The sequence below is a fragment of the Echiichthys vipera genome (genome assembly GCF_963691815.1).
Source record: "Echiichthys vipera genome assembly, chromosome: 11".
Classification (NCBI taxonomy): Eukaryota; Metazoa; Chordata; class Actinopteri; order Perciformes; family Trachinidae; genus Echiichthys; species Echiichthys vipera.
In genome coordinates, this window is record NC_139836.1 from 15,390,196 (window position 1) to 15,612,893 (window position 222,698).

At 38.9% G+C, this 222,698-nt stretch overlaps 2 protein-coding genes across 2 annotated transcripts; one reads left to right on the forward strand and one right to left on the reverse strand.

Annotated features, from left to right (window-relative positions):
• Positions 1–33,050: 33,050 nt before the first annotated feature.
• On the forward strand, positions 33,051–148,013 carry adgrb3 (adhesion G protein-coupled receptor B3; the record flags this gene model as incomplete). Its single annotated transcript, XM_083922644.1, has 30 exons — positions 33,051–33,804; positions 80,530–80,640; positions 83,001–83,162; positions 88,732–88,896; positions 89,585–89,749; positions 91,614–91,778; positions 92,164–92,265; positions 97,462–97,568; positions 98,570–98,764; positions 100,704–100,772; positions 103,740–103,848; positions 110,844–110,990; positions 111,910–111,985; positions 114,104–114,206; positions 114,937–114,980; positions 126,836–126,962; positions 127,960–128,063; positions 128,209–128,311; positions 136,112–136,262; positions 138,007–138,076; positions 138,474–138,540; positions 140,195–140,280; positions 140,603–140,701; positions 141,065–141,236; positions 141,939–142,034; positions 142,873–142,912; positions 144,706–145,385; positions 145,521–145,556; positions 146,415–146,519; positions 147,825–148,013. 30 exons carry the CDS (start codon positions 33,051–33,053, stop codon positions 148,011–148,013), a joined length of 4,599 nt encoding a protein of 1,532 aa, XP_083778770.1.
• Positions 148,014–154,292: 6,279 nt separating this feature from the next.
• lmbrd1 (LMBR1 domain containing 1) lies at positions 154,293–210,948 on the reverse strand. The gene is made up of 16 exons (XM_083922662.1): positions 210,871–210,948; positions 209,198–209,374; positions 208,073–208,136; positions 195,149–195,246; positions 193,542–193,609; positions 190,027–190,115; positions 185,401–185,474; positions 177,174–177,299; positions 176,280–176,432; positions 172,903–172,967; positions 172,640–172,742; positions 170,655–170,759; positions 170,408–170,557; positions 169,675–169,756; positions 156,132–156,223; positions 154,293–155,692 (listed from the first exon to the last, which is right to left on the reverse strand). Exons 1-16 carry the CDS (start codon positions 210,934–210,936, stop codon positions 155,582–155,584), a joined length of 1,623 nt encoding a protein of 540 aa, XP_083778788.1. The 5' UTR covers positions 210,937–210,948; the 3' UTR covers positions 154,293–155,581.
• Positions 210,949–222,698: the final 11,750 nt, after the last annotated feature.

Genomic DNA, 222,698 nt, shown 5'->3' on the forward strand with positions numbered 1-222,698 from the left:
GTTGCACATCATTTGCTGAAAGGATGATGAATAATTAACAGGAGCTCCATTTAATGCTAGAAGAATGCTGATGAAATGCCTGCTCATACCTAAAGAAATTTATACCCTACATTAATATATAGTGGAAATGGAGTAGAACACATTAATATAGATTGGTATTTTCTGTATGGGTCAGTTTAACTGGTCAAATGTCATTAATGTAACCCAGGTTTATGAACATCGCTGTCTAGTTTCTAGACAGCTCACTGAGTCTGAGCTGATCCTGTTATGGATATGTCACTGAAAATAGGGAGAAGTACAAGGTATTCTGTACAGAATGAATAGCACTTGTTGATAGCTGCAAATGACAGGTACATGGTTGTGAAAGAAAGGGCATCTGGTGTAAAATCTATTCCAAATCAAATATACGGTTTAAAAAAATCAGATATCCATACTGGATTGGTCAAGGCCAAGGTTACCAACCAAATTAAAGAAGTTAACTGAAAATCACTATTTAAAAAAAAACTGTTGTGTTATCATACTCACACATAGCATCGCCACAAGTGTCTTATTGTATTAAACCAGTCGGTTTCTGTGTCCCAATGACAGAGGAGGATGGCTCGAGGATTCTAGAAATAGGATCACTTGGAACCATAATTGTCAGTAATTTATCTTTTCTTTTCTTTCTTATTCAAAGTTATAAAAGTATGGTCTAATTGATGTTTCACAACACTTTTAATTGTCTCTTCTTTTTTTTTAGGAGCATAAAACACATTTTCAGTACTTTATTACAAAGGTAAAACAAAAAGACAACATATCATCGGGAGACATGTTTGATTAAGAGAATCTTCAGATATTAAGGAAAATTAAATGCACCAGTATCTGGTAAGCAGGGGTTGATTTAGATGGCCATGGGCCCCTAGGCAAGCCTTTTGTTGCGCCCACCCCCCCCCCCCCCCCCCCCCCCCCTCATTATGCTCTACTGGGAAAAAAAAGCAATTTACTGCTGTGATCGCATGCTAGGAAATGACATTGCTAACACACAAACATTTGAACTGCACATACATGGAAATTGAGATAGCCTATAAACAGCAATGCTACAGAAATAAGACATTCACAATGCATCTGCAGACTCCTCACAACTTTTACTTTCCTAGACCATAAGGCCAATCCGGGGCCCTTGCTCATATCGGGCTCCTAAGCTGCAGCCTAGGTCACCCTGTGCATTCATCCACACCTGCATATAATTGTAATTTGTGGCCACTGTTTGACAGAATTTAGTCTACTGCAATGGTAGGTACGTTTCACAATAACACTAGCGGTCATGCATATTTTCCCTAAATTGGTATCTGTATTAACTATATTTTCCCATATTTCCTTGATTTAAAAGGCATTTTCTGAATGTTTCTTGTTAACATTTATACACGTAACGATGAGATAAAGTCGAGATAAAACATAAATATTGTTTTCTTGTTTTACCCATGTACACAAGGTTTCTAAGAACCTCTTCTGTGAGATCATCATGAATGTAGGAGAAGAGAGAGAGAGAGAGAGAGAGAGAGAGAGAGAGAGAGAGACAGAGAGTGAGAGAGAGAGAGACAGACAGAGAGAGAGAGAGAGAGAGAGACAGACAGAGAGGCAGAGAGAGAGAGAGAGAGACAGACAGACAGAGAGAGAGAGAGAGAGAGAGAGAGAGGGAGAGAGCAACGGAAATGTGTCTATCATGATTAAGTTACTTCAAAGAACAGTCTCTGTCACCACTCTGCGCTTTGTGGCTGCTTAAGAGGAGGAGACAGCTTCACTTCAAACTCACATTGTTTTTTTTTATAAATCATGGGCGAATGCTACTTGTTTTCAAATTCCGCTTGGCACACACACACGAATAAAAGAAGAAGCTGTGAGCAGGTACACGCAGCTTCTGTAATCACCTCAGTAGAAATTAAAAAAGTTGTGAAATGTGTAAAGCAAAGGGTAAGAGGCCTTTTAAAAGACTTTTGCAGTCGCACTGGAGCGTTGAAATTATTGTAAATGGAAGATTGCAGCATATATGTGGCAGTGGGGTGTGGTTAAGGTGTCGACTGCTGGAGGAGAGGGAGGAGTGGCTCAGCCGGTGATCAGACAGCTGGGCAGAATCAGGTAATCAGTCAGCTACATAAGCATGTTTGTAACCTGGTTCTGCCTCTTGCAGTAGGCTGGGTCCTGTGAGAGGACCCGAGCGGCGACGACCCAGAAAGAGGCAGCGGACACCTGACCACGGCCGTCAGAGGGACGGCTGCTCGTTTGTGTAGCTTGTTTTATGTTGAGGAACGTTGGGGAATGCCCGGAATAAACGGTTAACCACCGACAAACGCTGTCTCTCCCCCATTTCCCATCTGTCCTGTGAGCAGTGAGGCTCACATCTGGCGCCCAAACAGGGACATGACGGAAGCCCAAAGTCCGCTGTCGCTGGCCCTCCAGCACCTCGCCGCGATGCAGGAGAGCACCACCGCTCTCCAGCAGCAGCAGTCCCGTGCCCTGGCCGACATCGTGGCGGCCCAGAGGGAAGATCGTGCTCTCCTGCAGGAGCTGCTGCAGCGCCCGGCCACCCAGCCCGACCCGGAGCCCAGTCGCGGCCGGCCTCCGCCTGTTGCCCTTCAACGGATGACAGCAGAGGATGATCCGGAGGCGTTCCTGGACATCTTCGAGGGCACGGCGGAGGCGTGCGGGTGGCCGGAGGAGGAGAGGGCGGTCCGGCTTCTCCCCCTGCTTACCGGCGTGGCGCAGCTGGCCGCGCACAGCCTGCCGGCGGCCTCTCGCCACGACTTTACCCACCTGAAGAGAGCCATCCTGGACCGGCTGGGCAGTACGCCAGAGGGACACCGGCGGCGGTTCAGGGGGCTCTCTTTTGAGGAAGCCGGCCGCCCCTTCGCCTTCGCGCAGCGGCTCCTCGATGCAGCGAGGCGCTGGCTCCAGCCTGGGACCCACTCCGCCGAGGACGTCGTTGGACAGGTGGCGCTGGAGCAGTTTATCGCCGGCTTACCCTCGTCCACCGCCAACTGGGTCCAGTGCCACCGTCCCCCCACCATCGAGGCAGCGATCGTCCTCGCGGAGGACCATCTCTCCCTTCCCCGGCGGAGCATGAGGGAGGAGGCCAGGCCAGCGGCGATCTCCGCGGGCCGTCCCTACCCGGCCCCGAGGAGGAGATTCCCGGCGGCCGCTGCACCGCACCCTGCCCCGCACACACACACACACCCGGAGCCCGGTCCGCTCTGGCCCACTAATAACACACTGCCTTCTGTTCCGCAGGGCCCAGCCTACGTGTCTGATCGACCGGCACCCCGGGGGGTTCCTCAGACGCCAGGGCAGGGGTGCTGGCGGTGTGGGCAGCCCGGCCATCTCCGGGCGGAGTGCCCCCTCATGGAGGTGGGGCAAGTGGTGCGGGTTGCGGGACCGCCAGCTCCCTCCCCCGGTTCGGAAGGGACGTACCGTATACCGGTATGTATACAGGGGGGTACACACCAAGCTCTGCTAGACTCTGGTTGTGAACAGACCATGATCCACCAGCGCTTGGTTCGACCGGGGGCTTTGCTAGAGGCATCGTGGGTGAAGGTGAGGTGTGTGCATGGGGATATTCACGATTATCCGGTGGTGGCTCTAGAAATTCTTTTTAGAGGGAAAAAGCATAGAGTTAGGGCTGGAGTTAGTACTCGCCTCACGCACCCTCTAATCTTGGGCACGAATTGGCCGGGGTTTGCTAGCCTAGCGGGGGAAACTATGAGGGTGCGGTCACGTACGTCAGGGAAATGCGGGTGGTGTGCCGTGCTTAGTGGTGAGACGGGGGTGCCGCATCCCGACGCCGTCGGGGGGGGCGTGGGGCCGGCGGGGCCAGCACGGCTGGCTCCGGGGGCCCTGCAGATAGCCCCCATGGAAGATTTTCCACTTGAGCAGTCTCGGGATGAGACCCTCCGTCATGCCTTTAACCAAGTGATGAAAATTGATGGTTGCCAGGTCCACCCTAACACAGCACTCACTCACCCATATTTTATTGTCATTAGGGACAGGTTTTACAGAGCGAGTCGTGACGCTCGAACAGGCGAAGAACTCACCCAGTTGTTGGTGCCCAATAGCCGTCGGGAAACAATTTTCCAGGCGGCTCATCATAACCCCATGGCGGGCCACCTAGGCTATGACAAAACACTGAACCGGATCATGGCCCGATTTTATTGGCCGGGCATTCGCGCAGATGTAAGTCGGTGGTGTGCATCATGCCGCGAATGTCAGTTAGTCAATCCGCCGGCCACCCCAAAAGCGCCGTTGCGCCCACTACCACTAATGGAGGTCCCATTTGATAGAATTGCCATGGACCTCATCGGGCCATTAGACCGGAGTGCACGGGGATATCGCTTTGTGTTAGTCCTAGTGGACTATGCAACCCGATATCCCGAGGCGGTGCCTCTGCGCAATATCTCTGCAAAGAGTGTTGCACAGGCACTGTTTCAAGTTATCTCCCGAGTTGGGATCCCGAAAGAGATCCTGACTGATCAGGGCACATCCTTTATGTCACGTACACTACGCGAACTATACGAATTACTGGGCATCCGTTCAATCCGGACTAGTGTGTACCATCCCCAGACCGACGGCCTGGTGGAGCGGTTTAACAAAACGCTAAAGAACATGATTCGTAAGTTCGTGCACGAGGATAGCCGTAATTGGGATAAATGGTTGGACCCTCTGTTGTTTGCAGTGCGGGAGGTTCCCCAGGCCTCCACGGGATTTTCTCCCTTCGAACTCCTGTTCGGCCGAAAACCACGGGGTGTCTTGGACCTGGTCAAGGAAAACTGGGAGGCGGGTCCAAGCACCAGCAAGAACGAGGTACAGCACGTCCTGGACCTGCGAGCAAAACTCCACTCACTGGGTCAGTTATCACGGGAGAATTTGCTCCAGGCCCAGGAACGTCAGCAGCGTCTGTACAACAGAGGGGCAAAACTTAGACAGTTTTCACCGGGAGATAAAGTGCTTGTATTGCTACCATCATCTAGCTCCAAATTGCTCGCCAAGTGGCAAGGGCCCTTTGTGGTCACACGGCGAGTGGGGGATGTTGACTATGAGGTTGTGCGTTCAGACAGGGGCGGAGCAACACAGGTTTACCACCTCAACCTCCTTAAAGCCTGGAGGGAGGTGACTGCTGTTTCTCTGGCTACTACGGTGATCGAGAGAGATGAGTTGGGGCCGGAGGTGGCAAAATCAAACTATTCAGCACCGGTCCCCTTTGATGACCATCTCTCACCGAGCCAGAGAGCAGATGTGGCCTCGTTGCAGCAGCGTTTTGCTGATGTGTTCTCGCCCCTGCCAGGACGCACAGGCCTCATACACCACCACATAGAAACACCCCCAGGGGTGACCGTGCGTTCACGACCCTATCGGCTGCCAGAACACAAGAGGAAAATTGTTCTGGCGGAGCTTCAGGCCATGTTGGAGATGGGGGTAATAGAAGAGTCCAACAGTGACTGGTGTTGCCCCATTGTGCTGGTTCGCAAGTCTGATGGGTCAATACGGTTCTGTGTGGACTATCGCAGGGTCAATGAGGTGTCCAAATTCGATGCCTATCCAATGCCCCGGGTCGACGAACTCCTGGATCGGCTGGGCACGGCTCGCTTTTTCACGACACTGGATTTGACCAAGGGCTACTGGCAGATTCCCCTGTCGCTGGAGTCCAGGGAAAAGACGGCCTTCTCCACTCCGTACGGTTTGTACCAGTTTGTCACACTTCCGTTCGGGCTGTTCGGGGCCCCAGCTACTTTCCAGCGCCTCATGGACCGGGTACTGCGGCCTCACTCTGCATATGCTGCGGCCTACTTGGATGATGTAATCATTCATAGTGAGTCCTGGGAGCAGCATATGCAGCAGGTGGGGGCGGTGCTCGAGTCTCTGAGGAAGGCGGGGCTCACGGCCAACCCGAAGAAGTGTGCGGTTGGACGGAGGGAGGTACGGTATTTGGGGTACCACTTGGGGGGCGGGCAGGTGCGGCCACAGTAGCAAAAGACCGCAGCAGTTGCGGCCTGCCCAACACCCAAGACAAAAAGAGGTCAGGAGGTTTCTGGGGCTGGCCGGTTACTATAGGAGGTTCATTCCGGCCTTTTCAGAGCTGACCAGCCCCCTCACCGACCTGACCCGAAAGGGTGCCTCAGATCCGGTCCAGTGGACGGAGCCGTGTCAGCTGGCGTTTGAGAGGGTGAAGCGAGCCCTCTGTGGGAAGCCACTCTTATACACTCCTAACTTTTCTCTCCCTTTCATCCTGCAGACCGATGCCTCGAACAGTGGGCTGGGGGCCGTTTTGTCCCAGGAGGTGGAGGGGATCGACCGCCCCGTACTGTACATTAGCCGAAAGCTGGCTCAGCGGGAGGTGAACTACAGTACGGTGGAAAAGGAGTGCCTCGCCATACGGTGGGCGGTCGGGGCCCTCCGCTACTACCTCCTGGGGCGCTCATTCACCCTCTGGTCGGACCATGCCCCGCTCCAATGGCTCCACCGCATGAAAGATGCCAACGCGCGGATCACTCGCTGGTATCTGGCATTACAGCCTTTCCGGTTCAAGGTGATCCATAGGCCGGGTAACCGCATGGTCGTGGCTGACTTTCTCTCCCGCTCCGCGGAGGGGGGGGGAGTGGGCTTGCGGCCGGTGGGATCCCGGCCTAAGTCGGGCGGTGGGGGTATGTGGCAGTGGGGTGTGGTTAAGGTGTCGACTGCTGGAGGAGAGGGAGGAGTGGCTCAGCCGGTGATCAGACAGCTGGGCAGAATCAGGTAATCAGTCAGCTACATAAGCATGTTTGTAACCTGGTTCTGCCTCTTGCAGTAGGCTGGGTCCTGTGAGAGGACCCGAGCGGCGACGACCCAGAAAGAGGCAGCGGACACCTGACCACGGCCGTCAGAGGGACGGCTGCTCGTTTGTGTAGCTTGTTTTATGTTGAGGAACGTTGGGGAATGCCCGGAATAAACGGTTAACCACCGACAAACGCTGTCTCTCCCCCATTTCCCATCTGTCCTGTGAGCAGTGAGGCTCACAATATACTTTAACACTTTTAAATAATATAAATGTATTCATCTGGTGTGTCCACTGTGAATTTATCTTTTCATACCTGAGAATGCCACACATACAATTATGAAATTACTGCCATTTCGGTCTATTTGCCACTCTTCCCAATAAAAAAGGAAACATGTGAACCACAGTATTGCCCCCATTCTGACTTTATGCTTTTTATCCTCTTTCAACAGGTATTATCTGTTTACCGCTCCTACTCCTGGGACCTGGTAAATATTGTTACTTCAGCACTGTGCAGCCTTCGAGCTGTTCAGTTTTCATTGGATAAATGTGCTAAATGTGTTTGTCTCCTCACCGCCACTGGAGCTCTAGGAAGGAATTATAAACAAGGAATACAAACCAACCAGCTACACCACAAAGTTTACACAACTGCATGTAGAGTCAAGTATACCGCTCGTCACCTCCTGCCCACAACTAGGGATGGGTTAGTTTACATCAAACATGAATGCCCCATTTTGCACCCAGGGCTCATTGTTGCTAACCTTGGTCCAGCTGCAGGCTGCACTGTGACCTCTGGGAGGGGCCTGACCTAAATCCTGGGCAACACTGTGAGTACCTTCTGTGACTCACCTTCTGCCTGCTATATTGTGTATGCTGCTTTTGTGCAGCCTTTTGTAGCTTTAGCATCAAAAGCAATGAGATGTATGGTGACCTAGATTTATCTTTTTACCTTTAGAAAATCCTGAACAGAGGATGCAGGGTACTCTGGAATTTCTCCATAAAATACTGCAGAGAAAATGCTTTTTGGAGTGACTCTCTCTGGCCTCAGAAATGGAATTTGTTGACATAAATTGTGTTTGAATGAACAAGTAAAAATATATATGCAGTGAACTGTTAAAATAATACTGAATATGTTTTTATGTATTATATGAACAAGACACATCAATATGCACATTAAATTCAAATTAAAATAACTTAAGTACAAGTACCTTAAACTTGTGTTTTTGTACAGAACAGTAAATGCACTTCATTTACATTCCACCACACGTAGTTGAATATGTCAAACAAACTGAATGTCATTTGGATTGTAAAAAAAAGAAATGTGAAATATGTCAATGGCTACATTTCAAAAATTAAACAGGACCTTGAGGTCTCCACACTAACAGTAACGCTAGAGATTACAAGGAGGTCCCTATGCCCACATAAACCTACCTACAATGGTAAACATCCACGGAGCTATGTTAGCAATTCTTTAAGTGATCAATCACTATTTATCAGCTTTGAGCACCCACATGTTGAAAAAAGTGTGCTAAAGTGTCCCCTGGGAGCCAAAATGTATGCTAAAGTGCCCTCATGGGGGCCAAAACGCATGCTTAAGTGCCCTCTAGGAGCCAAACGTGTGCTAAAGTGTCCTCTTGGGAGTCAAAACATGTGTTAAAGTGCCTCTGGGAAGCCAAAATGTATGCTAAAGTTTCCTCTTCAGTGGAGAGGAGGCCCTATATGTGCCCTATTTTTCCCTTTTCGCCACTGCCCTTCAAAAATGATGTGCAAGCCACTGATAAACAATAAGGTAAATGACTGGAGACCTAACTGAGGTTGAGCCAGAGCTGAAAGCTTTGCACAACATGATTGAATATTGCCTTTGATGTTATTATAATCATACAGTATGTTCACATATGTTGCACAGGAAACCCATTATCCGGATTTCACGATTGTGCTCCTGTCATATATGGCATAAATATGAATGAACAACATTAAAAAATACATTTAAACTCAATACATCTGGCTTATTTATCCTCAGAACATCATTCCGTTGATCTCTGTCATGACGGCCAACAACTACTAAATGAATCTGCTTTTCCCTGCAAACACTGCCAGCTGAGACTCCACAGGAAACATACTAACATAGACATACTGACAGACTGCCAACCTCAGCAGACAATGTATCCCCATCAAACAAGTTCTAATGTATTCTAAAAAAAAACCAAAGAATAAGAATAATCACATTCAGTCAATTTGAATATGATCAAGAAACTTCTTAAAGATAATGTAAAAAAAAAGAAAAAAGTCCCAATTTCCTGTACTTTTTCATTGAGGTGAGCATTGGACTGGATAATTAAATGTAAACTGCCCTGTGTAATTTGTCATGTCATGTGAAGGACCCAAGGCATTTTCACAGCGAGCAGATGCTACTCAGCACTTCTCGAGCTAAATCTTTCATATGGGTCACAGTTTCCTTTGCTGTGGTTTGTGCCAGATGGCTAAGTTAGAGAGGTTTGCCTTTCCAAACCACCTTTGTGCAAATTTTAATAGCTTCTAAGTGTAACATTAATGAGAGGCTGGACTATACAGTTGTTGTCCAGGTGCCTTTGAGCAAAGTGCTTGACCCCCAGCTGCTCAGTGATCAGCAGTAAGGCTGTGGTTATACAGGCCAGATACTAAGCGCAAATGCATTGGGGAAAGAATGAAGAAGGGCGTTGCTGGAAAACGTGAATAGTACAACTTAACTCTCCTCTACCTGAATACATTAAATTTAAAAAAGTGTCAGGTATTGAAAGAAAGGGTGACATTCTCTTTATTTTTATATAAACCAGTTACACATTTCAAGGGGTGAGTCTATTGGTGACAAGTGAAAACAAGCCCATTGTACTGTGTATTGTGAGTGGGCTGCATTCTTCTAGTCACAAAACCGCCAAAAATCAATAGCTTCAAATGAGCTATCAAAGCACGTGCCCACAGGCCCTTAATCGCACTATATTTCATAGACTGATTAACAAATTAAGAGTAAACAAGGTGAAATGTCTGGATATCTAATTTGCATTTCTTCTGAATGTTTAAAGATTCCTCATTTCATCAAAAGCTGAATATAGTGTAAACATTATCGGACTGACTGGAATACATTTGTGCATTTTTATGTGTAGATTACAATGAGCAGCGACACAATTTTCACCGTCCTGTGGAATGACTGTGAATGCGCAAAAAAATAATTTAGCAATGTTTTCAATGTTATTACAAACCTGGTGGAGATATGCTATCTACATTTCCAAGACGTTCTAAACAGACTCACTATTCGTACATATAACTACGAAAAGTTATGCACTGTAATCCATGTTTATTCCTTGTTTTCATCACTGTAGAAATTACATCCGAAGCAAAGAAGGAAATCCGGTGATGTAGTATAAAGCCCTATTCGGACAGGACTAGTCATTTTTACTAGGTTTTAGTCCCGTCCGACATGGCCATGTCACTAATTATTACGGGGAATGTCAGTCCAAACTACCCCCTTCTGTAAAACGGTCCGGAGATCCTCGGCTAAAACTAGTCCCGTCCGAATACGACCCTCTGTAAAACATATCTTGATAAAGCATCATATCCCAACAGTATGCAGTTTCCTCATTTTTTTTTTTAGCATGGAGGCGTTTGAAGAAGCACTCTTATCACTTTTTGTTGATAATTGATTATGTCCTTTAGTTTTGTGTTTACTTCATTTTGTGATATCAGGAAGCTACGTAGGACAAACATGGCGACAGGGAGATGATGGCAGCACGTAGATAGAGAAACCCCTCCCACCTCTGGTAGAATCAGGGATTTCTTTTTCCTGTGCGAATTGGCCATTTATATTACAGACATCCTGAGGTAAAACTATTTTACCCCACGTCTCCACGTTAACCTAGTCCCGTCCGAATAGGGCTTAAGACCGGTAAACTCTGCATACGGTGGGGGTCAGGGTATTTATTTATTTTTAATCCAAACCAAGTAATTTGATGCCTAATACTAACAACCACCTTTTTTGCCTAAACCTAACTGGTTATGTAACAGTTGTTTTGGTGCCAAAACCTAACCATCACCTTTTGGTGCCAAAACATAATCTACAGTCCATTTTGTAATTCAAAATATAATTCTTGTGCGTAGCTCTTCCTAATATATCATAAGAACCTGTTGATTATGATATTGCTCAGTAGATCTTAAATTATAAACCGGTCTTAAATTGTATTACTGGTAAAACATAAATTACAGTTTTAGACCAGGTTTCTCTGTATGCAACCAGTGCACTTTTATTCAAAGTTTTGCACTCAATAAGACACAGATTTCTTTGCAAAACAAGCATATACCTTTCAAGCAACTACAAAGACTTCCTTTGCTGTAGCCCGTAGCATGACTCACATACAGTATTAGAGTCTATTTTTTCAAATGTTTTTTTTTACGGAGATCAAAATATGTAGCCTGCTGTGAAACCCTTTGTTACTTGTGTGTACTTTTGCATCAGTTACAGGAAATCAGCCTGTTATTACATTTTAAGTGCTTTTACTGTATTGTAACACCAATTCAACAGAAAATGTAAAAAATTAAAATACTGTAAGGGGCACACTCTGAATTTTGTGTAAACACATTCAGGCGAACCCTCTAACTGTGATTGTTTTCCAATTCAGTGTTCAATGATTGACATACATGTCATATTTAGAGTTGCATGCAATCTCGAAGGAAAAAATGTATAGAGCACTGCACACTTAGATGTGGCCATGAGGGACCTCAGGAAACATTTCTTTCAATAAAATAGTCCACAATTCATCAGTGATTCATCCAGAATGTCAAGGACCTTTCTTGAAAGACATGTTCCGGCTGTTTTTGTTTTTCAAGCATCATTTTTTTCACAATCACAAACAAAATTCCATTTAAATCCATCATTTGGGTAGCTGAAAAAAATCTCAAAGGCAGATACCACAAAACTTTAGAAGATAAAATTAAGACTATCCAAATACATATACGCCACTAGGTGTAAATTTGTATTTTTTTTTTTGGCAGTTTGGACAAATGGCCCTTTATGGCCCCCTCATACCTAAACAAGAGACTAGGTCGACTGTCATTGACTCCCAAAACAACAAACGTAATCGTTCTGTTTAATGTTGTGAAACGGTCGCACAGTGGCAATTTTAAAACACTGTTTTGATTAACATTGTAAAGTGGTTGTAGTCTTAAATATGTGGTTAACATTGTAACTACTTAAGTTTAGGCATCAAAACTACCTGGTTAGGTTTAGGAAAGATCATGGCTTGGCTTAAAATTATTCATGGATGTAACTGTCTCAGACTAAATTATCTTAAAAAAACATCATCATTGAATTATGGTTTCATATTGGACATAAAAATACTCCTAAATGCAGGAAGTGTTTGCACCCTTGGTCGTAACAAGCTGCTTGCTTGGGCCCTTCTGTGTGGAGTTTGCATGTTCTCCCCGTGCCTTCGTGGGTTTTCTACGGGTTCTCCGGTTTCCTCCCGCAGTCCAAAGACATGCACGTGTTAGGTAAATTGATGGCTCTAAATTGCCCGTAGGTGTGAATGGTTGTCTGTCTCTGTTTGTCTCTATGTGCCCTGCGATAGACTGGCGTCCTGTCCAGGGTGTACCCCGCCTCACGCCCGATGTCAGCTGGGATCGGCTCCAGCCCCACGCGACCCCGACCCCAAGCGGTTGAAGATGGATGGATGGAATGTACTTCCCTTAAACACATCCACATGAAATACACCGTTTTTGTTTTTCTTTTTTTTAGTTGTTTTTTGTCCCATCCTGTCTAAGCACAACATATTCAAAATTATGACCAGAACATTGAAATGTTATGAAAAGGATTAATAAGGAATACTTAATAGTGTTACACTTTGTGGAAGTAATTAGAACTTTATAGCATTAAATAACATTTAAATGACTAAGCATTGACTATATATGTTTACTAATCATATGTGATCTTCATTTGAGTTTTGCCGTCAAGAAAATATTCAATAGCCGAGCTGCATTTCGGGTCTACTCCTGTCCACTGTTGGCTGAGAAATTATTTTCTCTGCCCAGTGCCCAGCCTATCATTGATTTCACTCTGTATGATTGTTGCAAAATGGCCACTGTAGAAGGAAGCCGTTGGAGCTGGAAGAATCTGACATTGATGAATTTAATCGATTAGAGACTTTCTGAATTCTAACTGTGCTGGAAATATCATCAACCAGACATGTAAGATATTAAACCACCATACAATTTTAGTTTTTTTTTAAAGATTGATAATTTTACAGTGAATAATAAATGCCATAACGGTAGATTAAGTAAACCTGTGGGCATATTTTATCCTGTTATCTTTTAGTCATTAAGTCCTGCAGACCTAATTTGTCAATCATGCCATAGTAAGCCCCGTCTTAGAGATTGGTGGTTGTGTGCAAGCAAAACATCTGCGGTTATTGATCCACAAGACTCTAATGCCCTTCTGATCCATATCACTGTAAGGCCTTATCAGTGACATGCAGGGATTTTCTTTGATGCTTATAGTCTCTACTGAGGTTTCATGCCTGAAAGGATACTAGAATATGCAACTTTTCTCAGAATAAGAAGGGTATAACAATATATTATGTGAAATTGATGTTTGATACAACACTGCATGGTTTGTATAGGCATTAAATTGCTCTCAAGGGAACTATCTTAAAGTCCAGCTCCTTGTGGATTACAGATCTTTGCAAACGGAAAATGTATAGAAAAAATGTAGTTGATTTGTTTACAGTGCTTAGGGGGATTATTAGATGCACTATGAAGGTAGTGTAGAGCTTGACTAAGGATAACAAAGCATGTGCTTATACAGTCAGTATGATATAAGCAGGGGCAAACTCTTGGTCGGTGCATATCACGTTGACTTATCAAGTAAAAAATGTTCTTGTCAAACTTATTTTCCTCTACCAAGCAAATGTGTTAGCCTTCTTCTAGATTACTGCTCTTATTCCCAACATTCCTTTGCAGGCAGAGCTGAGACAGCACTCTATTATTAAAACTCTATTAAAAGCCCTACTCCTTTCCACATTCCTCACTGTTTGGATGCACAAGATGCAGCAGTTCAGTGACAATTTCATTTTTCATTTCTTTTCTTTAGATTCCTGTGTTTAGGCTCCCTTCTCTAGTCTCTTTTCATCTCTCAGAGCCAAAATCTTACCATTGATTAGCCCGAGAATTTCATTACGATTTTATTGCAGAAACCTGAAGCCACCTCATAAGATACAGAGAAAGATTACAGAAACCATTAAACATCTCTCCAACCTAATGACCCCCTTAAATGAAGTTTATATGGCAAAATGGGCATCCAAGCAAATTCACAACACATACAGTACATACATACTCCAAAGAATCATTGGAAAAGTGAAATTTACCATTGGTGTCATTTTAGAAAATTAACCATACGATTTATGTGTCATGTTAAACTATCCATTTGTGCTCATACCGGAAAGTTTGAATATGAGAAGATCAATATTTCCATCCAGTTGGTTTCGTTTTTCATAGTATTTCCTGTGATGTTAACAATTTCATCCTATTTGCATTGTTTACTTCAATCAGAAGCATCCTGGGAGTGCAAGAAGTACATTATTTAAAGGTGTGGTCCAGCATAAACATACCTACAGCGGGTTGAAATCTGAATTTGTAATGTCACTTTTCCAATCAGATTGGGTATGTTGAGGGCACTGTCACAGTTGCAACATAATTTGTAATGTGACCCTTCTTGAAATATATCTATTAAAGCTGCACCTCTTCAAATACCAAGCAGCAGAGATGCTTGAGAGAGGCTTTCAATATCAAAGGAAGGAGACTAACGTAAAATATAACAATGCCCTTAAATGCTATATATGCTATCTGCTATAATACTTCTCCGAACGCTTAACATACACTATATATAAAATACAGAATGGTTTCATCAAATCTGAAATTTGTTATGATAATATGTTAGTCATAATGTAGAGTAAGACAGTCATTATTTGCAACAACGACCGACTTGCTCTTAATTATTCTGCTTATTACGCGGCTACATACTAAACAAATCAATCATTTGACAGAAAAAAAATGTACATCAGAGCATTTTTACGTTGATGTTCTGTTGTTTTTTTTTTTGGGGGGGGGGGGGATTTATAGCTACTGTATATGGTATGCTATAAAGCAATTATAGACAATCACAGCCTAAGAATTTTGTTATGAGGGTTTTCTGATCTTCAAGCTATGTAGTTGAAGTCTGGTCAAATGTTGATTATTGGTGTGAGAGGAAGGCTATAAATTACAGTATGCTTTGGATACCAAACCCTAGTCATCAGAAAGATGCACTAAGGTAGAAAAGATGTATGTAAGTGCAATTGAAGTGCAAACTAATATAGCTAGATAATTTTGAGCATTTGGAAAATAACCCATATCGAGGACAGCTTCAAGCGGCCACTTGTGGTACTGTACCTTAAGGCGCTTTGGCAGTGGCATTGGGTTTTGGCCATGGCTGTGGCAACATGGCTTGCTGCCTTCTGTTGGAATCCAGGCTAAGCCCAACGTATGGCTTCCATCACAATCAAGCTCTTGTCATCGGCTGATTTTTATCACTGTGACATTATTGGTCCGGCTCACATTCCCACTTCCCAGTCTAACATTGATAAAGAAAGGAGTTTATTTACTGTGTTTGCTACGGTTGCATTAAGTCATACATTTTATATTATATTATATTATAGCTTGATAATGTTGTTGCTCTTTATTTTTAAATAAATATTGAGTGGGCTACTTACACCTGAACTAATGAGTAACAAAAACAAAATGTATTGAAATGAATTCCACTGTCCTGCTTTTAAAGACTGATGTTGCACTGTAGAACTCTATCATCATATATTATAATGTTCCCTTTTTTATAAGGCTAATGACTCACTGGCATCATAGTCTGTAGTTTCATATAAAATATTAATGTGTCTCTGAGAGTCTTTTAAGTCTAGCCAAGTTAACACTTACAGCACACCTAAACCCCATATCAAACAGTAGCAGCTGCAGAGAAGCCCCAAGCCACCTCAGCTTAATCCAATTTGACTGGCCATCACTGTGGGTGATGCTGGATGGAACATTATGTGAGGTGGATAGAGCTTTTTACTCTCTTCCACTCTCCATTAGTGGAGAGGGATTTATCAGCCCCCTTTTGACTTTGCTGTAAAAAAAATAAATTGGTCAAATGCTAATATTTATGCTGTTGTATCCCGCCACAGGGCCATTTGAATGATAAAATGAATCATTTGGTATTCATCAGTATTAGTGGCGAGACTTGGTGGAAACCATGTCTCTGTCTCTTTGTGGACATGCAGCTTATCATAATTTCACACAACAATTCATAAATAACAAACAGAAATATCTCACACTATTGCAATACATTTGTATTTTCACTCTCTGACCTTGAAATGTAAGAATCACAAGTTGGACAACATCCATTTCTGTTGCTTGGGCGCTTCACAGCCTGCACATAATTTGGAAACTGGTGAATTGTCTGAGGAGTATGAGCTCCAGTGACAGAGAAGGTGCAGAAATTAGCTTTAAGCTTAGACGTGCCAAACATATCAGACATCTGTCACTTGCAGTGCCGGCCAGCCTTCTGCTTTGCGAGCTCATTTGGCACTTGAAACTAAAGATTCTGAAGACCGTCTTCAGATAACGCAGCTGTATATGTGTCCCTATACTTTTCATGGTGAATGCACTTTATTCTCCTGGCCAACATATCAGGGGTGCTCCCTGTGGCTTAAATGTCAGAAAGACACTCATTGCAACCGACAGAATTAACTAACAGTCAGCTCAGCAAGCGGGCGTCTCAAAAGATAGGATGCACCATCGGGAGATAATGGTACTCATCTGAGCTGCAGCACAGTGGAAACAAATAAGACGTAAACAGATGCATGAACGTGTGGCATTGTGATGACCTAAAAAAATACAACAACAAACAAACAATTGACACCTCATAATTTTTGTGTAACAGAAAATATGGCATAATCATGCTCTAACGGAAAAAAAAAATGCATGAGCAAGTACTATCCTTTTTTTTCACACACTCAAAACACATTTTACATTCTGTCACATCCTCTCACTATCTCTGTTTTTCTCTCATAACAGATGGTGAGAGGGATTCACTCCTGGGTCGGACGCACACACAGAACAGGTACGGTGTACAGTAGCTCAATACACTTCACTGCAGAGCCATGAATGAGTGTTTTTCACAACAGCTCAATCTGAAGTACAAAAGTTTGCTGAATGGTGTGATATTAATTCACACTGTTGTGGTAGCACAGTAACAGTTCCTTCTTAAGTGAGCTCTAATTATCACAAACAGATGCAGTGGAATAATGGCGACATTACAGGTGCCTCTGTACTTCTCATTAAAATATTGCTGTCGAATTAGTCAGGATTGCGAAAAAAATAAAGAGAGAAAGAAAGAAAGAAAGAAAGAAGTGACAAGTGATAGGCAGCAGTGCAGTTAACTATATGGATGTTACAATTATATGATTTAATTTCATCCAGATTAGAAGATCTCAGCTCCCGAAGAACAAGAAAATCCTATAATGTAGATACAGGACTGGTAAGAGTGGTAAGCTTAAGAAGCACCTGGGAGTAAAACTAGTGAAACATGCTGACAGAAAGCAGCTCACAGGGATTATGTAATGTTGTGTTGACAGTTCATTTAAACACCAAAAGGTTTTTTTGCCTTTACATTAAGTCAGCCCTATTAAGTTAGCTCAATTGATTCAACTGAGCAAATTGTATTTCTTTAAACCGTGAGATAGAAACATAATCTTGTGACTTAATAGGGAGGTTTAAAGGCAGTGAGTTTCGGTGTGCCCAGGAAATGTAAAACTGAAAAGCTTTGGCACCCTCTGCTGTTAAAGTGATTTCCAGATGGCAGCTATTTACACAGACCTGCTGTAGTGATGCAGACATGGCAGAGGGCAGAAGGACTGCTGGGCAGCATGACTGAAATGAAGATGAAATAAAGCTCCTTTGTGAGATTTTAGGACAGTGTTATGCTCTAATTAACCCTCCTATTTAGGTGATTTTGTTGTGTTTAGTGGAATGGATTCATCTTGATTAATATTTGACTTATTTGAAGGGTCATCTTTTATCGATCACAATAATCGGCACATAAAAAGCAATAATAATAATAATAATGATAATAATAATTAAAAAAAAATATAATAATAATAATAATAAAGATGCTTCTCTAGTTTTTTTTTCAAAGTTCTTTTTCCCAGGTGATGATTCCCAGAGGAGCACCAGACTGATTGTTGCTGTTGGTTATTTCATATTCACCTCATAGCTTGCAGCATTTCCACTGCTCCCAGGAGTACCGCACATTTGCTCGGCACTGCTTTGCCCGCATGGTGTATAATAGTGTGCCTCGGTTTATTGAGATGAACCAAGACAAACATTAATTGGTGGTACAGGATCCTCTGCTCTGTACCTGCTGTGAAGCCCACAAGCTTCTTCGGTGTGGCAGACCCTTCATCCCTTCCATCCGAAATCTCTTCTGACAGGGCCAGCAGCACCGAGCTCCTGGTTATCATTTATCATCCCAGCAGATTGGCTCATGCAACACGCGGCAGACTGATGGGTCATCCTCATGCTGGGGACCTGGTTGGAGTAAAGCCGTGGCCAGTTCTCTGCATGATTGCAGAGCTAAGAAATGGAAAGGAGGGCTTGTCGTTAGAGAGAGAGAAGAGGGACCCATCTAGTACATCTCGCCAGTCACATTGCTCTGCAGTTTAAGTGCTTCAGACAGCTCCGATATTGTATTAGCACACCTGCACAGGCCCCAAGAGGGAATGAATGGGGCTTCTCTGTGGTGTTTCTCACCAACTCCCTTGGAGATGTACACCAGAGATTACCCCATTAATATATCCCACTACTCACTGGGGTGGGCAGGGTAGCTCCCCTCGTATGCACATCTGCAGCATACCACAGGTGGCTTCTCCTCCACACACGGAGGTACCCTGATTGTTTTCCAGGGCTCTTCAGCTCAGTTGAGAACGTCAGGTGGGCTTTGTCGACTGGGTTGACAAAACGCTGCATACTCTTTACAAACCATCAAATTACTTCTTGCAATGCCATGCAATGTTCAGCCAATTATATTTCCGACTTTAAAACAACATTTTTCATCTTTACTTCACTTCGCCTCGAGTTGATCAAAGGATAGTCGTTGACAGGTATGCTATAATCTGCCCGCAAGCCTCTTTGTTATTCTTAAGATCCCCGGCTAAAAGCAATAAATACATACTTATGAGCAAGGAGTATTGTTCTGAAAAGGTCAGACCCAACACAATCAATGAGCTGCTCCATCAACCAGGAGGTGACTTTGCGGACTCGTTGGGGATATTTTCAGTAGCCTCTACACATTAATGAGCTTAATTTCATAGCAATGCTCAACAAGGGAATACCGCTGACCGTCACCATGGATGCTGATTCTTATTATGTGTTAATGGGCAGACATGGGCAGTTTTGCTTTGATGACAAACTGAAGTGGCTTGCACCTGTTTTAGAAGCAATATGGTCTTAGACTCAACCATAGGTTTCACTGTCCAAATTTATAGAGGTATATAATCTATGTTTTGAGGATTTTTACTTTAATGGAAATTGCTTTGGCATTTCACTTTTTGGCATCCAGCATCTGTCACTCATCTGCTGTGATGGACAGACTCTGACAGGTCCTATTCCATATTGCAAGGTGAATGCCAAATATTACTGGTTTAATAAACAAGCAACAGCTGATGAACAAGCAATCAATTGAACAGGCGTACGCTTGTAAATATACAATACTGAGGGCTCCATTATTACAATTCACATAAGAAAAGACTTCTAATTATTTTCTAAATATGTCTGAAATCACCTTCACATGCTGATACAGTATGTGCAGGTTTAACTAGTTGCAAGAGAGTTGAAATACTGGTGTAGGAAATTCTCTGAGAAGTTGTGCTGTGCAATTTAAACGTACCGTCTCGTTGTGATGACAGAGGCACAGTTTACCATGACAATTCATGCTGTTGAAAGCAGCTCTCTGGGCAGATGTGATCAGTGGAGGCAGTGTCTCCCTCCAGCCCAGATTGACAAGCCAGACCAGACTCGGGAGATGGATATCACAAGGGACAGCTGAGCTGCAGGAAACCGGTGGTGCAGGCGGTTTTCAGCCAGCCTCATTACAGTGGACAGGTTGATCCAGGCAATTGCTCCTCAGACAAGGTTGACTCCAAGGCACTAATTGTGTAATGCAGTATAGGATGATAATTATGAAACAGCTCCTTGGTGCAAGAAGTGGGATGTTTTTTTGTTTTTTTTACCTAAGCAAAACACATGAATGTATGAGCTATAATAAGCAGCATGCTGTGGCATTATTAATCAATGAAGTGTGAGGAGTTATATTGTTCAATGCACTTGCAAACCAAATTCGTTTATGTATAATTCCAGACAGGACACATTAGTGGGAAGTAAAACTGTGAAACATTGAATAGGCAATTTATTCCAACTGTGTACACTACAATTGTAATCACAATTACTCTAATGAAGGAAACATCCTTTCAACAATTTGCTCATTTACCTCATCTTGTAACGGGGCATTGTTTGTCGCATGTCTGCTTCTTAATATAAAAAGCATCAGATCAATTATCGCCGATGTATGGTCTGTCTGCAGTTCAGTATTCTCTCATGTGTCTCACTCACTATGGCAAGAGCATAATCTGTGCGCATTAATCTTTATTATTCAGGAGAGTCACTTCAGAATTCAAATCCCCAACCATATACTCAAGGTCACAGTGAAAAAAAGAAAGAGTTTTTTTTACACAGATTGATAAATCAGACTATATGATCCCAATCAAAATGTAAGAGGAACACTCAGTATTGATTGAGATGTCCTTATTTTGCTCAGTAAAACCATACTGAATACATATTTCATAACACATCCAAAGACACTAAAGGGGGTTCAACTGAAGGATGTTTAGTTTTCACTTACTACTTTTTCTATGAATCTGATTAAGCAATGTAAGGCCTCTTACTGTACTACTTGAGGTCTGCAGTACTACTTTAGTCTGCAGTAAACACAATGACTTTCTAAAAAATCTAATTAAAGATGTGTCAAAGACATGTTAGGAAGAGGGGGACAGTCATTTAAATACCTATTTGTACTCTGAAATGACGACAATCATTTTCTGACAGTTATAATATTTTGCTTATTTATATAGACATGCTGTGCAAATGTAACTGTCTATTGATAAAATCCTCCCCCTGAACAATAATTGACTAACTGTAACTAGGCACATCAGCATGGGGCATTAGAGCGCTAGCTATTTAAAGAGTTTGGAGCCTTTTCAAAACCAAAGAATACAAAATTAAAAATGTCAGGAATGGACAGTGAACAACGAATGATTATGATTAACTGCTCTAGCATAAGCTTCAACTGTCAGTTCGTCTGGCGAACTAGCCTTCAAAACATTTGGTTACACCTACAGTGTACCTACAACTACATTAGGCTGTGGGGTTACTTTGAAAGAAGACCCTGTTCACGACTAGCACATTCATAGTGTTGTATTTCCCCACAGCGCAGAAGCTGGTCCCATGTGTGATCAGACTACATAAGCTAACGTTAGCAGCTCTGTCTTGACCTCGATTAAACTGCAGCAACACTTCTCATCAATTGGTCCTTAGTCTAAAATATTTTTTTCTCAATCTATGAGAGAAAAATGGGGAGAGGTCATCAGGAATTTGGTTAAATTATATCTGAAAAGATGCTGATAAGGGAAACAGCTCATCAGTCATGTGAGTTAAATGTTAGCTATGTCAGAACGTATTTGGCAAAGGCATTTCCGTAAAAACCATTTACTGTAGCCACCTCAAGTCAGCGCAGAAACCTTTTTGCACAATTGAGGAAGTATTACCACAATTTGCCATTTCCGTACAGCTATTCTAATGCGATACTTCAAGAAGGTGCATAGAAATATGTAAATGGAAACACATCTAATGTGTTATAAGTCATAGAGTTTGTCCTTTAGAGGTTATTTGCCCATTCTGCCCCTGGTGATATTGACAAAAAGAAAAACTTTTGAACAATGTGGAGCCAGAAGAAGCTTTTAGCCACAGCTGCCCTTGTGTGTGCAGTGGTTTGTTTTGAAAAAGAAAAAAAAACAGCGAAAAAGAAAAAAGACACCACCTCTCTGGAGTCCCCTCCATATTTGCTGTTTACTCGGTTTGCTGCTTACTGTTTGGTAATTGCCAATGTCATTGAACTTCCACTATTCAGGGGTTAGATTGGATCGTCAACTCACAGGAAGATCAGCGGTTCGATCCTAGGCTCCTCCAGTCAGCATGTGTCCTTGGGCAAGATACTGAGGTCCAAAGGCTGTGCCATCTGTGTGAGAATGGTTAGATTAGATCCTGATGAGCCGATTGGCACGTTGCATCATATGAATTTGTGTGAAAGGGTGTCTGTGGCATGTAGTGTAGAGCACTTTTAGAGGTATGAATTCTATATGCATGAGCGAAGACTAAAACTGTACGATAATATTAAACATGTCTGATTTTAGTGGAACATCATGACCAGAAAAGACTGACGATCAAGATCACGGAAATGGACCACAACTTATTGGAAATTTGTCTTACACAATTTTTCTAACTACTAGTTCATATGCACCCACTGCGATGTGGGCATTTATCCAGGTAAAGCACCTTGTGCGGTTTAAAAAAATAAAATAAAAGCATATCGGCAAGTGAAAATTAGTAAGTGAGTTTTGGTCGTCCTGTCGACAGCAAATTGTTTGATGCTTGAAAAGTTTCTTATCGTTTTATAAGAGTGATTACGGAAGAATTTCATTCTCCATTGTGTGCCGGGGAGGCTAATTATTTTATCACACAAATTTTAATTAGCTGTATCTCAGAGTTGTCCACAGAGCTACAAGAGCTACAATAGATAGCAAATAGTGTATGTGAGGCTTTTCTTAGGAGGAACTAGGCTTCACATAGAATAGAACAAAGAGAATATGGACTGTACAGGATGAATGAAGAAGCAGTGCTTATGATTTAAAAAAAATCTCTACGTGACATTCTGCAGTGCATTCAGCACAGCTTAAGAGAATGTCAGTATAAAGGTAGAGTCTATCTCACAAGGCAGTCAGTTGTTGCAGGAATGTTTGAGTTGTAAAACAATCTGATTTCTACATACAGTAACATCAGTTAAAAGATGAATGTGATGAAAGGTTTGGGAAACACAGGGAGATCATTAATAAATCCAACTGTGTTCAGATCAGGTTGCATAATGCTTGAGAGTCCAAGTTATGAAATTCACAGCAGTGGAAAAGATATCAGAGGTTAAAATGTGAAGATGTCAGTGACTTCTTAGTGGTTCATGATTGTTTGGTGACACTATAGCTATAGAAGACAATAGAGCACACTAACGGCAACAACAAAATTATGGGGTTGATTTATATTCATCTCTATCACTAATGACTAAGCAGCTATTTTCCTGGCATCTTTGAGATTGGCAGTATTTTTTTCTATCCCGCCCACTCACTTCCTCATTGCAGGGTAAAATACATTATAGACAGGAAAATGAAAATATGGCAGGTGATTTGTCGGGAAGTTAGTTTGTTATTGTGTGCATTCAGAATTGATAATTGCCAAGGTGACCTATGATCTCCTTGATTAACAAGGAAAGAGCTCTCTATCACGACTACTGCAGTGCTATTTCCGGAGCCCTTTGTCAGCATGATTTCTCTGCTATTTTGTACTGAATCCATATTTTCTGCTTTGACCTGTAAAAAAGACATGAAATTATAAAGATATTTTCTGGGTAATTTGTTGGCATTTTTAACTCCTTTAACAAGAGAAGTTGCGGGTTAATTGTTCCACATGAATTGACGTGTGCCATGACTGCAAGATGAAATATGTGACAATTTGTAAAAATAAAGTATGGGTACTGTAGGTTTGAGTCTGTCATCCAACCCGCTGTTAAGGATGAAGTGTTCAAGTCAGGAATGCTTGTCAATCCACAGTGTGGGGGCAACGGCTCATGGAATATTTACACAGCCAGAGAGGGGGATTGCAGGATTCTAAGGCCTAGTGGTAGAAACCACATTCAAAAGAAGCGGATAAAGACCCTAAGGATTCGCGCAGTGCAGCATTGTCTCTGGCAAAAAAAACAACAACAAAAAAACAGGAACAATGCTGGGGAAAAATACCTTGATTTAAAATTCAGTTCTAAACCCAGGCATGGAAAAGGCAAATATGAGTGCGGATGGAATGTAAAGCAGCCAGTCTGGCATACTTTGGGTCACACATGCATGACAGACCCTTCATTTATTTATTTTTTGTCCTGAATGATAAATCCCAGTTAAAGAAATGGTGCCTGTTGAAGCTCAGCGGTATCTTCTCCCAATAAGGTTGCTGGCAAGCTACTGCATTCTACTCGTATATTCATATTCTCAAGAATGACCTGAGTTATGCCTGGTTTCTCACACATGTTTTAAAAATGAAAGTGAACTTATTAATATTTATACCAAGTCAGTGGCTGGGAGATTTGGTCCGGTTTGGTGGATGTCAGCATCATTTCTCGAAAAAGGGAGAAATAGAAAAAGCAAATTCCTTTGAGTAGACAGCAGACTGGTATATTTAACATCAAAACGACTTGGTAAGGAAAGTAATGAAAGATGCTGATAGAAAGCACACTTGTCATCATGCCAATTTTTCAATTCTGTTGATGTTCAATTGCCTTTTTTGTGACTGCGTGAGGAAGCCGCCACATGGTACAAAAAATGTTCTTTAAAAGTCCATATAAAGTGCTTAAAAATGTGAAAAAGCGTTTTCACTATAATTCACCGTAATCCATATTATGATGTTTCATCGATAACTGACAAAAATATAAAACGGCCCAAATCCCATTAATCAACAGTGCCAGTTTCTACACATAAACATTACACCACTGTTGTCTCCTGAACCCCTCTATTTTGCTCCAGCCCTCCCATCACATAAACACTGCCAAATTGCAATGTAGTATGTTGGTTCATGGCATGATTCGCCCCGGTAAAACTAGTTTTCCGCATTGTGCCCTGATGGCTGGAGTGTATTTATTTTGGAAGAACTGGGATTTGTGATTATTTCTATCCGAACATCCTGCTTATTACCAGAAACATGTCAAACCACTGAAGCAAGACCACATCAGTTTGCCCTATGATTGTGAGCACTACCTCCAAGCTTTAGAGGCTTTGCTTATTCAAATGCTGAACACTGTGTGGGTGACTGCTCGCTCAACTGTGTATTTCAAGTTATTCTACAATGATTAATTAAAGACAGCACCCACACTGTTGGAGCACCCAGACTCATTTTAAGCCTCATAATCTTTACTCTGCGTGATTGTTATTGACAAACACAATATTTGTGACTGTCAACTATTAATCATGAGGCTCAAAAGTTAGATCCAGTCCTAAAACCCCCAGAACTCCAAACAGAGCATCCACTTTGATTTTTTTAATTTCCTAAATAGATTTATCTGCGTCACTGATGTAAACTATGTCAGTCAAGTTCAAGGTTCAAAGTGATATTAGCTCTTCTGCCTGATAACACGCAGCAGCAAGGGTTAAAAGCACCACATTCACTGCTGTTAAAAGATGAGATCATATCTCCCCATAAAGCATTTTTACACTGTTGACTAACTGACTTTTCGATTTACCTGATTGCTGCGAAGACGCTGCAGGGTCAAAAGCACAGTTACATTTAGACACTGTATGAGACCTTGGCCTAATGTCTTTGAGCAGAGACGTTTAAAGACTCTGCCCGTACTGCAGAGGCTGTCAGAGTGTAGTATGTCAGAACACCATACATTTCACCCCATTAATCAAGTAAGGTTATTAAAGCGGAATAACATGTCTCACTAAATGAAGAATTACAGTGTGTGAAAACATTTGAAATACAATTTCATTTTGAAAAGAATTAACTGTATTTACATTTTAATGTTTTAAGGCGGTTCAATGTGTAAAAAATAATGATAAAATTGGACCTCTGAAGTCCAATACAATGTTCATGTTTGAAACATCACAATCGCAGATTTCAGATAATAAAGGACTCCCAAGAGGCTTGGAGAGAGTATTTCTAACTCAATATGACAATAAATGCAAATATGTGAATATTTTATGTGTATGTAATATGTTATTTGCAGTGGCGCTGATGCTGGTTAGGAAAGATTATTAAAAAAAACCCAGCATTAACATCTTCCCTCAGCATTGTCTTTGAGTGGACACTAGTTTCTTCCATTATATTAAAATTCTTATTTGGTTGCTAGCAAAAACAAATGTGGATAATAATGCATTGGTATTGACTAGCAAGGATCATGTGTGCTCAGGAGTCAAAAGGCTCATATCCCACACATAGGAAGTCATTGTTATACATCGATGATTGCATGAGCAATATATCTTCAAAGAACCTTAACTATGCATCTTTTTTGACAGACATTGATTATCTTACACAGTTAGCACACATTTCCCTTTGCACTCACTTGAAGTGTTTATGATTGCCATACAAGAGGAAGTGCAAAAACTGCCCTCAGCACTTAACCTCATCTCGACTTCAGCACTCTGCAATTTCTGCGACAGTTTTTAATTAAAGATGAAGAAAAATGGGAAAACAGCCCTTGAATGGAATGCAAGGAAAGCACCCACACTTTAATTTGTTAATAGAGCGGCACATCATTAGTGTAATGATTGCATCGAACCATAAGACACAAGCCTGTATACACTGATAGTGACATCTAGTAGACATGACGCATGAAGAACATTACTGTAAGTGTGAATCCATAATGCAAATAGTGTGTGAAAGGAGTCAAACTCAAAGTGTTTGGGAGTATTCCCACTCTCACAGTATGTCTAGACATTTCACAGTTTTCTTTGGCATTGCCATGTCGGAGAAAGTCATTATGCACTTCAATTCATGTTCCAGGATATGTTACTGCTTCCTTATTTAATCATGTTGCACTGAATAGTATGAGATCTGAGAGTTCCTCCAGTGAGATTGGTTTTTTTTTAATATTAAACTGTAAGACAAAAGGCATGTTACAGGTTCACAGAAAATATTTAACAAGAATTTGCCGTGCCAGCTGTGAGGCTGTACTTAGGAAAAGCATTGCTTTCAGCTAAATGCTAAAATAAGCATGCTAACATGCTTACAACGATAATACTAAAATGCTGATGTTAAGCAGATGTATTGTTTACCGTTTTCACTATTTTAGTTTAGCCTGTAAGCGTGCTAACATTTGCTATTTATTACTAAAGACAAGTTACCTTTCAGGCTTATGGGGACATATCAACCAAAAGATTGATTATAATGAAATGTTGACCTGATGATGGAAGTACTGGAACCTCTCAGGGCAACGGCGAGTATTTCTGGTGCTCCGAAATAACCGTTGGATATCAGGGCCAAGACTTCTTCTTCCGTGTGATGTGTCCAATTAGCAACCTCAGACATGAGAAAAGGGACAAAGTATCTTCAAACATACTGTATATCTGCACATGAATGTCTATAAATTATAATGTCGTGAAGGGGATACTATGCCATTTTTATGATTTAAACTGTCACCTGTGTTTTCCATGACATTAATAAATCACTTCCACCACAAATTGGTGCATAAAAATCCACCAGAATGTAGGAAATTAAATGTTTGACAGTCAAACTTTTGTGGGGGAGGACCCCAGACCCCCTGCTTAACATGTGTCCCCCACCAATGTTAAAAGGAAATCTGCAGAAGGAAAAGTCAGGGGATCCCCCAAGCGTGTAGAATTCATCCTCCAGGTACCATCAATGTCCGTACAACATTTCATGGCAAGCCATCCAACGGTCACTGGTAGATTGGTAAACTGACTTACAAACAACTATCAACATCACTATTGTGGCAAAAAAACAAACATACGTGACATATTTTGGCACACAAGAATTGCTAAATCTAACTAACTGCATATATGATACTGTATACTGTAACAGGGAAAGGCAGATGTACCGCTTCTGCATGGCAAGTTGCTAGAGAGAAGGTAGCAGTGCAGTTGTAAAGAGACAAAACTCTTCGATCTGACCATTAAAGAAAGAAATAACTCCTATAACGTCAAATGGTGTAATAACTTATTCCACAACAGCACAGGAGGATACACAATCGAATTCAGCAATTCAAGAAAAACTTATTTCAGATGTGCTAGTTTGAGGTTTACCAATACGTCATCCAGCTTAAATTCCTGCAGGGAGGAAAGCCCCATAATCACTGTGCTCACACAAATGTGTGTGCCTGTATAGCATGGCAGGTACAAAGAAAACCGATAATTTTCTATGAGAGTTAATATATTTTTAAAGCAGTCATGATACAAAGATTCATAATAGTTGGTTTACATCGATAGACTGCCGTTTATCACATGATCAATAGACTGACGTTTATCATGGGAGATTTTGTAATGGACACGACTGATGTAAAACAGCCATTATATCAAACAGACATACTATTCAGCACACACACACACACACACACACACACACACACACACACACACACACACACACACACACACACACACACACACACACACACACACACACACACACACACACACACACACACACACACACACACACACACACACACACACACACACACACACACACACACACACACACACACACACACACACACACACACACACACACAAACAGGAGTAGGTGATAATAGGGCTCTTCTTTATGCGAGGTCATGAATTATTCAAAATCCATGTGCTCCAACAGATTCTTGAGTTGACAGAATAATGTGACAGATTCTGCAACTGCTATTGGATGAGAAATATTACAAATGTTTTAGAGATTCAGGGGATAACTGATCTGCTGTGTGAGCTACTAGTAATCTCTTACCGAATGCAATATCAAGATATTCTGGAAAATCCAAAAGGCTTTATGAATGTATATATGTTTATAAATATTCTCCTGCCCCAGCATTTCAATCTGTTGTACACAGCCATCTGACGGTCCTTTGGCTGGAACATAAGGCACATTACACTCCCTTTTGAACATAGTTTTAAATCACAACACAGACCACATGATGTTATTCATGTTGTTTATTTATTCATTTTTCAATTTTCAAACCATTGCGAGGAATAAATATTTCCTGGAAAAATATCAAATTGTCATTATAATTGCATTTTGCATTACAGTGCATTTTCAACCTCCTTGTCATGTCCTTATTTCTTTATAAACTCTGACAACATGGAAGCCCATTTAAATGTATCTTTTCTCCTGGTTACAAAATGACCAAACATGTAGGGTGCCATTTAGACTCTGGAAGCATCCTTGCAGGGGAGATGGATGGCGGCGTTCCTGAAGCTTGGCAATTGGCCTCACCATGAGTCAATGGAGAGATACTTATTGTGTTTTCATTGTTCAATAAGGCTTTGCATGAATTTCTTCCACCTCTTAGCTTACTGAGCCAAAAGCTCCCTGAACGCCAAAGTCTTCATTATGGCCGTGGAAAAGAGTGGCTTGCTCGAGGTCACCCCTGATGTTACGCTGGCTGCCTGGGGAAGACTGGAATTAGAAAGCTACCGCAGTCACAGGCCACGGCGACCAACTGAGCTGAATGACTGCAATCTCCTTTTATAAGTTTGGCAACAGATTAACAATGTTGTAAACGCTGCTTGGGACAGGATGTTGGGGATATAAACAAGTTCTTTCAGATTGTCACACTGCTGCGGCTCATACTCCATTCTGGAGCATTCTTTGGAAAGGCTGGCTCACAAACACTTCACACTGAAACTTCCTGGAAATAAATAAACAAATAAGCACTTCATGCAGCATCTGCTCCGATGGAATACATTCAGTCAAGGCCTGAAAGAGACGCCAGGCTAATGAGAGTTAACTGTGCACAGCAAAATGATTAGAGCAGCTGACCCAATCCTCCAATTGCTAAAAAAAAGAAAAGAATTGCTTCTATCTGCACTGCCCAATCCAATGTACTCCTTTTGAATATGCAAATTTTAAATGTTAACTGAGCTCCAACATGTGTGAATGCTTGCATGTTGATTTAAAATTCAGATCAAGATACCTATAATTATGAATATGAAGCTTTATTTGCACCTGAAAAGAGACCCAACAAAACCCTCCCTCCATCTTTATATAGGGCGATGTGATCAGCAGGCAGTTCAGATGTCTCTGAACTCCTTGAAATCCTTGTCCATTTCTGTCCTATTCTTCCCATGTATTTCAGCAATGGAGAATATTGCAGAGCCATTGATGCCTCATTGTCAGTGAAGCCTGATGCACATCTCTCAGAATGTCAATGCAGGCAGAGCATTTGAAAGAAGGAGAAAAGGCATTCAGGCTGGAGTCGACTTTAAGAGGTCCTTTATTTAATAAAAAGGTCGTGACTATGTTTTATTCTTACCTTGGATATGCTGCAGGCTACACATATAAGCATTCCCCTGAGAGCATACGTCTGAGGAAAAAAAACACAGTAGGCTTGAGCTGCACCTGTAAGGTGCAAGACTACCTGGAACAACTTTCCAAAGACAGCACAAGTTGCCCCTTAAGCATTTGTTCTTCCAGCAGCGTGAAGGCGGCGAACAGGAAGGCGTGCAGCGCGCTCCTACACCACCGAACAGTGAAGAAATCAAAACAACAGCGACTGTCACCCATCAGGAGACCAGGGGGAAATTACCAAACACACCAGGTCCCAGTGATAGAGCGCACAGGTTGTGGGCTATTTATCACGTTTTTCTCATGCACTCCCCGTTCCCCCTAAAAAAAGACAAAAATCAAAAAGTCCATGAAATATTCCTGTTTTGGAGAACGCTGCAGTACTAAAGCGTGGCGTTGTCTGAGCACAACTGAGAGGGTCCAGTTCAGGGGGGGAAACCCTTTTGACTCGAATTAAGTGGAGGCATAGAGCAAAAAAAAAGGAAGGAGGAGGGCAGGGAAGAAAGTGCCAGACGCAGCGGCAGTAAGACGCGTACGTACGTGCTTTATCTTAGCGGCTGTGTGTGACGTGATATTGCAGCCTGCTCCTGGAGCTCTGCAAGCACTAAGCAAAGCGCGTCTATTTCTCTCTCTCTCTCTCTCTCTCTCTCTCTCTCTCTCTCTCTCTCTGTTGTAACTCACAAGCCCCAAACATCTCACATCCACCCACTACGGATCTTTTTTCTCCCCCCTTTTTTCTCCCCCACCAGAGGGAAGGCTTTGCTTTGCGCGTCTTGCTGGAGAAAACATATCAGTGGGAATAGGGACGTGGAGTCTGCCGAATTAATTTATGGTAATACTGTAAAAATCGCCTCTCTTTCTTTTCATCACTCCAAGAATTTCTTTCACTCTGTCTCTTTCTCCTCGCCCCCCCCCCCCCCTCTCTCTCTTTCTCGGTGACTGTCGTGTGTTGTTGCGCTCCGTTTTGATGGGAAAAACCCAGAGGAAGAAGAAGAAGACGGAGGGGATATGAGCGGGCAGACCGGAGTGTAACGCATTTTATTTTCATCCATTGAACCATCTTGTTGCGCCGGACTTCTTTCGTCGGGAATGGGGAGTATTGATTCAGTGGAAGGCTGCAGAATTTATTTATAAAGGATGTGGTCAAGTATGTTGGAAAAATAGCCATAGCTTCCGCAGTGTAAGGTAAGGTACGATTATTATTATTATTATTATCATCATCATCATCATCATCATTATCACTATTAACATTAATTGCATGGAGCAGCCGGAAAGCTCATTCATATGTCATCCCTCAGTTAAAGTTTATTCTCCCCCTCTGTTAAATATGTGTCCTGTCTATTCAACATGATGGCTTTGGAGCTTTCATCCGCTCACATTAGTCCAGGGTGCTTAACAGATGATTTTTTTAAAGAGCTGATCCCTCTCTTAAGAGGCAAAAATCACTTTAAAGCGCCGAGCGTCGAACTGACACTGCATGAGATGTAGCCCGTGTCTCTATATTCAGATGTCCTCTCGAGACAAAATCGCTCTTAGGAGCCAAGGCAATAAAATCAGCGTCTCTTGATGACCAATTTCTTGTCTCCGGAATACTGATTTTAGCCTTGGCCATGAATCTTACGAATCGTATGGATTTATCGCGACCAAAAGCTGATTTCACGAAACACTGCCGCTCCAAATCCTTATGTAACTCATATATTGTCCTAATGTAGTGTGACGGGGAGCTTTTATCATTCAGGGGGGAAAAGGAAAAAAGTTAGAGACATAGGAGCAAATGTATCCATTCTCTGGACTCCGGTATCTATAGCCTACTTGGGATTTCAACGCCCACACACACACACACACACACACACACGCATGCACGCACACACACACACACACACGTTCTGCTGTGACACTGCTCAAAGCTGCATTGCCTGTAGGATTAAAGCAATCAGGACATCGCATTGCATTCTCTCTCTCCGTCTCTCTCTTTCTCTCACGCACACAAACACACTTATGCGCGCGCACGCAAACACACTGAGCCACACACACACACACACACCCACACACACACACACACACACACACACACACAATGGCTCTTTATCAAATTGCATTGTCAAATATGTCAAGCCCTGAATTTCGGAGACATGCAGGTCGTGTAGTAGACCGAAAGCGCGCAGAAGGAGAGGAGCCACGGTGACCAGGCTGGCTGGCGGACGCAGAGAGACATTTTTTCAGTGTGTGAATTTGTCTTGCTCATGTTATCTTGCTGTCGTGTGAGGCAACAGACTAATATCACGCGGAAAAACAGCTTGATTTGAAAAAGATCCCTGTTACTGCGTAAAAATGAGCAGTTGCATGTGATGGCCCCCGACTTTGGATTCCTCTCTTACTGTTTGTCTTTTGATGTAAGATATTCTATACATTTGAATATCTCCAAGGATTGTGCTATACCAAATACGACCCTATTAATAATGTCCTAATGACTCACATTAACCCCCCCCCCCCCAAAAAAAAAAAACCCAATGAAATAAATAACGACCGAAGCAACCACAAGGTGGCAATGTTTGCACAAAGTATAGTAATGAGGGAGGCAGGATGGAGATGCAAAAGACATGTTGCTGAGGTAAACGTGGCTTCTTTTCTTTTTTTACCCTTATTTTCAGGGTATGACTTGATTAGAAATGTGTGAAGCGCATCAGTCAGAATTGATAGATGATATCTATCAATTCTGATTGATGTGCCTGTCCTCTGCTTTAAAAATCCTTTGTGTAACTCTCTCCATCTCTCCTTGCAGGCCAAATGACATAGGATGAAGGCTGTTCGAAACCTGTTGATTTATATATTTTCCACCTATCTTCTGGTTATGTTTGGATTAACTGGTGCCCAAGATTATTGGTGTTCCACTCTGGTCAAGGGGGTCATTTATGGATCATATTCGGTGACTGAAATGTTTCCTAAGAACTATACAAACTGTACATGGACGCTGGAGAACCCAGACCCTACCAAATACAGCATCTACCTGAAGCTATACAAGCGAGACTTGAGCTGCTCTGAATATTCTTTGCTCGCTTATCAGTTTGATCATTACTCGCACGAAAAGATCAACGAGTTGCTGAAAGTCAACGAGTCTATAGTGTACCTGTGCGATTCGAAGAATATTTATGTATTTTTGCTGTATGACAAGAATTTTGTTCAACTACGGAGAGTTTTCCCTTATGATTATAATGGATTGACGCCACAGAAGCTGGATGAGGAGGAGAAGTCTATTGTGGAGTTTTTGGTGTTGAATAAGGCGAGCCCCAGCCAGTTTGGGTGTCAAGTGCTTTGTACGTGGCTGGAGAACTGCCTGAAATTAGAGAAAGGGACAGTGGAGACATGTGGGATTGTGTACACAAAATGCACATGTCCTCAGCATTTAGGCGATGGAGAATCAGAGAGCATGCTCATGCTCAACAACGTGGTTTTACCTTTAAATCCACAAACGGAGGGCTGCTTGTCACCCCAACTACAAGCTGGGCAGGTGTGCAATCTGAGCGCAGAAGTGAAACGGCCTCCTAAAGAAGGTGAGTATCCTGTCATCTTCCTCCTTTATGCTCAAATAGATGTAGACTTAATGGACTACTGTATGCATAGACGAGATAGTGATCATGTCAAATGTGCACGTCAATCACTCCCTTCTCTGCCCTTATTGCATGTTTGAAGTGTGATGGCCCATGAAACAAAGAGCACACATAGATGTATAGACTGCAGTTGGCCCAGAAATGTGTCAACTTCAAGAACAAAGCTGCCAGAGGAGTTGGGTGTAGGAATGACCACAGCAGCACAAAACCAAACCACCTACAGGGGGTCTTTCATTTGGTTGGACTGAATTCAAAATGCAATATCATTTCTGTGAATTTAAAATGGCTGTTTTTTTTCTTCTTCTACACATCAGCACAGAGTTAAAATGGCTGCAAATCCAAAGATATCTTTTTTTGATGTGTTATACATTTATGTCACTTGTCATCCTTACAAAGAGCCATAGTGGCCAATATGGACGCATCCTCCTGTTTTTAGTTGGCATCTATGTCACATGGAATGGCAGATGCAGCAGCGTCAGATTGGATTACATTTCAATGCAACATTTAAAACTTCTGCATGAAATTTAAGAGTTTGGGTGCTTAGTCCAATCTATCAAACACAAACATGTATTGAATAAAAGAGCAGTTTCAAAGCTGCTCTGTTACAAAGGGATGCTTCTTGTCCAGTGTTGCCATAGAGCAATGCAACGTGTTTTCACTGAATGTTGGAATTGAGCAACAATAAACATTTAATCAAGAGCTTACAGAAGAAAAATTGCGTCTTTAGCAGTTGTAGTTTACCACGTGTGCGAAAGTGGCATAAATACAACTATAGATCCGCGCACATTCACATGTAGGCAGCTGAATGAACATTTAAAAGTAAAATGTTCGTGATAAGGTCATAATGATTCTGTTCATTTATGTCACTGGGTAGCGCGCACAGGGGTTGGGGGGTTGGGGGGTGCTGTTGTAGTTAATGCACTTCTGTAGCCCTTTGATTTACAAAGGGGGGGCCTTCTTGACACATAGCTGCTTGCATGTGAACAGATAGCAGAGGAAAGAAAAGCCCAGAGGAATATGCTGCATACTTCAGAGGTGAGGTGCGTTTACTGTGAGACATAAAGGAGGGGTATTCATCACGGCACATTGAACCAAAAATAATGAGTCAACCTTTAGATTTTTTTGGGTGGGAGGGGGAGGAAATAATGATAGCAGGATTGTTACGGAGCTATCTCCCTTGTGGCACTCACAAAAATAACAGTTGCTACAATAGCAACCCGGAGAACAGGTGGCAGTTTTCTAATCAAGAAGAACAGGTGAACATGGATTGCAGTAGTTCAGCTGTTAGGTCGACTCCTGCTGCATCACATCTTTAGGCATGTTTTTGAAACATTCATACATGGTTTTCTTCTAGAAATATTATACCCAGATACCACTACGCCCAGGGTATTTTAAACACTTTTATGAGAGTTATCCTTGCAAATATAATTTTTAAGTATAGCTAGCCTCCATCAAGTCGGAGGATAACCTCATTTGGAGTACCATTCACCCTCCATCAAGTCAAAGGATAAAATCAGAGTATCGTTCACCCACTCTTTCACTAGTGCCCTTAAGCAACAATGCCTAGTTCCTGATTCAAACTACCATTAAAACTCACCCTGCATTGAAATAGCATGTGCGGTAACATCCGAAATTGTGACTCAGCTGTGTGTTTTTGTTGGATTTAAAAGGACAGTATGATTTATTTCCATAGGAAAAGTCTCTACTGCAAAATAACATTTGACATTTTTCTATCACCATGTTAATAACGGCTTAAGAGCACAGCTTATTTTTTTTTCTCCCTCTCTCTCTCAGAAGATTTTCCACAAGCTTCTATTTATAGAGTTGGTTGATGGGAGGTTTGAATAAATCCGTTTTCATCTGGATAACGTGGAGATCACCACTGGGTTTAAAAGAGCACTGTGTTTCCTGTGGCATCATGGTGACAGAATGGGTGTTCCTGATTAAGAATAAAGCGTTACAAACAGTCGACAAGGGCACCATTTGATAAAATCGCTTGTCTTTGATGTTCTCAGTTCCTGATAGAGGATGGCTTCCGAGCACATCAAAGAAAAGCAGGGCTGGAGGTTGTGTACTCCAGCCATGCCACAGAAATGCCCCTCCAGTGTTTCACAGGGTGAGGATAACAGCATTTTAAAGGTTAAAGCTCTCAACTATTTAAGGTGATTACGCAGACAAAGGACATACCTCCTTCCTTGATATTGTGACATTTTGAAATCCACAGTGACACAATGAAATCCTAATTTATGCTCTTTTATTTTATCACATTCTCATTTCATGGATAAAAGTTGTAAAAGGAGGCAGCACAGTGGCGCAGTGGCACTCACAGCAAGACAGATTTAATCCTATCTATTTGTGTGTGTGTGTGTGTGTGTGTGTGTGTTCTGTGTTTGCGCGGGTTTCCTCCCACATCGCACGCATGCTAGTCAAGTGGGTTGATGACTCCAAGCTGCCTAAAGGTGAATGAGTGACTGTCTGTGTTAGCTCTGCGATGCCCTGGTGACATGTCCTGGGTGTTTTCTTGCTTTTAATCGAATGACTGCTTGGATAGGCTCCAGCTAGTGTGAATCAGAATTTTGGATTCTTAAACATTTCTTAATATTGTAAAAGTGGGATTTCTTTTTTTTTTTTTTTTATTATTATTATTATAGAGCAGATCAATGTGCTATATAAATCCTGTGAAAGTATCAAAACACTCAATCCACATAGAAATGCACACAGCCCGTTTTCAGAAACTGTGATTTTAAATGTGCTATCAGGACTTCTTTATGGTTGTGAAGCCGTTAGTGTCAGTCCCTGGCTGCAATGACAGTGCAGTAATGCAGAGAGCACAGATGCAAAAGACCCGGAACCGCTAACCAATCAGATTAGACTGTGCGTTTTCAGGAGGGGGCAGCTTAAAAAGACAAGCACTTAAACAGTGTTTCAGACAGACAGCTTGAGAAAAAAACAACATGATTTTTTTCTAGTAGAATGCCAAATTACAAGTATGAAACTGAAAATAAGCATAATATAGGACCTTTACCACTGCTATAACTAAAACTTTGTACACTGACTGTATGTTGACGCATTCTCTTTACTGTCAGAAATGTACATTTATTGGTGCTTTTATTTTGAATATATTGAAAGTGCCTAAAGAAGCATTCAGTCAAACTACAATCACATATTTTTGACTTCTCACTCAGATATCTGCCCTTCCCCTATCCAATCCTTGTACATGTAGGCCTTTGCAAGCTTAAAATCCTCAAAATCACAATGCACTGTTCAAATCATCCACAAATTACACTTGGCTCTAGGAATTAAACAACATCATGAGGTATTGTCTTTTTTTGCGGCTCAGTCTACTATGTGTTTTCATTAGATGGAATTTTCTATCAGGGTCAAGGAGTCTTATTGTTCATCCTCTACAGTGTTCTTTGTTAATGAAGCCTCAAACAGCAACCTTAATGTCCAGATGACTTACAGGTATATGACAACTGCCTAGCCCACCTTGCTGTATTCTTACAAAGTAATTCTTTTAAAATGAAAAGGACAATCTATTTTTTCCATCCTAACATTATTAGGATTCTGTCAGATATTTCAGTTCATGTAGCTGCACCCACCTCTGTCCCCACTTCCCATTTCCGTGTTGTCATTGACTTATAGGTAATAGTGGGGAAAGATGATAAATGTGACAGTGACAGCAAGATGCTTTTTGGAGATAAGGGTTTATAATTTGGTTGCAAACCCGATTACACTACAAAGAACTGAGGCTTGCGTATAAAATATTCAAATAAATATTCACAAAGTGGATCTCTACATTTATTGTAAGTATACTGTATTAAGTAGGTTAGAAATGACTATGACATCAGATATTTGAGACATGATCTTATTTTGCACTTCAGAGAAAATTGTCTTACATGCAATATGTATTATTATTGATTTAAGTCAACCACCACTGAACTGAAACATTGAACATGTCTTTATATTTTCGCATGATCTAACATATCCACTTTAAGGCTAAATGCAGTTGCTTATTTGTGAAGTTGCAGGTGCATATTTGATCATTGCGGTTACTGACGGCACTGAGCGTGTGCCATGTGGAAAATGGCAATAGGGTTTTATTGGCAAATGAAATGTGTGTGAAGCGTTCTAATGCACTGTCAGCCGCCAAAGTCCTGTGCACTGCAGCGCTCAGCCTAGCTGCCTCACATAGTGAGGCCTTTTATTCACTTTGGATCTCAGTCAAGTCACTCAGTAGTCACACTGCATTATGCTCACCCCCATTGTTCAGTACACTTGGAGGCCATTTTAGTTCCAATTCAGTGAAGGAAAGAGCCCAGCTCACCAGCACAGAATCGGTTTAATCTTTGACATGCATTATTTGTCTATAGCTATAGTAAACATCTTGAATATCCCATGTCTCTGGAAAATCCAGAGCTAAATGATTCAACCTTATAGCCTACTGTAAATATTGTTCTCGTTCTGCTCTTGGGTTTGTAGATACAATATTTTCTCCCTGGTTTTATAGCTGCGTCTCCTTTGTTCATTCTTCTGTATTCAATCTCCTAAGCAGCAGTGTTGAGATGGAAATGCTAAAGAAAGTTGTTAAGGAATGACAAGGTCAACGAAAAAAACGTTATACAGGACCCTGAGATTTAGTGTGAGTGCCAGCCATTGTCTTTGTCCATTAACTGCACATTAAAAAAAAGACAGTGCCGACTGTGCAACAATTAAGTTTTATATTGTAATCAATTACACAGCTTTGGGTCGATTCCAGTCAGTTCTGTGAAACATACAGAAAACTGCTAAAAAAAAGGTGCAAACATTACATCACGATCAGCAAAACCGTAATTCTTAGCAAACGATAATGGAGTCTGGAAGTGAGTGAGCAGGTCTTCTCTGTGCGTGGCTCAAAAATATACATATATAAACTGTATATTCTTCAAATGGCCCAAGTCGCTGTTTCTGCGTATAAAAATTCATGAGGCTCTGAGGTGACTACTAAGTCATTTTACAGTGATATAAAACCACAAAAACTGTTGCCATGTGTAAAGTTCTGCTTAAACCATTCACAGTGTCACACACTGATGCAAATGGGCTCTTTGGAACCACAAAAGTCTCAATTATTTCTACCTTTACACCTTAATGATATTAGAAAGTGTAGGGTCTACCAGATGAGGCTTGGCATGGTTTGTATTTTGCACAGCAAGTTAAAGGATTAAAAAGATAAAACTTGTACTTGTACAGTTATGTATAATCCTAAATAGCACTTTTTGATAATTGCTTTATCAAAGGCCCTGAAAACCAATTTTCCCAAAATCCCTTTTACAACAAGAGATGAGGTCCAACTCGAGCAATAAAGTTATCTACCAAATTTCAATTACTTTTGGTTATTTCACAGGGCTCATTCATAAAAAAGATGATGTCATGTATTTCTGTGCACCAATCACAGTTAAGCAGCATCTGAATCAAAATCTGAGTTGTAAGGTCTTTTGCAGATGTTGCCTGACTGATCAACCTGATTAATCCACATCAGGCTTTAAATTGCAACTAATGTAATCTTTAAAGTAAGATACATCTTGTATTACTCAATTTTATAGGGGAGTTTCATCTCAAAGTTAAGTATTTGATTCCATCCCTCAGTAAGCCTGCGTAACATGTTTAGGATAAGTGGAATTGTTGGAATCCTTCAAAGCTAGGTTCTTATTTCTTATTTTCTTTCATCATATTTACTTTAAAGCTGTACTATTTCCAAAGTTTTACCAATACAGCATATGCTTATACAATTGCACAACCCAATACAGCATGGGTTGAGCAAAGATCAATGTATAAAACAAAGTATTGATGCAGAATGAATTGTTTGTCCATAGGATGTACATTATAGCAAAAGCCAAAATAATGACTAAAATAATTGTTTGTATCTGTTGTGAAGCATAATTTTCAGTGTTAGTTAATTATTTTTAATCATCAATACTGACTTATTAGAATATTCCATTCAATGTAGGACCAGCCTTGATGCTAACAATGATAACCTGGCATTGGGGTAGACGTGGATCAGCTGTGAATACTGTGGTTCATTTGACACGGATTTGTGATCTCAGTCTTGAGGCTCTGTGTCAGCAGCGTGGCAATTGGAAGTCAGAGTGATAACTCTCCACTGTAGCCAGACAGTGTGCTGCAAACTGCCTCAGAGTAAATGAAGGTATTGTGTTGTCACAGCTGAACTGCGGACATGATGCAATGAAATGTAGTAAGCCCGGAAAAAAATCTAACATACAATTTGGACATGATTTATGGTTTTCAGGCATCGAAAGCACTACACTGTAAGAATGAGTTGTTATGCCAAAATGACTACATGAACACATTTCAAATTAAAAGGTCTCTAAGATGCAAAACAGGGATGTTGTAGCCCCAAGTACCTTAAAACTGAAAGACACATTTTTGATGATTCATCTTATCTGAAAAAAAGCTAAATGCATTTAAAGTATAAAAAGTAACTTATTAAGTAATAATGCCCCTGTGAGTGTTCTACATTATATCATTAGGTTATCGTGCGGTCACCGGATGCATTAATGTGTGAGGAGAATTTTATTGTTGTAGTTGGTTAAGGTGGAGCCAATGTTAACTAGCCTTATTCTATTGCGCGGTTTAATCTAATGCATCACATTTATAATCTTATATATTTTAATATTTATCTGAAAAAGAAACAATATTAAGTTATTTATCATAATAAATGTAGTGGAGTAAAACAGTGCAATATTTCTCTCTGATCTATAGAGAACAACAAAGTAACGTGATGTGGAAATACTTACTGTAACTATAGTACAAGTACATATTCAAATGTACACTTCTCACAGTACTTGAGTAAATGCACTTTGTTTCAGTCTGACACTGACAACTACATATCAGAGCAAAGTACCTGTAAATTGCAAAGAAAGGCTCAAACCTACATTTCTCGAATGAATGCATTAACCCTGGGCCCATCTCCATCACTGCTGCATTGTCATGGAGGTGACAAGTCCACCGTTTTAACTTTACGACCTACAATAAACACAATTGTAGTAAAATCTATGAGTAGCAGTTGTTTCCCATAATAATGTCATATTACAGCAGAAATCGTAATCAGAGTAATGGGTTACGTAATGTAGTATGTAATTCTCTGATGTGAGGCAGCCACACCTCTTGTTCTCCAAACTGTAGCGCATCACCAGTAAAATCCTGCATAAGCAATGAGGAAACGTACTTGTCTGATTTATTTGTGTGCGTATTCCACCTGAACGCATGAAAACAGCAGTAGATTTGTGTGCCTATATATCCACACTGCGCAAACTCCCACAACTGCTCATGAATCATTCTTGAAATGCCACAGATTCGCCTGTTTAGCACTCAAGCTCTAATTCAAATCTTTCAGCTTCCCCCATTAAATAAATGTAACAGGAAGTAACAAATCTAAACCACCATGGTATTGTAGACGGTGAAAATGTCGCACTGAGGCTTTATTCTATCATTCCAAATATTAATGACTTGCTATTAAAAAATACCAATGTATTGAGGTCCTGGGGGACCCCAGTCAAATGCACTCAATTGCAGCCATGCAGTTTTAATAGATACAATAAAATAGATGGATAATATGTTTGCCATGGGTCCTAAGTATCACACACTATCAGGAGGATAGGGGCACTCCGTCAGTTGCTTTCTTACTTTCAGTCTATTTTCATGTTTGCACTATGTAAATGAACTGTAATATTCCATTTTTTCTTCATAAATGACATTATTGATAATCTTTTGAAGAGAAATAAGTTAACATTTTGCTATAATAGTTGTTTCTTACAGCAGGTTATTCTTGTGGACCCCGGCTGGCAGTCCTTTTATGTTGAATATGTTGGTAGGATAACGGTTACTCAATCAATTTGCATAATAATCATTGTTACGTCTGTTCTCAAGTCTGATATAACAGATAACATCTTGTGAGATTATGGCAATACAAAGGACTGTTTTTGCGTGATTAGTGAAAGGTAAAGCATATTAGACCTTTTTGTTTTTTTCGACTGCAGAGAACTCATTGTGTAGCACACTGGTGCTGTTTCTATTTTCCTGTAGCGTGTGCACGGCTGAAGCTAATGCTATTCTTTGTCAGAGGTTCAGCATGGTATGCTACGGTGCTGTTTCATCGCCACAACAGCAATGCATACTTGAAACATTTCCATTTGTAATTGCATCTCTTTTTTTTTGACATCACAGCACCCAGTCTCTATTTTGCAATTTATGAGTTAAAGGTAAGTGGACCTTATAAATCAAAGGAACAGACACCGTTGTGCTCTTGTTTCCTTTGACTTCAAAAAGGTTTCTATATGAATGCAAACATAAATAATGAGTCTCTGTAGATGAAGAGTGTCTCATCTTCTTATTATACAAATTAGATTTGTTCACTGCCATCATATGCATAATTCAGTAGTTACCATCATTTCTGATTTCCTGCCATGAAAAAAGGGAAAATGTTCTTGTACTGTACTCGTATTCAGGAGAAAATAGAGAACACCACAAACTTGTTTCTATCATATCCAACTACAACTGAGAGTAAAAAGAAGGTTTCTTTGCTTCACAGCAAAAGAAAAGCAACACACCTGATTGTAAAAACTAAATGGGTCAACTACAATAGTGATCCTCATATAACAAATGTATTTAGAAGGCAAAGCAGTAGGCCTCAGCAAATGCGCTATTCATCTTTCTAAGAAAACATGAACAACATTCAAGTGTCACTTTACAGTTTTGAAGCAAGGGTTAGTCTTTGAAGCTCTTAGGGTGGATAAACACTGTCAGATTTCTTGAACATTTCTCATCATTTTTTTAAATGGGCTAAAGAAATATATAACTTTTGTGTGGGCTGGCTTAAGGTGGTAATTTTTTATCAACCCTTATTTTGCAGGGCCAGAGATGTTAATGTAAATTATGCACTGCGTTCATCAACCTCTCAGTCGCATGTTTTTGCATTCAACCCAGTTCGTTTTGGCCTGTCACTGGACGGCTATTTCAGCCCACAGAGAAGAGGCATTTGCATAAACATCCACCCACAAAACCTGGCAAATGAGTCTGTCACTCAAAGACACTGTCTATGTGGCAAAGTGGAGGCAAAATCCTTTTTTTTTTTTCTCAAGGGACTTCTGTAGCTGTTCTCACGGGCAGTACCTCTGCAGAGTATGGCAAGTATCTTGGTGTAACGGTAATGGATAGACTTACATGCTATACTATGATCTAGGGCAGCATACACAATTACAAAATCAGTGAAGCACACAGTGACAATATCATGCACATTCCTTGAGGACTTGGATTTTTTACATTGCCAATGCAGTAAAAAATTAGAAATAAAACAGTGTTTTCCATTATAATATTAATCAAGAACTGATACCATAGCAAAATGATATATATAATAATATCCATTACATCATACATGGTGACAACTGCTATTTGAAGCATTGAATGCAGGTGAATATACCACTTAATAATTTACACATTTTTGTCCAATTTCAAACTTGAAAATGTGCTTCTTGTTTTTTTGGCTTACAGGAAACCCCGGTGCCTTTCATAAAACAGAACGGAGCAAAACGGTTATATTACTAGTAAGGAGTATTTAAAAGGAAAGAAAGAAAGAAGAAGTGTGAACTTCCTTTGTAACCAAGGGTTCGCTTTGATGTGAAAACATCACAGCTGAAAACATTTCAGATGAATGTCCCATATTCTGTAGAAGACATAAAATAGTATAATTATTAAAACAAGAACAACAGAATACACATTAGGACAGGTACAATAAAAGCTGTTCATCTATCTATTTCAGTGTTAAGGGTAAATGTATTTTGTCTTAAGAAGGGTGCACTATTTTATATCAAGCTAAACTAATGATACAACAGTTTTCAACCACTTTCTTGGAATGACAAGGCAGTGTTTTGTTAAACACAAATCAATCTTGGAACCCATCGGCTATCGGTCTGACGACAATTTAGCTTCTGGGGGCAACAGCCAATATTTCGGATATGCGGGCCAAGACTTCCTCTTTTGTTCATCTGATTAGAAACTTGGGAGGTGAGTTCTGCCTCTTTTTTGCTCTCCACAGGTTCTGTTTACTTGCAAGCAACCAAAGTCAGCTCCAACATTATTATTCAATACTAGTCAGACTATAAACAGAAATCAGAATTCTTCTGATACCAAAATCTTGTCCCGTTGCCATCAGCATTTCCATTCATATGCAGATATCTGTTTATAGAGATTAAATACACAAATAAATATATATATTTCTCTTTTATACAACACAACCTCATACCTGAAGGACACACCAGGTAGTTGACAATGACTCCTAAAACAAAATAAAGTATATAACCATTCTATTTAATGTTTTGAAACTTTTGCTCTGTGGCATTTTTAAACATGGCCGCTCTATTAAATGTTGTGAAAAGGTCACAGTTTTAAAGACGTGGTTAATGTTGTGAAACAGAACTACTTGGTTAAGTTTAGGCAACAAAACTACCTGGTTAAGTTTATGAATAGATCATGGTTTGGATTAAAATTCCTACATTCATTACGTCTGTGACATAGCCGAGTCTGTGATGTGGTATTAATGTAGTTACGTTGGTTAGCTTAAAATAAGTCAACTATGATCGTTGGTTTCAAATGGGGCACAAACAGTGCTCTACTGGGAAAAAGGCCTGCGTTTGTTGACCTCCTTTGTTGCTCTTTATACTATGTCACCTGGCTACCATCTAATTGGCCCATTTTGTATTTCAATCAGGTGTTTTTGGTTCTACAGTACTAAATAACACAATTACAAATTCATTGGGTAAGGGAATTGCTAAGACTGTATCTAAAGGCATACAATTGTCGACTGTAAATCCATTATTTATTGACATTTAGCTTACAGTTTGTGTATGTTTTCATGGAGAATTGTGGGTATTCAGCTCCTGTCACTGAAGCGTTATGTAACATGAGATTCAGAAATGATCACTCTGCAGCACTCTTGTGTCAGACTGTCAGCTTAACAGCTAACTGTCCTGCACAGCACAGACAGAAATGATAATGTGTTACATGCAATACTGAAGACAGGCATTATTTTAATAATTGGTGAAAACAGTGGAATTCTAATTGAATGGTGCAAACATTTCTAAACCCATGTGGCTTCCCTTTGTTTTGTGTTGCAAATCAGATTCTAACCACATTCATGGTTGCTTTGAAATCAGATTTGAGTGGAATTTCTGGATACTGTGTGTTCCTGTTTAAGTCAGACAGAAACTGTCCTTTACACCTTTGACAACCTGCATAAACCTAAACTTATCTGTCACTGGTGCAGTGGCAGGGCTCTGCGCCTTAACGAGATATTGCTATGGCATGAAGAGAGACGGTTTATCTGGTTTATTCCTCATCTGGCATGCTGCATGCTGGTCTGAGTCTGGTTCGTCATTTATCATTTAACATACCTACACAGTACTTATTCCTCTCTATAGCAACCTAGGCAGATGATTTAACCATGCCTGAACATACAATTACAGATCAGTCATTAACGAATACCACTGTGGACAGTTAGTCCTAAATTGGATTGGAGACATCAATGTGATTTTCTAGCCGTCTGGATATTGTCGTTGCGCAAGATAGCTTTCATCCACTGTCTTTGCTATTGCTGTGCTTATCTGTCACATCTATTAAGATTTGTTCATGTTTAGACAACTGAAAATAATTGATTAAATTTAAGGGAAGATTGTGCTCATTGTGGTCATCAGCCTTAGCGGCTGTACTGCGGTAAATGATAAATGATAATATTACCATGCAAACAATGGCAATGGTAACATAATGATGTTTAGCAGTTAATATCAGGTCATCATCTTAGATAAGCCTGGTAGAATGCTAACATTTGACAATTAGCACTTAACACACGCGCAGCTGATGCGGATGGGCATGTCATTGCAGTTATTAACAAGTATTGGGAAAATTTACATTTTCATCCGATAATGGTGCTAGAAGAAATCTCAAGGGATCCCAAATGACAAGCTTTCCTCTAGGGACCTTGGATTTATGAGCAACCCATCTGATCATTTTTCCAATATTTCATTTAAAACCAAAAAGAGTTAATCTCACCAGAGTCTTATCAGGTCGGTTTCATCCAAAGGGGAGCATGAATGTACCAAATTCCATGGCAATCCATCAAATAGTTGTTGAGATATTTCAGTCAAGACAAAAGTGGTGGACCAATCCACATACTTTAAAGTTGTCATCTACAGAGCCATGCTGCTAGCATTGCTTATAATAAAAGTTTACGTATGATTTCGTTTTGGCCACAAAATCTACTTGGTTAAGGTTGTAGGGTTGTCACAATTTCAATTATAAATTAAAAAATCCATCAAAATGAGCTTTAAATTTTAAAGATCAAGTTCAAAGGCGGAGTGCACCCTGGACAAGTTGACTGTCTTTTAAAGGACTGCACTTAAAGATATACAACCATTTACCTCTACAGGCAATTTATCAACATAACCTCTCTTTGGACTGTGGCAAGCCACGCTAACATGTGGAAAATATGCAAACTACACACAGAAGGGCCAAGCTTTGAGAAAGTGGAACCCTCTTGCTGTGAGGCGACACTGCACTAACCACTGCCCCACCACACTGCCCCCATCGTAACATGCACATCCCATAAATAATCCTTAATTGTTAAATTACTGATGATGAACTCTCAATGGCAGCATCAGTGTGAGACCTCTAAACACAGCAAAATGACACACTCCACCAAATACATGAAAGTCTGCTGCAGTGAGTCCTACGCGTTCAGACAATAGAGAAGGCATATCAGATGGTTAGATGGTCTCTGCAGTATTGTATTAAACAGAAAGAGCTTCAGAGCACAGGAGCCATAATGAAATGTGACAGATAAATCAGTAGCACTTGGGAGATGGCTTTGGATTACTGAATCAATAGTGTATCACCACAGCTAGTCTATACTTCCTAGACCTGCTCTGTTTTAGTAAGCTTCCTGTAACATTGTTTTTTTGTTTTTTTTCAGCCTCCGACACCGCTGGTCTGTAATTCTAGTTTTTTTGTTGTTGCACAAAACAGATCTATTTGAAACATAAAAGCAATTATGTAAATTACGTTGTGAGAAAGAACATCACTCACATGTCATCTGGGATCACCCAATTTCTTCTCAAAACGTTTTGAATTACAAACTGTCTATACATTGTGGAATCTCAAGCTTTTCAAATACACACAACAATTCTATATGCAACATTTTAATTCCTAAATAGTAATAAAACACCAGCAATCTTTCCTTTTGACCGGTTAATTGTCTCTCTTTGCTGCAGTGATTTATATGTGTACTTAGGGTGCATTCAGTACATGCTGACATCACTGTGAGGGGCGGTTATGGATACAACAGGGCAAACCTCTGATTAGACACTTGGTGTAAAGTCATACCAAGTGCCAGAGCTGTACTGTAACTTTGTAGCTAGTATGAAATCTGTTATTACAGTCCTATATATATCAACCAATGATTGGATTGTCAAGAGGTCAACCAAGCATAGTATCAGTCAGTATCAGCTTTTCTCCCTCTGATGATGGAGACGTCTATCACGGTGTGAGGCAAAACGTTCATTACAGGTGACTGTAACAGCCCCAATGTCATCTTTGCCCTGGCTGGTTATTTAAATATCATGTATGAAAAAGCTAACATATACTGTTAGAAACAGCAGTTATAGCAAATGTTCTGCAAATTATATTATGCATATTATGCTTTCCTTAGTCAAATCCCTGTATTATTCAGAATTCAAATCCATGCAAGTTGACTATGAACAAATGCAAATAAGGCATTTGAAGGGATAAAAATGCATGGTTCATTAACTATCACCTTTATAGCAGTTGCATTAAATATTAGAAACATTCTACTGCATGTTATATTTCATAGATCCATTATTGCATTATATCATAGTACTGCTAGCTACATACATTATGTTTGATTAACTGTCCGGTACAAGTAGTAGTTAGTGTAATTTAGGAAAATAAGGGGATGCTAGCTGCTCATTATATGGATTTAACATACGTCTTTGTGGCCTTTACTTTGTGATGTTTGATCTGGCCTCAGTTATTATCTTTTGATGAAATCAAAGCATCATTTTGGTTTACATTTTTCTTCAAAGACTGCTATCTTCTACTTCTACCATTTTTGCTGTCTTCTGGGTTTCTGTCACTCTCAGTATGATGGAAATCAAATATGGCTGCACATAAAGTCTGTGTTCACTTTTGTTTAGTCTTTGATTTGGTGCATTGAAAGACACCTTTGTTTCCAAAGGAAACATTAATAGACAATTTCAATCTTAAAAGCCTTTGATTGTGTCTCTTTGAAACGCACATCTATTGAAAGAGGTCATGTACACAGCTGCTGTGTGTGTGTGTGTGTGTGTGTGTGTGTTATATGAAGGTAATGAATATAGAGCAAATGGCACTGAAGTGTTAATGTAGACTATAATAGCCCTGTGATTCTTATCCTGCCTCTGAACGGCATTTGGTTTCCGTCACCGTTAATAAACTTATCTTGCAATTCTATTTCATGATGACAGTGGAGTACAAAATCATGTTTTCTTTTGCTATCCATTTGTGCCCGTTTTAAAATTCAAATCCAAATACAGTCCCTATCAAAACATACAGTATATGTGGTGTACACTGTGTGACAGCATCTCTGTGATAACATTGACAAATATTTGACATAATATTACTATATACTTTGTATTGTAAAAAATGAGTTATGAAAAATCACTCAAGTAATGTGTTCACTTTATATGTGGTCATTATTCTTGCTTTAATACTTCATTGCTTCATTTGTTCTAATTGAGAATAAAAAATAGTTATCTTGTCAGTTGCTCTCAAATCCATTATTAACTTGTGTTCATGCTTCTCTAATCTGTCACTCAAAGACAATCTATCTAATCATTTATCAATTGAATATTTTTCTTTTGTTTGAGTATGGCTTAAATCTAGGTGGATGTACAACAATCACCGCTTTTGAGAGTTTGAAACAGTTTTTAAGACTAAGGAAGCAGAACTCAGTGCAGGACACTGTATAAGCTGAAGACAACATCACAATCATCATCAGTGTTCCCCGCTTTCTTTTAAAAGTATCAATGTGCAGATGATAGCTGGAGGCCATTACTTGGTTGTCATCCATTTGCGTCAACCGATCATGTGGTCCCTCCCTCACAAAAAACCCTTGTGAACTGTGAAAAGCTGAAATAGTTTGGGCAATAAATGTTAAAAAAGAAAGTCCTTAATGTAGCTGATAAAATAAATAAATCAAAGCATCGCAATTTTGGTTTATGAGTTGGATTCAAACATTTAGAGTCATAGGTTTATAAATGTACTTATTAAAGCATCTATATTTGATGCTGTCCTGTTTAAGATGCTGGCACACAACGGATGCCACAGTAGAGGGGTAATAATGAAGTTAAATCATACTGATTTATTGATTCATTCCTTCCAAACCTTGTTTTTGCATAAATGGACAGACTGTTATTGCAACAGCAAAGAGGAGAGTTTTTGAGTAGTGAGGTTTGAGTAGTGAGGTTGATTTGGATTTTACTGCAAATTAGACATTTCATCTAAAAATGTGAATTACTGGACTTTGCTGAGGGGGAAATATTTGAAAAATAAACATTGACCTGAGAGAAAGCCGAAGCTTCATTTGACATAAGTTAATATGTACAACATATTTATCTGTAAAATCTCAATCCTGCAAATGCATTTGAAATGGCAATGTTAAGCAAACCCTCATATGTATGTGTGCAAATGTCTCAAAGAACACCGGTATCCATGGAAACCATTGCTGAAAATGGATCATGCATTCAGAGACAGTGGTGCCCTACTGTACAATCTCTTTAATCATTATTCAAACTTAAGGATCTACAGTTGCTGTACACACATCAGCACTCTTTTAATAAAGCAAATGTTGCCTCTATAATGAATAGTAAAGGTGACCCTGTACTTATGTCATAACCTGATGGAATTAAATGTAAATTGACTTTGCAGAGAGCTTTTTATGAGAACAGACTTACAGCACAAAGGGAAGTGTAGATCTAGCACGACAGTAAGAAACATAAAACCTCTTTTTGTCAATGTCAGGCCATAAGAAATATCAAACTGTACTGAATTGTTATAGTTTTGCCTTGGTACAGAGCGGAACACAAATTCAATTTTCTTCGAGGCAAAACGCTTCAATTTAAAATTACCCTGCCAAAATCAGCGTCTGTTTATGCTTTGGGTCATATTGTGAACTAATTCTTTTTTCGTTTTTTTGTTTTCTGTGATATTGCTACATGTCATGAAGAAAATGTGATAAAAGCAAAGATTGAGTGGTTGTTTGTACCTGCTGGTGCACATGTGGTAGTGTTAATAATGGTGGGCAGGGGTTGAACCTGTCTCCTTCAACCTGATTAATATATACAGTAAAACTCCCAATAGTAGCCAAAGTCTGTGTGTGCACGAGCAACCAAACTGACTAGTCCCATAATTTATTTTATGCAGGCTAATAGGGGAACGATTAGCAATAACAACTTATTTACCAAAGCCAATTAATGCATGCTGATAACACAAACTAAGGAAAAAATGCTGTACTCCAAAATGCAGGATAAATAAGTAGAAAACACTTTCAGCATGAATTATGACTATTGCTAGGAACAGATAATAGACATTATTCAGTTATTTTCTTTTCTTTCACTTGATGGTTGCCATGCATTCCCTTGTAAATACAATTGAATTTAAATGCCATTTTACTGTTGGAAACTTAACATAACAAACAAAGAGCCCATTTTTTTACAACAACGTGCTTATTCCCATTTAAAGTGTGTTTTACCATATGCCCCGAAAATGGGTGACATTACAGTAACTGTTGCTGCAGGCCTACTAAACAGTGATGTAGGCATTTCAGGTATCTTCAGGCACCAACATTTGGAATCGCTCTGTGGATTTACCGTTCTATGGGCACATTTATATGAAAATGGCTATGCACTCCAGTGCTCTCATACAGCAATCTAAAGCTATCATATAGCAGGTGCTTTTGGAGCTTTGAGAAGAGCTCTGCAGCTCCTCAGACCATCTTGCCTAACCATCAGCTCAGCGGTGTCCAAAGCCTGACTGTTGTGATGTTTTCTCAACAGTAAGTGAAGTGCAATAATTACAGCTTTCTTCTCTGATGTGAGGTGACAATTAGAGGAAGGGGGTGAAAGAAGACGATTAGCAGTGAGAGTGAGAGAATTCTTTGCCATTTGGCAGATACTGAATTGCAGGGGGAAAAAAACAAAGGATTTTGTAAACATTGTTCTTTGTGGGTGTCAAGAGATGCAGCGTTGACATTTTTTACCGAGTGGCTCCAGATAAGCGATAAGGCCTGAATATATTTTCATTCTAACACAGAGCCTTATTGTGTTGCCTTTTGTCTTCTACTTTCGCTTTGGAAATTACAGACTTCACCTTAGCTTTGCGACTCTAAAGTGTAATCAACAGATTTAAGGTCAGTGCTGCCTCATATCTTTGACCTGAGACGAATGAAAAATAGTGGCTGAAGGTGATGATTTTGTTATCTGTTGTCCTGAGCAGACTGTGGCATTACAATAAGCCTCAGAGGTCAGGGTCGGAGAGCGGATGCAGAGATTGCTCATCCGAATGCCAGTGCTTATCACAGCAGCATGTTCAGAAGTGTCCATGTCTGCATAACCATATTATGGTAAGTCTCCATCCATGAGGCCTTACTGCTAGGTCCATAAGGTGATTTTCACCCTCCATTTGCCATTGCAGTCCGCACCCTCCAGTCTGCTGTATACTATTATAATTTGCACATCTTACAGAGTGCTGATTGAAAGTGTCTTTCGCTGTATTAGCTGTGGCATATGTTGCTGGCACAGCAGTAAAGAGTGAACAAGAGATGTTAATGAGTTACAGATTATTGGTGTGTGCATCCCCACAACACCACTGCTGGTTAAAGGGAGACACACAAATACAAGATACAGTTGAATCGATCGAATATTTAAAGGGCCTAAAAACCTATTTTCTAAATCAGCCTAACCAACTATAGCTAACTGTAGATGGTGTCACATAGACAAGAAATTATTGATCATTGACTTGAAAGCTTTTTGTCTGCACTGTTTCATCTGATTTTTTACTACTTTGAAGTGGGTGGAGCTCCTTTCCTACTTCTATGCACCAATCAACTAAAACAACTGATGAATAAATGCAAACAACCCTCATTAAGATTAAAATTGTGGGTCATTGTTTAGTCATCATAACACTGACAGCTAAATCCTCATTTTTTTACAATATTTTTTAAGTTTTATTTCAAATATTTAATGTTATAGAGAAATATTCAAGACGTTAAACCAAGTTTTCAGGGTATTTTAGATTATTTTCAAGTGCACACTTGTATTGTAAATTATAGTACAATGTACATCTAGCTCTGAAATAATGATAAAGTGCGTTTTAAGTCGTATTATTGTTGGTGCAGCTGTTGCAAAGGCAACCGGATACAGAATGCTGCGCAACTGAGCTGGTGATAACATATTTTCTGTCCGTTGATTTTCATAAGAAGATCGAACAGGTCAAAACACCTGGCAGGTTTTGTTACTTACTGATAGAAATAATGTTTTTTATCACTCTCCTTTCTACAGTTGTTCCACCATAGGGATAGCTGCTTTAAGCTATGTTGTTGAGTTGCCTCTTAGCCAAATGCTCTTTGCTAAGCAGTGATACAGTGTAACATGCTGGATTTCAAGGACTTTTATTGTGAAAATTAAGAACAGAAGTAGTGAAGCTGCAATGCGCTGCTGTTGACAATGTGGGAGGCAATTAAGAGTTTATAATAGCTTAGTATTTTTAATTGTGAGTCGGACAAAACAAGCGCTGAGAAACTTGGATTTGACTATTTTCTCTTATTTTATAGAGTAAATAGACAAAGAGGAAAGATGATGATAGACTTTGTTCGATGCAGCCCTAGTGTATACATCTTAGATGAAGAAGGGGGTCTCAGTGAAGTGCATTATTCATTGCACATTCGCACTAGTGTATGCATGCATACATGGCCACACACAGAGGCACAAATAGTAAAATACTTAATATTGTGGAGGATCAGACCAAAACCAAGAGGACATGCTAAGGACTTACATAGCACTACTGCATAATGAAGACAAATGCTGACGTTTAAAGAACAGGTTGCATCAACTTACTGCCATTGAAGCCTGATCAAACACTGTGAAATGATAAAAAATTATAAAAGAAAACAAGCACGTTCCTAATGCCCAATGGGATAGATACAGTACGAAAAAAAGAACAAGAGAAGAACAAATAGATCCAGACATCCAACCAACAACGGCACCATATTTTAATAATGAGACCGTATAGTCAGTTCTTAGAAATCAGCTTGAATTGCAAAAACATATTTACATAAACTTTTTGAGCATTTAGATTTTTCCAATACTTGCCTCTGTATTGCTTGTAGTTTCTGAGGTAATACTATGATTCAATTACCTCAGAAATGTTCCTAAGGGTCTTGCTGGGCTCAGCAAACTACTAGCAAATGTGTTTGACCGTTAAGATATTGAGCAAGGAGAAGTTATTTTGACAAAGCGGGCAAGTCGACCTGTGGATGCTACTAGGTGGAACATGATCAAAGTGGTGATGATGTCCAACGCACAGACATCATATCAAGAGAGGTTTAGACATTGCAGTGCTGCAGGAAGTGGTTTAAAAATGTACTACACTACCACTAGTATAAAACAATATTAAATCCAAATCATTTTTACTATATATTGGGACTGTAGCCAACTCATAAATGTGTTAAATGAAGTAACTGATTTTGAGTTATTTATCTGATTGGTTGATTGTTGATTAAAATAATACAAGTGATTTATTTCTTATATTGATTAAATGGGAAAGCTGAAGTAAAATTACATAATCATGCATGAATATGTATACTCGCAGATTTACTTTGTTATTAGTAACACACTCTGATTTGCCAATGGGCCCTAAGAAATATTTTGCTGAGCTATGATTGATTTAACTACTGTAATTGTGTGTTTCTATCTCACCACCACGTGGGTATGTGTTTTTCTCTTTTGTTCTTTGTAGTCAATTTGTAATTAACCATGTCAGGGAACTGTTAACAGGGTTTACCTTATATGGACACAAAACACACTGAAAACTGTATACTTAATGTACTTTGTGCCCGAAGGCCATGCTTGTTCAAAGAGAAAATCATGCAACTCTATGTTTTGTCCTTGAGAAGCATATTTGGATGTTTGGCCAGTACTTTATTTGTGCTTGTCCTACGAATGCCCTCCATCAATTTCTTCTTGTGTTCGTCTGAAAAAGCATTGATTTATTGGCCTTGCAGCATTTTTAGACATTAACAGTGAAAAAACAAATTTGATCTCAGGAGGAGTGTTGGTTTGTGTCCATTCTTGCAGAATGTCAGGTGTGTAACTCCAAGCTTGACTGAATTCCCAGATGGACTGAAGCCATCAGTGCCGGCCAGACAGATGAATCTAACGCAAGCAATGAGATTTCTGCCCGAGTCTGCCTTTCAGGACAGAACGGCATTGGTGAACTTAGTGTGAAAGAGGTATTTGGTCTAGACAGTGTCTCCCTGCTTTTAATGCACAAAGCCAAGGTTTTTGTTTAGGAGGCCCCTCACGTCCTGGGGTAGGGCAAAGCTTGTCAAACAGGGACTGTCAGAATACCGCCTCTCTTTAACAAAAAGAGGAGCATGCTGATCCCATTTAATTATTCAAGACCTCGGACTGGCAAGAAAAAATAAACGCCAGCCATCAGATAATGTCAGTGTTGGCTTCGACAGAGTAAACACCCACACGAATCTGTCACTACCTCGGAATGTCAGTGCTCCATTTTCTCATGAGATTTTGAAAATGTAAATCGAATGTCTATGGAGAAGTGCTATTTCACAAATGTGAAAATCTTGTGGCTTGTAAGAGTAGCTTGCATCAAGCACAGTAGAGAAATCAATACAACCTCTTTTCTTGATTTCTGGCCAAAATCACAAGCATGTCTGTTCACACTGGGACCATCAGGGGACTACCAGCTTTACTAAAAACACAGTGCTAATGTGTGCTGTAATTCAAGTAAAAAAGCCACACCCACTTTTTGCACACAATCAATGATGCCGCTTGTTGTAAAAGGCCCATTTTGGGGCTGTTTTCATGCTGCTATGTATTAGAAATGTGGTCTGGCTTCATGGTCCCCATATCCACCTTAAGAAATCAGCACCAAAAGTCTTATTAAGCAGGTTCTGAAGTCATATAGTTTTGCCTGCCAAATTCTTTTTTTTTCACAGCAATGAATTATAGTAAGTCCAGAAACTATAACTCAGCTATCACTTAAATCGTTTTGCATTTAAAGGTTGGCAAAGGCACCTGCACCAAGTTTTCATGAAAGGTTTTATAGGCTTGTGGGCATTGGTACATACATTATGTTCCCATTTGAGTGTCTGTCGTGCTTGTACTAGTTCTGATCACCCCTAGGCTCGCTCTGTAGAAACTGCTCAATTCAGCTCATAGACACGAGCAGAGGATAGTTTGCCCTTTAAAATCTACACGGCAATACTGTGGCAGTGGGAGCGAAAACCAGATCAAAGATTTATCTAAAATAATAAAGCCACATATTTTAACACTGATTCCCAAAAAATAAAATTAATGATGAAACATAAGCACTAATGCTCTTGTTAAAAAATGTACCTCAAAAAGTGTAACAATTTCTTTGTACTGCTTCTAAAATGTCCAGAGTGTGACAATACAACCATTCAGACACAGTGCAGCTGAAGCTTCATTAGACATAATTTCATTTCCCATCCAATTCCAGATGCTATTTATTGGATTACAGTTTTGTGGCTCATGATGGCTTAGATGTTGTCTAAATTGATTAATAGGCCTATAATTGTGGAAGCAAACACATGTTGAACCTGCATGCTGTAATGCATTGTACTGTACTGTAGATTCTTCAGTACAAGACAACATACTTTATGCAAGGTATGCTTGCTGCTGTTGATTTCACATACATAACTGTATGAATGACTTAATGTGAAACACGAAAATGTCTCATTTAAAATGACAGAGTTGGATTTCTGCCTCCACGAAAACAGGTAAAAAGAATCATCTGTTGCCATCTTATTCATCTTGTGCCACGATATTTCACTATTAAATTGTGACGATATTTCTCGTGGGGGTGAAAGGTTGCCTTGTGATATCAATATGTAAGTTGATAAACAGAGTTATAGATAAGACACGAACAATATTCAAGCACTGTAAGAAGATAGTGCCGTCAGCACCGTTACACATAACATGTTGGCCTCTGCAGCTTCTTAGCATCAGGCTACAAGTTATAGGTTCAGTGTCGGCACCTGACAAACTCGAAGCCTCTGTATGTGACCAGTAGAGAGAACGCGTCGGTTTCAGCCGTCTGTGAGCAGCTCCTGAGCCGAGTGACAGCTGCTGGATAACCTGCCTTCCCCACCTGACTGACAAACATTTACTAAACCAAAATAGTTTTCATGTCGGCTTCAACAGTTTAACTGATTCATTGAGATTAGAGGCATCCGGCAGCAGTTGACACACACAGACTGAGCTGATCAGTCAATATAGCTAATATACATTTTATGTTCAAAACACATATAGGCCTACGGTGAGAGAAAACACGGGTGTGGGTCAATAATTACATGGAAATGTATGTGTTCTGAGCGAGTGGCGCTTGTGACAACGCTTCTGAACACGCTGTGTGTGTGAAGCAGACAGTGACTGTATGGTGACAGTGGGGGGGCGGGGCCCTTTTGGATGGCGAAGAGTGACAGGAAAGTGGCATGGAGGGTTTAAGATGAGAAAAAAAGGTTTTGAGCCGGATTGAAAATCACAGTACACTGCATGTCCCCCAGTTGCTGAACCAGGATACCCTATGGCATGCTATATTTTGATATTTTCATAAACATGTCCTATTATTAGCTTGTCCTCCAGTTCTTGTGACATCAGTCTGACTGCAGCAGTCTCCCTTCATGTCATGGCTTTGCTTATTACACTTTGTGTTACTCACCAGCGGACTGGGCCTCCCAGCTGGCCATAGGCTGACACTCTCTTCCACCTCATTACCAGGAAGGCCAGTGAATGAAGTGAATGTGCCTCCTAGTCTAGTTAGAGGTTGACACCTGGGGCTGTACAATACCTTATGTCATTTACCTTGGAAGGCAACTGAGAAACAGATATAATGAACCAGTTAGGCAGTATCAGTGCAGCTGTGAGATTTCTTCTAGAATGTCATAGCTGCTTGCACGAGATGTGGATACAGACTGCATGCATTTCCATTTTTTAAGATGCATCTTGCAGAACAGTGATGTTGTCAGATGCGGTATGCCGTTGAGAGCAGGAATATATATCCACACGAAGTTTAAAAAAATCTTCTCTTACCAAAAGGCATGAGACCCAATTCATATTCTTATATCTTTAATGTCCCCTCAGGACAACAACATATACTTTTCCTCAAAGCATAAAATGTATTCAAAGGAAGATTGTCACAAAACAATTATGCACCCTCTCTAAATACTGTATGCGTATTGGATGAAGATCTGTAACTTGTGCGACATTAAAGCAGTAATCTGTTGACAACTTAATTGCTGCTGTTTGGTCTGTGAGTCTGTTCTGTACACAGTAAGCACCATAGCTTATTTAACTCTTAATAGATAGAAATGCTTAACATATTATGTTTTTCCGGTATCAGAACATAAATTATGTTTCTATATAATTATAGTGTTATTCTGCTCTAATGAGCTATACAGGAAGAATTAATTGTTGCACAAGTAAATTTAGACCATTGATTCAGCTTCAAATCGGCATGGCTCTCACACATACTGTATAGTTATCTGCTGCACTCTCCATTATTGGTAGGTTGTTTAGAGCAAAAGCATTAGGTCACCTTTGTTGCTTTTAGGGGCCATGCCAGCTTTGTAATTTGAAATTTTGCCATTTTGCCTAAGAGACTAAATTAAGGATGGGCTGAAGCGAACATTTATCATATTTCACACCTAATATTATGACATATTTGTCAGAAGATTAATTTAGATTAATGGCATGGGGAGGGTTTGGGTGATCTGCAAAGCCTTTGACAGCTCATCCCTCCTTTAGAGTAAGATGGTTTTTAATGAAGGTGGTCTGTACTGTAGGCAAATGTATATTAAACCTTGTGCTTGTGAAATGTATTTTAGGTGCTATGTATCCACATTCTGTTTAAAGGAAAGCAACAATGTTTGATATGGAGTGATTGACCTAACCTCCATCCACCCACCTAGCTATGTGTGCAGAATTAAGATGAGGCAGGTGCTCAGTCCAAAAATAAATAAACGAAACAGTGGGGGAAAACGGTTCTTTAGATACGAATAGATGAAAGGGAAAAAAATGGGTTAGTTAACAAGGGAACAGTCACCTTTCACAGCTTCAGTGACCTCGGTGTTCATCCTAATTTTGATTAGTCTCACATTTAAAAACAGCACTTTCTCTTTGTTCCATTGTTAACAGAGCATTGTAGACTCTTATATGGATTCTCAAAATGTAATATAAGTAGCTCTCGATAAAAACCCTTTTATTGAAGGGTAGTAAGGCCGGTGTTAGAGCACTATTGGACTCTGTCTGTCTATGTGCCTTTCGACCATCACCTTAACATTGCAGCACGCAGAGAACGCCTGCATTATTCAAATGCATTTTGTGTCTCAGTTATCTGTCATGCAGAGGGCTGTCAAGTGCCATAAAAAGGTGGGTGGTACTGTCATGCGCTTCCCGCCCTCTGCTGAACTGAAATGAACTTGACAAAGGCAGAAGCACACAAATATAGGATGGATATTTGTTGTGAGTGTGGATGGCTTGGTAGGGGCGGATGCATTCTGCCCACTATCAAACACATAATGGGACAGCTGTGTACTTTAAAAGGCTGTGCTTATAATACTGCATGAGTCAGGGTTTTTCCAGATCTGTGTTCCAGTAGTGATAAGCTATACTGTGCCTTGCAAAATTAAATGTAATTAACCATTGCAGAGATTTACAATATAAATACTTTGTGCAGCTATTTTTCTTGTTTCCTAAAACTTTAGACAGACTATTGGTTTCATATCGCCTGGATTAGCACCTCCTAAAGCTATTTCATGAAGAAGTAGTCAATATTTTTCAACTGAGGATCTTGTCTGTCTTTCTATATGAACAAAGTGATAAATGTGAGTGATTGATTCATCTCCCTGATTTCAGAAAAAAAGACATGATGAAACTCGGCTGTTTCTTATCTTCATATTTTGGCTTTGTCTTTAATACAGACAAAGGAATTCCTAAAATAGCCCAAATATCCTCCCCTGTTTTCATATCCCCCCCCCCCCTCTTTTAAATTGTTTAAAAACCTTGCAGATAATTTATTGCCTTAACAATCACTGCTGGCCAACTGATTTGAATTCTAGTCTCAATAATGCCTCTAAATGCGCCAAATTGTCATTAAACCAATTTCAAACACCCCACTTAGACTTGATTTGCTGTCCACATTCCTACTGCTTTGTCCTTAAACATGGTATATCCAAGAAGCGGGCTTGGAAACTGACAGGGAGCCCACTTTTCTTTGCTATATGTACATTGGTTGAGTTGGTTGCTTGGTAACAGGAAGCTAGGCATGCTATTCACTTCTCTTCTGTTTTTGGTTTAATTAAGAAGCTGTTTTTATAAGTGATATGCGGGTTAGCTCATTGTGGACCTGTACCTATCTGATACATTTGAGACCATCTGAACTGACCCGGCTCAATATCACACAAACAAACCAGAGATGTGCCTCATCCCTGAACCAAAGGATTGAAATGAGTACTGAGTACAGAGTACTGAACCCCACTGAGCTAGCAAACAAAAGTCTTCTTCTTCTAACTCCAGAAGCCGCACTTTGTGCTGCTTGTGGCATTGCGGTCTCCTTTGCCCTCCCCTTGCTTGCTCAGAGATGCTGATGAATAGATAGAAGGCATAACTCTAGTGGGGTAGTAAATTTTAAGAAACAACTTTTTTGTAGCCAGAAAATGTTGAGATTTATAGTTCTTTAATTTATACTGGCCGATTTTAGATTGACTGTTGATCAATCTTACTAAAGCAATCACAGGCATAGCTTTATTTACAAGATTAAGAGACGGCCATGCTAGTGGGCTGTACTTAGGCACAACTTTGCTTTTAGCTAAATGCTAATGCATGCTAACATTCTCTTAAATACATTATTAACATGCTGATGTAGCAGTGATGGTATTTAATCATTCACATTATTGTATTGTAAAAAGTATTGAAAAAAAAAGATCATGCCGCTAGAAAAAAAGTTAGGGGATCATCAAAGTCATGATAATACATTTTGAGTGGGACTATGAATGTCTGCACCAAATTTCATGGCATCCATTCAATATTTATCTTGACATTTTACTCAAAACTACACATTTCAACCTCATGATGGCACTATGGGAAATGGGGATCATCTAAGTCATTAGGAACCCTGCACATAAAGCTCCCTCTGTTGTATCAGTAGAATTGGATATAAATGTAGGTTTACCCTCAATAGATACTTTATTGATGTAGTGATTTAAATGAGCACTGCATTGACTGAACTTCAGAGATACTGAGATCAGGTTTACAGAGTTCATCTTATGCACAGAACCTTACAATTAAAAGTTCACTGTACTTCATAAAGATGGGGTGGGCATGTCATTAACTGCCCAGTTCTCCAAAGTAACACAAAGACCAGTCACAGAATGAGTGAAAAGAAAAAAAAAGTTGAAGCTGCAGCCATGAATAACTCTGCAACCTGCTATCAAAGATAATGAGAGAAAATCTCCTACTGGTTTGTGCTCTAGTGAGATTCCCCTTGGAAGTTACTTCCATCCACTGCATGTATTTAATGCTTAAGATGCAGAAGAGAGTATGATTCTCTGGAGTGTGGTAAAAATGTGGTTGTCCCAAAGCAAGGGGTCTCAGTTAATCATGCGATGATCATGGAGGAGGTCACTTAATGCAAGCTGCCAAGCCACGTTTGCCAGAGACATAAAAACAAGGAGAAACAGGAAGGGCTCATGTGTAATGAATTATTGAGAATGTCATATAATGAATCCAGTCTCCTGCCTCTGTAGGGTGCCTAGAGACACCAGGATTTGGGATTGCTGTAACTTCAAATTAATGTATTGCATTTTGCATTAACTTATACATATAGTAATGGAGAAAGTGTCTGGGCTCATTAGTTTAAGCTATTTACATTTCAGTTTGTATTAGATTAAAAAAAGTAAACAAGTGTTTATTAGCAAATTGTTATCTTCACTGCAGAAAGGGGCTGTATTAACCACAGATTGCCATTATTTGCTTTGAATATTTTTATGCTCATTAGTAATTTAAGTAGCAACAAATTTGTAATCACAACATCAATTTTTTGTTAATTCCAAGGGAAAGAAAGAAAGTTTTTGATCGGATTTCATTTTTTTTCCTCCTTGGTTTTTGTGATAAATTCTCAGTTATGTAATATGGGAAAGTAACCTTCAGTTTGTATTACACCAGTTGGATATCCTACTAGTTATAGTAATGTTTATTTTATGCCTGGCTGGTGCTGGTTGGGTTCTTAAAAAGGGATGGATTCATTTAGTTTTTAAAGACTGAATTATATATCTAATATACCAGTGGTTCAAAAGCAATCCACAAATAGATCACAGTTGTCTGCCTTAGGAACACCACTGGAAATTCAGAACAGAGAATGCTAATTGTTGCCATGAAAAACGTCTTTCGTAGACACAGACAAGTAGAAATATGTTACTTTTTAATGGGCAAGACCACATTCAGCAATGAACTGTTGCCTTGTGGGACTAGACAAATCAATAGTGTTATGTAAGCAGTCCTATTATGAATCTTTTCGCTCTTTTATGTTTAATGCACACAGTCTGGTATAAGTAAATATGTTTTAGCACAGACACTTTAAGGGGAGAAAGACAAATCTGTAGTATAATTTTATACTGTTGCATCCTGGATACATTACATTAAAGTTAAGCTATTATTTACACATGTCTCTAATATACAGTGGTTATTAGTTGGTTCAGAAATGCACTGAGATACGGAGTTATGGTGAAAATGTTACTGTTATACTTTATGTGGGATCGGGAAGGTAAACCAGGGATATAGATAAAAGAAGATGCATCTGTCAGTTGTATCAAATGCCAAAAAAGGGAACATCTTGTATGATTGAGCCTGTGTGTCTTGTTGTGGGTAGCTGGCTGGTTAGGAAGGTGGGATTGTTTGGAGATCGGCAGCTGTGTGGGAGCTGTTGGACTAGTTTTACAAAGTGTCAGATAAAAAGCCAATGACATGGGCTGACATAGCATTTCTCTGCTTTGGAGTAGGATTTAGCCTGCATGAGCTTTGTTCATTTTTAGATTTACATTGCAACTATTAGCTAAGAATAGGGATAATAGTCCCAGTGTCACATTTGAGTACATTGCCTTGCTAAGGTTATAGTGTAACTTTAAAAGTAGGCAGGACTCTGACTTTCTACTACTGTGGCAAAGGTGGGGCCAGTGAACAACCTTCCCTTTTCTTGGATCAGACCTCTGTCAATCTGGCTCTTTGATTTTAAAACCATCACTACAGAAGTACAGGGGAATATTCTGTGCTGCCATCGACCAATAAATGAGTATGAAAACATTAATCAGTTGGACAGACAGTCAATCAATCAGTCATTTATGTCTGTCTGTAATCTGACATTTTACCCATAACCTCAAATGACACTTGCTTATACTGTATTGAGTGATGCTTGCTGGCCGCATATTGTAGTGTTGCGGATGTGTGCAAGATTTATGTTTTACTGCTGTACCAACTGTATACAACAAATACAGTTTTTTACTTTGCCCCTTTCTCCCACTCAGTGGATGAGACAGTCCCTAAAGGTCCATTAGAAAACCTTTTGGTAAGTAGCTCTGCGGAGGTCGGTTGGCCCACCAGACAATCCTTTGCAAAATAAACCAGTTCGTCCTCATTAAAATCTTTTCTCTTGCAAATCAAAAATACTATCTGAAATCATTTCATAAGCATTATGGAGAGAAAACTTTCGACACTGCATTCAAAAATGTTTTTCATTGCAAGTAAAATTATTTTTGTTTTGGGATTCGAAAAGATTTGCTTCCTCTTGCGCTCAATCCTGTGCACTGGACCCAAACTGAAAGAAATAAGACATGGCCTCATTGGTCGGTCTCAATCGGAAACAACATCTGCTTCGTTCCACTGCTCTGATCACTCTGACCAGCAAAACTGAACTCCGACCAACTATCCAAAGCTTGCTTCATTCGTAAGTATTGTTATTTATGTTACTCTTTAATTAAATATGTAATACTTATTGTTTACTGTGTAGCTAAATCTGAAATAACAATATCTGATAATCAAACATAAAGTTAATTTAAGCTAACTAGCAAGCATTAATGTACACTTGCTAGCTACATTATTGCAGAACATGCAGAGTTAACATTCATTTTAACATGCTAAATAAGGGTGTTTTATCACTGGCAATTAGTAAGATAAACCAAGTTTCGAGAGAAAAGTCAGTGATGTTAGGTAAACATAATTTCATCACATTTATTACTGTTGGTTCATAACTGTTATGTTACTTTATTTCTGTCAGTAAGGCTAACAAATTTATAATTGTTAACTCATAATATCAACTTATGTCAGAAAGGCTAATGCATTAATCAGTTGTTGCATGCTCTCACCATGACACTCCGCTCTCTACTATCCAATACAGCAGTAATACATGATCCAAAATGCCTTAGCATTTTGATAGTTTAGTGTTTGAAGTGTGTCATGGTTGTTAAATGATTATGACTAATTCTTCTCTTTTGTATTTCAGGGAAATGGAGTCTTATTGGTTGCAGACATTTGAAAGATCTATTTGCAAAGAATGGCATCCAGATGGTAAAAGTGCAGTACACAACACGACCCACAATGAGACTCAGGACCACTTCATGTCAAGACATTTGGAGGAATTAGAAAGTTATGTGACTTGAAAATTCTTATAAACTAATTATGAGTTGACCCCTATGTGTTGTGATGATGCATTTCCAGCTGATCCAAGAGGCTTTTAAATACTTTATTTAGCCGAAGAAGCAACATTTTCTCACCAATTAAAGACTTTGCAGTTCACTATACTGATATACTGTAAGTGACAATTAAAAAAAATCAAAAATCAAATGTGTACATTAGGTTCTCCTCATTTAATAATGAAAACATCTTTAAAATGTGGACAAAAAGATGTGTAATGTCATTTTGAACATAATGACATGGGAGTCCAGATCCACAGCTTCCACCCTCTCCTTGATGGCTGATATGGCTCAACTTAGGTGGGACATCTAATAAAGATTGTGTGTGTGAAGTCTTTGTACAATTTATAAACTGATTAAATTAACACTTATGACACTACAGAATTGACACTGTCCTCCTTTTCCATTTCTCCATAGACTACCATAGTAAATTGTATTTTTTGCACCATGGTAGGACAACTGGATTTGAATACCATCCACTATTTAAGCATTCATTTCATGCTGTTCAAAGTTATGAAGCAAGGACTCAACACTCAAAATCACACTATGATGAGATGAGATGTATGGTAGACACCAGATATTTTGAAACATACCGACAAGACAGCACGGACTAGCTTAGCTCAAGGACTGAGCAGTAGAAAGTGAAGTCATAAAACTTCCAAAAACTCCAAAACTAATTGTCAGAGTTGTAATGTTATCATTCTTCATGTCTGAGTCTGAGGGATATATCAAAGAAGTGTGTTTCCCAAAATTTTGAGTGTTTCTGTATGCACAAACAGACTTTGCATAAGCAAATTATATCAATCAAGCCCTAAGATAATTTCCTTGAGGATTAGATCAAGGAGTCTTTTTTACCGTTTAACTCTCCCTGGAATTTTCTTAAAGGACTTACATTACATAACATGCCAATCTCAGAGTGGTAAAACAGCTCAACTGAAAGACAATAAAATGTCTTCTGTTTAATTAGAGGGGGGTGCCACCCATTTCAATAATTCACATATGATCCCCTGCCCCAAATTAAGTATTTGTGAACAGGCACCACTCTCTTCTCAAGATAAGAATCAGAGATGTCCCTCTAATCTTTGATCTATCTTGAGTCTCAGATCTGGGGCTCGATACACAATGAATGGGGTTCTGACTTTATGAGTCCGAAACTCAAAGCCCAGGTATCGCTATTGGGACTTAAAGAGTCAGATCGGTGTATAAGAGCTCACAAACATTTCATGGACTCATAAAGTCAGAGCCCTATTCATGTATATGGAGTAACCCCAGATTTTACATCCCAGAATGAAGGGTTCTCTCTCTGATTTCTAGTTTTATGTGTAAAGACTGGTGCATGTGTCCTTGGGCACAGGAATAACATCTGAATTATTAAAATGGATAGTATTACCCTTTATAAACGACTGAAAAGTGCAACAAGTCTTTAGCAGAAATATATATTTAATACCATATGTACCAGTGAGCTAACCTTTCTGACAGGAAGACACTACGTAACTGTTATAGCTGCCAGTGAAAACTCAAATGAATCTGACCAGAAGCACAGTCGTATGCTTCCACATTCATATGCTTACAGTGATAACTGTTTAACGTTTCAGACAGAAAGAAACTTCATATTATTAGCGTTCAGTGATCTGCAATAGCAGGGGAAGATATTATTAGTAGCAAGCGATACATGCATTAGCCTTTCTGACAAACATGCAGTTGGTATTATTATAATGCATTAGCCTTTATGATAGAAGTTGATATGAGCTAACAATGATAACTGCATTTCCCTTCCTTCCAGAAGTTGATAGCATTGGCCTTCCTGACAGAAATAGAGTTGATATTATTAGCTAACATTAATGTGTTAGCCTTTCTGACAGCAATGCACTTGATATGAGCTAACAGTGATACATGTTATGTTTACCTGCGATCACTGACTTCTCTCCCAAAAACATGTTTTATCTTAGCTGCCAGTGATAAAACATGTTCAAGCATCTTTTCAGATACTTAAGTAATCATTTGGTCTTTAAATACCAAAGTGTGATATGTTCCTCATGATTTCCTGGTGCTCTAATGTCAAACCCCCAAAATAATTATGTTTACTAGAACTCTAGGCAATCCTTTTGCATGATTAATGACCCATGTGATAAATAAAATATCATAATAGGTGCCAAATTATTTCTCTAGCAATTGACTAATCAGTTAATTTAACAATTTTTTCATTTCTGTGCAGATGCACAGCAAGATACATGTAGACCTATTTCTCTTGACAATGGGAGACGAATGTGATTATCCTAATTATTCCAGGATCACAGTTATCTAAACTAAAGCAGGGGTCAATGCTGTTAATATAAAAATTGCTTTTGAAAAAAAAAATTAAAAAAAATAAATATAGATATATATATATTCCGTCAGTAGAAAAAAAAAGGAAAGATGATCCTGTTTTATCATAAATATTAACATATGTCAGTCAAATATTTTGAAAATGGTCAGGTACTGGTCCTTTGAAGCAAAGAAAAGGGAAATACAAGGCCATAAATGTATCCATGCCTGCACGATGCATACTCTAAGGGTGTTTTATCATATAGTCCTCTTTAAACAAACCAAACTCAGTCTTCTTTAAGTGAACCAACAGAAAAGGGACTCAGTCCTTCTTGCTTTCACATTGTTACTTCATATAAAAGAGGGCTCAGTTCTCTCTCTGGTCGATGCACTCATCTACGGCAAGCCTGGAGGGGAACTATATTCACTGATCAGCTCCGTCTGTGTGTGTGTCACAGGCTTCCTCAATCACTGCGCTGGGCAGAGAAATTAAGTCAATGAATAAGTTAAACAGTGTTGATTTCTTCCCATGGAGCTGACATGAAAACTATTTTGGTTTAGTAAATTTCTATCAGTCAGATGGTGAAGGCAGGTTATCCAGCCGCTGTCACTTGGCTCAGGAGCTGCTGACAGACGGACCATTCTCTCTACTGGTCACATACGGAGGCTTCGGGTTCATCAGGTGCCGGCCCTGTGACTATAACTTGTAAAAAAGCTGTGGGGGGCCAACGTGTTATGTGTTACAGAGCCTACAGCACCATCTTCTTACAGTGCTTACATTTTTTTGCACCCCCCCTTATGTCGGATTTACATGCAGTAATGGTGTAAGACTAGCTGACAATGTCTACGACAGTCTGAAATCATATTTTTTTACCACATGCAGCCATCCGTATACTTGTTTTCTTTCTATAGGCTACATTATGCATGTCATTTTAGAGAGTCTGTTGCATGTTCAAATGAAGAGGTTTTATTTTTCATGTACTGTCACATGCCATTTAGAGAGTGTTTGAGGAGGAAAATTATCCAGCCATTATCATACTGTTCTTTTTCTTGTCCGCATGGTATTCCGTAAATACAAGAATAGTACATTGTGCCCTCTGATTACCCTCTTTTTTTTTACCATCGTATATCCATAGAGATTCAATTACTGACTGAATATAGTTGATTTATGTGACCATTCAGTGCTGCCTGTTTTAAAATAAGGCAGAAATACGGAAAATATCCATTCATCAGTGCCTCTAACTGCCATAATGAGGTGAAGGGATAGTCGGAACTAAAATGGTTCCTTCACCCATTTGGTGTACTATCCTTTTTTTACTGTCTAAGTAGCTGTGTGTGGAGGAAAATGTAGCTATTGACGTCCTTGAACTTTTGCCTAGTTTAATAAATTCCAATTAGATTAGAGCAAGAGAGTGCATGAAAAGACAGCTTTTTTCCTCCGCTGATTAAAGTGGGAAAAATATATGCATGGGGCTCCATTTTTTTGCATTGAAAAGCTCATTAAGGTTGTTTTCACAGAAGCACAAGGGAAGTGGAAGGAAATGGTTTTGTCATTCGGGCTCACAAACAGACCGCGCTTTGTTTGTTGTGTGAGAAACACAGAATGAACAAGTGGCTGCCTTCAGATGAGGAAATGTTGGATGCAACAGTCTGACAGCGATGTATGTATTGATTATTTCACGCACATACACAGCATTTATCCATCGTGACGATCTTACAAAATGAGTAGTGATTCCCAGCACTTTGATTAAATACTGTGAGTACTTTTTGTCATATTCATCCAAGCAAGATCCCAAAAAACTGGGAGACATAATGTTGAAAACTTGCCATAACCATGAGGGATTATTCTTCTGCTTCACCTGGTACATCAGCGAATTAAAGAAAGTGATATGTTTTAAATCACCTCCTTTCTTTAAGTCTTAGAGCCCTTTTGATGAAAGTCAGACGACTCAAGGGCTTTGACTACATACCAGACAGGTACATTGACAATAACGTGAACTTGACGACAATAGGTCAGACAGGCTATTCAGCCAAAGCTATTTGGTGTCATGGGCCTTTAAAACTACGTTCCTCTGCAGTGAGTGTGTTGCCAGCTCCCTCTTTCAGTGCTCTGCAGAGCACAGCTGAATGGACAGCAGCCATTGTGTGCCCAGATAATGCACTTCAATCATCCTTAATGTCATCACAGCCAAAAAGGCTCAGAAGCTGAGTTGAAGCAGCTTTATTTCCTCCAATATCCAAGAACAAAAATGGAAGTTTTAATAATGAGATTTAGGACTGCACTCGTTTTGCACACTAATTATACTCACCATCTCTCTCCTAAGACGTGTTGTGTGTATGGGGAAGGAAATGTGAAATACTACTGTATCTGTTTTTTGATGCACATTCGGTAGTGGCCTCTGGGTGGAAAACGATTAAGCGTTCATGTTTAGGTTAAAGCTGATTTAATTTACTTTGTAGAGTTTTTTTTTTCACATAACACTTAATATTCTGGACATGGTAGGCTGCAGGGAAAGCTTGTGGCGTGGTAATCAATTCCATACATTGGCCAACGGTAAGATGTTGAATGGCTAATTGACCACAGTAATGGTGCATGGCTATGTGGTGGTGGACGATGGAGACGTGCACATTAAAAAACAATTAATTTCCAATACTAATGTCACTCTTGGCTGCCTCTGCTGCTGCATATAACAAGGAGCTGTCACTGATTAGTCATTTCATACTCAATCTAAGATTTGATCCTGGCTATGTAAAGTTAGAATGCCTTTTTTTTTGTTTAATTGAGGAACATTTTCCTTTTTAAAGCCACCAAGGGAATTGAGGGTTCCATTTTCATTGATGAGGTTATTTAAATTTGTCTCTCCTTGTTTGCAATGCTACAAGGTCATCGTCTGGTCAAGGACTGATTTTATTTTCTACTTCAAGTCACTGATATCCAGGCTCTATTTTTACTTTGTGGCTAGGTAATTTTGGAAAATGATTTCAAAAGGGCCAACTGCCTCAGCCAACATTGATTAATACCGCTTTCCAGTCGAGAGTGTTTGCTGGCAGCCCGATTTCATTCAAATTTCCCTTATAAACTGTGTGGAAATGGTGCGTTGGATCATCCAGTTAATGTCCAGAAAGATGTGGTAGACTACAGGAACCATCTAAGTTAGTGTCACATTGTCAAACAAGTAAAAAGGAGTAACTTTATTGGTGTTTATTTCTTTTGCAATGGATGAATGAATGCTGCTTTCACCTAAAACAGTGGGGGTTTTGTTTTATCTCCCACAGCCACTGGTAATACAGCTGTTTGTACACAGACGAACCAAGTTGTACTTGACACCAAGGCCTTTATATAGTCAGGGAGAAAGACCCACAAATGACAAATGTGCAAATGAATGGAAATGTTTTCCTATTTGTTTACCCTCTTGTCTTTCATCAATTCTTATACAAATTATTCCAAATGCTTCTAGTGGAAAATAACCTGAGACCAAAAATAAAAACAACATAAACTCATTATTCTAATTTTAAAATGTGCCCTTCCTTTTCTTATTTCACACAATTACCTTGCCCTGCTTAAATTAGAGTTATCCTCCACAATGAGTCAGCATAAGTTCAACGGCGCTATTCAGCATTATTTAAAATGAAGATGTTTTTTTTGCTCTACTAATTAAACAGTACCAAGCATCTCTTTGATAAAGGGTTGCAAAAGTTCGAAAAATACGATTCTGAAGACATTGAAAAGTGTATCTAGCAGGTCAACTTAGATGCTACTTTATTGCTGAACCTTTCCAATGTAAAAACAACAAACAAACAAAAAAAAGGCACCTGTCTATTCATTTGATTTAGCCTTTTTTTCCAAACATATTTGATCTAATCACTGGAAATAAAGACTGGAAATACATTTTTCAGAGGGTAGATTTAAATCCAATACATGGTCGCATTGTGTGGTCTGTTTGCCTCTGGAAAACTCCAGAGGTCAAGTGGTTAAATCCCCTGTATCTCAAACTAAATGCCCCCTGTGTCTGGGGACCGAATCCCTGCAGTGCTTTCTCTCCTGTGTTTCTGATTTGCTGGAGTTCACCTCTGATTTATATAATGCAGGCTTCGAAATACAAATGATTATGTATAGTGTTTGTCAAGTGAACCTAAAACAAGCAATACTGTATGTTGTTTTTAGACTTGAAGCCGAAGCTGTCAATCACCTGGTTATGCTTGTTTAAAGGGCTTCATTTTAAAACTTCATTTTTCTGGAAAATGCCAAACATGTCTGTAGTAAAATGAAACAAATTTAAAGTAACGCATTCTTGTAGCACAAATACTGGATGTGCTTAGTTATAAAAAACACAAAGAGTAATTATAATCCAGCGCTGCCATGCATGGCTTTTGAAACGTGTAATAACTGTGGTTCTTCTCATGTCCCCAGACTTGGCATCAGAATCAATTTAATGAAAATCATATTGCGCTGCTGTTGTGCTCTTGTCTAAGGACATTTCAGCATCGCCACTGTTCCCTTGTAATTATTTTGGAGTGTGTATTTGCTTTAACATGAGCTTAGCCAATGAGCGTAGACAGGGCATGTTGCAGGCATCTTCCTCATGACTAACTTGCATGTGACACAATGTTCCCTGTGCTGATAGATACAGGGTGGCAGTCTGAAGCAGTGGGTTTTACCAATGCAAAAGGATCAGACATGATTGGTGCTATGGAAAAGCTGACAGCATGAATTATGAAAGTCTCATTAGGGGCTGTTGGAGATAATTTATCTTGATATGAAATATGGTCATCCAACCATATTTGCCTCCATGGTTAGAGTCCATATTTTGTTTTGCTCTTTTAATTTCATAGGTGTATCATTTCCGTTTATTAGTGAGAAACTTATATGGAGGCAAACCATGACTCCATTAAATGGAAGGTCACTACTTGGTATGCCAAGCAAAATGGCTTAGAAAAGGACAAGGTATGCTCTTTGAAAATTGGCTGCAGCCGTAAAGGTGCTAAAAAATGTGTCATGTTTCTCACTTGACAGATGCATTGCTTGGCATGGAGACATTGAGCTTGGCAGTGTGTGACTGCTAGGTCATCTACTGGGGTTGTGTGTTTCTATAGTGATTCCAAGAGCTACTTCCATGGTTTCGCCAATGTCCCTTATCATTGTAGCAAGGCATAGCCAAAAGAGATGACATGCATAATTTAAAACAGTAAATTAAGATCATGTCCTGCTGGTCAAAAAGAAAAAAAAATGTTTTGAGGTGATTGGCCAAAACTATTTCATGAAAAGCTTTAAGCAACTGACTTGTGTCCTAGATTGGAGAAGCATTCAGCATTCTATACAGTGTAGAATGTGCCATTTCTATACTATTCATGTAACGTGACTTCTCTATTTGAAATGGTTTCATTAGTAATCCGCTTCCATCCTTGTTTCTGTCGGTGCACAGTAGTCCTTTCAGTTGTGTCCCTGCAGCAGTCCCACTTTTAGTCACGGGTGGTTCAGCAGTGTCGCTTTTCGAAAAAGGCTGGTGCTTTTGCAAGTTATAAGCTGCAATCTTGGCATTGCTTTCACTTTAAAATGCTCCATAGGCGGATCCATTTTCTGATAGCATCATGCAGCTGAACTGAAAGCACGACACATTGCTCACATTATCATGCAGAGGGTACATCTTTGTGAAAACCCAGAATAGGTGACAAGGAAATGAGTATCTTTTATTTGTTGTTGTTTTCAATTGTCCCCCCCCCCCCACCCTCATATTTAAATCAAAATGAAGTCTACTTTCCAGACATTGATAAGCAAGACTTTATTTATAACCACAGTAATGAGGATGATGCTGTGATTTGTGCGATGGCAGTTTATTATTGTATAATGTTTTGACTGTGTAATATGCATCTACACTGTGCGGCTTCTGATAGAGTAGAGATTCAATTTATACACGTTCTGATGAGTTGAAATGATATGAAGTCAGACTTCTGAGGCCTGTTCCCTGACAGAAAAGAGGGGAAATGATCTGCTCACTGCACCCAGCAACAGGGCTTCTTGATGCAGTGCTTTGATAACGTCAGAGCTCCATCTAGGTTGCTTTGTGAGGTACTGCTCAATAACCTTGTGATTAAGCATTGTGCTGTAAATTATCAATGCAATCACCAGAAGCCACTCATTTGCCTACACATTAGTAACACAAAATAGATCCTCTCTACTTACGGCAGACTGTATTCTGAGTGCTTGTCTCACCACATTCATGCCATTTTTAGGCGAGTTCACATGACTTCTCAATGAGGTGCAGTGGCAGTTGCACAGAATTCTAATTTGGCTTCAATCTAAGTCATTAGGAGAGTCAACAGGAAGCAAACAGATGGCAGAAGGAATATGATGGATAATTGTACGTCTCAGAGGACAATTCGTAATTTGTATCCGATTCGGTGCAACCCCTTCATTTTCTTAATGAAGGACTAATTGAGTTTTTTAGATTGGCTCAAGCATATGGTGCCACCAATAGAGAAGGGTTTGTATAATGGCTGTAAGGAGATACGTCAAGGATATTTGAGTAGATTAATTCGATTTCTGAGGGGTAGGCTGATTTTGTGGTTGGAGAAACGAAAAAAAGGTCCTGGTTTGGATGTGAAAGTGTATTAATGCACTACAATAAGATGCATCTTCATTACATCATAATCATAATCAACATTATTGTTTCCATATTTATTTATTTTGTTTGACATTGTAAAGTAGTCTTTCACAATTTTGTCTGAAATACTGATACAATGAGAAAACCAAATGTACTGTCCTGCCTCTAAATGTTGTAATAAATGAAACATAGTAGAACCTGTACTTTACTTATGAATTAATGTATTTTTGATGTGTTTTATGTATCATTGTCTTTTGTATGCCACCGTAACACATAATGACTGAATTTCTTTTTGTTTTCTTTGGAATAATTTTTTTTATTTGTTATTATAATGTTTCTTTCTCTCTCTATTGTAACATACTTGTTCACTGTAACCAGAACAGGCTTTGGTCATTTTTCTGCATTGATGTTTAGGTTTAAGTACCTCCAGGAAACCAGCAAATGAACAGATGCCATTACAAACAAGGATTTGCAGAACCTTACATTTTAATGCAACAGTTTAAGCATGTGGTCACTCTTACCTTTTCTAAATGGTTAATGTACATTATTATAGTTTGCCAAATTTTATTTTTAAATATATTTTCATTGTAATTCATGACTCAAACATAATATACTTAAAACAGGTGTCTCATACTAATCCAGTAAAGGGCCGCTGTGGCTGCAGGTTTCCATTCGAACCAAGCAAGAACACACCTGATCCAACAAATCCAAATGTGAATAAGTCTAGTCAGGTGTGTTCTTGCTTGGTTGAAATGAAAACCTGCAGCCACAGCGGCCCTTTACTGGATCAGTTTAAGACACCTGATCTAAAACGTACTGCAAAGCATGTGAAATCCGAATTTATCACTACATTTGACCAACATTTGCCAGCCTCACTTGCTCAGCGGATGAGAAATGGATCAAATACGGACATAGGACACTGAGGTATCCCTCTTCCTGGTCTACACAGACTGTACGCTTGTCTCTGTTTTAGGAAATCATGCTCTTCAAAGTGTAGTGGTAATGAAGTACCTCTCATTAAGAGCTACATTTGTGACAGTCAGTCAGTCACGCAGGAATGCATGGAGGGCAGGAAGCGGAGCACTCCCTGATAGGAGCTACTCATAGGGGCCTCTCAGTAAAGACTCATTTCATGCAAGGTTAGACACATCAGTCATTGGACAGGGGGCTAGCTTTCACTGCCTTTCAATAAAATTACACATGGAACGTGTCCACACAGTGAAGATGAACCTGAAAATCAAATGTCTTCCATTAGGCTCTGGCTCTCTGCGATATGTGTAAGCTTAAAATTACCTGCATGCAAAAAATCAAAGCCTCCGTGATGACAAAGGTCATGGACCCAGGGAACTTCATTCTCTTTGATTGCATGCTGAGTCTTTATTTGTTTGTAATGTGTAACTCAATGTACTTAGTAGTGGGACATTAATTGAATCAAGCGTAAATATGGCCACTAATTAAGCTTGAAAGCATCAATGAGCTGTGATGAGTAAGGAAAGCTTTGAGCACAACAAATCAGGCTCGCATGAATAGTTTGGCTCGGGCCGGAGAATACTGTCCAGCACTATCCATGTTTGCACATCTTTGACACGGCGATGAAGGCCTGTGTGGGTCACAGCACATTCAGTAACACTGTTGTCTCAAAATCTGAGCCCTGTTATAACCTTCATTTATTGTCACCTGCCGAGGTCACAGCCCAGTGGTGGCAAGGTTGTTGTGCCTGCACAGTTAGTAATTTCAGCAGTCATTTTGGCCAAAGGTGTTCATTGTTCTGGCTGTTTCTGTTTCTGCATGCAGTGCTGGCTGTGCATCCCTGGAGATCAGCTTCCAAAGCTGATTGAAATAAAATAGTTATTTTCCTTTCCTTTTTAGTGTGGGCAACACATCCCATGATAAGTTCAACTTGCAAAGCAGCCTGACTCAGGAGACTAGCCACCGAATCACCTCAGTTACTTCAAGTTGAGAGGAAGGTATTGCTTAAAAACAGCCTTAATCTCATCAGCCACCTCTTTATTGCTCACCTGATTTGTTGATAATCCCAGACAAGCAGGCAAAATGGCTGCCATTAAAAACTGATGGCACAGCATGGTGGCAGAAAGCGGTTTTTGCTTTGTACCCTTTAAAAACGATCTATTTCTGCACTTACTGGAAGTAATTGTAATTGATGATGCAGTGTTGCTGAATGGAGCGCCAATTCTGCTTCTTCATTTAGCGAATAGGAGCTTTTTAAAATGGGAAAAAAAGGAAGAGGGTGTATGCGTTAAAGTGTGTGCATCAGGTTACTGCTTTCTTTCCCTATAGATTTAGTTATTTTCTGACAGTGAATTTATATATGAGAGGGTAAAGTGGCCTTTATTAGTTCAATAATTTTGTCAGTCAGTCAGGTGTTGGAGACATTAAGACTGCACCCTGCTTGGCTGTCTAAGCTGTCAACAGATGCTAATGTTAACAATTATGGAGAGACATGAGACTGACATGGAGTCATTGTGGTTCATATGTATTGAGAGTCACAAAAATCAACAGTGAATCTGCTGATAATTATACAAATTAGCTTAAACTGATTTTCCTCAAGGATCACGGTCGCCATTTTAAATACCTTGTTAATGTTGCGAATTAAAATGATTGAGGTTTGGGTTAAGATAAGTAATAAGTAGTTTGTACATAAAATATAATAAGCAATTTTGTTAAATAACAACATTGATTTCTGTTTTCACATGGCACACAAACTGCGGACTCCTACAACAATATAAAAAGCGACACTCTCTTTCGATACCATTGCAAAAAAAGAAAAAAGGACAAGACAAGGACACAAAATAAGATCTTTTTTTCTTTTTTATAGCTTTGTTACTTTCCATACTATCAAATGTGGAAATCGTATCGTTTTGAAAAATGTAGTATTGAAAAGTATTGAAGTATCAATATTTCTGACAACCTTACTCCCAGGTGAAAGTCTGTGTTTTGATGTCTCTTCCATCCACCTTGATCTCTTCCCTCAGCAAACTTCAGCAGACCTTGATTGTAATTATTATTATTATTTAATATGTCAAAAGCACCAGGCTCCACAATCTCAGGGAGACTAATAAGTGATTTCCTGATGCTACAAAACAGTTATTGTTTCATGGAGAGTGCAATTTTATCTAAAGGGAAATACATTACACAGAAATAATATGGATGATAATAGTCCAACAATATCCGATCAGAATAAGAATTCTCTTTATTGTCATTATACTTGGTATATTGCTTGAAAAAGGAGGTTAAGAATATATCCAGAAAGTACAAGTATTTATTTGAGCAGGAGCCATACATTCTTCACTGTACACTTTATCTATATAAAAACAACAATTTATTTTTTAGTTATGATGATATTATTGATGGTCTTTAGCCTGACTTTGTTCAGTAAATACAGTACAGTGTACATTAACTTCTTTCGAATTACAGTAGGTGCGGCATTGACTAGCAATATGACTGCTCTCTGTACATTTTTAATGTTCCCTCAGTTGTTACTAATACCATATACTGTAGATCTAGTTGTACAGTAAGAAGAAGTCCATTTGGTCCAGAGAGTTGTAGATTATTAAGATTTATAAATTCTTACTGGAGCAAGCTGCACTGCTTTGACCTTGTGTTTAAATAAGTTGCCTGTTGTGGAAGGAAAAGTGGCTGGTGCTGATCGGTTTGCCAAGGTCATCTCAAGTCATTCGGCTCCCTATTTTAGGCAAATGTATTTGATCCTCCAAAAATATGTCAAGTATTTCAGAAAAGAATTGCCAATATTCCTCCGTTTTTTCAATCCTGCTATATTAAGTGGTCACTATAAAACCTGTGGGAATGTTGTTTTTAATTATTGGGCGCAAAATGCATGCTTTTGTAAGTGATGCATGTCATAAAGGTTGTGTGCATGCAAAACAAAGTGAATGGATCTTTCATTGCACAAAAGGAAGGAAAGCTAATATTAATTGATTTCTCTGAATGGCGTTGTCTCTCCTTTGTCATTGAAGCATGATTGTTGATGGATATTGATAATAAGTATTTTCTTTGGTCTCGACTGAAGGACAGACAACTTATGAATCTTAAAAAATAATTTTCTTAAAAACAGAGCTAAAAAGTTCTGAAAAGTGGCCAAAACATGAAAGCGATGCTGTCTCAAACATGTTTGAAATGCTTGAAAAGTAATGACATGCTACATGTATCACCCAGGCTTTGTAATACAGTGAAGACATTGTTTTAGGCTGCTTTCACAAATGACAAACAGCTTGCCCCTCTAAAATTGTGGTTTGTGTCTGATGTTTACGGTTATATAGTGTAGCCACAGGCTTGAATACATCCTTGTAGTTCAATTAAACAGTGCTTGTTTGTCAGTACTTTTCTAGTGTCATGGTTCGACATCCTGCTCTTTTCCACTCTACCTCAGGCTCTTTGAAACGAACATTGGGATTAACATCTTGGCTTTTTGGCATCCAGTCTCATACACTTATGCACAAAATTTAGTATTTATTTATATACCATTAGGTCGAGGAGAGAAAGAGAGAGAAAGAGAAAGAGAGATAGATAGAGCAGCAATACACACAATAACAACACACACACTCATCAAAACAACAATATTAAATGCAATATAAAAAGATGCATAAAATGTATAAATAAGGGATCTAATTTTAGTGCAAAGTAAATATAATAATACAAGGTGCAGTGAACAGATAATGTAAAAAACACAAAAGGTGCTTAAATATATATATTTATATATATCTTTAAGCACGGCACACACAAGATGAATTCATGATGATAAAACACTTCTCATTAAAAATGTGTGAAGTTTTAGTCACAGTGTGGGTGTGCTTTCTAATGAGTACACAGCAAGTATCTTACTGACATCACGGTAAATGACATTATTATAATCTCTTTCATGTTTCAATGCTTTTTGTTTTATTGTTCATCATAAACTGCTAGGAGCTATATTAGATTAGGTGTGACTGACTGTAGGGCTAATATCCCTGTTTAATAGGCTGACTTGATCAATGTTTTGCAGAGGCAAATCTTTTCCAAGGTATGATGGAGTTACGATCAATGATAAGCGAAGCCAGCCATGTTGATTAGTATTTAAAAAAGGAATACAGACTATCAGAGCCCACGGCTCATATGTCCTCCTTGATACAGGAACTAAACATTAATCTACATTTATGTTGCTTCTAAATGTAACACAACAGAGAGCTGTGCAGGAAGGAATTGCTTTCTCAGTATACAGTATAGTTATATTCATGCACCCATTTTCAAAATTCATGTATGTTATTTCCATGACCTAGGAAAGTTAAGTCAATATTTGTGAACATGAGCTACCCGTTCCTTTAAAGCCAGAAACCAGAGAAGTGAGTCTCAAACTTGAGATGTCATCAAGTATATAAATATACTTTTATATAAGTAGAAGTATATAAACAGAAGGTTTGTTTGTTTGTTTTTTATTCAGACGAGCTCTTTTCTATTGTGGTGGTCGCTCTGTGTCATCTATGAGATCTTTGCCTAGTTACTGTCTATTGAGCTGTTCCATACTTTTTACTTGATGACATCACACGTTTTAGCACTCTTTTGAATTTGGGAGAAAGTTGTTCATGTTCACTAATCTTAGTGTCTTAGGAACTGTTTTAAAAGACGGGCACAGTTCCCCTTAAAGTTCTGCTGCCTTTGTACTTGTACCACTGTTGCTATGTTATTGAATACAGGACAGTAGGGTGTCTATAATGATTTGTACCTATTTTGAACTTTTGCAATTTAACAGTTGTGTGTTGTTACTGAAAATCAAAATCATTTAAAGAAGCTAAATATTTTTGTACGTATTGTCCATATCCATCCAGCCCCACTGAGCCAAGTGAAATGAAAATGCTCCTCTTTGTTGTTTGATAGCTTTTAGTGTTTAGTTTCACTTGTATAAATTCATTATAAAGTAACTGACCATGCGTTTGGTTTGATTCCCTGCAAAGTAGCAGACTAAAGGGTGACTAAATCAGACAGCCCTTTTATTCTGCTAAATGGGGAATTAGTTCAGGATCCAGGACACCATAGGGTAACACAAGGGATAACATGTCAAAGTATCTACAGTGGTTAACCTTGCATGGCTGAACGTAAGATCAACTACCCACTGTTTGTCCAACCATCACTGTACTTGCACATGTTCTTTGTCCAGCAAAGAGTTCACATTGCTTTCTGCCTAATCGGTTTCAAAACAGATGTGGAAACATTAAAATCAGAGTGAAAGACCTTTGACATGCTTTTGAAGCTTGTTACTGTGCAGTCAGGGTTCTGAAGATCCCAATCAGCATCAAAAAGGCTGTGATACCTGGCGGCATTCTCTCCTTTATTACACACTTGTAATATTCTAATTTTTATCCTAATACATACACAGTTTCCCTGATGTTATACTTGGAAAGGGTGTTGCTTGAATGTAGATGAAAACCCAGAGTAATGTTTTAATTATTGGTCTTGATTTTTTTATTTATCTTAACCCAATCATGGAACATGTTTGTTAATATAATTTAGTAGATGCCAACAGTCTGATGTGTAGATCATACAACTGTCTTTTCTTCAAGTCAAGTGATTTACCACATAATTAGTCCTAAAATGTTAGCTTTTAGCGAAACATGTTCAAATGAGATGACAGATCTAAGCCTCACTGTAAAGGGAGGTCAGTCTTTCTAGGCATGCAGTCTGCTGTAGGGAACAGAGGATACTGAGGCTACAAACTAGATTAGAAGTGATGGTTTAAACATCCTCCCTATCAGTGGCTGATGCATTGTATTGTCTTATGTACTAACATGAGGTATGTGTGATTTTTTCGTTGATGCATCACCTCATTGCCTATTTTGCAAATGATATAATCACCTCATTAGGGCCACACTTCAAAAAAGTAATGCTGGTAATTTTAATTAAAATAAGGGTTCGGAAATAATTTGCAACACCGTTTTTAATGTAAGTAACATGTAACTGATCAAAGTGTGTCAAATTTACTTGAAACAGTTGATGCAAATTCTAAAAGAAATGCAACACTGCAAGCATCACTTTTCTCAGTGTGGAGTCAGAACATTGTGTTCATCGTCTCTTTGTCCCTTTATGGCAAACAAAGAGGGCATGCATTGTAAAGAATACAGCTCAGAATACATTTGTCTAATTTAATAAAAGGTTCACACGTTTGGACTGGGTAAACAAAAAAAAAAAAGAAATCCTGCAAACATGACAAACTGTTGAAATACTGTGGATCAATAGCATGTTATGTCCATGACCCCCTCCTCTGTGGCTTTCTGATGGCTTACACATTTTTACTATCATTTTATTTTATTTTATTTTTGGGGGTGTGCAGGAGGGTAGGGCGGGAGGGAGCTGGTCTGGTGAAGTGTTAAAGTCTTAAAGACCGATGTGAGTTTATTTGCATGTTTGCTATGTGTCTACGCTGTGCTTTCAAGCTCAATTAATACTTCCAACTCACCCTTATAAATTTGTTGCATTGTTCTATGCCCTAGGGTTAAAGGACAAATTAAATACAAACTTGTGTGGTCTTTGTTTCTAGCCATGTACTGCAGTTGCTTCGAACATCCTGAAAAACAGTATGTAATAAGCTTTTGTTCTCAGAAAATAATGTTTAAGCCTAGCTTTCATATGAACCTCTATTTTGTCCCATAGAATATGGAATGATCGGAGAGCATACAGTAAAAAGTCAGCGGCCAAGATCAGTTCATGACACAAAGGCCCTGCAGGAGCAAGCTGAATCTGCTAAATTTATGGCACAAACTGGTAATACCGTAGTTATGTTTCTTTACTTTATTCTGTTAACTAAACTTAATTTCATCATGCATGCTCTCTCTTGTACTGCACCTTTTAAGTGGAAATGTTTTGCATTATTATTTTTTCCAACTCATTCTCTATTGCTACATATGAAGCAGGAAGATAAATTTCCCATTTCTCTATGAGTATTTACTTTGAATATAGAACATAATTGGGTTTTGTGGGTCTGTTTGTTTTATTGTCACATAGCGAGTTGGCAAGTGGATTACTCATACAGTATATTCATAGAACATTAATTAAACAGCAGTTTAAAGCTAAGGCACTGATGTAGTTAATCAATTCCTCCAAGGCTTGATAAATGAAATGTCATTTGATGAAAAACCCACCCCTTCAGCCAAATATGAAACACATACTTGGCAAAAGATGAACTGATAGATGCTGCGCTTAGAGATAAAATGACACTTTGTTGCTTAATCAAGTGTAGCATCCAATATAAAAACAATGAAAAGATTTAAATTCATAATGAGTTTTAGAACCTTTAATAATATAAGAAAGAAATGATATGAATATTAAAGCAAACCTTAATATTGCTTTTATTATTTAGTTGCTTTATTCTATCTAGAAAACGCATGTTTTTATTCCAGTGGGTGGGTGAGATTTTTGTTATTCTTTATTTTGATTTTTGGGAAATGTTTTAATTTTTTCACGTGATGTTCCATTTAAAATTGCTGTCATTGTTTCAAAAAAATGCCTTTCATTACCATTTTAATTTGCAACACGATACATATATACACTAACATATACTCATTAACACCTCTCCATTTTACACACTCCATAGGTATGTTGTTTCCCTGTCAAGTCGCATCCCTGTGCTTTTCTGTTTCTCATTCTCACACAATTTACTCTCCCTGTACTGCCTCATTTAACAAATTGATCCACCTTTCAGTCGTTTTTATGATCTACAAAATTAAGAGAAGGTTTTAGATCCCTATTTGGCTGAATCTATGTGTCCTTGATATTACACACTGAGAAACTTCTTTAAAGTATATTGTGCTTAAAATTCATATATGATTTGATGACTTCCAATGACATAAATGTATTCAGAGCTGCAATTGAAACAATTCCTCTTTGTATTAAATCATTTCTTTAATGCATAAAACCTCAAAGAAAATGAATACTTCACCTGAGGGTTTAACATAATCAAACATCCATTATTCGGTGACTACTCTGATGCAGGGATTGGATTCTACTCACCAAATAATTTGTTCTTTCTTCATTTAGGCTACTATGGCTTTGGAAATCACACCCCTACCTCATCATTTTATATAGCTTTATTTAGCATTTCATGGCTTTTAGATAGCTTGCCCTTTTCACTTTTCTTTGTCTTAATCTTTCCAATTTAACGCAAAAGAAACCTTTTTCGTTACCAATCTGCTACCAAATGCTATACTTGCCAAAACCTCCATATAGGCACAAAAAGCCTGGACAATAGAAACCGGATCACATGGTGTGCCTAAAATAGTACTTTCCTTTTGGGCACTCACAACTGAGTCTGCTTTGAGCCACATTCAAACACGTGAAAATGGCTGTGATCTGTAGAATAAAATCAGCTAACTTTCTCATTTTTTCTCCACCCCTGGGAGTTAACAGGTTAAAATGGATTTGCAAATCATTTTAAACCATCGTCTAAAGCACAGAATTTGCTCCACTGTTGTCAAGGAAACTAGACAGTTTACTGCAGTGCAAGGGAATCCATATCTCAGACCTCTTTCTGAACTAACACTCATTAAATTCCATTTTATTTTTTCAGATGTTGTCTTTCTTGCATGTCACCATGTTCTTATGTATTTTTGTTTATTGTCTCACTTCGTTCAAGCATATTATTGGGTTTCATTGAAATGCATGATTTATTTTTTTTAAGAATGAAGTGAAAAGGTTAGATATGACCCTAATGTCTACTGTTATTTTGTATAATCAATCATAGCTTTGCCTTCTCTGTGATCTTTGCTTAAATGCACATTGAAATTTGTTAACATCAGGCAGAATCATTTACACATCTCTCCTACACTATAAATAACATAAAACTACTTTCTATGAGTGTAAATCCCCTTTTGTGCTGGATGAAATCACTAGTCAAAATAATGAAGCTGCCAATTCAGTATTTATCAAAGATCACATAAAGGTAGTATAGACTGTACAATAGTGTTTTTTTATTAATCTCTAAAGACCCACTTCTCCCCAACGACTTATGTTAGCCTCTCCTTATTTGACTCAACCCTACCCACCTTGACCCATCCCGTCCCGTACTGAAAGCCCTGCCCAAGGACCATATTGCTGCATTTAACTAGTGTCACCCTTCTCCCACACAGGTGAATCAGGTGCAGAGGAGTGGTCCCAGTGGAGCTCATGCTCTGTAACATGCGGTCAAGGGTCGCAGGTGCGAACAAGAACATGTGTCTCACCATACGGAACACACTGCAGCGGCCCTTTAAGAGAATCAAGGGTTTGCAATAACACTGCCCCTTGTCCAGGTAGTGTTAGCCGCAGATTCTTGAATATTAATGTTTTGCTCATTTGTTTGTTATAGGAGGAAATGTGTTGCTGTGTTTTAAACTTTTCAATGAATGTATTGAAGAATGTATTATTATTGCAGTTGTTATTATCATAATTAATCTAATGCTTTCTTTCTTTTATGTTATTTTGTGAATTTGTTTTTTTTTATTTTTCATTATCACTTTTGTGTTATTCATTTCACATAACTGTAAGGCAATTCATCAGCATTGAAATTGTTTAATGACATGTGGTTGTGCACGGAGCTCGGGGAGCAGTAGATACTGATATGTTGTCAGCTTCATTTCCTTGAAGGTCAGTCGTGCATTTTAAAATAGCATTTCTTCAAAAACGCGGTAGGGCATTTCTTCCTCAACCCATGATGGCAGGGCAGATGAGTCACTGGCAGTCAGGTATCAGCATCAGATGCTTTTCTGACACGTGATCGCAGCGTGCCTTTTGTCTGTATGCGTCTGGTAGGACAGCGAGTCGCTCTAAAAAAATCACTGTTATCCATTTTGGGATTGTTTACACAGACAAATATGTTGATTAAGCAATGAGATTATGAACTCATGTTAAGTCAAGACATCTGATGGCGCATTCAAATTTAGTGCATCTCAATCTGCATCAACTCTTGCTGCTGAAAAATACTGAACGCTGCATCCTCTGACATTCTGATCTATGATGTACTGTACTTGAGTTTTAGATGTGGCATGTGAAAGTGGGAAATTGGCAGTTTTCAAAAGGGTCAATCTCTTACTGTGTGTGGACATTAAGAGCTAGAAAGAGGCTGAGTCACTTAAAAAGAGCAGTTGCCTAAATACCAGTCTTGGTGAGACTCTTCTGTGGCCATTTATATTTAGTTCACACAGCATGGAAGATCCTATTTCTCAAAAGCTATACAACCGAATCCCAGCTATATGCATTTTATTTGCATGAAGAATAATTATAAGCCAGAATTTAACGGTGCAAATTGATTATTGTCTTTGATTTATCTCAAGATCTGCAGACATTAAGTGTTTGCTAAAGGCTAATTGTGGATCCAGAAAACCTAAAAATCTAAAGCAATTTTGACCTTCCTCACAAGAGTAAAACTGCGTTTTCCTTTTGAGAGAAAACGTTTTAATATCTCAAATGTCAATGTTCTTAATTTATTGTATCGTTTCGTGGGTTTTTAAGTAGACCATATCAAATGCCCTGTAGTCCTGCAGTGTTGTTAAATTGCATTGCTTGTAATTTTCTGAAAAGTAATGTTTTTTTTTCTCTTCACGTACTTATATTAAATCCTTGTGCTAGGATCACAGGATTATTTTTTCAAGTCAGCCTAAAAAAAATTAGCTGATACAGCACTAACTTTACTCAGTTGCAGTCGCAAACTGGTATAAAAATCCCACCTGGCATGCTGCCACATAAAAAAAAACAGAGTCTATATCTAATATCCCGAAAGGCAGACAGATCGATCCACTCTTATCAAACTGTGAGTAGTATGCCAAGGTGGAAGGATGCCTCCAAAATAGAGAATGCTTATATTAAAGAAACTTCACATTCAGTCTGAAAGTAGCCTTACCTTAAAAGTCATATGTTTTCACTGAAACATCAACATCATCAGTGAACAATGGGTCAATGGAGGTGCTGCAGGCTGGCATCAAGCACGTTGTTGGACATTTTGGGCCTCCATACAGGTTGTATGCCACTATTTCAACACAATGCATCTGCCAAAACACAATTACAACTCTGCTTTATGAAATAGTACTCTCCTATTAGTCTCCTTTTTCACCCCAACCAACAACAGCACCCAGAGTTATTTATTTGTAGTTTTTTCTTTTACAGTCTGGTGTAGTTATTCTGCAGAAGGAAATCAGTCCAGTCACATTTGACATTTCTACAGAACATGATTTACATCATGCCAGTGCCATCGTTCAGAGCCAATACAAACTTAGTTTAATACTCTAGCACATACAGTGTGAGGAGGTTGGTATTAGCATTCAGTATTATATAACTATCTCAATTATTCAACCTTACACTCCCTGTTCTCTTTAAAGCACTGCGCACTTGTACAACAAGTGACGTTGTTCCTTCTTGTCTTCGGTGCAATTTCAAAAATGGGTACCCTCACTTGCTTTTATCTGACTAAATATTAATTATTTTTTAAGACAAATGTCACAAAGTTAAGTTTGGTTTAGGTGGGATCGGGGTACAAGGTTGTCCTACATCCTTTTCCACTAATGGCATCAGCCGATGGGGAAACCCCTATTGTATCTTTCTATCAACAAGTGAGAAGAAGGTATTGTCGGTTTACCATTGCAGGTGTCCCTCCATGCCTTTCAACCCCACTGTCATCAAAAACGGCCAGAAACAAATGTCCACGAGCACGGATATCTTATTCGTTTTTCTCAGCTTGTTAAACTAGCAAAGTGATTGTAAACAATGCGACAGTGCGACCGAGCATGCGCAGATGCTGGATGCTGATGCAGCCGCGTATTTTCTTACAAATAAAAACACGCTAAACCTAGGTGTGCTCTTGGCAGTAAAGTAATGTCAGTCGAGTACAAAGGTGTGTTTCTGGTATGTGTTTTGATGTTTTTTTGACGACAATGGAGTTACGTGGTTTGGAGGAACTACTGTACTGTGCCTGAACAGGTAATAATACTCATATTTAAGAAGATTTACAATTGACACAGTAAATACCTTTTCAAAGATGTAAACATAAACATTCTAAATGTGCCCTTGTTTATTTTCCGTTGCAGTGTATGTGAATGACATCAACTGACAGCAAGTTAGAAAGGACTAAGGCTGTTGCCTAGCAATAGAATCCCTTTGAAACGGTCTATAAGTTTCTATTGTACAGTAGCTCTTAACACCCGAGCTAACTTGGTTGACGTACAGAATGTGATGTGTTTACTTACAATGGGCAATTAGCATAAGCAACAATTGCTTCAATTAAAACAAAGCATATCCAAACAAAGGGCAGTCTGTCTACAAAAATATTTATGAGCAAAAACAACAACAAGACCTCTTACCATAGGTTATTTGTTCATACCCTCTAATACAAACCAAAGCACTTGGACGTTCAGTCCACAAAATATTGCATTTTTCAAACTTGATCATAAAGTCATGTCTAATTTAATAAACAAATGTTTAAAGAAACGGAAAAAAGCAACTGTTTCAGTGCTAGAAAAATAACTCACAACCACGCCAGACACATAGGCCTTTCATTTTCATAATCAGTGCAAACCAAATATAAATACAAAATTGTGAGACTGGGAGTCTAATGTGATATGATGATCTCTTTACTAGAGAAACCCTGAAAACCTACAAGGACTCTGAAACCAGTTCAGTTTATGTAAGAGTCATAGTTTTTGCAAAAGCATTTCCAAGTGCCATTGATCCTTTTGTATAGAGCAAATGTGAGAGCCATGTGCAAAAGTTTGCACAACAATCTTGAACTGCAGCTTTATGATAAGTGTGGATTTGATTGTATTTTGATGAAACTAGCTCAAATAGTTCTGTAGAAAAAAAATACGACTGTCTGCAAAATGTGAATGACTAGGCTACAATTTGGCACAAGAGGAAGGTCACCAAATTAAAAAGGTAAAACCTCCCTGCATTGATATGAATTAAATTAACTTAATCCCAGTTTACCACAAAATAATGGAAACTGTCTTGGTAAATGCATTTGCTTTGTCCACCATATTGTGCTGGTCCAAGAATTTAACCTCTAACAGCATCCCATGGCTGCAGTCCATAAAACATGAAACATAAAGAAGCGGAATCCTATTCCATCACTGCTACAGTAGCTTTGGTGACTCCCTGCTTTGAACTCGAAATTTTCAAAGTAAATGATTTGGCCACCACGGGACACTTAGCTAAAAGCAGGCAGAGGCTGGGACACACGGTAGCTCCGCCTCATGGTGGACCATCAATTTGATACCAAGATCCAACTCCTCTACTTACATCTGATCCTAAGATCCAGCTATTTTACCGTATTAAGTCTGTGCACAAGCTGTGGGTACTGACCCCTCTTAGAGGAACCATGTATCCCCTTTGGACAAAGTAGTCAAACATACATTTTCAATGGCTTAAATACCATCTGCAATCAAAATAACAAAAAAATCACCAGGTATATTGTGTGTGTTTACATTAACATTAGCCTGTTATTCCTATTGCAGTTCCCTATGCACCATTGTAGCTGATTAGAAGACAAGGATTTTGCAGCTGCTGCACACTGTGTGTTGTGCATTCATCTTGAGCATACTTCTGGTACTAAAAATAGTTCCAGTATAATTTTAGTTTGATATAATTTCTGTCCCCATAAAACTGATTATGGAGCCACAAAGGTTAAACATTTTGAGTGCATTCATCATTAAACATAATTGTGTACATTTAGGAACACTGCAACTGCCAAGACAAGACAGGAAGAGTCTTATCTGACTCACAATTTCCCTCTCCAAAACAAACCAAGATGAAAGAGGAATAATTCCTTTTGCCAGCTATTCTGTAATTAATCAAATGTTTCCAACATGTTTGACAGGGAACACCTCATGATAATTAAAAAAAACATTTATTTGAAAATATGTATTTTAATAAGCAGCTGAGATGAGGAAAATTACAAATGTATCAATTTCATTTTTAGATTTTGATACATGTGCTTGAAAATGATCTGTTGTGCAGAAAATGATTAGAAACTGAAGCATGACAAAATTAAAGTTCTTTTAAATTTGTGTTCATCCAAAAATTTAAAAAACAGTTTACAGTTTGAATGTATTTTACTAATTCGGTTTTTAATATCTTGATTGTAGTGGCAGTATGTCCCAAGTGTCCAAAAATGAATATGCCATATGAGATATTGATCTATTGTAATTAAAAGAACATTATTGGCCTTTGAAACATTTTAGCATAAATTGCCTCAAGAATATATTCTGTATATTGATGAGGAAACTCTGTCTAGCCTGATATTTAGTCTGAGTGGCCATTTCATTACCAATTGTATAATGTGGGCAGTTATTCAGAGGTCTGAAACCAGGTTGCAGACTATCTGCTTTGTGTATAACCATTATTAGTATGTTGGAGTAATGACAAACACCCTTATCAGCCCACATTAACCTGAAGGCCCTCAGCTATTAGATTCCCAGTCAACCAAGAAGACTCAACAAACTGTAACACTGGGCAGAACTGCTGCCCCTCACCCCAACCTTGAAAGTCGGGATTGTTATTATTGCTTCTCTGTATGTTCAAACTGCCGTGCGAAAGATTGGCATTCAGTATTTATCATATGTCTGTACCTTTACTGTTGTATGAAGCATTCTTAGTGTGGTAGCATTTATCATTGCATTAAATGCACAGAGGTGACTGAAGCTTGTGGCTGAGGCTTTGTGAAGCCCGACAGTGTCTGTGTGTTCAGTGTTTCATTTACATTAGTTATGTTGCTTATTTCATTTTTTTATTGTTTTTATTTCACGTATGGCTCAGTGCAGTTTGTTATGAGTTTGTTTAATGCTATAGCAGAGACAGAGACATTGATTAGGCCTGACGCCTTTTCTGTGCCCGCAGTACACGGTGTATGGGAGGAGTGGTCACCGTGGAGCCTGTGCTCATTCACGTGTGGCCGAGGTCACCGCACTAGGACTAGGATGTGTGCCCCTCCCCAGCATGGAGGCAGGGCCTGTGATGGACCTGAGACCCAGACTAAGCTTTGCAACATAGCCCTATGCCCAGGTATCATCTATATTCAGAATAACAATATTAACAAGTATCCTTGAAGGGGCATGATGATTTCAAAAGAGCATTTATTGAGAATAGTGGTAGTTTACCTGACAGACATCTATAAGTATTCAATCTATAATCAATACAATACTGCATAGGTGAGTAAAAATCTGAATAGAAGCCCAGTTTGTGGTGCATTTAAAGGAAAAGATTATACAGTAATGTGGTTTAGGAAACCCTGTTGAAAGTCAATACTATAACACTGATGTCAAAATCACTTACCCACAATTGCCTGTGAATGCTAAGCAGATTAGTGATGATGAGTTTTTCCACACAGTAAATGTTAGCTTTGCTCTGGTAACAGACTCAGTGAAAACCACTCAATCCCAGATGTTTCCCTCTGCCCAGGCAGGGGAAATGGGAGACTAAATAGATAGACTTAATCTTAATATGAGGACATTCTACAAAAAAAGTACATTTTACTCTCCTTTTGCCTTTGGCTATGTTGGGAAATTCTAGGAAACCAGCAGTACAATTCTCCAAAAATCTACAATTAGTCATGTCATTTATTTTGTCTGTTTTTTTTTTTTGGCTTTGAATCTGAGAGAGAATAGTGATCTGAATATCTCCTCCCGTTTCTGTCTGCCCTCTTTTTCCCTTCACATGGGACATGCTTGTTGGGTTGTGGTTGGTGCCTCAGTGGACGGACAGTGGCAGGAGTGGAGCTCTTGGAGCGATTGCTCGGTGACCTGTGCCAATGGCACTCAGCAGAGGACCAGGCAGTGCTCAGCGGCCGCCCATGGGGGATCTGAGTGTCGCGGTCACTGGGCAGAAAGCAGAGAGTGCCATAATCCTGACTGCACAGGTAAAATCCTGAGCATCTTAATTATACAACCGCTTTGATGTCTAAATTCAAAATCGTGATTTGAAATGGCAGGAAAAGAATGACAAAAAAATTTCCCATGTTGTCATCATTACTATTACAATCATGAGTACTATCATCACTACTATTACTTTTACTATTACTTTAGATCAAATAAGCAGCCTTTTACTGAGCTGTTTTAGTCTTTCTGTTACGTGCTGAAAACCTCTTTGGTAAGAAGCAGAGCTGTGTTGTAAGAATCAAGACTGATGTTTAAGACCATGCTCTATCAATTGGATTTGTAAAATCCAGTTAGATATACTGCATGCCTTTCACATAATTCAGGGTTAGCTGTCCAAACTGTCTGTCAACATCATAGATGTATTAGAGGCTCAAAGATGTCAGCTTAGTGGTCTCCATCAGGCTTTGAATTGTCTGATCATATGAAGGGCCTGAGCACTCTCATAATCTCCTGATGCAATTTTCTCTGCGGCAGCCTAAAACAGCTGTTTTTTCCTCTGTATTTCCCTGGTATGTGTGGCAAAGAGATTCCTCTCAAATATTTGAAAGTCAGTGAAAATGTTGTGTAACCAAGCTGCTCTCTTGGACTCACTGAGATAGCAGCAAATACTTGTGAATTTTCAACTTGTGCTTGAGATAATGTAGCAGACGGTGCTGTTGCCTCACACTGAGAGGATGCATAATTTTTTTGAATTGAATTGAATAATGCAATTTTAATACATTCATTTAATGAGGCCTACCCACTTAGGAATTCTTATTGGTTTCCGAGGTGAGAGATCAAAAAATTAGGGAGACAACACAGACTTAGCCTTCGTGTATCAAGTCAGCACGGTGTCCATGACTTTTGGAGGCATTGCCTTGCTTTGTAGAACACACAGAAAAGAGTTCACGGCAAACCCAATACGTGTTTTAGAAACCTACATATATTTATTTAAGTAATTTAGTGTGCTGCAAGGCAACAGACATTTTTTGAAACAAAACACTATAAGGTTTGAAAAAACAGAGACTAATGGCTACAATCAAGGCCTGTGCAGGATCGTAATCGATATTATGTGTTTCAAAATTGAAAGACTTTTCCCACGACTGCTGGCAGAATGAGTTCTTTGAAACACATGAGCGTGCATCTGTCTAAGGAATCAGCTGCTCTGATCTTCTGGGGTTTGATCAATGTCTTGTGGATAGTTTTAACCAACAGGTCACAATGGTTTCTGTTTTGTTTCTCTTCCGGAAGCAATCCTGGCAGGGGTTAGTTGTAGGACATGAAACAGCCCCGCAAGTGTGAAGGAGGGGGTAAGCTGAGGTTAAAATGAGAGTAGTGTGTTTCCCTCGCACAGGGTGTTGTACCTTTCTGTTCAGACAAGGGCATGTGATTTACTACATTGCTGAAGGGGAGCATCTGTTTTTTTTTTGTCTAATGCACAATTTAGCAGTGTTCATTACAAGGACATAAAATATGCTGCTGATTTTGGAAACTTCAGCATAAATGGCTTTTAATATTGGCAAAGTGAGGCGAATAATTACCACTCAAAGAGCAGCTTCTTTAGCTATAAAACACATTCTCCTGAGTATTCAAAGTAATTTCATTCATTTTTGGAATATTATCAACTGCATCTACCAACTGAATGCATAGATAGTAAAATGAATAAATGTAATGAGAAATCAATAAAATGAAATTAAAATTTTGAATCGCATACCATCAAATCCACACACACACACACACACACACACACACACACAAACACACTCACACACACTGGTGGATCATTTTAGTTGATATTCTATTCTTTTGTATCTGTCTCTCATCTCTTCTAGTATCTGTTTCTAACAGAAGATAATTCTGTTTTAGCTAACGGTCAGTGGAATCCTTGGGGTCCGTGGAGCGGCTGCTCTAAGTCCTGCGACGGCGGATGGCAGAGGCGAGCACGGGTGTGTCAGGGTGCAGCGGTGACTGGGCAACAGTGTGATGGCACCGGAGAGGAAGTCAGAAAGTGCAGTGACCAGCGCTGTCCAGGTGAGCCAAAGGACAATAAGATCTGAATGAAAATAAAGTTATCCCTGATATGTCACATAACGATAACAGAACGTGAAAAGGAGAAGCAGATAAGTGGATACAGAGGAGGAAATAACGTGTTTGATAACACTCCAATATATGAAGTCATTGAAATATGGGTGAGAAACTGAGTAATTCAAGTATCATCAAAGCTTATTGTACGATTTTGAAAAATAATCTTTTGAAGTCTTTAATATAAAGTCATTTGATACTTCCATTCTCCAAAGTAAAAAAGCCTATTCAGAAAAAAACCATATCATGTTTCACATGAAGAAATCATTGCATCATATTGGAAATCCTGAAAAGCTCTTTGCATTGACGTAATCACACTTGTACCACTTTTCAGCGCCTTATGAGATTTGTCCTGAGGATTATGCCGTGTCAATGGTGTGGAGACGGACGCCCTCAGGAGAACTGGCCTTTAATAGATGCCCTCCCAATGCCACAGGTAGGGACATGAGCAATAGCTTTCATTTATTTTATTCATCTTATGTCGCCACTGCCTGGTTTCTAAATGGTATAATGAGCACTGATGATGCAAAGATGACTTTGGGCTTGTCTTCTGATAATATTATCGCCCACCTTCCTCCCCTTAAAAGCGACAAAATAGTGGAATGCATTTTCTCATAGATTGACCTAAATTTGATTTATTTTTGAGGATTGGCTGTTTGAATCACACTGATTTGCCAACAAGTACTTACCCTGCAATTTTAGGCTAATGTTATAGTATCCGCTTGTGAATACACATCACAATGTTAGTAATTATGCTACATTATGAAGAATAATGCTCAAAAATTGTGTTTCTCCATCTGAGGAGAAAGCACATATCCCTTCATCCCGTTTCCATAAGCAGTGATGTAACTCATGGCTACACCATGTGCAGCGAATCGAAAAAATGGTAACTGTGATTCTGAGAGCATTGTTGGAGAAAAGCACATGGAGGTCTGTTTTCAGACATTAAGCAGAAGCTTTAATATGTGCACAGAGGGAAGAGCATTAGAGCAGAAGATGTGAGTTCTCCAGCAGGGTGCGACTAATACTCAGCTCATGAAGAGAAGAAAGAGAGGGAGGAAGAGGAAAGAGGATGAAAAGGAATGCAACCTTTTTTAAAGATGCTGTGATACAGGTCGCTTTTGTTCTTGTTGAAGGTCAGATTTCTGTTGGGTTTCCAAATCGCAGGTTGGTTGATACGTTGAGCTGCTGTAAAACCTTAAACGGTCTAAGACAGGGTTAGCCAACTCTGCTCCTGGAGAGCTACTGCTCCTGCATGTTTTAGGTTTCTCCCTGCTCCAACACACCTGATTCTGCAGTAGCTCTCCAGGAGCAGAGTTGGCTACCCCTGGTCTAAGGTGTTTCTTCCACAACCATAAAAAATCTGACTGGTTAACTAGATAGCAGCAAACACGCTGTCATTCACAGATGGTTTACCTGCGGCAAAATTACGCAGAGTGAGATTTACTAGCATGACATTAGCTTTCGGCTTGACATTAGTTTTATGGCTAATAACTGTTTGGCACTACGAAGCTATTTCCAGCTCACGGGGAGGGCTTTTTTGTGTTTTTTTTTATTCTCAGCACGATGTTGTTGGAAATTTAACACACTGGCTGATTAAGAATTGCATTTACACCTAGAGGGGCCTTATGTGCCAGATTCAGGTCATTCAGTCAGTCAGGATGAGAAAGTTGGCGCCTTTATACAGTTGAACTAATTAGTGTTCTCTACTGAACGGTGTCATATTAATAAATTACAATTATAATATTTAAGAGAAATTGTAGTGAATGGTGGACATACATTATATATTCATCTCCCATTTCTTTTTATATATGCAACATAATTTGGAAGCCTTTACAGGGGTTGTGCTGACTGCTGTAAAACAGAAATGTATGTATGCCATTAATGCAGGCTATGTACTGGTATTTTTTTATGACCATACATAATTCTACATATATAGGTAGAAAGTGCCGCTGCACTGCCATTTAAGTAATTTTCCGGCTGCAGTCATGGTGCAAAGATGCCCATAAACAGTGTGAGTAAGAGAAAAATAATGTGTTTTTTTAACATTAAAACATGGGACCATGTATAAGTAGAAATCAAAAATGCGAGTATCAAACTAAATAAAAATAAATATTTATGACAATACAGTTTAAAATTCTGCCGTTTTACAATGAATATGACCTTAAGTTTATTTCTGTTTGGCATTGTTGGTTAAACTCTGTATACACACAATGTATACACAACAATTTTGCACACAGGGGTCCATATCACATATGACCATGCAACAGAAGACCAATGTCATGACATGTTTAAACACAGTGCATCCGACTTTCAAAGCCAGCACTGACCACTGGGAAAAAAGACTATAATGGTAGATGACAGTTCAGGGCAGTTTTATTTGTAAAACCATTAATCACAGTTCCAGTGTCAGCAGGTTTCACAAAGCCTGCATTATAAACCTATGAATGAAAACAAAACCTCCCAGTCTTTGACCTGTAATTAGATCAAGATCAAACTCACAAAGAGCTTAATGATAAAAAAAAATGCGAAAAGAAACCAAAACACTCCACTGACAGAGCTGCTGCTTCCACGCCAGTCAGACATGTAATGGCTGTTGAGAGCGGGTAAACAAAGATGAAATATTGATCAGCAAAGGCAACATAACAAAATGTGTGACATGAATGCAGTAAGACTGCTTGGGTAAAGCCACCAAATATTTTGGGGGGCATCAGCGCCTGCTCAGCCGTAGTCACTGTCGTCATCGAGGTCATCAAAGGAACAACACCCGGTGCATCACGGATGACAACTGCCACCAGAGGCGAGAAGGCAGAAAACAGTCAAAAGGATGCGCACACACAGCAGATGATTTTGTTCGCTTTGTATCACTCAAACAAAGGCTCATAAATTGGTAAACACAGCAGCCTTCTGTCAAGGCTTAAGCAATACACAAGCAAAAATGAAGAAAAATGCAATTTATTTTATATAAAATTTATGTACCTCATCTTTCCTCTCCTCTTTTTTTACTCATTATAAAATAAAAGTGAATATCTTAATTAAATGTTTGCACATTTTGTGAGCGCCAGCAAGGAAATGTAATCTTATACTAAAGTAATCCTTATCCTTTTTTTAGGCTTTTATTTTTTTTACTCTACTGACACCTGCAGTTACTTGTTTACCTGCAGAAGAGACATTATTGTGCTCTTATTTATGAGTCTGTCTAATGAGGGCCCCAAATCTCAATTATCAATTAAAGTTCGAGTCACCCAACTGGGAGAGGCAGCAATTAAAGCAACACAACCAGAAGCTATTAAACAAACTCTTAACAGGTTAATGGGAGACAAGTGATCATGCACTCAAACAAATGAGACACCATCCAAATTACCGACACAATTAAATTTGTGATATTTTCAAGAACACACTATTGGTGGTAAAGGTTTGAATGCCAGGTTTCTTTCACTAAAGTAAGGGATTTTAGTTGTTTTTCCACTGCAGGGTGATATTCAACACACTAAGTCCACAAAAATCCTTCTCAGACAGATCTTTGGAGATATGTCTATAACTCCTCTCTCAGTGAACATTGTTTCAGCCTTTGGGAGGATTGTTTGAATATAAACTCTCATTTAATGGCAGCTGGAAAACCAAGTTGAGGGTGCTGTAAAAACCAGACAGCAACCGGTCAATGTCTCGGTGGGTTTCAGTCATAGTTCTCCCCTCACCAATTCTTCCTACTTAACTTCTCTACATACATCACTGATGATGCCAGGAGAGATGACAGATTAGTGTAGAATCACATCAAAATCCTCACATACTCTGACCTCGTTTGATCCCACCTCTGGTTGGATCCAAGCCCAGAGAGATCCAGTTCTAAATAAGTGAAAAATGTATGTATTTACCAAATGGAGATATAAGAGTAAAATATGACAACTGTCATCTCTCTGCACTGAGTGTAGGTAAAGCTTATTTTACTGTTGCTTATTCCCACCTCAGTAATACATACACTTCAGCAGTGCTTTGGGCATTATGGCCATTTGTATGGAATGACAGTAAGTGTGCTTTTACTTTATCACTTTATTTTTGTTTCATTCTATCTTGTTTGCTCTGTTTGTGTCTTAGTTACTTGTTCTGCCTAAATGTAAAGCGTCCTTAAGTCTCTTGAAAGGCGCTATAAAAATTCTAGCTATTAGGTTTTTTTTTATACATCTAATAAACCACAAGCATGATTTTTCTTTCTAATTTCACACATTTCCTCTCCAAAACTGTTTGTGTAATAAAAAAAGGAGTTCTGGTCCACACATTTCACTTTAAAATGACTTTGGCCTTGGGCCGTTTGTATCTTCCTGTAGTGCTATATTCAAATTAAAATGGCAAAATATACTCTAATAGAAAGCAGCCTACAGGTTGTCAGACATAATTTAGAAATCTTTTGTAACTATCGATTCAACTCATCTTTGAAATTAATATACAAACAAGATTTCCCTCTGTCATTTTGGGAACTTGACCTATTCTTACTGCTTTGTATCTTTTTGCCATTTCCCACTTTAAGCACACAGTCTTTCTCAATTTACAGTGACCTTCAGAAATGTCAGAGCCAAAACTGAAGTGAATCCCTAATCCTGAGGTAGCAAGCCTTCATAATTTTGAGTGTGAGAACAAATAATGTGAAAACCTTCTGTTCGGTGCTGGCGTCCTTACCAATAGTTATAAAAGTAAATAAAACCACTCAGGTGAAGCCAATTTCAGAGGGAGACAAATGCTCAGCTTGGTGTAAACCTGTGGGCCTCTCCTGCTGCTCCTGTGCTGTCTCATAGTGCTGCATGGGCGCTCCCGGGATATAGAAATGTTTGGTGTGCACTCATGGCTTCAGTGCATATCACCAGGTAGTATGTGGAGAGGGGTGGGCGTAGGAGGTGTGGTTTTGATCTCTCTCTGTCTGTGTGTGTTAGTGTGTGAAAGACTGAGAGAGAGTGAGATCAAGAGATAGCAAAGAGTTTATGTGAAGCGCGGATGTCAGGGGAAATGTTTTGTACTGTGGGAGTTTTCCTCATGATGTCAAGCACTGGTGTCGGAGCGGTGGGGTGGTATGTGAAGTGCACTCCACCGAGTCGACAGCAGGGAAGGTGTGATGTTGGGCCCCTATGTAGGATGTGTACGGCAATGTGGGTGGATATTGGGTGGTTCAGCTATTTCAGGTTCACTGTTTAAATGCCTGACAGCTATCACAGCTGAGCTGCAGCACGCTTGAATAAGCCACTGTAAGTTGTATTAACACAGCACACAGTACATATATTAAAAGCCATGGGGCTCTCTGCTGCTGCACTCAATATGAAACTAGTTCTGTTCAAATACTGCAGCATTTTCCTTCCAGAAACCTACCCCTCTGTGCTCAACTCAAAATTTAATGGGAGACATCAGATTTTGATGGTGAGTGATGGGCAACAGAAGTGTACAAAGGGGAAAAAGAAAAGTCTCATGAAAATAATTAATACTTCTGTCTTCCTCTCCTTTTTTCTCTCTCTTTTTCCTGTCTGTATCCAACTCCCTATTCCATCTGCCTTTCTTTTACCTCTCCTTTGGTCTTAATCCCCCTCATCCCTCCCTCGCACCCTCATTTTCCTCTCCAAATTTGTCCCTGTCTTCGTCTCCTCTACAGGCACCACTAGTCGACGCTGCTCTTTGAATCACCGCGGTATGGCCTTCTGGGAGCAGCCCAGCTATGCTCGATGCATAACAAATGAATTCAGATACTTGCAGCAATCAGTAGGTGCAAAGTCAGCTCCCTCTCGCAGCTTCTGTTTCCAATGCATCATAAAATACCTCCCTGGTGTTTTCCCCCATCCCCCTCATTCTCATCACACTTTAGCCAAAGATTAACCACTTTCAAATGGAGGTGCAAAATAAAACACAGATTTTTGCCATCTTCCTCCGTGCAATAAATGGTCATCGTCAAATCCTTTTAAATTATGTGATTTTGAGTTTCTGGCATGTTCTCATCCCTGTCTTGTTGCTTCAGCTTGTACTTTTAAACTTTATGTTTTTCCGCACTTGAACCTCATTGCGTTTTAAAATAACATCCATTTCAATACAATGGACCATCACGTGACCAGATAACTATGGAACCTTAGTGAATGATGGCTATCTTCTTTTCAATAGAATAACTTTTTTTTTTACCAGAGGAACCTGGTGTGAATTTAATCTATTTAATACTTTTTTCATCTCATGGGACATCTGGATCTGAAAGTCTGTATGTTTTTCATTTAAGTCTAGGTCCATGTTGCAGACCTTTATTTAATAACATTTTTTGCTTTTATGTGATCAGAGAACACGCCTTAAGTCTGGAAACACAATAGCACTTCCCCTAGAATGGGTAATTTTGGTAACCCTCGATCACTGTAAAAAATAAAATAATTCAGAAGAGCTGAGATAGCACATATAGTGTTGCACCTGTGAACGTGTATTTATGGACATAAACCCTGTGTAATGATGTGAAATGTCATTTCACTGTGCAATTTCTGCCTAAATGTGTGTCTTCTGCTCCAGTTAACTCTTTTATTCATATTGGCTCATTTCAAAACATCCGTGAGGCAAATACATTTCGGCCTGGCTTAGACATAAGTGTCACATAAAGGGGTTTAGAGAGTGGAGTCTTTCTTCCTGATTTTTTGCACTCCATTTACTCCAAATGTGTAGTTTAGCGTGTGTCTCACAAAACCTACATAGGACCCCGATGCCCCAAGTTCTGTCTTATCCTGTTTTTGGAGGTTCAGGGGCACCTTGCAAAGGGCCAGAGGATGCTGGCAGGGGATGGGATGTCCCAGGTCACAAAAAACCTGCTGGATCTCACCCAGAGGAGGAACTTCTACGCTGGCGACCTGCTGTCTTCTGTGGAGATCCTTCGTAATGTGACAGAGACCTTCAAGAGAGCCAGCTATGAGCCATCTTCAGATGATGTGCAAGTAAGTGGACAGTGGGCTTAATTTAAAGGTCCCATACTGTAAAAAAAAAAGTGAGATTTTTTTTTATTATTATACTTAGATTTTTTGTTTTTCTGTGGATAAGGGTCATGCTTGATATATTTTACTACTCACATGATAATATATGAGACAAAATGTTTTAGAACAGGTCTGAAATAGCACAAAGGCTGATGTATGCACCCCACGGCTCTATTGTATCGAGAGATCTCCTCCCCATCCTAAGCTGTTTCATCTCATCATGTTGGGTTTGAATGCAGTCTTGATCCTCTTTATGTCAATAGAATGATGGAGATTATAGCCTAAGCTCCACCTCCATTACCAATAACATAGTTTATGTCCTCAGAGCTGTGCCATTTTTAAAGACCCCTTTCTCAGGCCTCTTTGTGGTTTTTGTGCTACCCTGAGAGCCTGTCTCAATGTGTGTAGCCTATGTGTGTCTTAGAGGGAGCTGAATGGGAAGGAAGTAAATGATACTCGATATTTGATGTTAACAGCAAAGTAGGTTTTGAATATTGTATGTGTGCTAATGAAAAACCTAATTCTCCAGCACAGTTCTTTTGCAAGTCAGTAATCTTGCTTTGTTACTGTAGTGATCTTGTTTCATTGCTGTTCTTCTTCTACATTGAGATGTAAGTTATAGTGCCGGGAAATTAGAAAAGTATTATTTTTATTCCCATACAGCCGTTTTCTGTATGGGAATAGAAAACATTTCTGCTTTAATAATGTAAAAGTTCAGTAAGTTTTTAAGTCCCATAACACAGTGCTGTAGTGCTTTGTTTTTTTTCAATATATTAAAGATGAAATTGTTTTACTAGGTATTTTTAACATCACAAAATAACCATAATGTTGGGTATTATACTGTTTCAGGGTTGAAGGAGTGGATATGAGGCATAATAAAATGACATAAGGAAAGTAAAGAGTCAGTTTTTCAGCGTATTTTGAATGTAATAGGACTTAATTGGCATTTAGCTTGTACTTTAGGTTAGGATGTAGGTAATTAAATCACCTGAAATATGCACATCCAAAGCGCAGTGGTATTTGGACTACAATATATCAGTGATGCTCTTTTCCTTTTTATGTGTCTTTACTGCACATTTATCAACGTTTCAGTTGGATATAATATGTGTGGTCTGCTGCTCATAGTCTGCAGAAATAAACCCCCAAATGTGCTGCCCATGGATGGGCGAACATGGGACCCATTCACCAATTTTCCCACCATAGAAAATATATGAGATGAGGAAAGCATCCTGTCTCCGGTTATTATGAGAGCTCTATAGTGTGTGTGGGCAGACAGGAGAGCAGTCAGCCAGTCCACCCCCTCCCCATGTCTCTGAGCTAATGCAGTGTTAAAGTGGGCACATTACCACCAGAGGGAGCATAAGCATTCAAGTAGAAAACAAGATAGCCTGTGTCAAGAGAGAGAGAGCCACTCCCTCAGGCACACTGTGGACCAGACGAAATAACAAGGCTAAAGATCAGACAGGGGTCCTATTACAACTGCAGGCATGCACCCCAAGCAGCCTCTTCTGCAGAAGAAGACAATCCACACTGCTGCTCAAACATTCCCTTTCATCTTCCTTTCTGATGCAGCTAGTGCTTCTCTCCTCAAGCATTAAGTGTTTGCTGCAAGCTGCAGGGGGTTCTAGGTGTATTTTTTATATCAAAGCTGATCCCCAAGTTCCATTTTTTTCTCTGATGAAACCATCATGGTTTTCAGTGTCAAATGCCTTGCAGTTGAGCCCCGCAGGGACCAGCATTACTCCTTTATAGGGGTCCCTGCAATGAGAATCGTCAGTATCATAACAGTCTTCTTTGAGTGCATCATGTTTATGTGTCATGATTTTAAAAAAGCATCTTGCTGCAGTGCCTGTAATACTTGTGTGTGGGTGTTTACAAATTTTCCCTTTCATCATCTCCACAGAACTTCTTTCAAATTATCAGCAACCTCTTGGAGGAGGAAAACAAGGAGAAATGGGAAGACGCACAGAAGGTAAGCACGTCGCTGTACACTTAAATAAATTATTCAGGTTTCTGCATGAATGCTGTCCATGTCAACAATTGACGCAAAGCTGGTTTGCATTCGCTCCCGCTGAATAGGAGAGATCAAGAAAAGTCAGGTTATTGTTGAGATGATGTTATACTTAAACATATCATTGTGAGGGGTCATTTAGCAGGTCCGACATCTGGCCTCACTTAGAAAGCTAGTTCTTCAGAGCTCCACTTGGTGGCAGCAGCACTGCCACAGAGCTTGTCCAACCATTAACACTGCAGAACTCATTCACTCCTGCACATTTTTTCACCCAGCTGATGCAGATGATGGCAACTAGTGTGTTTAGAACATTACTTTAGTTGAATTTTGAAACAGTTTAGACTTGTTATTGCTTTGACCTTAGACTCTAATTCCATGTATGGCTTTCTGTGACATTGGGAGGCAGCTCCATCATGTGGAGGGTCAGTTTGATATTAAAAAAAAAAAACAGTGTCAATATACAATACAAATGTAGGGGCAACTGCAGCACTGCAGTAATGTACTGTAGATCAGAATTTGAGTATAGAACAGTGCACTTTCCTCGACTGTTTATCCATGGGGATCTGCTTCTGGCTCTGTACTCTGTCGAACACGTCTCTCAGCTTGAGAGGTGGCAACTGTCGTTTTCAAAACTGCCAGTGGTGTCTGAGACAACCTGAACACTGAAATCACGCACATCCAAACTCTGACAGAGATACCATCTGTGATGACTGTGAGTCTGCAGAGGGCATCTGCTCTGTTGTCACCTTCACTGGTAAATTGACTTAAATTGGCTATCACCAGCACTGACATATGACTGAAGGTCTAAGGATCTCGTTTTTGTTTGCATTTCTTCATGCCTGACTTCAAGTAAGATGGTAGGGAAAACGCAGGCAGTTCAAAAGCTGCCAGGAGTGCCAGTCCGGGATGTTTTCACTACAGGCAGTAATTAGGTGTTTATTTCAACGCAGCTTTAGTTTGGCAGGCCCCAAAGGTAGGTTGTCGGTAAGAGGAGCTCATAAATGAGCAGTATCGTTAGTAAGAATGCGTTAGAGATGGAGACAGACAGATCAGATGAAATATAGGGATAGTTGTCTCTGTGATTAAACACCCAGAAGAGATACTTGTTAATTATTTCTGTAGTTATTAATGTGCCTGTCCTAGAAGTGCTTTGGTTTCAGCACTCCTACAAGAGGAAATTGGTTATGCAACATTGTCTGATTTCAACAGACGATGCTTGGACTTCACAGTTATCACATATTCTCACTTGCTGGCCTTCTTTGCATTAATGAGTGTTATGAGCTCAGTTTACTCAGTTTTCGTCAGCACCCATACACTGTGAGCTTTGGACATTCAACACACTCACATGAAACACCTCACTATGAGGTTTCACTGGCTGTAGAGTTGGCTCTGTGCAAAGATCACTATATATTCACCTCCTGTCACTGTTACCATGGCAAGGAAAGGAAGAGCTCTGTCTACAGAACCTCCACTGCAGCCATTTCCCTGCGCTTCACATCTCAGGGTTGCCATGGAGACCGGCAGAATGAGCATGACTGCACTGTGCGTCAGACATGCCGGAAGGGGCGGCGTGATATGCCTTTCCCCACCACTATGGCTTTCACTCTGCTGTGTCAGAGGCTCTAAACTTCAGCATTGCTGATCCGCTTGCCTGGCTTAGCATCAGCACATGTAGAGGCATGTGCAAACACACAGAATGGTGTTAGCGAGGAGGAAAATACCTGCCTCAGGTGTTTGTTAAAGAGTGAGGTGTGGGTTGCTAAATGCCACTCAAAGGCCTTTCTAATTACCTGACATGACCACTGTGTACTCACACATTTGTCAATGACAAGTCCTACAATAATATTTGTATAACATGATACATTCCTCCAAAAGACATGTTGTCACAGCTTTTTTCTGTGTCACTGATACTTTACATAAATGTTGTCATGGGTGGCACAGCTACACAGTCCTACAGTCAGTTCTCAATATCCCTGTCAAAGGACAAAACTGGTGGCCCCCATATCAAAGCCTCTTGGAATCCATCACAACTGGATTGGCAGCCATGACTGTCGTTCCAATCTTTTGGAGATATATTATCGGATTAGGGTGCCCTTGATTTATCAACACGGAGTAAAGAGTTGACAGGAGCAGCAGTGTTACTGGTCAAGCCAGGGAGCTGTCCGTGGTACTGAATTCCTGCCCCTGCATTCTCTCACCGAGTGCTACTGTCCATGAAGCATCACATGAACCCTGGCGATCACCCCTGACTTGGCAGAGCCTTTCAGAAGAGGAGCCAGCCAGCAACTGTGTGTGCAAACCCAGTGCTGATGTCACATGGATGGTTCAATTAGGATTGCAACTATCTCATGTATACAGCATCAGAAAGTCCCATCCTTATTTCCCACAACTCTAGATTACATATTACAAATGGCTTGTTTTGTACAACCAACAGTAAGAAAAATAATTCTACACATTTGAGAAGCTAGAACCAGTAAATGTTTGTCAGTTTTGCTTTAAAGAATTTTAAAAGATTAATCAGTTATTAAAATAGTTGCAGATTGTTCAACTGTAAATGGTTCAGTCGATTTTTAATGAAAATTCCATGCAAAATATTGTGAAATCTGTTGCAAAACATTTTAAACTTAACCATGTGACCATCAGCTACTACATTTCTTTTTTTTATCTTTTAAATTATTCTAATTATGTTTGCTTTATCATCGCTTTACTTTTTAATTAACTACAATCTTTAATTTAGTGTTTTTACGTTCTTTACAGCTTCTGCATTCAATTGTGTACCTGAAGTTTATTTGTAATATGTATTTTATGACCTGCTTTTTTTATTTGATGTCTTTTTCTATTTTCCTGTTATGCTCCACACTCCCATCTTTCCAGTAATACAGAGCGTTGAAATTGAAAATGTCTTCTTGTCTTTTTTATCTCGTCCAGATCTATCCTGGAGCAGTGGAGCTCATGCAGGTCATAGAGGAATTCATACACATCGTTGGATTGGGCATGAAGGATTTTCACAATGCCTATTTGATGACAGGGAACCTGGGTAAGAATCGGCCCACTTTTCCTCCCAGCCTCGGACCGCTGAGCTTGTTTTACTGTTTATTTCCGCTTGACATGGTCACATAATCCCTGTGCACTGCTGACTCCTTGTGTCAATTTCCACACCGTCATTAATTTAGGATAAATGGTGCGTTGTAGGGATGGCGATGGTTTGTGTGGGTGTAAAATTACAGCTAATCAATAATGTTAATTAAAGCTGAGCCTGTGGGCTTAATGTTCTAAATTTCTATGAAAACACCCAATCCAATATCAAGAGAGTTTTTAGCGTAGGAATCCCCACAAGAGGAGAGCCCTTCTTTACATGGTTATAAAGAAAAAATACACTTAGCCCATACACTTTTGAATAGTATTATAGTAAAAAGTGCAGAAGAGCTTTGTTTCAGTCACTGTAATGTTTTCTGAACACACTTTTTATTCATCATATACATTTTCTATCTGTCCACAGTTTCAAAGGCTTTTTTTAAAAAAAAACTAATATTTCTGTCATATTTGAAGGTGAAGTTATTCTGCATGATATTGCACTGTACTGCAATCCTTTGAAAAAAAAGACATGATTAGCAAAACGTACCATAAAGCATGTTGTGCAGAAGTGCAGCAGCATAAAAGAGATTGTTTGACTGTTCCTTTCGAGATAAGCCGTCATGTTAAAAAAAATATTGTGACAGTGTCTGATAAAAGGCTATAAAATGTGAAGTGACATAACAAGTTATTCTTTGAAGCTTTAATGAACTTCCAAACGTTTTTCTTTTTCTTCTTCTTCTTCTGCTCCAACGATTGTGGTCCAGATTAGAACTCCCCCTCATTGAGGAAGAAAAGTCTTTCAGCAATATTTCTCCTCCCTTATGTTCCAGAGGGTTCTTTTTGCTTCTGTCGCGCAGCCTCTTGGATGATCTGAGGTCTCTGTGGCATTTCATTTCTTACTCAGCCATAAATGGTGTCTTACTGGAATGGAATAATAGAACTGCGGCCTTGATTTATTCATGCAAGTGAATGTGAGCATCTACAGCTGTGCTGCTAGGCAATTCCTCTGGAGGAGTGATGTTTCTACCTCGTATTTTTTACAATAGCTAACATTTGACCCACTTCTAGCAAACACTCACACTCACTGGCTCTTTATGGTGTATGATTACTATAATGATGAATAGGTAGCCCCCCCAGAATAGCATAGCAAACATGGTACAATGACTGCACCCATCAAAATGCCATTATGAAGCACCATGAGCACCAAGTAATGGATGCTTGGAAATAAGCATGAATGCATTTTGTAATGCCAAGAATTAATGACTTATATTACAGACCTAAAAATATTTCTTTTTAATACTTAACTCATGGCATTGCCTCCTCTCTGTTTGAAAAAAGCATTTACACATGACCCCTGCTTTATACACAATGGCTCTCATTTATCAAACAAACGTACGGCAGAAAAACGTGCGTGCGACCATTTCCACTCAAACCTCGGCATTTATCAATTTGGACGTGAGCGGGAGCTACAATCAAATCCCACGTCAGGTCTGAGATCGTGTACGCAAATTTGAGCCTGTGGATTTGTGGTGCAGCACAACAAAATCTGGCTGAAAATAATGAACAAACCTCAGCTGTCATTAAGCATAAGCAGTCCCATATTAAGAACAGATCAAAACGGATTCTTAAAACGAATAAAAAAAATTTAAATTGTGGTTGGAGCAATGGATTGTACTCATGTGCGTCTGAAGGCACCATCCATGAATGATTATGCATTCATCAATCGCAAAAACTACCACTCGATAAATCTACAGGTGATTTGTGATGCCAAGCTATCGCTTTTAAACGTGGCGGCCAGGTGGCCAGGGGGGACACACTATTATTTTATATTTGAAAAAAGCTCAGCTCCATCCCCCAGCGACCGTGACAGGGACAAGCGGTTGAAGATGAATGAATGAATGAATGAATGAATGAATGTGTTGGCGCGCGTCTGCAGGAAAGCGCTCTGCAGAGCCAAAGTCATCTCCTCGGTAAGTGGCTACCTTCGATAAATTGCATTAAATCAAACAAGGTATCAGATGATAAACATTTTGGTATGGTTCTTCTAGGTGACAAAGGTTATCCTCTAACGAGTACCTAATAACCCCACTGGCAAACCCCGCTACACAGCAGGAGCGCAGGTTCAACACTGGCACACACGCACACGGGTCACAGTGGAGCGCTTCTTCGGGTTGACTGCCTCCGTTATTCTTTTCCATACAGCGTCTTTATGGGCCCCTTTTATTCCACTCTTAAGACTGACAAAAAGCACATCTTTATTTTGCTCCATCTCGGATGTCAGGATGCCGATCTGTGTGTCGGAAGAGTTTCTCCTCTCTATGTTTGACCTCAGTGGGCGAGGCCACCGAACCAGGAATATTTAAGGGCGTCACATGTTAATGGCGATTGAATTCAGCCGCCGCATTTATCAAGGCCCGCTCATTCGTACGCTGAGATTGGTCAGATACGAATGTTTCATTAATCACACGTGTGTCCTGTCCTACGACCGATTCTGCGTTCAGATCTGCGCCCGTTTTCACGCAAGATTGATAAATTAGGGCCACTATGTTTTCTGTGAAACTGACTCTAAACTGACAGTTAAGTATTTTATCCAGATTTATACAAATATCTCAAACAACAGTGCATATTAGATGGCTACATTTTGATATAAAATACTTGAAACTTATGATATCAATCATGTAACTGCCGAACCTCCCTCCGCTCAAATCAACAGAACTTTGGATTTAACCGTGGCGGACATGATACGTCAGAACATCTTTTGGTCAACATGGAGCTATGATGCAACTCAGCATTGTGTTTCAGTCTTAAAGATAGCAATGACTGACATATTAAGGGCCCATCTTGAAGGACTATTGGACTATTTGGTCATGTTTTTCAAAACAGATCTATTTTTACCGCTGACTTTTTTCAAAGCAGACCATCATTTTCACATTTCAGAATGTTTTTAGTTCAACTAGTTTTTTTTAAGGTCAAACAATATGCAAATTAACTTACAGCTTGACATAATTAGTCCACTACTGTGATCATAATGCCTATACTTCCTCATTATGCTTACTTTCATCAAAGTTACAATAAGTAACTGTTTGCATTTAAAGAGGCTTTTGATAAGAGCAGCAATGTAAGGCTGTTGTAATGTTAATTGTGATTGATAACCCGCAAGCTCTTTTCCATATATGTACTGAAATAATGGAAAGCATTGGCTGCCTGTAAGACGTTGGAATTATACAGAAATCTAAAAGACAATAATTCAATTTTAGTAAATGAATCAAGACATAGAGAACCACAAGTAAATCTAATTGACACAGAATTGGTTTCACATGCTCTTCTTGTCACTGATTGCCTTAATAAGGAAACTACTCTATAATCAATGGTAATGTTTCAACTCACTGGCTGTCGTGCTATTTTGGCATGGTTTGCAGTCACTGGAATGGATTAAATACTGTATTTAATTTTGATACTATAATTAAAGTTTAAGATTTCAGAGAGTGTAGGCATCATAGGTGCTAACCTAAGATGAAACTTGACAGTAAGATGATGCACCTTTACTGACTGGATCACAACGCTGAGCTCACATTTTATATCCATTGCACCCTAAGCATTTGAAATTATACTTAAGAAAGGGATACAAAACAAATGTGTAAATTTGTACTTTTTCTCTTTTGTAGCAGCAATGGAACAATACAAATGTAGGCTAATGAGGCACTGTAGTATAACCACACTTCTACGTTTAAATGATTTGCTTTTAGTTCTCTACAATAAGAATGAATGTGGCTTTAAAACAGAAGGTGCATATGTGCAGCATTGTTCTCCAGGTGTGACTCAAGCCGTTCAGATTAATCCATGCACCTTTAAATGAGTTGCAGCTATGTTGGGTTGTCAGTTTTACAAATAAAACAGACAGCCCCTCCTTTCCTTGAGACTAATGTAGTTGAAACACAAAATTTACAAATTTATCACACAGTATATTTTTAAAAAGTTAGCTCATTTTAGTTGTCATTTGTATACTGGTTCATTTATTACATCCTGTATATGTTCACCCAATAAAAAGGCTCTCAAACTCTTGAGAAAAGTGGGGAAATGCTATGGTGCAGCATGATTATCATTTCAGTGATGCAAGACTGAGGCAGGCAGGTTCCTCAAGCAGCTTTTTGTAAAATCCTCGCACAGAGGCTGAGGAGACATTTGGCTTAGGAGCAATTATTTGAAGATGTAGGAGTAATGAGCTGCCTCTGGCTGGAATCAACCAGCACCTTACTTCCGGCTGGTGGAAAAATATTCTTTTAGGTTTGAGACTTTTTTTTTCTTTTTTTTTTACAAGAACTGATAATGATGTTTTACCTGTTTGAGGAAAATGTCAGGAAAACAATTTGCTACTTGCTCATGGTTCCATTTTTGCCCCCAAAATCAGGCTCACATAAATTGGGGATTTGTATAAAAGATGCATTAATTCAGTCATGTCTTACTGTGTATTTGGAAAAATTAGTCAATAAACGGTTTACTATTTTAAATAATACACAATTAAGTCTTCAGGATAATGTTTTCTTACCCCTGGACACAGCACAGGCTTTGACAGCCAGCCACACAGTAATTTCAGCCCACACCACAGTGCCTTGGAGGACACGTGGCCCTTTTGATTAAATTAATGGAAAGTTTGTGGATGTGTTGGTGGAAGCCAAGTCGAGAGCATCTGGCTGAGTAAGATATTGCGGCATCATTTCGTCACTAATTTATGGCAGCCTCATGACACCTAGATAAATACTGGCTGTCACCGGTGCATCGTCCTCTGTCCTCCTACTTTTAGTTAAATAACCTTGATTATGAAAGGCTCTCCACTCCAGCAACTTATTCTCTCTCCTTTCAAGGAAACACTTGGAGGACAAATTGTTTCATGGGACATGTTAGAAAATTAAACACCTCTTTGAAGGTGAAATACATCACGCACTTTTGACTTTTTTGTTCTGGACGTATGTTGTGAGGCTGTACTTTGTTTCTTATGTCTGTTGTCTGACTTCAAAGGTTTACTTAATGCTGAACCTCTTGTGAATGCATCCTTGTGTAATGAGGAATGCTATTATTCCCTCATATGAAATTGAGTCACATAGAATACAGTGTTCAGAAGCATCACAATCCTAAATGATCACTTTATTTGTGCTGTCTAGCCCCATCAGGCAGGTGCAAAGCGCCATTCACGTGCAGAATTATCCAGATCTCTGAAAGACAGACCTCCTAGAACCCTGTTGTATTTAACAGCATGCCCTGTGACTAAAACCACCAGCAGACACACACACACACACACACACACACACACACACACACACACACACACACACACACACACACACACACACACACACACACACACACACACACACACACACAAACATAAAGTGCTGCTCCCAACATCTGGTGTTGTGAACAGGACTCTTTGCAAATGGCAAGTCTCATAGTGCTCTGTGATTTTGTGCCCACTGCTGGATCATCCAGTCACACAGACACACCTTCTGTCACAGATTTCACTCAAACACGGGGTCTTGCCAGGATTCAAATTGTATTATTGGCAGAATACACAGAACAATAGAGCTTTTGCATCAATGGTAGGATTAGCCTCAGATTCCCTTTGCTGAAGCACCACCTGACTGAGACTGGATGTGATACCAGGTAGAGAACAGTACAGGTTTATCCTTCCCTTGTAATGCTGAGGCCTTTTCAGGTGATCCTGGGTATTTTCCTTGTCACTGCCTTAGTACACGGACTGGCCTTTTATAGCACCTCAGCAGGGAGGTGAGAAAAGGAAAGAGTGATTAAGGAGATTACCTGTCTAACATATGTCAGGTGCCAGTTGTGGCTTTTATACTTCATGGCAAATGTGTACATGGATATATTATAAGTCCAGTTGGGGATTTCTTTGACATATAAGTGCATATCATGTGTATATTCATGTGTATAATTCACTGACAAATGAAAGTAAGTAAGTAAGTTAACATTATTCAAAATATAGAGCTGTCATACTTAATTTACTGATGTAAACACATCTCTGACAGCATGCAGATACATTGGTTACATGTTTTGTGTCATTGTTCACTGGTGCTAGCCAGAGTATTTAAAATCTGCCTCTCAATTTGGGAGTGATAGCAGACTCTTCTTTATATGTGGATTACAGCCTGTGCCTTGAAGAATAAAGCAGACGTGTTGTTGCACAACATCTGAAGGATGAAAGGAAGTTTCAGCTCTGTTGTACTCAAATTTATACTCAATACTGCCATATTCCATCCTGTTAAGGGGGAATCAATGAATACATTAATTTAAGAAAGAAAGAAAAACACTCACATAGTAACATTTCAAAACTTGTGTCTTACCCACTTCCTGTTGCTTTCTTGTTGAGAGTTAGATGATACCACTCAAGCCGGTTAGCTTAGCTTAGCTTAGTTTAGCTTAAAAAATGGGAAAGGGGGGGGGGGGGGGGAGCCAAGAAATAAAAATGTTTCCAATGTTTGCACTAAGCTAAGTAAGTAAGGCATCAGCTTCATCTGCTTCATATTTAACATACAGACAAGAGAGCAATTTCAATCTTCTCATCAAACTGTCAGCAAAGCAAAAAAAAAAGAGCATACTCCCCAAAATGTCTACGCCTGACTAGGTCTTTAAATTCCCATATTTACCAGTTTGACACAAAGTGTTTGTTTTTATTAAAGATTAGTAAGAAATGAAACAAATATGTCTACATTTTTGGTAATACACAGTCTTTACTTTGCATGCCAACACATTGATACGGAAATAATGATTAAAAACACTTAAACATGCATCTATGTGATGTGTGAAGACACTTACATTACAGGCTGACTTTTGATTAATGGAATGAGGAGGATTCTCCATGATTCACTCTATAAACTTATAAATACTCTAAAGTATATTGATCTTCAGTATTTCTTCGTTGCTCTGTTTGTTTGAATTCTGCAGTGGCCAGCATCCAGAGACTTCCAGCAGTGTCTGTGATGACTGACATCAACTTCCCCATGAAGGGTCGTAAAGGCATGGTTGACTGGGCCAGGAACTCTGAAGATAAAGTGGTCATCCCAAAGGGCCTCTTTGTTTCCCAGTCAGCAGGTACGCAACTGCATATACATCACAGAGCCATGCTACTGCTAGTCCAATGCATCTTTCTTTAGGAGCCATATACAGTTTTCATGTACTGTACAAACCATATTTGTCTTAAAAATATATGTGTAAAGATTACAATGATGGATTCCGTGTCCACTGCTGAGTAATGGCATATATCCTGACATCTCAGCAAAAGTTGAATGATTTTAGTCCAATTGCTCTGTCTGAGGACTTACAACACTTGCACACAGACACATCAGTCTTGTGCAGAAGGTATTTTCTTAATATTTAAGGCTCCACCACCCTTTGTTTTGGGAAAGTGAAATAATGCTACAAGCTTTTGAACACAGGCAGTTTGCTTGCCTGTGCTTGTTCAGTCACTGCTTGAGTTTTCCATCCACTCAGCATCTTCAGCATCCTTTTAAACACTGTCAGTCGCCACTGTACGTATATCGCAACCCAGAGCCAGACAATTTGGTTAATTGGTGTAATCAGTCTTATCTGGAATATATCAAAGATAACAAAACAAGGGATTGATTAGGAATCTGTGCCACTTGCCTAATCCAAGCTACTCTAATTTGGACAGTGTAAGAAGCTGATTCTATTGGAGACTTTAGCACTTCTCTTTTCCTGCATTCAACAAAATCTGTTGGAAAAAGTTACGAAAAATTGCAGAAACTGCATTGGCATTAAGAACAAGCAGGTTAACCTAGGCGTGTTACTCCCTGTTAAACCTTCCTTTGAACTATGAAAAGTCACCACATTTTGGAGGGCAAAACCTTTAGTATTAAACATATACAATGAAGACATTTTGAATATTTACTGGCAAAAAGGTCCACTTAATGAGGTTGGGTAAGACTATGAAAAGGAAGTATATCCATATAAAAACTGACAGTATTCATTCATTGTTCATTTTCCCCTTTAGATATGGAGGGATCACCTGTCTTCATTTTGGGAACAGTTCTCTACAAGACTCTCGGACTCATGCTACCTTCACCAAAGTAAGGACCGGATATGTCCTTGTCTGCATTTTCTGGTCTGCTGGCAAGAGGAAATATGAGACAGATTTAATCCTTTTGGAAGCTACAGAGGTGTCCCTTTATATTCTGAGTATTAAACCAAGTCTTAAAAACAGGCTGTGCCTGTCCCCACTGTCCCTGAAATTTTCCTTTTTAAAGGCATACAATTCAACAGTAGAAAGAGAAAACCAAATAATGTTCCTTTACTGTTTTTGTTGTATTATTTATGTTAAGTAAAATTTGTTGACTTGTAGGGATACTTTTCATTTATAATGTTGACCTTCATCTAACAAACAACAGATTTTTGCATGTATAAAACTTGAGTATGTTTGTGTTGAGTCCAATTTAGTAAATGAAACATATTCACCATAGCATGGAAAATGTAGTTAATTAAGGATGACATTAGTGTCTGGAAAAGCAGCGGGATGTCCTAAACAAACACCTGGTGTCAGACCCCAATCTACAAGTCCCTGGCACCAACATCCCAAGGACAGAACGGTCATTCCAGGACTGGCCAGGCCAGCTGTCACAGGTGGAGCAGCAACCCTCCTCTGTGCACATGTGAAGAGGAGACACTGAAGCTCGCCCTCTCCAGACTAACTGGGGGATAAGCAGATCAACTGTTAGACCTGAGGATTTTCCATTTGCCAGAATTTAAAACATTAGAAAATAATGTTTTTTTCGCCACTAAATGTCAGCACTACGTCGGTGCACTTAAACTTATCCATTTACTCCATTGATTTCCATTTCAATATAAGTCCAGAATACTGACTTGCATTGTGTGAAAAAGTCAGATAAAGATATATTCTCAGCTAGTAGGACAGCAGGCTACTGCAGTCTCACCTCACTTTCCTTTGTGAAGTTGACCATTTTCTTCCTTGTGGGTCAAGTGCTCATGGGTTTCAGCTTCTCACATGTAAGAAGACTATTCCATCAACTCTACAATAGCTGGAGATGGTTTTCGAAACTGGACTATAATGGCATTTTTTTTTTAAAGCATAGAATACAAAGCAGCATCCAATTCAGTTCAGGCAATTCTTTCATGTGCACTCTCTGGTCTGCTTGGATGTTCTGAACACCATTACTGGCAAACAACTTTGACCTCTAATAGGCAGTTTTTTAAAACCTCCCATCCGTCATATTTGGCTTAGTAAACAAAAAAAACTGCAGAGAAAATGCCTTGGACTAATACTAGTTTAAAAGTAATTCAAAGAACTTGCACTCCAACTTTTAGATCAGATTAGAGCTGACCTTTAAATTCAAACTATTTGTGAGAAGAATCTTCTCAGAAACCCCAAATCCCCCAAAATGTACTTATTAGGTATTTGTCTTTTAATAATAGTTTCAAAGCCAGCAAATCATCATGTTGAACTATTTATTATCCAGTTTAAATAACAATTTGGGTTTTTATAAATTGATAAAATTATGTTTTAATGATGTTAACCCCCCTAAAACTATGTTTAACTCCTAAAAAATAGGTAATTCTGTCAAGTATTTTCATTTACTCAGAAAATGAAGTCTTATTCCAGTATTTTAGTGGTTCTTATAGATACCACATAAGTCTCACTGACTCTGCACTTAAACCAAATCTGTAAGTGTTAATACTTCTTCACAGAGCATAAAAATAGTCCTCAGGTGTGTGAAGTAAAATCAAGGTTAAGGCTCTGAACATTGTAAATGTTGTTTATCCTTTTTACCCATAAGAATTATATAGTTATACAGTATGCTAACACAGTTAAGCGTATATATCAAACATGGCTTTACAATTTAGCCTCTCATTCACCCACTCACACACCAAGGGCAGCAAGCTAACATGCAAGGCACTGGCCAACCATAGGGATCAATTTAGGGTTCAGTGTCTTGTCCAAGTAAACATGTGGACAGGAGAAGCCGGGGATTATCTGTCCAATCATCCTGTAATTAGTGGACAGCCTGCTCTTCCACAACCACAACTAAATCATGATATAGCATTTTTCTGGCAATTAAATGAATAAAGTATATATTAAAAAAACAACATTCAATATTTGACAATATATATCATGATATCACCCAGATATTACATTCATTTTCTAATACTTGGACCATCTTTGTTTGACTCAGGAACCACACAGTTGTAAACTCCAAGGTCATTGCTGTGACTGTGAGACCCGAGCCCAAGGCAACTGAGTCCCACCTGGAGATTGAATTGGCCCACTTGGCAAATGTAAGTACCACTGTCACTGTCCGATCAACAAACACATGTTGTTTGAACTTATGAATATTGGTTTTCGTGTTATTTTTGGTAAGGTTACGTTTTTAGTAAAGGTCCCATTTTGTAAAAAATTATATTTCCATTTTTTGTATGATAATAAAGCAGGTTGAGCTACATAGGCGTTATATAAGGGCTCAGTTTACAGAGAAATGCATAAATATGTTAATGTTTTTTTGAACATTAAAGCATGTAAACTTGTTCCAATGGAAACCTAAAACACAAGTATGAGCCTGAAAATCAGCATAATATGTTACCTTTATTGCTGTGGAAGTGGAGATTTTGTCTGTTGACTAAATGTCCTACAATGACCACAGCACATACTGTATAACCTCCAATCAGCACACACACAATGGTGGTTAATTGGCTCGATAATTAATTTGCAAGCACCCGGTGTCAGGAAAGCGCACTGCAGTCAGATAATTACATGGACAATCCCTTTTATGATCCAGGCCTTTTTATTCAACTTGGAGATAAAGTGCATGAAAGTCTGAACGTATCAGCAAGTGTGTGTGTGTTTCTGACCACACTCCAATTTATGTGAGCCATGAAACAGAAAGATCCAAACTGAAGGACAAATATGCGCTGGATTTATGATGATGGTGGCGGTGATGATGATAACGATGATGATCAATTTTCATCATAATTTAGCTGATAAACATTTTGTCCTTTGTTTGCCTTCCAGGGAACAATGAACCCTTACTGTGCACTGTGGGACAGCACCATAATGTAAGTGAGCATGCTTTCACTTTTCTAACTTTTGCTAAGTCTTTCTGATGTCGTTGTTGTTGTTTCATTGCTTTGCTGTAACGCCTTTGAAATTAGGTTAGCGTGCATCCGCATATCATCTTCAAAAGTCAGGAACACATTTATGGTGTGCACTTTTGCAAAGATGCTGGGGAAGCCAATAGCAAAGCAAACAAGAAAAGGAGCTAGAAAAAGAAACCTGCAAGGCAATATGGTACATTAACCCCTTGTCAGGGAGTGGACAAAAAATAGGAATATTATACCATATGAGATAATGCAGCCCTCTACAAAAGCCCAGCTATAAATGAAACTGTTGTGAACTGTATGGTTAAGTGTTAATGCTTTGCTGAAACAAATTGTTGATTTAAGTGTTGGTGAGGTTCTGCAATTGCTGTGTTCCAGTGTTGCCATCATGATTTCTTCAAAACTCTTATTTTGAATGCCAAATGATTCACCCGTGAGTAATACTTTAAGTCCGCTCCTGTAGAGACATTTGCACAGGTGAATTGCACAACACAGAATGTTACAAACCAATTAGAAATTAGCGACATGTGTGGGCTTCAAAATACTGATTTTATAAGGCAACATACATATATGCAAACAGGCTGGATAGTCACTGCCTGTAGTGCGTCAGCCACAAATACTGCAGAATTATGTAACATGGTGAGGGAAAAACTCTCAAAAAATCATGAGGACATATGCAAAACACAGCTGCATTGGCAAAAAGAAACACCACACAGCAATGGCTCGAACTTAAGCCTTAAGAATGGTCATGGAGACAAATGACCTGACAAAATCTTAACAAAACCTAAACTTTTCGTACTTTACTACGTCATTATTCTGTCCACACCCTGTACATTTACACACCTTAGTGCTTCTCTGAAACGTATATTGTACATCCTTTTAAGTTTTGTCTGTGTTTGGTGTTGCTGTTTAAATGGATTTGATGCCACTTTCTTTGCAGTGGAATGATTGTCATACCTGCACTGTTAATATTTGACAGCAATGTTCCTCTCACAGTGTAACTTGACAAAACCAATGTTGCTGGAGCATTTTAACTTGCATACAGTCTACTATTCTTTCTTCCTTTGCTGAGAGACAACTAGCTTGGAGTTACACTAAAAAAAAGGAGCAGGACCTAATAGTGTTTGGATTATTAACAGTTCTAAGCCTTCATATTTTCATTCAGTAGCAAACCATATTTTAATACTATTTATGGCCAGCTATTTTTGAGCTATCGCCATTCAGTGTATTTGCATTCTGTAATTGTTTATCTCTATATCAAGTGCTGTAGTCCTACTTGTTACTGGAAAAGTCTACTTTTCCTGTGCAGAATTCAAATTGCATAGCCATGCACAAGGGATTCACAGGAAATTATGCATTTTGCATGCTGTGTTATAGTATTGTTGATGTGGTGAATCCTCTCTACCCTTGGTTTGTTTGGGTGGACTATAAACAGACACACTAGTTGCTCTTCTTCTGTTCCATTTCTGACAAAGTACAGTAAGCATTCAAAGCATGTTTGCTTCCCCAGATGGTCAATTAGTGTGTCTTTTGAACACAGCTCAGGGGCCGGTGTTATTACTGTCAACCATTTTAAATGTTATCACTCCATTGAATGGCATTGGTTGTCAGCCTCATGAATGTGGGTTACAAAGGGCCTCAGAAGGCCGTTATTATCTGCTCACATGGTTACGATTGCCATTAACCTGGTCGGGCTGCTTTGGCATCACTTTTAAACACTCTGGGAGTCCCGTTGTTTATTTTAGTAAAACTCACATTACTTGGTTAGGTTAAGGCATCAAAACTATGTGGTTAGGTTCAAGAAAAGATCACGCTTTGCGTTCCAATACTTATATTCCTGGCACTAAGAACATTGCATAAGAAGGTTAACTGCAGCCTATGTGATTTTAAAAAAGACAGAGTTGACTTTTGGTTTTAACCAGGACAGGAAGACTGGTGTCTAGGTGGAAGGGCTGTGTTTATTTCACCCATCCACCACCCTAAACTTTCTCCATATGCAAACTTGTGCTCTCCCTACTATTTTCAGTCTCCATATTATGTAATCGTGCAGTGTTGTGGTTGTGCACCAATACATGATAACGGCCTACTGATTCAATCCGGAGTTAGAGTACCGCATTCTATGTTAATGATAACAAGTGACAATGCCCATTCAATCAGCTGATTACATTTTAGTCGGGCAAGACACTTGCTGTTACTACCGGTAACTATGGGTGTTTGAAAGGCTTTTACTTCCATGAGTAACATGTAATTTAGAAGCCTCTACCTATACCTCCTCACCAGAGGGAATGAGGTTCTTTAGTTAAGTTTCGTTTTTGTCATTGCCTGCTGAGATTAAGCGCTGGGAAGCAGTGCGCATCATCTACTGCCTATAACTCCTGTGCCTGCACCTAGCACTACTTCGTTACCTCCAAAACATTGGTCCTTCGAGTCGGATAACAGTATTCAAGAGCCCTTCGGTACAACGTGTAGCCCATGTTGTGCTGCATACGCCCTGCAATGCCACGTTGTGGATCACAGTGAGCCAGACGACAACCTAAGATTTTCAGTGGAGAAATGCTTATATGTTGATAACTGCCTGGAGAGTGTGCCCACACCGGCTGAAGCAAGATTGCTTGTTGATCAGCTCAGAGACCTCCTTTCGTCAGCTGGCTTTGAGCTGCACCAGTGGGCATGCAACGATCCAAGTGTACTGAGTCACCTTCCCCATGAAGCCAGGTCAGAAAGCCTGGACCTATGGCTTGCCGAAGATAAGTCCAAACCCTTTGAGTCAACTCTTGGCCTCAACTGGAAATGGGAGACCGACTCCATGGGCTACAAACACTGGCCGGTGGCGTATGATGTTCCAACCCTGAGGAACATCTACAGAGTCGTAGCCACACAATACGATCCCTTGGGTTACCTGCTACCTTACTCCACCCGAGCAAAGCTCCTCATTCGGCAGCTTTGGAACAAACAGCGTGGATGAGGTCGATTCCCCGCTGGACTCCGGGGCCCCTGAACCTGACTGTTAAGCCTTTCTTTGGGCGCAAAGAAAGAAAGAATCTCCTACACGGCTGTTTGAAAGGCTTTTACTTCCATGAGTAACATGTCATTTAGAAGCCTCTACCTATACCTCCTCACCAGAGAGAATGGCGTTCTTTAGTTAAGTTTCGTTTTTGTAATTGCCTGTTGAGAGTAAGCGCTGGGAAGCAGTGCGCATCATCTACTGCCTATAATTCCTGTGCCTTTTTCCCCTGTGTTTCTCCTGTGAGTGGTACTCCGGGTATTGAGTTCTTGACAGAAAGTAGGTTTTTGCTGCTTTGTTATTACTTTCTTGTGAGTTTAATAACGCGCCCGTATGTGCCAGTTCGATTTTTATACTCGCTAGCGCAGTATGAAGCTAACCTAACGTAGCTCTATCTCAGCTGCTGTGCAGTTGACTGATGGCTCTTCACGTAAGAGGGGAATGTCCTTCACGTGTTTATGTTGACATTAGGTAGCGCATTATATGACCTGCGACTGGAGCCGTCGCGCTCGTTTCTGCCTAATATAAACTGTGTAGCATACAGCCATGTTGTTATGTGTAAAGACTGTATGTAATTTAGGTTACCATTTTACATTAGATATATAATTGGAAGTATTTTTTTATGCTGAGATGCATTGTTTGAGTTGATTGTGTACTGTACTGTATAGTGAATTGTTTATAATTTGTATACAGTCTTTCAATATTTTTGTAATATTTATTTATGACTTATGGTGATTATTTTGTTCTAGACTGATGACAATACTGGGTACTGGAGAATTGGAAATAAATACGGCTGGAAAAGTTTAAGAAGAATTACATCTCCTTCTCTTCATTCCTGTGTCCTGATCGACACACCATTCTTGTTTACTGTTAATCCCATACGAGTTAGCGCTACTTCGTTACCTCCAAAACAATAGGTATTGGCAAATCAACAAGGATTGAAATCTTAATCTCTATGATTTCAAGAGCAATCTGATATTTAGATATGTTGATGATTGATATTTTTTTCAGAAAAAGAATGAAAGATGGCACATTTCTGCCTAGCATGTTACAAGACATCCCTTTCAAGATACAAATTATTTAGTGTGTATTTGATGTTTAATTTAACTGAAGTTGGATGAGCAGTTACTGGAAATATTTTAGACCTCAGTTTAGCTTGTATGAATTTGAGGTTTTTACTTTGAAATTACATGTGAATTGTGCATAGTCCGTCCTCTATCACGGTATTTGAGGGCAACTACTATTAACTATTTTTGAACAGCAAAGATACAACTGGGACAACTCTGCTCATTTCTCTTTCTATGACTTTCACAAACCAAGTGTTTATTTTCAGCATTTTCTCTTTTCTGAACCTGCGCTATGTCATTTTAATCAGAACGCCACCGAATGACTCCACGGTATGATTATTGGGTTCATTTTAAACAGTTGGCCCGTGCTATTACACAATAGCAGCCACTCTCAGGACTCACTGAGGGGGTAATACACCATCTGTCAGCCATGTCGGTCCAAACCAAAAGAGAGTGCTCACTGTAACAATTAGCAGAATGAAAATGGTGTTCACAAGTGGTGAACTGTGTCCTCTGACTCGTTGAGGTCCGAATTCAGAACACAACGCTGGAGGGAGTTACAGTAAAGCAGCAAGGATTTGGAAAGCTGCCATACCTGAGTCTCTGTTACTTTTCTTTCACCACAGGGGTGGAAATATTCTTCTGTGACAACATGAGAAAAAAAAAACTCTTGTGTGTGATATTTGTCTATTTATGTAAGCAGCTGGGAAGGCCTTTTTGAGAAGAGAACATGCTGCTCATCCCCCAAAAAACTTTTACTTGATTCCATACATTTCTGTGCTTTGCCCATATTTTGTTGTACAGAGTGAGCAGAATGTGATGTAACACTCGAGAAAAATTATGTTCCTTTTTTAGAAAAAGAGAACAGTGATAGTTATATCTTTGAATGCAATACTTTAACTTGCGATGGAGTATTTTTAAACTGGTATTAATACTTTTACGTAGGTAAAGGACCTGAGTAAGTTTCCTACCCCTGATAATGGTCAAAAGAAGAAGATGATAATTAATGTGATGATGAATACAATCAATACAGTACATATTTTTCTGCATCATTTTAAATACTAAAACAGTATAAGTCTCGACAAAATAATTAGTTCCCGAGAAATATTAATTACATTTTTTTGCAAGTAAAAAAAGATAAATGTCTCACCTGTCACAGTGATTAGCTTAGAGTAAATAAGTAAGTATGTTTGAATAGAACAACGATATGAATGACCATGTTCATATGCAGCTTTCCATCTGACAAATAAAACACTGGAGCATCCTGAGAGCCAATATCTATTTTTTTAATTATTCTTTAAGTTTACAGCTCCGGAGCACTGAGTGCAAACAGTTCAGATGGAAACACTTTTATTACTCTTTGAAATGTCAATATTTTCAGCCATCAAACTATTCTGAAATTGTCAATATCTTGCCACTGTGCAAATGGAAAAATGTGAAATGCAACCCAGTTATTTTAGGTCAGTAAACTTCCCCATAGTGGTCCAAAATAAATATAAATCTATCTAATCTTAAACTGATATGAACTACCTGGAAGAGTTAGTATCATTGTGACTCTAGCATGAGTTTTAATCCAATTACTTTTCAGCCTTTCTAATCTTTCTTTAAATAGGTTGAGAAGATTGATTAATTAATCTCATTTTGAGCATTGTAATCACTTGCTGCATAAATTCTAGCTCCTTAGTTGCTCCAAACTGCCACTAAACTTGAGGAAAAAGAAAATTACAGAATGACATTACAAGTTAGTTTGAGCCTGTGGGCAATCCCCTGCAATTAGATGCTTTTAAAATGCTCTGAATCCTTGTTAAGCGCAAGGGGTGCATGGGAAGCCATATGAGTGTCTTTCTGACTTCTTAATCGCAGATGTTTTTGCATCCCCCTCTCAGATTATCCACCAGTCTTATCATAGCCAAAGCTTACTCTAAAGTGAAAAACCTCTATCATTAACCCCTTCCATGGCCACCCCTTTTTATGTTGAGGGTGGGGGGCAGGAGTGGTGTACATCATCTGAAAAGCTGGGAACCTGAAGATTCATTTGAGATGCAGCTCAGTGTGTCAATTAAATATATAAAAGCCATTCCCATGCTCACTTATGTCTCATAAGTTCTCTTTTCTGTTGTGTTAACTTCTCAGAAACCCCCTTATTGTCAATATACCTGGGAAATCCATCCATCCTCTGAATCTCTGGTCTCTAGTTTATGGTTGTACAGTATCATGAGGGTGTGATTATTCTAGAGGTCCCAGCAGGTCATTTTGTACAGTGGGGTCAAGTTTCAAAACATGGTCTCACTCCAATATATATATATATATATATATATATATATATATATATATATATATATATATATATATATATAAAACAGCACTTCAATCCTGTGACAACAAAATCTAGTTGCCTGAACTGATTAGTACTAAAATGCTATAAAATCATCTTTTTTTTTTGGTGAATCACCTCAATCGGTATATCACAAATAATCCAGCGCCATGCAGTTCATACAATGAATTTTCTAAACTAGCTCTACATCCAGTGGAACCAAAGCATATAAATGATTTATGTGTTAAGGTGTGAAAAGCAGCTGTTGCGTCTGCAGCTATACATATCTGCAGATCCTGGATTTGAGCCAAACAGGCCAAACAACTGTCACCTGAGGCAAAGCTCAAGAGCCAAGAGAAAACGTTTTTTTACTAGATTCGGTTCTCCATCCCTTGGGTTCTTTAACATTCTATTAATATAGATACCAGAAGATACATAAGAGTCCTGGGCCCAGATGGATACACCACTTAAAGTCCAGCTTTGCTTTGCTGATGCTTAGTAACAGACAAAAAGCTACCCCTATTTCTAGCTTTAGCTTCTCACAGACTGTTGGACCAAGTTACGATTCTAGTTTTGTCTATTTAAGTTTAGAGCTCCTTAAGAAATTTAACAAGTTGTGTAAACAGTAAATTCACCTGCAGCTGGTCATATATATTTAGAGCTCAACATCCACTTCTCCAGCTTTATCTTTCAGTGTAAGTTCTAATTCTGTTGAAAGCACTCTCGAATGGTTTCCGTCTTTGACGCCAAACTTACTTGACATTTCCACATATTTAATCAGCAGTTTTCACATATAGACCCTAAAATAGACACAGTTGCTCCACAGACTCACACTTGATCAGATCTAGTCCCTGTTGTTTTTAGGTCGGTTTTCAATGGAAACCGTTGACGCTGCAGATGGGGAGACGATAATGGCAAGAGCATAGCTTTCTTTGTTTCTGTTGGATTCGTTTATAATTTAATTAAACAGCTTCTGGTTTTGCTTTGGGACCTCGGTTTTGTCCACTGTGATGATCTCTGAATGCTGTTAGAGGATTTCGAGAGGCAGGAGTAACAATGTGGGCGATGTTTACAATAATTCTAAGCTTCACTCCAACAGGGATTTGTGATGGACTGATGAGGACACAAACCATACACTAGTTGACAGCAGAAGGTTGTGCTATGTTTGTGTGTGCGCGGACATGACGAGGATGTGAGTTGGGGTAAATCACATGTACACCCTGAGGTAGTTCAAGTGCAGCTGTGTCATTGTCAGACTGACTTTATAGTCTTTAGATGAGAAAAACACACAGTTGCAACAATAATTCACTAATCACGTTGGGTTAAATACCTATGAATTCATTTTATAGCAAAGGCAAGTGGTGGAATACAAACCTGATATGGACAAACACATTTATGGGTGCACTGAATTAAAGTAACTGCAATGATAATAGGCATAACAGGCCTATTACGAGGTGCACAACACCTTTACTTTGTATGCACCTGTGGAGCCATTCATGTCCTCTCTGATAAATCCAAACTGCAGGTTTTTTTGCTTCTCTTTCTGCTTTTGGGTATTTGTACCACTCAGGATTAATTAGATTTGCCTTGCTGCATAAAAGTATGCACTCATTTTTCTATTCTCCTCATTCAGTTAACACGCGCAGTGTGGCTCACAGGCTAATATGAATTGCCCGTCATCAAGAGATCCAAGATGGATTGAATCATTTCCCAACCCTCTTCTGCCCGTCATTGGGTGTCAGTCTTTCAAGACTTTATAAAATTGCCTAAAGTGCATTGCCTGAGGCACTCTTAGGGCCCTCAGCCCAGTGCCTGGCAGATCTGATGTGGGCATGTGATGAATTTAAAGAGCTTTTTGAAAGGTTATCCCCCATTTCTGAAGAAACATTATATGTTGAACAAAGCTGTGTCATAGAAAATGTAAAGTATAAGAACAACACAGGCTAAAAATATTGCAGCCCTGTCTGATCATTTAGTCTACACGGCTGCACCAGCTTGTTTAGCTGGACAATCATGAGGTTACAGAGCTTCACTCTTTGACTTTTAGTGCACTGCTTGGACCTGTGGATAAGTTATGGGTTTAGTAATAAGAGATCTATGTCTGGAGCAACAGGATCTGTCAAAGTTCAGCAAGGAAGACAATCTAATTGGAGTTTTTAAGCAACTGTCTGTCTCTCTGTTTCCGCAAGACACGAGGGTTTGAATACTGAACAGGGTCTAAAACTTTTTTGACTTCATAAGTCGCTCAACTGTCACTTCTCTTGCGTCCTGACAACTACTTTTTCTAAAAAAAAAATGTGGCATGATCAAATTCTGTCACAATTTTAGTCCTGGAAGTTTGAGTACAATGTTGTCAATATAGCACTGCATGGATAGAAAGTGGTCAACCAGGGGTGTGTGATCGATGTCATGTCATCAGTCATACTGTGGTTACATCAACACTGACACTTTCTCTGGGGGTTGTTTTATATTCTGAGGCCACCAAGCTCCCGATAGGGTCAGACAACACATCAAATGGGGCATACATAAAGAGTCAGAGAGTTTTCCTCCTGTCAGCTTCTCTCACTAGCACAGAAATAAAACATCCAGCAAGTCAAAAGTTAGAAAGAGATCAGTGCGAGTATTGAATCCTCAACAGGGGAACGGTTGATTCATCCCAAAGTCATCGAGAAGTAGAGGCATTACACATCAGTCTCATCACAAGAGAACAGCAGAAGGCTGTGATGCTTGATGGTCATCCAGTGACTTCATCATGGCCCGTCTCTCTCTCCTACGGGAATTGCCTCAAACAGTGAAAAGCCTGCATTACTATTAAAGGATGTGTTCACTGTGTTTTGGCCCAAACTACATGAAAATGTTAACAGACTATACACGGAACAACCTCTTCTTCTAAAGCACTTGTAACATCTAATTGGGCTCATACATGGTCCAAGAGGATTGTTTATACTGGCAGGAACCAACATTAAGGTTAATTTGATTGAGCCTCCGGCGTCTGGGCAGAGGCAAAACATGATGCAGATAACACTGCGGTGACAACGCTGGTTCATAATTTTTGTCAAAGGCTGTTTTATGTCAGATCGAATTGATTCAAAGATTTGTGTTCTCACATACAGATTCACTGGTTAATGTCTAGATCCCGAGGTTTGCAGTACATGTGTGAAAGAGAACTCTACTGTTGAAAAGCTTTGTAATTTTCCACAATTTTCTGCTTCTGCAGCAGGTGAAGTTATAAAAGTCCAACGCTCTAGCAGTTAAAAGTTCTATGGGCTGCCATCAGCAACTTGTTTTTTTTTTTTTTTGTCTGTCATTGGAGGTCACTGATGTAAAGCTTTACGTTAACTTTTTTTATTGGCACCATGCACTCATTTGCCATCAGGGTTATATACAAAGTGCTTTAGAACATTTCTATGTCTATGTTACTATGCCATCCAAGTCATTGGAAGAGGGCCTTAGAGTTAGTATTTTATTCATATAAATCATTGCAGCTGAATAGAGTTACTAGAGTAGAGTTAGAGGACTTGTTTAAGAGTCTGCCTTTATTTATCAGCATGAAATGTCAGTGTTTCAACCTTCTTTTATGAAGCTTTTGAAGACATCCTTGAAAATTGAAATCCGCAGAATGATGCATCCTATTTGGACCTTTTTAAGTAGTGATTCAGCGTTTCAGCTGCAGTGAGACCTTCTCCGGAGCCTGCAGAGAATATTAACTTTATATACTGTATATTACCTTTAGGAATAGTTTTTTTTTTTTTTTTTTTTTTAATTGGGTGCTGTGGTGGTTAGCACTACCGCCTCACAGCAAGAGGGTTCTTGGTTTGAATGGTATTGGTTTGATTACTCTAAATTGTTGTAGGTGTGAATGTGACTGTGAGTTTGAATTGTTGTCTGTCTCTTTTTGCCCTGCAATGTGTCGTGTCCAGGGTGTACTCCGCCTAGGGACAAGGATAGATGGATGGATGAGTGTGCTGAACTTGATTATGAGATGGCTTTATGTGTGCAGTCTGGAGGGAAACATCAGTTATCATTAATATTATTATTATTATTATTATTATTGTTATTATTATAATTATTATTATTATCATAAGTATTGCGTTGCTGTGTACACACAATTCAGAGTAGTTTACTGGTTAGAAACTTGCAAAGGGCTCCACAGTTCCTTCCAGGAATAATAAATATTGCAGCCATATTGATCATATGACAAAGCAGAATTACTTCACAGAGGCCAGGGCACAGAAATCAACAGCTGGTATGCCCTGTATTATTCTCTAATCTAATCAGTGGTATGAATCTTCATATTTCATGTGAATCTTATGTCATAAAGTGGATGCTGTAGAGCTACCGCAGGACAACAGGTGTTTGCTTGTTTGTGACTCTAAACATCAGGTTATGTGCTGCGGCAAAAACTGATCCGCGCACAGCCACAGTTACATTTTTGTGTAAATTAAGTTTTTTAAATCAAATCAATCAGGGGAATTTTTCTCTGACGATGGGAAAATGAGTGGGAGTGAATGACAAATGGAAGAGAAGCGCTCCTTCCATTTCACCTACTAGCGGTGTGAAGTGGGGACTGGCTGCAACCATTCGCGCTGCTTCCGCGGGGTGGTTAGTTCTGCAGTGGGTTTTTTTTTTTTGGTTTTGTTTTTTTGCAAAGCGCTCCGCACCGAAGAGCGACAACTTCCGCGTAAAAATGATTTTCAGGAATAATCCAAAACCATCATTTATTCCCTCTTATCAATTGGCCTGCAGACGAACAAACAGATCCTGCGACAGCGTGCGCTTCTTTTTCCATTGTATCAACATCCCCCTCTCACAACAGCAGAGAGGAACAGAGTATCAATCTGATGCTTCCCACCGTTTCCAGGGTGAAAACCCCCCTAAGTAAGCATTCAAAAGCTGCTAATTAAAACAGTTGAGGGGGGTGAAAATCAACCGAAAAGGAAAAAGACAGGATAACAGGGGCATTGAGAGGGACATAAGGGAATATACTGTCGTTTGGAAAACATCTAGAGGAATAGAGAATCACGCAGACAGACATGCAGGTAAATATTTGCTCTTATCTCTAAGCATTATGAGGGAATAATGGTGTTTTCCTATCACTTCGTGGTATTTATCTGCGTATAGCGAATCAATCAGCACCGGTCTGCTTGGACAGCTCCGTGCGTCCTCCCCCTCCTCCGTGCCTCTGCCTCTCTCTCTGCTCCAGCTGAAATGCTGCTCGTAGCCACACCAGAGCCGCGTCGATTTGTCTATTCGCTGTTTTGTTTTGTTTTTTTGTTTTTTTTAATGTAACAGTCTATACGGCTCTAGAGCTCTAGATTCAAATAAATAATTAAACGAGGAAACCCGACGCGATGTCGATAAGTCCCGTGAAGTCGTGCCACCGCTGGAATTAAACCTCTAATTGCCTTTGCTTTCCTTCTTCTCGCAGGAACGATTCTTGGGGAACCTGGTCCACAAAAGGATGTAAGACGGTGCTCACAGATGCATCCCATACAAAATGCTTATGTGATCGTGTATCTACCTTCGCCATTTTGGCTCAGCAACCAAGAGAAATAGTAAGTAGGCTATTGATTTGTTGTTCAGTGTGGGATTTTTTAGGCCAATGTAAAGGAGAAACGCTGCCTGTGTGTGTGCTGGGGCGAATGGAAATGTAATCTTTGGTGTGCTAATCCCGTTATATAGCAATTCAGCTGTGATGGGAGATTGTGGGGGGTATTTGTAGTTTACATAGATTTAGATAACTCAGCGTGCGCGCGTGCACGCGGGAGGGTGTGTGCATGCTGATGATTGTGTGTCTCTTCTCATCATTCAAATTCACATTTGGTGAGGAGGGATGATAAAAGTTAATATAACTGAATTTTTTTTCTTGTGTTATTCTCCACTGACAGATAACTTGACAAATTCTGCTAGTGAGAGTTTTAAACCATGTTTTGAGCTCATGTACTGTAATTGCACTACTGTATGAACCAGAAACATGTCATTTCCTGAGATGATGAAGTAATTACCACTGAGACATAAAGTACTTACACTGTGGCCTCTGAATTTGTCCACAGCAGGAATGTGATCTCACAAAGACACCTTCTTCTCTATCAGGCCTGAAGCATTCAACAACAGAATGACAGACATTTCTTACCATAAAAGTGCGCTTTTGTTGTAATGGTCTACAGAATGTATGAAACCACACAGCCTACAGTGTGTCTAAAGGTATAGCTTCAAATTGCAGGCCTGTGATTGGGCTGGCTCTCATGGTTTCAAATGTGACTGGAAAAACAATATTTTGGATGTACCTGAGCCTCTTTGTTTCAGCCTACATTGTTTTGTAACATAATGTCCAGCACATGTAAGTGGATAGTCTGGCATCTAAACAGCCTTCAAGCCCACGCATACACTTCAAACCTCACAGTATATTAAGGCTCCCACTGTGGACTATTCCGATTGGTGATGGTTGTTTTGATTGGTTCCCTCTCTGGGCAGCAATAAACATTTACTGTCTTGTGTGAACCACATCCAACCTCCCACTGACTGGTTCATCTTGCTCCGTCTCCTCCACAGACCATGGAGTACTCAGGGGTCCCATCTGTGACACTGATAGTTGGCTGTGGTCTGTCTTGCCTCTCCTTGATCACATTGGCAGTGATCTATGCAGTGCTATGGAGGTAATGGCAACACTTTAGGAGCAGTAACCACATGATGTTGAATAATTTTAGTTGTTAAGTCTGTGCATTAATACAACATCTTATTTTTTTGATCAACTGGTTAGACTTACAATGATTTGGTTGTTTTTATTGTTCTTTTTTTCAGATATATCCGTTCTGAACGATCCATCATCCTGCTCAACTTTTGCCTATCTATAATCTGCTCCAACATATTGATTCTCGTAGGACAAACGCAGACACAAAATGCGGTAAGTGTCATTTAAGCATTTATTCAGCACTTTCTATTGAAGGCCCAGTGGTTGTTTTATATTTATATATGTATATATATATATACATATAAAATAATATCAGGATAAAGGTGCAGTGGATAGATCCAAGTGACACTTCAGTGTGGCCTTGTCTTGGTTGAACTGTCATTTACCAGAAGTCTGATCTACAAAACAATACCTTTTGTGTACGAGATGTTGGCTTTGTCATGAGAGTACTAAAATAAGAATATAACAGTTACATTACTGCCTCTGTCAAGCAAATGACTCTCTTCTTTTGGGCCCTGTGCAGGCGAGCTTTTCATTTTTCATCTAAATGGAAAGTTAAGTGTTTCTAATGCCTCTATGAGATGTAGATCCACTTTGGGTTGGCTCAGGACCATTGGCGTTGCATTGTCCTCTGGTTAACTTGAGACAACCCCAATTTGTAGGCACCAAGACAGTGATGATCTTCAATTTGCAATTAAAAATGCAATGTCACGAAGGAAACAAAAAAAAACATCGAACAAAGGAGGACAATCGGATCCCTTTGAAATAAAATGATGCCTCTTTTACTGCAAACGTGAAGCACCACAGTCAGTAACAAGTCTTACAGTAAAGGAGATTCAACAGTGTAGGAGCAGCAAGGCAGACATGATGCACACCAGGAGACATGGTGCACTAGTCAGTTAATGAAATGATTGCGATGTAATGGTGGCACAGCTTCAAAGTTGGGTCGGAGGGTAAAAGCAGCTCTCGTACTTGCTGTGCAATGTGCATTACTGAAACGACTCAAATTAAACCATTTTGTTAAGATGTTAATGAGAGCTGAACTTTAGATCCAGTCAGCAGGATTCAAAAGGACAACTTCTAAAGTAAAAGAAGGACTTATTTTAATATATATGTATCCCTTCCTCTCTCCGTCTTCATAACTGGCCGGTACACAAGTGGCTAATGTAAAAGATTGTTTGGCAAACAGAAGTTGGGATTTACAAGCTGCCCACACAGATGCCCTTCTCTGTCATTTGGCAGCACTACAGAATGACACATTGTCCATTTTATTGTGTAACCACATCACAATATACATTTACCTTTTATAAGGAACACACTGTTTTTCCCCCTCATCTCATTATGTCCAGTGTATAAAAAAGTCACGTTTTAGTATTTGGAGATTCTTACAAAGCAGTAGTCCTTGATTTTAGTAAAAATCAACATATACGTAAAACAAAACCAAAATTCTTTTGTAACTGCTTGCAAAAAAATGTGTGTCTTTGGGGGTTTTCCATCATTGGGAAATGCATTTGCTCGTGCTGTATGGCTACTTCCACTGTTCTTATAGGTGTGACTTATTCTGGGAGCAGATGGGCTTGCCAGCAGTCTGGGCTCATATTGGACCCTACTCATAAATCAAAACGCTTCCTCCTATTAATTTCCCTATGTTCAATGAAAATTGACTCATGAATAATGAATGAATGAATGAACCAAAAGACAAATTGTGTTTGATAAACCTACAGTGTATAGTTCCTGGCGACACTATAGATTAAATGTGAACTAACTGTAACCATTCAGCAGAATCAGAATTGGCTCATATTGTGTAGACCGTTTAATCTCATAAAAAAGCAAAGAAACAGCATCCACACGTGATGAGCTCATCTGTTTCCTTGCTGGCCCTTACATATGTGGCACACAGCACTACCCAAGACTTTGAATGCACAAAGCTTTAGGGCATTTTTTAAAGCTGAGTTGATTTGAAGCCTTGTCAGATTTAATCAGGGCTCCAGTCATCTCCTGTCTTGATTATGAGGGCCACCACTTAACATGGTACACTCACTCGGTATGTTGCTAATAGGATATCTGTCTCTGAAATCTGCAGAGAGATTAGGTGGTTTTCAGAAAATCCACTTCATGCTGAAGCTGTCATTTCAGCATCTCTAAAAATGACACAGCAAGCTACCCTGACTGACTCACAGGGTGCCAAATTGAAACAACACTGACTTATTTGTTTATAACTAGCAAATCTTTTTATAGGTAAAGTCACCTGACTAAACATTTCCCCTCAGCTCTATGGATGTTTTATAGCATCTTTCAGCTCATTGGGCTGGTTTTACAGCCACAATTTTGCTTCTTTGGTTCACTCTTACGGCTCTCATCTGGGTTGTTTTCAGCAGCAGACAGCTGTTTTCAGTCAAAGCTCTTATATACCTGTTACCTGCCTAGCATTAAATTACAGATGGACCAAGTTAGCGACTAGCTGGTAAACAAAGTGCACTTTTTAGCAGCTAAAGTGCCAAATAATTCCCTCAGCAGTGGGTGAAGATGATAAACAAAGCTCAACATCCATCAGGTGGCCAGAAACATGGTATAATGACAATTAATGATAATATTGTATGAGGATCATAATATGTAGGCAACCAACGCATTGACCAAAATGTCTCTGCCCCCAATTAGATACCTACAACCTACAACCAATCAGAGCAATGACACATGATGTACAACCAATAAGAGTAACAACATGTGACCTACAATCAATGAAAGCCATACAATTATGTAGTTCTTAGCAACAAATGCAAGTTAGTATGTATCCTATAAAAAAAAAACAGCTTAACAGTACATTAACATGTGTTTCTGAAAACATTTTAGGTGAGAAATAGGCAATACATTATCAGAATTTCGATATATATCTGAACAGGGCTGCCTCAAGGACCACATTTTTAAAACTTGAAAACCTTGAAACCAAACCAACTTTTCTCTCAAGTTTAGAAAGCTGCATTTGTCTTGTCGGTCTCTACGGTGCTGTGGATAAAACTTCCAGGGCAATGAATTTATCGCTTTGGTCCCTTTGTTCCGTCCTGAATGTGTCTCTACTGTTGTAATAATATTTGAGAAATATTCCATCTGTTTGATCAGACATACTGCTGAACCCAATGTCTGAGTGGTAGGCCAGCAAGAGGAGAAAACATAGCCCCTGTGTGGGTTTAATTGCCATGCTGCCTGACACTACCTCACTTGTTTTTCCTCCATCTCTTGTAAGAAGTGCATATAATTGGCTCCACTGTTTGTGGATTCAGACTTGCTCATCGTCTAATAGAAATCATCTCTTTGGTGTGGAGGTGTCCTCTGGGAGCAGGAAGTCAGTGAGTCACCTCTGTCTGTGCTTTTCCTTTGTCCTCTGTCGTTGTTCATCTGCTTTTATAGAAAGAAGACAGAAGAGAAGCACAAACTGTTGGTTTTGTCAGAGAAGGTAGAATTAGAGAGCCTTGAGTTGGGGTTCCTGTAAAATGTTCGTCCTATAATGAGTAAAAATGTATTATGCATTAAGTGGGTGGAAGTCAAGGTATCCAGGGAAACAGTTAGCTTATATATATATACTGTATATAGCTCTCAATATGTCATAAAATCATCATGTCAGGAGCATTGTGAGCTGACCTTTTTTTTTTCCCATATTATGCTTATTTTCAGGTATAATTGTATTTTGGGTTTCTACTGGAACATGCTTTATTGTTCAAAAAACACATATTTTTTCTCATACTGTCTGTCTGAATATACTGTACCTGTATCACCCTCTGTCTGAATGTTCTTTTTTAGCGGCTGTCTCTTTAAGCCCCACTCGTGAAAAAGCCCAGTCTGGTCTGATTGGTCAGTGTGTCCAAGAAGCAGCCATTTCTACAATACATATATATATTGTACAACTTCACAGAAGTCCTGACGCTACAGTTTTTGAATACTGGCTCTGTGCATTTCTCCTTGGATCTGGCATTTTAATACTTTACACAGTATTTATACAGCACCTTAACCTGTCTTAGAATCAAAGAGGCATGGCAATATCCCTTCTTATACGTATATGGGACTTTTAAACAAACAGTTAGGTACACCTTAACAGATTTTATCTGGTTTTTAGGCACCTAAATCGTAAGATTAAAAATGATCACCTTTTGTTTAAACACTGCATGTCATGTATCAGCACAGCTAACTTATCGAAGTTGGTATCCATTAATAAAAAATATTGAAATTATGAAGATTAAATATATACTGTAATTAGCTTACTCGTAAATTCAACCCCTCCATATGTTTTCAGCTACAACATTAAACTGACCATTTAAATGAAGCTTAAAAAAAAAATCATTCTTACACATGTTCATTCAAGACGCCAAATGTAAATCAGACATGCTCAAGGGCATATACTGTATGTACTGTGTATAGAACATGCAGTAACTAGAGGATGCAGATATATTTTTAGTACATGAAGCTTGACCCCCCCGTATAGTGAGGTGCAGCAAAGAGGAATTGTATGTTCCTGCATACCAGCCGAAGGTTAAACCCTTAATGACTGGTGAGTTTAAACAGGCAAAATCAAAACACAGCTCATTCCTACACACTTGGCAGCATCAGTGAGGTTCAACTGTATGCACTGTTTCAAGCCTTAAGAGTGTTACATATTGAAATAAAGTAGGCAGAAGTACAAGTGTCATGAATATGTTGGTGTGAGGTACATCAATAGAGCAGGAAGTAGAAGCAGCCATTTTCTGCCTCAAGAGGCAAAGTGGTTGCGTTTTGTTCAGTGTTTCTCTGTGGTTCAACACCACTTTGTTGTTTAGAGTTCTTAATGTCCTCCACCCAAGCACCTCCTGTATAAAGCACCGAGGCACTTGTTGCTTGATTCAAAAAGGAGAGTGCTTCAATCAAGATAACATCAGCCTCATCCTCCCACACTGATTCAGAACGGTTGAGAAGATAAATATATATACCGTATATGCAGTGCAATTATTGTGCTTCTCCCCAGCAAGCTAATTCTTGAATCTCTTTAAGTGATCATTACAGTAATAGCGATTTGTGTTAAAAGTTAACTGGAATGAAAGTTTACTGTTTTCTTATACTACTGATTAATGAATCTGTAAATGATGTTAAAAAAAACAACTAAATTATTAATTGTTCAATAAATGCTTGGAGCTCTGAGGAAAATAATTTAATCACCATGCCAACATTAGTTTAATCCAATTCTGAAAGAGGGTGCTCTCAGCCTCACTGTAAGCAAAACCGAAATCCCTTTCAATGTTTCACTTTAATATATACAATTTTTTCATTACAGTGGCCTGCCGTTGTAATATGAAGCAAAGTGTGCAACAGTTCATTGCAATTGCGCTTTCAGTTCTTAATATATAGAGCGTAGAGTGCGCTGACCTTAAACTGATATTATTGAACAGACTTCAGGTATACCCCATCAGCCCCTACCTTTACCTTCATGTCTATCAGCTCTGCAATGTTTAAATGTGGTCCCTTCCTCAGTTCCTCTGTTTCCATGGATACTGACACAGTGTGCTCAATATCTCCAGGCATTTGCCTTTCTAAAGGGCAGTGTGAACTCTTGGTTTCAACCTTGTTTGTGTATGACAGCCTACGTATGTCCAACCGGTTCTATAATAATATCCCCGTAATGTACATTTTTTCTCTTTTCATGCAAAGTTTTTATTTTGGAGGACGAATGAGGCTGGATGGTATAGCATAGGCATCTGAGTGAACCGTGAAACATAATGGTTGCGTATGACCTGTTTCCAGGAGACAAGGCACACTCTATTTTCAGCACCTTGGACAGCACATGAGCAACAGCAACACTAGAATTAGCTTTGGGTGAACAGGCAGTATTAGGTGGCAGACTCACATGTTTTCTCCTTTTGTCTCCTTTACTTAAAAATCATGTAAAATTGATGTAGAACTCCTGTAAGATTTTCCTCACTGATTCGTCAGGTTTATCCGGTAATAACCACATTACAGTACAGCACAGCGGTATGCTAACATACAGGTCAATGAATGCATTAATCCACATGGAAAGGCAGAAACATTCATTAAGTAGGCAGTGTGGGGCTTTGAAATAGCAAGGTCAATGTTATTTCTTATTCATAGCTGATTAAACTAAATATTTATAGCAGAGATCAGAATGCATTTTCCATTTCTACAAAAGCAGCTTTACGCACCTGTAATCCTCATATGAGTAGGTGGCAGTATGACACAGGAGCTTCATATGCTTTGATTTGATGTGTCGCTTTGGTAATTGCATCCATGAAACATTTGCAGCTTTAAAGTGTCATTAAAATAGACGTTTGTTTCTGTTACCTGCAGGACATTTGTAGTATTTAAAGGTCCCATGCTGTGCTCATTTTCAGGTTCATACTTATAACTATTCTATTATACATATTGTGGGTTCCTATCAGAACATTTTTTCAAGCTTTATTGTTCAAAAAACACATTCTTTTTCTCATACTGTCTGTCTGAATATATCTGAATTTACCCTCTGTCTGAAACATGTTTTAGCACGCACAGGCCTATATCCAGTGTATGGGGCTGTATGCATTTTTCTGTGGATTTGAGCGTTTTGATACTTCATACAAGCACCTCGACCTGCTTTACAATCAAAAAACAAATGGTATCTCACTTTTTACAGCTTAGGATCCTTAAGCATTCTCATAAAAGTGTAAATATCGGCCAACAATGAGGCATTTTATAGTATGTGATAACATTTTCCAACCATATCTTTTTCTCCAACTAGGTTTGGCCAGTGTTGAAGTTAGTGCATGTTGAACTGACCTAGCAGAAACCCACGACTTGTTACAGTCAGGTGTTCAAGAAAGTGTAAATGTTTTGGTTAAAATGTAAATTTAGTGCACTCCAAATGTGACATTGTTGCTCATGCACCTACTAAAGTATATAATCAAAGTATCCTATCAACGTGAGCAGGGGAATGTATTGTACAGGCTTCTTATTTTACACTGATGCTCTTTTAAGTTGGCTTGCCAATTAACAAGGCGTTGGAAATATGGTGTTATGACATACATACTGCAACTAAATGCATACATGAACTTTGATAAATATTTAGTTTTACATAATTGATATCCCTCGTGGCTGAAGGTAAACATAATTCCCCACTTGTACGTAAGGTAAGGCTGGATTACTGTGAACCCAGTGAACACTAAAGGGGATGGAAGGATTTAATGTGGTTTTCTCAGTTGGGCTGTAAAGTGTACGGCAGATCTCACAGTATGGTGTGGACGCCCTGGGACGAGATGATACACTTCAATCTTTCCCTCTTTGTGCGGCATCGCTCAGATTACCACCGCGTCACACTGCAAACAATGTGAATTGGAGGGAAAAAAAGCTTAATCTCTTCTCACTCACAAATGTCAGCGTGCAATGACAAGATTCTTAAGGATACCTCTTTATTTCTAATCCTCTTCTAAACAATCCTATTTGGAGATGCCTCTCTGTGGAACAAAGATGGACAAGCTAATGAAGCTGAAAAGTGGCGCTACATTGTCGAGCCTGAATGCAATCTGCTGCCTCCGACACGTGCATTCTGTATCATTTAAGCAGTGTTGTGTTTTGTTCCTCTCCTCTCTGTGTAAAAGAGTTGACCTTGGCTCACATGCCTCCAGGTGGGATCCCCGGCATACTAATGAGGGTTAGTGCAGAGGAATGCTACGCCATGGCTTTCTGTGTCAGCTAGCTCTGATCTCTACTACAAATGCCACTTCTGTTGCTGCAGTCTAAACTGATGGTTTGTTTTATTCACTGCACGGGATGGTACTCCAGTAGATGGTCTAGACAGACAAATGCTGCAAGAATAGTTCAAGGAAATAAAGAAATATCAATATAATCGATTTACAGGAATCTGTACTAGTGGAATCTGATGGAGTCTGCGTTTTTATTTCTGCGGCGCTGTTGTCTTGCATTGTACATGTGAAAATCTGTTTGAACAAACAGCCAATGAATATAACTATTTCTGACCCTTTGTTTTCTCTCTTGTATCAATAGCGTGTCTGCGTCATGACGACAGCCTTTCTACACTTCTTCTTCCTGGCATCGTTCTGCTGGGTCCTCACAGAGGCCTGGCAGTCTTACATGGCAGTGACGGGAAAGGTTCGGACCAGGCTCATCCGCAAACGCTTTCTGTGTCTGGGCTGGGGTAAGCAAGCAGCATGCTTCTCTAAACCTCTCCATTATCTCCCATCATCCCTCGCAGCTGCCATCTTCTCTCAAGGTCTCTGGCCAAGGTGTCTTTCCAAGAATCTGTACATCTTTTTTTCCGTCCGCTGTTCTCATCCTCTCTGTGGGGCAGCCAGATCTTCATCCTATCAGGCTCTTTTGTTGTGATGCTTTTGTGCTCCAGTGAATCTCTCTGAGGGCTGGGTAAATGGACCGGCCTTGAGCAGCTTGAGGGGAGACAGAGTCCCCCATAGCAGGTTGCAATGACCTTAAGTCTGAAAAAGGTTGCGAGCTGAGCACTCACACTGTAGGGAAATACATTTCATCAATAGAGTTCAGAAGATTGAAACGTTTGAATGTATACTCTTCTGTATGACTATTCATATTCTGTATTCATATTCAAGTCTAATGTTTAATAGTTTGTAGCAATATGTATCACAAGTAAAATTCAGGAAGGCATCAATGCTATGTATTTATTATCCATATTGTGACAGATTTTAACCAGTCTGAGTATGAGATTATTAAGTTTATCCCGCCTCCCACGCTGTGTTCTCTGCACTTGATTATCACATCAAACAAAAATGAACCATAATTACTTCTATATCTACAATATAGTATAACTACTATCATATCTGTCAATAAACACATGCAATCAAACATATCTGTATCAAAATATGAAAAATTTAAATTTTTTCTTCATTTGATAAATGTCAGTCTGAATCCTTGTCCAAGGGGTTCTTTCTTACAGACTGCTGAAAAATCAATTTGATTATGAAAGAGCCCACACTCATTCTTCCTGTTACCTAGCAACAAACAAGGCTCTCTTAGTCATTGCAGTGCCACTGCTTGCTGCAAAAAAAAATGGACAAAGGCTGTTCTACTATCACATAGATTTCTCAAAAACGCCATAACAGACAATTTGCAGATGAATACCACAATCAATGTCTTCTGGTATGACAATAAAAATGAAATACACAATATCAACAATAATCAGTGACTAACCCGTTTTCAAACACAGGAGAAGAAAAAAATCCAAACTGATCTCCAAAGCGGCGCGCTAGACACGGTACCTGTTATCCCTTAATACAGCCTGTCTGAAGTGCGGCATCTCCACCAGGCTGTTGCCGGCGCAGTGATTCATGACATGCTTGCGTACACTCGGCACTCTTTACCTCTTCAGCGCTGCAGAGAGGCACTGGATGGCCACAGGGTCTTCAGCTCGTGCCTCCAGGAAACTGATTACATCAATAGCACCTGCCTGCGCTGCTCCGAGAGGGAAAAGCGTTAATATTATGAGCACACAGTAGTAAAGACTGAATCCATTACAGCAATCTATAATGAGGAGCCAAACAGCAAAATCATATGTAAAAGGTGTGGAGGGCGGTGAGTTTCTTACAGTACAGTGGTGAAATTTCACTACGTGCTTTTCTGGACTTGATGCACTGCTGCCATTTTGTCAGAGCACAGTGCAGTCTGTTCTCCTCTACTATTAAAAGGAACGCTGTAGAGAATGTTGATTGAAATATCGAATACATGTAATTGATCATAGACTCTAAGATGATTGTGTCGACTCATTACTGTAGCTTCTAATGGAGTGAATCTAGCTGCACTTTGTTAAATGACTGGAAGGCACAGCGGCTGACTTTTTCTGCATTGTTATGCTCTCAGTTCTGACCAAAACAGGAACTTCTCAGGTAACTATTAATTGTTTTCTCTTTTTTAAGGATTACCAGCTTTAGTGGTTGCTATTTCAATGGGATTCACCAAGACAAAGGGCTACGGGACACCTTTATAGTAAGTTTTTTTTACATTTGTTTATTTATTGTTCAGTGCACACTGAGTAGGTTCATAGTAACGTATAAGAGTAATGATTAAGTGCTTCGGCAGTGGTTTACTTATCCTAAATAGTGCCATTAACAAAGTCTTCTGTAGCCAATCAAATTTCAAAATGGCGCAGCAAGACCCCAATTCCGTGTGAGTTGTATCCCTGCTGGATACCAAACGAATAAACACTGCTTAAAATCTCTTTAGCATTTTATTACCCTGTGAAACTTTGGAAATAGAGTTACAGCATATGGCACGTCTCCCCTGACAATTGAGGGAAAAACAATTGTATGCTGGTGTGCACCATTAACTTGGATGTTAATGCCGTGGTGGGAGCTAACTGTTTTTTGTCCTGCTCTCCCTGCAGCTGTTGGTTGTCTTTGGAGGGTGGGCTCCTGTATGCCTTTGTTGGACCTGCAGCTGCTGTTGTTTTGGTATGTTTTAATTATCACATGTCCACTTTTACAGTTTATATGCTGAGAATAAGGGCTTGGAGATAATTCCGTATGATAATTTATCATCTTTCAAATGAGAAGGTAGAACACAATTACCTTGTCTAAATTGTCAGTAACAAGCACATTAACTTCTCAGAAAATGTACCATATGGCCAAAATCTTCTATCCAGTGTATTTTCACATCTCAATAAGGATATGACCAGGTCTATATAAAAAAAAGATTATTTTTGTACACTCCTGTGTGAATTAAACACTTAAAAGGTACTGAGTATTCTTCCATTGAATTAAGAACTTTAGCCTTTACCATGTGGTTATTTCATATAGACTATTTATTGATTTAATTTTCAGATAACATGCTATATCGTAATATATATATTACATGAAATGATAATATATATGAAAGGACCTATAATGAAAAAGAAGATTTTGGCCATGTCGCCTTGCACTCCTGAGAATACAAGGAAAATACAACAAAGAAAAAATACAAGAAAGATCAGCCAGCATTTGCATAGTTAATCTGTGCAAGCAATCCATCTGAAAACATTGAATAGCTTATAAAAACATTTTATAAAGATGGAGCAGACAAACCACAATGTCTTAGTGATAATGGTACAGTATCAATGTGGTACAAATTGCTGAAACTCTTCAAAATGTTGCTATGATAATGCGTAACACTCTGCTTTTAAAGTCAAAGTAATGAGCGCCCCATCAGGCAATGTGCTCAAGCAATTCTCTTTCATTTACCATAATGGTGCGCCATGTAGCTGTGAGGTTATAAAGTATTCATGCATTAGATTTGTTCAAAATCTAACATACTGGGGTATTTTAATCATCTTGTATTTACATTGTTGTACAGGGAAAATTACATAAAAGAATGTGATTATGCAAATCACTAAGTCTGTGTCAGGGACGGAGGACACATACCGAGTTGACGGATAACGAGTCATAGTTTTCATTGTCAAACCTTTTGTTCTGTGGTGGGATTTGAAATAAAGTGATTTCAAAATTCTTCATTTTTTTTTCTTAAAGAGTTTCAGGCTTTAAGTCTTGCACCGCTTGAACCTCAGAGGGACACAAGCAAAAATGGCAGAGACAACCCTCTGCATTGAGAATGGAGACCACAATGCTGTTACCACTGTATTGATACTGTAACATCAGAATAAGATGTCTCCCAGACACAGAGAGTGTTGGATAAAAAAACGTCCCCAATGTATTTATATAAATACTTAATGAGCTCTTTATCTCTGCTGGAGGGATTTGAAATAGTCGAATATCTTAAAGAATGTTCTACCCAGCTGCTGTAAATCTTCAGTTTTCTAGGTGGGGCTAATAATAGGAGAAGGTGCCTTTGAGAAGACAAGTGTTTCTTGTCAAGCAGATCTTTTCTTGAGGCTGTTTTGCTGGGCTGAGTATCCAGGGCATGCCTCACCCATTGGCTGAAATGTCACAGAGATGAGCAAACAATAGAAGCTAGAGGTCAAAGCTCAGCGCAGGCGGAGAAAAGAAACACCCCGCAGGATAGTGACATTAAAACCATTGGCTGCCTGTGTAGAATATCACGCTGATTTTGAAATAATCTAGTTGCAGATGATTTATTGAAAAGCTAATATTCCTGTTCCCTCCCTATTGACAGGTCAACATGGTGATTGGTATCTTGGTGTTTAATAAACTCGTGTCCAGAGATGGCATACTGGACAAGAAGCTGAAGCATCGTGCAGGGTATGACAGCACATCCTTGTTAGTACCTCATTTTTCTTCTTAACATTTCCTCATGCAAAAATACAAATATTTTCCACACGTATGGAGATTTGGACCTCCTTTTGGTGTTGTTGAAAGGAAAATTAAAGGCATAAACATAAAGAGGTCAGATCTCTCTCGGGAGCGATGTGGCGTCGTATTTCTTTGGCAGAATCAGTCCGAGATGAAAACCATTAAAACGCCCACACATTGGCTGCTTTTGCTAACATGACGGGGGAGAATGTAAAGTCGGCGTAGTGGCTGTTAGCGTTGTTTGTCATGCTGTTGTCTCTATGTCCCACAGACAGATGAGTGAGCCGCATACAGGATTAACTCTCAAGTGTGCCAAATGTGGTGTTGTATCAACAACTGCTTTATCAGCAACTACAGCTAGCAATGCAATGTAAGTGCTTGTCAGTGTGTCTGAATCAATAAGACGATGCTACAGGGAGTCTCTGCATGTACAGCGTGACTGTCCACCTCTACAATTTAGACGTTGCAGTCCACTGCAGCGTAAACTGATGTTCCAATTACATCCACAGTACATTAGATCTACAGTATAGGAATGTCTTTTTCTGTAAACATGGGATGTCAGTTGCGTATTTTACAGTAAGCTTCCATCACTACTAGCATGCACATTAAAGCCCTGGGGTAAAAAAGGCTCTAATGGAGATGCCCCTTTTTTTACTCCAGACCTGATTGCGTTATCTACACCAATTTGCTCTCTTTTTATTTCCTCTACACAATCCTCTCTTTCTTCTCTCAGGGCGTCCCTGTGGAGTTCCTGTGTCGTCCTACCTCTGCTGGCTTTGACCTGGATGTCTGCAGTGCTCGCCATGACAGACAAGCGCTCCATCCTGTTTCAGATCCTCTTTGCTGTCTTTGACTCACTGCAGGGTTTTGTCATTGTGATGGTGCACTGTATCCTACGGAGAGAGGTAGAGGGTGGTTTTAAGTCAGTTTTCTTTCACCCGTCATCTTCGTTTACGTGGAGATGCAATCCATATGTATGCTTGTTTTATTGTTTAATTTTGCTGGGAGTAGATTTGCTCAATCCCAGGTTAAACTGGGGATAATTTAAAGGTCCCATAGTATGCAAATTTTCAGGTTCATACATATTTTGGGTGTTTACCACAAACATATTTACATGCTTTAATGTTCAATAAACTACTGTCTGTCTAAATATACCCGTATCCAACCTCTATCTGGAAATCTGTATCTCTATATAACTCTAAAAGCACTGTAGCAGCACATTCTACCTAGGTATACGTCATATAGTATAGTATAGTTGTGACATCTGGCAGCTTGTGTAAAGGCACAGTTTATGAATACTGGCTGTGTACATTTCTCTGTAGATTGAGCAGTTTGATACTTTTACAGTATTTATTTAAATAGCACTTTAACCTGCTTTATAATAATAATAATAATAATAATAATAATAATAATAATAATAATAATTAAACTATATATTGGCAGGCTATTGTAAAAAGACATCTCACTCAATATGGGACCTTTAACTTGCTCAAGAACTTAACAAAGTACTTTTGATGAATTGACAGAGGATAAGACCTAACAACAAAAGCAAAAGCTTATTTCTCAAAAAACATTTTATGCAGTATTGTGGACATGTCTGTCTTTAGGTCCAAGATGCTTTCAGATGTCGGCTCAGAAACTGCCAAGACCCAATCAGTGGTGACGCAACCGGAACCTTCCCCAATGGACATGCCCAGATAATGGTAGGCACAGCTTCCCTCTGTTATCTGTAACCATTAGAGCCACTATAATTTAAGAAGACCCAATGTTCTCTGGTTATTTATAATACAGATGCACACCTCCTTGTTCTCCATTGACCTTGATTTAACTTGTGCTCCTCATGCATTTTTTTTTATTCATTACTATTCAGTTTAATATCCCCTCATGAGGCATTGTTTCCCATAGGTTAATAATTTTTCATACAACGCTTTTGCAAAGCTGCAATTACATGCAGGGTAGACGTTTCACCCTCTGATAAATGACATTAGTTCCCTTTGGTTTTCTTAGGCCCTAAGCCCAATCCTTTATTTCCATTTGATTGAACGTCCTTTCCATGTTTGCCATGCATCTCTCTCATATCCTCTCACAGGGTAATAGAGGAGTGTTCCCATCCTGACCTTTGAAATGGGACACCAGTCCTCTTCATCTAGCACGACGACGCCAATGCCACTGGCACATCATAACAATGATCTTCCATTAGCATTCTAATGCCCCTCTGAGTGTAATAGTTTTCATGATAGCAGAATGGTGTCAATGCCCCCTGGTTCAATACTGTCATTAGCAGTGAGCACAAACTACTTCCCAGATGCTGCAGTTGCATTTTTTCCATAGATGTGTTATTGATATATTGTTAAGATGGAGCACAGAAGGAAATGACTGCTTTGCATTTTTCTAAAGCATTGGGACATAATTAAACAAATATATTATTGATCATAAACTTGCAGCTGGCCTTTACATGTGAGGATGCCTCTTGTTTTGTGTGTACACAGTTTACAGTATAATATGTTTTATACTGACTATTTGACTGTCCTCTGCCGACAGACGGACTTTGAGAAAGATGTGGACATCGCCTGCCGGTCAGGTAAACACAGATGGTCTCTTATTTACAAGATTCACCTTGCCTCGTGTGTGGAAAAAAAACAAAACAAAAGAGGTTAGAAAGCAAAAAATAGCTACGGTTACATAACTACTTCCAATCCCCACAGGAGTTTTTATTTCCAGTTACCAAAACACTGACTTTAATTTGAGAAGAAAACCGTATAAAGACAGCTGTTGGATATTCACTTTCAGCTTTACTGCAATTAATTTGAATCTTGTGGCATTTGCACGTCGTAATTGTGTTTTTCATTAACATGTTGACGCTGCCATAAAATAGATGCGTAGGTGCTATGTGTTTCATTTTTGAAAGATATTCTTTCTAGAACTCATGCCAGCAGGAGGGTAATGATTCTTCATGATTTCTGCGTCTGTTTTTTTTCTGTTCTTTGGAGCCACTGTAATTGTTGGTAGACGAGTCAATGATTTAAAAAAAAAACCTAAATGTTCCACAGAGATCCTGCAAGTTATAACTAGTGGCACCTGACTAGCACGAGCCTGGAGACTCGTCTTTCTTCAGACCCTTCCAAACCAATGAGGAACACAGCCTAAATAGGTCTACAGGGAATAACCAAGCTGACCGCTATTCGGAGCTCTCAGAAACATCGCTTGTTAAGAGACAAAAAGGGCTGTCTGGCTCTTCTGAACCATAGTACTTCATGCTGCGCAGTCTTGTAAAGCTAAAGTGAACATACTCAATACAAAAAGATAGAGCAGACAGGTGTCACTTATAAATCATGACCAGACTCATACTGAAGTAGAGCTGCGGACAAAGAGAAATGCACTTTACAGATTACTCTCTGGGCTCAAAGAGTTAAGGAAAATAACAATATAATGATAAACTTTATTTATGTAGCACCTTTCATAACAATAAACGCTGCTCAAAGTGCTTTACAAATGACAAATCAATTGCACACTGTAAAACACAAAACACAAGAAAGTGAAAAGCAATATAATAATAAAATCCTAAAGAGGTGAAATAGAATAATACTACTTATATAACGATTTTTAGATGCAAAAAACATTTAAAAAATAGAAATATCAAATACTGATGTTAAGAAGTGCAATATAAATATCATAAAAAATTAGCTGTTTGTTAAAACCATCACTGCTTTAGCTTATCTAATTTGTAGTGAAAGTTGGCTGTTTACAAACAAGGATTACTGTCAGCAGCCGAGGTAATATCCTGCAGGTTCACCCTGCAGAATATAAGAGTAAACTGAATACCAGTCCATGTCCACACTGAGCATTAAATTAGACTCAAACAAAAAAGGCAAATGTTTCTTGTTGTCCTTAGCATCTCCTTGCAGGCCTTTTTTGTGAACAGACAACATAATTCTGACTGATTCACGAGGAAATGATTAAAATGCTCAGTGCGGAGGAGAGCCTTCTTATAACCTAAGAAGCTATTTCTGTTGTTTCTTATATAATATTTGGTACTTTACAAGGTCATCACCAATCACTAAACAATGATTAAGATAATACACGCTGTATGGTAGGGATAATTTCACACTTTATATACAGTTTCATCCTCAAGAGATAGATGCTGTTGTGTATCTTTGCATTTAGGTGTAATATCACACTCCAAGCATATTCACAGTTATCTGTCCTGTCATAACAGTTGTCTCTCTACAGTGCAAAATTCTTTGAGAATTGGTTCATATTGATTTGAGATATCTTGTGCTTTTGGTCACATGCTGGATAATCTCAGACAAACTGTGACACCACTTTCATTTACGAGGAAATTCCAACTAATCCTTGTATCCCTCTGCCCTGCAGCACTCCACAAAGACATGGGCTCTTGTCGCGCCGCCACCATCACAGGCACCCTGTCCCGCATTTCCCTGAATGATGAGGAGGATGAGAAGGTCCCCGAGGGCCTCAACTACTCCACGTTGCCTGGCAACATCATCTCCAAAGTGATTATCCAGCAGCCTTCAGCTCTGCACATGCCGATAGGAGTGGGAGATCTGAAAGAGCAGTGCATGGCCGACAGCAACGCCGACATGCGGCGCACTGTTTACCTGTGCACCGACGACGCCATGCGCCAGAGCGACCACGACATGGTCGGCCATGACATGGAGGGCCACTCGTTGCAGGGTCAGATGATGGAAACGGACTACATAGTCATGCCTCGCGCCTCTTCGGCAGCGGTGTCGGGGTCGGGCAACGTGCCCACCCTCCTAAAAGACGACACCAAGATGAACATCACTATGGATACGCTGCCACACGAGAGGCTGATGCATTACAAGATGAGTCCTGACTTCAATATCAGCCCGTCGGGCATGGACCACATGAATGTGAACCTGGAGCAGCAGTATCCTAGCGCTCCGGAGCAGATGCAAAACCTGCCCTTTGAACCTCGCACGGCTGTTAAGAACTTCCTCGCTGAGATGGAAGAATCCGCGGGGCTTTCTAGGAGTGAGACAGGGTCTACAATATCTATGAGCTCCTTAGAGGTAAATACGCACATGTGGATGAAGCGCAGAGGACACAGAGCTGAAAAAAACTCCTTAACATATACAATGCACCTTTATTTACATAGATCTTCTTACACTTATTTAAACCTAATACCTTCATTTTTTTTTCCACAGAGACGAAAGTCACGGTATTCTGATCTGGACTTTGAGGTACGTTAAAAAAAAAAAAGTTTCTTTCCGTAGCACATGCATCTAGCTTTTTTTTTAGGCCGAGAAAAGCCATTTGTTTGCAGTTGTGTTTGTCATTTGATTTACTAGTACTTGTTGTGCCTCTTAAGCTTATTGGAGTTACACAACCTTGACAAGATTTATTAACATGCTGTGTAGTTAAGGTAAAAGCAAGGCTGTCATCTGACAAACAGGGCAACAGTTCTCATCTATATTTTGTCCTCCTCCATCTCCTACATCCATTAGCTATACGTTGATTTTCAAAAATGTATGCTTTTAATGTCATTTGCACATTTCACATCTGTTTTTACCACTGGTTTCAACAATGATTATATTGGCTTGCAAACACATATTGAAACCTCCTCTGGCAGGTTTTAGCATTTCCTTTGCATTATTAAAGCAGGCTTTACTGCATTTATATTGTACGCACTTTCAAAGTAAAGGAAACCTGAGATTTCTGGCAGCTATTTTCGTTTTAGCATTGATGCACACTAACCTTTAAAATGGAAGTTTTGTGCCCAGGTTTGATTATAAGGATTTCCCTTACACCAAGGAAATGAGGCAATTTGTCACTGACGAATTTTGTTTAATTCAGATACTCCAGACATTGCAAATTAAAATAGTTTGGCGTTCTATCATCCTAGCTTTAATTATCTTGGTGTTTCCTTCATTTTGGCAGTCACTTGTATATATGCAGAGACAAGTAGATTTGTTTTAAACCTGGCCTAGAAGTCAACAACCATGACACTAACAAATTGATCAGAGTTGGAGGGGCTGTAGAGGAAGATGCATTTCCATTATTGGCTGTCAATACCAAAGAAAAAACCCTTGCCATTGCAGAAAGTCATGCACACCAGGAAAAGACACATGGAGCTGTTCCAGGAACTGAATCAGAAATTTCAAACCCTGGACCGATTTCGTGACATACCAAATATGGGCAGCATGGTGAGTAACAGTAAAAAAAAAAAAAAGAAAGAAAAAAGAACAGGGGGGTGGCCAATTAAAGAGAGTGACATCACAATAACCTTTTTAAATATCCGGCGCCGGATAAATAGTGTGTGATTGTGCAAATGAGCGGTTACAGTATGTAGCTATAGTATTTACATGGAAGTGGGCCTTCCTATAGGCTACATAGCGGGCCAGCCAACAGCTGGCGGGGGCGCGAGTGAGGGGCCCGCCCCTTAAAAGCACTGAAGCATTTTCCCTCAAGGCCAGTCTCAGGAAAGAAAGACCTTTGGTAATCTTGTTGCAATAGAGTGCATCCATTCCAATGCAAGGCCATGAATGCACTTTTATTTACATGCACATTTATCTACTTAGCAACCCCATCATTTTTCCATTAATGCATGGCAGATTATTTAACCTATCAACATCTATACAAATACAACCTTAAGTTTGCTGTTCTTTTACTGCAACTGTGTGGGAAACTTTTCTTCTTTGCCACTTTGGATCTAGAAATCAGGCGAGTTATGACACTTCTTCCTGACCTTGTTGCAAATCAAAAGCTCCACCTCCGTCTCCGCACCTGACTGGAGATGTAGACAATGGGAGTGCCAAGCTGAATCCGTCTCTCTGAAGCGGCAATGTTTTCCTGTATTGAATGCAACAAATAAAAATGGGCCAGTGACCAAAACACAGCCAGAGTATAAGACAATGTCAGGCACGCAGCAGCCTGTTGGCTGCATGTAATCCTTTTTTTTCTCACTCACATTTCAATCACCCTTACAGCGCAATGTGATTTGATGGTCGTTGCTTAGTTACCAGTGCAAGTTCTTTTGTTTAGAAAACGATAACTACAGTACATTCTCACTCGCCCTTTTTTTCCCCCAAATGAATCTACTGCAGAGCTGGCTGCAGACATTAGTATCCATTTTATATTCCCTGTCTGGGAGCACTTGCTCTTCCTTATTTGCAATAGTGTCTTTAGAACTGTCAATGAGAGCTCACGCAGATAAATGGCTCACACATGAAGCACCAGTTTCTGAGCTTGGGGGGGAAACGCAATTCTGTTCTGAATCCATGATAAGCATGGTCATATTTAATACGCTACCATTATCTTTTGTTATTTGATGCTTTCCACAGCATTAATCCATTATTCTCAATTAGCAATGGGTAGGAATTCATACAATGCCCTTTTGAATGAACTGACTTTACTGGAAACGTCTTTTTTTTTGTTTGTGAAAAAAAAAAAAGATTCGCTGCAGAGGATGTCATGCCACTAATATCACACCCCACTGGCCATGTTCACAGGACAAGGCAATGCCAATCAAGAACCCATGGGAGAGCTACAATCCAGCCTGTGAGTACCAGAATTACGCCACTATGAATGTACTAGAATCTGACACCAAGGACTCACTGGAGATGACGCCTGCAGAGTGGGAAAAATGTGTCAACTTACCCTTAGACGTCCAGGAGGGAGACTTCCAAACAGAGGTCTAGAGGGGGATGCAAACGGGAAAAAAGGAGGAGAAAGAGATGTATTTTGCACTGAATAAAGCAACAGACTTTTCTAACAGCCTTGGCATACATATCTGGATTATACGAGTGTGGCAGGGACATTATGTGCCAATACAATATAAGGACTGAGGAGAGAGGAAAAAAAGAGAAAAAAAAGGGAAAAAAAACATCAGTGTTACTTTTTGTATTCTCACTAGTGTACTTAGTGTGGGGCAGCCTGGTGTACAATATTTACCATCTTGTGTTTCAAATTATCTGTTGAGGAATTGGCTAAAAAAGGTAATCTCTCAAGATGAAACCTCACAAAGCAAATGACATGCCATGTCGTCCCAGCTTCATTGGGTCTAGTTTTGATTTAATAAAACTGGACCCGGGAGCACAATGTATATATTTATGCAGGTTTTTAAAAAGTTTATAACAGTCTGTTTGGCCATTACTACACTTTTTACTTTATGATATAAAACATGGGAGGCAAAGAGGATTTTTTCTGTCATATTAAAATGAATGTTTGTCAAGCTACATTCTTCATTGCTTTAAATGCAATAAAGATAATACTCACTTTTATATAAATAATATATTTCACAACTTTAATACTGCAGAATCTGCTTGAAGGATCCCAGCAAGCTCTCTCATCTGCAGCTCTGTATAAAATATTTAAAAACAAAATGTTGTATGGTGTAAATAAACTTTTGTCTACATATGTTTTACTTGTGCCAATTTATTTTAATGAGAACAAATGCCAACCTGATCAAAAGTTATAGCGAAAAATGTTAACATTGAAAAGGAATGTAAATAAAAGAGGAAATATGTTCGTACTGCTTCAGAGGTTGTGTCAAGTTTATGTGGTTTGTTGGTTGTGGAATTCATTACTCACTTGTATAATGTATAATATGAAATGATTGGTATGGGACTGGATATGGAAATACGGCTCTCCAAAATCCAGAACTAGAGTGCTAAAACTCAATTTTGTGGTGCCAAGTATAAAGTATAAAACTGCTCCAGACAGTGAATTGTGAAGGATGTTACAGATGACAGAGAGCACCCAGGGGAATGTTCTGAGTATATGGGGACATTTTCTGTTTCACATAAAGGTCATTTGGGAAAGAAAAGAAAAACAAAATCAGTCTCCTACTCATTGCCTATTGAGCTGCTTCAGGCTTGATGACATCATAAGTTTGAGACTTACTTCTCTGGTTTTTGACTTTGAGAGAGAGAGAGAGAGAGAGAGAGAGAGAGAGAGAGAGAGAGAGAGAGAGAGAGAGAGAGAGAGAGAGAGAGAGAGAGAGAGAGAGAGAGAGAGAGAGAGAGAGAGAGAGAGAGAGAGAGAGAGAGAGAGAGAGAGAGAGAGAGAGAGAGAGAGAGAGAGAGAGAGAGAGAGAGAGAGAGAGAGAGAGAGAGAGTAACTCATGTTCACTAATATTGATTTAACTTTCCTAGGCCATGGAAATAACACATTGGAATTCTTAATTGAGGTTCCCCTCAATTGGACTTCTAAAATAATAACACATGATTTGACACAGTGCCCCAGTCCTCGAAAATGCATAAATGCTTAGACGTATGTTAAGCATCCGACCTTGTCTCCAGTTTATTTCAGTACAGACTGGATTACCCCAAAAAATCCTCACATTCTATTCCCTCTGATGATTTCTATCTCATGTTAGTCACTCACTTCATGATTTTAAACCTCCCCTTTGACTGTAGTTGAAGGTGAGGCACTTTAAAGTTCCCTGACTCGCCTCATAAATCCATCCCTGTATCTGATTTCTGAATTTGGATAGGAAGCATTCAAATTCCTAATAGGTTTCTGTGCCTCCAGAAGGTTCACCCGATAAGATCAGTTGAGATTTTCCTGGGCAGACTAGGCTAGACAGAGCACGAATGGGAGGAGGGTGTAAAGGCCATCTGGTGGTCTGCTGACACTTCGGCAATGAGAGCGTCGGTATGAGGCCCCCTCTGGGGAGCCGCCGTCCTTCCACCCAGCAGGAGAAGAGAAACAACGCAGGAGGAGGTGTGACTGGGATCGACACCATCAGTGAAGAATGATGACGGGAGGGGAAAGGAAGGGAAGCAGACAATGAACACAGGCTCATACGCTCATGTCAAAGCACACAACCCAGCCGTGCTCTGACGTCCACACAAGATAAATTAAGTTGACTACGCATAGAGCTCAGTCTAGACATTAATGTCCGAATTTACAGTGCATTTCAATTCACTCTAGCAGACATAATTAGGTTAATTATATACAGTACTGCGGCCTGTTAGAGGCTCTGAGAGTGATTATTTTCATTAACATTGCAGTGTCCAGTAGAGTGAAATGCCTTCGGAAACACTGTCTGTGGCTGTCATTTTTACTCAGAGAAATTGTCTTAGTATACATACAAAGCCTGACAGCGTGTAAAAGATAAGTGGGATAAATAATCTTTATAAAATAAGATATAATTACAGGGATTGATGATGCACTAAAGCATGAGGGGTTATGAGATGAAAATAAAACCAGTGATAAGAGGGACACTTAATTTGGATGCAGCATTTGTATTAACGTCAAAATATAGACAGTTTGTAGGCTATTCTAAAAATAAATACATGTTGTCTTTATACACAAATAAATGAATGCTACTTTTACGTATGAGAACATGATGCAAACCCAAAATAACCAAGGTCCAGGTCCAAGGAAAGCATACGACATAAGCTATTAAATGCATATTTCTTTTATTTACCAGTCATGCTCTGGTGAAACATATTTTCTCTCCCATAGCGGTAGGGATTCGTTTAATAAATGCATGGCTGACAGACTTTTTCTTCTACAGAATGAATATTGTTTAGAGACTGATGAAATGAGACATTTTTCAGTCCCTCCAGAGATTATTTATGTGCTTATATGATCTAATCGTATTCAAATGTGGAGCTCTGAACGTGTATGAGATCAGAGTTTTTCATCAGTTCTACTGGGTGAATTATGTCACTGTCAGATGTAGCTACGTAGTGACTCACCAGCAATGGGGGATAACAACCTCCATAAGTTAGACAGAATGTCCTGTGTGTCTGAAAATGGAAAGCTGTATTATTTAGTTGGTAAATTGAGCTGGGCCGTGTTGACAAGCCTAGTGGACAAGTCATCATTTGGGAATAAGTAGCAGGCCCCACAGGTCCATAAGAGCAGAGAGGTTAACCTGCTTAGGGGCTGCAAACACTGAATCAACATAATCACATTGATCCTGCGTCACTTTCCTCCCTGGAGGCGTGACTTAGGGGTAAAGCACCTGTTCATCTATCAAGGACCTGTCAGAGTTGTAAAGCACAGAGGAAAGATATGGGGCCACCAAAAAATCACAGAAGCCATTCCAACAAAAGCTGTGGAGGATATTATGACAGAGGAAAGTGGTGTAATGTAATAATTGATGTTGATTCCCAATAGCCTCAGCTGTACTTTGCATTTGGTGCTAATTAGCAAACGTTAGAATGCTAGCATATATGCTAAAGATGGACAGCATGTTAAACATTAAACCCATTAATAGCTGGCATGTTAGTACTGTCATTACGAGCATGTTGGCATGCTGACATTACAATTTAGCTCAAACATAGCTAGCGGTTGCTAGCAAGGCTTGCATAAGCATCATGTTGGTTGTGTCTGAAAGGTAACCCTAGAGCCGCAAAAAAACTTGCATAAACTTTTGCTAGATTCCCATCCAGACCACCTAACCTTAACCATTCGAGGACAATGCATAACCTCAATGATCTTACCATAACCATCTTAGAGGACTAATCTTGGGGTTACATATGGACACCTACAGGGTAAGAATGTCAGGGTAAGCCAATCAGAGGCACAGAAGGGCAGGTTATGATATCCTAGGAAAACCACATACATTCTAAGCATGTGCGTAGATGGTTGAGGCATTGGCTAGTATTGACCTTGTATGGTTAGGGGTCAGGTCATCCATGGGTCAGGAAAGCCAATTTCGTAAAAAACAGATGGGTTTCCAGTAGGCCCTTTTTTTCAGTGGCAAAGTCATGACCTGTCCCAGTACTCCTTGCTTTCGCTGGTTTGTTTGGTAAGGTTTAGGCATGATGAGAAAGACTGGATAGGGTTAGGGTAAACATATTAGGATAAGACAAGCAGAAGGAGAGTAGAGCAGGTGGTTTCACCCAAGGAAAAGAAAACATGACTTTCTGGTACAGACTGGGTAGCGACAAGTATGTTTTTAGTCTTGCTAACAAATGTCTGTAGCTAAAGCTAACTCGGCATCAGGGTTTACTCAAGCATAAATTAGCTGGAGGAAAAAACATTTATAATAATTTCAACTCAGACAGCAGTTTACAATCAGATATTTATCCCCAGACTTAAAAGCTTCTTAAAAGCTACAGAAATGCTATAATGTCATCTAAATATTTGATAGGCTACCAAAAAACAAAATTATCCAACCTGGAGACAAACTCCAGGGAGTTAGACAACTAGACTATACCAATAAAAAAGGAAAGTATGTACTGTACTGTAGTTTAACTGTAAGGGCAGGGTACTTTTCAGGAAAGTTTCAACAAAAAATGAAACTTCGCAAGAAGTCCACAGCAGGTACTTAACATGTACTGTATAATGCATTATGTCTTTTATCCTGTGGAGCAGTAAGATGGATGATGGGTACAGAGGCCCTTGACAAAGGCTGCACTGCACTCCAATTCCTCTCGGTATCTTCAGTACTCCACACAATCATCTGCGTCTCATTTGAAAAAATAAGGTTTGCCTCAGAAAGAAACTGTACTTTCATCTACTATCATACCAAAGACCAGGACTTTTTTTTTTGGTTAGGTTTAGTTTTTTTTAGTTTCTTGAGCTGTGATATCAGATAATCATGAAAATAATTGTGAGGTCATTTTTTTCATGGTTTAACTGATAATTAGCTGGATTGTCACCTAGCTAATTATTGCAAGTATTCTTTTAAAATGATTCAGAGACCTGAAATTGTGTACAAAATAAGATGCATGTGCGCGTATGGCCCTTACTATTCTGACTAAAACTGTAGCTCCCTGCTAAAGTATTTATGTTTTCTTGAACTAATTCATTCATCTATTCAGTAAAATGTGTTCATTGTTCTCAAACGAGCTTGCAAGAGAAGCCTGAATGAAGATGCAGGAAGGAAGACAGGAAAACAATGCTGGCTTTTGAATATGGGGGTATGGCAACAAGAGTTGCACACTCAACAGCAAAAATCCTCTGATCTGACATGTTGATAACACAATCCTCCCTGCTAGACTTCCAGGGCTTCATGTTTTGGCTCAAGGCTTATTTGGTTTATTAGCGTATGAGGGGGCGGCATATCACATAATGGCTTACCTCAAAGCAGGCTCACACAATAGTTATGACAAGGTATACATACCCAAAACTCTAATTGGATATGCACTCAAAATTTCATGCAAATCCATCAGAAGCAGGCACTGAGTAGTTATATGCTAATTCCAAGGGCGATGAATTTTAACTGTCAGTTTCAGTTGATCCATGTTTTTGGTACTCAAAACCTGAGCTTTGAACAGCAGAATACACTTCTCACTAAAATCATTACTGATTGGGGTTATCTGGCAGGGTGTTTTGCAGCTCCTCCATATATTTTGTCATATGTGACCGAAATGTGGTTATGGTTTTGTCACAGCAGGTTATAGTCTGTGACTACTGAACTGTATGTACTCTAACAGAGGGATTAAAGGCTATTTTAAATGTTTTATCTTCAAACTTTACATTAAAGAAAGATATTTCATGAGAAAGACAGAAACCACATAGCCAGTTTGTTTCAAAGACGGCAACATGACAAATGATGAGATGTTTCGGAGAGGATTAAATACTGTAACGTAATGAAAAATGTCTGCAGACAGCTTTGACATCTGCTGAATAAATGCTCCCTTTACTGTGTTGGAAGGAATTGATTTGATTTTATTAATAAAAAGTGACTCAAACACAAGGCATGAGAAATTAGAACTGGTGAACCAACTCACTCAAGCTTTATGACAGCTGGTGTGTAGCACTCACTAACAAATACAACAATATGAACTACATGAATACTTAGCTCTATGGTCCATCAAAATATGTAATACATATACCATGTAATTAAAATCGTATTTGATAACTAACATAATAAAAGACAGATCTCCCCTGCAACCATCTGTAACTTATGGTAACTACTCCACACAACTGTGATATAACTTCTTAATACAATGCTGAAATATCAACCATTCATTGAATAGTGTAGAAAAGGAAGGGTCAAAATAGTTGGGATGGAAAAAAAGTGTAATTTTCTGGGCCAATGTGGAGTGTGTTTCAAATTGTTTTATTTCTTTAAATACAGGTATCATTCAATATTAACACAACTTTTAACAACCAATCACAGGTGAGAACTAGGCGTGCTGCAGCTTGTGTTGTCGTCATGTCGCCACATTTCCAGCCACTGATTTCACTGATTCTCAGTGAAGCTTACTAGACTAATATCTCAGAGCAAAAACCAAACTCATGAGATTCAGTGAGGCTAATATAGGCTGCCCATCATGGTTCTACACATTCATGAGGCACAAATATTTGGTTTAAAAATGAAAAATGTGTCATTCATATTCATAGTTAAAGTATTCATGTCAAATACACTGAAAAGAAATTAAACAGCAGTAAACTCTAGAGCACTGACAAAGAAAGGAGAAATACTCCTTAATCAAAATAAAATCACATCCACATTGGATTCATTTTTACATTTTCACCTTTGCACCTCTTTCAACACAGTCGGCAAAGTGTTGCAAACTCTTGAACCCAATTCATTAAAAACCAAGGCTAACTGAAACCTTGGAAACACGACAGTTGCAATTGGTCCTTTACGTCACAAACAGTGCAGGTATGCAACTGACATTAACTTAAGTAATAGTCTGACACTGCAAATTACTAAATGTAAGGGAAAAAAGCAGCAAACCCTCTAACATTGTAACCTCAGACAAAATGGGCAAAATACACTTTGAAAACATTACTGCTATCAACATGTCATCCTTTTTTGCTTTCAAATGTTTTCAAAGTATTTTATCTTAAAAGTTATATAAGGGCCAACTACGGATATTGTCATAACGTGACCATTTAAAGGGTCTAGAAAGTGCTTAGAGGATGTAAAAACTAAGTTTTTGTACAATCTCCAAATGAAGAAGAGACGTCACATTTTGGAGCAGCGTACGCCAGCAATAAGTGTATCTCCTCTGTTAGAAAAATGACCAATTCCTGCCAGTTTCAAACTCTTGATAAGTGAATTCTCAAGGTAGGATTGAGTTGGAGGACACTCCCAGAATCCTAAAGTCATCAATAATATTGACTTAGAAAGACAGGACAATCAGTCTCAGCGGCCTCATTAAGGGGAGGGATGTGTCGACTGGAAACAAGGCTGGAATCCACAACACACCGCTGCAATAACTTGTTAAAACCAATAAATTAAACTGTGACCTATTACTGAGCTCCTTTTATTTGTAATGAAATTGTACTTTCTAGTCCCTTTAAGTTATGATGGGAATACCTACAAACCCGTACAAGTCGATGCTGATTTTCAGTGCACATATTCGTCATCGCTTAAGTCCGAGTCGTCGGCCTCCACCTCTCCTTCAATAACAGACTTCTTCCCTCTGCAGCAGGACACCGCCAGGCCAATGAGGAAAGCCTTAAAATAATAACACATGAAGAAATATTTCATAGGGATCATTTGATCGATATAAGGCATCAACAGCACCAGGAAAAGAGGCTATTAAATGTTTGTTTTCTGTGGAGATTAGTTGTGTGCAGTGTCAGAAAATCATTTTCCAGTAACCTTTTTCCCAGCAGAAACTAAATTATGTGCTTCGGCTCTGACACTGTTCCCCCAAAGAAAGTAGTCTTGAACCACTTTTGAACTAAATTAAATGTTTTATAGAGGTTGTTGCCGTAAATGTGTTATTGCTCAAAAGATACAAAACAGTTTTCACTGTTTTAAATTTACCTTTGTCTATAATTCACAAAAGTCTTACATGCCTGAGCTCTCTCCTCTCAGATACTTACACACTTAAACTTTAATTTCACTCTACTCAAAGGCAAGATTAAATGTTACTGACATCCTTACTTACCCCAATAAAGGCCCAGTTACCAAAGTAGTAGATGGTGCTGAAGAACCAGAACTTGTGGAGGAAAAGATAGGATCTTGTCACAGTGCACTGGTCTGAAAAGGTCAGAAAAGACACAAGATAATTAAGGAATTAAATCTACACAATAACAGCACATTTACTTTTGATTATTCAACATAAGATTGTTGATTGACGAACATATTTAGAAAGAAACAAAGTTTTTTCTACCATTTATTTGTTTCAATGTAACTTGTTTTTTTGTTTTTTTTAAACTTGCTAGTGTGACATCTGTCATGTCTTCAAATAGAGGAAGTATTGAATGAGTCAAGATCAAGTTCATTCATATTTATACTTGAGAAATCATTTGGGAAGTGAACATTTACACTAAAATGATTTTTGAAAAAAAAAAGAATGGCAAGTTGTTGTTTAGTGTTTTAAGGTGCAAGGGCATGACAAAGATAAATAATGTTTAAATATGTTATTATTTTAAAGCAATTTAGACTCTTTATTTTGGCTTTAAAACCAATGAAAAAAACTGTGTTGCAACACAAGAGTGCAACCTCTATTACAGTGAGAGGGCATTCCTCTGTTCACTGCCTACATGCATGTTTATTCAGCACCACCAAGGACAGTTTGACAGCCTTTGATGCCAGTGGCGAGTCATGAACTCTTGCCATCTGCGAAGTGCTGTTGAAGCAAATGCACAAATGTCATTACAAAAAAAATTAAATTCAAAATGTTGCTGTGGAGGTTCAGTCCTGACCTTGGGAACACATATCAGACATAAAAAATGTTTAGATATATTATCAAAATTACTGTCACTATACAATTTTCATAGGTTTCATTCAGATATCTTGAGGGTAAAAACTCCAGAAGTAATAATGTGAAAGTAAAAGGTTTGAGTTCATAAGGTCTCCCACTAAGCTCCAGCACAATCGCACTATCCCTGACATCCTTCACCGTTCTCTATTTTTAATTAATTGATGTAAAAACCCTTGAAGCAAAGAGGGACAGAAGGAATCATTATAGAAAGTAAGAAAAAATTGATTTCTTCTACAAAGTGACTGATGAGGTGAAAGTTAAGAGAAGAATAATCGGGCACAGGTATTGTGAAGAAAGGGCAGAAGACAGACAGCCTGAGGAAATATAATTTTCATATTTAGAGAAATATGAAAACCTACTTCTCTATGGTCTACAATCCTGAAAAACACTGCAAAGGACTGATAAAACATGTCATATATTGCCATGCGGTGTTTATAATTGCAAGTGTAGCACTTGTTATACATCTGTGTTATAAAATGAGTCTGCTCTCACTTAAGAGTCAAAAACAGGCTCCTGTTACCACATGGAACAGTGCCTCGCGCAATTTTGTCATTGTACCTAAAAACGACAACCAGTCTTCTGGTAGAGAAAAGCCATGTCACTGTCAATATGAATATGGCTTAACCAGCTGATAAAACTGGGACGGTGTAACATTTAATGGAGGCTTGTGTCAAATGTATCCGGTATAACATATTGAAACAGTAAAAGTATGACACGCAAGAAGACACCAACAAATTGTGAAGACAGTGAACCATAGGTTATGTATAATGCATGTAACCCCGATTCTATTTAAGGAGTATGCAACTTCATCTGGGGCCTCTCAAACCCTCCACATTTTTATGCGATGTTCTAATTTCAAATTAAATAGCATACATGTAGTGTAGTACATTCAATGATAAAAAAAACCCCGATATTGTTGTTTATCTTAGCTAAACACAGTGCCCAAGGTAGGCGCCACGGGGGGCACAGGCACAAGGAGACTCTATGTGATAAAAACACTTTAAAAAACCTCAATTGTTTGCTTTAAAGGGCTACTTATAATTGATAACATTGAGTTGAGATTCAGGGTACCACTGAACAGGATGGTTAGCGGGAGATATATGAATTATTCAAATACCTCCCTCCTGCACAATTACTCCCTCATTAAAAAAGGTTAGATTAAAAGATGGGGTTAGGGTTACATCTTGTTACTGATAAGGTTATAACTTGTATGTTCAAAAAAACGTGTGTTTTGGTGCCTGCCCAGTATGGCTGCATTGTCATTCGGTGGATAAGATCTAGCATCTATCCTTTGACATCCTACAACCATCCAAAGTGCTGTGATAGTCATGAATAAACCAGTTAAGGGGACACTTCTGTTTACCTGTGATGCTCTTGCTCTTTCAGTAGATAAAAGAGTCCATCAGCAAAAAGCTTTCCCCAGAAGCTAACCTGATTTACCAAGCAGCAGCAGCTAAATTTGTTTGAAAGTGAAATGTCATACAGTCGTAATCAATTTAATGAAACAATCTGAACTTGACACTTGACTTAGAAAGCAGCCACTTCCTTAGAGCACCTTTCAAAATGACCTCGGTAGAGGTAAACAAAAATGTACTCTGTCGCGTGCTACAACCATGAATAGCTCAATTAGTATTGATTACGCTCTGTGATCATGAATATAAAACGCTTCGTAACTAAAAACGTGCTTATTTATTGCTTACAAAATCCAATAGCATTCTTTGTCTGTGGAGCAGCTCGGTGCTTTATGCTTGTGACATCATCTTTAACAGAACTTGATACTGCTATTGATCTGACTGAGACAGACGGCACAGCAGGAATAATATAAGAATTCTTTAGCTGAGTCATTCCCCTTTATGTGCACAAATGGGTATTGGCAGGCAGGCATGGGGGTTGCTGATGACGTCAAATGCGGTAAGTGCCAATGATATGCGTGCAGTGTCTGCTTCTCTCTTTAGTGCTCTGATTGTTTTTGTGAGAAAGCACAGGAAGAAAGGGAAATAGATTACATGTATTAATTAGCTTAGCCATGCACACTGAAGCAACAAAAGGAAAAAAAAATATTTCTACCTAATCAGAGTTGAATAATTTCAACAGAACAAGGCTAGAGAGAAAGTCCAAAAAGCTTAAGTGAAGAAAAAAATGCACTGTCTGGCTATGTTAGGGAGCCATCTGGAGAATTAATGCTAACCCTGCAGAGCTGTTCCTATCACACTGTTTCTTACACAGCTCTTCACACTGACTTGAACCCTGTGAACAGTACAATCAGACTTATACCAAGCTATGTGACATCTAGGTCCCCAGCAATAACGCAGTGGGGTTTAGAATGTATTCATTAAAGTGAGTATTTTCGAAAGCTTTCCCTTTTAGAGTTAAGAAAGGAAAAGCCAGGTGTGTGCTGTTTCATCTATAGTGAAGATTAAATAGAGCAGACCCACAGCAGCTCTGAAGCTGTACCAACAATCAGCTTGTACTCTGCCAGGATAAACAGATAATAGAAGAAGCAAGTCCGTCTTCATCCCCATGACCTCACTTTTTTTCCCCCAGTACCTCAGCCATCTGTAGCTCTCCAGCTGCTCACCTGAATTGCAGGGCTCCAAGTGGGACCTACAGATGGTTCACAACAGTGGTCTGCCTAAATATATTATCATGTACACCACTGACCCACTTCCCCTTGAAATCATTATCGTTCTCCGATAAGAGCACGGGGCAGAGTGCGAGTGCAGGCAATTTCGCCTTGACTCATGATATGGGTGAGAGCTGCCTTGTGTAGCATGATGCATTATGCATAACTTTCATCTCTGCATTCAAACGCAAACACGCGCATAAAACCCTACACACACACACACACACACACACACACACACACACACACACACACACACACACACACACACACACACACACACACACACACACACACACACACACACACACACACACACACACACACACACACACACACACACACACACACACACACACACACACACACACACAGTGTTTCTTGTGAAAGCCTCTCTATCAACAAGAGCTACTGTTCCTAGACTGTATGCTTTGACTTTCTGCCATCTAAAAAGCAACAGAGCACTTTCATTCCAATGTCCTTTGAGGATGCTGATGTTCCATCAACCAAACTACTGAATTTCCACATTTCTGACTTCTCATTTTGTCGATGAAAGCTCACCAAAAACTTCTTCTTCTTTTTTTTTGAGACTTCTAAATGCAGACACAACAACCAACGGAAAAGCCAAGAAAGAGCATTATGGCTACAAAGAACATTGGCTCATTCTACATCCCTAAAAGCATTAGAAGTACATGACTGCGGGAGAAACTCATGCAGACAGCAGCACGTAGCCTATTTACTAACATTATGGAGACAAAATATGTTTAAATGTTTATTTATATTCTTGCACACAGCATATTAATTCAAGCAATTTCAATGACTCTCTATTTGTGTCTTTAAGGCCTTTAGTTCCCCTAAAATTCATAAATCTTCAAGGATTAAAGAACATGCGGGTACCATGGACACAATTTGTTAATAATCCTCAAATTATTTTGATTTTGGTTGCAGGCGTCCTGAAAGCTCCGTCAAATAATCACTCTCCTTTTATCAGTGTTTTTGGTTTCCACCAACTCTTACGGGAAATAGCTGGCTCTTTAGCTGCTAAAACTCAGCAGCTAGTCACTAAGTTTGTCTGTACGGTGTTTAATGTGGGGCTGGTAGTGTAAAGTGGGTTTATTTGTGCTTCTTTGTGGAGAATAAGAAGTTTTAAAATTAGTGCTGTACCAAGTACCAACAGATAGCTTTCTACCGGTATTGTAGATATGGATCTCTTTGTGTTTTCCTCAGAGCTCAGTTATCAACAACACAGGACACACTGCATTTATTTAAGAAAAAACTGCACAATGGAGACCATCATAACATAATATCTGTCTGTGGATTTTCATGTGAACAAGTAGATCAAGCTAGTCGAAATGGCTATCCAGTTTATATCGTTAGCAGCATGTAACTGCAAGTATCCCAATATGAACAAGAAAGCCAGATCTCTGCGCTCTGATAACGGTAGGGTAAAACACCAGTGATGCAGTGTAACTTTAACGTTATATGTTTAGGGCTTTTATTGTGAAAGTTATTATTTTGCTGGGATTTTGTACCCGGTGACAGACAGTGAAAGCCAGGCTTATAGGGAACCAATCGAAATGCTGATAATATCATTATTCTATTGCCATTATATTGTGCAATCAACATTTACTAATGACAAACTGAAACAGAAAAGTTATCTGTTGTAACTTTAATTGGAGTTTTTTGGGAAAATACCAAGAAAATAAATTCTTTGAAAGTAGTTTCCTTAAAAAGGTATGGGGTGTCTATAGATTATATATAAGGGACTCTTTTTTTTCAAGAGAATAACTCTTGATTGACATATTCCATTGAAATGTAAATTGGTGATGATCCCCTTGATACAAAGAAAATTATTATAATTTGTGTTGGGGTTAAGGGAGTCTCCTGTTGAAAATTGCTTGGGCACCTGACATCTCAGAGGCAGCACATAAAATTGCGACCATCTATCCCCTGAAGCTCTTTAAAACAATGCCGTGGAAACCTGGCAAGTTGCTAGGAAACAGACAGCAGTCAATAGTGTGAAATAACTCCTCTGTATTAGAAGTTCCATCACTGGGATTCAAACTAGAAATAATGTGATACCTCTAAAAACTGGGCTTCAGCTCATGGTTAAAACTTAAACTACCAGCAAGACCTTTTTACAGAGTGAGGCAGGCTTGAGAGGTCTAATACCAGAATATTTATAATTTCGTCTCCAATAGTGTTGACCTTAATGGTGAAAAACAATGAAAATCATTGAGAAAAACTTGAGCAATGACCCAAAGGGCATTTATTGGAAAATTGAGCTACTGTGTCAAAAAAAGAACCCGAGGTTGGATTTATTTATATTCAGTGTGAAATAAACTTTCCTTACTGCAAAAGAGTATATGATAGATAATGTTGTTGATTACTGTACGCACAATGCAAAGGGTTTTTAAAAGAATTCCACACAGATTACACTCAAGAGAATCTTTTGGTGTTGGGAAGAAATTGAGCCAGGAGCACTGTGGACAGAATGTCATTACAAGCATTGGTCAGACTGTCCAGCGAACTAATGTGACCAATAATGGGACTTGCAGATATTATGATGATGGAGGCGTTAACACAGTAGCAGTAAACAACAGACAGTTATTTTCTTGTGTGAGGAAGTGATCATTAGAATTGGGCATGAAGATGGATAAATCCTTGATGGAAGCGGCCATAATGAAATAAAATCAAATGCATCAATGAGTCAGATGAAGGCCTATTTAAATGGGTCTGCTGGATCATTAACAAAAGACAATTGTCAGCCAGAAAAAGAAAAAAACAAACGTAAAATTTAGATTATCACGTAAAAGTACTTAAAATCCTTCTGACAAGGGCAGATGGAAGATGTAGAAAAACTTTGATACAAGTCAGAGTTTATGATCAAAGCAACTCGCCCACCATGAATAGCAGTATGATGGTAAGATTTATTTGAAAGAGCAGCCTCATCTAATGCGGAGAATTCCTCAGGTTTCAGCCAGCATGCATGAGGCCATAAAAAACAAAATGTGATTCATTAATAAAACTACTTATTAAAAGAACTTCAAAATAAAGTGATTGAATGTACTAAAACCAAACTTGGATTTAGTGCTGCATGGGTTCAAGTTTGTGTCAGTGGCTTGAGAGAGATTGAGCATGGATATAAAATGAAATGGACAAAGATGAAACGTTTCCCCTGGCTAAAATAACTAGCTGCAATAAAAGCAGCATCCCTACTGTGCAGAGGACCAGAGAACAAAACCTCCTTTAATGGACAAACAGAACTGATGCTTGTTTTCCTAAAAATTCCTTTGAACTCTAAATCTAAATCTACCGATGAAGTCTCCAGAGTTCAGGTTATCTGGGGCCATTGCAACTAAATCCATTCATTTCAATTTGAGTACGTACTCAAAATGAGTAATGTTATCGTAATGACGTTATAGATAATGGAGAGCTTGGCATTGTGCACATGCTCATCAAGATGTTAGCATCATTACATCACAATGACCAACCAGCCAATCAGTCACCAGCTTGACTACTATCCTCTTTTGCCTTAGCTGTCGTTTGATCAGTGTCTCGCTATTACAAAGCGCTGGCTTTCCAGAGCCTGTTCTAAAATCTGATGCCATTTTCTAACTCAGTGTATTCCCTTTCTTATTTTTCACAACCACAGCAAGGAACCTTAAATTTACAGACTATGCAGAATTCAATTCGTATCCATGTCTATGGATCTCATGTCATAAAAAAAAGAGATCTCCCATGAGACATGGCAGGGAGAATACTATTTCTATGTTTACAAAGCCTACATATATAGTGCACTGCCTGATTAAATGATGTGGCTCAGGATTGAATTAAAAAAAAAAAAACATTTTGAACACCAAAATATGCATTATATAACAGTCCACATAATAAGGGCCACTACTTATTCTCCTTGCCTGTGGATCCACTGGATGCGCAAACTGGACTCCCGTTTAAATCCATAAATTGGTTTGACCCAACCATGCACCCCTGTGCCTTTCCATTTTCAAACCACTGACAATCACTAACAAAAAACATAATATTGTAACATGCCTTACTTAAGTGGATCATAACATATTGGATATGAAATTAAGCTGCATTTGCTCAAGTTCAAAATTTACTTTCTATGGGAGTTTGTTGTTAGAGACACGACAAAGGCCAAAATATGGCCTGCAACAGACGAGGTAAGGCCTACCTGCAATTAAAACTCCACTGTTGACTCTGTGCTGAGTCATCAGTCAATGATGGTATAAAACAGTCAATAAAGTGTTTTTTCAAAAATTGAAAGCACTGCAACCATGAGAGGTCCTTGAGCATGCAGTCATACAAGTGCACAAAACATATTAGGGTTAATGGGTCAAGCAGTATGAGAGATTAGCTGTGGACAGAGAAACAAACACACATGCATGCACAGAGGCATGCACACATGTGCACACACAAACAACTGATGAGCAAGATTTAGCTGATTGGTTGACTGACTGGCACTATTTAATCCTCACCACCTATGATGAGGTATTCTCTCCTTTAGGAAAAAGATGCTTTATGTAAGAACAAGTTGCACTCGTTCATCACACAAATATAATCATTCACCTGTTACTTTCTAAGGCTTATCAGTTGATAAGCTTTTGTATTCCCTCTCAGTCCCATGTGTTGTCTCTGCTTGATACTTCCTCCTCCTTATGGTAGGTGGTGCAACGGCTGTTATGAAAGCAGGAGCCCTTTCCAAGATGGCCAAAATAGGATCAGTTTCCCCAAGCTGGTCAAAAGAGAGAGCGGAAATGCTACTGGCGGTTGTCCTAGTGACTCTGTCAGCACGAGTACTTTACGGTAGTATTAGTGTGAATCAACAGATCCCACAATCTTTAGACATGTGCCTTTAGTAATTAACACTGCTTGGGCAAAAAATATTTCTGTTCTTAATAATTGAGGGTCCTGTGATGCCAGTAACACAGTTGATTTATTCCACTTAGTTAATCCAGCTCAATTTTCACAGCTATCTTGAACTTCGCTTCAAGAGATACATGACAGCTTCCACGTACGGCTGCAATAAACAACATGACAAAGTGGCTTAGTTTGTTTGGGTTAATTGAGATAGTTGTTGGACAGGAAACAAATTTATTTGTTTGAAAAAAACAAATAATCAAACAAAAACCAATTAATCAATTCTGTCTGAATACTCATGTAAACAGGAGAATTATAGGGGATTGTCGGTTTATGTAATTACTGTATGTTGGCAGATTTGGCATTATTGCCATGTGTAAACATAGCAAAATTAATTGAATGAAACCATATTTATCACTTTGGTAAATTTGATTAAAGGGGTGATGTGTAGTTACTGGCCACATGCTCAGAAATATGGGGGGAAGCCTCTCACTTTGTGCAAGGATTTCTTGATTGAGATGACTCTGTGCAACATTGTGTGCAGTTAGAACCTTGCAATGTCTTAGCAATGTAACTGAGATTCTGCGTTTAAGACTGTTGCAATGGATAGCTCACCAGAGAGTCTAGCTCTGTGATGTCTAACTGATTTAAATTCATGGGCCACATACAGTCCCATTTGATCTCAAGTGGGCTAGACCATTAAAACCATTGCATACTAACTGATAAATAACAACATTTCAAATTGTGTGCCTTTCTTTCAGTGTAAATAAGTGCAAGTACTGTACAATCTGTAAATGTCCACAACTGATGAACAACCTATTTACAAAACAGATAATGAACAGCCTGAAATATCCATTAGCCATTTCAACAATATTTCTCAGTTTTTCAACTGTATTCTGGTCACTTTACTTAGCAGTGTGGAGACACGTAGCCTGTACGTAACATGATAAATCTATAATAGCTTATCCAGCATTGGACCTGCAACACTTACTAGGCAGGGCTGGACAGTAACAGTTGCCAGGTTGCTAATGGCAACAATTTCTGAGAAATTGGCAACTGGTTCCCCCCAGGTCAGCTGGGTCTGCCTGCAGCTGCACATACAGTAAAAAGTCTGATTTTCCCTTTGCCTGTATCTTGCACTCTCATTGACTGTTGGAGTTCCCAATCTGGAATGTGTCTGCAAGGCAACAGCGACCCGCTTGCCTTGCATTTTTGAACACTTCACACATCGTGCTCAAGCACAGATATGTGACTGCCGAGGCCAACTGTTGGGGAGTTCCAACATCTGTCTGTGAGTGGAAAATCGGGGCTAAAGTCCCGTGGTGGATATTTGCCATTATAAAACTAGCACAGGCAGACAGCCTCCCTCATTCCTGACCTCCAAAATCACCAGCGACTGTTCAATATGATTGGATGCTTTTTTCAAATATGTCTCAGAGGCTCAACGGCTTTTCAGAATGTAGACCATAGATTCAAGTCATCTGGAAAAGGAATGCAACCACTAACATCTGAACGCATTTTGTACAAGGTACCACTGATTCATGAGAACAGGGTCCAAAGAAGTACATTTCTTTCAAATGGCAAAGACATTAGTCCATTAGCAACTCCATGTTGCAAAACCCTGATAATGTCACCAACCATGAATTAAGCCCACTACTAAAAGCCAAACCAAATATGCTAATGGTTTTTACTATTTCTTGATTCACTGTCTAGTTCAGTCTCAAGTAGAGGTCGACCAATTAATCGTTTGGGCCGATAGGACGTTTTACGAACTATCGGAATTGGTGGAACTTGGCTCCGATAGTGGCCGATGGCAGCAGTTTTTTTTCCACAGCAAAAACAACTTCTTCCCTGCTCTGCTCTCTGAGGGGGCGGGGCTGCTCTTCACACACACACACACACACACACACACACACACACACACACACACACACACACACACACACACACACACACACACACACACACACACACACACACACACACACACACACACACACACACACACACACACACACACACACACACACACACACACACACACACACACACACACACACACACACACACACACACACACACACACACACACACACACACACACACACACACACACACACACACACACACACACACACACACACACACACAATTAACAGCTTGTTAAGAACACGCTAAAATTAAAGCTGTCTCTGTGTGGACTGTCTTAGTTTGCCACGAATCTCAAAATTTGGCAATTTCTTGTAAACTTTAGCTGCTGGCTGAGAAGAATGGATGTTCAGTTCCAGATTTATTTATTTATCACTTTGAGTTTGATGTTCAGTTACATATCTATATATTCATTTAGGTGTTTATTTATTTAAGATTTATATATTTATTCTGGTATTTATTAATTTGATGTTCACTTTGAGATTTTATACATTTGAATATTTATCAGCTGTTCAGTAAAAGAGTTGCTGCTAATAAAGTCAGAGATTGTTCATTTCCAACTGTGTTGAATTTTTTCGAGGGGAGCTGAGTGATATCGGCCGATTAATCGGCTATCGGCTTTTTCCTGCTCGAAACTATTGTTATTATACTAGCCTTTGAAAATCCACTATCCTTTGATCTCTAGTCTCAAGATACCCCTATTTAGACAAGGGAGATCCCACTCAGGTCATCTGTCAACCATATACTTAGCCATACCTTTCTACACACACATAAATCATTTTTTAGATAATGCATTTTTGTAGTTAAATCCTGATAAATTGACAAAACTACAACCCTATGTGGCCTTTTTCTTTCACAAGCAAAAGAGTATCCAATCAGTATATTTGTTTAATTTATGTAAGGGAAAATGCCTTCAGTGTCTATTTTCAGGAGTTAATGGATTAGTAAACACAAGGCAATTTTGTAACGTAGTTAAGACGGTCTGCAGACAGTGACTGTGCAGTCCACTGTGTGTCTGAAACAGATACTTTTGACTCTTTCAGCGTAGTTTGGAAGAGAGGAGATCATTCTATGAGAAAATTCTACTTCAATGAGACATTAAGTAGAGGACTACATTTTAAAGGGACAAACCATGTGCCCCAAATGGTGTGTCACACAATGTTGCTTAGAATATGGATTGCAGTGCATTGACGGAGGCACAATAGAGACTGTGCAATCTATTCAATATGAAGTCATTTTTCAATTTTGAGACTTTGTGAACAAACGCATCAATATCTTGTAGACATTTACTACCGACAGTGTGCAACCTCTTCATATACTATAACTTCAGTATAAGTAATACAAAAACTATCAGCAGCAACATCTTTGATAGTCCACAGGCATGTGATTTAAAATATTTCTGCCACAAAAAGTCAAGGCTCACATGCTTCTCTTAATGTTAATGGGAGGCAGTATAGGGAACCTCTTTATGGATATTGTCACATTGTAGGGAACTCTTCAGATGACATGGTCTTAACATGGAACCCAAAGAATAAATATAATCATTGTATTATATTATATAATTATAACTAGGCCATTTGCAAATAGAACCGCACTGTTCACATTGGTGTGTGTGTGTGTGTGTGTGTGTGTGAAAATGGAAATTGTTAAGAGCTTTGAATAACTGCTCTATATAAATGCAGTCGATCAAGAAAATGCTAGCAGTTGTCCAGGGGTTGCGCCTACAGTTGCTTGCAGTAGTGCTGAGAAAATAAATATTTTGCATATTAACATAATACACATGTAGTCCCACATATGGCTGACTAGACATTAATGCAATCATTTCAGACTGGAATAGTCAAGGGATAAATTTATGAAGAAAAAATACTATATGCTATTAAGGATTTATTAATTATGCGTAATATTTAATGAAAAATGATTAACTGTTTCTGGATAAACTGTTTTCATTCATAACATATAAGTCCATCAACACAAATTAACTACGTTGCTGCAATGCAATATTGCATCTCCTGGGAGGGCATTTATGGCCCCACACCTTGATTAATTTGAATGAAAACATGATTATCCTCCACCCTAATATACCTCTAACAAAAACAAACACGCACAAGAGTCCAAACACTCCTACATGGAAAAGATATCCCTGTTTTGTCTGAATGTATAACTGGATGAACTGAGAAACATAGAGGGTACCAAAGTACTAAAAATGTTTATGATCTTGTTTGTTTCCTTAATATTTTGCTGGAAATAGTTAATAAGCGGGACTGCAAAGTTTCCCAAATGTGACCACAATGGAAATAAGCCTTTTCCTTTTATTTACAGTAAGCACTCACTGCCCTGGCTGAAATTATGTTTTTTAAAAGAAAAAAAAATAATTATATATATATATATATATATATATATATATATATATATATACATATACATATATATATATATATATATATATATATATATATATATATATATATATATATATATATACGTATATATAAAATTGTCTAATTAAACCAATTAATCGAGTTTGAGTGATTTTCACACATCTATTCAAATCAAATGTAATACATTTGATGTCTTCTTATGTTAGGATTTCAGTATCAAGACTGACAGCACTACACCAGACTGAACCTCTGTGTGTGAGGATGCTGCACCATGTAATGTGTAGAGCACTTTAATGATATGTGGTGCATAGGTGAATAAAAATGGTGAGTTCTGTTGTTGTTTGTTGTTGGAGCTGCTGTTGTTGTTAGCAGTGTTGTTATAATTGCTTATTGCTTGTGTATTTATCTGATGATAACTGTATGGCAAATGATACATTTCTGAAAGGACTGATACATCTGTTTAGCTTGGTATAGATAGATAGATACATAGTCATTAACCAAATATGACAGTTCCATCATTTCCGCTCTACCATCAACAACAGTCTTACTTGAGCATAAGGCAAATAAATAAATAATTGTGATAAAGCTCACTGGTATGATGTACATTCACACATTTATGTTTTCACGGCTGATTTACTATAGTAATCGTTGGCATGGAGACAGCAAGAGAACACACTGAATTAGTAAATGTTTGTCCTTGGTATTATTCCCTCTAATGAATAATGAATGGTAATAAAGATTACTGAACAGTGTTCTACACGAAATGGCTGAGTTGAACACACTGTCCTCTCTTTCTTCTAGTATAGACTTGACTTGTGAGGAATAAATATTTAATAATGTGTTGTAAGTTCTTCCAACATCTCGCTATTGGACCAGTGCTACCTTACTGTGCTAGCAGAGATGACAGACTTACCCTCGGGCGCATCAGCATCACAGATCCTTGTGGTGCCAAAAGTAGCATTCCCAGATGTAGGACCTGCTGAGGGCATCTGACTCTGATCAAAAAACACAAAGGGATGTATATGTTTAGCAAAGACACACTACAAACTACTTCATGCAGTACAAACAAATTGTGGCTTGACATGAAGGACCATAAAATTATAATTTCTGGAAGTCTATAATACAAAAATAATACCCGACAGCAGCAGCCCTTTACTCATAAATGATAGATTATAGATATAGTTTTGGTTCTAGAGATTTGGTTTTGAAAAGGTTATTTTCTCTCATTAAAAACAGAATATTTCAGCAACAACAACACCGTGGTTCAGTTTAATTGTGCTGTTGAAAATATTTTTTGAGATGAAGCATAGACACAGGGATGCATCTAAACCACATGTACACCCACACGCGGAGAGAGAGGGAGAGCACTGAGCTACATCAAATCAAAAAGAGGGTATACTGTCAAACAACAGATACACACAGGCATAGCCACATAGTCTAATACAGAGAGACAGAATTCAAAAAGAACAAGAGTCTGAAAGTCCTGCTGCCAGCCTATGGAGACCATGCTGCTGCATTCACGCAGCAGGATCGAAGTGGTTTGAACCCGATGACTAACCGGCACTGCCATCGTTAGAACCCCATCCTCCCATTCACAGTCTAAAGTCTTAAAAATATACGGACATGTACGTTCATTTTTTTCTTACCTGTACAAGATATTTCTGGCTGCCATACATGACATATTGTGGGGCTAGGCTGTAGATCATGTAGCTGGTGTGAAGGACAATTAAGAGAAGAATCATACAGAGGAAGAGAAGAGCCTGGGGACGAGTTCTCTTCGGTCTGATTTTGTACAGCTGAAAAACAAGAACATTTTACTTTAGAAGTATATACTGTATTATTAGATTATTTGGAAAGCTTTTAAGGTAACATAGATGTAGGGCATTTGCTTACCCTTATCCAGAAGAACCAGATGCCCATGTGGCGGATGCCAGCCATGGAGGTGACAACAAAGTACATGGTGATGACTGTAATCAGGATGTAATCCAGTGGAAAAACCTACAATACCAGGGACAGAGGTCAGCTACATCCCTCACATACACATATAAATAGATTATTGCTTTCAGAGCCAATCATTCATGCTGATTTTCTCTGAACGTTGCAACTGTCATCAGTAACACTTGGTCTAGCCAAATTAATCTAAAGCGCATCTAGCACATCCATTTCTTATTAATCAGTGAATAGATCATTTACAGATGTAGTCTAGACATAAAAGCACAGTGTATGGAACATACATGCTTATTGATTATGTTCTGTAACCTGTAATGTTCTGATTTAGCCTTAAGTCTGTCCCTCCTGTATATAGAATATCATCCTTGATGTGGTGCACTTAATTCCTTAAATATCAAGGTCATCCTTCTAAACACTGGACTTAGACATTAAATCAATGCCACTATCTATAAAGCAATTATTTAATGGTTTGAGCTGTCAGTCATTTTTTTTCTCTAAATTCTGCTAGAATACTAAGTTTAAAGGAGTGTCTGGTGTCCTGCAGCAATAACCTGGAGGAAAAGCAGCAACGGTCGAGATCTAATGTTGCATCAATCTCCATAGGTTTACCATTCCCCTAAAATATAAATGCTTCTGGATGAAAGTGGCTGTTTTTTGTTGAAAATATCACATTAAAATGAAATATATATTAAATGACACACAAAGATGCATTGAATTGTATTTCAAGATTAATAAGTACCAAGAATCTTTACGCTCCAAGTATACTATCAAACCTCAGTCACAACACTGACCTCTACACTTTTTTAAAAACAAATAAACAGGATTTGATTATTTAAACAATTTAAACAAACGCAAAACAACAGGCAGGGATCATAAGCCAGCATCCAGAGTTTCCGAGTTCAACCAAGGTTTTCAAGGATCTTTTTTTGGACTGCAAAATGTTGAAGCTATTCTACAGTATGTTAGCAAAATGATTTAATTACATAATTTGCATTATTTAATTTAATTTGAAATATTTTATTATCTGTAAAGAGCAGTGTGTTTTGTGCATAATGCAGATGGTGTAGAATAATTATGGGTAATGAACAGTTATTGTGTACCTTATTAAAATTCATTTTTTATAAACCTCACTTTATTTAAAGACCTTTTATTTCCTGAGTTTTCAAATGCGGCTCACAGACACATGTATATAATGGAACTTGCATAATGTAAGAGCCTCCAGAGGAGTTTTGGTTTTAGATTAGTTTTAAAGTTTAAAAAACAATCATTCAGTAATTCATTTTTAAGTCTTAAAACACCATTTGGTGTCTGTTACAGAGAGCCGGATGTTGTTGAGCACAGCAATTGATAACCATAATTATACAACAGTAGTATGTAAGGCTGTTGTATTAGGCTGTATTGTACCGCAGGATATTACTTATTGTGGCCACTCTGTAGTTTATACACAATTTATTGAATAATAACTTTCGCATTGTTGATTCATTCCAGTGTAAATTTACCGTGGTCATCATTTATGTGTCGCAACAATACTTTATTCTTTCTATTTAATATCTATTGTGCTCCCATTTCTAGCTGCACTTACTTTCTAGTCTCTCAGCCCTGCTTTCTTGGAAAATTAAATCATTCCGGAGTTACTGCAGAATGAAAAATGTACTTGTACACTTTTAATTTTGTTATCTTGTGGTCATTTGAAAAACATGAGGTGACAACAGACTATTTTTAAACATAAAAAACTGCTTATTGACATTTAAGTCCATATGACTCATTTAAAGTATGTAGCTGCTTTTGTAGTTGAGAGCACACACCCTTTAAGTTTTTAGCGGTTTTATTTATATTTATATGATGATGTAAACAAGAAATTATGACTTTAAGCAAATTTCAATTGAGGAAAATCATCTTTTCAACATGAGAAATGAGAGGATACTCACAGGTTGTAAGGCTAATAAAAGTTCATTGAGAGGATTGGTTAGGTTCGTGCCAAAGATTATGAACCCAGAGCTGATGCCAGCGGAGTGGAGAGCTTTATCCAAACTGAAACATATAAAAATACTTAAATATGTGTATAAAGCATATATCCAGCATTACACATTAAGAAATATAGTTATTACTATGTAGACATAATTAGAATCTCCAATTTGGTCACACTGCCTGTCTTATGAATGATGGTGTTACAGCACATATTATGACTTACTTTGAAATGAACAGTGCAACAGTGAACAGCAGTGCAACCAGGATAAAGAAAATGCCCAGCATTATCTGCAAGAAAGAAATAAGAACAATACATTACAATAGCAAACAGTGATACAGCATGTACCCACAACCAAAGGAGGGATCTGCACTTATAGCAAACCTCATGACTGAACCTCAATATAGGAAAAGGTATGTTTACAAATGCATCTACAGGGTCAGCAAATATAACCTTTCTATCATGGCTTTTGTCAAGGAGAGACCATATGGCTTGGCCAGCCACAGTTTGGCACTGTTGTCTGAGGTGACAAGGGGAAGCAATGGCACAGCCCAGATAGAGTAGGGAGGCTGCAACCAGAGAGGCACAAGGTGGCTGGCAGCCAAAAAGGCAATAAACCCTATCAACTGCTTGCCTTCAGGGGCGCCTCCATAACTAAATATACGTACAGTATGATATAATATTGTACTATCAGCTATAGTAATGAAACCTCAAAGTTGTATGCTTATGCTAACCGGTCAAGTTTACGATGATGTCTGTCCAGACTCATATGCAGGTAAGACTTTGAAGTTTATTTTTCTGGTGAAATGTGAATGCCTCACACAAATCTTCAACCTAGCAGCACAGAAGATCTAAACCACGCAGACATTTTTGTAGAACATTATGATGTCACACTGAAGTTGATCTTTGATAATTAGGTTATAAAATGTCATCACTTCATCATTTAATATTTGATCCTATTAGACATTTGAGTGAAATGTTGTCATATTTAGCATAGGAATTCTTGAGTTATGTCCAAACGCGTTTGTCACAGTGACTTTGACCGTTGACCTCCAAAATCTAATCAGTTCATCCTTGAGTCCAAATTGACATTTGTGCCAAATCTGAAGACGTTCCCTCAAGGCGTTCCTGAGATAGTGCGTTCACGAGAATGGGAAACACATGAGGTCACAGTGACCTTGAACCTCCAAAATCTAATCAGTTCATGCTTTAGTCCAAGTTGACATTTGTGACAAATTTGAAGAAATTGCCTCCAGGGGTGGCTAAGACATCACATTCACAAGAATGGGCTGGACGGACAACCCGAAAACATAATGCCTCATTATGCCGGTACAGAGGCATAAAAACACATTGTAAAATCCAATCATTCAACCATATTAGCTCTGACCAAACATCTCTTAACACAATTTCTCATGACTCTAGCAAAGCATCAGTTACAATTAAGAAACTAATAATCAAAACACTGTTTTTCTTAATTACTGATATAAGTGGCCAGACAGGAAAAAATAAATCATCAAAACTGCCCTTATATCCTAATCCAAACAAATAACGTTGTTGTACTAACACATTTGTTACGCTAATCACAAGTCAAATAAAAAGGTGGAAGTTATGATATATGAAAACCAGGTTTTAAACCATGAAAAGTTTAAATTTATATGCATATCTTAAATCAAAATTTGGCATACCTTTTTTGATCCCCTCAAAATACAGTAAATATTCTGTGAGGTCCAAGCTTTTTTTTAGCTGTAGATATCCGCATGTTCAAGAAGTAATTTCCACCCACCACCCGAGTTGATTTGAAATGGACAGCATGTGTTTGAGAGACAGTGGTTTAACGGCTCTGGAGAAATCCCAATCATTTGGCTTATCACTCTACACCAGTGCCTGAGTATACAGTAAATAAATCTCCTAACTCATTACTGTTTAAATTTGAGTCTGGGGACTGCCATTAGCAGCAACCCCCTTGGCTAAAGACAAACTGTTACAGACACTGGTTGAAAATGTTTGTGCATGCCTGCAGTGCAGTAAAATACTGGAGAATGAATAGCAGTGGTAAAGTAAAATGTGAACTAGGAGAATGAAGTTGGAACTCGTCCTGTCTTTTACACAGAAAATGTGATAAAAAAATACAAACTATTTTGACTGTCACCATTGCTTTGTTGTGTATGAACGAACAGTCATGCATGTTATTATGTTCATACAGATGCACTTCCATGTTCACCATGCACCTAGATGTGCATGAGGGTTGGTTTAAATATAAGAGGAATAAGAGGGTGTGGAGATTATTGCAGGGAATAGTTACAGTAGCATTTTGCTCAGTTTCATTACTCTTCTCATTCACATTCAAAGAATTAAGATACAAATATATGACACCACAAATATGTTGCCAAAGGCTGATACTGTGCCCTTTTAAGTTAACTTTACATTTGAGTTTGGGAAAATAATAACTTCTTTCCTGGCCCACCACCATCACTTTTAATCAGAATAATTACAGCCATGAGCGTGTTATTCTAAGCCATACTGGTCAGGACATCCTCTGGGTTATGTCAAATTCAAATGAAGTATTTTTTTTTTATGCCAAACCGACTAGAAAGATGCTAATAAACACAGCTGTTGCACTCTGGAAACCAAGTTGTTTGGGATAAGGATGCAGTGAGTTGATTGGTAGGAATAGGCAGCCTTGTGGGATTCAAATTTTTCTTTTCATGGAACGGTGTGAATTGGTGTTCAGTGATCTGTAGGGATGTACCTTTCTTAAAGTCTAGATGGTTTACACTGCATTCACTACTGTAAGAAACTTTGTGAAATGTGATAACTGATGTGATGTGTGCAATTGCATTAAAATTATTTTTGGCTGATGTTGGTTATATATGATGTAGTATAGGGATCAGGGGTGCACTTTGAAAACCTCTCTATAATGGTCATCAATGTATCATCTCCAGATGTTTGTCTAGGCTTTGCCCGGTGGAAGTGTTGGCACCAACATGACCAAAGGTAGTACTACTTTTCAAGTCTTAAACAAGGGGTGTTACAGCCCACTTCATTTCCCAGTGCACAAATTTAAATATGGGGACAATAATATTAAAATTGCACAAATTAGGTCCAAGTATTGGTTGCCCAACCCAGAAAGTAAAATCAAACAGAAGTTTGGGGTTGCATTGGTTAATCCCTGGGGTACCATGAGATCCTGCATGAGAAATGTGAGACTCCCTGAGAGACTTCAGCGTAAATTAGGTGAAGAGACTACCCGTGGGAATCATGTGAATATGTGGTTGTCTAAAGTAGAACTAAAAGTAAATCTAGAGCAGTCCAGATAAGAAATTGAGCACAAAGAAACAGTGCAGGAAGAAAAAATATTCCATGAAGACGAACAAAGACATAATACTTGACTAAACAAAAAATCTTAAATTACACAACTAAGTGAAGAAACACAAAATTAGCTGTGGTATATTAAAGTGCAAATTTAAATGAGGCCTGGACACATAATGCTAAATGTGTAAGATTGTATCCAATAGACATGACTTGCCTTTGCACACAATACATACCAGAAACACACCTATAATTTACTGTGAATAGGAGCCAGTTCCAACATGCACACTTACCTTGAAAGGTCTGAGAGCACTGCCCACTTTAGTGCAGCAGTTCCTCTCTGCAATTTCCAGGTGTCTTTCCCTGCGATGGAGGACTTGCAGTTTGCCCTCCAGCTCCTGCAGGTTGTGTCTGTCCCTTGACGAGAGGGGACGTCCATCTTTACACTGGTGAGAAGACCAACAAACAACCAAAGTCAATAAATACACATCTGTATGTATACTCACTAACATAGTTATAAGTTATTCATGGTATGTGAAGCAAACAGCACAAATATGTTTTTAAAAGTAAGTAATTGACCTACCCAGCGATTGCCAAAAATAACTTTTAAAATATTTTTTAACATTTATTTTGGATATAGTTGTTATAGCAATGGGTAGATATATGAAGCATTGCAAAATTGGGGTGTAAAGATTCAGGTATAATTAACTTCCCAGTAAATAATTACTATTGCATACTATGCCATAAAAGTAGGAGGAGGAATGACAAAAAGTCTTTCCTGTTCAACTTCACGTTGCCACTGGCAACCAAGAGCAACTTAAAGTATCCATTTGTGCTGCCTGAATTTGAGGGGTTGGTTGATAAGGACATTGCCAACGATCTATAATGGTATGCAAAGACAGAGGGGCATGGCAATTATGATAAGGGGGAGGGACTGATCAGCTGGAGGCTATGCATGTCTACCTTTCATGAATGCATGATTATACACTAATTATACAGTGAAAACAAGAGGCAGCAAGCATTCTTCGAAAAAATATAAAAGATATTGTTAATATGTTAATGATGTATTTATTTTCACTTGTTTTGTTGAATTAAGTTAATATTTGATATATAGATCAACTGTACTGTGTGTTGTGCAATGTTTATGTCAAATATTACTATGCATAATGTAATTTAGTGATACCAACCTTGGATTTCAGCTTTTCGATCTGATGCTCAACATCATCAATGTCCTCTGTGTTCTCAAGGCGTTCATACATCACACTCCGTGTGCCTTTTATCAGATTCAAAGGCAGTACAGACATACCATATGCCTGAAAGACGAAGCAAAACTACAATTATAATCACACATTATTGTCAGAGGGGGGTGGCACATATGGTCCGCGCATCCGCCCACACATAAACAGGCCCGCATGATGATAAACCCATCACAATAGGGAACAATGACAACAGTCAAATGTGTAAGCAAACACAGAGAACATCATATAGTTTCTGGCCTCCCAGTAATTTTTGGTAGAGGAAACAAAATTAAAATGGTGGAATCTATAATTGTGCTGTGGTTTATTGGTGAAATTGCTGCAACCATTTTGTGTGGATATCACTGCCTTATATCACTGTGATGCAATTTACAGCTTAACAGTGCCCCCATGTGACAGCACTATCCTCTATCCAGGATTTGATAACATTTTATCACCATTATAAGCAGCATTTTAGAGAGAATATGGGTTAGAGTAGGGGGAATCAAGGTGCCATCAATGTGAATGACACAAATTCAAATGAAATAACATCAGATTTTCTTTTAGAGATACATACAATGTATAAATGATAAAAAAAATTATTGTCAGGCACACGGAAAGACATATACACTGGAGATCAAAATAAGGGAACAAATTATTAATACTTGGTTTATTCTGAAATACCATATTACTTTATTTTTGTTGTTCATCTAAACCTCGTAGAGAATCTCGGCGACAAAGTAATGGCTAAGAAACCCACTACAGTTACTGAACGGTGGATCAAACCAGAGCAGTTTGAGAAACTAGTGATGTCCTGTGGGTGCAGATGTGCTGAAGTCATTCAAAGCAAGGGCCTCTACACTTCCTATTAATTTTAAAAAATCCTATAGCCCTAAGAAAACATTGTTTAAATCCCTAACTGTACTCAATGTTTTCGTCACAAAATAAAGGTTTCTGTTGAAGTGCCTTGGTTATTTAAAAAAAAAAAAAAACATGCCAGTACAGCAGTGGTATAGCTACAGCTGATATTCTATCAAATTCTGAACAATAAAAAATAACAGTATTTCAGAATAAATCAAGTATTTATTAGTTGTTCTCTAATTTTGATCTCCAGTGTACAAACATATAGTGACAGCAAAGAGAGACAGAGAGAGAAAATATATACACAGAACTCATAGGAGATTTTGATCAGTGGGCTTCAATCTCCCAAAGAAACATTTAAACTTTAATTAAAAATAAGGGACATCTCTAATACTAGGAAACAGTCCAATCACTACAAATGAAAATGACAGCAACAGGCTGATGTTTTCTTGCTCTCCCTGTTCTGTCTTGCTTTAACCAACTTGGAGAAGTGCGGTTTTATGGGTTCATAATAAAACAAAGAGGCCTTCTGTGCAAAGATACTTTCAGCCTTGTCAAAAGACTCTGCCTCCCTCTTCGTTCTATTTTTCAAGTGGGGAAACATCAGGGCCTATATTTTACTAAAACAACTTTTACTAGTTTCTAAGTGTTAGGTAGCATTAAGAGAGTCGCATGGGATACTAAGTCAGGCTAGACTATTATTAGTCTCTGTTGTGGATCTCTGCTACGGGCAAATGTCGCCTCCTGCAATGAATCATGGAGCTCTTAAGGCCGGAGCATGTCCCGAATATCAAACACACTCATAAAAGGAAAACCTGTCTCAGATCCCAAGAGAAACATTTCCCTTTCCTCAAATGTTCAACTTCATGGGAGGAATGTAAAAGGAAAAAAAATGTGTCCTTCTGCTGGAGTGTACATTTTTAGCTCACACATAATTGTACATGCTCATTAAAGTTATTTTAAAACCCACTGTGGTCAATAATTACCAGAAATAGCTTGGAGCAGGGTGGATAGGAGTGTGTGTGAATTGATGTTTGTGTTGGTTGAGGAGGGGGTTACTTTCTGAAATCATTCAGAGAGAGTCTTGTGACTGTTGAGTTGGAAGAGGGAGAACTAAGTGGACGTAGGCCTCCTTCACAAGCCTCCTCATTGTTCTTTCTACTAGTGACGACGGAAACAAAAGGGGAGGGAGGATGAGAGGAGGCCCCCCAACATCCTCAATACACTTTGATAAAGATAGCTTATTACAACTGCTCGATGTACACACTAGCTTTTAGAAAGTTCCTCTAATTTGAAATAACCAAGCAAATGCATTTAAAGATATGAAACTTAACACATACACATTCCCATAAATCGTTTCCCTAATGTCCTAATGTCATTTGATTAACAGAACAATTTGGCTGGTTGGAGCGTTTAACGAGACAAGCTCCACAAATCTGAAATGAGAGAGTGATTAGAGGTCGTAAGGGTTTATGCAATCACGCTTCCTCCACTCAGAAATTCTGAATAAGGCTAGGATTTTTTAAAATTTCATTTTAATTGTGTGCCTCCCATAGTCTCCTTTAATCCGGATTAAAAAGTCTATACACATTTGTGCCAATTGAATATCAACTGATTTAAAATTGAAGAGATGATTGCCAATCGTTGCCCCTGCCAGTTTTTAGCAAGTGGAACAAAATGTTCCTTATTCCTAAATATGTGTTTTACATTCAGCTCTAAAATCTAATAAAAATATAGTTTAACCTTTGCACCCTCCAGTGAATTTTTTGTACGTCTGTACATTTGTTACCCAAACATCAGATGCCACCACTCTGATGATAGTGGATGGTTCTACATTGTGTCTGTTTAAAGAGATTAGTTCATCAGTGATGACATTTGTGCTATACAATCTCAACCATTTAAAAACATCCCTTTGCCTCCATGGTCAAGCTCATTGCATCTTATGGAAATGAGACACATTGTTCCACAAGCTATGGCTGTCACACAGTGGATTTTCTTCCCTGTTGTATTATCTGAGCAGCATTGGGTTAAAAATATGATTCTAGATCTGCTTTTTTTATAGCTCCGATATTTTCGATACATTTGAATGTGGATATTGTATTATTTTGAAAAATGTGGCATTAAAAAAGCACTCAAGTATCAATACTTTTGACAACCTTACAATGAGCGAGAGATTGTAACTCTAAAATATTGACTGCATGTTGCCATGTTTGAGATGAAATGTGAGGTACTGGATAAAAACAACATGACAGGAGCAGATGCCAAAAAGTAGAGAGTGTTTGGATCGATAAAGAATGTTGAGGGTCCAGATGTATGACTGCTTGCTTGATAAAAGCTTCCTGTTGCTATACCTGTTGCAAACAGTCCATCCACAGAGATGGATGCTTGAGTGGTTTAAGAGCTGATTGACAGCTTGGCATTATGGCCTAATGTAATATCCTCTTTGTTCTGTCCTCAGTCATTAGCTGTCAAGTTACTCAAAGAGTTAATAGTAATTAGCAGCCGCTGATATGACCTGCTGTCAGCGGCATTCATCATTTTATCCAGTGAAAATAATGCTAAAATAAGAAACTGCCAGCCAGAACATAGTGTCTTTTATGTTAATTATACCTCTGCATGACAATCATTTTGGTCAAACTGAAAAAAAAATTCTGAAATAGTCCAGATGGCTTACATTCAAGCATAATTTCAAAGGAAAGACTGAGGTCAGGTAATGTAACCCTTTACATCCAGGAGTAGTGGGGTTACTTTCTTGCTTCTCCACTAAAGTGGGGGTCAGAACTGACAATGTGGCATTATCAACTTGTATTTAAATATTTGAGTGTTATTTAAATACATTTAAATATTTAGTTCGGCAAATCCCAAAATGGAACACAGTGATGCAACAAAGCGCATTCAGCTTTATTAGTCTTCTTTTAGTCTCGCATTGGCAGACCAAAGCACTGTGTCAGCACTGAAGAAAAGTCTGTCTGCACCATTTATCATTCTGGTAAAAGAAGAAAAAAGTTATTGTTTGTTCATATTTTTCTTTAAAACAATAAAATGGTGACAGGCATTATTCCAACAGTCTACATCCAGTGAGTCAGACTAGTGTTCTTTATACATTAGGGCACAATATGAACATTTCATTTCCACAAGATAAAAGTATATTTATTCTATATTCATCAAATTTGCCTTGAGAATGACGGAATTTTCACATCTGAACATGCCATAGAGATTAACAGACTGACACTCTAGGGTTAAATTGGTAAATTCCAAGTATTTCAATGAGTGCCCGATAAAGGGTTAATGTTGTTCAAGTGTTATTAGAAGTTGCATTATCATTATCATTGCTGTATGACTAAGCATGCAACATGCTGCATACCAATTGACCCCATTTGTCCAGGGATGCTGGATCTTTAAGACTTCCATTCGCTGTTGTAAAGTTTCAAGATGATAGCTTAAAGTATAGTCAATTTAGTTATAAAAATATGAAACACTCTGATTTGACAGTGGCCAATGTAGAGTCAGCACACACTTTCAGCCAGGTAATCACTTGCCCTATGTTGACCCCCACAATATTACTTTTCATGCTTAAAATGATTTTAGTATGGGCACAGTGGAGGTCTAAAGAGTGCTTCATGATACGTTTTTTTTTGCCTGAGGTTGTGTGTGAATAAAACATTCTTTGGACAGCCATTGTATGTCATTTCTACAAAGAGAATTACATGATAAGACCAGTTATGAACAGGCTTTAAAGGTGGCCTCCATCCTTTAGTGTGACTTTTGGCTTTCTTTGACATGGCGCCAAGTTTGACCAATCCCGTCTTCTTTAATTACAGTAGCTGCAGTAAGCCTTATGCAGGGTTTAAGGGCCATTACAATAAGCCATCTCCTAATCATAAAGTAATATTGCATGCTAATGTTTGAGAATAAAAAAAATAAAAAATAAAGCATACAAATGCATCATTTCCACCTTAATGCACCTGTGTTTATGAATCTTTAATGAAATTAAATTTGACACCATGTCCAGAGAAGGGATGTCAGATTTTTTCTGAGTCCTTTAATAATGGTATTTGCCTCACAGATAGTGGTTGCAGAGAGACAAGTTAAATTTTGGCCTTCAAGTTGCTCACAGATGTAATATCAGTTAGCAAGCGCTGATATGACCTGCTGCCTGCGTTGCTTGTCATTTTAACCAGTGAAAACGATGCTAAAATTGAGAAACTGACAGTCTATGAATGTTTTATACATCAGTGTATGACCAACTTAACAACTTAGATCTTACATGCATATTTTATTTTCCAGTTACAGTTCTTAACTTCAACCTTCAATTAAAAAGTGGTATATCATTAAATTATACAAATCAAAAGTAAACATAAAATATAGAAGTCAAAGAAGCATCAAAGGATTGGAGAATCCTAAAGTAAGTATAAGTGATACGCCTCTGATCCATTCAGAGACCCCATCTTCCCAGGTCAATCTTAGGGGCTGTGATTAAATCAACAGACGTTCATCTTCTCGACTCCAGTTCAGCATCAGCATGTTATGACTAGTAATTTAAGAGCAAGAGAATGGTAGGTCCATGGGAGACAGAGCCATGAGAGTCATAAGTCAATATGCTAGCCCCGCTTTTAAATGAAGTCAAAGGACATAAGATCAGCCTGAGTGGTCTCATCACTGCTGGGTACAATCTAACAGAGTGGGAGATAATATAGAAGAAATAGACATATGCAAAAGGTCCGGGTAAGAAATATATTAACCATAATTATAGCTTTGCATTATTGAATAAAATCATCAACATTAAAAAAAGGACTGCTTATGTGATGGCTTTCATCTTTATATGTAATCCAATGCAAAGCTAGTTAGCCATTTTAAATCTTGCTGAACACAACAATCTCCTAATTCAACAATTATTTTTCTTTTTAATTTTAATATGTGAATAGAAACAGACATTGATGATTTGCAAAGCATTGAAACCTCATATTTAATTAAAAATAGCACAAAGACAGCATTTCAAATGTTGAAACAGAAAAATGTAATTATTTTTTTTAAATGATAACTGTATATTGAATTTGATGCCAACAACACGATTCAAAACAGTTCATGGGTCATGTTTACCACTGTTGCATCACCTCTCCTTCTGACAACACTGTAAGTGTTTGGGAACTGAGGAGACCGACTCGAACTGTAATTTTGGAGTGGAATGTTTTTCAATTCTTGCTTCATGCAGGATTTCAGATGCTAAACAGTTCAGGGTCTCCTTTGTCATATTTAATGGTTCATAATGCTGCAAACATTTACAAGTTAGGACAGCAGGCAGGCTAGTTTACCGCCCATACTATTTTACTATGGAGCCATGCTGTTGTAGTATGGGAAGAATGGGGTTTGGCATTGTTTTGCTGAAATAGGCAAAGCCTTCCCTGAAAAAGATGTTATCTCCTTGGCAATATATGTTGCTCCAAAACTTGTATATATCGTTCAGCATTAATGGTGCCTTCACAAATATGTAAGTTACCCATGACATGTGCACTAATGCCCCCCCATACCATCACAGATGCTGGCTTTTGAACTGTGCGCTGATAACAAGCAGGATGGTCCCTCTCTCTCTCTTCTTTAGTCTGTAGGACGCGGCTAACATGATTTTAGTTTATTTAAACAGAATTTCAGAAAATTAAGTTTGACCCATCAGATCACAGAACAGTTTTCCACTTCGCCTCAGTCCATCTTAAATGAGCTTGGAATCTGAGAGGGTGGCGGCCTGAATCTGGATTACTGTATAAACGGTTTCCTCTTAGCATGGTACAGTTTTAACGTGTTTGTGGAAGTGTTCCTGGGCGATGTCCACTAATCGTGTCTGTTTTTAATGCATTAGATGAAAGGATAAAAAGTGAGATAAAAAGAGTTTCTGCATTTGTGTCTGCATGAGAATATAAGAGGGCGGGGCAGCTGCTGCTGTTGCCCAAAGGCCTGATTTCTTTGATTGACTTTATCGAAACAAGAAAAACATCAAAAACAAAGACACTCCAGGAGTTTTGATTTCCACAGGGCTTTCACAGTTCAACAACAACATGGGGTCAGTGCAAATCTGAGCACACTTCCATTCTCAAAATGCACTAAGTTATTATCCACGCTTTAGAGGACTGTGAGAAGCAAAGTGAGAAAACAGTGGATACAATCCCAGCTGAGATGTATTGCGTGTCCTAAAGTGAGATTGGATCTACAACTTACTTGGATAGGTTGTGTATTATTCATTAAGAGCTCCAAATTCAATTGTTGTGTGATTTGTCAAATGGGATTATTTGAGCTCAACAGAATCTGGATAGATTGGGGTTGGCTGTCACTTTTACTCTCACTCTCCTGGTTGATAGCTGAGTAGGTTTTTTCTTTTCTTTTTTGTATTTTTCCCCAGTAGGCACAATTCTGTTTTACTACCACCACCCCGACAACAATGCCACCAACTCCAGGGGATATTCAGTCTAGTTACCAAGATAAGGGCTATGAAAAATGGACAGTCATTTTTTCTGAAAAAAAAAAAGAAAACTGCTGAAAGAATGCTGATGGAATAAAAAAAAAAAAAAGCATATATTACCTACTTTTGATCAAGGCCTGGGCTAAGGACTTTGAGGTTGAGGATGAGGACATAAATACATCGGTAACTGTTTCAGAGAACATATTCAGTGCATCCAAGAGCCACCAAACCTCAGCTGAATCATTACCATACACCATTTTGACTTTATATGAAACAAGGTTGCTAGCCCTAACTGGTACTTGTGCTCTTTGAACGTATCTGAAACATTTAGACACATGGTAAATGCGAGAGGTCTATGACTTTTGGAGGGCAGCTACATCAACTTTGTCTGCTGGTACCCCAAAACCCATTTTTCTTTTACTTAACAATGACTCAAGCATGGAACTGAGAGAGAACCAGCTTACAGTACAGCACTGGCTGCCACCACACAAACTGTACACTAGAAAATGGCTAGAATACTTTCAAAAGGTGGTCATGTTGGAGCTTTCAGTAACTACAGTAGACATGTGGAAGAGGGCTTAAGCCAAGCTCTAAAATCAAAAGGCATTACTTAAACTGGAAAGCCACTCCATCACCAGGTATATCTCAACGTAGAAGATAGGAAACCAGTTATGTAAAAAAACTAAAACTCTACTGCATAATAGTTACAAAAATGTGCAAAAGGAAGATTACTATATTAAGCCTTCTTCAAAACATTGTATATGTATGTCTTCCCATTGGATGATTTGTCCGAATTACTGTGCATATACTGTATAGCTCCACTGAACACATGGAAACAACATCAACTTGTCTCAGGTCCCAACTCACCGTGTAAGTGATCACTGCCAACATGCCAACCAAGGTCAAGGAGCTGATGGAGAAAGACAGAGCAGGCAGACCATCTGCAGGTGAAAAGACAGGAAAGCCTTTAGAGACCTTGACTTTGGCCTCTGAAAAAAATATATATCAATGGACACTTTGCCACATGCGCAAATAATCAAGAGCCTACTTTCTTGAGTGCACTTCGACAATATTTTCAGTCAACTTTGTTGTTTGTCAGCTGTCATTGACATTGACAGCTGAAATGTTCCATTTCCATTTGAATTTAGACCCTATTGCAGGGGCTGTATGAGCTATCGAGGTTGCAGCAACCTTCTCAGTAGCAATTCTAGTGAAGGTATATGCTGTATAGTGAACATTTTAACCAATGAACAAAATAAAATAAATAAATAATAAAAATGTCAAGAGAACTCTTTCAATACTTGAATAGTATAAACTAATATTATTATTAGGTTTTAAGGTCAAGTCAGGGTATCTTGGTATCCGCTGCTGCTTTCATTTTGATTATTCTTTTTTAAATCCATCTTTTGTGGGTCCCTGGATTACCTCTTCAAAATGGTGGCAGATATCATAAAACATCTGCAAGGACAGTACTGATACAACATGACTAGGTACGATTACGGTAAGTGAAAATTTCGTATTTTAGTTATTTGGGTGAACCACCTTTTCAGTGTCTTCAATGTTATTATGGAGCCTGAGGAATTGTAGAGAGAAAATCCATCACCTCAAAAAGGTTAACAAGAAATTCTAAAATGAATAATTTTGCATCTGAATCAACCGCAAACCTGATGCCAACAACACAGCCCATCTGGAACCACTAGGATGTGGCTCTCCGCTAATGTTCTTAAGGGGAATATTCTTCCCAATTGGATGCAGGTTATTCAGAAGGACAAGGAATCATGCTGGTATTCTGGCACTATTGGAGTTTATATCTGCTTATAATGAATGTACTATGGGAAAGTCTACCTCTAGAGTCACATATTTTCTATTTTTTTGTGGTCGTCATTTCATACATTGATCATGATTTTTTAAACAGCTGGATCTTTCAATGTATGTAGATTGAGTTGATGTATGTCACCTTTGATTGAGGCAGAAACTGGACCACCCATCAGGCAAGGGTAACAGTAGGTGTCACACCAGCTGTCAGAGCTGGAATTGGAAGACAGGGATTGATGGAGAGACTGATTGCCTCTATCCCCTGTCAAGATCCCACCTGTTATAGGGTTCCATGTAAAAAGCTACACAGTTGTCGCTTAATAGATATCCCGCATCCTCTCAGCAGCAACTTCATAGTGCACAGCCCACCTGTAAGCATTGGCATAGGTGGCTCTCTGCTTGCTTTTCTCCTTGACAGTGCCATTTGACTGGGAATATTAAGTCAGTATTCAGGGCATGTATAATTTGTGTTGTTTATAACATTTATCACTTTCTTTTAGAGGCATTTCACAAACAGCAAGACAAAGAGGTGGAAAATGGAGATAAATTATATGCATGCTCCCTATTGTATTGTATGCAAAAAGGAAAACTTTGAAGTCTGACAGCTGCGCTGAACATTAACATTTGAATACATGTTTCCTATCCCCGAGTGTTTCATTGCGATTTTGTTGCCATTGTTTAGTGGTGAGCTTGGTAAAATAGACAATAGCTCCATGTTCTGCATGGAGAACATTCTGTCCATGAACTCCACACAAAGCAAACGATGGATATATGCTGCCAGTCTTCTTGGTTTCTTGAGCAGATTTTCCGGGGATTAAACAGACGGAATTTTGTCTATTATTGGTGGTGCTTCCACATCTGTACGGCTTCGATTCCAACACCAATGAAATGAGGTAGCTCTTATCTCACCCTGCATATAGCCCTTCAGGCTTGTGTGCATGCATGAGACTTGTACAGAGAGGTGGTTATTAAGGAGCTCTTTTAGCCTGAGCCCCCTACTTCTGTGGAATGACACAATCGTCAAAAGTAAGTAGGATGCAGCTCTATGTTCATGGGATGGGAGGGTAAACTGCATGACTGCAACAATGACAACTGCCATCAACAGCATGTGGAGGCCTTCAGCAAAGTTGAGAAAGTTATCAGACAACATAGAATGATTTTCTCTGTGTGTGGTAAAGCTGAAAAAGTCATAAAATTTAGAAAATTAGGTCAGATAGTATTTTGTGTTTACCAAGTTATTTTGGGCATATTGTAGCTTTAATCCCACAGTTGAGGGATGGCAGAAAATGTCACAAGATCAATTAAGATGAGATCAACAGCATCACTTCAATTCCTTCTCCGTGAATCTGTCAACTTAATTCTCAAATTAATGAAAAAAAATAGATTCCATTTTAATCATTGGCATTTTAAAACTCAGCAAAACACAAAGCTTAAACTATGTACTACGTATGCACAGAAATGATAGAAGAAGAAACATGATATTGTTTGATTAAATTAAAAAATATACAAGACTCTGAATGTAACAATTACTGCAGGATACTTTGTTCATAGTGGCTTTCAATTCAGAATGTAACAAGTTATACATGGAATGTACAGAATCAAACCTTGACAAATACATAGTTCTGCAAATGTATTCAATACTTTCATATTTACTGAAATATCTCTTTCTTTTGCTCTGCCAAACTTTAAATCTCTTCTCTCTTTTCCTGTAAGTTGTCAGTTTCAGTACGAACCGTTGCGTTCATCCTCCACCTAATTCAACATCCAGTGTCCAGTCCTGCTCCACATCCCATCATTCAGATCTTCAGCACCCCCAGTGTCTAGACCTCAGGGGGGAACATTCAAACCTAATCATATCACCACTACCCCCCTAAATATACTACGTCACGATGGGGTCAAATTGCCAAAGACTCAACTCACTTCATCGTGCACCATGGAACAAATGTATTCTTCACTCTAATGAAGTCTTGTCTGATTGAAATACCATGAGTGGTGTCTCATCTATGAGTTACACTTCATTACAATGCAATGTTTAAACCCAAATTCTCTCAGAATAGATTACTGACAGGTCAAAAAGCTGAAAAATTCTGATTTTGGACACATTGCTGCCTGGTGTGTGAAACTTTGAAAACAGCTATAGATACAGCCATAGTTGCATTATCATTAGTATTCTATGTAGTCACAATGCCAATACAGGAAAAGTGAACAGAGAGAGCGCAACAAAATCGAGATTAACTGAACAGAATTAAATGTAGGAAAGGTGAAATCCTTCAGGCTTTAACATCTCCCAGCAGATCTATGGAGTCTTTAAAGCAAAATACATGGGGAACAGACGTGCAGCGAAAATAGGAAAAGCACAGCTGCATACACTGTATGCTATGGTTGCTTTTCAGTAGTAATGTAAGTCATACTGTACATAATGTTGACAAGAGTGAAATACACTGTTTGAAACAATTGCTCTGGCTTATATTTGCTCATACACACAGTAGTAAATACACGCGTATATTTGAATGTCAGGTTTAATATCAGTATAGTTTTACTTTGTCACTGATAATGAAGATATGCAGTGTTTCTTCCTATTTAAAACTGGACTCCCATCCTCTACACCTTGAGACAAGTCCAAAAACCCAAGATTGTACTGCCTGGTCTTACCAACGTTAACAGCTACTGATCTGGATTACATTCTAGCATCTTTAGAGGCAGGTCAGTAGGATTATGTGGCAAAAGTGCCTTTCCATTACTCAATTAACCCCACATCTGGAGTGAGAAGAGATGAGGAATTAGAAAAGAGATGATCCTCTCATTTCCTCCTCAGCATCTGAGCAACCCCCCCCCCCCCCCCCCCCCCGTGCCAAGGGAGGAAGGTTAGGAAGAGCTTGTAGGGGTCCACCATTGTGAAGAGCAACAGATGGCCAAACTTGCTCCTTGATCCCCAGATGGCAAAAGGCCAGAGGACTGTTAGGAGTCTACATTTTGCAAACCTCCATTCAACAAGTGAAGATGCCCAAGGAGACTGTCTTCACAGTCTTGGGAGGACACAGTCGAACATCAGTACTCGATTATTATAACAGGTGAAATTGAATTTATCACACATTGATATTGAAGCTTAGTAAGGAGTGGACAGTAAAATCTGGCAATATTACCTTTTTGGTGAACATAAATCAATAAAGGCATGATGTAACAGGTTTTCTATTATCATACATGTAGTTGCATGCATAGAAAAAATTACTATTGATTTGGACCTCATCAATTGTTATGCATTCTGATTTGTTCCGTATAACAACAGAATGTGCCCTTGCCAATCATCACCCGGGTTTCAGAGTTTGCAGACCGGTTCATTTAAAATATTTCCAGCAAACTCACCCTCTGAAGCATTGCATTATTTATAAACATGCCAACACCCGTATGACCTAAAAACTGAAAAATCCAATTCAAAATATACAAACTTTGGTACTTTTGTAAAGTAGAGTCATAAAACTTTTTTTGCTTGAGTTAAATTTTCAAATTGTGTGACCCTGTCATCATCTGAATTTGTGCTATCTTGTCAGTAATTGCACCCCGTCTAATTTGATCCAGCTTCTGTCTAAACAAACCTTTGGACTTCACTAGACTACTCTGATCAGTGTGGCTAGACATGTAGTCGATTTCTAAAATATGTTTTAAAGAGGCTATACTTACGACTACTCCCAAGCTCTTCAAAAATGTATTGTACTTTCTCCCATTGGGTGGAATTCTGACCAGGTGGGGCCTCAAGTGGAACAAAGGCTCTGAAAGCAATGAAACAATACTTTAGCAGAAGTAAAGTAAAAATGCACTCAGTTACTTATAGGCTGTCACTCTATCCAGTGCACAGAGTGCTTAAGTATAGTCTTTGTACTGGCAGTGAGGGTTTCAGCAACTGGTGTACTTCCTCTATGACTCAAACACAGATTTCAAACATAAAGGAAAATACAGAAAAACAAATCACTGTCAATGTTGAATCATTCCACAACAGATGAACATATACCAGAGCCATTGCTGTTGATGAAATATAGCAAGAGAAAATACAGAAAAAACTGAAATTTACTTTCAGTCTCACATCCAATATCCCACTACACAGACTATTTATGTCGCATATAACATTATGCTCTCACGAATATGGTATAAGAAGCTTTTACAGTGTGCTCTTTACACACATATGAAGCTCCAAAATAAATGCATTTTTTCCTTACTTATATATATATATACGTATATATATATATATATATATATATATATATATATATATATATATATATATATATATATATATATATATATATATATACACAGCAACATAGATTGGTCTTACAAATCATATAGAAGGGATCTTGCAAACAGTTTTATTGACCTTTTGCTAGTCGACCTTGGAATACTGGATTAATTGCTATTATTTACACAATGGACAGTCTTTTGAACTCTGCCTTCCCTGCTATCCTTTTCAATTTATTTTGGAAAGGAAAAAACACTCTGCATAATATCTAAAGTTTTATAGCCGCTACATTTAGTAATATTAATCATGACTCTTCTGACTTGCCGTGGTCACGTCAGCACTTTACACAAACATCCATGCCATAAAGTTATACAATCATTATACAATCATCTTCCAATCAACTGTGTTAGACCTGTGTTTCCTTAAAGATGCAGATGACCTTATTTTGTTTTTTGTAATAAGTTCCCTACCTAATAACATTAAGCAATAATTCTAATTAGATTTAGCCAATGAAACCCATCCCTCACAGACAGACCTACAAAAGCTGTTCCTTTATGTAGATAGATGGATAGATGGATGGATAGATGGATAGATGGATAGATAGATAGATAGTTAGATAAACTGTATCGGAAAAGCTCCTTGATGTTGTGGGGGACAAAATAAAAACAGATTTTGTCTGAAACAGCACTTCTTCAGAACACCCGTATATACTATAAATACATCACTTTTCCTGGCATGCAAAAAATAGATAAATTTAAGGGCTCTCTCTCAAGTGAATTTGTTTCCTTTCAATCATGTTATGTCTCATTTTTCATTTTAGGAAAATATTACTTCATGAAAGTGACCTTTACCCATATTGAACTCTACACTGTTTCTGCAGTAAGGGTGTACCGTGTCAAACTCTAAAAAAAGTAGTTTTTTAGAATGATTAATACAGAAACCTCATCTTGAATAGTGTTCAAGAGAAATTCCTGGTAGTCATCTTTAATGCAATGTGTGCTATGACACAATGTAAATACAATATAATAAACAGCTTGACTTGTGTTGCCTAGTTTAAAATTAGAATTACAGTAAACGATTACAGTAAATTATAGTAAGTGATAAACTTTACTTTGAAGGCACCTAAACTATGGAGTTGCGATCGGGGCTTTATAAAAGCAACCAATACCATCTGTATTATGTATTAACACAAAGAATACGTCTTAGGGCGCACTCACACTGTCCTTCCGCACTGGGCCAAAACAGGTTTTGCGGGTAAAGCCTAGTGCGTTTGACCAGTGTGAGTGCAACCGATCCGCGCCTAGCTGCGGCCAGCTGGCCATCCACAGCCCGTTTGAGAGAGGTGGGCTTTTGTGGAGCGCGTTTGCACATGTACGAGCACGAGCGTGCGCACGTGTACGAGCACGAGCACGTCGCCTACGGCGGCTCTCACGTCATTTATGTGCTCCTGTTCGGACATAGAAAAAAAAAGACGGACCATTGCGTGGACAATTAACAACAACAACAATGGCGGCGAAAGGTTCACGTTGGTGTGATGCGGAGGTGGAGTGTTTACTGCAGATTTGGGCGGATGAAAATATTCAAAAAACAGTCGGACAAAAACTCTGAGACAGGCAAGAAGCATTTGAGCGAGGCCCAGGCAGTGTGAGTACAAACGGGCTGGCCAGCGGGGGGAGAGGGAGGGGGGGGACAAGTACCCTAAAGCCCATGCCCGTTTGTACTCACACTACCTGGGAGCAAATGCTTCTTGCCTGCCTATACGTCATCACGCCGTAACACGTCACACGCATTGATTGACGTCATCGCGATGGGTCACTTTGTTTACAAAAGCGCTGTCTTTTGGCCACATAATGGAAAGCAGCGCAGAAAACATGGTAACGTTTTTGTCTTCATCTGACCAAATCTGCAGTAAACACTCCACCACCGCATCACGACAACGTGAACCTTTCGCCGCCATTGTTTTAAATGTCCTCGCATGGTCCGTCCTTCTTTTTTCTATGTCCGAACAGGCGCACATACAATGACATCAGAATCGCCGTAGGCCTCGTGCTCGTACACGTGCGCACACTCATGCTCGTACATGTGCAAACGTGCTTTACAAAAGCCCACCTCTCATAAAAACGGGCCGTGAAACGTGCTTGGGCACGGTACGGATGGACAGTGTGAGTGCGCCCTTAAACACTGGGTGTGAGCCTAAATCACTGAAGATACGTGTTTTGCAGTGGAAAAAATAGCAGCAGCAACTGTAACAGTAAAAGATCATTGATTTAAGGAGTTTAACACCTTACAAGGTATAAAAACACCAAACATAGCCATTGCGTCTCCCAGTAAAAGCTATCATGTTGTTGAAAATCAAAGGACCAAAGCAACAATTGCCAGAACAAAGAAGCAATAGTTCCAGTTCATGAGGTAAAAGAGGGGCTAAATTGGTCCCATTTATATAAAGAAAAAGTCCTAACTTCCAAACTTTAAGCTGTAAGAAAGTATAGTCATGTGTCCTTTATTTTTCCCAAACCAGGTACGCCCTTCCTCCAATGCACCATTTAATGGTTGAGAAAGCACATTGCATCGTATAGGTTGAACTCCAGGGCGTGTTGCTGTCATGGCTGCAAAGAAATCTATTATATAGTGCAGGTGCTACTAAATGGGACGTGGCTGAGAATGTGCATCAATACAGATTTGTAGATACAACATACAATGCCACAAAAAAAATTCAATATTCCGTCCACATGGGCTTTGCTGAATTTAGTTTAGAATCAGATGGAAGAAGAATACAAACTATATTTAGACAAAGGTTTGTAGTTTTTTTTTTTTCTTGAATGGCTTATCATGGCCAGACAAATGGTGCTGTAGCTGTTGGGAGGTCCTCCTCTCATTAACTGAACACAATGACATATCCACACCTCCCTTCCACCTATCGTGTACTGAAGCAGAAGAAGCCACCCATGTCTCACCGACTTACCCAATTAAAAGGAGCACCACGCAGACAATGACAAATCCTGTTGTATACTTCAAAGCATTTTTCACTTGCTGTAATAAAAGAAAACATTAAACTGGTCAATCACGGCAATGAAATAAAATATTATTATATGTTGTGAGTGATGGAAGGGGGTCATAAACCTCATTTAGCTGAGGACTATAGTGAGTAAGAGCTATACAGAGTCAGTGTAGATCTAGTTTGACCTGCAGCGATAACATTCTCCCAGTGCTATTCAAGGTGCTTTTAAAGTAACAATACAAAAGACCTCCTTGTCTGTTACAGAAAGTGCTTCTGTCAGCTCAAAACTGACACACAGAAAGGAGAAACGGCACTGTGCAATAGCTAGTGTTTGGTACATAACTCGCTAAAAAGATTTTTACAGATAGGGATAAAAATGTTGTCAAATTTCAGGTGACAATATGCAGCCTATGATTTACAGTATGAATACAGTGGTGCAAAGTTTTGAAAAAAATTGACTTTTTTTACTGCCAGAAAATTTCCCTTATATTTATTAAGCTTGTGTAGTCAATTGACGTTTTTAATGTTACACAAACAGTATAATTGTATTGTCTGCATCTTCATGGACTTGAAGACAGGCTGACTGAATTTCCTAAAACAACAAGCCTTTTTTCCACTGCTTACGTTACATTATCTGCACTGACTACCGATATGGTTTACTGCCTCCTGCAGTCAACAGAAATACGTATCATGTGACCTTAGTGTGAATGTTATGTATGTGTGACCTTTTTGATACACAAATCCTGTGAATGCATAATGGCAAAATACAAGCATACAAAATATTGCTTTACAGCATTACGAGTGGTCAAAAAACTCTATACGGTATCTTTCACTACCAGTAAATTATTTTCAAGCTAAATCTTGTTGATTTTGAGTATGAATAGAGCTGTAAGTTCATAACCGCATAAGACAAAGAAAGTAATCTAAGTCAATAATAGGGTTCGACAGATCAGTCGGGTGCATTTATTAAAAATATATTAAAACAATTATTAAAAACAATCTACTGTATGTTTATTCCCTCTGAATAGTCAGTAAGAATACTTTTTACTAGATAAACTGATGAAGATACTTATAGGATGGATTTTACTGTACTACTGTATATAATTATACAAAGAAAATACTGATTAACTAGTTTCAGGTTTTGATTTAATGTTTGATCTTTAAATATATATAAAAAAAATAATAAATTAAGATGTTTCTTCAGTACAAGTGCACCAAATACTGACAAAACAGACGAAGCATTAAAGCGAAATTACTGAAGAAACACATTATCTGTCATGCACTGTGTTGATTAACCTGATTTGACATGGATATATTGTTGTTCATGCAGTACTTAAAGATGTGGGTGAATCAAAATTGAAGAGTGGACATTTGCTTTCATTGTTTTTCATGTAGAATGCTTAATTGGGTGCAACCACATGGGTTCATTTTGCCGTAACTGCAATTACTGTAAGACGCTTTGCATTAACAAATTGTTCAGCCACACCTGAGTCATCTGAATGGAATTTAAATTCCTCAGAACCGCATCTTAGCATAGTGCTGTGTGTAGAAATATACAGGTGAATTCTTACCGAGCATTTATTCATGTTGTCGTCATCCCTTTCTTCGTAGTAGAAATAAACAAAGGGGATCCATAGGAAGACACAGAATAGAATGATGGAGTAAAGTGCTATAGGGATATAAAAAAAGAATTGAAATCCAACAATTAGTCAAAGATATCTTTTTGTGACAAATATTGCCAACACTAAATATTTATAATCCCTTGCTAGCATACAGTATAACAACATTCTAAAGTTTATGATATATAATATTCTCTATTCAGGTTTACATTTTAAGTTTCTATCACTGTGTGATGTACTCTGTTCATTCCCCTTGAAATTATGTTGACTTTCCTGTGACAGGCTAAGGACAATGTACACATCAAAACTAATTTATGTGAAGCATATGCTTCAGGTTATACAGCAATAAAGTAATATAATCCCTCCTTTCAGTCACACCTTTTCATTTACAAATGGCAATAACAGTTGGAAAAACTCATAATATACCTCAAAACCTTCCAATGGCAAATCTAGGGCAGGGATCACATATTAATCCATTAAGAAACATTGTTTCCACAGTGACACATTAAATAGTCAGTCAGTGATCCATGAATAAATGTTTGAAATAGTACACCTCACATTTAGGTTCTTCCACAAATCCAATTTATCAGTTTCACTTTCCTTTCAAACAACCATTCATTACTTGTCTCTTTTCTGAATATGTTCCTAATTTGTCTCTTGATAACATAATGCATAGCATCAATGGCCATTGGTTTTAGATAACACTGTTCACATACACATCACATACAGTACGTGACTATTGGGCAGTTGGTTTGACCCTTTGGGCAGTTGCATGTAACTATGTAAGCTGAATTAATCAACAAAATAAGTGAAATATATTCTCATATTTTTCACAACAATCATATACATTCATACAAAAAACACACTCTTAGGAAGCCATATCCTACAACTTTGTATGAGGATTATGTTACATTACAGTAGATACCCAGGGTGGTTAAAGCAAAAAAGGTATTGACAAAACACAACGACATCAATGGGGTCCCAGAATTTCAGCATCAAGGCCTGTGATTTGCTTTCTTGCTTAGTTTACTGCTCAAATTACTCTCTTGTACTCTTGAGTGTGGCGATCTAGATTGATTACTCACCAATGTCATGAGTTTGAGGAGCAATGTTTCTAATCTTTCTAAACCAATAATTCTTGTTGAAGGCATACCGCTCCTTTCGATCTGAGGGGTCCATGGCTTGGCCTCAATAATGTTGAAGACTTCTGCTCTATTAGATGCACTTATATGATACAGGAAATACAATTAGCTACTTATTTCAATTAGTTAGTAATGCTTAGGTTATGAGTGAATGTAGGGCATGTGTATGTGTTTTTATTGGTAAATAAAAAAAAAACTGCTGTGCTCTGTGTGTCAGTATGTGACACTGAGAGGGAAGGGCATGATAAAGCTGTGGTTGGGAATCAGAAAGTTGTTTACCCTACGCGCTGTTACTGGCTGAGGGTTTAACACCTTCATGGGCTGGTGCCTCTTGCCAACACCCACAGACAGACACCCACAAAATACGGGCGGATACAGACAATACCACTTTCCTTCTGGTGGGTCATAAGTGATGATAAAGAGAAATTACTTTTGTATTAGTTTATACACTGTTTTTAAGGATAATACCATATATTATACATTTAACAGTAGCTTAAATAATTGAGGTTAATACTGTTAACCAGGGAAGTTTTAACATGGTGTATTTATAGTTAACAAGACTTCTGTGTAGGTTGAATAATTCCATCAACTTTATTGTAATTCATCTTGGGATAATAAGTGGACCAAACCACACTAATGTTAACAATTACAGCCACATTAACAATAGCAGGCTTTTTACAGGTGTTTTCTTTATTATGAGTGTTATTTGTCAAGACAGATGGCCGTCCTCCATAGAGCTGGGAATGTCCGACGTTCCTGACTGTTAAAGGGGAGGTTTTCATTGTCACCGTACTAGGGGGAATTGTTGGGTCTATGTAAATCATAAATAGGTCAGAGTGTGGTGTATACCTACTCTGTAAAGTGTCCTGAGATAACTTTTGTTAAGATTTGACACTGTATATAAAATTGAATTGAATTAAAAGTCAGTTAATAGCTGGGTGTGTTTAGAGTGATTGACAAATGGCGCGATGTTCTCATTGCGAACCCTAACCCTGAAAAATTGATTGAATTAAAGAGGCATTTGTATTTGAACACATTACCCTTCTAGCATCTGTATATTTAATATTACTTTAGGCAAAACTCACAAAGCAGGTAACCATCCTATTTCAATGTTGACCACTTCCATAGGAAAAAGCCATCTGCATCAGAAAATGATCCAATTCATTAGAGCTGTCGACCTTCTGTATGAATGGACACAGAGGATGCAATACACATGTCCTTGGTGAAAGAACTCATTATTCTACACCAAGCCTTTTCTTGTTTGTTTGGTTCTTTTGGTTGGTTCTTTTTTTTGAGAAAAGACCAACATTCAATGCAGTAGGAATTCATTGAGCGGAGATGAGGCAAAAACACTTGAATAGAGGGATGCTATTTCAAGCTGGGGGCTTTTCTTTCTGCAGCATATGGATGTCAGCAAAGACAAGACGACCCCAAAATAACAAAATAAAAGCATATCACATCGATGTGCTCAACAACATGGTTGGCTTAGCTCAATACATCCTTGAGGTGATGTATTGGAACAAGTCACATTGTGATACTAACAAAACCAAAATGTGCAAGAAGACAAACAGCTCACCACAAATACATCAATTTCACTGTTTTACATTTATGTTTAATAGACGTTTGGTATTACAGTAGTGCTTTTTAATTTAAGTTAGTGCTCAACTCCAGTCACCAAAATCAAATACAATGGTAACAGAGTTTTAACAATTTATTCAAAGATTCATACCTACACACAAGAAAAAACGACTAAATACATGCCCTGAGCAGTGCACCCCCCCCCCCCCCCAAATAGACTATATGTCACAACATGCTCTCTCTCTGTTGCAGACAAATGTGTGTCACTGCTATAGAGGTTTGCTTTGCACCAGCTGTGATTGTGACAGGGCATTACTTTCAATAAACACATGCTCATTGCTCCACTAAGGTATCCATTTACACTCATTTACAGCCAGACAAACTGGGTTTAGGATGATGCCAGAAACCAATAAATGCAAGACATGCACAGTATGCAGCCACTGGCATATGCTTGTGAGTTAAAGCAATGGGTAAAATTAATCATAACACCATGAATATTAACAAACTAAAAGAATAGGTCATACTGCATTACCATGTAGCATCCATTACTCTCTAAGCAGATCTTATACTGGGAAGTGGCAGACAAAGAGGAATAAATTATTAAATGTCCTCGCTTAACCCTTTATATTGTTCTTTTATTATATATATACACATATATATACACATATATATATATATATATATATATATATATATATGTATAATAATATATATATATATTATACATATACATATGTATAATATAAATATATATATATATATATATATATATATATGTATGTATAATATATATATATATATATATATATATATAGTACAGTGTACTATGGTATATATAGTACACTCAAATTTACTCATAAGAGAAGTATATTTTAGAAACATGGTGGGTGAGGCTATAAAAGCCTTCATACTGTGGAGTGCTAGTTGGGGAAACAATGTGAGGACATCAACACAAAATATCTATCAGCCACTCTGAGCTTGCACTCTCACTTCTTATAAACATCAAGATGGAAGAAAAGATGTATTCAGTTTCAAAAAAATAATTGACAATTCTTAAATTCACTCAATAATTTAGTTTTTATAATTATGCCATGTAATTGCAGTTTTTAACTAGGCTGTTTACAAGCTGTATACAACTATGAAAGAGCAGGGCTGACTGATGCTAACAGGCTCTGGAAACATGCCAAAGGTACATGTTGTTTAACATTAAATAGCAAAACTACAAAAAACACTGAATACACCCTGATTTTCTTTTTAAATGTATAACCAAAACACAGAATATCAATATCACAGCATCTTAACACTTAATTAATAGGCACCTAGAATTAATACAATACATCAGAAGGTTTGCTATGACTCACATTTCTTACAGTAAATTAGCAGGATGTTTGCTTTGACTGACATGTTTCCTGGGCTATTATTCTCAGCTGTTTTGACTGCCACTTTCTTGGCTTAACTCCCCCCCATCTACCTTCCACACTGTCAACCAAATTCAGATTTATTGACTCCAAACTGACAAGGTGGCAGCAAGCAGTAAACTCAAGCCCAGGCTTCAAACGGACTCTGTGAAAACCTATGGGTTAGGTTGCAGATGCTCAGTCTGCCTATAGAATATCTAGCGTTCAGCAACGTTTATGTAGTTTGTTGCCATCTGCTTGTCAATGGACTGTCACAAAGTGAAACATCCTGTTGTCATTGTATCATGTTGTTTCACTTCATGGCTCCATGGCACATTTGGTTTGGTTGAAAAGAAGCCACCATATCCCCAGTAGGAGAAATGGACTCCACAGGGCCCCTTGTGCATTGTTGCAGGAAGTAGGGACCATCAATTTGAAAGAGGACATGAATACTGAGCTGATACAGAAAAACTTCTTTAGAGGCGTCTAATGCATCTTCATGCACTGCATTATCAAAAGGTTCCTGAGCCAGAAGACCAGTGCGCACTAAACATTATTTCTATATGGCTGGTTGTGCTCCATTGAGCTTTCCTAAGAAAAGTTCAAAGAATACATTATGCTATTGTTTGGTTCCACATGCTGCCCCATGCCATCTGTCAGTAGTAGTACATTTACAAAGTAAAAGAGGTATTTGAAGATTCAAATAAGTAAAATAAGCCAATACATGTTTGTGTAGGAGTTTCTCCTTTTAAGCCCCCTTTTCAGACGGATTTAAATAACATTAAGGCTGTCGGGTGAGCAGGGAGGAGAGCTAATCCTGCCTTTAAAACAAAATACTTCTATTATGCACACATGGTAACACCAAATCCTTTATGACATTTCTTCCAAAAAGTGCAGAGGGGGTTTAGTGGATTGTTTTGTTTCCCTTTCAAAGATCAACAGTCAGAAACATCCATCAATGATTAACCTTGATGATCAATGATTAATCTTGTTAGATTAACATATTTACTGCAAAATTAGGAGGTGTTCATTAATTAAATTAATTATTACTATTATTACAGTCATACCATGTACTGAATACTGTAGGAAACATACAGCAGGTACTAAACATTTTCTGACTTATGTTTATGTGAATTATCACCAAGTATTGAACCAGGCTAATGACATCTGCATAAAATAAAAGCAGCTAGATACCATCAGAATGGTCAAAATGATCAGTGAATGTTTGATTAGTGAATTTGTAAGCCAATAACTAACAAGGAATTACATGACAGAAATGTAAATTATGTCTAAGGTAATCTAGTTTGTCAAGTAAATTTTTAACAGTAAAATGTCCCAATCAGTAAAATTTTGTTAAAACACTTTAATAACATACAATTGAAGTGATCATTACATTAACTTGTTAGTCTCAGTATTAGCCTCAAAAATGCAGCATCAGTTGTACACTACACTACTACATATTCTTATAGCAGAGGCTTATATCATTGGGAAGAACCTGCAGGCTTAACATTTTGTCAATGGTCTAAATGTCAGAATCCCTGTTTTGAATATTTCAAGGCGGACAAAGGTAAAAGTGAAGAGCTGTAGGTTGTGTTTTTGTACACAGCGGCATGCAGTATTAGACAAATGTAATTTATTACTCATTACTTCAAAAGTTATGTTTCTACTTTACTTATTACTCATTGCCAACAGTAATCTGTCACACTGCTTGTTATATTACTTTTTTCTGTTACACCCTGTCTTTTCCCCTCAAAAATCAAACTTTGCATGTGCGCTCTGAAAGTTAGAGTAGCTGCTTCGAACAAGCAGGTTTTTTTCTGCGGCCTATGATTCCATAAAAGTTGCTGGATTGATGAGAAGCACACCTGGTTCAAACTAAGTAAGTGATTAGATTGTTGGCTTTCAAATCAGTAAAGGGGTGGCAACAAAAGTGAGGTTGTTATAGTTATTTTTAATGTTGTAATACTATTACTGAAATTGTATTAGTAATTTGTTACACTTTTCGTTACTGGTGAAAGTAATATTACCAATGTAATAGTATTATAAAAATTCAAAAGTAGGTGGGCAAGAATCGCAAACCAAAATAAAGCATTTGCAGTTTATTTACAAGAGGATAGCATCCTCTCCAACGTCTCCCCTACAAATGGCATTAAAAAAGGAGAAAGCCAATGATTTATTTAAAGGTCTCAAGGGTATTTCGCCCTGTTGCTTAAGGGTCTTATGCACCACTGCTTTGAAATACTGAGCAGTCCAAGGAAATGTTTAAATGGACAGAGGCTGAAGATTGAAAGGCTAGGCTTTCAAACTTAGGGTTCATCAAAGATCACAAAAAGCTATTTGGGCACTAAAAGGAAGTGGGTGTTTCTCTTTCAGAGACATGTATCCCCTCTCTCAAGTTGAAGGTACAGTTTATCTAACATTACACTGTGTAGAACATCATGAACAACTAACGGTTTCCTCTACAGACAATAAGTAACATTTCAACTTGACAGAATATTTTTACTTCCTGTGTTTTGCTGTTACAGTTGCATTCTGAAATAACTTATCTCTCCATCATTTGTACTCAGATTTTGCTCAGCTTCAAAACACACCGCACATAACTATACTACACACATGCACTCATAAATGCATGCTTTGATCTACCAAAGATGTAACATAACTGAAATACATTTATTTGACCTACTTATGTTACTGTTAACTGAACAGTAGCCATCATAGGAAAAGGAGTCTGAGCAACTGTGAGACTTCAGAGACCTTTTGACAGTGTTCTTTAACATACATCTTTAACAAACATGTGTTTAATGAACAAATGGGTGCAAAAAAAAAAAAACGTCAACTCCCACCTATAAAATATAAAAAATAATACAGGCTCAAAAGTAATAAAACATTAAAAGAACAATGGAACTACTATATAATGTCGCCAAATTGAAAACACTGTACTTACTTGTGTGGATTCAAAACTGCTACAGAAATGTTTAGTGTGTCAACTATAATTTTGATTAAACTATTGTATCCAGGGGAAAATGAATATATTTATATTTATATTTTCCAAAAACTGACAGACAGCAATTCACCAAATCACAGCTTTGTAAGGCCATAAAATGATTCCAAACATCAATTACATAATGCAGAGAGTGCTCATTCAACATACACATGCTTATTAAATGTGATCACCACTGAATACAAGTCATTCAACTTGAAGAAAAACATGCATCAATGGAGGAAATACAGGATCTTTATGTCCAACATGTAATTATTCTATTTGTGAGGAGACAAATGGACAGTACTGCCAAATATGGCCTTAAAGAAAATTCCACTTAAAGGTTAGATTTGTAAGGAGGCTGTGCCTACAACACGCATGGAGCTTGGTCTCCACCTACTGGCAAATAAAAAAGCAATGCCCTTCAAAAGAAAAAGAGAAAAGAGTATGTTGTTCTACATAAACATCAACAACAGGATAGATGAATAGAGTATGCAGCCCAAATTAGATCTATCATATTTATCCTATTACTTTAGCCTTCAGCAAAGAATGACTTTGCTCAGCCTCAGCACACAGTCCTTTTAAAATGACATCTTCACAAACATCTATTACCAGCAGAGATACTGTATGGTCACATAGAAATACATCGTAGATCCAATTTTACTTTTTAAGTAAAATATATTTTTTACTTTATCTATCTTAGGAAAATGATCAGTTTCAGTAGATAATCTGTAACAATCTCACTCAGTTTATTATTATAACACATATTTTCAGATTATTTCTGGCATAACAACTGCAAATCATAACAACAGTGCAATTGTCTGAGTATCATGTTATATGTTAAATGGTGCTTCAATAGTTGGTATCATTTTGGAATGCATTGGAAAAAATTAAAATACATTAAAACATTCAAAACATGTGTTTTGAGGAATTTAGCTCAATATCAATGAAACCTGCAAGGCTCGTTTTTTTACAAGCACTCAATCTTCCTTATCGACAGCCAAAGGTTACAACAAATTTGCAAGCAGATCCTTCTGCAGCACACACTCCCAAGGCTATGATCACATGGATACATGCTTGAGGCAAGTAGCAAACTCTTTCAAGCCTCTTTCTCCTCTTCAAGCCTCTCCTAGCTCCTGGAATGCATACTCCTGGTATGTCTACATTTCTTTTTAGCTGGATAACAAAATGTAAAGAAGGAATGTGGTTTCCTTTTTCCTGTGAATGGCATTGACAAAATAAATCTGGAATATAAATGCCTACTTGGACCCTCAAACAATATAGGGTCAAAAAATGTATGTGAAATAACATTATAAAAGGGTATAGCATGATTGCCATAGTAGGAAGGGCTACATGATGCACAGCGACTTTAGGAGCCACTCCAAACAATTACAGAGATTGTGACTTACAGTAAGATTAATTCTCTTACTTTCTACTTTACTAAACCAACTATTTGACCTTCTCCTTAGATGTGATTGTTGCACCATGAACATGGTTTCCAAGCAGTTTGGCCATTAAATTAATTAAATTACTGGCGGGACACAGCCCTGCATTCAAGACATAAGTCTTTCTAAACAAAGTTTCTATTAAAGGAGATTAATTCAAGCTCCAGTAACAGTGAAAATCAATCGTGTGTATGAAATTATATTTGTGTGTCTATAGAACATCTACTATTGGGCCTTGAGTGCTGGATTCAAATGCAGTGTCCATGGTCTGTGAAAGCCAATTTTCTGATGTCATTACACTAGTGGAAGTGGTTTCTTTGATTGGGCTGTCTGGGCAAGGAGACAGCTTGTCTTCCTTGCATTTGGCATTTCTGAACAGACGGTACATAACAATGTTGCTGACAGGCACTTTAAGCCAGCATCTGTTTGAAAACGTGTGATCTAGTGTCTTTGGCATGACTGAATTTTCTATCGTCAAAGACAACAATCTCATGTCATCCTTTAATATGACAATCATGAAGAAATTTCAGTGGCACTAATAGCTTTCAGTTAGGAATTTATCAGCCAAATGGCTTGGATACTGTGCCTGTGAATTGCAACCATGCTCAAATACTGGGTGAGGGATCCATGGGCGCTGGACCTGTCCTCTCTGAATCAGGCAGGATATGTCGAAGATGCCTGACTGAACGCTCAACAAACCTACTAATGATACAACAAAGAATGCCACAAGCCAAAAACAAATTATCATTGCCAGGGAAATATTATAATTTTTATGAATACAAGCTAAATGTGACAACTAAGACAAGGAAAACAAGTGAAGACAAGCTTTGTAAAAGAACAGATGTAGCTATTGGCTGTCTTGGAAAGTAATACAATGTCTAGATTTCTTCAAGGTGTTTTTTTGTTGTGGTGGTTGTTTCATTTTGCCAAGTCAGAAGGGAACTCAAGCACTGAAATGATCAAAAAGGTTGTAAACAAACCCAGAGTTTTGCTGTACAGTACACATTGGAAGTTGGTACGTCCCATTTTTATTTATTATACCATTTAACTGGTGATAAAATAGTTACTATCAAACATTAAAATTATTTCAAATACTTTCACTACAAACATATATATTTGTATTATTAATACCTGTATTAACCATTTTCAAATTACTTCCGATATCAAAGCAAAAATTAAGGAGAAAAGAAATGAAATAAATAAATGATCTGTTTTCCAAAGGAGTTACCATGAATATGAATGCCAAGGTTGATGTTTACCTTTAATAATGCATGTGATCTTTCCCAAAGGTAGAGTTATGGACAATTATTTAATCCAATTAATTCATTTTGGATGACCGGTCTTCTTCAAAGAGAGTGAGACTCTTTTTGCAAGCAGTAAACCAAGATTTAAAGAAGCAATATCTTTCTTAGTTGTATGCTGTTTATCAGGGTGTAGACCAAGAATGAAAAGCTTTGGCTCAAATGTTAAATGTAAACCCAGTATATTCTCCAGTGCGTCTTTAATCTCTCTACAGAACTCTTTCACTTTGTAACATTCCCAAATACTATTAAAAAAAAAGGACCCTTTCTCATGTCCACACCTAAAAAACAGATGTGGGATAGCGCTATTATATTTTTTTTGTTTGTTTTTTTCTGGTGTCATATACTGTATGTCGTCATCAGCCAATTATATTACAGCAATCTGAGCCAAATATTAAAAGCTTGTGTTTGTGCTTCAGCACATCCTGCTTCCCAGTCCTCGGAAAGGAAATCCTCTTGTATGACATTTACTGCATAAGTTTTAACTTGTCATAGCAGGAAAATCACCAGTGAAACAAATTTCTTCAACAATGGCTCAGTTCCATTAAGTGCCCCAGTAAGCTGTGACAGTGAGCTAACGTCTACAATACCAGAACCCTTGTAGCTCATCTATATGGAATGCAGTCATTTGTAATGTTATCAATTACACCTGTGCATGTTCCAGCCAACATGTCTGCTGTGGAAAAGGTCTATTACCGATTTTGTAGGCGCATGTTTGCAAGAGTAAAACTGGTCTGACGATGACCCAAGAGCTCTCTCTAGTATCTCTAACAATAAACCTTAGTCATGGCAGACATTTTGACAAGTCATAGTAGGAAATGTGGTTGTGTCTAGATGGTAACCCAAGATTTGCGAAATTCTCACAAGATGGTTAAGGTAATGCATTGATCTTGAATGGTTAAGGTTAGATGATCAAGGAAGCAAGTCTCATGAGAGACCAGGTGTATATAATATCATTCCACTTTGAGGAGTTGTGCACGGCGGCTCAGTGGAAAACTAACTGGGCCACTTAATGGAACTGAGCCATTGTTAAGTCAATCTCATCTGTGTTTTTCATACGATGACAAGTCAAAATGTCTGTTTTGAAAAAGGTGTTTATCCTACTTTAAATGCCCTGCACACTCACACAGGTGTTTTCAATTATTCTGGCTAATTACACTTCTGTTCAGGTTTAGACTAAGCTATGCTGGAATGACATGAGGCAGCCAAATTTCATGAACCAACAGAAATGATGAAGGTGAAATGCAAAACTAATAGCGGGATCAGACGAATATCAATCAAGCACAGTCTGCACATACCCGCACGGTCCTCAGACAATGTTTAAATTAAGTAAAAACACTGACCCCATCAAAATCTTACAGTCACTTACAACAGGGATTTTCAAAGTCTAAGACTGTGCCTCTGCGCTCAGACAAGGCTTACTTTTACTAAATTCCTGCATGCCTATTGAATCATGATTATTTTTATTTGATCTCATTGACACGTGACAATTGAGCCAAGATAGCCTAATATTGCAGTTTGAATTACCTTCAGACTTCTCCAAATACATAAAAACGCTAAGGTATTTATTCGTTCCTGACTCTGGGAAAGCAGGAAAACCGTAATATTCCGCAAAAATAATGTAACTCTTTAACCAAATCAAATACATTGAAGCTATACTACATTATTTTCTTTTGATAACTAATGTAATATTTGTTAACTTCCATTCACTGATCCTCCCCCGAAAGTGTTTGCTTCCCATGGGAGGCCTACCTCACAAATTGAAAACCTCGGATTTACAATGAACTCACAAGAACAGCCTGAGCATTTTTGGTATATCTGATTTCACCACTGCTATGGTCCTGTCTAAACAGCCTTATACAAAATGGTTAGCAACTTTATCTGTAAACACAAGATTTTCCTATCCTGTTCCGCCTTCACATGAAATATGTAGCAGTCACATGCAGCATCCTGATATGCAAAGTGGCATACTTAATACATGATCAAACAACAAAATAGAGTCCAGCAAAAAAATATATTATGTATACATTATCATATGCTAAATCATACATTATATATGAACTGCAAGGTTATGTAAACATGGAACCAAGAAAAATAGACATTTGCATTGTTGAAAATATATATGACGAACAATCAAAGACGATAATAGCAATAGGTTAACAAGGCTGAATCTACAAGAAATGCATAACATCAACTGCAAATGGTATAAAGATGTCAGTACGAGGCCCCTTGTGTTCACCAGTAATATAGTGATGGGAATACTGTATGTGCTCTGATCTACTACACAAGGCACATTCAACAAAAAACATTTTAGCATACTTAATATGCAACATTAAATGTAATATATTATTGACACCTTTAGTTGACTAATGCAATCTGCCTGCTATATGACAAATTCCATTAATTGTAGCGGGCATTTTGCCAGGAAACACGGAAAATGTTTGATATATCTGATATATTGCATCATCACAGAAAACAAACTGCTCGCTCCGTCCTACAATATTACCTGATGAAAAGGGTTTTTCAATATCTATCATTAAGCAGTGATGGCCATTATAGTTAATGGTATTATTAATATCAGTCATTTGAATGCCATGTTTCTTTTTTATTTTATTCACTTTGTGAATTGTTTTAACTGCCCCAGAGCAAATAAAATGTGCAACCCAAGTTAATATAAAGATACCCTGTGTAGAAAGGAGTCACCGTTTGTGGGAAACAATGAGTTAGACTGTTAAGCCACTAAGATTGCTATGTGAGTGAGTCAGGCTCCAGGTGTTATTATAATTGAACTGGCACTACTGTCAGTTGAAGGAAGAGATAGGGGTGATATCACAGGATAATGACGAAAAACTTTGGTCAAAAACTCAATGCAAATATTCAAACAAAAGAGCTTATTCAGAGAATGATAGATTAATTTATTCAAAATTCTGCAGTAGCTTTAATAATCCTCTCTAGTTAAGATTTTTGTCGACAAATATTATTTTATTTTTTTGTGTTCACCCACATAGACCGGCATTAAGAGAACATACTTACTGTAATATCCATACAGCACAGTGTCTTCAATTTGTCCTCTTGTGTCATTGTTTGCTGCCCATTCCTGGATGTTACCAAAGGCAAAGTCCATGGTAAAAATTAAAATTAAGTTCAACAGTAAAAGGAATGACAAGTATAGAACAGGCATCAATTACATCAAAGAACTTTTTTAAAAGCAATAATGTATAAAAAAGACAAATCATAATACACTGATTAATGAATGAATTCAAGACCCTGAAAGGGGGTAGGTCATGCTGGACTGGCAAGCACATGGGCTACAGCAGCTTTGTTGATCTGTTTCACAAACTGACTCCAAACATAAACAGAGAATGACACAAAACTGACAGACACTGGGGAAATAACTCAAAGCTGTCAGACCTTTGTCTATATCTATTTTTATCCATGCATAGCACAGCTGTTGTAAACTGTCCATCATAAGATTGTATTTTCTGCATTTTATTTTAGGAATTAATTCTACAACTGGGACAAAATACTCTGAGAAGTTGCAAAATTATTTTAAAAAACAGGTATTGTTTTCAGAGAAAAATGTTTGTCGGTTTCTGCAGTGTCATGATTCGCACTGCTCTAATTCATTCTCAAATGATCTTTTCCCATCAGAGGGTAGTATGATTATTCTTTTATTTGTCTGTTTACACTTGGGAAATTTAAGCAGAAAAGCCCCTTCTTGCTTTCATGCATATTTCCTTATTTGTAATTTTGTTTTTAATCACCGAGAGATCACCTGTAAATGTTTGAGTATATGAACAAGGGATTATGTCTCTGGTGACATGCAGCCTATCTTAGGCGGCCATGACTAAACAGTATAAAAGACAAATACCCTTTAGCAATCAAAGCAACTCACAACCCATACCCCACAGCAGGACACAAATTACCTGCTGTTCAAATCAAGATGCAATTACACACTTTGCTAAATCTTCAAATAGATAGAAACAAATGCAATGACTTTGCAAACAATTTATGAGCCAAGAAATGTATTTGGCTCTTTAAGATTGGACTAAAACCATGTCTAAATTACAAAGCAAAGTTAAAAGCTGCCTTAGGGATACTCGTTAGTTTTTCTCAAGTTGACTTTACTGGCGCTGTTCGCAGTGCAGAGATACTAACCTTATAGGTGCCATTGGGATACTTCATGAATGAAACAAGGAAAATATCCACTGGTAGTAGTGCAGAGGTTATTAAAGCAATGGCCAATGCACATATTGCTGTGATAGTTGAAACAACTTCACTCTCCTGACGACTTTGAAATTTCCGAATGTAGACCCAACAGAAAGCCAGGATTGCCTAAACAGGACAGGGGGAACAAAATATTTAATTATCAAGACATGGCAAGTGGAAAATAATATCATTAAAAGCAACAATAAAATTGAGGAATATATTTGGTAAAAAAAATATATTGTGTTATTTGATTTTCTCCGTATCGCCTAACCCTAACTTACAAAAATATTAGTAATGTATGTGATCACAGAAAGATTGGGTTAGTAAAATACTAAGATGTAAATAAATTCTACATTTGTGTAGCTTACACTGATCACTGTTGCAGTGCTACATTTTTATTGAATGTCATCATACAGTGTTTATAATAGTGTCTGCCTTTTCAACCTTGTTTAGAAACTCTCTAGCTTCTGTGTGTGCATGCGTGTTGCTGATTGCCAAAACGAAATACTCAAAGTCTTAACAGAACAAGTAGGGAATTATACACCGAGAATAACCTGACTGCAGGTGCTAGGGAACAGCTGATCTGATTATATCATACTCCCTCCCTCCCTCCCTGTATCCTTTCAGCATGAATGCAGATTCACTAACAATGTTAAGGACTGATAAAAAAAACAACACAACTTTGAATTAATTCATGAATTTGTTATGAATTCTGTTGCTGTGTAACATGGAAAAGACAAAAAAGAGGCAGGAAACCCATTAGACAGAGAAGCAAATAAGAGTCTCCAAAATGACAAGGTCATATTCAAGGCACACAAGCTGTAAGAAGTGAGGACACTGTTAAAACTAGTCCCTTTAGATCAGGCCCTGCCATTCACAGACAGGATCAATTAAAGGCCCACAGCCCTAAGCCTCAGGCTGCTTGTTTTGCCAGGTAATGAGGCGGGCTTTGCATCCAAATAAGATGCATTGAAAGGTTTGTACAAATAAAAAGGGCTGTGCGTGGTGGGTAGGGAAGCAGGGCGATTTAATTGCATCGAGGCATTCTGCTAGACAGCGTCTGATTTAACCGCGTGACTCTGAGTGACAGCTGCGACTATGAGGAAAGGTTCAGTTTAGTACCACTTAAGTCTTACCGAGTAGGGTCAAAAAATACGACTCAAAAGAACGTAAATGTATGTCTGTTTGCGACACATGTGGTGAAGAGTATGCTTTTTATCAGCACTAAATTATTTATTCGGGAGAGTAAAACTTTGTGGTGAAATCTTACTACGCAGTAGCAAGTTAAATGCTATTACCAACAAACATTTAACGGGACCTGTTGATTTTCTGTATATAAATAGAGTAAAATATTCCCTACCCCTATTCACGACGTAGTAGTGTTTTATACTGTCCGTTTCTAATAGTATGAAATAGAAACGTTAATACTACACTGAGCGGTTCCTACTAAACAAGTGTGTCATGGCTAATGTTAGCTTAAACCAATCCAAAGCCAATATGGATACACCGTCGCGCCGGTAACAACGTAACCAAGCAACCGCGTTACCAGCTAAAGATCTCAAACTATTTGTATAACGCTCCACTATTCGATGGAACCACTAGACAACTGCAGGCTTGCTTACCAAAAGTATAACGGTGAAAATAGACCATCCGAGCACAGACTCGGAGAGCAACGACTGATCCGCCATCTTCACTTCCTGCAATAACAAACCCACGTGCTCCAGGTGACGTCACCATCGCCGTGACGTCTACGCAGAAAGTCCATCTCTCCAAAGTGGGTTGAAAAAAGGAAATATGCAAGGAATATACTGTATATGTATAGTTAGTTATATCCCCAAGGGTTTGAAGGAGTTAATGAAAGGTTACGCGAGGTTATTTACCCTCAACAGATACTTAGATGGAATCCAATTTATTAGTTACAAATGTACCAATAAACATTTAGAAGATGCTTTTATAGCAAAAGGAAAATAACCCCTCATGAAAAGACTTATTGGAACTCCCTCTTCAATGATACAAACTGAAGTAGAGCACGGCTTGTCCCATTAAAAGTTTTAATTTCTAACAAAATCTATTACATAACATCCATCCTACTAATGCATACATATCCACATTTTCTGACATTGATGACAGCTGTTCCTTCTGTAAAAAAAAAATAGAAAACGTATCATCCATTTACTTTAAGTGTTATTTTGTGTCACATTTTGAAAAGATTTGGAAATTTTTATTTTTGCTAAACTACAGTTAGGTGTCACTTTGAGGAGAAACTTATTATCTTTGGCTACTTCTCTCACAATTATAAATTTAACATAATTAATGTCTTCATATTACTAGGTTAATTCCATATAGATAAAGTCAAATGTCCAAGGCAACCCCTTCATTCCCATTATTTTTAATTGAATTAAAAATATATTTTGAGTTTCTGTCATGTTGAATCCTACAATAAATGTTTATCAGCTATTGAATTTTATTCAAATTACATTCAGTGAACTGCCTTCCGCCGCTTTGTTTTTTGCTCCTTTTTCAATTGTTCATACTATTTGATGATAAATACACTTTAAAAGAATCTCTGTTTGATATGTTTGTCCCATAGACTGCGTGTGTTGATTATTACAGCAGTTTTAGTGATCTGACTTTAACAGCTTAACTGATGGTACAGGACGGTAATACAATGAAGACTACTTCTTTACTAGATGCAGTGGATACCAACAATACAATAAAGTGCCTTCTGCATAAATGAACAAGACATTGCATTGGGTCAGCTATCCCCAAAGTTTTAGTTTTATAAAATACCATCAGTGAGGTAGTCATATACAGTACTTCTAACTTAGTAAAAGTAGCAATACTACCACTAAAAATACATAACAACAAGTAAAAGTTTGACTTTTAAAACTACCAAAGTGTGTACCCTAACCCTTAAATATCAAACGCATTGTTAGGAATAGGCTATATTCTAATAATTGAATTGGTATGACTAATGCATTAACATATCAGTACAGCTTTACAGTCTTAGGTATTCTCATTGAAAAATGGAGCATATCTTATAAGCTGATAAAATATTTGTTGTAATATTTAAATGGGGACTATTGCTCTCTCGAGGTGCACTTCTGGGGCATTTGGACTATCTTTTTTTCACACATGGCTTGACTAGTGGGCACAAGGCACTTAAGCTAACATTCTGTATTCATCCAGTATGTCCGGAGAAATTCTTCTGGTTCTTCTGGTGTGCTGAAAAACTAGAAGTAGGTCACTGGAAATTAGGGTGCAGTGCACCTGTAGATGCATTCCCATGTGTTAGAGCAGACCATTGTCATAATATTTGCTATCAATTATCCACCGCAGTTCACACCAGAAAAGAGCCACAGTTTTCAGTGCTGATAGTCCTCTGATATGATTGTGTATTCCACATAAGATGCAAATCGTTAAGCCAAATGCAAAATTTCATATTAGTACAGATGTCTGATCATGTCTTTTATGAAAAACATTGCATAGATCTGCTTGCCCTACATTGCAACTTTTTTTTTCTTCAGTCTTGGCTTTGGCCTCTTGAATATATAAATGCCTCTTTATAGTTTATATTTTCTTCTCTGTTATCAGTATGCCTTCTACCTTGTGATTTATATCTGTGGCAGAGAATGGACTTATTTATATCTCCAGCTATATTTCAGGCCCTGACTTTAGTCTGTACTGTTACTGTGTTTGCTTAAATTTCCACAAGGGCCTGACGAATATTTAAAAGCCATATTTATTTTTTTTACCTCCCGTTATGAGCCAAATTATGGCCAACAGTTTCATTTTCAAAACGTGTTTCACAATGTAACAGAAATCAGTAGTGTCAGATATTTCCTCTGCTTCTTGAGAAACTTATTATATTATTTCTTCTTTTATATTCTTCATCTCAATGACTATAGGGGCCATGTATTCCTAAAAGCCACTGTATGTATTTATTTGGTGTATAAAAATGCATCCATAGCAATACCACTCAAGTGTAAAATATACTGATTCTTTAGCGGTATGAGCTTCTATTTCATTCAGCAGGGGATCCAAATGTATGCAGCAATGGGATTTTACCAACTTTTCTAGACTCTATGTGAAATGTAGCAATCAGTTAGGGTTTTTTTATACATGCAAAGGTTCCACCCATATGCCAGGCACACTCACCATTTCTTTCAGTTCTTATCCAACTTATGTTGCGTGCAGATCCCATGGTATCTAAATCTTAAGAATGTGCTGATTTTTCATTTTCACTCATCTCACAGTTGTGAGCACATAGTGTCAGGAGAAGTCTACTCCATTTATGGAGTATATTGTCCTTTAAATTACAAGAGTCTAGAGTGTTCAGTCATGCTTCACCGTGTCTGGAATTATTGAGACAAAATTAAATTGTGTCTTGAGAAATTACTTTTGCGAGGGGTAGGGGTATAACAGCCCACGCTGACATTGAGGCTTTAAAGTTTCTGAAAGTGAAAATAATACTTCTCTATATTGTATTGGAGGAAATTAGTCTAATTGAAATGAAGAACATTCTTACCAGTTAATTAGTCAGTCTGTTGGTTTAGACACTTTCAAATTCAACTCACTAAAATCAATAACCATATATCTAAATGTCATTTGTGCAGCTGACTTTAAACATTTTAATTAAACTAATGTCATTCGTTCAAAACCCATTATTCACTAGCTCATGGGAAGGTATGGGTCAACTTAATTCATGAAACCTTTCAAAACTGCAAATGCCTTTATCATGCAGCTTGGCAACATGCCCTAAAGGAAACCATGTGCCTCAGTCTATTAAAAGGGACTTGCTGAGAAAAGGTATGAAATTGTTGAGAATTTTGTCATAGGACCCGGGAAACAGATGACTTACATTTGATTGGTGTATGTGTTTTTTCTTTTTTTATCCTTTCAATTTTCTAATGATTCTAGTCAGCTGCAGGGCTCCCTACAGTGAGTAGATCACAAAACCCATTTTACCTTCTCTGTGTCCTAGCTCTGTCACAGCAAAATTATAGTATCACATTCACCTTTATTTCTCTTCCTCACCCCAGCTGAAAAGCACAAGAGACACTGCAGAAATTATTCCAGCTATGTCCAATAGCTGCGGCGCTCAAGCACATGCTCCCATATACATTTTTCTCTTTTAATTCTTAAAGTGAAAATGCACTGTCACCATTTAATGTGACCCCCTCTCACTGACTGGGGTAGGAAATAGCTTGAGCTCATATGACTGAAACAGACAATGATAAAGTACAGGGACTTTGGTTGTATGTGGGATGGGTGTGTGTTGTTTTCAATTTGATGTGTTGATGTGGTGATATGGGGCCAGTTTCTAAATATATACATATTTCTAATTAAGTGTAACTAAAGCTGAGCTGTAACCTCAAGTAAATCATCTTAGTAATTATCAGTGGCTCCACCTTACTCTAACCTTGACTATAACATTAACTTAAGGTGTGTCTCATTTGCAGGTTGTGCAGCTGGCCATCATAGGTAAATTAATGTAAAATGTCACATGAACATTACTCGAGAGCAGGTTGCTGAGAAAAACCCATGGTGCAATGTAAGCTTGTAAAACAAGGGTTTTTTTGTATGGACAGCAGGTTAAAATGCAAAAATGTAAAACAACTATTCATCACAGGCTATTGTACAAATACTGTTGTAATACAGTGTATAAAAACAGGAAAACAACAGTGTCTTTCAGGGTCAAATATTGTATTTTTGACTGCGGTGCCATTCATTAGAGCTACAATGTCTGGCGGAGAGAAAATTAATCAGCAAACTGTTTTGATCATTGACTTCTTAAATGTGTGAATTTGCTTGTCTTTTTCTTTTGCCATAGGTAATTGAATATTCTTGGATTATGGACTGTTGTTCGGGCTAAACATTTGATTACATCACTTTGGGCTTTAAATTGTAGTGGATAATTTTCACTATTTTCTGGTGTAATGTAGACCAAACGATTACTCCAAAAATTCATTCAACCCATACAGCCAATACGATCCACACAAGTGTTTCCCATAGTGGCAGCACGTCCTAATACATGCAACATAAAACATACATACAACATAACAGTTTCAGTTTTAAACACGTGGTTAACACAATGGGTTGACATTGATTAACCTTTTTTTTCTTGTGCGTTAGTTTTAGGGAACAAAAGTTGGTTAGGTTAAGGAAATTATTATTTGGTTAAAATAAGCATGTTTATAACGTTACTTACTTAGTGACATACGTAGCTACATATGTAGTTACATACATAGTTACATACGTAGTTACTTACGTAGTGACATACGTAGTTACATACTGGTTACATATGTAGTTGATCGAACTATGTTACTTTTGTAACTTACAACTAAACTTTCGTATGTAAAATAAGTCAACATTGACTTTTGTTTCCACACGGGACACGGAAAGCAGTCTCCTTGGTGAAAATCCCATTTTTGTTTGACCCATCAATCTATCTATCCATCTATCCATACCTACCTTCTCCATTCACAGACTTTGTAGCTCTTATTGCTGTATGTCACCTCACTTCCTCATTTGCTCCCATTTTGATTACTATGGCCACTCAAGGTCATCACCACAATAAGTGTAAATATGGGTTGTAATAAGCTGCGTGTACAAATGACCAATGGGGTTATTTTGGGGGGAGGACAGTCTGGGTGTCCAACCCTGCTCCAATCGATTGATTGAGAAAATAATTAGCAGATTGAGTGACAATGAATGTTGTAATTGGCTGTTTAATAAAAGATTTTGTGTTATAACAAACATGTTCTATATTAACTCTAAATGATATAGACCCTGGTCCTGGAGAGTTACCGCCCTGCATGTATGCTGCAACGATGGTCAAACCCTTGATAACTTTCAGCTGCTTGCTAATGAGCAGATCATTAGAATCAGGTGTGTTAGAGCCGGGAGAAACCTAAAACATTCAGGGCAGTAGCTCTCCGGGAGCAGGGTTGGACACCTCTGCTCCATTCGATTGATTGAGAAAATAATTAAAGGCTGCTATTGACTGTAGATATGGCTTCTATATATATTGCATTTAAAGTTTCTGTTACTTCAAATTGACTTCAGATGATTTTGATTTAACACATTCATGAAACTACTCATGTCTGCACTTGTGCATCCTGTTCAAAATCAATTCCAAACCACTGAATGTTTGAGTTGATATCAAAGAGAACCAGTTTTACACAGCTGCAGTATCCCAGTGAGGTTGCCACATTTTCTTTCATTGAATTTCAATAGATGGGTCAATTAGCCTATGCTCATATTTTAAGAATGCCCCTTTAGAACTATACAGTAGCTGCAGGCCAAACTGACATGTTATTGTATCTTTTTAATTATCTTATTGTCTACATACTGGGAGCTTGCATGCCCAGGTGAGCCCTCAGACATGATGAATGAGACTCCCTAATGGCTTTTGTGATTTTATGAGCACATGAAAGGTACACATCAATGGCTATGTCTGCATACAGATTAGTGATACACAATATGTTGTCTTTGTCTAGTGCTAAGCCATATGTCAATTTAGTAAACGATAAAACGATTAAATGGGCAGGTGTTTTGCCTCTAAAGCCCTTCAACAATGGGGACTTGACTGGCGTAATGAAGAATCAGAATACAGCGATTAATGTTTTTGTATTTAAGGCAAACAACTGCTTGCCCAAAACAACAGTGTTTGCTGAGGTTAAGTACATACAGTGCTGTACAAATGCGAGCTACACACACACATTCACTCAAAGAGGAGAGTGCTGTATTTATTGTGACCGATTTTGTGACCTTAAACTCTGAGTTCACTTATCTGCATTAACTGAAGCAGAACAATGTTATTCAACAATACATTCTTGATATGTGTCATTTAGTTTAAATAACATTTTCTCTTGTGTATATTACATAGCTGTTGAGAGGGGACACTTAATATTATAATGCTGTTTATCATTGTTAATAGCACATTTCATGTTCACATTCAAATGAATAATAAAACACTATAAGCACCTGTGTTAAAGAGAAATTCATATCCCAGAGGAAGCTTTTACAGGAATTTGCAATGTAACCACCAAATACTAATGCTACTTTATGATCAACATATTTAACGAAGATGCTGCAATGCAGGCTGAAGCAACATGTTCGTCGCAGTCATACCGTCTATGTTCACAGTGCATTGAAACCTGATTGTTTGTATGCAGTGTCTGCTCAGCATGATACCTTGAACTCTTCAGTGTTTTGACTTAGTGAATTGATTGCATTATTTTCATTTTGATTAAAAACTATAAAAGCAATTAATCATTAACAGATCATATAGGATACACTGAAACAGAGTTGAAACTCTGCTTTATCCTGCAGCTACTGCATCGACGAGAAGTCATTCTGTTTGGATGCTATGTCCAGGTCATGAATACTATCACTGAGAGCAGTTCCAGATGGATCAATATACTGTAAATGTGTCCCATATATCAAAACACCCACTTCCCAACATCTGACAAACAACTCAGAATAATGCTGAAATGTTCTGTGATGCCAGCAGAGGAAAGCAAAAAAGGCAACACATGCATTTATATAGGTGTAGCCATGCAAGTAGCTATTGGAAATACAACTAGTATACAGATAAGACAAGGCAGATGGGAAGATGTTAAGAACCACTGTGTGTAACGGATCATCTCACTTACATAGAGTTTGCTGTGCCTATATTATCCACAGGGAAATCTGACAAAGAGTATTTACACTGTTGACTTTATTGATTGAATTACTGAGAATACAAAGACACTAGGCACCCAAAACAGAATACTGTGCAGAAAGGAGGCACACAATGCTTGGGCAATGTTTAATGTAGTTATTAAGGTTACAATGGGATGTAACAATTAACTCATAGCTTCTTGCTAGCTTAGCTGACTGTATCTTAAACTTAGCAACAATTATTATGTATGTGCAAAAGACGCAATATTTCTCATTACTGCTGGATAAAAGAGTTTTTGGGGATGCCTCAAATATCTTCGAAACACTGGTAAGTCTCAGCTTGTTTATTGTTAAAGAAAAATGATTCCTGACTCAAATGATGAGTCACCAAATGATGATCACCAAAACAGAATACTGTGCAGAAAGGTGGCAAACAATGTATGGAAATTGCATAATAATTATTAAGGGTTGCAATGAGAGGTAACAGTTAGATAACTTAAGCCAACTTATAGCTTCTTGCCAGCTTAGCTGGCTGTGAGTAATGTCAATATCATGTTAAACGTTAGAGATTCACAGGAGGAATGTAATATGTTTCCTGTCTAAAGACGATAGTAATATACGAACAATCAAGATTATACTCAAAATATAGAACTGTGACTTATAGACGAATCCGGCGAGCCATTTGTGTGTTTCGCCATCTAGCGGCACCGCCATTACTGCGGTGGTATCTCCTTCCAGTATGCATACGCTTGAATGAGAGCTGTCATTAGAAGTCTACCTTTTCTACTTTCCATTTGCACGTTATGGCCATTGTTTCACAATTTTATGTCAAACATAGCCTTTTTGTACGTGACACTAACAAGCAGTTGAATCACCTCAACTGGATCCTTTCAACGCAAAGGAGCAGCGGCTCTACTCCGAGTTCCTTACGGATGGCTGAACTTCTTACCCTATCTCTAAGGGAGACTCCAGCCACCTTCCTGAGAAAACCCATTTCGACCGCTTGTACCCGCGACCTAGTTCTTTCGGCCATGACTGAGCGATCATGACCATAGGTGAGGGTAGGAACGAAGATTGACCAGTAGATCGAGAGCTTTGCCTTCCGGCTCAGCTCTCTTTTCGTCACAATGGTGCGGTAGAGCGACTGCAATACCGCCCCGGCTTCTCCGATTTTCTGGCCAAACTCACGCTCCGTCGTCATCTCACTCGTGATCCTGAGGTACTTGAACTCCTTCACTTGGGGTAAGGATTCATTCCCTACCTGGAGTAAGCAATCCTGCTGAGAGCCACGGCCTGAGATTTAGAGGTGCTGATCCTCATCCCAGCCGTTTCCCACTCGGCTGCAAACCGATCCAGTGAGGGCTGAAGGTCACTGACTGACGATGCCATCAGGACCACATCTCTAAAAAGCAGAGACAAGATTCTCAGCCCACCGAACTGCAACCACTCCCCACCACAACTACGCCTCGATATCCTGTCCATGAAAATCACAAACAGGATTGATGACAAAGTGCACCCCTGGCGTAGGCCAACCCCCATCAGGAACTAATCCGATTTACTGCCGAGGTTCTAGACACAGCTCTCGCTTTGAGTGTACAGAGATTTGATGGCCCACAGAAGTGACCCCCTCACCCATACTCCCGCAGCACCTACCACAGTATCTCCCGGGGGACCCAGTCATATGCCTTCTCCAGATCCACAAAGCACATGTAGACTGGATTGGCATACTCCCAGGCCACCTCCAGGATCCTTGCGAGAGTGAAGAGCTGGTCCGTTCCATGTCCAGGACGGAATCCACATTGTTCCTCTTCAATCTGAGGTTCGACTATAGGTCGTACCCTCCTTTCCTTACTGTAAACAGCTTGAATGGTTCCCAGTTTCACCCTCCTGAGGTGTTGAATAGTTTTCCAGAAGCAACTTGGTGCCGCCCGAAAGTCCTTCTCCATGACTTCCCAGAACTTTCCCACACCCGCTGCTTTGCCTCTGACACGGCAGAGGCTGCAGCCATCCTGGCCCGTCGGTACCTTGCGACTGCCTCCGGAGTCTTCTCGGATATTCTATCCCAGGAGGCCTCCTTCTTCAGGCGGACAGCTTCCCTGACCACCTGTGTCCACTACTGTGTTTGATGGTTACCACCCCTTAAGGCACCTTAGACTTTGAGGCCACAGCTCACCGCCGCAGCTTCTGCAATGGAAGCTTTGAACATTTCCCACTCTGGTTCACTGCCCCCACAGGGATGCCAGAAAAGATCCGCCGGAGGTATGAGTTGAAGATCTCTAGGAAAGGGGCCTCCTCCAGATGTTCCAAGTTTACCCGCACTACCCGTTTGGGCTTTTCTGATCTGTCCAGAGTCTTCTCCTATCCTCTGACCCAACTCATCAACAGACCGTGATCAGTTGACAGCTCTGCCCCTCTCTTCATTCAAGTGTCCAGAACGTATGGCCCCAGATTAGATGATACGATCACAAAATCGATAATCGACCTTTGGCCTAGGGTGCTCTGGTACCACGTACACTTATGAGCATCCATATGTTCCAACATGGTGTTTGTTATAGACAATCCATGACTAGCACAGAAGTCTAATAACAGACGACGGCTTGGATTTAGATCAGGGAGGCTGTTCCTCCCAATCACGCCTCTCCAGGTGTCTCCATCATTGCCCACATGGGCGTTGAAGTCTCCCAGCAGAACCATGGAGTCCCTTACTGTAGCCACATGCAGGACTCCATTCAGGGTCTCCTAGAAGGCCGAATACTGTTCGGTGCATACGCACAAACAACGGTCAGAGTTTCCCCCCCTACCAGCCGCAGGCGTAAGGACGTGAGGTGACCCTCTCGTCCACCGGGGTAACGCCAACACCGTGGTGCTCAGCCGGAGGTTTGTGAGTATCCCCACACCCGCCCGGCGCCTCACACCCTGGGCAACTCCAGAGAAGAATAGGGTCGAACCCCTGTCCAGGAGTACGGTTCCAGAACCGAGACTGTGGTGGAGGTAAGCCCCAGATCTAAGTGGTAGCGCTCCACCTCCCGCACAAGCTCAGGCTCTTTCCCCCACAGAGAGGTGACATTCCACGTCCCCAGAGCCAGCCTCTGCTGCCCGTGTCTGGTCCGTCAAGGCCCCTCATTTTCACTGCCTCCCGTGCAGCAGCGCAACCGATCCCAGCGATCCCACAGGATCGAGAGGGGGGAGGTGCCACGTCACTTTTTACGGGCAATGCCCGTCCGGGCTCCGTGGCACATCCGGCCACCAGGCGCTCGCCGGTGAGCCCTCCGTCTGGGCCTGGCTCCAGGCAGGGTCTCTCTTCCTCTTCCTTTGATTTTTCGAGGAGTTTTTCTGAACCACTCTTAGTACGGACCCTTGCCTGTGACCACTCTGCCATGGGAGACCATACCAGGAGCACCAGGTTTCAGACAACACAGCCCTCAGGTTCACAGGGACACACAAATCTCTCCACCATGATAAGGTGATGGTTTCCGTAGAGGCTGTTGAAAATAATTCCTGACTCAAATTATATCACCAATGCAAAACTCTGAAATGGAATACAATAAGGGCTCAAACTGTGGCTAACCATATGTTAGAAAAGCACTTTGTTCGGCTGAATAAAACATGAGATGCTTTAAGTGCACAGACTGTAAAAAAACAGGGGTAAAAAAATCTCTAAAAGGGCAATTCCTGGCATCATGTCTTGGGATATTTCCGAGTCATGTCGGGAGGGCGCCAAACATGTAAATGTAATGTCCTGGGGTCAGAAACAGCATGACCATCTGTTGCTTTCCACATCCCCCCTGTCTCCCACTATTCACAGGACTGTGAACTGTCTGTTGGAACTGAAAATTTCGCTAATAGATTTTGCTTAAATCAAGTTGTATCATGGACTGGTCCTTGACAGATGCATTTTAAGGTGCAATAGTATCTGTACACATTGGATATGAGAAGACATGAATTTATTTGATTAAACACATTAAAAGCACAGACCTCAAACACCCACTATTGACTGATGTGAACTCTTTTAAGGGCACATGTGAAATTGCTGTTAAATATAACAGAATGTAGGCTGCTGGACCATTCCATTTTCATTATTTCACCATGGCCCCAATCTTGTCCTTACCTTAAAGGGTCAGTTCACTCAAATCAAGGAAAAAAAACAAACAAACAACAACAAACAAAAAAAAACCATTTACCTAGTGGCGCAGAGCCATTCAGTTTGTTTCCTTTTTATTTGCAAGGGTTTGGAGTTATCAACTGCTGAGACTTCTGCTGCTACTTCAGTACAATAGAGGTAAAGAAAATTTGACTTCATGGACAACTGGGACATTGTTTCTTTTCAGAATCTACACACCCAACAGTTTTCATTTCCAATAGATTGAAGAAATAGTTCCACTGTTTTAAAGGGATAGTTTTATTTTTAAGTGAGGACGGCTATGAGATGGCTATTGGCAAGCCCCTCAGTTTGGAGAAGTAGGCAGAAGTACCGTCACGGAAGAAATGTAATTCTAGTTCTATGGATAGGGACAGGAACAGCAAAACATATTTTAGCCACCTAATAAAAAATCAATATCAGGTTACACAAATCTGAACAATCCTTAGTCCTTATTTCCACAGTAGTGGAATTCCTTCCCTGCATTTCAGTTCAAAGAATTTTTTCTGAGGACTGAGACATAAGTTAGTGTTGAGTTTAAGTCACAGCTTTTCAGTTGAAAATACAGTCAGTTTGCTCAAAGTACACTCTTATAATATTTGAATTAAAATACTCCCAGAACCACCACTTTCATAAAAAAGTGTT

Excerpts from the sequence above, each read along its gene's own strand:
- lmbrd1 (XM_083922662.1), bottom strand. The coding sequence starts at position 210,936 with ATGGCGGATCAGTCGTTGCTCTCCGAGTCTGTGCTCGGATGGTCTATT. Across the intron at positions 209,375-210,870 it reads TTTTCACCGTTATACTTTTG|GCAATCCTGGCTTTCTGTTG; the intron begins GTAAGCAAGCCT and ends TGTCCTGTTTAG. Across the intron at positions 155,693-156,131 it reads GTAACTGGGCCTTTATTGGG|GCTTTCCTCATTGGCCTGGC; the intron begins GTAAGTAAGGAT and ends TATTATTTTAAG.